Source organism: Halichoeres trimaculatus, unplaced genomic scaffold (assembly GCF_033239565.1).
Source record: "Halichoeres trimaculatus isolate MK-OKI-2021-1 unplaced genomic scaffold, fHalTri1.1 fHalTri1_scaffold_22, whole genome shotgun sequence".
NCBI lineage: Eukaryota > Metazoa > Chordata > Actinopteri > Labriformes > Labridae > Halichoeres > Halichoeres trimaculatus.
In genome coordinates, this window is record NW_027437200.1 from 21373891 (window position 1) to 21637047 (window position 263157).

The 263157-nt window shown below is 39.6% G+C and overlaps 14 protein-coding genes and 1 non-coding gene across 25 annotated transcripts; 5 read left to right on the forward strand and 10 right to left on the reverse strand.

The window, feature by feature from the left end:
* Nucleotides 1-5230: 5230 nt before the first annotated feature.
* On the reverse strand, nt 5231-17810 carry hnrnpc (heterogeneous nuclear ribonucleoprotein C). The gene is made up of 10 exons (XM_074699369.1): nt 17671-17810; nt 17149-17209; nt 14754-14787; nt 9417-9682; nt 7722-7794; nt 7591-7638; nt 7344-7501; nt 7123-7236; nt 5735-5877; nt 5231-5614 (listed from the first exon to the last, which is right to left on the reverse strand). The coding sequence occupies exons 2-10, from the start codon at nt 17153-17155 to the stop codon at nt 5510-5512; spliced, it is 948 nt and encodes a 315-aa protein (XP_074555470.1). The 5' UTR covers nt 17156-17209; nt 17671-17810; the 3' UTR covers nt 5231-5509.
* A 1607-nt stretch (nt 17811-19417) lies between these two features.
* On the reverse strand, nt 19418-24127 carry LOC141784529 (FH1/FH2 domain-containing protein 1). The gene is made up of 8 exons (XM_074662368.1): nt 23687-24127; nt 22134-22274; nt 21765-21947; nt 20592-20711; nt 20348-20509; nt 20033-20265; nt 19613-19944; nt 19418-19533 (listed from the first exon to the last, which is right to left on the reverse strand). Exons 1-8 carry the CDS (start codon nt 24125-24127, stop codon nt 19505-19507), a joined length of 1641 nt encoding a protein of 546 aa, XP_074518469.1. The 3' UTR covers nt 19418-19504.
* Nucleotides 24128-28107: 3980 nt separating this feature from the next.
* LOC141811348 (uncharacterized) lies at nt 28108-37292 on the forward strand. 2 transcript variants are annotated; one of them, XM_074699372.1, is made up of 7 exons: nt 28108-28354; nt 29012-29113; nt 31152-31241; nt 31445-31519; nt 34417-34487; nt 34578-34749; nt 36037-37292. In XM_074699372.1, the coding sequence occupies exons 2-7, from the start codon at nt 29045-29047 to the stop codon at nt 36250-36252; spliced, it is 693 nt and encodes a 230-aa protein (XP_074555473.1). In that variant the 5' UTR covers nt 28108-28354; nt 29012-29044; the 3' UTR covers nt 36253-37292. The 2 variants fall into 2 exon arrangements, with proteins under 2 accessions (XP_074555473.1, XP_074555472.1); XM_074699371.1 differs by having other exon boundaries at nt 29009-29113; nt 36037-37291.
* A 3588-nt stretch (nt 37293-40880) lies between these two features.
* LOC141784531 (kelch-like protein 33) lies at nt 40881-48652 on the forward strand. Its single transcript, XM_074662369.1, has 4 exons — nt 40881-42300; nt 44812-45751; nt 45834-46001; nt 48056-48652. The coding sequence occupies exons 1-4, from the start codon at nt 40881-40883 to the stop codon at nt 48576-48578; spliced, it is 3051 nt and encodes a 1016-aa protein (XP_074518470.1). The 3' UTR covers nt 48579-48652.
* A 1530-nt stretch (nt 48653-50182) lies between these two features.
* Nucleotides 50183-52763, reverse strand: cbln11 (cerebellin 11). Its single transcript, XM_074699370.1, has 4 exons — nt 52410-52763; nt 52257-52322; nt 52043-52174; nt 50183-50563 (listed from the first exon to the last, which is right to left on the reverse strand). The coding sequence occupies exons 1-4, from the start codon at nt 52666-52668 to the stop codon at nt 50283-50285; spliced, it is 738 nt and encodes a 245-aa protein (XP_074555471.1). The 5' UTR covers nt 52669-52763; the 3' UTR covers nt 50183-50282.
* Nucleotides 52764-54833: 2070 nt separating this feature from the next.
* Nucleotides 54834-57521, reverse strand: LOC141811341 (kelch-like protein 33). Its single transcript, XM_074699364.1, has 4 exons — nt 56756-57521; nt 55725-56673; nt 55432-55602; nt 54834-55353 (listed from the first exon to the last, which is right to left on the reverse strand). Exons 1-4 carry the CDS (start codon nt 57519-57521, stop codon nt 54834-54836), a joined length of 2406 nt encoding a protein of 801 aa, XP_074555465.1.
* Nucleotides 57522-72170: 14649 nt separating this feature from the next.
* On the reverse strand, nt 72171-85632 carry LOC141784533 (uncharacterized). Its single transcript, XM_074662371.1, has 16 exons — nt 85112-85632; nt 84371-85047; nt 84257-84306; nt 83691-84192; nt 81133-83358; nt 80920-81035; nt 80688-80749; nt 80553-80598; nt 80418-80473; nt 80176-80297; nt 79867-79929; nt 77837-78005; nt 77478-77639; nt 77227-77309; nt 73099-73373; nt 72171-73004 (listed from the first exon to the last, which is right to left on the reverse strand). The coding sequence occupies exons 1-16, from the start codon at nt 85630-85632 to the stop codon at nt 72963-72965; spliced, it is 5172 nt and encodes a 1723-aa protein (XP_074518472.1). The 3' UTR covers nt 72171-72962.
* An 8182-nt stretch (nt 85633-93814) lies between these two features.
* On the reverse strand, nt 93815-99710 carry snapc2 (small nuclear RNA activating complex, polypeptide 2). The gene is made up of 6 exons (XM_074661974.1): nt 99303-99710; nt 99015-99188; nt 98690-98831; nt 98161-98613; nt 97965-98053; nt 93815-94626 (listed from the first exon to the last, which is right to left on the reverse strand). Exons 1-6 carry the CDS (start codon nt 99501-99503, stop codon nt 94357-94359), a joined length of 1329 nt encoding a protein of 442 aa, XP_074518075.1. The 5' UTR covers nt 99504-99710; the 3' UTR covers nt 93815-94356.
* Nucleotides 99711-101010: 1300 nt separating this feature from the next.
* On the reverse strand, nt 101011-101092 carry trnal-aag (transfer RNA leucine (anticodon AAG)). Its single transcript has one exon. It is a non-coding gene; the product is annotated as a tRNA-Leu (tRNA).
* Nucleotides 101093-105564: 4472 nt separating this feature from the next.
* rcor2 (REST corepressor 2) lies at nt 105565-123575 on the forward strand. Of its 2 annotated transcripts, none has more exons than XM_074661851.1 (14): nt 105565-105712; nt 112912-113037; nt 114354-114410; nt 114769-114849; nt 116279-116331; nt 116420-116581; nt 116657-116781; nt 116867-116933; nt 117040-117279; nt 118138-118215; nt 118360-118417; nt 119590-119657; nt 119832-119993; nt 120159-123575. In XM_074661851.1, the coding sequence occupies exons 2-14, from the start codon at nt 112914-112916 to the stop codon at nt 120525-120527; spliced, it is 1644 nt and encodes a 547-aa protein (XP_074517952.1). In that variant the 5' UTR covers nt 105565-105712; nt 112912-112913; the 3' UTR covers nt 120528-123575. The 2 variants fall into 2 exon arrangements, with proteins under 2 accessions (XP_074517952.1, XP_074517951.1); XM_074661850.1 differs by lacking the exon at nt 105565-105712 and adding an exon at nt 108854-109112 and having other exon boundaries at nt 120159-123574.
* A 1938-nt stretch (nt 123576-125513) lies between these two features.
* mark2b (MAP/microtubule affinity-regulating kinase 2b) lies at nt 125514-196139 on the reverse strand. 7 transcript variants are annotated; one of them, XM_074662052.1, is made up of 21 exons: nt 194858-196139; nt 171854-172018; nt 170689-170742; nt 166538-166586; nt 166252-166317; nt 165798-165868; nt 162747-162803; nt 160547-160783; nt 158966-159085; nt 157326-157425; nt 155509-155621; nt 155206-155280; nt 154958-155015; nt 154587-154738; nt 153139-153233; nt 147704-147850; nt 140272-140538; nt 136470-136496; nt 130734-130769; nt 129925-130034; nt 125514-128065 (listed from the first exon to the last, which is right to left on the reverse strand). In XM_074662052.1, the coding sequence occupies exons 1-21, from the start codon at nt 194906-194908 to the stop codon at nt 127716-127718; spliced, it is 2400 nt and encodes a 799-aa protein (XP_074518153.1). In that variant the 5' UTR covers nt 194909-196139; the 3' UTR covers nt 125514-127715. The 7 variants fall into 7 exon arrangements, with proteins under 7 accessions (XP_074518153.1, XP_074518154.1, XP_074518152.1 ...); XM_074662053.1 differs by having other exon boundaries at nt 155242-155280; nt 157326-157428; XM_074662051.1 differs by having other exon boundaries at nt 157326-157428.
* Nucleotides 196140-201393: 5254 nt separating this feature from the next.
* Nucleotides 201394-208544, reverse strand: krcp (kelch repeat-containing protein). The gene is made up of 13 exons (XM_074661867.1): nt 208321-208544; nt 207905-208066; nt 207709-207790; nt 207388-207447; nt 205455-205689; nt 205237-205323; nt 204972-205103; nt 204694-204881; nt 204427-204623; nt 204231-204325; nt 204065-204119; nt 202551-202648; nt 201394-201993 (listed from the first exon to the last, which is right to left on the reverse strand). Exons 1-13 carry the CDS (start codon nt 208380-208382, stop codon nt 201770-201772), a joined length of 1677 nt encoding a protein of 558 aa, XP_074517968.1. The 5' UTR covers nt 208383-208544; the 3' UTR covers nt 201394-201769.
* A 1331-nt stretch (nt 208545-209875) lies between these two features.
* On the forward strand, nt 209876-218276 carry cct7 (chaperonin containing TCP1, subunit 7 (eta)). The gene is made up of 11 exons (XM_074698855.1): nt 209876-209962; nt 211692-211775; nt 211861-211930; nt 212097-212382; nt 212470-212641; nt 212761-212925; nt 214607-214795; nt 214910-215007; nt 215092-215224; nt 217213-217419; nt 217512-218276. The coding sequence occupies exons 1-11, from the start codon at nt 209957-209959 to the stop codon at nt 217740-217742; spliced, it is 1641 nt and encodes a 546-aa protein (XP_074554956.1). The 5' UTR covers nt 209876-209956; the 3' UTR covers nt 217743-218276.
* Nucleotides 218277-219726: 1450 nt separating this feature from the next.
* Nucleotides 219727-240776, reverse strand: hspa12b (heat shock protein 12B). 2 transcript variants are annotated; one of them, XM_074698851.1, is made up of 14 exons: nt 240539-240776; nt 237991-238063; nt 235456-235538; nt 234961-235085; nt 234694-234880; nt 234495-234599; nt 233351-233467; nt 231654-231831; nt 226238-226324; nt 224530-224634; nt 224190-224448; nt 223951-224054; nt 221386-221576; nt 219727-221314 (listed from the first exon to the last, which is right to left on the reverse strand). In XM_074698851.1, the coding sequence occupies exons 2-14, from the start codon at nt 238043-238045 to the stop codon at nt 220838-220840; spliced, it is 2073 nt and encodes a 690-aa protein (XP_074554952.1). In that variant the 5' UTR covers nt 238046-238063; nt 240539-240776; the 3' UTR covers nt 219727-220837. The 2 variants fall into 2 exon arrangements, with proteins under 2 accessions (XP_074554952.1, XP_074554953.1); XM_074698852.1 differs by having other exon boundaries at nt 238000-238063; nt 240539-240775.
* Nucleotides 240777-248206: 7430 nt separating this feature from the next.
* paip2b (poly(A) binding protein interacting protein 2B) lies at nt 248207-260269 on the forward strand. Of its 2 annotated transcripts, none has more exons than XM_074662398.1 (4): nt 248207-248451; nt 257225-257391; nt 259497-259679; nt 259775-260269. In XM_074662398.1, exons 2-4 carry the CDS (start codon nt 257236-257238, stop codon nt 259829-259831), a joined length of 396 nt encoding a protein of 131 aa, XP_074518499.1. In that variant the 5' UTR covers nt 248207-248451; nt 257225-257235; the 3' UTR covers nt 259832-260269. The 2 variants fall into 2 exon arrangements, with proteins under 2 accessions (XP_074518499.1, XP_074518498.1); XM_074662397.1 differs by lacking the exon at nt 248207-248451 and adding an exon at nt 250922-251093.
* The last annotated feature ends 2888 nt before the right edge of the window (nt 260270-263157 follow it).

Consider the following 263157-nt stretch of genomic DNA (forward strand, 5'->3'; position numbering starts at 1 on the left):
CACAGCTCCATCCTCCCCCCTGCTCCACGACCTCTGTGACACCTTCGCCTTTTATCTCCTCCTTCTTCTCCTCTCCTCTTTCACACCCTCCTCCTCCCTCGTTTTCTCTTCCTTCCTCCTCCCTCGTCTCAGTCATGACCTCTGTGTGGCCCCGATCGTTTTGTCGCTTTTATCTCCCTGAACACGGGGCTCACCTGAAATGTAATGTCACCACTGTTGTTCTTTCTGGAGGTTACCTGTTGTTGAAGCTGCTTCTTCCTCTGTAAAACTGTTAAACACTGAAAACTGTGATGTTTACAGAGATATCTGAAGCACAGAAGAGACGGTGATTGAGTAACTGTTCAGTTATGAATCTTTGAAGATCAAAAATACACAGATACTGAGGAAAAGTCTGAAAAAATAACTGATTTTTGCACTGATGATATGGTTTTGAATTGACAATTTTGACATGGTAGCATTCTTTATATATGAGATCAGCTGTTGGCAGCTTGTAGCATGTTGATGCTAATCAGTGCTAGACCTGATGTTCCCCCCATGTCTGTCCAGAGATCCTACATGTAAACATGATTGCATTGTTCATATATGAGATCAGCTGTAAGCAGCTTGTAGCATGTCGGTGCTGACCAGTGCTAGGCCTGATGTTCCCCTCTAACTTAAGAGAAGAAGGGGAGGATGACGTGCTGATGCTGCAGCGTGAGCTAAGAAGAGATGACAGTGACCTGTTCTTCCATCCATACTTATGGGGAATGTAAGATCTTTACCTAACAAGGTTGACGAGCCAGCCATGCTAAAACAGAATAAGAGGGAGTACTGGCAGAGGAGCGTCATGGCTAATAAAGGTTACACCAGACAGCAATGCCACATAGCAGGAATTGTTGGGAGACAGGACATGCTAACCAGTGGTAGACCTGATCCCCCCCCCATGTGTGTCCAGAGATCCTGCATGCAACCATGATTGCACTGTTTATATATGAGACCAGCTGTTAGCAGCTTGTAGCATGTCGGTGCTAACCAGTGCTAGACCTGATGTTCCCCCCTAACTTAAGAGAAGGAGGCGAGGATGCTGCAGAGTGAGCTAAGAAGAGATGACAGCGACCTGTTCTTCCATCCATACTTATGGGGAATGTAAGATCTTTCACTAACAAGGTCGATGAGCTAGCTTTGCTAATAGAAGGAATTGTTGGGAGATAGGTTGTGCTAACCAGTGGTAAACCTGTTGTTCCCCCCTATTTCTGTTCAGAGATCCTACATGTAACCATGGTTGCATTGTTTATATTTGAAATCGGTTGTTAGCAGCTTGTAGAATGTCGATGCTAACCAGTGCTAGGCCTGATGTTCCCCTCTAACTTAAGAGAAGGGGGCGAGGATGATGCAGAGTGAGCTAAGAAGAGGTGACAGCTACCTGTTCTTCCATCCATCGATATGGGGAATGTAAGATCTTTCACTGACAAGGTTGACAAGCTAGCTAGCCATGCTATGACAGAATAAGAGGGAGTACTGGCAGAGGAGCGTCATGGCTAATGAAGGTTACACCGGACAGCAATGCCACATAGCTCTCTGGACCCTGAGGTAGTGGCTGACAGGGGAATGATGGACACAGATTTAGAAAGTTGTTTTAGACTTTTGCATTTTTGAAAAGAAATTATAGTTCCAAACAGGTTAGCCATCTTATTTTGTACTAATGGTTGCTCTTACATTTTTCTTTTTCCGGCTCTTGCTTGTTGATAGATGGTGTAGAAATATCTTAAGATAAAATAACATGTGTTAATGTTGTCAAATGCTAAATTGAGCAGACAAAGTTAATTTGGTTGAATTGATTAAAGATTCAGGAAAATATAACGAGTTAAGAGCCTAATTACGGGGACATAATGATGATTATATGAACACTCACAAACGTGGGAAGCAAACGTCATAAAGAGGCCATTAGCCGTGTTGGTGGTCACACACGTGTAACTAATGGCTCGTCAATGGCTTGGCCACAGTGAGGCACAGCCAGCTGAGACCCCAGGCCGGCTCAGCTGGTGAATGGAGTACAGGCGTTATGAGAGCTGTTAAAGCGTTTCCTGTCGTTACCGGACTAAATGTCCAGTATGACAAAGGTCAAATCTAGACTCATGGAGACATTTTTGCTGACAGATTCGTCTACTCTTTATCTAAGAAGACATAAGAAATAGTTTTGACTTTTCAGAAACAAACTGGAAAGGTTGAAAATGCTTATTTCCACTTATTCTGAACGTCAGAGAATCATTGTATGCAGATGATATGTGTGTTTATGTCTCTCAAAGCCAAAAACATTGTTTACATGTGGTTGCATGTTAACTGCTCTGTGTATCTGGTCCATTGACTTCCCTCCACAGGGTAATGATCCAGTGATTACCTCACTGATGCATGATGGGAACCTCAAACTGCCCTGCACTCAGTCTAATTACCGTCATGTTCATTAAGCTACAGTCATGCATGCATTTATCTGACGGCACAGGTCACAACATGATAATTAATGTTTTTTAGGGATTATAAACTGCATAACAACCCATTCAGGATACAAAACTAAACCTTCACATTTTCTGTAACTGTTTCACTTCCGTAGAACCCCCTCTGGCACGCCTGTCATCTCTCCATCTGTCAGCCTCACCTCCATCTGTCTCCAGTCTTCTGCTGCCTGTTCATCCATCCATCCATCCACTCTTCATCGCCCGCGCTCTCATTAGCCGTCCCTCTCTGCCTGCTCGGTGTCCTCCCTTTAATCACAGGTCACCCTGAAGACTGCTCTGTATTGATTAGTTCATCCCTCCTTCCTCTTTTCATTCCTCCCTGTTAATTCCAGCTCTCTGCTCCGGCTTTCATTAAGGAGCGCCTGCACTGCTGCTGGAATAATGTATATTAATAAGGAAGCTGTGTGTCCATTTATTTTGCTCAGTGGTGATAAAGTCCTGAACAAACAAGACAAGATTATTTTAACCCTTTCTTTGGACACTGAGTGGATTTGTTAAAATGCTTTGGAGAAGTTTTCATAAACAAGCACTGGTCAGCATATCTTCACAGACTTTTTGGAGGTCAGGGGCCAAAAAAGAAAACAAGGCAAAAACAGAATGTGCTTTTGCCACCCTAGAGGGCACTGTATTATATTTAGGGCAGTTAAGTGTGTTTTGCCAACTAGGAGGGCACTTATGCACACGTTTGGGCTCCATTGTGGTCTAGTTCTATTGTTTTTTTTGCCTTTGCATTTGTGTTGTCGCTTTTGCATTTGTGCTTTTTGCTCGTGAATTTGTGCTGTGGCTCTTGCATTCCCATTTTTGACTTCCCATTTGTGGTGTTGTCATTTGAATTTGTGTTCTTTGCTCTTGCATTCATGTTGTGGCTTTTGCTTTTGCATTTTTTGCTCTGGCATTTATGTTTTGACTTTTGCATTTGTGCTTTTTGCACTTGCATTTGTGTAGTGGCTTTTGCATTCACACTTTTGCTCTCACATTCGTGGTGTTGTCTTTTCTATTCGGGTTTTTCACTTTTGCCTTGTATGTTGTGGCTTTTGCCTTTGCATTTTTGCTCATCCAATTTGTGTAGTTGTCTTTTGAATTTTTGCTTTTGCGTTCATTGTTTTTGCTCATGCATTTGTATTGTAGTTTTTGCATTTACATTTTTGCACTCACATTCCTGGTGTTGGCTTTTGCGTTTGTGTTTTTTGCTCTTGCATTTTTATTTTGACTTTTGCATTCTTTTTTTGGCTCTTTCATTTGTGGTGTTGTCTTTTGCATTTGTGTTTTTTGCTCTTGCATTTTTATTTTGACTTTTGCATTCTTTTTTTGGCTCTTTCATTTGTGGTGTTGTCTTTTGCATTTGTGTTTTTTGCTCTTGCATCTGTGTTTTGACTTTTGCTTTTGAGTATTTTGCTCATGCATTTGTGTTGTGGCTTTTGCATTCACATTTTTGCTCTCACATTCGTGGTGTTGTCTTTTCTATTCGAGTTTTTCACTTTTACCTTTCATGTTGTGGCTTTTGCCTTTGCTTTTTTTCTCATCCAATTTGTGGAGTTGTCTTTTGAATTTGTGTTTTTTGCTCTTGCATTTGTGTTGTGACTTTTGCATTTTTGATTTTTGCTCTTTCATTTGTTTTGACTTTGGCATTGGTGTTTTTGCTTTTGCATTTATTGTTTTTACATATGCATTTGTGTTGTGGCTTTTGCATTCACATTTTTGCTCTCACATTCCTGGTGTTGGCCTTTGCATTTGTGATTTTTGCTTTTGCATTTGACTTTTACATTTGTATTTTTTGCTCGTACATTTGTATTTTTTGCTCTTGCATTTTTGTTTTGACTTTTGCATTCTTTTTTTTTTTTGCTCTTTCATTTGTGGCGTTGTCTTTTGCTTTTGTGATTTTTGCTCATGCATTTGTGTTGTGGCTTTTGCATTCACATTTTTGCTCTTACATTCGTGGTGTCGTCTTTTGAATTTGTGTTTTTTGCTCTTGCCTTCATGTTGTGGCTTTTGCATTTTTTTTTTTTTGCTCTTGGATTTGTTTTTGACTTTTGCATTTCTGTTTTTTGCTCATGCATTTGTGTTGTGGCTTTTTCATTTGTGTTGTTGACTTTTGCTTTTGTGTTTTTTGCTCTCGCATTTGTGGCGTTGTCTTTGGAATTCACACTTTTGCTCTTGCTCCTTGTGTTGTCCTTTTATTTAATGTTTTTGCTGGTGCATTTGTGTTGTTGCTTTTGCAAATCATCTGACACCCACCGTACGTTGCTGGTTTGACTTTTATACAGTTGCCCAACCCGTTCATCCTCTGCGTCCTGAAAGCATCAATTCATCACTGAAAACTCAAACAGCTTCCAACTTGGAAAACATGTTTATTCACTTTAACCAGTGCAGTCCAATGACAAACATCACATCGACAGAATCAGACAAACATGGAGTAACACTGCATTACACAAGTCAAGGTCAGGTAAGGTTGCAAAACCTCGGCAACAAACGAAACAGGAAACTGTCTCCATAGCGATAAGAGTGCTGCTGTTGTTTTTTGAGGGTTATGATGTGAGCTTCTTTACATGATCCGGTTTTGATCTGACGAGAAGAAGATGATCTTTTGTGATCAATTGAGGATAGTGTTGATGGATTTCTGTACGGCTTGTTGTGATGATACGCTGCCACCTGCTGGTGAGAAGGAGGATGTGCAGCAGATCAATCTTACATTTTCAAACCTGTGCTCAGGTATTTCTGCTAGTTTGCATCCCAAGCTAATTTATTTATTGGCATGAAGCTCAAAGTATGATTGAAATAAAAAGGGCTGAGCTTTGTTTCTTTGTTTAAACAAATAATGATTTAAAATCTTTGATTTGAGCTCAACTATTTCTTTTTTTATGTAACACATTCATGTTTTAACGTATCCAAGGCAGAAAATGTCAATAACATAGTTTTAAATAAAAGAAAACAACTTTAAAAAAAAGAAAAAACTTTCCTAAAGATTTTACATCTGAGTGTTGGAGAGCGTTTGTAACTTGCTGAGTGTTTCTGAGTGTTTAGGAATTGTCTCCGTTGACACTGTCGCCGTCATCCTCTCCTTCCTCCTGCTCGCCTTCCTCTTCCTCCTCTTCGTCTTCCTCGTCTCGCCCTCTGCTTTTCATCTAGGAAGAGGAGACAAGAAAGATGAGTGAAGGTAAATGAGGTCGCATTAGACTGAGAAAAGGGGAGGAAAACTGTGGTTTTTGAGAAACTGTCTTAAGACTTCTTTCCTGGCTCCTCACCTCCTCTTCATCCTCCAGCAGATCCCCCTCCTCCTCAGAGTCCTGGCTCTCCCTGTCCTGTTTCAGGCTGTCGTCCTTCTTGCTGGAGGTGGACGAGTTGAGGGAGGACACTTCACCTGGTTCCTGTTTGTTGCTCTTCAGCTCTAAACCAAAGAAAGAGGAGAGGGGTAAAAAAACAAAACAATAAACAGGATTTATTTCTGTGTTTTTCACATTCGTGTCCCGACAGTTGAAGCTTGGGTTATCTAAGAGCAGAACGCGTCACAGAAAATATCAAGTGACTTAAAATACAAGTGTCAAATCTAAAAATAGATCTGACATTTCAGGAATTTGTTTTCTCCTGCAGCTTTAGCGTGGATAAAAAAAAAAATACCAGCACCTCACTGGAACCAGGTCCAGCTGTTCTGTGACAAGGCTGTTTTCAATGTGCACGACAAACCATCAACAAACAGGAAGTGACAGAACAAAGGTGAGAACAGGTTTGATAAAAAACTGTTTAATACAGACTCAGAACGACTGCTGGTAAGTAAAATAAAGAAGGGGGAAAAAAAAGAAAATTTGGAAAAAAAGAAGGAATGGCTAAAATAAATCATTAAAAAAAACTAAGAAGATAGGAAAGCAGGAAGGAGAGAAAAAGAAAAAAGCCAAAAAATGAAAGAAAGAATAAAAAAGGAAATAGAAAAAATATGAAGCAAGCACCACACAAAAGTAAAGAAAGGAAAAAAAGAAATGAATTAAAGAAACAACGGAAAATGGAATGATGGAAAAAAGGAGAAAATGAAAGCGAAAAGAAGAGGGCAAAGAAAAAAGAAAATGTTAGAAAAAGAAAATTTGGGAAAAAGAAAGAAGCAAGAAAGAAAGACAGGAAGAAAGACAGAAAAAACAAATGGAAAGAAAGTAGGAAGAAAGAAAGAAAGAAGAAAAAGAGAGGAAAAAGAAAAAAGGAAGATTGGAAAAAAACAAAGAAAAAAGACAATGAGAAAAAAAGAATCGAAGAAAGAAAGACAGGAAGAAAGACAAAAAAACTCATGGAAAGAAAGAAAGAAAGAAAGAAAGAAAGAAAGAAAGAAAGAAAAAACTAATGAAAAGAAAGAAAGAAGAACAAGAAAAGTAGAAAAAGAAAAAAAAGGAAGATTGGAAAACAACAAAGAAAAAAAGAAAAAAAAGGCCAAAGAGAAAGAAAGAAAAATCTAAGAATAAAGAAAGAATAAAGAAAGAAAGAAAAACCCTTGGAAAGACATACAGAAAGAAAGAATAAATGAATGTGCGGAAAAAGAAGAAAACATTTAAGGAATTAAATTGGGGAAAAAAGAAAGAACTCCTTCATATCTACTGGTTTTGTTTCTACCCTTTCTCATCTTCTTGATTTGATGATCTGAAATCCTTACCTGACTTCCTGCTGTGGTCCTTCTCCATGCGCTCCAGACTCTCCAGCAGGTAGTCCACCTTGTGTTTGATCTGCGTCAGCTCCCTCTTGATGGTCTGCAGGTCGTCGGCCTTCACTGTGGGCGGAGTCACAGAGGAAACAAAAAGACAAAAAGACGTTAGGGCAGCTCGTGTGATTCAGACGGTCAGGAGAACAGGACGGCGTGTGGTCGGTGAAACCCACTCGTACGGGACGTCCTCTGGCTGCTCTTGGAGGAGGAGAAGCTGGTTTTGGTCCGTCGGCTGCCTCCTCCGCTCATACTGACCCGCGGGCGCTTGGAGGGAATGACGGCCCGGGACAGAGGAGGAGGAGGAGGAACACGGGACTGGTAAGAGTACATCCTGAGATAAAAACAAACAACAACTTTAAGAACAAAAGAAAAACAACAGTGGTTAAAAAACAGACGAGACGTGAAAGATAAAGAGTTTACCGATCGTAGTAATCTCTCTGAAAGTCATAATCCAGATCAATGGATGAGCTGTAAGGAGAGCAGAAACAGGTGAAGGATTACCTGGATTTGTTTTTGTTTTTCTGTCACTGAAACAATCAGCGCACACTCACCTGTACATGTCTCCTGCAGAACGCTTCACTGTCTTCGATCTGTGAGGTTTGGGCTCACCTGCCAGGTTAATATCTGTAGAAAGGAAAGAAGAGTGAATGGAAATCACACGCAGCAGTTCCCGGTGTTTGTCACTAGAGGGCAGCAAAGCAGCTCAGAAAAAACAGGGGAAAGCTCCCTGTGTCAAAGTGAAGACTTCAAACTGGGACTGATGTGACTCTGATATTTAATATGAGTCGACTGAGGCCTTCTCTTTTTACCAGTTGCATTCTGGGATACTCTCTAAGACCTTTACAACCTTAACGGCCAACAGGAAGGTGTCAAAAAAAAAAAAAAATTCTTTGTTTTGAATCTTCTGTTTCTGTTTACTTTAAACTGACAATCTCTCTAGAATAAAAATGTTTGGGAAAGAATCAATTCCTTTGATTTTTTCTTTAAAGTCACTGTTTTTTTCTCTTTTTATATGGATTCTTGTTATTTTTTCCTTTAATATCTTTGATTTTTCCTTTAAAATCAAATAATTTGCAAACTTTTCTTGAACAATATTGATTTCTTCAATTGTTTATTAAATATCATCAATTCCTTTGATCTTTTCCTACATTTCTTTGACCTTTTCTTTAATATCACTTTATTTTTATTTTTTATATTGATTTTGATTTTTTTTGCTGAAATACCTTTTATCTCACTTTAAAAGCAGATTTTTGCAACATCTTTTCCCTAGTATTATCAATTCCTCCAACCGTTTTTTGTATGATTGACTGTTTTTTTATTGTACAATTTCTAAAGCCTTTTTAAAAAATTTATTTTTCATATCTTTTTTTAAATATTTTTGACCTTCTTTCAATATCAACATGTATTTATATTTTTTTATCACAAGGTCCTTTTAGCTTTTTTGAAATATTATTTTTTTATCTTTTCTTAATATTGATTCTTTGGATTTTTGCTTTAAAATCCCTTTGTTTAAATCATTTTTTAATATCATTGACTCCTTTGATCCATTCTTTAATATAATCTTTTTTTTAATTTATTTTTGTTATTTTAAATTGTTGACTTTTTTTTGTTAAATAATTTCTAAAGCTATTTTTGTATATTTATTTTTTGTATCTTTTCTTTAATATTTTTGACCTTCTTTCAATATCAACATTTATTTTATTTTATTTTATTTTCACAAATTCTTTTTAGCTATTTAAAATATTTGTTTTATCTCTTTTTTAATATTGATTCTTTTGATCTTTGCTTTAAAATCTTTTTTCTAATCATTTCTTTAGTGTCATTCCTATGATCTTTTCTCCTACATAGTCATTGGAACTGATCTAACATAATTTTTTTGAATGGTTTGATGAATAACTTTTTTGCAAAAAAGACACCAACCATTCCAAAAATATCTTGAACAAGTGACATTAAGATCCCTGAGATCAACAAAAACAGCATCACAAAGTTTTAACAAATAAATAATAATAATAAATTTTATTTGTATTGCCCTTTACATCAAAAGATCTCAAAGGGCTACCAGATAAAAAGAGAAAAGCAATTTAAAAAAAAAAAAAAAAAAAAAAACGAAGCAGAAAAGGGCAGTTAAAAAGATCTAAAACAGCGACAACTAAGAAGAACCAAAAGCCTTGTTAAAAAGAAAAGTCTTAAAATGTCTGAAAGCTAAGCTAGCTTCTTTTAGCTTTGTATGAGTCACTCAGACTCACCCAACACCTGTCCCACGATCATTCGCCCGTCCTCCCCGGCCACGGCAGCCCGGGCGTTCCTCTCGTTGGAGAACTGGACGAAGGCGTAGCCCTTGTGGACGGAGCAGCCAACCACCTTGCCGTATTTGGAGAAGATGGCCTCGACGTCGGCCTTGGTGACCAGCAGGGTGTTGAGGTTGCCGATGAAGACGCGGGAGTTGAGAGAGCGAGGGTCCGTCTTGTTGGTGACGTTGCTGCTCGCCATCAGGCTGGAGGAGGACGACCAACTGTAGGAAGGAGAAAAGAAAAGAGAGATGTTGTTAAAATCTGAGATGTGTTCAGGGAGACAAGAGGAAGTGGAAAAAAGAGAATTTATGTTTAGATTTAATTCAGTGGAACAAAAAGTGAACAGACAGCAGAATAGACAGAGTGTAGTGGGGTCATGTAGCGTCAGCACTCACTCCATTGTGTGTCTGTACTCGGCTCAGTGGACGTCTGCCTGCCTGAGTCTGACTCTGCTGGAGAGAAGAGGGTCGTCGGCAAACTATGAGAGACGGAGTCAGCGACTGAGGGAAAACAGCTACCTCCAAAAACAACAGCCTGTATTTGGGATTTTTCCTTCCATCAAAAACAAAAAACAGGGTAAAGGGGGCTGGGCAGGAGGAGGTGGATAAACGTTTGAAAAATGAAGCTGGTCGTTAAAAACCTGGGGGATAAATAGTTTGTTGTTATGACAAAAAAATGTTACATTGAACCAGAGAAATTTCCTTTAAGTGCCTTGTTTACTTTCAGAAATGGCAGCAACCTCTCAAAATTTGTCAATAGGGAATCGAGACTGATACTGACATAAATACTGTCACAGTTATTAACTGCAAAACCAACAGCTAATGATTTATACGATGAACTTATTAAAAAATATATTTTATAAAATATATAATATTTTTCATATTTATATCATTTTGGAGTGATATTATTTTGTAATCTGCACTTATTTATATATTCATTCTATTTGATTGGTTTTATTTATTGATTAATTTTATTTCTTTGTTCATGCATTTAATGTATTTTCAGTTGTGTAGCTTTTGTTTATTTATTTATCTAGTTTATTTTTCATTTTTTTTAAAAACATTTAATTTTTTTTATTCTCCACTTTTTCAGTTTCCTTTATTTGTTCATCAATTTACTTGTTTATTAAATGTCATAAATTTATCTACTTTTCAAACATATCCCATTTATTACCTTTTTTCTACATTTTGTCCATTTTTTTACGCTTAATAAATTTATGTATTAATTTTTCTGTTCTATTACTATTTTTATTATTATAATTATTATTATTGTTATTACAAGTATTATTTTATTATTATTTATTTTAAAATATTTTTTTAATCACTGACTTATTAATTTATTTAGTCCCTTAAATTTCAAACAAATGTATTTATTAACTTTTTTATTTACGTTTGTCCGTCTTTTAAGCTCAATGAATTTGTTTTGATTTTTCTGTTCTATAATTATTTTTTAATTATTACTATTATTATTATTATTATTTATTTAAAAATTTATTTTTAATCACTTTCAAATGTATTTATTTAGCCCTTTAATTTAAATAATTTTCATTTATGAACTTTTTTATTCACGTTTGTCCATCTTTTACACTTAATAAATGTATTTAATCTTTTCTGTTTTGTTATTATTTTATTTGTATTATTATTACTATTATTGTTATTTTCTATTATTATTTTTTATTTATTTATTTTATCACTGACTTATTAATTTATTTATTCAGCCCTTTAACCTCATTTATTCATCACATTTATGGGTTGAACTTAATTATTTGGGTGCAGATGCATACAGTTTAATTAAATCTGACAATAAAAACATTAAAGTTATGTGTCAGATGAGGTCAAGAAGCCACCATGCATCAAGCTAATCACGTGTATGGCTTGTGGTGTGTTAAAATGTTGAAACCTTAAAATTAATTTATCAAAGAAATGTGTAAATTAAACAATAAAAGGGAAAAGTTACTAACATGTAAATTCCTGTTTTCTGTCTGTGACTCTGCTCTCAGCACCAGCGGCTCTAACCAGCAGTTACACAAGCCAGAGACATCAGCCTGTCGAGCAATTAGCAGCGTTAAGTGTGTCAGCTTTAATATGAGAGCCAGACTGTCGCTGCTGCATTAGTTACAAACACTGCAAAGTTATATAACACTGCAGGGAGGAGGGATGTAGAGAAGTAGACCCTCTACAGCACTGACACACATACTTTCACTTCATTTTCACATCATACTTTCTCCATTAGCTGTTTGTTGACTTCTCTTATCTCATTTTGAAGACCATTCAGGTAAACTCTGTCTTCATTTGGAGCCATAAACCCTCATAATTGAGTAAACACAGGCTCTCCATCTTGTTCTCATCTAATTATCAACCCCTGAGCGACCACAGAGGCATGTCTCACCTGCCAGAACGCTAACGGCTGCCAGCTGGGCTTCGTTCTAACAGCCAGCAGCAGCAGCAGCAGCCGTGGAGCTACCAGCAGGGATTACACGGTGTGCAGCAGGCTGTCTGGCCAAAGCATAATGTGCTGCTCTCCTCTACATGATTTGGATGTTCCTGTAGCTTTGGCGCGCTGACAGGGTGTCCGCAGCTTGAGGGGGAGGGGGTGCTGCCACAGGCCGCTTAGTGGATGCTTCTAAATCTTTGTGGCATGTCGGGGTTCAAGAGCAAAATCCAGGGTTTACAAACGAGCACCTGGTGTGATTTTCACGTAAGCATCCGGATTTACTGTTGGACGGAGGATGAGGGAAGTTTTTATGGAGATTTTAACACCTGAGCTTTCAAAAAGGGACACGCTAACAGGTTGTAGTTTCTATTTTACACTTAGGGCCTTAGCATCACATGGTTTAGGGATTCTTTCATGTTCATCTGACAGTTTTGATTGCGTCAGTGCGCCTAAATACTTACAAAACTTTGCACAGGCATCAGAAATTGGCTGTATAATACATGGGCATAGTCTCTATGACATCACCCATTTGTTTTTAATGCAGAGTTTTGAAGCCCATAGTCGATGGAGTCCCAATTCCAAATGCTAAATTCAACCTAGCTTTGTTTGATTGGATGAAGTAAAGAGGCGGGACTTGAGCCTCTTGAGGCCACTTGTCAGTCAAGACAGCAATGCCCTTATATGGTCAAAACTCATGAGTGACATAACAAGCGGTAAAAACATTCACCTAAGATGTTTGTTTTGAGCCACACCATAAAGATGTTTATTTTTGCTGTTTAAACCCCCGTCTTTGGCCTGGTGTGTATGTGGTGTCTGGTGTTTTTGCACCCAGCCTCCCTCTAGTGGACACTTGATGAACTACAGTTTTTAGCACTTCTGCATAAATGATGCATGAAAATACACTTCTTTGTTTTAAAGAAGCTGAACCGGTGTTCATTTTTTTAACCCTTTTGTTGGGATTTTCTTTTCAACTTACAGGAAATTCAGGTATCATTTTTGTCCTTTAACATCTTGATAAAGACATATTTCTGGACTTTTTAAGTTAAGCGTCGCTCATATCAAGTGTAATAAAAATAATTTTAACCTAACAGACATAAAAACTTATCTTATTTTGACTTTTTGCGGTAATTATGTATATCGAGTTGGATTAAATACTTATTCCCAACCTTACAGAAGTCAGAGCCCTAACTGGACCACCCTAATCAAGAAATCTGGACATGCCCCGAGTCAGTGTCTGCTTATTTTGCAACTGAATGCAAAATGGAAACTATTTTACTGGACACACTGAAATAAAGAAATCTATAGGAGTCAGTGTCCAGAAAAAAAAGCCTTATTCAAGATATACACTGATAAAAATGACGTCCTGACTTTCAAGAAATTACACAAGAATTTGAATTTTCCCCTTTGCCTTTTTATGCCAATGTAGTTTTGTTTTTAAAAATTCAATATCTTGTATTATGGCTTTTTAAGGATTTTTTTTTTTTCATATTTTTGAAATTTGATTTAAAAAAAAACTGATGAAATAAAAATGTCTTGGTCCAAGAATAAAAACAAGTACACTCTTCTTATCCCATATATACATTTTCTTTTTGTTTTTAAGCAATTCAGGCGTCATTTCTGTCTTAATATCTCAAATGAGCTACTTTTTTTGCCATTTTGTCTCATTTTTCTGTAATTCTGATTGGATTTGTGCATTTTTTTCTTAAATCTAAGAGTTTCAACTTTATTTTTTTGTGGTTCCATGAATAAGGTTTGAATTCAATTTTAACCTCAGAGTTTATTTTTAGGCTTATTTCAATATATCAAGAGTTGTGATAGAAGATGGAATGATTGTGTTTAGCTCTTGTCAACTAACTTGGGTATTATTTTTGTTTTAATATCTTAAACTTACTTATATTTGCTTGATAAAGGTCTATGACCGAAATGTCGCATTAAAGTTTTTCTCTCTGGAAGTTGGCAAGTGTGCAGGATTTTTCTTTTCCTTTTGGTAAATTTGACTGCTTTTGTCTTCTTGTTGTAATATCTTGAAATTAGACTTTTTCTGGTCTTGACAGGTCCATATGGCTCATGTAAAGTTGAATAAGACCATTTTTATTACAGCAGAAAACATAAAACTTGCTAAGATTTTGTTTTTCCAGTGTACAGAGGGTTTGTTTCTTGCAGAACAACCAGATATGATTGATTCAACATCCTGTTCATCCTCAAATAGGTCATTTCATTACTTCTTTTTTTAATTCTTGCCTCATTTGGGCTTTCCTGAATGTGCAGCTTCTGCAGCTCTCATGGTTTATTGAACTCTGGTTTCATTTTGACAGGGATCCTTAAAACAGATCAGTTTTCTAACACAGTGTTTGATGTTTGTGCTTTGACTGAAACCACTGCTCTCAGGACTCGTGTTGAGGAGGCAGAGCAGTTTCCAAACTGGATGTAACAGATCAGTAAAATCAAACATTTTCAAAACGTTCAAGTCATGCAAACTTAAAAAAAAAGAAAAGAAAGAAAAAAAACTAACACATTCTGCAGCAAAAGCATCAAAACTCAGTTTTTCTGGAGTGTTATTCAGCAGTTTGTTACTGAATCAGGAGTCGTGTTATCACTGAAACAAACCGGGGATCTACAGAAGTCGTGTGAGAAGACGTTTTAGTGTCAGTTTGAAAATTAATCTCTTGATTTTTCTACTTCCACGGCACAAAAAAAGAAAGAAAAAAAAAAACTACATGCTTCGTCTACAAGATCCAAAAAGGGTGAGAAAAAGGGGTCAAAATCACAAAGGGGGAGGAAACAAAAGTGGAATGTCAAAACCAAAAGGTTGAGGTTGAAAAATAAAAAAGGAAAAGAAAGAGGTTGAGACCAACTTACGATTCGCTGCTGCTCAAAAAAGAGGCTTCAAAAACTAAACAAGGGAAACAAAAAGGTGGGATTAGAAAAGGTTTTTAAACTCTGTCAAAACAAAGACAAAGTTGAAATATGAGAAAGAAAAAAACTTGCAGTGCATTGCATTTAAATTTTTTTTTTCAGAGTCGTGTGATTAGAAGACTTGGAGCCTGAAAAAGATCACAGGAAACACTTCCAGGTGGTGCTTCCTGTTGTTTTTTGTTTTAGTTTTGGAGGCTGAAAGGTGAGAAAATCTGACCGCACTATGCCACTAAAAAATAAAATGTAGAAACAGCTGATTTTGCTGCTGATTCTCTCATTTTAATCTGTGAATTATGAACAGGCAGATATATAAAAGTGAGATTATTGCGTTAACTGCAATAAAAACTGCAAGTTTGATCTTCCTTCCAAAAAACATCAGCTGCACTGTAAAAACTGAATCTTATCAAGTGTTTTTGTCTTAGTTTCAGTAGAAAATGTCTTTTCAGACTCAATATGAGCCACATTCACCTGACCAGAAAAGAAAAAAGTCTTATTTCAAGTTATTTAAAGACAAAAATGAGGTCTGAATTGCAAGAGAAAAGTTACTTATATTAAGAAATTCTTCTAGTTTCAAGCAAATTTTCGAACTAATTTTTCTGGTTTTATTTGCGGATTTTTTTGCTACTTACAAGCAGTTCAGATCTCATTTCTGAACTGACCAGTTGAATGAAGCTCAAATCAAGAAGAACAAGACAATTTTCCATAAAATAAAACAAAAACAGTTGATAATATTCTGTTTTTTTGCAGTGTGATCCTCCAGAGAACAAAAGACCAGTAAACAGGGCTCCAGCCTGTTTGGGTTTCATCAGTCTCAGTCTAGTCTCCTTTCCTTTCCTCTTGTGGGGCTGAGATAAAGGCACAGCTCTGGAGCCTGGGGGATTCTTGCTACAGGACTGCTGTGGAGGTGAGAGTCCAGCAGGGGGGGCAGGTCTAACAGTTTATACCACAGCAAAAACTGGAATCCAAGCAAGTGATGACTAATTTTTGGGGTAAAAAGTGTTTTATCAGACTAAGTATGAGCCAAATTGACCTGAGAGGTCCAGAATAAAATGTTTTGTTTACAATTTTTTTTTTTTTTTACATTATTTTAAAGTTTTTTAATATAATAAAGTCTCAAAACAGGAAGCGAGACAAGTCTATGTTGGTACCCAATTGGCAGAGGCTTTTTACTGTTTACAAGTAAATCAAGCCCTAATGCCATTAATTATGTTATACTAAGGCATTTTTCTGGATTTTTTCCTTCATATTTCTAAGATCTTTTTTTCTGCACAGTTCTTTTTTTTAACTTTTTTTATTTATTTTTTTACATTTTTTTTCTCCAAATTCTAGGACTCAAGTTGGAATTGTTTTGTTTTGTTTTTTTCATCAAGAAACCTAAGGGTAAGAATGTTAACTCTGAGATTTATGATAACATAGTTTTGAAATATGGTCAAAATTGTGACTTTTTATTCCAGAATCCTGGGATAAGACATTTTTTAATGTTTATTATATTTTTTTTCTTATGAAAAATGACGCGCACATTGCTCGAAAATGTTTCAATAGTTAGAAATAATTTGTTCTAAAAAATCTGTTTGAATAAAAAACTCAATTCAAGAATTCCAAATGTTTTTTAAGGATTGCGTCCATAAGGGCCTCATTTTTTTGTCTTTATTTATTTTTATTTTTTTTCTTCCATCTCTAAGATTTAGGTCTGATTTGTGACCTTTTATCTCAGAGCTTAGAAATAAGAGGGTTTTCTTTATTTTCATTAGCTGTATCAAGAAATTAAAAGACAAAAAACATGAAAAAAAAAAGAAAAATGTCTTATTTCAAGAAATTATTGAAACTAATTTATTCAAGCCAATGGAGGACTTTTTTATGCTTTACAAATATTACAGCAATAGTTTTTTTTTATTTCTTCCTAAAAGAAGTCAGTTTATTTTGTATTTATCAGGTGAATTTGGGTTATATTAAGTGTAATAAGATGTTGTGCTCGATAGAAAAGATAAACACTGGCTTAGATTTCTGTTTTTACTGTGGCAGACTTCCTACCACCTGTTGTAAGCCTTTGTACATACAAGTTTCTCACAGATATGAATCTCCATACAGTCACTGAGCTACAAGATGGTTATTTCAGGAAGGAATCTGAGATATTTACTACTGATAACCTCAAAACAGCTCATTGTAGGCCCCTCTTCAGGCCTTCAGCAGCTCCACAGCTTAAAAAAAGAGGATTTCTATCAATCTGATAAAAAAAACAATCATCATATCAGCTCAAAGCAACTGAAATCCAAAGTCTGTGACTGCAAAATCAATCAAAACACTGTTAAGATAATGTTCCTTTAAAAAACGCACCCACTTGTCATCAGAGGGGGAAAAAATCACATCACTCCTGCTGCAGAAAATATACTGTCACAGCTCTGCCAAAACACCAAGAAGACAGCAAAAACACGGCTCATGAGTCAATGTCAACCACTGCAAGTCAAGTTACAGGTGGGGGCAAAGCACAGGACGAGCATAAAAAACCTTCAGAAAACACGTTTCCAGAAAAAGAGCGACTGCTTCTGGAACAATCTTCCATCATCTCTCCTTAAAAAAAATACGACCACAATATGATAAACAATTCGGCAACACAGCAGCCCTGAAAAAAACGAAGGTTGTCAGATGTCTTATTTGAAAAACAAAGGCAAAAATCTTGGTGTACTTAAAACTAGTTTGTGCGCAGCTCAAACAAAATGTACGCCACTAAAGCCAAACACAGTCTCAGGAATATCAGGCAGGAAAAATGCATTAAAAATAAAAAACAAAAAGTCCAAAAGACGGTTCAAAGTCAGGAAAAAAATAAAAAATAGGGAAAAATCTCTCGGTTAAAAATACTCACCAGGAGCTAACTAGTAAAAATGAGTTAAATTCAGCGCAGATTTTACTTGACACGGTAAAGATCCGGCTCTGCAGGCTGATTGTATCACCTTGAAACCAGCAGACACGAAATGGCGTCGACTCACACAGACAACAGAGAAGCCACGCCTACTTCCTGCTTCCTGCTGTCTGATTTGACGCTGATTCTACCGCGTGCGGCTATACCCGCTTCTGATTGGTAGTTTGCGTCTGTCACTCTTTGTAAGTGACGTCACCCACACACACTGAACTCCATTGATTTATAGACTTATCAAGACTCCGTACGGGCTGCGGTTGGATTCCCCGGCTGTGAAGGCTTCAAACATCAACGCTGTGTTGTGTTTTTCGATAAAAGCTGAGTCACGCAGCTGTGGTCAGATGTTTCACTAAACAGACCGTTAATACCCTCAGTCCTCAAGCGCGTGCTGATAGAGAACAGGCGGGAAAAGGGGGGAGTAATGTACGGTGTCATAAAATGAAAACTTACTCCAACAAGTGTTGTTGAAAACGATGTAAGTGAAACGCGGGAAACGACGTTGTGACTCAAAACAATACTGTAGTACAAATAAAGAGTATTATTTGATTAATGTTCAGTATAAGTCAACTATGGAGACTAGGGGAGATTGGGGGAAAGTGTAACAGGACTCAAATCATACATCCAAGTTACAACACAGCCAAAGATTTGACCTGAGAAGTTAAAATTCTTTTTGAGGGACTGTTAGGAGTTTCTAAGTGATCTTCAAAAGTCTCTTTTCTAGATATATGCCTGGTTTTAATCCACACTTTGAAACAAGAGCAGGAAAGCTAAGCAGGACAGTGACAGTGCACAAGCTACAGGCTAAAGGCTAAAACAGGAGCTAAACTGTTAATGCTAATATTGATTTCAACCCGCAGTTATTCTGAAGTGGTCTGTTCAAACTTAAGAGTCTATCAATAAAATGAAGAGTGAGGTTACGCTAGCTCTGCTTAGTAGATGACTGGCAAGACATAGCTAACCAGGATTCATTAGCGCTAAACATTACAGCTACGCTAAATATGGACAGCTAATAAACTACATACAAACTGAAAGTGTTAACTTGCAGTCATGTTAGCCCACAGCTAACCAGCGATAGTGCTACATAAAGACAGCTACTACAACATTTGCTTGTTGACACATTTCAAACTACGCAACAATGCATTAGCTGCTTCAAAGGAAGCCCAAAGCCCACGTCATATCCAACATGGCGCCTGCCAATGATCATCTTCATTACTCTGCATCAGGATTATACAGATGATGTCACAGGGACTACCCCCGTATGTTACACAGTGATAAACTTAACATAGGGTAATTCACATGTTAAAGTTTGAGCACAATTTTTTTTCACAAGGTAATGGCAACATGGATGTTAAAAGTTAATTTAATCCTAAAATTGTAATTTTCTTTTTAATTTGATGTGGAGGAACAAATGTAAACAACAACAAAGTTTGAATGCTGTGATTTGCTTCCTATTAGCTAATTTAGCTTCCCTTGCTACAGACTGTCGGTTTCATGGACTCTACAATTTGTGGCGTCATCTGTCAATGTACAAGTCATATACTAACAAATTTCAAGGTATTCACTTCTCATGAACATGTTAACATGAAGACACAAAATGAGTGTCGGAGGCGAGATTTAAATACGTGCTTTATTCATGTTTAATCAATTTTCAGTCAATCCTAACATTCACATTTAGACATTGTTAAAAGCTAAAGGCGTGTGAAATGCCGTGCACTGGTCCTCATCACAAGCTTTCTTGTTACTTTAGAGTCTGGGTTGGTTTGAAAGCTGTAAAAGAGGCTCACCACTTCAGTTTCAGTGAAAATGTACCTGTAAAAAAAGGAAGAAAGTTATGATAAATTTGCTGGATGACAGGTTAAGTTTGGTTTAAGGTAAATGACATAAAAACCTTGTAGATCAGCCATCCTCCTCCTGTTTCGTGGCAAAGTGCCGTCGTGTCTCAGGACAGACTCTGGTGTCCTCAGCACCTCCTCGAGCCGACACTGCTCCTCATTCTCCTGAGTCGGCGCTTGTTGTCGTTTCCGTCTGGAGGAGGGCGTGTTCAGGCCGGGGCTCTCTGCTCCACTTCTCTGCCGTTCCCGTTCCCTCTGCTGGAGAATGGACTGCCGTGTTGTCCTGTACTCTAGAGAGAAGTTACTGATGGTTCTGCAGAAGTCTTCTGCTTTGGTGTCTCTAACCATCGCTCGGGAGTAGCCCAGGAACAAGAGGAAAGAGTGAAACCTAGAGCAAAACAAGTTTGTTCGTCATTTCTGTGACTTTTTCTGCATGTTTTACGTCAAATCTAAGAACACGTGGTCCCTGAACCAACCTGTTGATAACTCGACGATGGACGGCCCTCAAGACTTTCAACCTCTCCTCGCACTCTTTGAAAATCTTCGGCAACCTGTTCCTGAGCGTACCATCCGCTACCTCATCTTTCCTTTTCTCCAGCTTCCCACTTTTCTTATCATCCACTTTGTCCAAAATCTTTAGCTGGTCCCATGATGCTTTGCAGACGGCCTCTAGCTGAGTGAGATTTGTGTGGACAAGGGAGTAGTCGCACTGTACGGACGAGAAGTCGAGCTGTGTTACAAAATACACTCTGCTGAGAGAATCACACACACACTCAGGTTTAGCTACACACCTTCCCAGCTTTAGTAACAGCAGTGATGTCAGAGTAGAGGTCAGATGTCTGCGGGTAGAGCTGCATCAGGAGCACGCAGACGTGGTGCAGCAGGGGCTGGCGAGTGTGAGTGTCCCTCACCGTGGACAGCTTTCCCAGGTAACTTAGCTCAAAACCCCGGGCCTTTGAGCATCCAAATGCAAAGTTTGTATACGAGATAGAGAAAAATGTTGCATGATAAAGACAGGGATTCAAAAACGCTCACCTTGCACCCATTAAGAAAGTTACCGATGGCTAAAACTGTGGCGAGAATGCATCTGAAGGTTTGGCTGGCGGAGAGCTGCTCCATGGCTAACTTCAGATGAAAGAGTGGCTCAGCAATCTCCTATAAGAGGAGGGACACATTCAGAAGATTCAGTCTTGAACACACAAGATAATAGATCTCATCCACAAGATTTAAAAAATGCACAAGATAAAACACTATGAGCACAAGATATAGTTTGTGCCTATATGTAATAATAATCCTTGGCAGCATGATAACGTTAACATACAAGATTTAAAAAAAAAAACGTCTGCACAAGACAAAGCAATGTGTGCATAAGATAAATTTGGTGACAAGATTACTTTTTTGTCATCAGATCATAAATTTTGTCCCATTTGATAATAACTTCTGCACAAGATAACAAAATCCACGATAAAAAAGGTTCAGAGCACAAGATGAAAGCTTGGTTGCACAAGATGAGACCCAGTGTTTACACAATAATGAATCAAAAAGATACATGCTTTTTATTTGATCCTTACTTTTGTCAAGATTAAAACTTAGATGTGAAAGACAACATCTTGTGTGCACAAGATAACTTTTGTCACCAAACATAACTATGTGTACAAGACAAGAGCTTAAAAGTACAAGATAAGATCTGGCGTACAAGGGAAAATAACTTCTGTCCACAAGATAAAAAACCACGTGGGCACAAAAAAAGACTTGTCCACTAGATTACGATTTTATGCACAAGGCAAAACGTTTGACTCCATACTCAGAACTTGTGCACCCAAGATAATGTGTCGAACATTTCTTGTACACAAGATAACAGAACCCTCTGTTTTCAAAAGATGATTATTTTTGTCCCCAAGAAAGGAAGGTGTGCCAACAGGATAAACTTTCAGTGCACAAGATGAACCTTCAGCACTCATAGGGATAACTTTAGTGCATAAAATAATAACTAGTACAAACAAGTCGAAACTGTAAGTACACCAGATATTTCCATGAGATCATAACTTGTACACACAAGATAACATGTTTGCACAAGATATAATGTAAGGGGCACTACAGATTATGTTTTGTTCACACAAGATTGAAGTTCTCATTATGGGACATTATTGGCTTTGCAGATTAACTACTTTTTTGTCTCTTTAACCTCACATTCATCCCCTTACTCACCCTCTCCAGGGAGTCATAGTCCAGTGCAAAGGACCACAGCTGCAGCCTGGTGTCCAGATGTTTTATTTCTCCTAATGTAAGCAGGCAGAGCTCAGCCGGGGCCAGGGGAGACTTTGGGTTCTGAGCTTTGGCCTCTTTGATCAGACAAAGTTCCTCCTCTGTCGGGATGAGTGCTTGAAGTCGCTGTGTTGGGAAGGGATTTTAGGTTAACTCGTGTTTCAGAACTGTTCCATCCACTTCTCTCCTGTTTTATTTTACTGGTATAAAAATATGGAAAGGGCACAAAAATGCCTGTTCAACTAAAGCAGACTGCTAAAGGTTGCGCAAATGCTGAAGCTCAGATTCAACCAGACATGACCTCTACTGTACCTGGACGTCCTCTCTGTCCAGCACACTGCTGTCCATGCTGTAGATCGCAGGGGGGAGGAGGCGGGGAGGGGGCAGGCTGCTCAGGGCGATGGTGATGATGTTACTCCTCTTCACTCCCAACACAGACACTGACGGCTGCTTCTGTGTCGGGGGAAAGAGACAAAACTCAGACAGTTTACTCAAGACTAACATTTAAGTGTATTTGAATGTCAGAATCACATGAGTGTGACTTTAATGCTTTATTTCAAACTCTGTCTGGGAACAATAGCCAAATTAAGACTAATTGGTTAAGCTGTACATCCAAGGTAAGTAACACAGAGCAGATTGTCCTAATGTGATTAAACTGGTGCCTTACGTTGCGTCATAAATCTTTGATGTCCAAAGCAGAGACAGAAAACAGAGAAGACAGCTTAAGTACACTTCAGAAACTGGTCTTATTACTCTTAATATGAGCCCCATCCATCTGACTAGTCAAGATTAGTTGACTTTTTTGACTTTTCAAGACAATTTCAAGGTATTAAGAGACAAAATTGATGCCTGAATTGTCTGCAAGGAGTCAAGACATGGGACTATTACTTGCGTGCACCAGATTAAAACTGAGTGTACAAGATAACCAAATGAACATAATGAAACCTGTTTGAGCAAAATAACAACTTTGTCTTCAAGATATGAATAACTTGTGTGCTGAATGTAATAAAGAGCACATTAAGTTTGCATCTAAAGCGCACAAGATAAGACTGGTGGGCACAAGATAATGACATCTGTGCTTAGAAACATAAAAAAAAACAAGATTACAACCTGTGGGTACAAGGTGGCATCTGAATGCACAAGATACATTGTATCCCCCAAGATTATTACTGGTGTGCACAAGTTAAGACCCTTTGTTTACATTCGTCAACAAGATCATATGTTTTGTGCTTGACCCTCTGGGGGTAATCAGAGACATTTTTATACTTTCAACTAAGATACCAAGATAATGGTTCATAACTTGTGTGCACAAGATTATGACTTCTGTGTACATGATAACAACATGAACAAGATAAGACCCTTTGTGCACAAGATAAAAAAATTTCTGAAGATAATTACTAGAATGCTTAAGAAAATATCATATACACAAGATTACAACTAACGTGCACAAGATAACAACTTTATAACCAATAGAAAGACTGGTGAGAACTTGTTCTTGCAAGATCACAGCGAAAGTGTGGAAGATAAAATCTGTGCACTAGATGACTTCTGTCACCAAGAGAATGACTCATATCTTAGGCACACAAGATGACAGCTTGTGTACTTAGGATAATAACAACATGAACAAGATAAGATCGTGTGCGCATAAGATAACAACTTTTGTTCAATGTGGATCATGACTTGTGCACTCAAGATAACAACCTGCGCACACTAGACAAAGCCTTGTGTGCACAAGATAGAAACCTAAGCACATAATGAAATAACTCTTGTGCACAAGATAACTTGAGTTTACCCCATTGGTAGATTTGACAAGCAATTGAGTCGACGGTCATTTTTGTGAAATTGGCTCCTCTCATCGCACTCACCTGCCTCCCAGAAATCAGATTAAAACTGGTGCAGCCACCCTTTGATTCAAACAAGTACTCCAGCCGGTTTGTATCCAACTGGACTGGCTCAAGTCCAGCCCAGATAGTCTGAGTCCCAAAGCGGGTCATCCTGGGAAGGGGAGCCAAACTCTGCAATTCCCTCCAGTGGAGCTTCAAGGTTCGACATTTGATGCTTTCACCTTTTTTGGGGGTCAAGGTCAGCGGAGGAGGGGGAGGTAGAGGAGGTGGTGCTGGGGGAGCTTGGAGACTCGTTGGTGACTCACTGGTTCCCTCGTCTTCAGTGCTGTCTTCTTCATCCCAGAGGTCTGAGAAGTCTAAGGTGTTCAAGCAGAGACGTGCAGCCGGTTGAAGGAAAGACTTGAAAGACTGGTCAAAGTCCCAAGTCGGGGGGCTTTCCTTGGATTGATCCGACTCCTTCATTGCTGTTCCCGAGCAGAGAAGTTGTCCGGAAGATCAACGATAAAATCCAGATTCACAAGATTATTCAGAAAGAAAAGTAAGGAGTATCTTTCTCACTGAAAGCATGTCTACTTGTCTCTTCTTCTTACTGTGCACTCAGCAAACACCTCACACTTTGAATTCAGATGTCTGTGGATAGTCAGTCTCACTTTCTGACCACTGACGCGCATAACTCGCACAACCAAATCACAATCCCTGAACCACCTCTGGGTGTTCTCCCTGCACCGTAACCTGCAATTGCTTCGGGGTTGCAGCGACTGACCTTTCAATCTAAAACAACGAGTGGCGCTTTGATCCAAGAGTAAGCTGTTCTTTTCTGCGTGCACGCCAAAAACCTGCAACCCTGGCGCAAGGAGAAGAATTCATGTGAGCGTGGACGGATGTTTGCGTGGTCCTGCGTCTAATTCTGCTGCCAGAGAGTCAAAGCAAATGCCTCTGCAGCTTTCCTTTGAGTTTCATCTCTCTGGGTTTCTTTTTTCTGCAAGTGATGACGAGTTTCAGAGACGAAAGAGGCATTTGGCCCGTTTGTGCATTAGTCATGGTTTATTTGAGTTGCACCCTTTCCCTTAATTTCCTTATCAAGACTTCATCTCCTGTTTGTATTGCTCCTTGTATATACACAAACTTCTGTATCTGCTTCTGGAGATCTGCAACTGCCCCTTTCTACTTCTTCTTCTCCCATGTGAGCGCAGACAGGGGTGCGTTTTCACCAAAACTTTTCACCATACTTCTCTTTATGACATGCATCAAATTATAACCGTGTGAAAGAAATTGGAGCCCAACATGGTTCGAGCATGCAGCTCTGTTCTCAGAGGTCATTTGCACGGTTGACATGCAGCCAAAATGACGATCCCTCCCTCGGCCATTAGGTCTCCCTGTAATTACACTTTATCTCGTTCTTTGGCCCCGAGGCGGCACAAGGGCTCATGGGACATTTTGGCCAAACTGTGCATTATTTGGGAAGCTTAAACTCTTTGTGACATTCATCTGTAAACAGGGATTTCAAGCCGGCTGCAAAAGAGGATTTGGAGCCTCTGTTTTTTCTTTCAGCATTCGTTAGTTACACCAAACAACTACATCTTCTTTTAAACTTTCTATAGTTGAAATTGAGTGAATTTGAAACTAGATTAATTATATTTGATCAGTTTCTCCTTGCGTAAAATTAGGAACACACTGTTGTTGTGACAACGTTTTGTGAGGAGGGAACACATTTGTACGGTGGCCGATTTGCAAAAGCTAAAACAGACATTGAGAGGACAGTTTTCCTGATGGGCACAGAAAAAGTTATTAAAGTAAATAACTGACTGTTTTCTCCTTTACCTTCAGCTACGATAAATGTAGCTTTAATGCTAATGTTATTGATTCATAGAGCTAAATATAAGACATATTTTTCTGGAAAATATAGAAATATAAGTACTATAAAGGATGATACAAGGTGAGACCCCTGCAAAGTTTTATTTGTCATAGATGAAGTTGATAAAGATAATCATCTACTTATTTTCGCAACTTTTTGGTTCCCGTTGGGATAACTAACCTCTTTTAGCTTCCATTCGTGTTGTAGCTTTTGCAAATCATCTGACATTCACCAGCCACCTTACATTTGATATGAGACCCTGTGGGGATCAGTGGCTGTTTGTACCACTCATGCTACTAAATGACTGTCTGTGCTCCACAGCACCAACCACTTGTCTGTGTTCCACAGCACAGACTGGCTGTCAGTGCTTCATGGCTTTATGAAATGTGTCAAAAATAAAGTTAAATTGGACCAACCTTTTTTTATGCATGTATTAGTTGACTTAACTGAGCCTAAAATTGTAATTAACCAGACCCAGAATCTAGGTATCCTGCTGGGTCAAATTAACAACTGCTGGGCTGGTGCTGTAATGACCCAGCGGTTAGGTTATAAAACAGCCCAAACTAGGTCATTTTTTAACCCAACCCTTATTATTGCGAATGAAGCAGGATTTTTGAATACTTGAGTACCAAATTTTTCGCAAATATTTGAAGAAAAAAAGGTCAAATAATAAAAAATTAAAATTGTGACTATTTTTCCATTATAATTCTCAATGTAATGTCTTATAACCCCCAGATGGTTTTTGTTTTGCTGCTAGCTTTTTTTCATCTAATAATATATATTTATTTAGCAAATTTGTCTCCAACTTTTTGGGAACTATTCAAACATTAGCAAATATTCAGCAGTGACTGTTGAATGATATTTTTGCTCTGACGTCCCATCCCTACGTCGCATTCTGAGCAGTATGGTATTTTACAACCGTGTGGCGTAAACAGACAGATTCCCATTTGTTTTTCTTCGTGTGTGTCTGTTGTTGGTGGTTGTATATATAAACCCGAACATCCCCTTTCATCTTCCTTCACTTTGTCCCTAACCACTGACTGTAGTCCATCTCCGGTGGCCCTCACAGAAAAAGATAAAGATCAAGGCAGAAACAATTACATGAAATTGCTGTTGGCTTTGCTTTGGTGACACAGAAGACGTCCGGAGCAAGAGCTTGGATTTGTCGTGAAAGGTCATTTTGAACACCACTCATAAGTCCTAATAAAGAGAAAGAGCACTTAGCAGGAGCTCTGCCTCAGCAGCAGAAGTTTTTTTTAGCACCATCCTGAAAGAAACCGAGTCTCATCTTGAATTCTTTAAAAACCGCTTTAAACACACCTTTGAATGTGCCCACATTTTTCTGAGCATCTCAACGTCTCATTTTCCGTCAAGACTATTTTAAACTAGCATACCGTTCTGCACCATGCATTCCTCACAACAATGCAGCGGTGGTGAAACTATGTAGACTCATCACTTTGGACCTGATGATCACAGAACCACACTCAGGCTACGATCCAAGAGACCCAGATCAGGTTTGACAAATGGGCTGTGAGCAGGCTGAAGGAGAGCTTTTAAGATGGATTTTTGTGAAGTTGTTTGATATTTTGGTCTTTCCTGTCTTTATTGAAAGTACAGGACAGAGTATGGAAAAGGAAACTAGCAAGGGGAGTGAGAAGTGGATGTTATTAAACCTGGACCACATCCTCACATTGAACTCAAGAGTCATCCAGGAATTGAAACTGGTGCCTAAATTAACTCTGATAATTTGATTTTTTTTTTCCAATCTAAGTACTTTTATTCTGTTCTTCTAATTATAGCTTTTATGTTTTCTACTTTTATTATCATGTTAGAAAATCATATTCATCATTTAGCTTTTTTTTTACTGTATGGCAACATCTAAAATCCAAGCAAGTTACATTAAAATTCATTCGAAAATATCTTATTAGAATTAAAATGGCTACATTTACCTAAAATTTATTTAAAAAAAAAACAAAAATCAATTTTTTTGTTACTTTAAATAAGAACAATAGCAAAATACAACAAACTACACAAGCACATTTTTGTTATCAACCTATTTAAAGTTATTTTTATTTTAGTCTGCAACTCAGCCATCAATTTTGTGTTGCGCTATCTTGAAATACAACATTATTTGTTGTTTACCGCAAGAAATACTGTCAGCTAAAGTGATTATTACGATTATGATTTTTAAAAATTTTGTATTGTTATTATTATCATTATTATTATTATTATTATTATTATTATTATTATTATTGTTTTCATTATAATTATTGTTGTTTTATTATTCTTATTTTTTTTTTATTTTTTATTATTACTGCTAGTACTACTACTGTTACTATTTATGCATTTATTTATTGTTTATGGGTCTTGTTTTATGTCTTGTATCACTTTTGGCCTATATGTGTAGGTTGTAAACTGAGCATGTAAATAAACATTTGTAAAAAGAAAAGAAAAGAAAAGAAAAGAAAAGAAAAGAAAAGAAAAGAAAAGTATATATGTCCAAGCGTTTCTCATCCGTCGTTTGACTCTCCGTAATAAACTATTTTATTTTGAAAATCCCGGAAATCCCGCTATCCGCGCTCCCGCCATGTTTTGGGAACATTCCCCAGTGAGCGCGCGCTTCCCGCTCTGTAGCTGGCTGCCTGTCATCGCTCGCGCTGACATCACACGGAGGATTTGTTACAATGTCAAACACTTACAGGCAGCGCGAGCTCATGGCTTCCCCGCGCCACAATGAGAAACATCGCCACGTCCTGCTGCTCATCCTCTAGAAACACGGAGCCGCGTTCACTTTTTACGGTTTCTCCCTTCGTCCTGGACAGGATGCGTTTGAGGTAAGACTGAAATCTCTGCTCTGTTTCACCAAGAGTGCTGCTCACTGTCATTCCTGACTGAGCTGAATTAATTCACGTGGCTGCGCGCATCTAAAAAACCGACATCTCTGAACACGAGCAACATCTTTGGCCTTTGAATGTCTGTCTGAAAAGTTGTCCGGCTTTAACATTGACTGGTGGGTTGTTACGTAATGAGTGCGGCCAGTGCTGAGCAGATGTTACGCTGAGGTGCTGTGATGAGAAATCTCTGGACCCAGATGCTTGTGAAGAGACAGCATCCTCTGTAACATCCAGAAAACAAATATACTTTACAGAAAATATTTCACCTTACAAAACATGGTAAGAGTGTCAACACAGCCTTCATTTTTTTATTGTTTAAGAGCGAAATATCAGTAAAAGAAACAAAATAATTTGGTTTTATTTTTCAGAATAATAAAAAAATAATATTAATAATTCTACATATTAATTTGTGAACTTAACTGCTTCAGATACAATTTCTACAATATAAATTTTAAACCTAGGCTTAAATCAGGAGTTTTGTACATTACAAGCTGATAATATTAAGTTATCACTGTTTTTCAAGCCTGAACATTTGAAAAACATCCCCTACAACTCAAGCTGAAGTAACCCAGATGCTGTATTTGTGTCCTCCAGCAGGTCTATGTGAGCAAGTGAGCCAGGTCAGAGGTCATGCTGCGGAGGGAATCTGACTCCCACGGCCTGTTTTCCTCCGGCGAGACGTCTGACAATGACTGCGAGGTGAGGTCACTTGTTATTTACTGTTATACATTTGCCCACCTTCATAAACGTGTGCTTTCAGTCATTTCATACCTGTCCTTGACTCTGAATTTACAAACTGCCTGCCTTTGTGCCAGTGTAGTGCAAGAATCTGAGTGTTTTTTTAATCTGTACATTTTATGAAATCTTGTTTTATTCTTATGATCTAGAATTTAAAATTTGAAATTCTATAAATTTTCATGTTGTTGTTAAATATAATTTCTAGAAGCCCAAAGTGACGTCCTTAAACTTTAGGTTACCAGTACGAGATCTGTCTGTACACAGAAAATAAATCTGAAGTTGTGCATATCATATCAGGTAGTATCAAGTTGTATCATATCATATCATGTTATACTGTATCATGATAAACTGCATCAATTCATGTCATATTATATCACGTCACATCATCATGGCATTTTTTATCATATATCATTTTGGGTCATGTTAAATTATATAATCTTGTATCATATCACCTAGGGATGGGTACCTTTCACATTTGATACTGATGCCTGGTACCTGCAATTGGTTTCCGTACTGAACAGTACCAATTTCTGTACTTTTTGGTGTTTATGCGGTAAAAAATATAATTTTGTTTAATAACAAAATCTCTCTTTTTCTAATTTAACATACTCATGCGTCACTATATAACCTTGGAATGTTGTGTTCAAGTCTAGCATGGAAAATCACCTACTCTTCTACTCCCTCACAGTCACAATGATGCATCTAGGGACCTAAAAATGGTACCTTTTGGTTTTACGTGAATCAGTACCGAGTTCTTATGACATAATACATGACATATTACGTTACAGAAATACAAACCATGATACAACCTCATATTGCACAAAGTTGTATCAGGTTGTGTCATATCATATCATATCATATCATATCATATCATATCATTTCATATCATATCATATCATATCATATCATGTCGTATCATGTCATATTGTATCATGTCATATTGTATCATGATGTATTGCATCATGTCGTATCATGTCATGTCATATGTCAAATTGTATCATATCACATGATCATAGTATTTTTAATCATATTTTATCATATCATGTCTTATCATGTCTTATCATATCATATCATATCATAACATATCATTTCATATCAAATCACATCTTATATCATATCATATCATTTTATACCATATCATATCTCATATTATGTATTGAGCTGTATCATGTTGCATCATGTTGTGTCTCATCAAGCCATGTCATATCTCATACCAAGTTGTATCAGATTGTTTCATGTTTGACCATGTTGTCTGGTATCATGTCCTTTTTTTATGGAGTCCTGTGATTCAAAATATGACATGATATGACGTCATGTTGCATGATGTTGTGTCAGATTGTTAAATCATATTGTATGTGTGTGTATGTGTGTCATTCCATCTTATTTGCTATCATGTTATCATATCTTACTATGTCATATAGTATCATGATGTATGGTATCATGTCATATTATGTCATGTCTTATCATGTACCTCTCATTGTTTTGTATTATATCAAGTCTTATCCTATCATGAAACTTAGTTTTCTATATTGGCATTTTGTATGTTTGGGACATATTGCGAATGTTTTTGTTATTTTTAAAAACTCTAAATCCCAAGGAATCCTTGATGATTAATTTTCTCTTGAACATTAATCATTGTAGCTGTAATTTATCATCTCTAGTGACTCAGATGTTGGACAGTGCCGGTCACCCATTTGCCACTTTGAGCACTTTAAAACGTCAGTAGGTGGAGAAGGTTAAAAGCCTGCAGTTCCATTGCTGAGCTGCATAAAAGGAAAACACAAAACAAAAATCTTTTTAAAAAGTGTTGAGTGAATACATCTGTATTTGTTCCACATGATTGTAAGTTATGTAAGTTTGCGTTTATCAAAGCAGACCCCAGTTTCTTTACCGGGCTTTGTTAATGTGCAGCTTGGTAAAGATAAAAGGTACAAGAGGCTCCTCATAAGTCAACAGTTCACTGTTGTTTATCCTCTCTGTCTTTGTCTCTCTGTCTCAGATGGGGGCGAGCTGCGGAGAGGTAGATGTAGTGTGTCTGTGCGAGGCCGGTCCCTGTACACTTTATTCAGAAGCACACACGCCTACGCCGGTGAGTGCTCAGGCTTCCTACCTAAGTGTCCGTGGCCGGCACTCAGAGTGTTTCTTCATGTGTTATCTAAATGCGTTATCCTAACATCCCACTGACCTCTCAGTCTGTCTGCTCCTGTGCTGAAAGTCTAAAAAGAAGCGCTGGCAGACGGCTCTTAAAAATACTTTTAACGAATAATCTAATTAAGTCTCCTTTGTTCTCAGGACACACTGCGATGTGAACACTGTGGAAAAAACAGAGTAATGATAACCAGGTACTCGGAGGGATACGGCACTGAGGTAATGTGAATCCTAATTAGAAAATTCAGAAATAAAAGGATCTTTTTGATGTTTTTAATTTGGTCAGCAGCTGCAGAATGTGATTGCAAGTGACACATTTATGACTAACATCGTCCCGAAGGTCAAGACACAGAGGCCAAATCCAAAAGATTATGTAAAAGGAAAATGGAGTTTTAACTCTTTTGGAGCTAAAAGATAATATTTTCATTTTGGATTTTTTGGATTGAACACAAAAAATCACGTGAAAATATTGTAAAAAGAATGTTGTCATATCTGTTCATATTGTATTTAAATGGTTAATATGATATCATACTGTATCATTATGTTCAGTAGAGTAGAATAGCATATCAAACTGCACTGTCATTGCTTAATTGTAACACATTGTTTCATATGTAGTATCATATTGTACAGTATCTTGATCTCATTGCATCCCTGAAGCCACACTTAGTGTTGAATTGCACCAAACCACAAAACATCTGTTTGCGTCGAATTGCGCCTTAACATGTCATCAATTTGTGTTAAATTGCACCTAAAAACAGCTATTAAGTTTGTTTTGAATTGCACTTTAGTACATCGCATCAGTTTGCGTTGAATTACACCTTTACACATCGCATCGACTCGTTTCAAATTGCACTTGAGCACATTGCATCAATTTGTCTTGAATTACACCTCAACACATTGCATCGATTTATCTTATATCGCACCCAAACACATCCCATTGATTTGTTTTAAATCCCACCGGAACACATCCACACAGTTTGTGTTGGATTGCACCTTAACACATCGCATCGATTTATGTTAAATTGTGCTTTCATACATCACATCGATATGTGTTAAATTGCACCTAAACACATCGCTATAGTTTGTAATGAATTGCACCTAAACTTATCTTTTTAATTTGTTTTAAATAGCACCTCAACACATTGCATTTATTTGTGTTGAATTGCGCTTGAGTACATTTTATCAGTTTGTGTTGATTTGCACCTAAACACATCACTTTAGTTTGTTTTGTATCATACCTTTACACATCACATCAGTTTTTATTGAATCACACCTGAACACGTAACATCAGTTTGTGTTGAATCGCACCCTAACACATCACATCTATCTGTGTTGAATTTCACTTAAATACATTGCATCCATTCGTGTTAAATCACACCTTTACACATTGCATCGATTTACGTTGAACTGCACCTTAATACATTGCATCGCTATGTGTCAAATTGCACCTAAACACGTTGCTTTCGTTTGTATTGAATTGCACCTAAACTTAACTAATTGATTTGTTTTGAATCGTGCCTTAACACAGCGCATTGATTTCATGTTGAATCACACCTAAACACAACACATCAGTTTGTGTTGAATTGCACCTCAACACATTATTTTAGTTTGTGTTAAATCGCGCCTAAACACATCGCACCAGATTGTTTTTAATTGCACCTAAACACATCGCACCAGATTGTTTTTAATTGCACCTAAACATATCGCACCAGATTGTTTTTAATTGCACCTAAACACATCGCACCAGATTGTTTTTAATTGCACCTAAACACATCGCACCAGATTGTTTTTAATTGCACCTAAACACATCGCACCAGATTGTTTTTAATTGCACCTAAACACAACGCATGAGTTTGTGTTGAATAGCACCTCAACACATTATTTGAGTTTGTATTGAATTGTGCCTAAACACATCGCACCAGATTGTTTTTAATTGCACCTAAACACATCGCACCAGATTGTTTTTAATTGCACCTAAACACATCGCACCAGATTGTTTTTAATTGCACCTAAACACATCGCACCAGATTGTTTTTAATTGCACCTAAACACATCGCACCAGATTGTTTTTAATTGCACCTAAACACATCGCACCAGATTGTTTTTAATTGCACCTAAACACACACGAGTTTGTGTTGAATTGCACCTAAACATAACGCATCAACTTTTGTCGTGAATCGCACCTCGACACATCACATCAATTTGTGTTAAATCGCACCAAAAACGCATTGCATCGATTTGTTTTTAATGCACCTAAAAAGAAAGCGTCTATTATTCTGAATTGCACCTGAACACATCACATCAGTTAGTTTTTAATTTCACCTAAAAACATTACAGTGGTGTGTTAAAATCGCACATTAACACATCTGCGCCACAGTGGCACCACTTTGCATGCTATCCTGCAGGACTGAATCGCACCATTTAGCGTTGTTTATTGATTGATATATAAATGTATGTTTTTTATAACAAATTAGCATCATTAGCTGCAGGTCACTGAAAAAAGACTGAATTAAATGAATATTTAAAAAAAAAACGGCCAACCATAAAGGTAACAAAACCAGCTGTAGATACAAAGGATAATATCTGAGGGTGATATTGTGGTGATGCCCAGGCGTCAGTTATTTTCGGTGATGATGTTTTTAAAGTGTCTTCAACCTTAATCAGTTGTTTTTGTTAAACAAAAGACGCAACTCAGGGTATTTTAGACAATGTATCCACTCAGTGAGTGGGAGCTCATAGATCATAGTGCTGCTGGGTAAATAAGACCAAAGGAAGAAAACACTACGTTAGTGTCTTTGAGCTGATTAGTCATGTGAGCTGATTCATGCATTAGAACAATGGTGATGATCCAAAGTGACGCATGCAGACCCTCACACATCACTATGATCTGTTGTTTTCAGTTTGAAAATAGTAAAAGTGATGATTCACTGCTGTTTCATCCAATGACTGCGAAATAAAAGCCCCAGGGAGGGAATGTGGAGGTTGTGACAATTAAAAGCTTTCACATTTTCACCCAGACAAACACGTTTGTCAAAACTTTCCAACAGAAGTTACTGGAACATGTTACATCTTCATGTTTCTGACGAGACCGGCCGTGTTTTCTCATCCCTCTGCAGGAGGAGTGTGTACTGTCCGACCCTCAGGGAGACAGCGATGCAGATGCTGATATAGAGGACACAGATTGCAGGTTGGATGCGCACAGACGCACATTCCCACCCAGCGATGTGACGTCACCGTCGGTTTCTGACCTTGTGTGTGTTTTTTTTTCCAACTCCAGACTCCAGGAGCCAGGTTCTCTCCAGCGAATCAGCTCGCGGCGACGCAAGCGGCCGCGGGTGGCACGGCAGGACACCACGGAGAGCGAAGACGACGGTGGGCGGAGCCACAGGTCGCATCGCTGGAACCTCAGGCTGAGTCCTGACAGAGCGCACAGCAGAACCATACTGGAGGTAGAGAACACGGGGTCTGCACATGTGTCAGGCTGTTCAGCTTTAAACTACGAACATGCTACGCTAGCATCACTAAGTTAACTCCCTTTTTTAAGTGACCATCAGGGTTTAGGAGCAACCGATTAGCATCCTTAGCAGTGATGGAATTTGTTGAAATTGTAGCTTCAGCTATAAGGTGGTTTTGTTGATATACGTAAAGCTTTTGATCCAATTAATCATTCTTTACTGCTGAAGAGGGCACCTTTCTTCATCCCTTTCTTTATTATTCCATCCAGTCTTTGAGCTCTAATTTGACCCCTTTGCTCAACAACTCACCAAAATCGGCACACACCTCGCAATCGCCAAAAAATTTGAATATGATACCAAACTTGACCCCCAACATCCCATAATTTGCTCTCTAGCGCCACCTAGGCACACTTAAACGGCCCTAGAGAGATGAAACCTACATCAAAATGTTCGTCTCATTGAGACCCACAAAAAAGGTAGGGGCACCACAGCCCTATCTCGCGCAGGAAGCCGGCAATTTGCCTTTCAAAATAAGATTTTGCTGTATTTTTACCTTTTCTGCAAAAATGATCTACTCCGACACCATAAGTGGTATCGGCTTGAAATTCGCTCACATGATAGACTAGACCCTGCTTTACAAAAGCTGTGCTTGACTTGGACGTTTTGGTCCCGGTTTTGGAATGACAAGCCCTCAAAGTCGGTAAACCCAAAAGAAGCCCTCTCAGCTTCCTCCATCTAAAAGCATGGGATTGCTCAATCAACACCATGCTGTCTGCCACATTTAGGCCTCTAGACAAAAAAGTGAACGTTGTACAGCATTAAAAATGACATGGATGGATTCCTGACAGAATTTCCTACAAAAATATTATGTTTTAAGATAGATTTGGGTAAAATTGTTGCTTCTTTAAGGAGTTGTTTCCAAAACTTTTGTGAATAAATTTCACCCTGCACTCTGCTGCAGTTGATGATGTCACACACTGATTAGGAGTTCCGTGATGATGTCACACACTGATTGGGAGTTCCGTGCAGCTGGTCATGTGACTCAGCAGAGGAAATAATATATGGTATCAACTGTCATAGCACGAAGAGGGCCAGAAAGGGATGAAACCCTAACAGTGGAGGGGTAATAGGTATGACAGACCAGCAGAGGGGACCAAGCGAGGGTACGAGGAACCTTTTTCGGTTACAGTTTGTTAATAATTTTTTTGTGGAAAAAAATATTTTTTGTGCAAGCTTGAAGCATAAAATCGAATACTCATTCATTCCATCTTTTTCTTCCAGGAGAGCATATCGCAGGTCCGACCTTTGGTGATCTGCCGCCAAAGCGCAGAGAAGCAAAAGAGCCCGACTGACCTCCCCCAAGACTCCGGACCCTTTCTGTCTCTCTGGCCTCCATCGCCCTCTCTTCCTCTCATCCTCCTCCTCTCCCTGCCTCTGTCCCTCTCCCTCGTCATCGTCATTGTGTCTTTCTTTCTCCCGTGGGCTACGAGCACTTGACCCACCGTTGAGTTTCCAGAAATTTGCAACTTAGTGAATAGCACAAAAGGGAAAAAAATTGGTGCTTACGTAGACCAGGCAGGACTGATATTCGCAGCTTCATTCTGGACTTTAAGAATCCACTCAGTGCTTGCTTTTGCCTCATAAAAATCTCACCTTCTGTCTCACTTTCTCACCCCCTCGTTGGTAAAAATAGACCTCTCATCTCGCTCCTTATTCTAACGAGCCACAGGAGTGATACGTGGGGGGGACAAGGTTTCAGGGCTGCAGGTACACTCAAACAGGAAAATAACATATAATTATACCCACGATGCTGCTGAACTATGCAATTCTTCCGTTCCTGCAGCGGCATATTTACCGAACATCTCGTGTTTCTTTGGCACTGTCGTCACCTTCTCAGTCCCCTTCCTTCTTTTCTCTCTTTGAGGATATATTTCATGAAAGCAGGGACTACTGATTCTAAAATAGAGCATGCCCTAAATGAAAAAGCAATAGCAGGAGAGATCTGATAGCTTATGATCTACTGTACATCTGCTGGATTAATCAGAGGGTTACGTGTATTATTTTACTTGTTGGAGACTGATTTGAAAACCGATGGCTCCTTTTTCTTCTTCTTTTCTGGCTGCACTCGTGTTTGTTTTTTAGTAAAAGAAAGCGACCTCAGAATAAAATGAGCTTTAGTAGAGTTTACTCCCATTTTAAAAGAGTCTTACTATCATATTTAATAATATTTATGTTTATATTTATGAATCATTATTTAAGAAAAAATAAGCTTGACAATCAGTCACGCGAAATATTTCAGACTGAAATAATTGGAACAAAGCCATTTTGTCTTGGCTTCTCCGCACTGTGTACTCGATGTTTTTCTATGTTTTTAAAGTTGTAGTTCTCTTTTTTTTCACAATAGGAGAGTGGAGCCCTTTCTTTTCAAAATAAGATCATGTTTATTACCTTTCCCTCTCCTCTTTGTCGTAATGCCAGTCTGGAGTCTTTAATTTGATTTCTGTGTTCATTCGTTGTGTACTCTGTGTTTCAGAAGCTCAATAAAACTAGATTGTATTTTAACAAAAAAAGGTTTCTTTTTGTGTCTCTTGTGAAAAACATCGTGTGTCAGTGTCTGTGTCTGCTTCGACCCCTTCCTCTGCCTGAATGTTGATGTATGTGGATGTTGTATCGTGACATTTCTGAGTGGAAAGTAAGCGTGGTTACATCAGCCAATCACAGAGCACCCAGTAAGCAAGTGACTTTACGTATTGAAAGCAGGTTGAAGAAGCTAATCAGAGCAGCCACGATAGCGGCTACACAACCAAAGAGAAATGAAACGCCAAACAGATAAAGCTTCTTCGTAAACACAGGTGAAACTTAGCTCGACTTTCACTCGCTTTTTGGAGCTTGGAGAGCAGCATGGGCCCAACAGTAACGCAAGTTGGCTTTATGTTAATAAGGTATGTGTGTGCTGCAGCTGGCACTGAGCCAAGGAGGAGGAGCCTAGTTTGAATGCTGTTTTTACGAACAATTAACAAAAACCCTACTTTGAAAAGTGTTACAAGTTCAATTTTACAGAGATGTGACATTCATTAATATTATGAGTTGGAAGTATCAAAAAATGTATAAAAACACAAAAAAAGTGAAATAGAAAGTAAAATTACAATATCTTCCGAGCACAGGGTAAAAAAGAGAAGATGCTATCTTAACCAAGCTACACCAATATAAGCTACACTATCTTAATGCAACCAACTTGAAACTGATCCAAACCAAAGTAACCGAAGCTAATCTAAACTATGCTAAGCTAATCCAAACAAAACTGACCACAAATTACCACTCCAAAGACAAGATCACATTAGCCAAACAGTCTAACTAAATGCAAGATAGTTAGCAAAGCTAACCTGCTTTTAACTCAGCAACCTCAGCTCAACCAGCCTAAGCAAAACTGATCTAAACTAGCCAACTTAAACTAAATAGCCATAGTTAGATTGTACCTAATATAAACTATCCTTTGTGGGTTAACCTGAACTTTACAAACTGAAGTTTAGCTAACTTACAACTAATCCACGCTTGAAAAACCTCAAATAAACAAACTTAAGCTAAACCAACTCTATCAAAGCCAAGCTAAATCGGAGCTAAACTGACTGACCTAGCAAACTGAGTTACACTAAGTTAAGATAACTTCAGTCAAACTCAACTTAACTAAACTGACCTAACCTCAAAAACTAAACCAGCATAACCCCAGCTACACTAAGATAATTAATCAAAGTCAAACTTACTTTAACTAAACTAGCCTTTGTTTGATTAACATGAACTGTACCGACCAAAGCAGCACTGTTGTATGCTAAACTTACTTTAGCTAATATAATCCAAGTTTAACTGACTTAACCTAATAGAGTAAGGGTAATTTCAGTTTAGCTAATTTAAGATAAACTATTTTAGCTAATATAATCTAGGCTTAACTGACATTGGTCAAATGACCTCATCTAACAAACTTAGCCAGGATAATCTGAACTAAACAAGCATTCTAATCTAAATTAACTTACCTTGGTCAGTCTTACCTTACCTTAACTAACTAGCTGAACTGAGCTTTAGCTAATGTAATCTGATCCAAGCTGAATCAAACTAAATTAAGCCAAACCAAACTCATCTGTGTTAATTAACCTGAACTAAACTGGCTGAAGCTGACCTGTTGCTAGCATGCTAAACTTATTTTAGCTAATCTAACCCTAACTCATTAACAAAGCTAAGAAAACCTGGACCAAACTGATTGAAGTTATTCTGATCTAAGCTAACCTAACAAACTGGGCTAGGATAACCTCAGATAAGCTAACTTTTGCTTAAGTGCCCTGGAGCAGCTAGTTAGAGCTTCATGTTAGCGGTTCAGATGAGACCATTAAGGGTTTCTTTTCATCTCTCCTTTATTGGCAAATGAGCGCTTGTCTTAATGCTAAACTTGCCTTGTAAATTAATTGTACCCTAGAATATTTCCCTTGAGAAAACGAGGTGTATGATGACAATACTTCCTGCACTTTCACTGACCTGAGGAGGAAAAGAAAGCGGACATAGTTAGGCTTTATTTCCCAGCAGTGTTTGCTGCTCTTGAGGAAAGGGCCTACGGGGGGAGGGTCCCTTAATGAGGCCGTCGCTCCTTCCTTTACTGCGTGTGTAGTCATGGTGATAATCAGGGCTGCAGAGGGAACAAGAGTTTTCTTAAGGTACACATCGTGCCAGGTATAAACACCTGAAAATTTAGTTTCAGTTTCTGTTTAATGCAACCTGTCATTTCCTCTTGGGGTTGAATGTTACGTGTGTGCTGTCTCGAATGTTAATGTCTGTGGAAAGAGCAGAGTCATTGTGTCCTCAGGTAGGAGTTTTGTTTGAAAGCGAGGTGGTGCCCACCAGTTTCATTTGCAACTCAACCCACTCACGGTGCTTCAACTTCAAAGCGTTTTAAAAGAAACCCAGCAAGCACCGACCAAATTACAGGGAGACTACGTTTCCTCTGCGTTCGTAAGGATGGAAAGTTCAGTGAATTATTGCTGGGCTCTTCTTTAAGTGGTATTTCTGGCAGACATGTCAGAGGCTGTGATGTAAAACTGACTCTCTGATTACACAGCTGCAACACTGATACAAATATACACAAGATGATCTGCGCAAGTGTTTTTATGTAATCCTGCAAATTATTTACCAAGATGCAATCTGTTTTCTGCATCAGGAGCCAGGTAGAAGTCATCCCAACAATGCAAGGAGAGAGTGCCTCGAGTGCCTCTGTGAGGGGCCTTTGTCGGCTACTCCCGATCCCCCACAATGAATTCCTAAGTCAAGGTTGTGCAGTCTGTTTTTCCTGTCAGCACAAAGGGCAACAGGTGTCAAAGTGTTGTTTTGTTGCCCTCTGCCTCCGTCTTCCCCTCTCGACTCGGGATCCTTGACCCAGATTCCGGTGCTTTGGACGTGGAGGAGCAACGTGATCCCACTGATGACCTGCAAGGCATTTAATCTTGATTACAGAGTCATATGGTGCGATATTAAGACGGCAAGAGGTTTTAGTTCACCAAGTTGAATAGGCACGGACCCAGCTGCCTCTGGGGCTAGATCACCCCCTGGTTTATTACTCAAACGAGTCATCTGCAAATTTGAGAACTCAAGAGCAGCTCATCATGAGGGATAACTCCCATGACTGCGCATCCACCTTTGTTATGTCTTGCACGGACTGCCCAAGTGGGCTTGAATTTCAATTACCTCGTGATACGGTACACTGTAAATAGCAAGTCGTCATGCCATTCTCATACGCAGGAGGTGAGAAAGGCAGGAGAGGAACAAACGGACAGCACAGCTGGTGCCTGCAGACATGTGAAGACACGCAACAACAATAACAACATCCTTTCACTGGACTGCTGCTGGATTTTCACTCTGAGTTTTTCCTCTTAAAGCAAGTAAGTGAACTGCTGTCTTGCAAAAACTCGAGTGGTGCTAAAGTGTTGCAGGATTTAAAGGATTAGTGGAAATTAAAGAGGGCACTGGAGGAAATGGCTGTTTCTAACCCGTGCCCCCAGAAGGAGTGGGATGCATGGAGGAAAGAGATGGAGGGGAACAGGAGGAGGAAATTGAGGGACAGGTTGAAACGTTGGGGTGCAGTTAGGATGCCTGATGAGGAGGAAGATGAGGATGAAGTGTACTTTGATTGGGATGAGGAGGAAGTTAGTGAAGACACAGAGGAGGACGAGGAAGATGTGGAGAATGAGGATGAAGAAGTTGAGATGGAAGAAGAAGAAGATACGGCAAACTTGGAGGAAGAGGAGGCGACAGATGACAAGAACGAGAAGGGGGAGGTCGAGAGGGAGGAGGAAGGAGAGGTGATGGGCAGGGAAGAAAGGGAGGCAGAGACAGAGGTGGACGGGGGTGTTGAAGAGAATTGGGAGGTGGAGGAAGTGGAGATGACGGGAACAGAGGAAGACCAGGAAAGGGAAAGGGAGGGTACAGGGGAGGTGGAGGAAGCAAGGGAACAACAGAAAAGGGCAGGAGAAGGTGAGAATGAGTTAGACGTGGAGGTTACAGGGGATTGGGAGGTCGATGAGGAGGACTGGGAGTATTGGGAAGAAGAGGATGACGAAGAGGAGTGGCAAGTAGGAGAGCAGATCAGAGGAACTGAGGGTCAAGACTTGCAGGGAAACCCCGAAGGCACAATGCAAGAAAGCCAACGAGTCAACGAGACGCTGGATTTGTCAGGGTCAGCAACATCAAAATGTGATGAATCAGACTGGATGGGATCTGGAGAAGGCTGTTCCAAGTTTTTTCAATCAAATTCTGAAAAAAGAGACATTTCCAAACAGCACAAAGAACTCGAGGTCCTCGACAATGCCAAGGTCGAAGGACATCCGAAGAAAGAAGCAAAAGCAAGGCTTCGAGACAAACTCGAACAGCTCCCAGAAGAAGAGGGTGAGTCTACGGAGGATGAGGACGCAGAAAATTCAACGGAAGAAGAAGAGATAGATGATTATGATGAAGATCTGATAAAGTTTTACAGCAAAGATGGTTACGTTGCGGATGTTTTCCACACCTTGGCGGAGTTCAGGTACTTGTCCCTGCTCACCGACCTTACCCTGAGCACAGAGGACGGGGCAAGCTTTAACGTACACTCTCTGGTGCTGGCTGCTGTCAGCTCCCTTATCCGGGGCGCTCTGGGCAGAAGCAACAAAGGAAGAGGAAGAACTGATGGTACAAGAGGTAGCATCATCACGTGGTCCCTACCTCTGGGTCCAGAGGTGGATCGTGTGGGATTAGAGGCAGTCGTGGAGTTCGCGTACACCGGACAGGTGTCACTTCTGAGAGGGGACACCGTGTACCAGATAAAGACTGCGGCTCAAAAACTGGGAGCTCCAAGAGTGCTGGATCTCTGCAAACAGGAGGAGGAAAAATCCACAAAGACAGGAAGGAGGAAGGAGGAGAAAGAGGTTTCAGCAGAGGAGGAACTGGAGATCAGTCTCACGTCGATGAAACAGCTGTGGATGGACAGAGTGGGCTGCGATGTGATCCTGGAAGCAGTTGAAGGATCACTTCATGGTGAGTAGACCAACAAAACCAGCCACCAAAACCACCAGGTTAAATCTAACTGGGCTCTTTATGATTAAAAGAATAAACTTACGACCTCACCGATGGCAAATGACCACTTCTTACATAACGCCCCCTGGTCTTATGATGCTATGATGGAAACGGCTGTTATAAGGCGCCAACCACCTCGAAATGATCTAAATTGGCTCAATCACAAACCCTCACATACCAGTGGCTTTGGGAGCAACTTGGAGTTCAGTTTCTTGCCAAAATATTTTGACAAGCTGTGAGAAGGAGGTTGGTAACCCAACCGGCAATCTTGCCATTAGTTGGTGATGAGCTCCACTTTGAAAGTCCCATTAATTTTAACTCTTGGTGCCTCTCAGCCTGTGCTCAAGAAGGGACTCAAGTAGGATTTGGTAGAACATTCGGCCCCAGGTCCTGGGCTATGCTTTTCATCTCCCTTGATACCTATTTTATAGCAGACATAGACGTAAGACCGCCAGTAGAGGTGGGCGATACTGGGAATTTTGGTATCGATCCAATACCGAGTAAATACAGTGCCAGTATCGCTGATACTAAAACCGATACTTTTTAATATTTATTTATATTTATTTTAAATTTATTGTTAAGACACTAAAGTAAAAATAATTATCACACTAGAACAAATGTTATAAAAAATTTCAAGCAAGCTTTGTTTTTTTGTTTGAGTCTGCTCGCTTGTTTCCCTGGTGCCGCTGAGTCATGTGACCGTGCATCATCAAAAATCAGGAGGAGGAGGGGGAGTGACACGGCAGCGCCTACACAGACAGACACAGTCAGGTCACCACTTTTTTAAAACCGCAGCAGTCAGAGCATGCAGTAGAAAAAATTATACTAGAGTATCGATCTTTTATCATTCAACAGCTATAGCAACGTTGGTATTATCGATGTTTGGATTGATCCGCCCACCTCTAATCACCAGGTTCAAAACAAAGTTGAAGTTTTTATAGCTCATTTCTTTATTCGTAACCTCTGTAAATTGGTAAATATTGATAATGATAAAAATAAACTTTATTTATAGAGCACTGTTAAAAACAAATAGTTGACAAAGTGCTTTGACACCTGAAAATCATGGCACAGAATCAGATAAGGGACCATCAGGCTGAGGGAGGTTAGATATTGTACGGACAACAAAAAAAAAAAATTAAAGAGAAAAATGAAAAAATAAATATTTAAATAAATAAATAAATAAATAAATAAATAAATAAATAAATAAATAAGGGAAAGACATGACAACATCACGTCAGGGGGGAAAGAGGAAAAGGTTCTGAGAGATGAAAGAAAAAAAACCATTAAACAGCTTCAGCAAATAGTTAAAGCACAAAAATAAAAATAATAAAATAAAAAATAAAATTAAAAAAATAATAAAAACAAAATATACTAATATATATATATATATATATATATATATATATATATATATATATATATATATATATATAATTCTTAATGCTATAATATTCCTGTAGCAGCTCCAAGGTTTGGAAAATCAGGCGTTGAGTTCTTCAGGTGCAAATCTTTATTTCTCCATCCATAGCACATCAGATGAACACAATAGTTTACAATCCAAAGTCTGACAGATATTAAAACACACACACTTAATCACACATAATCAAACATCAACATTCCACCGCCTAATCAGACATATATTGCACCGTCCCGTTACACAAATATTACAATATATGTAAATATTGCAGTGTCCCTTCACCTGAGTATATTTCAAACAGAGTAGAATTCGACAAGCATATTACATTACAACTACTAACAAGTTTCATTTGAATAAAAAGTGATTGAAGCGTACTGTTGCTGCTCTCCTCTCACACACAAGGCAAACCTGGTGTGAGACACACCTCCTGACTTTGACCGTACACGCCACCCGGGAACATGAATGACTGCAACGTAACTTCCTTGTGGCCACTTGAAATTTCTATAAGTCATCTTTTTTGTTTACATTAATAATAAGGGTTGTGCAGTTTCATAATTAGGGTGATAGCAAGTTAATTGGACTGTGGCCAGAGCCTGTATGCACGTCCAGTTAATCTACAATTTGAACCATAATTGGCCATAGTCTTAGCCACATGCACCACTGCTGGTCAAGTAATTTCACCATGAAAGTGAGGCAGGGGTTTGATCAACAAACTTCCTGGATAACACAAAAAAGGGGCCTAATAAATCTAAATTTCCTGGACGTCTTTTCAAGTGGTGTTGTTAGTGCCTGTAATGGTGGGGTCTACCTCCATTGAGTTCCTAGCTCTGTTTGAGTATTAACCTGGCTCATGTTTACCACTTAAACTTGTTCAAACTGTTTTTGGCTAATGGCTTGAGAAAGAATAAGGTCTAGCCCGAATTAATTTCTTTGCCTGTTTCCTGCAGTCATACTGATCATTAATTCATCATAGTTGGACTTCATGAACCCTCTTCAGGGTTACGTCACTGGATTAGCTAGCCCTGACCCTGACTAAACTAGTTTCCTCCCGTTAGTCCATAGGGTCATCCTGGCAGTGGGGAGTGACTACTTCCGCAGCATGTTCACCCTGGGTATGAAAGAGTCCCATCAGCCCCGTGTGGCCCTTCCTTTCCTGTTGGCTTCAGAGCTGGAGGTTCTGGTCTCCTGTTCCTACAGCGGGACTCTACCCCTCAGCTGGAAGTGTGTCTTTGAGATCACCAGCACTGCCCTCCAGCTCCAGTACCAACCTGCCTTACATCTGTGCCTCAACTTCCTGCAACAAGAAATTAACCCCCACTCTTGCCTGGATGTGGCGTCTTTCGCTGAGGCCTACGAGATGACGCAGCTTCTCGAAGTCGCAGACGACTACGTCCTGCGGCAATTTCAAAAAGTGGCGCGCACCTCGAAGTACAAGGACCTGCCGGCCAAGCAGCTCTTCAGGTACCTGAACAGTCACTCGCTCTGCGTACCATCTGAGCTGGTCGTATTCAAAGCAGTCGTCGCGTGGATCCAAGCAAAGCCGAAGAAGAGGCTGAGGCTAGCTAGGATGCTAATGAGAACCATCCAGTTTCCCTTGATGACATTCAAGGAATTCAAGGAGGTCCAGTCTCTGAACATGTGGTCCGACCACAGCTTGGCGGAGCTCTTTGAAGCAATTTTTGAGGATTTTTGCGCTAATGACATTGCACCACAGACTCAGTGCCGCATCTATCTCCCCAAAGAGAGTTTGGTCTTGATTGGCGGTGACCAGACCTCTGAAGACCTGGACAGGCGCAGCATCAGCAGAGACCTCTGGTTTGGGAATTCCCTGAGGAACCACACAGGGGTGGTAAAGTCCACGGAGTGGAGAAAGTTGGGAGAGATGCCAGAACCAGGGAGGTTCAGACACGAGGTTACTGTTCTCAACGGACAACTGTACGTGTTTGGAGGCAAGAAGTATTACGGCACTAACGACACCCTGAAGTCTGTGTACAGGTGGGAGCCACTACACCAAACTAAAAATAACAAATGCCCCTTTCCAATGCATTCAAAACTTATCACTGTGCTGCATTTCCAGGTATGATCCCCTCCAGAACACCTGGGAGAGCCTGGCTGAAATGCAAGAAGAGAGATCTGCTTTCTCCGTGGTGCTGCTGGAAGGAAAAATCCTTGCCATTGGGGGTCAGTGTGAGCCGGTCTACAGAGAGAGTGTGGAACAGTACTGCCCCACCGCAAACTCCTGGAGGTATGTGCCAAAGGATTGTTTACGAAGCAGACATTGTGATTTGCTAGCTGGAGCTCTCCATACCTTGACGTAAAGTAGTCCGAGGCATCACAACAACCCAAAGCATGTAGGCCTCAGGGATTCACAACTTTTCTTTTGACAAGTGCCTCTCTGCACACAACAAGTTTGGGATTATTTTTTGACTGAAGGCAGGCACAGACTTACTGTTCATGTACATCTTATTTTCTACGCCACATGTCAAACTCAAGGCCTGCTGGCCAAATGTGGCCCGCGAGAGCTTAAAAGGTCCGATTGTCTTGTAATCTGTCAAAAGAGCACAATGACCATAAACCACATTCCCCATAACGCCTACAATTGTATTACCTGCAAAGTGATGGCATTCCACCACTAGATGGCAGTGTTTTTATATCAACTATAAATTGTCCAGGAAGAGAAAAGTTGATGCAGATGAATGCAGATTAAATTTTTCTTTTTTCTTATACTTACATTTATTTTACCTATACGTCGGTAGAGAAGAACAGCATTTCAATTTTTCTGTATGTCCTCACACATATAGACGATTGCCAATAAAAACCTTCAAATTTTAAATTTCCTTTTCATTGGCACAAGCTACTTTTCAGAGAGCCTTTATTTCATTTGGTATAAAAAAATAAATGAATAAAGTGAGAGTCAGACAGAAAGCTGTGTTGGGCCAGATTTGGCTTATATAGAAAGGGAATAGGGCCACTAAAAAAAACAATTATGTCATTCTTTTTAGTTACTATTTTTTTCTGAGCAAAAAATAAAAAAATAAAGAATTCTGACATTTTTTTCTCAAAAATTTGGCTTTAATCTCAGATTTCTGACGTTTTTCTGAAAAAAATAAAATAAAATAAAAAATATTTAAATGTACTTTTTTCGGTGACCCTAATCCTCTACCATAGGCTTGAGTGTTGGGACATGTTGGTCTCAGAAAGTGATAATTTTATCTTGTGTTATATTACAGTGAAGACAATCAAGAACATGAACGCAACGCTTCATGACCTCCAAACAAAAAAAAGCCTATTGTGGTCAGGAGTGTAACAAACAAACAAAAAAGCTTTAGCTTGCGTAAAGTTATAGTTAACCTGGTAACAACAGGTTGGTAAATCTCAACACGAGTGTCAACATGTGGTCCTTTTTACTGACGCCTTTTTTGACCATTTGGGTCAATCTCATAGGCTGTATGAAATATGGACCTAGTCTCGATGATGTCATCCATCTGTTCCTGATGCAGAGTAATGTTGGTACATGGAGGGGAAGTGTAAATGAAACACCCAGACTGTCAGTGTCTGGTTTAAGCATTTTACAAGACTGACACATGATCAAGTGCAAGGGCCTCCAACCTGAGGCTCTGCAGAATTTATTAAGTTTCTTTTCAATTTTTTTTCTTTTTTTTTAAGAATTTTAATTTTCTATTAATTTTTGCAAAGTTAAGTGATTTTTGCATTCTTTTTAATTTTGCAAAATTTTTAAATTCCAATTTATTATGATTTTTTTTTTTTTTTTACAAATTTTTGAGGTTTAAAAAAGTTGCAGTTTTTTTATTTCACTTTTTTTTCATTTTTATTTCTTTATTTTTCCAAATTCTAATTTTATTTTAATTTTTTTTTTTAATTTTGAGTTTTTAAAAAATTGCATTTTATTTCACTTTTTAAATTTTTTTTATTTCTTTATTTTTTGCAAACTGTGTAAATTTATATTTATTTTTTAATTTTATTTATTTATTTATTTTTTACAAATTATTGAGTTTAAAAAAAGTTATATATATAATGTTGGTGGGGGCTATATTTGATATGATTTTTGATGGTTTCGGACACAATTAGTTTTACTGCTGAGGATAAAAATTTCAGTGTTATCTTAACAGAGAGACTAAGCTTTTGTATTTACTTTAAATGGTTCAAAGAATAACAACTCATTTATGTAGGATACAGCTTTTACAGGCGCTTTTTGGCATTTTGGTAGGAAGGTTGTAAAGCATGTAAACAATGTGGGATATACAAGAAAAATGTGACTAAATATCTTCTTCCTTTCAGGTTCATGTGGCCCTTGGATCTGCCTCTAGGTGGGCATGTAGCAAAGGTTTTGCACGGGAAAATCTACGTCTCAGGAGGGCTGAACAGCAGCTACCGATGCATCTCATCCATGTTTCTGTACAACCCTGAGAGTGGAAGCACCTACCTGGCAAACATGGCTCACCCTCGGGCTTATCACTGCATGGAGACCCTGGGCGACCTTCTCTACGTGGCAGGTGGTGTCACCGTGGACAGACACATGAATGTCTTTGACGGGCTCGGCTGTGAAGTGTACAGTCCAGTGCATGACACCTGGACTGCCTTTACACCCCTGCCGGTTCCTCATGTAGGAGCAGGAAGTGCCGTTTTGGAGGGGAAGTTTTATGTGATGGGGGGATACAGCCAAGAGGACTACAGCGACACGAATAGGGTTCATCGCTACGATCCCAGCACGCAAAGATGGGAGAGTATGGGAAGAATGCCCGGGCCGAACAATGACATACGGGCAACTCTGCTATGTTTGCCGAAACATTTCCGAACATAAGACATGCTCACATATTCCAGGGCTTGTTTTGTGTAAATGTTCATACACTGAGGGATTTGTATTACATTTAGAGGGCAAGTGTGCTTCCAAGAGGCCAACCAGAGTGACGCACTTCAGGTCATTTCTGAGGTTAACTTTGCCTGACAACGTTCAGAGGGATTATCCGTCTACATCATCGTTATCGTTCTTTAAACGCTATATTCAAATTATCCGGTTGTTTTGTGGTTAGATGTCATGAACAACACTTTACAACAGAGTCAACGTCTTTCCAGTTTGGACCGTCACAGAGCAACCGGTGTTTTGGAGTTAATAGCGACCATGCTAACTGGTGACTCTCAGCCGAAGGTACCAGTGGTTAATGACTGAGAGTCACCTGTTAACAGGGTCACACTTTACACTGAAACACCAACGACGTCTGAAGCTGTGTTATTAAATGTGTCTCTCTAACCTCAGGTAACCAGATTTTACGGAAAATAAGCAAAATCAAAGGGGCTGTGAGAAGAGAGATCTGTGTTTTTCCCTGCTGAAAACAATTTCTGTGATTAATTTTGTAGTGATGGTGGACACTGGAGCCTAACTGTCAGACAGAAAAAGGACAGAAGAGCAGAAGAAAGATAAACAGGAGAGAGATAGAGCACGAGCTAAAGGCTAAAAGGGCTAAACTGTTTGTGCTAACGTTGTCTCCAACCCACAGTCAGCAGTTATTCTGCAGTGGTCTGCTCAAACTTGAGAGTCTATCAAACAAACAAACAACAGTGTTTCCTTGTTATCACGTTAGCCTAGAGATATGTCAGAGCATGGGGCTGCCGATAGCACTACATGTAGCCAAAGCTTTTATAACTGTCCAGTAAAAAGTTGTCTGGAACAAAGAAAATTTGTTTTGATCTGATCTCCATTTAGTGCCAAAACAAACACACACCTTGCTAAAAGTCTTTACGACAGTGTGCGGAGACTCCAGGCCACAAGGGGGCGAGGGAGAGCAATTAAAACAGATCCTCCTCACAGCATCTTTAACGAAAGAGTTGTACGAGTTTCATGAGTAACCCTGAAATACACAACCATTAATGTTCCAATTTGGAGCAGTTTTCTGAATTCAGTTTACTGAGAGGGTTTCTGATTTATTGACACATTTCTACATCCTGGTATTTCACAGTCTGATAAAGTGACCACAGGTAACGGTCAGTCATTAGGCGTTAAGCGACTGTTGTGTGTTTAAACTCTTTCTTTCTCTGCTAAAAACGTCTGTCAACTTGCTTTTCTCTTCCATCCACTCATTATTTCTTATAAATCTGGGATCCTTCTATAGGCAGATTTATTGGAACTGAGCAAATATATGATACGTTTTATGTAATTTGGTGCTTTACAACCCTGTGACTGATACAGAAGAGTGTTTAAAAGGTGCTCCTGACTAATCATTTCCAAAACTAGGCACTGACTTTTCTGCCAAAACAGGCAGTAACTCTTTCTCAAAAGGTAACACAGGAGCTCGTATGTCCTGTTGATATTTTTAGTCACCGTTGGCATGAAAGGAGACGGGACAGTATGAGGTTGTTGTTCTGAATTTATTGTTCCTTTCAAGAATGAGGGATTTCAATAAAACTTCAGAGAAGATGAAAATCATGCTGTTGTGTTCTCTTTTTCTCCGACCTGGTCTTTAATATTCCTGGTGTAAAATGACAACCATAAAGCAAATTTCCTCACCGTTTACACAGTGAAGATAAGAAACCCGCTGAAGGTGGTGTGTCCGTTCAGGTTGTCAAACACTCTGCCGTCATCCCACAGCTCCATGTGCACCTTATCGCCAGCAGCCAACTGCAGAACGGCAGAGTTGCTGCTGCCGTCCGAGCCGTCGTCTGAAGGGTAATCGAAGGTTGAAATCTGATGGACGCCGTTTTTTATCAGTATGGCCCCCACCACGTGAGTGTTGTAGCCGTAGGTGCTGAAGCTGAAGTAGTAGAGGCCGCTAACGGGGGCTGTGAAGACTCCTGTAAAAAAGAGGATACAGTGAGCGAACTTTAAGGGACGGATCAGGGTGGATTAAGTAATTTAAATCAGCGACATTCAGAGAAAAATAAAAGTAATTGCAACAAACTGCCAGACCAGCAGAGGCCAGTGAGACAGGATGCCGATAGCGGCATCAGCTACACGATAGCGTGACGGTATAGCAGGGCAACACAGTTTATCCCAATAATAATCCAACAAAGAAGAAAAAAACACGACACAGTAAACAAAGAGAAACAAATTCAAATTAAAAGAAAAGGGCGGTATGGGTCGGTAAATTGGAGACCTTTCCAAGTTTCAGTCAAAGGAAACGCCACAACTGAATCACATGGTGGAAACAAGACATAAGATCTATACATGCCTCACATCAGAGTCACAAAATGTCAGAAAAAGTTGCTTGATTTTTTGTTGTTGTTTTTTTGAAAAACAGTCGCCAGAAGGGCTGAAACTTGTTATATATAGCCACAAAGCCACTAAATTGCCCACACTGTAAAACGATGAAGACATCCCAGCACCACTCAGAAGAAACGTCACCATTAACACAGTTAGCCTGTTAGCTTGGAGAATATTCAGCTGGTACTGGTTTTAGATTAATTCAGCTTGCAGGCCTTGGTGTCTGGTGTTAGCTCCGTTAGCCATGTCTGTGAATAGCATGATGCTACTCTGCCTTCTGGTATTCCCTCTGTTGCTGGGTTAGCACGGCTAGCTCGTCCATCTTATTGGAGATAGATCTTACGTTCCCAATAACGATGGATGGAAGGACAGGTCCATGTCGTCACTTCTTAGCTCACACCTGAGAACCAGCACGTCGTCCTCACCCCCTTCTCCTCACCTTGTGGGGAAACATCTGGCTTAGCACCAATTAGCATTGACATGCTACAGGCTGCTAACAGCTGATTTCACATGATAACAATGCAGCCATGGTTACATGTAGGATCTCCAGACAAACACAGGAGAAAAATTAGTAAAAATATCTCTGAAGACAAAACCAGTTTGGTGTCCATGACCAACAAATGAACCATACAAAGTAACAACCCACTCCAAATGCAAAAATGATGAAAAAGACATAAAAACATTACAAGAAACAGAAAAAATCTTTCTGGACTATTTCTTACTTTGCTAGTTTCTCTGTCTTACTTCAAGCCTGGTTTCTTGCCATCAGCGCCTACCTGCTTTCCTATAAGCTTCAAGAGTGTAACCTTAAAAATGAATCACCAATTTTTCAAAACTTAGTGTTGTTTATCCCCATTTGGGTCCCAAATCTTCTGCCCTAGTGACATCATCCATGGCAAAAGACCGCTGAGTCAACTTATGCTTCGAACAAATCTCCAGAGACCAGAGCCAAAGATTGTCAGCAAAGTCTACAAACTTGTTTCAGCTTGTCTGGAATACCAGACACAGACATGAGGCCTGAGGACATGTGTGTTCACATATGTCACACTCAGCTTGAGAGTTAACCGTACCTGTGTCTGAGTCGTAACCATCGCCGGTATTCGAGAAGATCCTTTTGAATATCAGGACTTTGTCTGTGCAGGGTCCTTTGTAAATCTCCCCAAAGTTGGCCAAAGAGACGGAGAACGCAATCTGAGGACTTCCTGAAAACATAAAAGTTGTTGTCAAAGATGTAAACAGCTTGGACGCAGGATTGTGAATGTTGTGTTATGTTTTCCAAACGACCTTTTCCACTGCTTTGTTTCAGCTCATCGATCTCCTTCTCTGTTGCATTCAGCCTCATCCTCAGGCCTGTTGAAGCAGAAATTAACAAACCCTTTAATCAAACTTAAAAGCAGGAGCTTTCACTTTGTAATAACTCAACATCTCTTTCTGTACCTTCGTTCTCTTTGTTCAGTTTTTCCACTTCAGCTTTCTGTCTCGTCACCTCGTCCACGGTGGCATTGAGCCTGGCCTCCAAAGCTTCGACGTCACTCTGCCACCTTTCAACATCTTTTGCTTTGTCCTCAAACTTTTTAATTAGCTCCTCTTTGGCTGTTAGCCACTCGCGTATATCCGTGTCACCTCTCTGTCCAAGCGCTTTCTCCACCGCCGAGAGCCCCAGGAGGGTCAGCAGAAGCAGAGTCCTGAACTCCATCTCCTCAGTTTTGAGGTTTGCAGAGTCTTTGTGTTATCGCTCAGAGTATGAGGAGGCTGCGTTCTCCTCTGCGCCTTATATACCAGCCCAGGGTACCTCTGGTGTTAGTGAGTCAGCAGAAATGAGGCCCTCAGGGATCCTGGTTCTAGTCGTGCCCCAACAAGCCTACTGGGAGTCATCAATGCATGAGTGAGTTTGCCGGGAAATCATCCATCGGAAAGGGTTTTTTTATGCTGCAAACATCAGCGTTTTTCTCCAATAACAGAAATTTTATGGTACTGTTGGGAAAAATTGGCGAATTTACAGTAACAAAAGATCAATTTTCCCTCTGAAACTTACTGGAATGAAAGTTTAGGAGAATTGAACAGACAGGAACACAATTACAAGACCTAAAAGACAAGCTGCACCTGCCTACTCAAAGAGCAACAGCTCCATCTACTGTTCACACAGAGAAGTGAACCAGCGTTTAACAGCGTGTGCTCAAAGGCAGAGAAGACAGTAAATACAAGAGATTTGAAGCAAGTTTAATTCCTTGGAGTCAATGAAACAACATACAAATTAACATTTTATATTCGTTAAAAAGTCCCTTTAATTGAGCTTTATAAGTTACAATGAGATTTTTTTCCTCAAAGTGTTTAATCTTGTGCAACTTTTTAGGAAAAATATTGAATTTAATGTGTTATACATTATCAATCCTGCTTTGTTAATAATGTGGTTCAGAAAGTGGCAATTTTATCAAATGACCACAAAGTGCAAGGTGCAGATTCAGAGGTTGTACAACACTCCATGACTCAAAATGACTCAACAATTAAACCAAGACTCTATAAAACGTCAAAGTCAGAAGTCACAGTGTGATAGTGACAAGGCAAACCCACTCACTGTAAACCCCAAAGTTCAAATTTCTCAATAAGATTAAGCTATGAAAACTTAAAATTTGTTAGTAAGTTCAGTTTACTCAAATGTTTGAGTTTTCAGTGTTGAAACTGATGATTTCTAAGTAGATTTAACTTTTGTTACTGTTTAAGAAAGCACAACTTAAAATCATTAGTTTGTGACTGGGTTTTGTAACCGTGAGTGAGGAGGGGACGCAGCCAATATGAGACCCTGCTGAACTTCTAGACCTGCAGCAATGTATCAGCTGTCCATGCTCTTAATGTCAAATTTGGCCTAAATAGCATGATAGTCCAGTAAAACATTTCATTTATTTATATATTAACCATTAGGCGCACTGCAAAAATCAATAGGTACAAGACCCTGTGCCATGGAGCACAGACCACCAGTCAGTGCCGTGAGGAGCAATATTTCAATGTACAGCAGGGTCTCATATCTACTGCCTTTCCTCCTCACTCACGGTTACTAAAGTTATGAAATTAGAGCTGATTTTTGTTGTGACAGCGTTTGTAACCATGAGTGAGGAGGGAACGCTGTGGATATGAGACCCAGCTGTTCTTTAAAATGTTTTTAATTTAGTTGTTCTGATCTGCTTCAATTTTTTATTATTACATTTACTTAATACATAAGACAAATTTATTGATATCACATCTTTCAGTTTTGAGTAAGGTCAACTTAGTATGTTTTACAGTGATATGCAACATTTTTTAACATTACTTAATATTTTGATTAAGAACAAATAAGCATCAGGTTTATTTGATTAAACAAATTCAGTAGAAAGATTTTCCATAATAATCGTAACTACTTAAAATGTTGAGTTAAATTTACTTATTTCATTACTTCATTTTTTTATGGTAACTGGTTTACAAGCATTTTTCAAGTAAACTCAACTTGTCCACGCATCCATATCAAGGGTTGGGACTCGGTGTGAACTGATCTTTTGTGTTGAGGCTATGAAGTTTTAAGATAGTTTATTTTGCATAACCAGAATATCATTAATATTATTTTGAATTATAAAACTACCAAACTGTTGGTACCACATTCATGGAAATAATGTATTTATACCGTGATATACCATGATATCGTCATAACCGCCCAGCCATAGCTTCACCTTCACAAAACTGACCAATCATGTGTATATATCATGGGTCTTCAGCTTGCCTGTGTATAGTATACAATGTCCAAAACTAGCATTAGCTGAACAAACATGATATTTGCAGAACCGATAACCAGAGAAATGTCTGTCAGCTTCTAAAACTTTTCCTCCTCGGGATCTAAAGCCGTAAGTTTTCAGGCAACCGGAGCAAACAGGCCCGTATGTCCGTAACAGCCCCTGGAAGTTTCCCCATGTTCTCCCATCTCTGTGTGCTCAGATTGAACCTGTGAACCAGTCCAGACTCACTGTAGTCATCCTGACTGTACCCTCCTAGGATGTAGATCTTCCCCTCCAAGACAGCAGATGCCGCGCCCACATGTGGAACAGGAAGTGGCGCAAAGGCAGTCCAGGAATCCGACACAGGATCGTAGACTTCGCAAGTTTGCTGGTCGGTGTAAAACTTCCGCAGGTTGCACACGCCGCCAGCGACATAAAGGCGGCCTCGCAGGGACTCCATGCAATGCTGGGCCCGGTCTTGGCTCATGTCTGCCAGGTAGGTGGTGCCTCTTTGTGGGTGGTACAGGAACATGGAGACCAGGCATACGTACTTGCAGTTGAAACCTCCAGATATGAAGATTCCTCCATCCAGGACAGTGACGGCATGGCCGCTTAGAGCCTGGTCCAAGGGCTGGACAAAGCTAGACGTGAACAAAGAGGGTCCAGATGAAGGTATCAAACAATTTCGTAATAAACCAGATTTCATTCACAATAAATACCTCCAGGAGTCAGTGTCCGGGTCGTACACCTCAACATTGTCTAGGTTGGTGTTCAGCTCCTTGTCCCCACCAATGGCATAAAGACGCTCCTGGTGTACCACGAGAGAAAAGTTACTTCTGAGCTCCTGCATGTCCGCCAGCCTCTTCCAGCTGCCCTGCTCAGGGTCATAGCTAGAACAGGTGAAATGAAAGACAGGTAGAGTTAGGAAAGGTTGTGCCCCTGTGTAGCAATCTCTGGGACACAAAAGCCGAGTAATCCTTTCTTGAATCAGGCATCGTTGATCTTGCTTTACCTGTAGGCAGATTTCATCATGTCACCCTTGGAGTAGAAGTAGCATCCTCCAGCCACATACATCCTCCCCCGCATTGCTGCTACCCCATGCCTGAACTTTGGCTTGTCCGGAATCTCCCCCAGCCTCCTCCACTCCATCTCCTTCACCAGCCCCGTCCCACTGCGTAAGGAGTTTGCAAAACAAAGTTCCCTGCTTGGTACACGATGCCCTGTATCTGGATCCAGCTGGTCTCCCCCAACAAGAACTAAAGTGTCTTTGGGACGCCGGACCCGGTGTTGATCCTGCGTGTTTGGGAGGCTCAACCCGAATTCCTTGAGAGCTGAACCGTAAAGTTCCACGTCCTTGTTTCCAAAGCATTCCATCCGCAGGTTGATGGCCCTGACCTCTCTGAATTCTCGAAACGTCATGAGTGGGAACCTGACTCCAGTCATCAATAAGCCAGCCTGGGCCAATCTTTCCTCTGGATCCGCATTTATCCAGGAGGACACGGCTCGAAACACAACCAACTCTGAGGGCACACACAGGCCGTCACAGAGGAGGATGTCCAGCAGCTTCTCTGCCGGTAAGTCCAGAAACTTCGCCGTGGTTGACACCTCCCAAAAGTCCCTCAGTACAAAGTCATTGGCTTCCTCCAGAAGCTCTGACATCCCATAGGCTTCAGCAAATGATGCCACGTCCAAGCAGGAGCTTGCATCCATTTCCTGTCGCAGGAAGTTTAGGCAAAGGGAGAGAGCTGGTTGGAACTGGAGCTGGAGGGCCGTACAGGTGATCTCGAAGACACAGTCCCAGGTGAGTGGAAGGATCCCGCTATAGGAGCAACTGATGAGAGCCTGCAACTCAGGGGCCAACAGGAAGGGGAGGGCAATGCAGGTCTGACTTGATTCCTTCATCCCACTGGTGAACATGCCTCTGAAGAAGTCACTGCTTGATGCAAGGATAACTCTGTGGACTAGAGACGGACCTTCATCAGACACCCATGACAAGATATGGAAGAAGGATTGCGCATTTGCAAGAAACTTGTATCTACTCACCATGGAATAAAGAACTATCTACATCCAGAATCACATCACACCCGACTTTGTCTTCCCACAGCTGATTGATGGACTGAAGAGTAATCTTCATCTCCTCAAGAGCAGTTCTCTTTCGTTCTGTCTTTCTTGGATTACCATCCTTGCTTGTCTGCTCCTCCTTGTTGCAGAGATCCAGCAACCTGGGAACCCCCAGTGCCTCAGCTGCAGTTTTAATCTGAGCTATGTTATCTTGCTTCAAAGACACAGCCCCAGTGTAGGCAAACTCCACGACAGCTTGGAGCCCAATTTGTTCAACCTCAGGACTCAGGGTAACTGTTCTCTTTTGGACTCTTTTAACATCCCCTGATTGGTCTTCGCCATCGTTCCTCAGTCTCTCTTGAATGAAGGAACTGACAGCAGCAAGAACAGGGGAGTGTACCTCAATCTGGTACTTCTGACCAGTGGTTAAAGTCAGGTCTGTGAGGCAGGATGAATCGAGGAACTCCTTCAGGACAGTGAGGACCTCCTTTGCATACGTCTCACTGCGGTACATACGGACATTGTCATGAACTCTTTCCTCTACACTCACCCCTGACCCCTCTTTGTCCCCCTGTCCACTTGTCAAGCCACTCCTGATGTCATTGTAAGCCACAATCCTCCTCAGCTCACTGTTGTCCTGCTCTATTCCTTCTTCCCCACCTTCCTCAATCACTCTTTTCCTCCTCTCTTTCTCCCGTCTCCATCGCTCTTCCCATTCCATTGGCAAGTAGCGTCTGGTAAACTCCATGTCCGTATCTACAAAGGTCTTCCTACATCCCAACAGCCCTGAAACTGATGTGTTGTCACTACTCTGTCTTTCAATTATCCCTCACTGCCTTACAAACTCTACTCTCTCAGAGTTAGCCTTCAGCCCTGAATAAACAAGTAGCTATTAAAAGCTACTGGGTCAAAGAGATTCAGTTTCTCCTGCATCTTGGTGCACATGCATGTGATCAAGAGAAGGAAAATAAGACCAAACTTTGACTTTGCTGAGATGTTAATTGAAGGCCAGGTAGAATATTTCCCCAAACTCCCCCCAAAAAAGCCATATTTGACTCTTAAAGGTCTTAAACGGCTCAAGAAACCTAAAGAAACATGGCTTAAGTCAACACCTTGTGATTTTTGATGGCCCATTGCTTGATCAGAAAAGGTAACTGGGCTTTGTGGAGTTTCTAAAAGACATTTCACATCTCTGTGGAAATGCAATAGGAAGATAAATTTTCTGATTGATTTATATTGACCTAAATATGGAGCTTCACAGTGACGCTGTTGTCTCAGATCAAGAAGGTCGCCCCCCTGTGGATGCACTCTGGAACTACACCTTCTAGATCACAGTCTTTCAAACCTTCCCCCAAGATAGCAAAAAATTAAGTCCTGTAAACTCCAGATCATTGCTTCAGATAAACCTCTGACTGAACATTTTAAAAGTTATATTTTACAAACATAAGAAAGAGAATTAAAGATACAGAGAAATTTCTTTGGAGGTTTGAAGAGTAAAATCCCAAAATGACAGTTCTCCAAGTTTTTAATTTAGAGTCTGATTCTTTTTCTTCTTTTTTCGAGTTTAAATGTCATAGTAACTTTTACCCTCTTAAATTCTGTTTTAGTTGTCCCCAATCCTCTGCAGTATGAAACCAAAGTGTTCACCTGTTAAGATTCCCTGGGCAAGACCCTAGACTGCCCCCTGGTGGCTTACCCAGCAGTTTGTAAATGGGATTAATCAATACTGATTGGACTTTAATATAGTGTTTTTGAGTTTTTGATTTTGAGTAATATTTTGTCCCAAATCTGACTCCATACTACAGCTTAAGTCACTTTTCAGACTCTTATGTCAAAAATGAGAATCAGTCAGAGCTGTTTCAGTCAGGAACATTTTATAAACAAAAACTGCATTAAAAGCATTACAGACAAAACAAAATCAATACTTAACAAAAGTCATCATAAAAAAAGAAATTTGTGCTCAGTGAGAGTGAAACTGACAGTCAACCAGAGTCTAAAGTGTCAGAGTAAAGAAACCATCCCCCGACAAACTCAAACGAATATCAGCTGATCTCACTTTTTAGACTCTTTGAGCTTCATCTTCATGAAAAAGAAAGTTTGTAAATGTAGTTTCTGTTACAAAAAGAGAATGGAGGTTGAAACCTATAGAAAAGTTAATCACGGCTCATAAAGGTTTGGGTTTCTGGGATGCTGAGGTGCAAACTCATCGGAGGAGAAAATACACTTTAGGTCAAAGAAATAGAAAAAAAGTTTTCCCTTCTTGGGGTTGGAAGTCTGTTTCAGACACATTTAGAGTTTGAAGACCAAACTCTCGTCCCATGGCTCAGATGTCCCAGGACATCCTGATCTGAGGTCTGTCGATCCTCATCTGAGGAGATAGAGAAAAGAGAAATGTTAACGTCACGTCATGATCATCCAAGGAGACCCAGCTGAGGTATTCTGGGTAATCTTGAGAGACTTTTGGAAATCCTGAGAAGTTTTTGTATCTTTCTTTGGGTTGAAGAACTCATCAGCGCTGCAAAAGTTCATTGAAGTCATCTGTCAAGAGTTCAAAGACGATCTTTGACTCAAACCTAAAGTTTATTAATCTATCTTTTTTTATTTTTTTATTTTTTTCTTCTTTGTTTTTTCTTTTTTCTTTTTTCCTGAAGTTCCTTTTTTCTCTTTTTTCTCTTTTCTCTTTTTTCTTTTTTCATTTTTCTTTTTTCTTTTTTCCTTTTAACCCTTTTTTCTATTTTTTCCTTTATTATTTTTCTCTTTTTCTCTTTTTTCCTTTAAATCCTTTTTTCTTTTTGTCTTTTACTCTTTTTTCTTTTTTCCTTTTCTTCCTTTTTTCTATTTTTTATTTTTCTCTTTTTCTTTTTTCTTCTTTCTTTTTTCTTTTCTTCCTTTTTTCTATTTTTTTCTTCATTCTTTTTCTCTTTTTCTTTCCTTTTTTTTCTTTTGTCTTTTTTCTTTGTTTTTCTTTTCTTCCTTTTTTCTTTTTCTCTTTTTTAATTTTTTTTTATTTTTTATTTTATTTTATTATTTGATATATATATATATATATATATATATATATATATATATATATATATATATATATATATATATATATATATATATATATATATATTTTTTAAATATATATTTTTTTTTTTAATTCAAGAAAAGGAAAAAAAAAGAAAGAAAAAAGCCTGAAAAATATCTGCCGGCATCCAGAAGTCTGAAAATGAGCTCAGAAATTTGACCAGCAGCCCTTTTTTGGGGAGAATACCTTGAAATAGAAATGGAAAACTCTGAACATTGCAAAAAACTTCTCAGAATCTAATGAATCTGGCTTTGCAAAAAAAGTTTTAAATGACTCACAGAAGTTTTTCAGGATCTTGTCTAAGTCTGTTGCTGCACACACTCACCTCCGGGCTCCCTGGGGCTCTGTGGACTGGTCCTGCAGTCCGTGGGTAGTGGGAGGAGGAGAACGGGCTCGCTGGAGGCCTGTATCCCATCTGCGGGGACGCCCGGTTTGGCTGGTACGGTGGTGCAGGTACAGGTGGTCTGTAAAAACCTGGACTGTCTCTGGAGAATGGAGCTTCATCTGGGAAGAATGTCGGGTTTTTGTAAACTGAAAGAGGGGAACGGAGAGAAGTTCATCAGCTGATCACACACAGACAAACAGACAAGGTCAAGGTTTCATTGCTGGGTTAAACAAAATTAATACATTGACTGCTTCCAGGAACTGCGTCCCCTGGTTAAATAAAGGTTAAACAAAGGTTACATAAAGGTTGATTTAGATGTAATATTAAAAAAACTTGCTGTGTTTTTTTTTTAATCCTCTTCATTTTAATGTTTAACTAAAAGAAGGAAACCCAACATCTCACACACCAGAGCCTGTTTGATATTAAACGTGAGCCTGAACTCCTCAATGAGCTGGAACAACTGTTCATATGTTCATGTGTGTGTGTGTGTGTGTGCCTGATTAAAGCTTACCCCCAGCACTGGAAACAGTTGATTTAGGCCACTCGAACTCCTCATCCAGAAACTGATTCACCTGTTTCTGTTTGGCGTCCTTTTTCCTGTGGATCATCAGAGACGGTCAGTCTGGTACAGAGAGCTGCTGTGAACCTCCTCTGGTTCCTCTGAGACTCAGATTGTTGAGCTGAAAGCTTTAAGTGATGACTTCCTCATCTCTGCTTTTTTTTTGTTTCCTCTGCTTCTTTTGTACAGTTTGAATGTGTTCTTCTACCTGTAACGCTGGTCTCAGTGCTCTGACAGTCGACCATCAAACGTCTGCTCAGAGCTCAGATTTAATGTTGTCAATGGAACAGAACAATCTCAGCCTAAACACCACGACACACTGACATAGGGGTAGATAAAAGGTCCAACCATCCATCTATCAATCCATCCATCCATCCATCCATCCATCCATCCATCCATCCATCCATCCATCCATCCATCCATCACTAACTCAGCAATCCATTATTCACCCATCCATGCATTCATCCATGCATTTAGCAATTACCCATTTATCAGTTATTAAAACTCCTTTGTTCTGTTGATCCATTTATTCATCAATCCATCATTTATTGACCACCATTCATCCATCCAACTTTCCTTCCATCCATCCATCCATCCATCTATCCATCCATCCATCCATCCATCCATCTATCCATCCATCCATCCATCCATCCATCCATCCATCCATCCAGCCATCTGTGCATCCATCAATCCATGTATCCATCCATCCATACTTCCATCCATTCATCAATTGTCAAATACCATCCTTCTATCTATCATCTACACGCCATCTATTCATCCATCCATGCATCCATCCATCCTTCTATCCATGCATCTATCATCCATTCATTCATTCATCCATCCATCATGATCAACACTTCATTGGTCCATCCGTCCATCCAACCAATCATTCATCCATCCATCCATCCATCCATCCATCCATCCATCCATCCATCCATCCATCAATCCATCCATCCATCCATCCATCCATCCATCAATCCATCCATCCATCCATCCATCCATCCATCCATCCATTCATCCATTCATCCATCCATCCATCCATCCATCATTAACCAATCGAACCATCAATCACCAATAGAACCAACAATCACTAATTTATTCATCCATCCATCAATCAGTCACCAACTGAACCATCATTCATTCATCCATCCATCCATCCATCCATCCATCCATCCATCCATCCAATCATCCATCCATCCATCCATCAATCATTAACCAATCGAACCATCAATCACCAATAGAACCATCAATCACTAATTTATTCATCCATCCATCAATCAGTCACCAACTGAACCATCATTCATTCATCCATCCATCCATCCATAAATACATTCATCCATCCATCCAATCATCCATCCATCCATCCATCAATCATTTAATGAACCATCAATCACCAATAGAACCATCAATCACTAATTTATTCATCCATCCATCAATCAGTCACCAACTGAACCATCATTCATTCATCCATCCATCCATAAATACATTCATCCATCTATCCATCTATCCATCCATCCATCCATCTATCTACCATCCATCCATCATTAACCAATCAAACTATCATTCACCAATAGAACCATCAATCACTAATTTATCCATCCATCAATCATTCACCAACTGAACCATCATTCATCAATCCATCCATCTATCTACCATCCATCCATCAGACCAGGTCAGATTAGATATTTACTTCCTCTATTAAGCTTTGGATTTACCTGCTGTCCGCTCACACCTCATACCTGTAAATCTCCAAATGAAGTAATCCTTGTTACAAATCTGACCCACCTGAGCTTTCAGATGCTGTTACTCAGGAGAGGCTAACGTCAAGCTAACTGTGACATGAGGTCTATTTCCATGCAGTCCCCCACTTTCATCACACAGTGTATTAATGAAAGCTTGGAATCAGTTATGTTATTATACATAAACATTTACTCATCTACTCGTAATGATGGCTGATTTTTACTGAAATCACTGGCGAACCGATTGACGACAGGACCACGTCTCACCTCTTCTGTGTGCGTTTGTTCTTCACCATGAACGCCGTCAGGACGCCGATCAGCCCCGCCAGAGCAGCCAGCGTCAGAGTCAGCCCGCAGAAGAAAGCCATGCTGTGTATGGGCAGGCTGCAGTTATTACCCAGGTACCAGGTGGAGGACGGGTCCACACACCTGAGGACAGGAGGGGAGACACCAAACCTCACGTGATCAGTGAGTAGATGAGGGAAACCTGATGAAGACTTCACAGGTCTCAGAGTCACACTCACTGGCAGAGCGCTCCGGTGGCTGGAAACACTCTGCACACTCCCTTGTTGTAGCATTTTATACGGTTTGGATACTCCTCATTGCAGGGGCTCACACAGGTCCGCACCCCTTTCACTTCAACAGATTTGTAGTGACGAGCGACATCTGGGTCCTTCACTGTCTCCATGCAGGCTGTTGGTGAAACATAAACAGCTGTTTACTGCTCACACACACCATCAACACGCACACAAACACACGCTGCCACACAGCCTGGAGAGCTGTGGTGATACTGACATTCGTCTCCGGGTTTTGTAGTATTCACTCGGGGCTTCCCTGTGACGGTGAAACTAGGACATCCTGCAAACGAAGACCAGAGACCAGGTTCAGAAAAGACCCAGAGATGCTTCTGTCTGTCCCTGCAAAGATCCGCTTTTTTAATGGCTGTGTATGCAGTTTCTGCTGTTTCTGCATACAGCCTCTAGTGGACACTCCAGGAACTGCACTTTGTAACACTTCAGCATCAGCCTCATCTCTGGCAGTGATTGGTTTTTATGAGCTCACATGTTTGGAAATGTCTCTCTTACCTTCTTTGCAGCCCACCAGGTTTCCCACAGCCTTCGTTATCACTCCAGTATCATTCATGTAAGTCTCATTATAACCAGGTTTGTTCTCAATCTCCAGGATGACGTCATGTTGGACTTCAACTCTGGAGGAGAGAAATTTACACGCGTCAGGCTCAGACTGACACCTTCAGAATTTCACTACCCAAACTCATCCATCTTTATGAAACCAACCCACCCTTTGTTTCTTGATGTGACTCTGTCGACAGCTGCATCTTCAGCTCTTCGTCTCCTGATTCTGTTTCCTGCAGGGCTGAGAGAAAGACAAGGAGAAGACATTTGAGAAGAGATGCCTTGGTGTCCACATTTCTAATCTGTCCGTGAGACAGAAAAAAGGACATTACCTGACACTAGTAACCTCCACTGCTTTAACGTTTTCAAGCTTTGGTTTGTAATAGTTCATCATCTGAAACAGACACACAGAGAAGTTAGTGTCTTCATGATGGAGTAGAGTCATGTAAAGGATGATTTCAGGTCCATAAAACAGGAAGAAGAATACTGATTTAAACTAGTTCATGTGTTCAGCTCTCTGCTCGTTGTATCCATCCCTCTCACCTGTTCAATGAAGCGTCCAGTGAAATTGCTGTATTCTGGTGATGCGGTGTCCTCATATTTATCACTGTATTCTTCATCCAGCTGCAAAACCACCACGACGCTCCAGTCCAGTGTGTCTGAGAATAAAACCATCAAATGCGATGAACATGAAGACACTCAGTGACTGAATGAGATAGAGTTAACCTATAGACCTCAGTGAGAACTCACCTGACCCATCAACCCTATAAACTCACCTGACCCATCGATTTCTGTGAAGTCACCCGACCCACTGACCTCTACCGACTCATACACCTCTATAAACTGACCTGACCCATCAACCCCTGGGAACTCACCTGACCAACAGACCTTAGTGAGAACCACTCTGACCCATCAACATTAACAGCTACCGACCCATAGACCTCCATAAACTCACCTGACCCATCAGCCTCTTTAAACTGACCTGACCCATTGATTCCTGTGAAGTCACTTGACCCATCGACCTCTACCGACCCAAAGACCTCCATAGACTGACCTGAGCCGACCCATCAACCCCTAAGAACTCACCTGACCAACAGACCTTAGTGAGAACCACCCTGACCCATCAACCTCCACCAACTAATTAACTTCTATAATCTCTCCTAACTCATCAACAGCTACTGACCCATAGACCTCTACGAGAACTCACCTGACCCATAGACCTCAACCGACCCATAGACCTCTGTAAACCAACCTGGCCCTCAACCTCTACCGACTCATTAAGGCCATAAACTCACCTGACCCATCGACTTCTATAAGAACTCACTAGAACCATAGACCTCTTTGAACTCACCAGAACCATAGACCTCTTTGAACTCACCAGAACCATAGACCTCTATGAACTTACCTGACCCATCAACCTGTACTGACCCGTAGACCTCCATAAACCTACCCGACCCATCGACCTTTAGTAACTCACCTGACCCATTGACTTCTGTGAACTCGACTGACCAATCAACCTCTATAAGAACTCACCAAATCCATAGACCTCTATAAGAACTCACCTGACCCATAGACCTCTATAAGAACTCACCTAACCCATAGACCTCTATGAACTCACCTGGCGTCAGTGAATCTGCCACTTCTTCACAGACAGTTCCGCTCAGTCCAGTGGGACAGATGCAGATGGTTCCGTCGAAAGTTCCTCCGTTCTGACAGTAAAGGGGCTCTTTTGTGGTCCCAGTGCCTGTAGTCGGTTTCCCTGTTGGTTTCCCAGTTGGTTTCCCTGTTGGTTTCCCAGTTGGTTGCTCAGTTTGAGGTTCAGTTGATGGAGAAAGTGTTGTGGCAATATCAGTGGTAGGGGTTCCATCAGTGCCGTCAGTTGGTCTAGTTGTTGTTGCTTCAGTTGTTCCTGTAGTTGTTGCTGTAGTTGTTGCTTCTGTCGTAGCAACAGTTGTTGCAACAGTTGTTGATCCTGTAGTTAATCCTGAAGTTGATCCTAATGTTGCTACTGTTGTGACTCCTGTTGTTGCCAAAGTTGTTGGTCCTGTAGTTGCTGTTGTTGTTGATCCTGTTGTGACTCCTGTTGTGACTCCTGTTGTTGGTCCTGTTGTTGATCCTGTTATTGCTTGTGTTGTTGCTCCTGTTGTTGCAACAGTTGTTGATCCTGTTGCTGCTGTTGTTGTTCCTGTTGTTGCTCCTGTAGTTAATCCTGTTGTTGCTCCTGAAGTTGATCCTGTTGTTGTTCCAGTTGTGACTCCAGTTGTTGCTCCTGTAGTTGTCCCTGTTGTTGTCCCTGTAGTTGCTCCTGTTGTTGCTCTTGTTGTTGCAACAGTTGTTGCTTCTGAGGTTGCCGTTGTTGTTGTTGTCCCTGTTGTTGTCCGTGTAGTTGCTCCTGTTGTTGTCACAGTTGTTGCAACAGTTGTTGCTTCTGTAGTTGCTGTTGTTGTTGTCCCTGTTGTTGTCCGTGTAGTTGCTCCTGTTGTTGATCCTGTTATTGCTTTTGTTGTTGATCCTTGTGTTCCTGGGCTGTTGGTTGTTGGTCCTGTTGTTGCTTCTGGTTTTTTGGTTGCTGTCGTCAGGGTTTCATCTGGTTTAGTTGTTGCTTCTGGTTTCTTGGTTGTTGCCGGGCTTGTAGTTGTTGTGGTTGCTGTTGTTGTTGATCCTGTTGTTGTCCATGAAGTTGCTCCCGTTGTTGATCCTGTTATTGCTTTTGTTGTTGATCCTTGTGTTCCTGGGCTGTTGGTTGTTGGTCCTGTTGTTGCTTCTGGTTTTTTGGTTGCTGTCATCGGGGTTTCATCTGGTTTAGTTGTTGCTTCTGGTTTCTTGGTAGTTGCCGGGCTTGTAGTTGTTGTCGTTGCTGTTGTTGTGGTTGCTGTTGTTGTCTGTGAAGTTGCTCCTGTTGTTGATCCTGTTATTGCTTTTGTTGTTGATCCTTGTGTTCCTGGGCTGTTGGTTGTTGGTCCTGTTGTTGCTTCTGGTTTTTTGGTTGCTGTCGTCGGGGTTTCATCTGGTTTAGTTGTTGCTTCTGGTTTCTTGGTTGTTGCAGGGCTTGTAGTTGTTGTGGTTGCTGTTGTTGTTGATCCTGTTGTCGGTCCTGTTATTGCTTTTGTTGTTGATCCTGTTATTGCTTTTGTTGTTGATCCTTGTGTTCCTGGGCTGTTGGTTGTTGGTCCTGTTGTGGCTTCTGGTTTTTTGGTTGCTGTCGCCGGGGTTTCATCTGGTTTAGTTGTTGCTTCTGGTTTCTTGGTTGTTGCAGGGCTTGTAGTTGTTGTGGTTGCTGTTGTTGTTGATCCTGTTGTCGGTCCTGTTATTGCTTTTGTTGTTGATCCTGTTATTGCTTTTGTTGTTGATCCTTGTGTTCCTGGGCTGTTGGTTGTTGGTCCTGTTGTTGCTTCTGGTTTTTTGGTTGCTGTCGCCAGGGTTTCATCTGGTTTAGTTGTTGCTTCTGGTTTCTTGGTTGTTGCAGGGCTTGTAGTTGTTGTGGTTGCTGTTGTTGTGGTTGCTGTTGTTGATCCTGTTATTGCTTTTGTTGTTGATCCTGTTATTGCTTTTGTTGTTGATCCTGTTATTGCTTTTGTTGTTGATCCTTGTGTTCCTGGGCTGTTGGTTGTTTGTCCTGTTGTTGCTTCTGGTTTTTTGGTTGCTGTCGTTGGGGTTTCATCTGGTTTAGTTGTTGCTTCTGGTTTCTTGGTTGTTGCAGGGCTTTTTGTTGTTGTGGTTGCTGTTGTTGTTGCTCCTGTTGTTGATCCTGTTATTGCTTTTGTTGTTGATCCTTGTGTTCCTGGGCTGTTGGTTGTTGGTCCTGTTGTTGCTTCTGGTTTTTTGGTTGCTGTCGTCAGGGTTTCATCTGGTTTAGTTGTTGCTTCTGGTTTCTTTGTTGTTGCAGGGCTTGTAGTTGTTGTGGTTGCTGTTGTTGTTTTTGTCGTTGCCTGGTTGTTTGTGGTCCTGATTGTTGGATTGTCTTTTGTGGTAGCAGCAGTGTTGCTTGGTTGATTGGTTGCTTGGTTGCCATCTGGTCTGACTGTGGTTGGGTCAGCCACTGTTGGTCCATTGAACAGATCAGTTTCAAAGCAGAGACACAAGGACTTTGAATATTTCCGTTTTAACAACATCAGGCTGGTCAGAAAAAAAAACTCTTTACTTAACTTTTATTTCCAATATTTTTTTGTTATCAACATTATTATGAGACTTAGTTAGATTTTATTTTTGAAGAGGACAAGACTTTGTTTTCTCAGATTCCTCTGCAGTGATAGGATCGTTTGTTTCATCTTTTCTTATCACTCAGCTCCACATTGCTTAATGATGTGATTCAAATCTTTAAATTCAGATCAGACCATAACTTCTTATCTTATCTGGATATAAGCAGAGATGGAGGGAGTAATAAAAATCTGAACTCAAGTACAAGCACTGTTACATTGCTTTTGTTGTACTTAATTAATAGTAAAAGTACTGGTGTTAAAAGAATACATCAAAATCTACTCAGAGCATTAATTAATTACTTAACGAGGGATGTTTTATTGGGTTGCCAATAGCAGTTGTTCACACACAAATAAACGGACCGAAAAAATCTGATATTGGTCTGCATTCACGCTACTGGAGCCGTATTTAGCAGTGTTTTTGTGTGAAAGTAACGCGCTGAAAATTCTCTAAATAAAGCGTGAATGCAGACCGATATCAGATTTTTTCAGTGGGAGTCCGTTTATTTGTGTTTTTGGTCAAGTAAAATATGGCCCCGTCTGAGTGCAGAGGAAACCTGCAGAGGAGCAGGGAGCGGGTCTTTGGTGTGTGCGCTCTGGGCTTCTGCTGCAGAAAATCACTGCTGTAGGGGTAATTTCTGCCCTAAACCTTGTGATAGGACCCAACTTGTTCCATCCCGGAGTATCACTTTAAGTCACAAGTAAACAAATTTTTCATCATTGCAAAAAAAAATGTCCACATTCCAAATTCTGTAATCTGTTGATCTGTTTTCTTTCCTTACGTCATTGGACAACCTTATTGGCTACAACTGAATATTGATTTAAATGGAGGGCGTACTGAGTGGCAACTTGTGGTTTTAAAAGTAGCGAAGTACATTACATGGTGTAACTTATACTCAAATATGGGTAAAATTACACTCTTGAAAAAAAATCATCGTGATTACAATAACTTAAGTTTTTGTAGTTCGTTACTTCTAGGGACATTAAATATTTTCTCTTAGATCTGACTCTTTTTTTGTTGTTTTTCTGACTTTAAGGTCAGATTTTGTTTTCTCAGGTTTACAAATTTTCTGTACCTTTTTTTTTTTTAGATAAGAAGGTCTACAGACTTCAAAGTCAGCAAAAAGTAATTTCCCTTAATGAGAAGTAAACCATGTCAAGGTTTGAATTTGAAGACTTCAATCTGAGAATGAAATCAATGAAATTTTCGGTAAATGTAATTTAAGCTTTGCATCCCCCTCTCTGGTGTGAAGCTTAAAGATGTCACTGTTTTCACTCAGATTAGCAGAAAACACTTCTCACTTGATGATTTAATGATGTAGGAAAAAAAAAATCTTACCGTGAGAAGCTGAAGCAGAGCAGAAGATGATAAAAAATATCACCACAGAAGTTAAAGAGAGCCCCATACTTGAGGTTAATCCCAGCAGGTGTAATCTCCAGGTGTGTGTCGGACCTGTGGAATAAATCCTTAAGGACCAAACTCAGGATGAGCTCCGTGCTCAGAATGCAGCGTCAGGCAGGTGTGCAGCTGTATATCACAGGTATCAGACTGCCTCAGATAAGAATTAAAGCATAGCGTTTAACAGTCTGACCTTCACTTCACTTTATTGCATACACACACCTTTCATCTGTGTGTGTGTGTGTGTGTATGTGTGTGTGTGTGTGTGTGTGTGTGTGTTTCTATAGATTTCACAATGGCCAGGTGTGATTCCTCCATCCTGATAGAGACATCAATCCACTCAAAATGATTGACAGAGCACTTCCTGTGAGCTCCACTGGACCAGCTGTGCAGTTTATCAATGCAGTGATCTCCACTACAGAGTCACGTCTGTTTTTAATGCTGTAGCTCTGACCTCAGATTTAGTATAAACTGATAGTTTTCATTCAAAAACACTCATATGTTGTCATGGTAACTAGATAGTGTTAACATTATCTGAGTTTATGTTTATCTCTGGCCTCTGCTTATGTAAACTTCCTCAGTGGGTTATCTCTGCCTTTCCACGCTGCCTTAGCTTTTCTCACACAACACAAACACACCCAGATAAGCAACGACACCAAACGTTACAGAAAGTCCGGTCCACAAAATATCACAAAACATCGTAAACAGCAACATAAACATCAACAGTCAATACAGATTTATGTTTGACAAACGTCTGCTTCGATGAAACCAGAGGCCTGTACTAAAAAGCTGGATTTTCTCTCAAGGAGGTCACTTCAGGGTTAACTCTGGATTTCCCGTCCTATGACGTTGGTTCACTTGAATGTAAAATTTCAGTCACTACTTAATCGATAACTTTTTGTGAAGGTTTAGTTCACTTTTCTCACATTTAATATGTTTTTCTTTCATTTGAGACTGAAATTCATGCATAACAGAATGTTCGACACACTTGTTAAAAATGTGAACACATGAAAAATAAATCTAAAAACTAAAACTTAATGTTAAATACTAAATCTAGCTGTAAATTCTAAATCTAAATCTTAAATGTCCCATATCCTGCTCCTTTCCTACAGTTTAATCTGGATCATTGATGTCTTCATGAAATGGTAGTAACATGTTTTGGTCCAAAAAGCAAATAAACCAAGCACAGCAGCATTGTTTCCAGGCTCTCATAGCCCCTCTGTTCAGAACGCTCTGATTTAGTGGGCGTGGCCGTCATATGTAAATGAGCCACCGCTGATACCGCCCCGCTCTTCCACGTCACTGAGAGCGGCGCCACGAGCTCCGAGTGCACAATGTTTAGAAAACAGCGAAGCTCGTTTACCGTAACATTACAGGCTAAAACAACAGGCTAACTGCAGATAAAGTTAGCATCCTGAAGCTAACACAGAGACAGGGGGGACACTGAGGAAAAGCTCTTCCATCTGCTCCACAGCACACAGCATTTAAAATACTCACATTTCCAGGGTCCCAGGTTTGTTGGAGGATGGTTGGTGATGCGCCTGGATTCAGGACCAGTCTATTGGCTAGCCCTCTGTTGGACTGTCCAAAGTTGGCGGCCATGCAGTGACTAGCACACACATGCTCAGTTTTACTGAGTGTAGCTGGAACATTTCCTTGATAAATGAGCTCTAGCCACTTAGTCTGTCTTCCTCTGAGATGGGAAGCTTGAGCATGGAACTATGTGGCTGTTTACAGCCAAAAACGGAGCAGTGATGGCTCTTCAACTTTGGCATTCTCCTCCTGGGGAGGGGAGTGGGTGGGGAGGGGGTATCTGTTCTGGTGGACTAATCAGGTCAGACTTGCTCCTGATTGGTCAAAAAAGGGAATCGCTGACGTCGGCAAATCCCCAAAATCCAAACAGCTCGTTTTAGGTCAGGATTTTACATTCACAAGCACTACTAAGTACAGGTTTTGTCATTAAATATCACATTTTGTGGGCTGGGAGGAAAGACAAAGACCCACAAATTTCACTAAAAGACTTAATTAAGTGATTTTTGCACAATATGAGACCTTTAATGTTAATATAAGAGCAGCAGGTGACTCTGGAGATCAGTCTGAGCTGTTCAGGGTGGATTCAGTTAAAGTCTTCAGTGATAGATGTTGATGGTGACATGGCAACTCCTGCTGATTCGTCAGATCGGAAATAACTACATGTGATAGTTGCAGCTAAGGACGACTAGTCATAAACTTTTTATCAACACACACACACATACACACATACACACACACACTTCCTTGACACGTGGCAGAGATAAGACTGTCAGGGATTACATAATGGGTGTGGGCGGGCTGTTTATGAATGTTTCTCTGGACACACACATTCCTGTTCACACACACACACACACGCACAGAAAATAAAGTGTTTTTAAACATTTACAGTGGGTCTGTGAGTTGAAATGGCACCACTATGAAAATGCTGAAAGCTGCAGTTCCTTAAGTGTCCACTAGAGGCTGGCTGGAATCCATGAGGACAACACTCTAAAAAAGTCTATTTTTTATAGCTTGGCTTAAAAAAATAATTTTCTGCTCAAATGCTTTCTATTAAAATGAAGTCTCAACTTTTAGCAACATTTAACAGCCTGCTGTTCGTACCTACAGTCTCTAAAAGCATTATGGGAGGTGGAACTTTCTCTATTTGGGATCTATCGGTCAGAGTACAGGAGGTAGACACCTCTCTACTTCAATCCAAGAATATACAACAGTGGAAAAATTTTTTTTGTCCCAAATCTGATTCCGACTTAGGTAAAGTTCAGTCTCTGAGGTCAGAAAGGTGAATCTGTCCGACGTTTCAGTCAGGAACATTTTATTAACATAAAGTGCATCAAATGCATCACAGACAAAATGACACCAATACTTAACAAATGTCATCATAAATAAAGGAATGTGAGCTCAGTGAGAGTTAAACTAACAGTCAGCCAGAGTCTAAAGTGGGGTCCCACAGGGTTCACTGCTGGGCTCCCTGATATTTACAGTAAAGTATATTCAGCGCTGCATCACTACGCTGATGATGCTGTGGTTTACAGACTTACTGAGGTGTGTTAGTAAACACTGCAGGTCTAAGGAGGATCAGGAGTCTTTGTGTTCTCCTGATCTTCATCTACAGCTTTGTTTCTCGCTCTTTATCTTAAAAGATGAAGTCTTAACCTTTGTTCTCTGTACTTTATCTGAACTGAAGCTCTGATGGAAACGTAAACGTCTGATCTATGGCTTCATCCTGTTAGCTTGTTCTGATGGTAACTCTGCCTGGTCTCCTCCGTTAAAAACATCTTTAGTCTCAGAGGGTCGAACCTGGCTCAGTAAAATATAAACTCAATAAATAAAAATAAGATTTTCAGTTTAAAATAGAAACACTTCTATAAGACTTACTGTCTTTCTTTGGTAAACTCAAACACTTTGACATCGTAAGCAGATATTTGTTGGTTATTGGGTCATTTGTACGTCTCAGAGACGAGACCAGGGTCTGAAAACAACAAAATCCAGTGATCATCGTTCATGAAGGTCTCAGCTTCGAAGAGGTCGTGTGTTTTTTAAAGACATAAAATTAAAGGAGAGTAAACGTGAGGCAGAGAGTTTTTTCTTTTGGTTGGTTTTTGTTCAGAGGCTCATAAACTTCAGGTCCCCTTGTTCTTGGTTTGATTCTTGAGGACCTCATGTTGGACCCACGGCTCAGACGTCCCAGGACCTGATCTGAGGCCTGTTGATCCTCATCTGAGGGAGAAACACAGAGACAGCATGTAAACATGAGGTGTTAACGCAGAGGTCTAGAGGAGATCAGGCCCTGTAGGTGTGTGCACACACTGACCGGCTGGTTCCCAGGGGCCCTGTTCCTCGGATCCCTGTGTCCCGGGGCTCTGTGAGGTGGTCCTGCAGTCTGGGAGTACCAGCTGTTAGCAGATGGAGTGTTGTGTCTCTGAGCTGGCTGTGGGGAGGAGAGTGGACTCGCTGAGCCTCTGTAGCCGGTCCGTGGAGACGCTCGGCTCGGCTGGTACATGGGTACAGGTGCAGGTCGCCTGTTAAAACCTGGATCCTCTCTAGAGACTGGCCTGCTGTCTGGGCTGAATGCCGGGTTTCTAAATTCTGAAAGCCGAGGGAGAGAAAGGAGTTTATCAGCTGATCACACTCATACAGAATAAATAAAGGTTCATTTAATAAGATACATTATTCTGTGATAATAATGGGACATTTGACCGTGCATGACACAAGACGTAACGCTGTAAGACAGTACAACAAAATACATTATGATTGATGCACAAATTTGATGATATTTACTATTTATAACAGTTTGAGTTTCAAAAACTACATAAGGATATAATACTACACATTATACATACTACAATAATATGTCCTGTTATCATTGGACACTGTACTTATGTATATGCCATGCCATGACAAGACATGGCATGACATAGCATTATATGATATGGAATGATTTGATATGGTATGATATGATTTGATATGATATGATATGATATGATATGATATGATATGATATGATATGATATGATTTGATATGATATGGTTTGATATGATATGATATGATATGATATGATATGGAATGTTTTGATATGATATGATATGAAATGATATGATTTGATATGATATGGTTTGATATGATATGATATAATATGGAATGATATGATATGAAATGATATGATATGATATGATATGATATGATATGATATGATTTGATATGATATGATATGAAATGATATGATTTGATATGATATGATATGATATGATATGATATGATATGATATGATATGATATGATATGATTTGATATGATATGGTTTGAAATGATTGAATTGAATTGAATTTATTTATTTAATAGGGACGATGCAGTTTAACATAGTTCCATCACTAAGTATGAATCTGATGTGCTGCACAGAGAGTTTATAGCAAATGCTAATTTCCAACTCTTGTCCCTAGTTGGGCCTTTAAAAGTCATAAAATGTACAATATTTAACAGCATAAAATAATTTTAAAAAGTTTACAAAACAACAATAAAATACATGTTCACATCAGAACAAGTAATTATACAACCCAGTTCAAAATGAATAAATACAAAAAAAATGTTTTTGACAAACTAAAAATGATCACAGTTCTGATTTGCTTTTAGCCAACACTTGACCTTTGTAGAAAAGAGTTTTAAGTCTGTGATTAATTTGATTTCGGTTGGTAATGAATTCCAGAGTTTCGAGCCTCTAAAAGAAAAAGCTGATTGTCCAAATGTTGACTTACATTTTTGTATGCTACAGTTTCCATTCACCCTGCTTCTTGTAACTCTGCTGCTGTTCTGCCTTTGGATAAATTTGGATAAGGGTTCAGGGGCAAGATCATTGATACATTTGAAAACTAATTTAAGGAATGAAAACTGCATGAAGCTTTCAAAGCTCAATAGATTGTATTTTTTCAAAATGTGGCAGTGGTGCCAACGGATAGGTTTTTTGTCCATTACTTTGAGGGTTTTATTATATAAGGATGATAGACTTTTGATTGTTGAGGGTGAACCCTGAGCCCAAACTGTCATGCAGTATGAGAAGTGAGAAAAGATCATTGAGTGCATGAATATCTGAGCTGCCTGAATTGGTATGTACTGCCTTATTAATTTGAAACAGTTTAAATTGCTTTTTACTGATTTAGCTATTTTCTTCACGTGTTTATCAAACCTGAGCTGTGGATCTAAAATGACTCCCAAGAATTTGAATTCATTGACTTCTTGTATTTCTTGAGCCTTTATCTTCACACAGAATCTTTCAAGTTGGCACCGTTTCCTCTTGGAGAAGCACATCGACACTGTCTTATTTAGGTTTAAAACAAGATGATTGCGCTCCAGCCACTGCTGGACTCCATACATATGGTCAGTCAAGATTTCTGCTGTCTTGCTAGGGGACTTAGCAGGAGCATAAACGACTGCATCATCAGCATAAAGCTGGATGCCAATGTCTGGGCATATTTTGGGCATATCATTTATAAAAAGACTAAAAAGCAGAGGGCCAAGAATTGACCCTTGGGGGATTCCCATTGTGTTTTTTAAAAAGGATGATGTTTGTCCGTCAACTTTTACACACTGTTCTCTATTTAGAAGGTAAGACTTGAACCAATTAACTGAGTTATTAGAGAAGTTAAAAGATGAAAGCTTGGAAAGTAGAATGTTGTGGTTGACAGTGTCAAATGCCTCCTTAGGTCGAGAAACACTGCCCCCACAACATTACCACAGTCAAGAGACTGTTTTATGTTTTCAACAAAAAAAGTGTTTGCAGTTTCTGTTGAATACTTTGGTCTAAAACCAAACTGTTTAGGGTGAAGAAGTTGATTGGTCTCTACAAACTCTACAACCTGCTCTGTTGATGATATGATATGGTATGATATATTAGATATAATATAATATAATAAGGCATGATATGATATAATATGATATGATATGATATGATATGATATGATATAGTATGATATGATATGATATGATATGATATGATATGATATGATATGATATGATATGGAATGATATGATTTGATGTGATATGATATGATAAAATATGATATGATATGATATGGTTTGATATGATATGATATGATATGATATATTGGATATAATATAATAAGATAAGGCATGATATGATATGATATGGTTTGATATGATATGATATAATATGGAATGATATGATATGATATGATATAATATGATATGATATGATATGATATGATATGATATGATATGATATGATATGAAATGATATGATTTGATATGATATGATATGATATGAAATGATATGATTTGATATGATATGGTTTGATATGATTTGATATAATATGGAATGATATGATATGATATGATATGATATGATATGATATGATATGATATGATATGATATGATATGATAAGGAATGATATATGATATGATATGATATGATATGATATGACATGATATGATATGATATATTAGATATAATATAATAAGGCATGATTTGATATGATATGATATGATATGATATGATATGATATGATATGACATATGATTTGATATGACATGATATGATATGATATGATATGATATGATATGGTATGAAATGATATGATATGATATGATATGGTATGAAATGATATGATATGATACGATATGATATGATATGATATACTAGATATAATATAATATAATAAGGCATGATATGATATGATATGATATGATATGATATGATATGATATGATATGATATGATATGAAATGATATGATACGGCACGGCACAATATGTCATGATACCATGATATGATACGAAACGATATACTTACACCCCTATATGATAGTTTACGATATGATATAAAACATTACATTATTTGTTTTTCTAATCCATTTCAATGAGATATGATACATGACTAAATAATTTAATTTAAAATATCAAATTACCCCATGATGCGTTAAGATAGTATACAATTTGATACAATGTGCTCGACGATACAACAGGATAAATTACGGTAAGATTCTACACAGTGTTTTCTGATACGAAAGATAACAATATTTATACTATATAATATGATGTGTATACTAAATTATTAGATAATATACAAGGAGGAAAGGAAATTAAATGTTATAATACAGGACTTCATAATATGTTATGCTACAGTATAACACAGGATGGCACGATCAGGTACGTTTTGATTCAGTATGGTGTGATATGATACTTAAGAAACATCATGATATTGTGTGATATGATATGGTGTGGTTTAAAGTCCTATGTTGTGAACCTTTATACGATATGGTACGGTACGGTACAGTGTGGTACGGTACGGTACAGTAAGGTACGGTACAATAGGGTATGTTGATATGATGCTTGCTTCTTAATTATGGGATACAATACAACATGCTCTGCTGCTTTTCACTGTAATGGGATAAGATAGAAGGTGATGTTTAGTGGTGTGATAAAAGCATTACCTGAGCTGTGAGTGCTGGATCTGGACCACTCGAACCCCTCGTCCAGCCAGGCGTTCACCAGCTGCTCTTTCTGGTCTCTCTTCCTGCAGAGCACCAATCAGATTTCAGCACGCAGCTGATGTATCCTACAGTCTTAAAAAGTGAAGCTGAGCCTAAACCCCCTCCAAAGGTTGGTTCAGGCACATTACAGCTTGTGTGCAGTCGCCCCCTGCTGTCTATGTAAGCAGATTATCAACAGGACGACGTCTCACCTCTTCTGCGTGCGTTTGTTCTTCATCATGAACGCCGTCAGGACCCCAATCAGCACCACCAGAGCAACCAGCGTCACTGTTAGCCCTCCGAAGAAAGACGGCCTGTGTATGGGCATGCTGCAGTCATTACCCAGGTACCAGGTATAGGACGGGTTCACGCACCTGAGGACAAAAACATAGACTGAGTTATAATACAAAGCAGAGAGGAAGCTATCAGAAGCAGTCTTTTTTTCCTGAGTGTCCATTATCAAGAGCATTAGACTGAAACAGCTTACAGAGAAGTGCTGGGTCCATGAATCAGATTTAACCCTTCATCTTTAACCAGCAGTCAGTCAGAAAGACAGCAGAGTTCAACTCACTTGCAGACGGGTCCCATGGACTCAAACAGTTCGCAGGTTCCCTTGTTCTTGCATATCTTACGGTCGCTGTGTCGTGTGTCACAGACACTCACACATACTATCGTCCCACTTTCGTTAAAAGATTTGTAGAAACCTGCAAGCTCTTCCCCAAACTGTGATTTACAAAACGCTGCAAAAACCCAGGGAAGAAAAAAACACAGACAAACAGTGAGTGTAATAAAAGAGTAAACTGCTAACAGAGAGGCAGCAAAAACAACTCAAAACCAGATCAACATATAGGTTTCCATCCCTGTACAGTGGGCAAGAATGATCTCTGTCCTAGCTACATATCAAGACAGTCTGAGATATGGTCCAGTGTTGGAGTACTAAAACTGTAGTAACTAAAAGTATAGTTAGAGTGAAAGTAGTGTCTATAGTGACTTACAAAGGAAAATGGAGTGACAAACGATGTAGTGACTAAGACTGTGGTTTCCAAGACTGTAGCAGCTCAGACTAAAGAGACTCAAACTGAAGTGGCTAAGTTTTCAGTGACCTAGACTCTAGACCTTTGACTAAAGTGGCTCTAACTGTAGTGTACTAGACTTCAGTAACTCAAACTGTAGTGACTCAATCTTTAATGACTCAAATCGTAGTGACTTAAACTGTCGTGTACTAGACTTCAGTAACTCAAACTGTAGTGACTCAATCTTTAATGACTCAAATCATAGTGACTTAAACTGTCGTGACTCACACTGTAGTGACTTAAACTGTCGTGACTCAATCTGAAGTGACTCAAACTGTAGTGACTCAAACTGTAGTGACTCCAATTGTAGTGACTCCAATTGTAGTGACTCAAACTGTAGTGACTTAAACTGTCATGACTCAATCTGCAGTGACTCATACTGTAGTGACTCAAACTGTAGTGACTCAAACTGTAGTGACTCAATCTGTAGTGACTCAAACTTTAGTGACTTACACTGTAGTGACTCAATCTGAAGTGACTCAAACTGTAGTGACTAAAACTGTAGTGACTCAAACTGTAGTGACTTAAACTGAAGTGACTCAAACTGTCATGACTCAATCCGTAGTGACGAGAACTGTAGTGTCTTAAACTGTGTTGACTTAAATTGTAGTGGCTCAAACTGTAGTGACTTAAACTGTAGTGACTCACACTGTAGTGACTTAAACTGTAGTGACTTAAACTGTAGTGACTCAATCTGTAGTGACTCAAACTGTAGTGACTCACACTGTAGTGACTCAAACTGTAGTGACTTAAACTGTAGTGACTCAAACTGTAGTGACTCAATCTGTAGTGACTCAAACTGTAGTGACTCAATCTGTAGTGACTCAAACTGTAGTGATTTAAACTTTTGTGACTTAAACTGTGGTGTCTTAAACTGTAGTGACTCAAACTGTGGTGACTTTAACTGTAGTGACTCAAACTACAGTGTTTCAGACTGTAGTATCTCAAACTGCAATGGCTCAGACTGTAGTGACTCAGACTTAAGAATATCAATCTGTAGTGACTTAATCTGGGTAGACTTATTTGTAGTGACTTTAACAGTTATGGCTTAGACTATAGCCGCCCAGACTGTACTACTTCTGATGAAGTAGCATAGACAGTAATAATTAGTAATGTAATGACTCAAACTGGGGTGACTGTGACTCAGACTGTAATGAACAGAAATGTGGCGACTCTGACTCTGTAAACTCGGACTGTATTGACTTGAATTGTGGTGACTTGGGCTGTAGTGACTCAAACTGTACTGACTTGAATTGTATTGACTTGAATTGTGGTGACTTGGATTGTTATGACCTAGACTGTGTGGGCTCAGACTGTTGGGACTCAAACTGTTATGAAACAGAGGCACTCTGCTTACGAGCTAACGGTAACGTTAGCCTGGAAGTGTCTTAACCTCTGGGACTGAGACGCTGGTTTATGTTCTGATCAACAACACACACACACACACACACACACACACACACACACACACACACACACACACACACACACACACACACACACACACAGTATCTGTGCTGATACTTACATTCCAGATCAGGTTTTGTGGTGCTCACTGTGGGCTCCTTGGTGACGTTCATACTGGGACAGTCTGAAAATTCAGAGAAGAAAGGTGAAAGTTAATAAAATGTGTAAATTCAAAGAGGACAGAGAAATGGATTTAGTTTTACAGTAAACAAGAATTCTGTTTCTGTTAATCATCAACCGCTGACTGCCAGCACACAATCACTGACACGTTCAGCTGAAGGTCTCCAGTTAGCACGATCACTCTTTCCTATGTTCTCAGAGGTTATTTGATTTGTTTCATGAGCTCACACATTCAGGAAATGTCTCTTACTTTCAGTGCAGTTCACCAGGCCGACCACAGCCTCCTTAACGACCTCAGTAACATCCTTGTAAACTTCATCCTGACCAGGTTCATTCTTAATCTCCAGGATGATGTCATGTTCGACTTTAACTCTGGAGGAGAGAAATTAACACGCGTCAGGCCCAAACAGACAGCTTCAAAATGAACCTACAACAGGAAATAATTCTCAGATTTCACTCCTGTTTTGTTTTTTTCCCTCTGTCTATATTTACCCCACGTTTCTTGGCGTGGATCTGGCAACAGCTGCGTCTTCAGCTCTTCCTCTCCCCTGAAATGAAAGAAAAGAGGATCACATCCAGGTCTTACTTTCTCTCATGTCTGATCCATGAGCTGCCGGCCTGGTTTACCTGTCCCACAGTGTTTCTGGAAGATCTCAGCGATGAGTCTGCACGGCTGAGACAAAGAGTGAGAAGACATTTAAAGAGAGATGTCTTGGTGTTCACATTTCAAATCTGTCCTTTAGAAAGAAGACAGGACATTACCTGACACTAATAACCACCACTGCTTTGAAGTTTGTTATCTGTATTACGTAATAACTCGTCATCTGAAACAGACACAGAGAAAGAAGTCAGTGTTTCCACGATGCTGGATGACATCATCAGACATCAGCAAAGTGATAGGGGTAGAAACAGATTACAGGCCAACGCTCCGTCCATTCAGACGTGGAGAGACACTGTTGCACAGATGTGACCATGACTTGACCACACGTCTAACCTGGTCAGTGAAGTCTACAACAAATTCTTCGTACTCCTGTGATGACGGGTCATCGTATTCCTCTTTATATTCTTCATCCACCTCCACTTCCACCTCCACCGCCCTTTCAATGGTAGCTGTAAAGACAAAGAGTGACATCATATGACAGACGTAAGAGAAACATTTCACCGGGTTCAACTTAAGGAACAAATCAAAGTCCATCCATGAACTCACGTGGTTTAACTTCCGGGTGGAGCTGTTCACAGAAGTCTCCAGTAAATTGTGCGGTGCAGTGACAGACTGTCCCATTCCTCGTTCCTCCATTCTGGCAGGGCGCCAGTGTGATACCTGGTGTTGTCGTTGGTTTCACTGTCGGAGCAGCTGTCTCTGGTTTAGTTGTTGGTGCTTCATTTGTTGTGGTTGCTGCTGTAGTTATGTCTGCTGGAGTTGTTGTTGCTGCTGGAGTTGTTGTTGCTGGTGGAGTTGTTGTTGCATCTGGAGTTGTTGTAGCCACAGTTGTTGTTGTTCCTGATGGAGTTGTTGTTTCTCCAGTTGTTGTTGCCTCTGGAGTCGTTGTTTCTCCAGTTGTTGTTGCCTCTGGAGTCGTTGTTGCTCCAGTTGTTGTTGCATCTGGAGTTGTTGTAGCCACAGTTGTTGTTGTTCCTGATGGAGTTGTTGTTTCTCCACGTGTTGTTGCCTCTGGAGTTGTTGTTGCTCCAGTTGTGGTTGCCTCTGGAGTTGTTGTTTCTCCAGTTGTTGTCGATTCTGGAGTAGTTGTTAGTCCAGTTGTTGTTCCTGATGAAGTAGTTGTTGCTCCAGTTGTTGTTGCTGCAACTGGAGTAGTTGTTTCTCCAGTTGTTGTTGCTCCAGTTGTTGTTGACTCTATAGTCGTTGTTGCTCCAGTTGTTGTTCCTGCTGGAGTTGTTGTTGCTCCAGTTGTAGTTCCTGCTGGAGTTTGTGTTTCTCTAGTTGTTGTTGCCTCTGGAGTCGTAGTTGCTCCAGTTGTTGTTCCCTCTGGAGATGTTTTTTCTCCAGTTGTTGTTGCCTCTGGAGTCGTTGTTGCTCCAGTTGTTGTTTCTCCAGTTGTTGTTTCTCCAGTTGTGGTTGCCTCTGGAGTCGTTGTTGCTCCAGTTGTTGTATCTCCAGTTGTGGTTGCCTCTGGAGTCGTTGTTGCTCCAGTTGTTGTATCTCCAGTTGTGGTTGCCTCTGGAGTAGTTGTTGCTCCAGTTGTTGTTCCTGCTGGAGTTGTTGTTGCTCCAGTTGTTGTTCCTGATGGAGTTGTTGTAGCAGCAATCGTTGTTGTTTTTGATGGAGTAGTTGTTGCCTTTGATGTCGATGTTGCTCCAGTTGTTGTTGCTCCAGTTGTTGTGGCATCTGGAGTAGTTGTTGCACCAGTTGTTGTTCCTGCTGGAGTTGTTGTTTCTCTAGTTGTTGTTGCCTCTGGAGTAGTTGTTGCTCCAGTTGTTGTTGCCTCTGGAGTTGTTGTTGCTCCAGTTGTTGTTGACTCTGGAGTAGTTGTTGTTCCAGTTGTTGTTGCCTCTGGAGTAGTTGTTGCTCCAGTTGTTGTTGACTCTGGAGTTGTTGTTGCTACAGTTGTTGTTCCTGATGAAGTTGTTATTGCCCCAGTTGTTGTAGTTGCCTCTGGAGTTGTTGTTTCTCCAGTTGTTGTTGCATCTGGAGTAGTTGTTGCTCTAGTTGTTGTTCCTGATGGAGTTGTTGTAGCAACAATTGTTGTTGTTACTGCTAGAGTTGTTGTTTCTCCAGTTGTTGTTGCCTCTGGAGTCGTTGTTGCTCCAGTTGTTGTTCCTGATGGAGTTGTTGTAAGTAGGGTTGATGTTCCCTCTGGAGTCGATTTTGCTCCCGTTGTTGTTGCTTCTGGAGTTGTTGTTGTCCCTGTTGTTGTGTCTTCTGGAGTTGTTGTTGCTCCAGTTGTTGTTGACTCTGGAGTCGTTGCTGCTCCAGTTGTTGTTCCTGATGGAGTAGTTGTTGCTCCAGTAGTTGTTTCTGATGGAGTAGTTGTTGCTTCAGTTGTTGTTGTTGCCTCTGATGTTGTTGTTTCTCCAGAAGTTGTTGCATCTGGAGAAGTTGTTGCTCCAGTTGTTGTTTCTCCTGATGGAGTTGTTGTAGCAACAATTGTTGTTGTTCCTGCTGGAGTTGTTGTTTCTCCAGTTGTTGTTGACTCTGGAGTAGTTGTTGCTCCAGTTGTTGTCCCTGCTGGAGTTGTTGTTGCTCCATTTGTTGTTGCCTCTGTAGTTGTTGATGCTCCAGTTGTTGTTGCTCCAGTTGTTGTTCCTGCTGGAGTCGTTGTTGCTCCAGTTGTTGTACCTGATGGAGTAGTTGTTGCCCCAGTTGTTGTTCCTGAAGGAATTGTTGTTGCTCCAGTTGTTGTTGCCTCTGGAGTTGTTGTTTCTCCAGAAGTCGTTGCATCTGGAGTAGTTGTTGACTCTGGAGTCCTTGTTCCTGATGGAGTTGTTGTAGCAGCAATTGTTGTTGTTCCTGCTGGAGTTGTTGTTTCTCTAGTTGTTGTTGCCTCTGGAGTAGTTGTTGCTCCAGTTGTTGTTGCATCTGGAGTAGTTGTTGCCCCAGTTGTTGTTGACTCTTTAGTAGTTGTTGCTCCAGTTGTTGTTGCTACAGTTGTTGTTTCTGCAGTTGTTGTTCCCAATGGACTAGTTGTTTCTCCACGTGTTGTTGCCTCTGGAGTTGTTGTTTCTCCAGTTGTTGTTGATTCTGGAGTAGTTGTTGCTCCAGTTGTTGTTGCCTCTGGAGTAGTTGTTGCTTCAGTTGTTGTTGACTCTGGAGTTGTTGTTGCTCCAGTTGTTGTTCCTGATGGAGTTGTTGTTTCTCCAGTTGTTGTTGTTGCCTCTGGAGTAGTTGTTTCTCCAGTTGTTGTTGCATCTGGAGTAGTTGTTGCTCCAGTTGTTGTTCCTGATGGAGTTTTTGTAGCAACAATTGTTGTTGTTCCTGCTGGAGTTGTTGTTGCTCCAGTCGTTGTTCCCAATGGAGTAGTTGTTTCTCCAGTTGTTGTTGACTCTGGAGAAGTTGTTGCTCCAGTTGTTGTCCCTGATGGAGTTGTTGTTTCTCCAGTTGTTGTTCCTGCTGGAGTAGTTGTTGCTCCAGTTGTTGTTCCTGCTGAAGTTGTTGTTGCTCCAGTTGTTGTTTCTCCAGTTGTTGTTCCTGATGGAGTAGTTGTTTCTCCAGTTGTTGTTCCTGATGGAGTTGTTGTTGCTCCAGTTGTTGTTGCATCTTGAGTTGTTGTTGCCCCAAGTGTTGTTCCTGCTGGAGTTGTTGTTTCTCCTGATGTAGTTGTAGCCATAGTTGTTGTTCCTAATGGAGTTGTTGTTTCTCCAGTTGTTGTTGCCTTTGGAGTCGATGTTGCTCCAGTTGTTGTTGCTCCAGTTGTTGTGGCATCTGGAGTAGTTGTTGCACCAGTTGTTGTTCCTGCTGGAGTTGTTGTTTCTCTAGTTGTTGTTGCCTCTGGAGTAGTTGTTGCTCCAGTTGTTGTTGCCTTTGGAGTCGTTGTTGCTCCAGTTGTTGTTGCCTCTGGAGTCGTTGTTGCTCCAGTTGTTGTTCCTGATGGAGTTGTTGTTGCTCCAGTAATTGTCTCTGCTGGTGTTGTTGTTGCTCCAGTTGTTGTTGCCTCTGGAGTAGTTGTTGCTCCAGTTGTTGTTGCCTCTGGAGTCGTTGTTGCTCCAGTTGTTGTTTCTGATGGAGTTGTTGTTGCTCCAGTTGTTGTCCTTGCTGGTGTTGTTGTTGCTCCAGTTGTTGTTGCCTCTGGAGTAGTTGTTGCTCCAGTTGTTGTTGCCTCTGGAGTCGTTGTTGCTCCAGTTGTTGTTGACTCTGGAGTAGTTGTTGCTCCAGTTGTTGTCCCTGCTGGTGTTGTTGTTGCTCCAGTTGTTGTTCCTTCTGGAGTAGTTGTTGCTCCAGTTGTTGTCCCTGCTGGAGTTGTTGTTGCTCCAGTTGTTGTTGCCTCTGGAGTAGTTGTTGCTCCAGTTGTTGTTGCCTTTGGAGTCGACGTTGCTCCAGTTGTTGTTGCTCCAGTTGTTGTGGCATCTGGAGTAGTTGTTGCTCCAGTTGTTGTGGCATCTGGAGTAGTTGTTGCTCCAGTTGTTGTTGCCTCTGGAGTAGTTGTTGCTCCAGTTGTTGTTGCCTCTGGAGTCGTTGTTGCTCCAGTTGTTGTTGACTCTGGAGTAGTTGTTGCTCCAGTTGTTGTTGCCTTTGGAGTCGACGTTGCTCCAGTTGTTGTTGCTCCAGTTGTTGTGGCATCTGGAGTAGTTGTTGCTCCAGTTGTTGTGGCATCTGGAGTAGTTGTTGCTCCAGTTGTTGTTGCCTCTGGAGTAGTTGTTGCTCCAGTTGTTGTTGCCTCTGGAGTCGTTGTTGCTCCAGTTGTTGTTGACTCTGGAGTAGTTGTTGCTCCAGTTGTTGTCCCTGCTGGTGTTGTTGTTGCTCCAGTTGTTGTTGCCTCTGGAGTAGTTGTTGCTCCAGTTGTTGTTGCCTCTGGAGTAGTTGTTGCTCCAGTTGTTGTTCCTGATGGAGTTGTTGTTTCTCCAGTTGTTGTTGCTGCATCTGGAGTAGTTGTTGCCCCAGTTGTTGTTGTCTCAGCAGTTGTTGTTTCTGCAGATGTTGTCTCTGGAGTTGTTGTTGCTCCAGATGTTGTTCCTGATGGAGTTGTTGGTTGTCCAGTTGTTGTTCCTGCTGGAATTGTTGTTGCTCCAGTCGTGGTGTCAGTTCTGGCATCAGGCATGTTGCTCAGATCTTTTATTGTTTTTCATGGATAAGAGAGAGAAAAAGGTCTCTTATTTCAGTCAGTGTTTTTATTTATTTATCTTTGTTTATCATCTGTTTGTCTGTGCGGCTAAACAGAAAAGTGACTGGTTTTCATTCTTGTTCAATTAACACTGACAGCTTCGTTACCTTCCCCTTGAATCAAACTCTGATTTTCATGTGTATCATTACTGTTGCCTGGATCTCTAGCTGCTGGCTTCGTAAGAACAGATCTTTTGACATGGCTGCATTTTATCTCAGTGAGCTTGTTTACCCTGTTGATGTCAATTCTGGGAGCCCAGGGAACCAGAGAAAGACCAGAGGAAAACTAGAGGATAGTTAATGTTTACCTGACGGCATCACAGGCTTAGGCTGATGTCAGCATGAGCGTTTCAATCCAAGGGCATAAATAACCAAAAAGGACCAAAGGAAGTCAGCATTTTAATCTTTTGAGTCAAGAGTGTAAAGGATTTATCTGTTGTGCCTCCACCCACACCCTATCAGAAATCAGAAAATGGATGGATTATCGATTGTTTTCAGACAGAAATCTTTAAAGTGAGTTATTAAAGACGGAATGGCAAGAGTATGTTTACAGTTAGTTGTTGAAGGTCACAGGTGTGATTATTAATTTACAGGTAAGGTTTGAGGGAGTCAACACCAGGTAAAAAGGTGATCAAAACATGAATAAATCATTGATTAGCTTCAGTTACGAACCATATTATAACTCTGCACTTTAAAATACGTCTGTTCTGTTTGAAATCGATACTGAGGTCCTAAAAGACCACAATAAAATCCATTTTATTAATTCATTTTCTCAAAAAATTGAGATATTATTCCATATTTTCTCAAGATTTATCCATTTTTCTAGTTTTCCTGAGATCCTAAGATCATTTTCTCAGGATCAGTTGGTTCAACGCTAGCATTAGCCTGGAGACGGCACGCCAAGCTGCTTCTCGGTCACACAATGAAAACTGTTTCTCGATTTGATTTTGAAATCACCAAAATCATTTTGGGAAACATGATTTGTTTTCATGAGGTAATGAGTAGCATACACTGTAAACCCGGATAAGTTGAGTTTACTTGAAAAATGCTTGCTAAGCGGTGACCTGAAAAAAAGCTAAGCAATGAAATATGACACTTAAGTTAATTTAACTCAACATCTTCATTGGTTACGATTATTATGGAAAATCATTCCACTGAACGTATTGATTTAAATTAACCTGATGCTGATTTGTTACTAATTAAAATATAAAGCAAAGTTAAAAAATGTTGCATATCACTGTAAAACATAAAAAGTTGACTTTACTCAAAACTTAAAGATGTGATATCAATACATTTTCCTTTTAATCAAGTAAATGTAATAAAAAAATTGAAGCAGATCAGAACAACTCAACTTAGTTAAATTATTTTGGTTATATATATATATATATATATATATATATATATATATATATATATATATATATATATATATATATATATATATATATATATTTTTTTTTTTTTTTTTTTTTTTTCAGAATTTTAGAAGTTAAGATTTAAATGTTTACAAAATACCTTAACAAGAGAAAAATATGTGTTAATTTAAGATTGATTAAAAATATAATTTAGTCATGTTTTTTCTACTTATTATTTTGTCACAAACTGGTTTGTGTTTCCTGTCGGGATGCAAACTGGTAGGTAAATAAAAACAAACATTAATAAACCACATTCAGAGAAAATCTTTCAGAGTTGTGAATCTTACCTTGAGCAGAAAAACTGCCCATCAGTGTAAAAAACAAGATCACGAAAGCTGGAGAAAGCGCCATTGCTGGTTTTGGTTCCAGCAGGCCAAAGGTTCCTGGTGTGTGTCAGAGACCAGAGAGTCCAAATCTCTAAAACCTTTTAGAATTAAAAAGACGATTTTTTAAACTCGTTCAGACGAGCTCTGCCACATCTCAGAGGAGAATGAGCATCAGGATGTTGGAGCTCTCCCCTTTATAAAAGTTTATTACACACACACCTTCTGTGTGTCCTGCCAACTCTAAAATTAATCACCAAGTAACAGAACGACACATGACGCCAACCAGAGTCACCGCTCAAATGTTTAAAGACAACACCCAAAGGAGGCAGGAGGTCAAAATCCTTCCCTGAAAAACATAGACGCCCAAGACTAGACCTCTGCAGACTTCAACCATCAGATCCTGAACTCAAAAGACCTCCAGACTTTCAACTCTACAGAGCTCAGAACTCCTCCATCAGATGCTGACCCCTCTGACGTCCCCCATCAGACACTGACCTCTGCAGACCTCCAACATCAAACCCTGACCCCTTCAGTCATCCACAAACAGATGCTGACCCCTGAAGGCATCCACCATAAGGAGCTGACCCCCACATCATCCACCATCAGGCACTGACCTCTGCAGACCTCCACCTTTACAGTCCCCTGCCATCAGACCCTGACCCCTACAGACCTCAAGCATCAGACCCTGATCTGTGCAGACCTCCACTATAAGACGCTGACCCCAGCATACATTCATCATCAGGCGCTGACCTCTGCAGACATCTGCAATCAGACGCTGACCCCTGGAGACTTTCACCATCAGACCCTGAGCAGTGCAGACCTCAACCTTTACACGCTGACCTCTACAGACCTCCAACATCAGATGCTGACCTCTGCAGACTTTAACCTTCAGATGCTGACCTCTGCTGATCTCCTCCATTGGAAGCTGACCCCGGCAGACCTCCAACATCAAACGCTGACCTCTGCGGACCTTAACCTTCAGATACTGACCTCTGCAGACCTCCACCGTCAGGTTCTGACCTAAAAAGAGTTCCAACATCGTTGGACCCTGACCTCTGCAGACCTCCACAATCAGACGCTGACCCCTGCGGTCATCTGGCATTAAACGCTGACCCCTGAAGACATCCACCATCTTACTGTGACCCCTGCAGACCTCTGCCATCAGACCCTGACCTCTGCAAACCTCCATCTTTACAGTCACCTGCCATCAGACCCTGACCCCTACAGACTTCACCATTTGACTCTGACCCCTACAGACCTCAAGCATCAGACCCTGATCTCTGCAGACCTACACCCTCAGATGCTGGCCCCTGTAGACCTCTGACATAAGCCGATGACCTCTGCAGACCTCCACTTTCGGATGCTGACCTTTGCAGACCTCTGCCATCAGACTCTGACCTCAAAAGACCTCCAACATCGTTCGACCCTGACCTCTGCAGACTTCCGCTATCAGACGCTGACCCCTGAAGACATCCACCATCAGACGCTGACCCCTTAAGACATCTGGCATTAAACGCTGACCTCTGCAGACCTACACAATCAGACGCTGGCCCCTGTAGACATCCATTATCAGATGCTGACCCCTGTAAACCTTCGCAATCAGACGCTGGCCCCTGTAGACATCCACTTCTGAAGACCTCTGCCATCAGACGCTGACCACTACAGACCTCCACCTTCAGACCCTCACCTCAGCAGACATCTGGCATTAGACACTGACCCCTACAGAACTCTAACATTAGCCGATGACCTCTGCAGACCTCCACCTTCGGACGCTGACCTTTGCAGACCTCAGCCATCAGACTCTGACCTCAAAAGACCTCCAACATCGTTCGACCCTGACCTCTGCAGACTTCCGCTATCAGACGCTGACCCCTGAAGACCTCCCCTTTAAAAGTCCTCCACGATTAGATGCTGACCCCTTCAGACATCCACCATCTGATGTACAACCCTGGATACCTTAACCCTTTTTATTTTTGCTTTAACGCAACTGGAGGAAGCTTGATCTGTTGTTTTTAGACCCTGAGAGGGATTTTCAACAACCCAAGAGGTAGTTTGGATCCTGGGCTGGAAGCAGGCCCAAGGCCAGCTGATAAAGATGAATGATCTGCAGTGGAGGCATCAGTCCAAATGTTTCTGCTCAAAGGTGAGCGTTTATCTGGATGTCACGGCAGCCTCAGGTGTCAGGTATCAGTCCAGGTGTCACAGCAGGCTTCACATGCTATGAAAGATGTACCAGGCAGACTTTCTGGAAGTTTCTCAGAGAGCTCTGACATGCTGGTCTCACACGGATCACTTCAGTTCTGTTTGACCTGAAGCCTGAGAGGGTTTCACTCTCGGTTGTAAAATCAGGAAGACGTGGACTGATACGGGAGACAGCGCTGCGTCTCCATGGTTTCCAAACTGAAGGGAACAATAACAGACACAGATCAGCCTGACTACCTGCACCTCTGTCAGGGATCAGGACTCATCCTTTGACCCTCACATCCAACAAACACGTACCTAGGGTCACTAAAAGTAGTATGGGAGGTGGAGCCTTTAGTTATCAGGCTCCTGTACAGGTCGAGATCTGGGGGAAGACTCCATCTCTACTTTTAGGACAAACTCCAAACTTTTTGATAAATCTCAAAGTTAAAACTGGATCAGATCTAAACCAGCTCTTGATTACGCTGCGATAGGCTTAGACTGTCAGTGAAAGTTATTAACCGTGGATCTCTCTGGGAGTGTCTGAGCTGGTCTCGTGGATTCCTCTGAATCGTTGTAGAAACAGAAGTACAGTCATAACTTCTCCCGTATTTCGGCTGCAGTTTGACTCCAGAGTTTGAACGAGCGTCTCCAGCTTTGATCGGACGAATAAAACACATTAAAAAAGTTAAATATTAAATGTTTTAATAACAAGAGGACACAGTCCACTCCACCAGGAGGCTCAAAGGTTAACGGCACTTCAGATGGTTAAAAAGGGAGAGGTTTGGTGTATTGAGCCAAATCAAGCCTCTCCGCCTGTTGCTTAACTTCACTTTCATCAGAATCGCTCTGTAAGGAGCTCATAAACACAATATGACGCTTTGTTGACTCAAGTCTGCGCGGAAATGTTCTTACTCAACACTTCAGGCTCTCCTTTGTCCTTTTTTTTATTTCATGATGCAAAGGTTTTTTAACAGGTAACAGGACTGTAGTCAGGTGTTGATCACCTGGACTCTTCTCCAACAGAGCTAAGAGCTAAATTTACCAGTAAGTTACCAAAACTCCTGCAGACATGACGATGCGGTGATCTCCAGTACAGAGTCATGTCTGTTAAACCTCCTCGCTCAGCCTCTCTTGTGTCCTTCTCACACTCAGTCATGTTTCTAACCTGCTGATCATTAACTAAGTTTCCCTCAAGCAGATTTTTGAGTTTTGCGCAACTTTTAACTGATTTTTTTGCCCTGAACTGTTTGAAACATGCTTCTACTGCTGGATTTAGTGCACTGTAAAAATAGTGATTTCAACATGAGGTGTCAAATTTATTACACTTAAATAAAGTTGATAGAACTTGAATAAAGTAGTTAATACAACATGTTGTTTGTTAACTCAATTTCCTGTGTCAAACAATTTGAATTAAAAAAAAAAAGTCAAGAGAACTACAAAAGACGTTGGTTTAACGTAATTCATCAAGTTTTTACAGCAAAGTAATTTTTGATGTGATGGTGTTTAGTAACCGTGAGTGAGGAGGGAACACAGCGGGTATGAGGCCCTGCTCACACAGACCAGCTGTTGAGTCTGTCCTGATGCTAACACTTTAAAACATCTCATTAATTAGCATAAACACTAAACGCAGTGTAAAACTCATTCAGTCCGTGCAGAGGAGCACAGACAACCGGTCTGTGCAGAGGAGCACAGATGGCCTCAGAGCATAACATCTTCAAATACAGAAGGGTCTCATATCCACTGTGTTTCCTCCTCACTCATGGTTACAAAATGCCATCTCTCTCACTAAGTGCTGGCAGTAGGTTTGCCAGCACTTTACTGTTATTTTACAGTGTAATTTTTTACAGTAGTGTGTTTAAACATAACAGGATTTTGCAATTTAAATTTTTTTGATTTTTTTTAAAGTTACCCTTTCTCAAATGTAATTTGTTTACAACAGTAAATGACATTAATAGCCTTACAATTTAAAAAAAAATGCCCACAATACACCTGGGTAACACTCCCAGAAATGCAATGACATAGGCGTGTTTTATACCCACTCCCACCCAAATACCGTCATTGTCAAGCTGACATGCTTTCCTGATTCATGTGGACAAAGATTTTTAAGTTTAGTTTGTATTTTTTTATGGTTGAGATGATGCCAGCTTATAATTATATGTTATCACAACAACTTCAGTAATCTTTTGCTATCGTGACTAAAAATTATATGTTAGAACAACAAATGTGCAAAATCACTTTTTACAGTGTATGAACAGATATTTCCTAGTTTCTACTTCTGATAAGTTGTCTTTGAAGCATGTTCAGTTAAGTTTGGACTTTAAATGATTTATAATTTATTTTGCTAGGCGCCACCCTGATTGTAATTTTTTCGTCTCTTTTTTGTCATTTTTGCGTTTGGAGTGGATCGTTACTTTGTTTGATTCATTTGTCGGTCTTCAGTGATATTTTTATTACTTTTCTCCTGTGTTTGTCTGGAGATCCTACATGTAACCATGGCTGCATTGTTTACATGTTAAAACAGCTGTTAGCAGCCTGTAGCATGTCAATGCTAACTGGTGCAAGGCCGGATGTTTCCTACAAGGTGAGGAGAAGGAGGTGAGGACGACGTGCTGGTTCTTAGGTGTGAGCTAAGAAGTGATGACATGGACCTGTCCTTCCATCCATCGCTATTGAGAACGTAAGATCTATCTCCAATAAGATGGACGAGCTAGCCGTGCTAACCCAGCAACAGAGGAAATCCAATTGAACATTTCACTCTTTTAACTTTTTTGAACTTGTTGTTGGAGTTGACTTTGATCTTATCTGACAGTATAACCCTAACTGCTCCTCCATGACTCTGTTTCCCTCCTAGAGCCATAAACTCAGCAGATTATCAGATCTGTTGATTTTTATATGAACAGTAATAAAACTATTTATAACCCCAAACCCAGAAATAAAGTCATCACTGCATCATGGAAAGAACAAGGTGTTAATATATCATAAAATCAGAGCTGGGTGTATTTATGGAGCTGAGGGTACTAGTAAAGAGAAGTAAAGGTGTCCACTTACAGTGTTAATTTGATAAGGAATAAACCTTCATATGTTTAACTTTATCAGCTTTGGTGGTTTAATCAAAGTCAGTGACGAATGACGGAGTCTCAAACACACCACAAGTGACACAATGATGTAAAGATTGAATAAATGGTTTTGAGAATTTAATTTCTGATGGGAGAAACGGACCCAAAGTATATCCTCGATATATCAAAGGTTGTTGCACGTGGAATGTATGAAACGGCTATGTCGTGACCAGGAAGTACAAATTGTCAAATAAATGTTTAAAAACGTCAGTTATTAATTCTCTTTGAGTTTCACTTCCTTCACTTTCCACTGGTGCTCCTCTCACACTCCCCCACCCACCCAGAAAACTCTCCTACACAGGCATGTTTTTCTGTTAGGAGAGGAGGGGGAAAAGTTGCATGCATATCTCAACAGTAGCAATCCAAATTTTGATCATTTTACACTTAGTAATACGTAAATCTGAAATCTGTGAAATCATTAAATTTGCCTTATGAATTAAGTAAATGTAATACAAAAAAATCGAAGCAGATCAGAACAACTAAATTAAATAACATTTTAAAGAACAGTTGGGTCTCATATCCACAGCGTTCCCTCCTCACTCATGGTTACAAACGCCGTCACAACAAAAATCAGCTCTAATTTCATAACTTTAGTAACCGTGAGTGAGGAGGGAAGGCAGTAGATATGAGACCCTGCTGTACATTGAAATATTGTTCTTCAGGAGGCACAGGTTGTCTGAGCTCCACGGCACTGACTGGTGGTCTGTGCTCCATGGCGCAGGATCTTGTACCTATTGATTTTGCAGCGCGCCTAATGGTTAATATATTAATCAATGGCATTTTTGACTGGACCATCAAGCTGTTTAGGCCAAGTTTGAAAATTCAAAGATAGATTAATTTATTTTTGACACAGACAGTCCACACCACATGGAGCATGAACAGCTGATCAATGTCCCCTCCTCACTCACGGTTACAAAACACAGACACAAACTAATGATTTTAAGTCATCTTAACTTAAACAGTAACAAAAGTTGAATCTACTCAGAAATCATCAGTTTCAACACTGAAAAATCAGACATTTGAGTGAATTTAACTTACTAACAAATTGTAAGTTTCATAGCTTAAACCAACTGTGTAATCTGAACGTTGGGGTTTACAGTGCAATGGCTCTTTGTATCTGAAGAGTTTCTGTTTCCCGGCAAGAAAATGATGCGTTCGCTTTATCTCTGCCCAATTACACAAGGCAAACATCGTATCAGGAGTTACACAACACAACATAAAACCATATCACCACATCCCAACACTCCCTCTGAACTCTGCACGGCATCGCTGTCGCCTTGGAAACGGATTAATATCCACAGGTTTGGGAGCAACACTTGCTGCTATCCAGAAAATGACCGCGACAAACCACGTTCTGCAAGACGACAACAGCGTGGCTCAGCGGGAGAAGAGTCCAGGTGAAATGTGCCGTAATGACATCAGTAAAATCGACCAATCAACTCTTTAATTCAGTGTTTATTTATGACAAAATGAAATTAGGAAAACAACTTTTCACAACCTGATGGAATAAATAGGAAACTTCAAACTTCAAACCTCCACAGTCAGGAAAGACTACAAAAATAAAGCTCCTTATAAAAAACAACATCCACACAGAGAATTAAGAGACTGAAAGGGTCAGGGGGGCTGGGGCTGAGCGTCTCTGCGTTTTAACAGTCCAACAGGAACCATGAAGGGGTTGAGGGGCGGGCAGGCCCTGGTAGTGTCTGCTTCCTGATTGGACGTGGCGATGCTCGCGTCTTCTTGCGGCTGCTGTGCAACTCTGGGGCTCTGTTGAGGGTCTAAACCAGCCGGTGGCTCGGTCGCAGGACTCAGTCCATCCTGCAGGTCTTTGAAGAGGTCTCTGTGTGGTTTGGAGTCAGAGGGGGAGGACAGAGTCTTGTACACCTGAAGACACAAGGAGAGGGATGAGTTTTGCCCCGTACCCTCTTTCTCACCTGGTCTCCGGGTCAACGAACTGTGTAAGGAACTTGGTAAGGTACCAAAAAAAAAGCCAATCTTTGCTGGCCTACTTTTTGGCGCCCTTCTATCGGGGTGCCAAGTGTCATTCCCTGACCTTGAAGGGCGGAGCCACACATGAGAGCCAGGAGGGGTGGTACAGGATTACAGGATTATGATCCGAGCAGTAAAGTGATGTAACTCACAGAGTTATGACCCAGTTTTATGCGGCTTTATTCATATAAAGGAGTAATTTCAGGTGAATGGTTGCAGAGGAAACAGTCCACTTTAAGATTTTACACACAGACATCAGCTGAGCAGATCACAGGGGAAAGATGTTTTCTCCTGCCTGATGTGATTTAATGATAAACAAAAATGATCAATGAAAACTTTTTCCAACTCAAATAAAGAGCTGTGCAAGCTATTTTTTAATTTCCAGACAACTATCCCTTCAAAATAAAAGCACAATGTGAAAACAAAAGGAGTCTCTCCACAGGAAGTAACCATCAGGCTTTTGTTTTACAAATGATCCCATAAAATACCACCAGACTACACTTCATATATCACAGATAAGACACATTTACAGCTGATACAGACCTCAGCTCAGCTTTATCTGCATACTGTGGTTACAAATCATACTCAGTGAAAGTCTGTGAGCCTAATAAAGCCTAAAGACTAAACAAAATCGAGCTGTACCAGAGTCAACGTACAGCCAATAAGCTTCCTACATGACGCAACAGGGACAGTCTGTGAAGGGACCGAGGAAAAAACAGGGTTAACTGCAGCAAACATCACCAGACTGAACTAAACTGTACCAAACATCACCAAATAGTGTCAAGCAGAACCTGACTGTACTAAGTTGCATAAAACTCTACTAAAACTGCATCAGACTGCACCAAACTGTACCAAATTGTAATGAGTTGCAAGAAACTGAACCAAAACTGAGCAAAACTGTATCAAAACCTCAGCAACTAAACCAAAACTGGATGCAACTCAACTAAACTGTACCAAACCGTATCAAACTGTACCTAAACTGCATGAAACTGCATTAAACTACACCAAAATTCATAATCGGAACATAACTGAGCCTCACTGAATTTGAACTGTACCAACCTGAATAAAACACCTAACTGTGTCAAATCTGAACTTAACTGTATTAAACTGCATCAAACTGTATACAAATACACTGAACTGTACCGAAATGAACTAAGATATACCAAACTGTATTAACCTGTACTGAATAGGTTTGTCACGATACTGGATTTCTAACTTCGATACGATATTTTGAAAAATATTGATTTTCGTTACGATTTTCGATAACACGCAACCACAAGGATTTTCAGTGCAAAAACGTCTCTTTTTATTTAACGAACAGTACAGAACACATTTACTTAACTGCAACTGAAACAACAAAAACAGTGCAATTGTACTGAGGTAGGGCACTAATTTAAAGGCCTCTGATATTTGTCACACATTTAAAACTCACTTAACTGTATTTGGAGGTAGGGAATACAAAACAATGCAATGCAATGATTCTTTTTTGTTAAGCAACTTTTCTGCAATTGGGGTAGGGGCAAAGTGCGATGCAATCTAATGCATTTCAAAAGAGGAACAAGATTCCTCTCACTTCAGATTTTGTGAGAGGAACACCAACATGTCAATGTGCTCCTCTGTATATAAGTCACACTGGATCATAAGTTTCATTTATTTAGAATGATTTGGTTTGTTTACAGTATTTCCAGAGTGAACTTTTTACATATAACTGTGATAAAGGTTTATTAGGAGGTTTAAATATTGTTCCTACAGCTCCTCGTATCTGTGATCAGTTTCTCTCCTCTCCTCCTCCCCTCCCCTGCTCTAGTTGAGTGTTGTCAGTGAGATCGGTGCAGTGTGAGTTCAAATGAGCTCCATCCGATGAACTTCCTCACTTTTAAAAAGTTACAGGAGTTTTGGCGCTAGTTTGTGACTCAATCCCCGGAATCTACAATACAAATACAATAGAGAGCCAAAAAGACGTGAGTGAAGTTTCAAATCATGTTATCAGGAGCTAAACACCGGGAGCTGTCAGGCTGTCCAAGACGAGGCTCGAGACGAGCGCGTCCAGTGAGCAAACACTGTGTGCAGGCAGTGCTCATGGGAGTTGTAGTGTCGTAGTCTCATATTGTAATGGGTTTAGTATTTCAGATGCTGTTTCAGAAAACTACAATTAAATAATTCAACTCGCCAAAGTGGCTAATAGGAGTGACGGTGTTACTCGCTACAGCTGGAATTCAGTCTAAGCTAGCGTCTCTCTCTCTCTCTCTCAACTACGAGGCAGGACTCAGGGAGGGAGGGGCTGCATGCACCCCATGTGCGCTATGTGTGTATGTTTTGACGCCAGCACATGTCTAACCAGGGGAATATGTTGAGTACCGATCTATTGATACTAGGGGAAATTTATATTGAATTGTTTGCTAAATTTCAAGATCGATATTTAACGATAAAATGATACTTTTGACAACATTAGTACTGAATAACACCAGACACAACAAAAATGTACCAAACTGTACTAAACTGAATTAAACTGAAATAAACAGCAACAGATTAAACTATACCAAACTATATTGAACTGTACCAAACAGCACAAACCAAACTTAATTTAAGCAAGTTGGACGAAACTGTTTTGAACCTAACTGAACAGCACCAAACTAAACTCAACTGAAATCTCAACCAAATTCCAGAGTAAACTTAATTGTACCAACTTCTAACAAACTGTTCCAAATTGTATCAAACTTAAATAAACAGCGACAGATTAAACTAACTGAAGCAAATTGTTCCAGGCTACATTAAACTGTACCAAATTGCACCAAACAGTATCAAGCTGTACAGAGTGGCACCAGACTAAACTCAAGCAAATTGTGATAAACTGTATTAAACTGTATTAAAATGTAACACACAGCAACAGATTAAACTGAAATTTAGCAAACTGTTCTCAAATGATTCAAACTGTAATGAACAGCACCAAACCAAAATCAACCAGACTGCATTAAATTGAACAGACTGTATAAGACTGTTCCAAACTTAACTAAACCGTGTCAAACATCAAACTGTTAGAAACGAAACAGATGTCTTGGTGAAAATGCACTGGTAGAGAAAAAGTCATGTGCAGAGATTGTCATGGATGTGGGAATCTGTTTGTCACTCAATGAAGTGTAATCAGACCCCTTTATATAGACACACACACAGTGTTTGTACTCTGAACTCTTCTTCTAATAATTCTCTAACTACTCAGTGTGCAGCTGTTTTACCTGTGACAGGTGTTTCCTCAGCTTGTTACAGTCCAGCTGTGGGAGCTCCTCTGGGAGAGACATCAGGAGATCCAGCACGATGGCGCCCTCTGGAGGACAGAGAGTGTTTAATGAAACAGAGAACACAGAGAGTAGCCTCTAACAGTCCATAAACAACTCCCTGATCCCTGATCCCTGGTCTGAAGGACCCACTCACCCATAGGGGTGAGGCAGCAGTCCTCGTCAGGCTTCAGGATGGAGCTCAGGTATCTGTAGATCTTCTCAAAGTCCACCACACACTTCACCCCCAGCACCCTGGGACTGTCCTCCGTCGCATACTTACTGGTCCGACCGAAGCGGGCGCAGAGGGTGGCAGCCTGGCTGGACAGAGGGAGGAGGGAGGGCTGGGTGTGGGGGGCCGGACTGGGGGAGGAGGCTGAAGATAAGGAAGCAGGACTGGGGGTAGAAACAGGGGATGCCAAGGCAGAACTGGACTTTGGGGTCTGGTGCAGAGATGCAGTTTCAGGATCTGTCTGTGGGGCAGGAACTTTGCTGCTGGGGACCTGGACCACTTGTGACGGAGCAGAGAGTTTTCTGGCGGGGTCCACGGTGGAAGAAGGAGTCTTGTTAACCCTGAGTGGGGGGGCAGGGCTGCTGCCAGGACGCACACCTGAGGAGGGTCACATGAGTCTGGTTAGACGGTTCCTGCTCTCCTGACAGTGATCTGAACACAGAAAGCCTCATACCTGGTCCAGGTGCTGGTCGAGGCATCGGCCTGAAGGGGACAGTGCGCCCTGCAGGTCTGCTCTGATCAGGGTTTGCTGCATGGACTCTTGGGGGGTCACAGTTCTTCAGAGTGCGCGGCTCCTTGGACGAAACAATCAGCATCTGAAAAATACAAACCTGGACAGGTGAGATCGATGTCCGGACGCACCTGAAGGGAACTGTACAGAGGTCTGGCTCTCACTGTCAGGAAGTCCCCAAGAGCTGAATCCACCTGGACAGATACAGGTGGATCAGGGGTACCTGAACAGGTGGATCAGGGGTACCTGAACAGGTGGATCGGGGTACCTGAGCGAAGGCGGTGTTGATGGTCTCTTCCTGGGTTCCTGCCACAGATGAAGACATGTGAGTCCACAGCTCGATGGGCTTCGTGGCCCTCCTCTCCTCCCATCTCCTCTTCTTGAAGGTGAGGCTGGCACAGGAGATCACCCTTTCCTTCAGAGAGTCCACCATGGACCGGATCTGAGCCAGGGACACACGGTCAAAGGTAGAACTTTTATCTATGACACTTGTAACATCTGAGTCCTGTTAGAAACCGGAAATGAGTGAATATGAGGACATAGAGCGGTCCAGTACCTCTCTTTCAGACCGGGTTTTGATGTGTTCCTTCAGGGCACAGCAGTCCACCTCCCGGTCCTCCATAGCGGTTCGGCCCAGCCTCTTCAGTCCGCTCAGCAGCCGAATCAGCTCGAATCTCTGCCACTTACCGGACTTCACCGGGACAGGCTCGGGAAGCTTTCGCTCCGGTCGGGACCGTTTCCGAGGAGGAGGCTTCATGATGGTCTTCAAACAGACCTGAACTTAACCGGACTGGGATGTTTACGACAGATACTCGGAGGTTTACGTTAATTCTCAACTGGGACGAGTCCCAGATTCGCCGAATATTAAACATTTAACATTAAATAAGATTATTAGATTAACGTTAAACTGGTAAAAATGTGAGAGCAGAGCGAAACGACCAAAACAAAACGCGCTCGCGACAACTTCACTACATCCGGGGCGTTACTTTCAAAATAAAGGTATCGTTTATTTAAACATTTGCAAAATGTATTTCTTGGTTATTTATTTTAAATTATTTTTAACATATCATCGACTTTTTCTCCCTTTTTACCTTTGAATTTAATTTCTGTGCAGTATTGGTAAGTTTCTAATTCTATTTAATCATTAGTTTATTGTCATCAGTGAAGGCAGACTCTGGGATGACAATTATTTAAATTAGAATTAATTGAAATAAATAATTCTTACACGTAAACCTGTGGGTTACATAACAATAGGACTTTGATACTGCCCATTTTCTCTGTTTAATTTATTTCTATCTGCTTCTATAAAAGACTATAAAGGGGCAGATACAATTAGAGTTTTCTTCTTTCTGCTCCTTTTCATTCTGTTTTGGGGATCTTTTTTTTCTTTGTATCGATTTGTATCTATAAAATAAATAAATAAATAAATAAATAAATAAATAAATAAATAAATAAATAAATAAATAAATAACTGTGACTTCTGTCTGTAAAGAGCAAAGTCTAAATTAAGCTTATTGGCTGATGTAGCCTACTAACTGTTTGGATTTAGTACTTATTCGTCTAAATATTTGTTTCAACTCTTTGCTTGTTTCTCAAATTAGACAGAGAAACTTTTGAAAAACTTGTAATTTCATACTATTTTAAAAATATATAAACATATGAAACATGAGATTTAAGACATAAAGAAGAAGCCACAAAGAGGATGTGTCAGTGGTACTGTTAAGTGAAAATATAAAAACGAAACAACTAAAACACTCCTTTTCCTTGAAACTAAATGCTAATGAATCATTTATGATGATTTAAAAGAAAAGAGGAGAGAAAACGATCGGTTTCTTCCGTTGTAACTTGAAGGGACGGGGTTTTTACACTTCCGGTTTGCTAACCGTTGAATTCAAACTATTTGCCCGGTTTTTGTTTTGTCAGGTGCTGATTTCATAAAAGATCACTCAATGTTTAAAAAGCCTTAACGTCAGCATCGTTGTGTTTCAGAATAAGATGGCTAAAGCTGTGAAAAGAACCAGCTTTAACGTCTAACGGTTGGAAAGTGATATTAGACAGACTCTGCCTGCGAGTCTAAACACAGGTGATACACAACACTCAGGCACGGTGCTGTGAGCGTAAGGTGACTGTTGAGTCTGAAGCTGTGACTTACAGGCTGTTGTTGAAGGAGAAGTCGACAGTTTCAAGCAGCTGTAGCTAGAAATGACCGAATAATAACCCAAAAGGAGATCTCTGGATCCACAGTTAGGCCAAAAGAGTGTTCCTGGCAGCGGTGGGATTCGAACCCACGCCCCCGAAGAGACTGGAGCCTTAATCCAGCGCCTTAGACCGCTCGGCCACGCTACCGGTGAAAGACACAGGGTGGGACACATCGTATTTGGAAAAATGAAAATAGGCTAAAGTTCATTGACTGTCCACTTGAGGCCGCAGAAAGACCAAAAACCACACACTCACCAGACCAATTAAGTTTTACAGCCTAAAAGAAAATATTTACAACCTGGTTCACATACTGCTTGTGTCCTCTACTGATTTCATTTTCTAGCTCTTTTCTTAGTCAATTTCTTAGTTTTAATTGGGCTGAGCATCTGGTTTTTTGGTGAATTCTAAGTGCAGAAGTGGAGCAACAGTCACAACAGTCTTTGGACATTTCTTAAAAGTAGAAAGAGACTATGCAGATCGTATAGAGTTAGGTTATTTATTCCACCATTTGGGCACAACAGAGGAGAAGAGTCTGGCTAGAGATTTGGAGCCATGCTGGGCTGGGAGCACCAGGCATTTTTCACAAACACAGGGTAGTGGGCGAGAAGGAGTGTAGACCTGGATGAGGGACCTCAGGTAGGCAGGAGTCTCGGGGTCTGATCCTCTTGATGTTATGGAGGGCATATCCTCAAGATCAAGCAATCGAGACCACATGAACCTTTAAGGTCAGCTAGTCATCAATTAATATTTTTTATTATTATTATTTTAGGCAAACAAAAAAAGGTTTCAGGTTTTTTATTGTGTCTCTTGTTATTTTTCCATGGATAGCCATCATGTGACAACAAAGAACTACCATCTAAGCCAGGGGTGGGCAAACTTTTTGATTCGTGGGCCACAATCCGTGTATGGTTTCGATCTTTCGTTATTCTGTTCCAAAACAAAATTTTAATAAAAAGAAAAAAGAAAAATGGACTTGTTTTTATTGTTTTTCTGTTTTAAAACCAAAACGGGAAAACGGAATAACAGAAAAAAAGAAAAACATCTTTTTTCTGTCCTGGTTTTAAAAATGGAAAAACGGAAAAATAATAACAGATTGTGTCAAAATTGTTTGTGTGATATTTTGATGTTAAATGTGAAAATCTCTATATAAAAATTAGACACATAACTCACATTGAAGGTTTATACAGACCTGTTCCTGAGCTTTTTTTTTTTATAAGTAACAGATCGATGATGATGCACTCCTTCTTATCCGCGCACATATGCGCACTTCCATGTGTTTCAATTAGTTTTGTTTTGTCCACTTTCCTCTTCTTAGGTCCGTTCATCTTTCCAGAAGGGCTGATGGGTCAGAGGGTAAAGTGCAAATGTGGAGTAATAGGCCTACGCTTCGCCTCAACAAAGCCATTGTATCTACAGTGCGCCATCTAGTGGGAAAACATCAGAATTGCAGGGAAAATAAAACATTAAAAAGGTTTATTCATTTAATTTTTTCAAGTTCGGCGGGCCGGATTAAAACGTTTAACTATGGCCCCCGGGCCGTAGTTTGCCCATGCCTGATCTAAGCCCTATTCAACATGTTTGCTTTGCTTATAACAGGAAGAATAGGAAAGCAAAGGGTTGAAATCCTGACTGCCTGTGAGGTTCAGTGGGCTATGAGATGGCCATCTTCAAGCCTACCCACTTTTCCATAATGCAAATAAAGGCCTTGTAAGGGGGGGCTCATGCTGTCTCTTCCTTTCTCTGTCTCTGTCTCTCCCACACACACACACTCACAGAGCAGCAGCAGCCCTCCCAGCACGCAGATGGCCCAGTCTCTAAACCCCGCCTACAGTCTTTTGTCTTCAGGGAATCTGTCTCTCGGCTGTCTGTAGAAAAACTATTTATTTCATGTGTCAGTAGGGGGCGCGGGGAGGTGCTGAGAGCCTCCACCGAGGCCTGATGCTCGTTGAAGTCCTCTTTTCCCTGAAGGAGAGACAAACATTAATTTATCAGCATGTCTTTGTGTTATCATCAGTCTGTAAATATTCAAATGTTTAAGACTTTCTGTTTTCTACACTGTGCGGGAGAGGATAATGAAATTCAAACCGGCCCCCTGCTACTACCACCCACCCACCTCCACCCACACACACACATACACACAAGAACACAATCACAAACATGCATATAGTACCATCTTGCAAACTTAAGATAGATGGATTAATAGAGAAGAGAAGGTAAAGAGAAAATGCCACTGGAGGCTTACAATAATTCAGAGAAAGGGAAGAAAGAGGATGAGGATGGAGGAGATGAGAAATGAGCGAGGGAAGGAGGGAGGGAGGGGGCAGAAGTGAGGAGAGCAGGAGGAGGGAGGAGGAGGAGGAGGAGAGAGGGAATCAACAGATGCAGTGTGGAAAGGACCAGAGGAGAGCGCTGGATACAGATGAGGCCAACACAGCAAAGCCTGCAGCAAAGAACTACATCACCTAGACCAGACAACCTGGTTACAGGGCTTTTCCACTGGGGCGCTGTAAGTCTGAGTGTTATATGTGTATCTGACTGATGGCTGATTGTCTTTAATCCATGTGAAACAGCTGTGGCTCCCATAGTTTTGGGACAAATCTATGATCACTGGCTACTTCATAGGTTCCCCTGTTCAAACTGCTCACCAATACAAATATGGTCCCCAAGTCCAAACAATCCAGTGAGCAGCACTTCTCTGGAGCAAAATGTCTTTTTGATGCCAGAGGTCAGAGGAGGATGGACAGACTGGTCTGAACACACAACACGTCCAACCTTGAAAAAGAAGAAGACCACACCAGGTGACCCTTCTGTCAGCTAAGAACATGAAACAGGCTACAATCACAGTGGGTCACCAAAACTGGACAATAAAAGACTGAAAAACATCTCCTGGTCTGGTGAGTCTGGATTTCTGTTCCACGCTCAAAAGGTCGGCTCAAGATTTGGAGCAAACAACATAAAAGCAGGATTTATGAGATTGATTTTGATCAATATGTGACTTTATTCTTGTGAATTTATAAGATTAATTTTGGTAAAATTATTACTTTATTCTAGTGAATCTATGGGGGTAATTTTGGTTAAATTATGACTTTATTCTCATAAATTTATAAAATTAATTTTTATTAATTTATGACTTTATTCTTGTAAATTCAAGGGATACATTTTGGCACATTTTTTACTTAATTTTGAGCATCAATAAGATTAATTATGGTAAATTTATGACTTTGTTCTTGTAAATTGATTAATTTTTTTTTTTAATAAATTCTTGTCTTTATTCTTATGAATTCATGACATTAATTTGGGTAAATTAATAAGTTGATTCCTGTGACTTTATTCGATTAATTTTGGTAAATTAAGAAGTAAATTCTTGTAAATTTATTAGATTAATTTTAGTAAATGTATGGCTTTATTGTTGTGAGTTTATGAGATTAATTTGAGTAATTTTATGTCTAATTTTTGTAAATTTATTAGATTAATTTTGATAAATTTACGACTTTAGTCTTGAAAATTTATTAGATTAATTTCGGTTAATTTATTACTTTATTCCTGTGAATTTTCTAGATTAATTTTGGTTCATTTTTGTGAATTTATGAGGATATTTTCAGCAACTATATTACATCATTTTTTGATTTTTTTTTCTCATCAATATTTGAATATATTAAATTTTTGACACTATTCTTATATATTTTTAAATAATTCTCTTAAATTTATTATTTAATCGCCGTAAATTCATGAATTTATTCTCGTAAATTTAGAACTTTATTCACATAAATGTATGATATTTATCCTATAAATTTTTTTTTTAATTATTTTTTCATTTTATCTTTTTTTCTTACACTAATCCTCTATTGTACGTTTGCCCTAGTTGGCTTTCTTAGATATTTTATCTGTCCCCACAGATCAAATGGGATCTGTTTTTTTCTGTGTTATATCAATGATTGTATTGACGTCATACTTTTAAACCAAACGCTGTGAGATAATTTTCCTACAGACATAGTATTTTGAAAAACTGATAGATCATTTTCTGTTATGCAGAAACTTCTGAGATGATTTTTCGGCCTTAGCCTTGGAAACACATTCTGCAAAAAGGTGAAAAATCTGAGGCTGTTTCTGAACTGTAGGCCTAATGAACCTCTTATCTTTAACATCCCTACATAATATCCATTCGAATTTACATCCTATGATCTAATTATGTCGCAAAGATTTCTCCCTGACTGTAACGAGTGATGTGAGTCACAGAGTGATGACTTCAGTGGCGATGTCCTCCCAGCATTTAATCATATGATAATGAGCTGGCAGTGATGTAAATAAAATGTCACTCTGCTTCAGATGAGAATCACAACAACTGATATTTAAACATAATCATTTCAGGAGGACAAGTTCATTCTATCACATCTGATTCTAGCTCCAGCATCAACAGAGAATGGAGGGATGGATGGAGGAAGAGAGACAGTAGAGGAGACAGACGTTTAGAGGAGAAGACAGAGAGACAGGCGAATGGATCTGACAAGAGGAAGGAGGAAGGACTGAGACAGGTGGGGAGACATGGGAGGTGGGTGAGGAGTGAGCCACAGCGAGAGTGGGAGGGACACTCACTTCTGAGAGATCGAAGGGAAACAGAGCGAGAAAGAGTGAGGAGGAAAGAGGAGACAGAAAGACAAAGGGACAAACAGGGAGGAGGACACAGGAGGAGGAGGAGGAGTGCAGTTGTTCATTAGCAAGGATGTGTTGGAGGCTGGAGGAGGGAGCATGAGGAGGAACAGTGGAATGGTGAGTTTCATGGACACTGACTAATGAGAGGAGAGGAGAGCAGAGGAGGAGGCGAGGGCGAGGGGAGAGGAGGTGGCAGGGGTGAAAATGAGGCATGAGAGTGAGGAAGAGGAAGAGGAGGGAGCAAGGAGAGGAGGGGGCTGGAGGTGAGTGAAGCGAAGCTGCCTTTACTGTGTCACCAGAGGGGGAGGGTGGGGGGAGGGGAAGGGAAGAATTTGCACGTACGCACACACACACACTGTTGAAATCAAACACGACATGTGAGGAAGACTGAAAGAGAAGGGGACAGATAATTCGCCTGAGAAAGGAGGAGGGATGAGGAAGAGGAAGAGGAAGAGGAATTATCACCAGAAAAAGAAAGTGAAAAAGAAAAAAAAGCAGGATCCCATGGAGGGAAACTGAAAAAAAGTGGGATGATGGTGATGATGAGGTGAGGACAGAGAGATGAAGGTGATGCTGAAGAGTGGAGTAGAGGGGAGGAAACCTGGAGGAGTGTGTAACAGGCAGCAGCATGTCAGCAGCAGCCACTTGTGAAGGAAGCAGCAGGAAGCAGCAGGTCCTGTGTGTATGTGTGTGTATGTGTGTGTGTGTGTTATTATGTTTGCTGCCAGCATCAGGTGTGAGAAATCCCGCCACAGCTATCACTGTAACACCTGTGCACTCACATATGCACACATATTGATGCAGACACACACTCATAACAGACATAACTCTCTGAATTGTTTGATTGGATGAATAAAAATGGAAGCACTTATCCTCATTACACCATTCAGTGCAAAAAAAAAAAAAAAAAGAAAAGTCAAGTATGTCTTCCTCACACACACGAGGTTGACTTTACCTCACTGTGCCCTGCTCTCCACCATGCATACATCAGTACAAGTCTGGACAGCCTGCCCCAGCACAGAGATGCACAGTTGACGAATCCCTCCGCCGACACACTGGCAAGTAGTTCCTAATAGTGATGGGAAACTCGGTTCTTTTTAGTGAGTCGAGTTTAAATGAGTCACTCACCAAAGTGAATCGGGTTTCTGAGTCATTTGAGTCACTTGAGTCAGTTACCCAGAAAGTGCATAGAAATCTATATTTCAGAAATTCATACCAGAGAAATGACTGAAAAGGACAATTAATACACTCCAATGTGAAAAAAAAGAGTGAAAGATCAACACATATTAAAGAAACTTTTATTTTTTCTAACTCACAAATAAAATAACATTAAATTAGATAAATATAACTGAGAAAAATTACAAAGTTCAAACAGCGCAACATGAGAAAAAATAAGTATGTACAATAAATCTTAAGTAAAATAAAGCCTTTTGACAAATATGAAAACAAACTGAAATTGCTTAAACAAAGTGAAATAAAAATAAAGTGTCAGCAGTCAGCAAAAAGTCACCCCTCCTTTAAAATGGATTGTCCTTGACTGTAAGTTGAGCCATTCTCCCCTGATGTGAGTGAGTCAGTAAATGAGTCATTTGGGGTGAGGAATCATCATTCTCGAATCAGTAAAGTGATTCACGGGTATTGAACGATTCGTTCATGATTCGCACAACACTACTGCCAACACACTGGCAAGTAGTTCCTAATTTTATGGGATTTTGATAGGTGTTGGAGTAAGAGTCCTTGACAACTTTTCACCAACAAATTAAAGCAACCAATTAGTTTCAGGTCAATTATGACAATATACGCTGTGAATATTAAGCATGGTGTGAATTTGAGGGTTGGTAGTAGAACCAGCTGATATTTTACTAAAGCTCTCAGTGCGCTGCCAGTTAGAGACACCTGGGTCATTCTTTAAATGCGGTGCCTTTTGCGTCCCCAGCCTAAATTCAGCTGTATTTTCTGAAAATAATAGAATTAAAAATATATATATATTTTAGTGAAATTTCACTGATTATCTGCTAAAAACACAAGGATATAACTCATAAAACTTAAAAAGCTTTTTAAAATACCATTTAAAAACATCAAAATGTGCTATTTTGCCATGTCCCCAGTGCCCTTTCCACTGTTTCGTTCAAGAAAATTATGTTGCTGTTTTTTTTCCCCCAATATATCTGGATATTTTTATTCAGCTATAAGGGGTTCTTTATATATTTGATAATTTCATCAGCAAAAAAAAAATTATATTTTGGTCTAAAATTGCAGTTTAATATTTGTCCCTGGATTAAGTGTCCACCGTGTTATCCTAACTTACTGTACCTCTAAGAAGGCTCCAAACACATCAGCATGATGCAGTCTTTTAATGTGATGTCATTCCAGAGGAGGGGAATTCAACAGCGATAAGATTACTCACTTTTCTTGTGTTAATTTTATTATAGTTACTCTTTTATGATGAAGATCTAATGTGGTCAATCCAATCCAATCCAACTTTATTTGTTAAGCACTTCAAAAAGCAACCATAGTTAAAACAAAGTGCTGTACAAGAGAGTGAATAAGATACAAGATAAAGGAATAGACATAAAACATAAGAAAAATGAATTTGTCAAAGACAAGGAGCAATATAAAAGACATACAACAAATTTAAAATGAATAAAAACACAGAAGAAGCAAAACAAAATAAATAAAATTAATAAAAAATAATAATACAATCGCCAGCTACTGTGCTTCAAAGGCCAGAGAGAAAAAGTGGTCAATCATAAAATGTCCACCGTGTTATCCCAGTTTTATGAAGTAAATTATCAAATATCATAATTTTAAAAGGTTTCTGGGTAAAAATGTTGATTTCTTGTCAGCTATCCAAAATCCTGTTAGCTTAAATGCTAGTGAAGCTAGGCCAAAAGCTATTTTTGTTGTAAAATGGACTGTGTTATTGTCCACCGTGTTATCCTTTTATGGATAACACGGTGGACACATTCATTGTGACATATATTTTTAAAACTTTAAAAGATATATTAAATTTAGCAGATTGAAATTGACCTTTATGCTTTTCATAAAGCTTAGAGTCATGTTTTTAAGAAGAAACATCAAAATAAAATTAAAAAAAAATATTTTTTTTTACCATTTCTATGATCCAAAAGGCACTGCATTTAAAGAATGACCCACCTACTGTCACATTTCGCATCGAGAGACACAGAAACGACATCGATACGAATCACGATAAGTAATAGTTTGTCAGGACTACTTTCTGTCAATTCAAACGGCTGGCTGGGAGAGGCGAGAGCATCGCGGCGGATGTCCACCTCACTTTTCCCCGGGTGTTGTCCGTCTCCCCGGCACACTCACGGCTGCTTCCATCTATCCATGCAGCTCACTTCATTGTACTGGTGGTGCCCATCAATTAGACAAGAATTAAGCCTTTCTGGATCAAATATTATTCTCCGAGCACTTCGTAGAGGACCGTGAACCGCGGACAGGGGCGCAGATAAGTTTTGAGCGACGGAAAGGGGATTGAAACGACACACAGGTACTGTGTAACTGTTATCTCGACTTCCAACTACACGTTACTAATGTAACGCAGGCGTACTAGCCCGCAAGCTAACCGGCTAACGTTAGCATCTCAGTGACCAACTCGGTATGAGTCCAGATGCTCTGATACAAGGAGGGGGTAGCGCCGGCTTTTCTGCCTCTTATTAACACTTTAACTGTTAAAAACTGTTTGTAGAGGGAGGTCACACATTAACACCTTCACCCTGAGCTTCACAAACCCAGAGAGCTGATTTTTACTTTTCACCAGAAACAGACGTTAGTAAGAACAGCGCAAGCGTGGGGAAAACAAAAGGGCTTCAAAGTCTGACACAGTGCTCTGGAAAGCTGTGAAATTATCGATTTGGGAAGCTAATAAGGTACAAAACAAGCATATAATACCACTTAGTCTATTAATTCTTATAATTTGTAGTGTTTTTAGATTAAACTTATTTAAACTGAACCAATATGTGACACTTAACAGGATACAACAGAGCAAATACATTCATAGTGGTTCATTATTTTACGTAAACCAAACGCAATGAGATGATAATAAGGTGTGCTAAACTTATAGAAGGTTCATAAAGAAAAAAATAGACTATTTTATGAATATTAATGTTGTCCTAAACTTTATTCCTAAATATAAGTTTAGAAAAATGCCTGTGAGTGCATTAATTCAACTTATTTACTACAAAAGCTTCAACTAAATCTGATTTAGATTGGTATTCTGCCTCATTATTCAGAACCATATCAGAACTAGAAACGTAAATCTAAAGATAAAAACGTCTTAATGGTGAAATAGTCAAAATATATGTTAATAAAGAAAGAATTCAGTTCAATACAGATAGACTTTTTCATTTTGAGATGTAGAGATGTGTTAGTTTGGCTCTAACTTGTTAAAATAGTTAAAGCATCGACTGGGGATCGAGGCTACCACAGTCAGGTCTAAGTCGAGGCTATTATTATTAAACTCTAGAGGTGAACACAAAGACAACATGTGATGATAGATAGATAGACAGAGCTATGGTCATGATTCAAGCAGCACAGACTGTGTAAAACATGTCCCCAGTGAAGTTAGAGGGGGCAGTCGGTGTAGGCTGGGGGGAGCCTCGGTAGACAAAGACCTCCAGAGAGCTTCACACACTTGTATTGTTTGCTAGAGTTGAGCAGATGTGCTTTAAAATCTCGGGTTGGAAAGTGAATTAAATATGTTTAACCTGAGAAACCTCAGTCGTGTTTTTGTCGCTGGTCTGTTCGTGCTTTGTTCTGGTCGCGGTGTGAGTTGGGTTAAAGATGAAGTTGTTGATGTGCTGCGTGAAAAGACGCTGCGTTGCGTTTACGGTCCGTTTCACACACATGATGTTACACACACAGAGTAAGGAGAGGGACCGGCCGGTGTGTGTGTGAGTGTGTGTGTGTTCACCTGACGTGTGTGATCTCTGAGGCTGTGCTGATGGTGACTTTCTGCTGTGGGGAGCTGTGTCCTGAGCTGACCGTCTGGTCTTTTGTGTTACCGTGAGACTCGGTGGCCCGGCCGAGCCGCAGAGACACGGAGGGGGAAGAGACCGAGCAGTGACACATGCATGAAGCCCTGACACTGAATGATGCTTAAAGTGAGAGCTCCATTCATGATGCAGGGCACTGTGTTTGTCATGGCACTTTTTTTTTTTTTGGCTGATCAGATGCTGCCTGTTAGTTTGTGGTCCTGGAGTTCCTTAACAAGTGTTGGCATAAAAATAATAGTAATAAAATGTTTGAAGCTCACAATAAGATTTTCATAGGGAAACCTCACCCACAGGACTCCGATAAAATCACGTTATCACTATTGACTAATATTTCAGCCTTTCTATCACTAATCAAACTTTCTATTCAGTACAATTCCAGATACGGGGTTAAGGAGGTGATTTTCTCATGATTTTTTGAACAGAATGAGTTTGCTGGCAAATTATGACTGAAAAAGTTTCTTCTAATTATTTCTGCAACTGCAAAACAGAAACCATGCAATAAATGTAAAATTTAAACCACAAACTCAAATATATATATTTAAATGTATAAAAACTACAAAATAAATTTTCTCTTATTTTAACAAATTAAAGAGAAGTCTCTTTTTAGTTCTCTGAGGTAGGCTAAACTGTGCAAAATAAAGTTTTTTCTTTTCTTAAAACAGCAAGTGAAATTATATTTTATCTTGAATAACAAAAAATGAATAAAAAAATGACCTTTTTTAACAAGTCTCACATCAGAATAACTAAATGAATAGTTCAAATAAGCAATCTCTGGTTTGCATGTGTTCCTAGTTTGGGATTTCAGTGTTTTTTTTTATCTCAGCTGATTTGAATTGTCATATTTGTACAGATTTTTAACCATCACATGATGCATGGTTTCATCCCTGGTATCACTTAGACCTGTTCTTGATATTTGATTGTTTTTTCCCAGTTAACAAGATTTATGAAATGGCCATGACCAGTCCAGTTACCACAGAGGGCAAGTTGTTATCATCACAGTGTAGGGATGGGAACCTTTCATACCTGAAATGATGTGGTACTGATGCCTGGTACCTGGCAACTGGTGGTACCAATTTTCGGTACATTTGTGTGTTTATGTGGTAATACATATTAATTTATTGAAAGATAAAATCTCAAAGTTCTTCCATTTAACATATTTATTTCTCAATATAAACTTGCAATGCTATGTTGATGTTTTTAGGTACTGAAACATGGTGCAATATGGGTACTCAATGAGGTACTTTTAAAGGTATCAACCAAATTCCGTCAGTAGTACTGATTACCAATTCAATGTAAAATAAAAAGGTAGATGAAGGAGTGGAAGAGTAGAGGATTTTCCATGCTGCACATGAACATAGCATTGCAAGGCTATAAATTGAGGAATAAATAAGTTAATTTGAAAATAATGTGAGATTTTATCATTAAACAAATTTGTAGTTATTACCATAAACACACATAGAAGTACTGAAAATTGGTACCGTAGAGTACTGATACTGATTGCCAGGTAATGGGCATTGGTACCTTATCATTTCAAATGTGAAAGGTACCCATGTGACAGAATTTGGTCAGTACCTATAAAATTACCTAATCAGTACCTATCACTACCACAGTGTAAGGAAAACTTGTTTGTTTTTATGTCAGGAAGAAAAGTCAGATTCACAAATCCTTAGAGCGATAAAGCCAGGTAAAAGGATTATTTGCCCCAAATACACCAGATATTTATAACTTAATCCAACATATGAGTGTTTTTTCCTGGATTAAAGTAAATTGCTGTTGTGTGACAGTCTGTTTCATTAATAAGTAAGTGAGGAAACAGATTCAGAACAGCAAAAACTTTAATTTTTAACACACATGATTAACACACCGTATGTCAAACATCAAGAAAGTCAGTTTAGACTGAAGACCGAGCTTTGTAGTTCAGGTAAGACTGCTCCTGAGAAGTAACCTGAGTCTGTGGGAGCCTGTTTATAACCACGCTGAAACAGTGCTTATTGAGAGCTTTTTCTGCAGTACATGTTATTTTTTGTTGGTGGTGTTTGAGTTTTTCTGAGTTCTGTGCAAAGACTGAGGTAAAGGCTAGCAGCAGGTTGTTGTTTCTTAAGGAGTCCAGCTGCTGTTTGGGATGATGGTCTGTAGGGTGAATGTTTATATTGAAAAAAGAAGAAGAGGCCATGTTGTTTCAGTTCAATACTACCGTCCACATGCTGATGCTGATTAATTTATCACGTTATTGGCTGTTCATATCTGTAGAAATGTTCATAACGTTACATGTCTGTGTTTTTTTTTTTTTTTCAGCCATGCCCTCGGTGATGGAGCGCTCGGGGGCCGGGGTCCTGTCCCGAAGCCGGGCGAAGACTGTTACCAACGGCAATAGCCAGCCTCACTCTGAAGAGGAGAGCAGCGATGAAGAGCACGCCCACGGTAGAAACACAAATATGTTACACTGAGATACGTCACGATTGTGGAAACAGGAAGTGTGGATGTGTTCAAAGTCCCGTTCGCTATCTGAGGAGACGTTTTGCTATCGCTGTCTTTAGGAGAGCATTGCTCCAGACTCCTCTGCTTGATCATGAAATAAGAAGCTGTAGAGCTGAACGTGTTGCTGTGAAAATAGACCGACAGTCTCCAGACGAGGTTTCAGCTGAAGCTCTGCTGCAGTGCATCTTCAGTCCTCATCACTGCTTTCTTCTAGAGCCTTCTTTTTCTCTCCTCTCCCCCCTCCCACACTGCCCTCCTTGTTATCCTCTGCTCACACACATCTCTTCTTTTCCCCGTTCAGTTCTCTGATCATCCTTTTTTCCTCCTTTTCTTCTCGGCTTGTCGTCTTCCTGCTTCGTCCCACCCCTCTACTCCAGTTTCCATCCCTGTCTCCTCCCTTCCTGTCCTCCGTCCCTGAGGAAACACTAATGTGTCCCTCCTCCTCCTCCTCATCTCTTTCCTGCTTCCCTGAAACTTGCATACTTTCTTCTTTCCTGTAGCTTCTCATGCTCTTTAACACCACATCAGTAACTTGATGTATCGTCTGAAGCTGCTGCACTTCCTGCTCTTTCCTCCATCACTGTCTGAATATCAGACAATCTAAAAATATCCTAAACTAAGTTAGCTTCATCAAAATAGTGTTTGTATTTTCGTCAGCAACCCTGTAAACATGAATATTGAGGCTTTTTTGTGAATTATAGCTTGCTATTACTGTAAACAGAGAAAAAATGCTTTTCCTCAAAGGGTGACCCAGCAAAATTTGGGATGAAATGCTCCGTTAGCCATGTCTGTGAATAGCATGATGCTACTCTGCCTTCTGTTATTCCCTCTGTTGCTGGGTTAGCATAGCTAGCTCGTCCATCTTATTGGAGATAGATCTTACGTTCCCAATAACGATGGATGGAAGGACAGGTCCATGTCATCACTTCTTAGCTCACACCTGAGAACCTTCTCCTCACCTTGTGGGGAAACATCCGGCCTAGCACCAGTTAGCATTGACATGCTACAGGCTGCTAACAGCTGATTTCACATGTGAACAATGCAGCCATGGTTACATGTAGGATCTCCAGACAAACACAGGAGAAAAAGTAGTAAAAATATCACGGAAGACAAAACCAGTTTGGTGTCCTTGACCAACAAATGAGCACATGATTAAACTCCACCTGTCTCCACCGTTGACCTGTCTCTAACTCATCTTCCAACTGAACCCAGGAGAACCAGAAATGTCCTCTCATGTTGCTGTCTCTTTCTCCCCACAGACAGTATGATCAGGGTGGGAGGAGACTACCAGGCGCAGATCCCCGAGTTCAAACCAGGTGAGCTGGGAGAGACAGGAGAAGGGGAGGAAAGGGAGGTGACACATGGAGAAGGAGGGAGCAGAACAGGACTGAGAAGGACACAGAGGAGAAATCTGTCTGACATTGAAAGGAGGAAGGAGGGGAATGAAGATGATGAGAGGAATGAAAATCAGCTGAGCAGATTGATATTAAAGAATCAGGAGAGAGATTAGAAAGTTTCCCTCTGATGCTCGGACCTCTCCCTCTTTAACTTCAGAAAACAGTAAACCAGTTATCAGGGATAAGTTATATTGCAGGTTGTTTTTGATCAGGTAAATAATGGAACTGAACATGAGAAGTGTTTTTTAAAAACAATCCCTTTTGTTTCCTCCATCAGACAGTCCAACACGCTACAATGAGAAGGACCAGAGGAGTATGTTGGTCTGGTGTCCCAACAGTCTGCTGTCTGATGCCATGTGTAAGAGCACACAAACACAACTTTTCTTTAACTTATCACACCTTCTTTACCATCAGTGAACAGCTGGATGATATCAGTCATGTCATTCTTTCTTTTCTTCTATCTGACCTTCTTTACCTTTTTTGCGTCTTTGGTTTTGCTCCATTATTTATTCCCATTTTCTTTCCTCGTCTCTTTCTCCTTCACTATCTACGGAAGAGGACAAGGGCCACTGTAAAATAGCACAAACCAAAACAAATGGATCCATTTTTTCCCCTATTTTTTTCTGAGAAAATAGTTGAATTCTGCATTTTTTTCTCAAAATTCTGAGGTTTAAGTCCAGTTAAGAATTCTGAAAAAAAGTCAATTTTCTGACTTAAATCTAAGTTCTGAGGGAAAAAAAAGATGTCTTGAGATTAAAGTCGGAATTCTGACATTATAGTTAGACACTGACTTTAATTTTTAAATTCTGAGATTGAGGTAAGAATTCTCAGATCAAAGTGAGGATTCTGATTTTTTTCCTCTGAAATCTGAGATTACAGTCAGAGTTCTTACTGTAATCTCAGAATTCTGTCTTTTATCTGTCAATCTAAGAATTCTGAAAAAAGTCAGGATTCTGAGATTAAAGTGAGACTTTTGACTTTTATCTGAGAGTTCGGAGGAAAAAAATTAATGACTGCGAAAAAGTCAGAATTTTGACTGGGATCACAAAATTTGACTTTAAACTCAAAATTCTGAGGTAAAAAAGCCAGAATTATAAGATTACAGTCAGAATTCTGACTGTAATTTTAGAATTCTGGCTTTTTTCCTTAGAATTGTGACTTTGAACCCAGAATTCTGATTCCCATCTCAATATTCTGGGATTCGAGCCAATCCCAGAAGTCTAAGATTACAGTCAAAATCCTGATTTTTCTCTTCAGAATGCTGAGATTAAGTCAGAGTTCTTAGATTGAAGTCAGAGTTGTTAGATTAAAGTCAGAATGCTTACCTTTTTTCTCAGAATTCTGACTGTAATCTCAGACTTTTGACTTTCTTTCTCAATATTCTGAGATTAAAGTCAATCCCAGAAGTCTGAGATTAAAGCAAGAATTTTTTAGATAAAGTCAGAGTTCTGACAGTAATCTCAGAATCCTGATTTTTCTTTTCTTAGAATTCTGACCTCAATCTCAGACTTTTGACCTTCTTTCTCAATATTCTGAGATTAAGTCAATCCCAGAAATCTGAGATTTCAGCGTTCCTAGATTAAAGTCAGAGTTCTGACTGCAATCTCAGAATTCTGACATTTTTTCTGCAGAAAAAACAGTAATTACAACAAAAAAATTGAGTTTTTTTACCAGTGGCCCTAATCCTCTTCTGTATCTGTCTCTTTTCTTTATCACCTTTATTTTGTGTCCTTCTAACTGAAGTTTTCCTGAAAAGTTTCTGAAAAGCCTTTTTCTTCTTTTCTCAGTGGATGAGTACATCCTGATGGCCAAAGAGAAACACGGCTACAACATGGAGCAGGTATGACGAACCAGATCAGTCTCCTCCTTTCTGTTTTGATCCTCCTGCTGGTTTCCTGACCCTGTGTCTGTCCCCGCTGTTCCTTCAGGCTCTCGGCATGTTGCTGTGGCACAAACACGACGTGGAGCGCTCGCTGGCCGACCTGGCCAACTTCACCCCCTTCCCCGACGAGTGGACGGTGGAAGATAAAGTCCTGTTTGAGCAGGCCTTCAGTTTCCACGGGAAGAGCTTCCACCGGATCCAGCAGATGGTGAGGGGAGCTTACTGTCAGCGCAGAGAGAGGACATTTTAAACACAACATTTAAATGCTTTTATCTGTTTTTAGCTTCCAGACAAGCTGATCTCAAGTTTGGTGAAATACTACTACAGCTGGAAGAAAACCAGAACCAGAACCTCGGTCATGGACCGGCAGGCCAGGAGGCTGGTTAGCAAGAGGGAGAAGGATGACAGGTACGAGGCGTCACCAGCTTTAATGACTGAGGGTTTGACAGAAGGATCCACAGTTTGAGCTGAATGTTTGTTATTTTTTCTGCAGTAATGATGACATGGAGGAAGGTGACCCTGGGAGTGACAGCGACTTTGAGATTGACGCCAAGAAAGAGGTGAGAAGAAGCTAACGAGGACCCAAACAAAAAGTCAACACCCTCCATTTTTAGCTTCATTTATTATGTGCCCTTTTCCTCATCCTCCTGATATTTCTCTGTGCAGGCCGTGAAACAGAACAACAACAGCACCAGCTCCGATAAGGCCACCCCCAGCCGCTCTGGGCCGGTGAAAAAGGAAAGTATCGGAGCTCAGTACCGCCACCATCCGCTCCGAGCCCGTCGCAGACCGCCCAAAGGCATGTACCTGGAGCAGGGAGACATCACGGCGGTGTCTGCCTCCCATGATGCCGGGGTCCTCACTGTGCGACAGCTGGACACACAGCTGATATCGCTGAAGAGACAGGTGTGTGTCATTCCTTTTATCCCACCTGTTTGACTGCTCAGCGAGTTAAGCACGTGACGTTAGCATGATGCTACTCTGCCTTCTGGTATTCTCTCTGTGGCTGGGTTAGCGCGGCTAGCTTGTCCATCTTATTGGAGATAGATCTTATGTTCCCAATAACGATGGATGGAAGGACAGGTCGATGTCTTCACTTCTTAGCTCACACCTGAGAACCAGCACGTCGTCCTCACCTCCTTCTCCTCACCTTGTGGGAAAACATCCGGCCTAGCACCAGTTAGCATTGACATGCTACAGGCTGCTAACAGCTGATTTCACATGTAAACAATGCAGCCATGGTGACATGTAGGATCTCCAGACAAACACAGGAGCAAAAATAGTAAAAATATCACTGAAGACAAAACCAGTTTGGTGTCTATGACAAACAAATGAACCATACAAAGTAACGATCTACTCCAGACACAAAGATGACAAAAAAGAGACGAAAAAATGACAAGAAAGGGACAAAAAAGACAGGGCTGCCACAACCAACAGGGCAGCTCCTGATTAAGTCTGTAGACATCCTCGTTCAAGTTTTTCACATTGTCTGATTTGAAAAAACATAATTTAGAAATGGCAAAATTCAGAAATATTGAGGAACTGCAATTTAAACCATATCGGCACCCCAAAAATCCCTCCGTACAACTCGCCCTTGGTTTCATCTATCCACAGAATATTTTGCCAGTAGTGCTGCAGGACATCCAGAACCGATTTATGTAGGAATCCAGGTTTGACAAAGGGCTCACTCACGTTTTCTTAAAGCTGTAGACTGTTAAATTTATTTCATGGGTCTTCTGAGCAAATTTTTCTTGTTTCTTTCAGGTTCAGTCGATCAAACAGAACAACAGCAGCTTGAAACAGAGTCTGAATGAAGGGGTGGATTCCTTCAAACCCACTGAGGTCAGTCTTTCCTCTGAAGATAACAGTTTGTCCTCCTCATCCCTTATGGCTCTGACTCCAGTACAGATCTGTCCTCTGCTCTCATGCTGTCAGTTTCACCCGTCACACTAACTCCTCTAACCGCCCTGTCTCTGCCTCCGTCAGCCTGCCTCCAAGATGAACTCACGCTGGACCACGGAGGAGCAGCTCTTAGCCGTGCAGGGTAGGTTAAAGCAGCAGGATCATCCTCAGTCCCTCCTACGGAGACATCCTGTGCTTCTGACTCTTCTCTTCCTCCCACTGAAGTCGAGCTTTTATTCTCACATTTTCTGCTTTGTCATGGTTCCTGTGTCAGAGACGTGGACGCAGCTCTGAAACAAGCAACACAGCAAAGATATCTGAAGAGAAAGTTCAGAAAGAGACAGCAAGGCTTTGGAAAAACCTTTTTCTTTTTTTAAAAAAATCTCTTTTTATTGAAATACAGAATCATTGTATCACTTATTTGATACATCTTCGTTACAATTCTTCTTCTTTTTTTTTCTTTCTCTTGCTGTTCATTTTTAACAGTCATAACATGGGTTAGACATAAAAGAAGAAAAAATAGAACAGAACTTTATTTGTCATTGCAACAAGTGCAACAAAATTGCAAAAATATATAAAATAATAATAATAATAATAAAAATAAAATAATAATACATAAAATAAAATAAAAATAAATTTAAAAAAATAATAATAATATTTCTTTTTTTGCTTTGTCAATTTAGGAATCAGTCATGTGGTTCTTCTAGAGTTTCAGCTTAATATCCTTTTGGTTAACATGTAAAACAAATTTTAGAGAGGGCCCTGCGGAAAAATGATAGGTACAAAAACGAGAATAAGTGAAGAAATAACAATTATAAAAGTAGTAAAATAATAGTAATTTTTTTTAGCAATTTTTAAATTAGTTTTCAACAGATAAACAATAATAATCATACACTAGAAAAAGTAACAAACATTTTCTTTTAAAACAACAAAGAAAAATAGTATAGACAGCAATACATAAATAAATAATTGCAGAAAAAGTATCTTAAGGGAATTTTAAGAGGTCAAAATAAGAAAGTAATAGTATACATATTTTGAAAATAAATAAATAAAAATTAAGTAAAATAGATAAATAAAATTTATAGTAATTAATTTAAAAATAAAAATAAATAATTTAGAATAGAATAAAAAACTGATTTGTCATTGCAACAAAGTACAACGAAATTGCAAAAAAAAAAAAGTAAATAAAAAAAATGAAGAATCATAAATGAGAAAACTAATATACATGTGACAGATAAAAAAAAAAAAGAAAAACAGTTCTTAAAGTACGATTTCAAGACCATTAACCAGATTTTTCTCTCGCCTCCTCTTTAGCCATCCGTCGCTATGGAAAAGACTTCACAGCCATCGCTGAGGTGATCGGGACCAAGACGCCAGCTCAGGTGAGCATCTGTAACTCTGACCTTGGTCTGACCTCCAGCACCATCAGATTTCCTCCTCCTCCCTCTGTCTAGTTAAACATTTCTCTCTTTGATAACCATAATCTACGAGTCCTCGCCGTCCTTCCTGCCGCTGGAAATCACCTTTTCATGACCTCGCTTCCGCTCCACCCTCAGGTCAGTTCGTTCTTCGTGAGCTACCGCCGCAGGTTCAACCTGGACGAGGTGCTGAGGGAGTGGGCAGCCGAGCAGGTGGCCACTAACCGAGACCAGAGAGACCCCCGGAGGAGCAGCGAGGAGCTGTCAGCTGCTGCAGACGGAGCTGCAGAGGAGGACGAGGTGAGACGTTACAGTAGATACACCTGATAAGTTTCTTTTTTAGTGCAGCAGACTGATAAACTTATAATAACAGAAACTTTTTACCAAGAATCAGGATTTAAATGAGAAACTTTGCTCACAGTGATTCTGTATCTGATCTCGTATCTCTCTGCCTCGTCTCCTCAGGTAAAGATGGAGGATTCTCCCTCAGACCTCGCTGGCGGCTCCTCTCCCCCGTCTTCCACCCAGACTCCTTCCTCCCTGTCCCAGCCACCTCCTCTGCTGCGTCCCGCACCTCCCTCTGCTCCCCCAAGCCTCCTCCGTCAGCCCCCTCCTCTGCAAACGCGCCCGCTCCAGAACCGAGCTCCTCACAACCATCCCCCGCCTCCGCTCATCAGGCCTGCTGTCACCACCTCCTCCTCCTCCTCCTCCTCCACGGGGAGCTCCAGCCTCAAGGCCTCACCCCCCAGCTCCTCCTCCTCCACCTCCTCTGCTGCAGTGCAGGTCCCTCCATCACTGGTTGGGCTAAAGGTCGAGCAGCCAAACTCACACTGACCTGCACACACACACATGCTCACACACACACACACACACACATTAGTAGACAGAAAAACAAACATAACACACTCTGTATTTCCATCTTTACAAGCTTCACACACATGATCACATGACACGATCACATGACACGACCACACGAACACTCTCAGGTCCCTGAGGTGACATCACAGCTCCAAAACTGTGACATGAAGAGTGTGAGGACCCTCTGCAGAGGGGCCCGAAGCCCCATTACTGTACTGACAAACACCTACCTCCAGACCAGTGTCTCTCACACACACACACACACACACACTCTAACACACACACACAAACGAGCAAAGAACTCTACCGCCGCACTCGTCCCTGTGCGAAGCAAACGGAGACACTGGATTGTCAAGCTCCTGAAGAAAGCCATGACCACAGAGTGAAACCCACCTGCCTGTTACCATGGCAACTGCTGAACATCTGGAGCACAGAGGACACACACACACACCCACACACACACATACATACACTGAGCAGCTGTCAAGTCATGGAAGCAACTTTAAAGGAAGTTGCGGGGGGCGCAGAAAACGATCCGACGGCTGAACGTCTGAATATCGGAGTACGACGAGGAGAAAACCAATCTTTCTGTGAGCGAGCCGTGCTTTAAAACTCAGGCTCAGGAAAGAGGATGAAGGTACTTCTGCAGAACCTGGACTTGGCTTGATTTCACTGACTCCAATCTCTGAAGCTGTTGGTGCAAAAATGGAAAAGGGAAGAGCTCAGGCCTCTCTTCTCTCATAGCCATGTTCGACTAGTATTAACTGGAGTGTGTTTTCCTTGAATTCTTCCTTTTTCTTTTGAATAGACTTTTGAAGTGAGCCTTAGATGAACAGTTAGTGGTTGTCCGTAGTTTAGGTAGTGCAGACTTTAAAGTGATGTAAACTGAGCACTAAGGAGAAAAAAGAGCCTTTAACCCATGTGACTGAACTCAGTCTGGCTTTCATGAAGACATGAACCACTGTTTTTCCCTCCACTGGTTCACTGTTAAACTTCCTCTGCTTCATGTTCATGCTTTGGGTGAATGTCGTCTGTTGTCGGCTGCAAACAGAAGCAGAAACATGAGCTTCAGTGTTCTGTGTGTGTGAAGGAGAGACTGTTGAAGCACATTTTCAGATGACAGGGAGTGTTCATCTTCCTTTAACCTCCTTTGACCCTCTTTGACCTCCTTTGACCCTCTTTAACATCTTTTGACCTTTAATTTCATTTAACCTCCTTTCACCTTGTTTAACCTTTAACCTCTGTTGACTGCCCCTTACCTCCTCTAACCTTCTTTGTCCTTCTTTGACCTCATTTGACCTTATTGAACCTTCTTTAATCTCTTTTGACCTCCCCTTACCTTCTTTACCCCCTTTAATCTTCTTTTACCTCATTTGACCACCTTTGATTTTTTTCACCTCATTTGACCTTCTTTAATCTCTTTAACTTCCCCTTATCTTCCAAAACCTTTGACCTCATTTAACCTTATTTGGATTAAAAGGAGTGTCCATCCTCCTTTAACCTCATTTGACCTCCTTTGACCCTCTTTAACCTACATTGGCCTCCTTTGACCCTCTTTAACATCTTTTGACCTTTAATTTCATTTAACCTCCTTTCACCTTGTTAAACCTTTAACCTCTGTTGACTGCCCGTTACCTTCTTTAACCTTCTTAGACCTCATTAGACCTCATTTGACTTTTTTCACCTCATTTGACCTTCTTGAATCTCTTTTGACCTCCCTTTATCTCCTGTAACCTTTGACCTCCTTTAACCTTGTTTAGCGCTTTTGACATTTTTAACCTCCTTTTACTTCATTTGACCTCACCTTACCTTCTTTGACCTTCTTTGACCCTGTTTGACTCTTTATTTGACCCCTTTTAACCTTGTTTAACCTTCTTTAATCTGTTTAGTCCTACCCATACCTTCTATGCCCTTCTTTAACCACCTTTGACCTTATTTGACCCCATTTAACCACCCTTATCTTCCTTTCACCTTGATCTGTTTTGTCCCCCTTTTCTTCTATGCCCTTCTTTAACCACCTTTGACCTCATTTGACCTCCTTAAACCTCCTTAAACCTTCTTTAACCTGCGACACATGCTACAAAGAAAACCTTCTGCCAAAGTGTTATCTGGCTTTAAGAGCACATTTAGCCACCAAACTCGTATTGTTCTCGTTAGCTGTTGAGCAGCACATTTTGAACCTTACAGTGTGGATTTATTTAACGATGAGTTGGACTTGTTTTCACTTTTGTGCACATATGCTAATGGTGCAGCTACTGCTTGTGACTTGCCCCAGAGGCCAAGCAGCGTTCCTGGGTGTTTCAGTCTTTATGATCAGTGAAGTTGGCAGGGGGTGGGTTGTAATAAACTTGTTCAGGCACAGGCAGCGACGTTAAAACATATTTATCTCAGAGAGCTGGCTGAGACCGATTCAGTTTGATATTTTGTTTTGCATCATGTCAAAAAAAAACACTACAAAGCTGAGTTCATGAATCTGTCGTCTCACATGTGGCGGTCTTTTGTCTGGTAGTTCAAAGACCAGGCACAGAAAGAGGCGTAGGAGGTACAAGGGCTTCTGGGAAAGTTGTTTAAGCCAATGACCTGTCAGCAAGTGCTTCTTGTTTGAGTGTCTGAATAATCCTCTGCTGTGTTTTTGTTTGTGATATCATGTGGCAGCCCCGGCCTCTTCTCTCCTCAGACCCTGCCGGCCTGTTGCTGCCTGTTGCTGCCTGTTGCTGCCTGTTGCTGCCTGCTTCATGAGCAGATCTGGGATCACATCTCGTGTATTTCCTGAGTTCAGTGCTTCTGTAGTCCCACATTGCCTTCCCTTTGTCAGCATTTAGAATCACACAGCACTGAGCAGGAACCAGAGCAGGAACCAGAGCAGGAACCAGAGCAGGAACCAGAGCAGGAACCAGAGCAGCAGCACTGTTAAACTGTAAAGCAGCTTGCCTTTTGTTTCCTTCCACTTGTCTCTTCCTCCAGAAACAGCTTGTGTGTTCTGTTTGTGAGAAGTTGTTTACATTGTTTGAACTGAACTGTTTGTGTTTGAGAAAGTGTTTTTTTTTTTAGAATAAAGAAAATACCAAATAATGCAGCCTTTTTTTTTTTATGTTGTAACATATTAGTAAGGATTTAGATTTCCGCGGAATCCAGTCAAAGAAAATGTGCTAAAAAAAAACTTGTAATTGTGTGTTAACTGGTATGTTTTTGCTTCATGTACACATTTGTTTGTTATCCAAACACCATCTGTTGACTCCCGTCAGGTTTGTCCACTTGCAGCTTCCTGAGAGAGCGCTGCAGTGTGGAGCTCACCTGTCCAGACGGGAGAAAACACAGCGACACACATGAAACCGCCTAAAAGCACGAGCTGATGTCAGCTGCACTAAGTTGCTCATATGCTTTAAAAGTATAATTGTGAAGATCTCTAGGATCTTAAGGTGATGGAGTTCAGAGCTCCCCCTGCTGGTGATGCTGAGCACCAGCTTCTGTTTGGCCTTCAGTTTAATAATCAGCTCTGTGCTCTGCTCAGTGGACGTTTGGGAGGATTGTGGAATAATTCAGGATTATTGTGATACTTTATAAAATGATCCAAACATGACTGGGTTTAATGGGTTAACAAGTACACAAAAAAATAATGATAAATATTTTTTTAAGGAGATGACATTTACACTTATACACGTGTTAAACCCAAGAAAGTTTAGGTCAAAATGATTCAGATCAATGAATTTTTAACACGGCTTCTCTCTTTTTTTTCTAACTTGTTTATAAAACGTTAAGTAAAAGATATGGTTATTTGAAGGCCCGGGACAATATTTTTTTTCTTCTTTTGATTTGATTGTTCTACAACTTTTGGAAAATGTATTAATTTAGATTCTTGGATAATTCTAATTTTTTAGTTTTGTTTCTTTTAATCATAGGCTGCACAAAAAATAAAAAATAAATAAAAAATTGGACGTCATCTTGCCTGGCTCAAAGTGAGGTCGCCACATAACTGCTCCCCCTGGTGGCTGGCTGCAGTATAGGTCAAAAAATCCATCTCCCCAGTCATTCCAGATGGGCTGTGGTCAAACTTTAAAAAATGAATACACCTGGTAGAAATGTTTCTCACGTCTGATTGTTGTGGTGATTTGAAGATATTATTTGGCTGTCTTGTATTCAGAAAAGTTTTGTTTTCATCAGTTATAAGAGGTTAAAAATGAGCCTTCACATCACATTTAATGCTTAATGCCCACTCCACTCAGATTCTCAGTCTCTGGTTGTTAATAGTGGTGCCTGTGATGTTTTTTATTTTTTTTTATTCTTTAGTTTTGTTGTTTTTTTTCCACATATTGCAAACAAGTATAGGAAAATACATTTTTCCCAGTTTTGCAAAAAAGTTTCTGCTCTTAGGTTTGGTGAGAAAGTTAATTTTCCCACACTTCCAATTTGAGACACAATATCGATCCGGTCAGTCTTTGTTGGAGGATCCAGTTGCAACCATTTCTGAGTTATGGCTTTTTTACTAGCTGCTAAAAAAAATCTTTAATAGGAACTCATATTTTTATTGAAAAGTGGGCAGGTTACGAAGATAGTGAAAAATATGTAAATGAGCTTGTAGATGTCCCGCAGCACTACTGGCCAAATTTTTTTGAGGACGGATGAAACCAAAGCAGAGTTGTATGCCCTTGTTTTTTGTGCCAATTTTGCTTAAACTTTGATTCTTTGATACTTCAGATTTTCACTGTTTTAGTTTAGTTTTTTTTTTTTTAACACCCACTTTGCGAAAAAGATGATTGATAATGTCTACAGACGTTATCAGGAGCCAAACACACATCACATGTAAGCCAGATTTTAACATTTATCAAAAAAAAAAAAACAAACACTTAATAAATGACAAAGGCAGGCTATCATTATATCATTGTTTTTATTACTATCATTGTAATTTTTCATCATTTTGTCTTTACACAAAAAAACAAACAAATAATACATTTTTCAGGAGTTGATCACCCTCCCAACCCCAAACCCACCACTACAGTTACAGTTTGCTCAAAACACATTTAAATCAATGTAAATTACAGCAATGTAAAACAAAACAATGTAAAATAAAATCAACCCTGAAAGAGCTAATATAACAGCAACAGCCAGAATAATTAGAATCCAATACCCAGCACCTTAATACAATGATCAACTTTAAAGAAAGATCGGACAGTTTCCAAACTGAAGTAAGAACCCGACAGTGACAGCGTGTCGTCGTGAGAGAAAGAAAAGGGTTAAGTTAGAACAACCAGCTGAGGGGACGCAGCGTCGCCCCCTTTTTTTCAAATCCCCAAGAGAGAAAGAGTGTGTGAGTGTGAGAGTGTGTGTGTGTGTGTCGTCTATGCTTTCGACAAACAGAGGCTTTAACGCAGAGACAGGAAGTCGCTTTTTCCTGATGGAGAAGTCGCCGTTTGTACGTCGCTCTCTGCTGCTTCAAACCTTTTTGGACCAAAATAAAAAAGGCCGAAAAAATAAAAACAAAGAAAAATAAGCCAAAAAATTAACGAGCATCATCAACATCGTTACATATATCAAGAACTCCTGTCTGCAACTGGGGGGCGGGGTTTAATCTGATACACTACGGGTTGTTTGCATGTGTGTGTTTGTGTGTGTTAAAGGTGCACGACACCAAAAAGGCAGCAATGATATGATCCGGTGTGATCCCCCTGCCCACAAAGATCCAAATCTGTACAAGCCCCGAATTTTCAACGACAATCAAACATTTCATCAAATCAAAAGAAGAAGAAGAAAAGAATTCACCGCGTCATCGTCGTCGTCATCGTCCTTTAGATTCTTTTTGTTTTTTCTCCAGTGATCTTTTATAATATAGTCACACACACGCACTGTTGGTTACACACACCAAAGACACCTCATGTGTGGTTGCTCTTTGAGGGAGGGGGGGGTTAAAGAGAAAAATAACGCGGGCTCAGCGTTGACATTCTGGTTATGAAGGCGTGATGCCAACTGAAGCCACACCAGGAGGAGAAGAAGAAGAAGGAGGAGGAAGTGGTGGATGTGCTGAGTTATGATACAGAATGAAACCACAGATTTCAATCGATGAAGAAAGGCAACACAACATCCCCGCCCTCCCCGGTTTCCCCTGTACGCCCCTCGTTTCCAGTGCACAACTCTTTAAAAGCCTCAAAAGACAAAGAAACTAAAATAATGTTTAAAAAAAAATCAAGTACGGACTTCAAAGTCGAAGCCCGAGTAATCAAAACGATGACATCAAGTCTGACTGGCCTCCTGGGACCGGACGACGTGAGCGAAACGAAATGAAACGAAAAAAAAAAAGGAGTGAAAAGGTGAAGATGGATGTGTTTGTGCTGAGTTCACTTTAAAGTTAGTAAGAGGTGTGTGTGAGTGTGTGTGTGTGTGAGTGTGTGTGTGAGGGAAGGTGGATTTTTATAAAGTTCATTTCTGGTTGGGAGAGGAGGAAGGTAGAGGAAGGAGAGGGTCCGTTAACCAACAGCAGAGTCCGTCCTTACACTGTCCGTTCACATGTGTGTGTGAGTGTGTGTGTGTGTGTGTGTGTACAGGAGACAGTGGGGCTTCAGGAACCAAAGTCCTGGCTCAGTTGAAGTCCGTTTGTTACTGGAGGAGAACAGGAACACGTTGAATCAGAATTCCAGCAAAGGCTCCGTCCGTCCGTCCCTGGTGGCGTTTGGCCGACGCTCGGAGAAACTCTCGGCCAACGCCACCTTCACCTTTAGTCCCTCCCACCAGAAAAGACGTGTTGGTGCAGAGGAAAAAAGAATAAATAGCAGGAAGAAGTGACAGGAGTGGTCAAAGTGATCAAGGTGTGACTGTAAAAACAGATCAGACATGCAGAGAGTGGAACGTCTAAGTAGAACATGAAAATAAACCCAGCAGGGAGGAGAGGAGACCTCGGTGTGTCCGGAGGAAATCCACTCAGAGTTTTTCTACCTGCAGGATCTCACCAACTCAAGAAAAGAAACTTCTAGAAAAGAAACACGTTTTCTAGTCTCAGAGAACCGATAGCCCTGCGTTAGACCGTAGTCCAGATAACAATCATGTTATTAAAGTCATCCCACCCTTAGCTTACTTCCTGACCGCCGTGCTGCCCGCACCCCGCTCAAAGCATCTTCAACCTCCGTCGCCCTCCTCCCCCACCTCCCTCCCTAACGCGTCGTCTCTTCCCGCTGCTCACAGCTTGAGCTCGTTGGCGATCTTTGAGGCAATGTTCTTAAAGGCCATCGACGTGCCCGAGATGCGTTTGAAGCGCACGCCGTTGAGGGAGAGCCGAGGCAGCTTGCACACCTCCATCTCCCACTGGACGAAGTCGTCGCGCGCCGGGTTGCCTGACACGCACAGCAGCATGTAGCGCTCGCGCAGCTCGTACTCGCAGCTGTTCGAGTCGAGCACCTTGCGGATCTCGCGCATCATCTCCATGGGCTCCATGGAGGACGTGGTCTTCATGGACCAGGTGAAGCGGAGGGAGCGGGGCTTGGCTGAGTCCTTCTGGCTGGCGATGGCCGGAGGCGTCCCGGTCCCACCTGAGGGGAGAGGAAGAGTGTGAGCGTGTGTGGCCGCCTACCACGAGGAGAGAACACTAACAGGATCAGTGTCTGGACCCATCTCTAACAGGAAGCCAGCAATTTGCCTTTCAAAATGAGACTTTCCCACATTTATACCCTTTCTTCAAAAATGTTCTTCTCTGAAGCCATAACTGCTATCGGCTTGAAATTCCCTCAGATGACAGAGTTGACCCTTCTTTACAAAAGTTATTCGTGAATTTGTTATTTCGCAAACGGTTTTTGAATCACAAGCCCTCAATGTCGGTGAACCCCAAAGAAGCCCTCTCAGCTCCCTCCATTAGAATGACTGGGAGAGCACAATCCAGCTCCACACAAGCCGCGGCATTTGGGCCTCTACACAAAAAAGTAAAAGTCACACAGCTTTAAAAAATGACATGGATGGATTCCTGACAAAATTTCCTACAAAAATATCTCATTTTTAGAGAATTTGGGTCAAAATTGTGTCATCTATGAAGAGTTGTTTCTAAAGCCTCTGTCAGTTTTCCCTTTCACAGTGCAGCAGTTGCTGATGATGTCACACTGAATAAGAGTTCCGTGCAGCTGGTCATGTGACTCACTGAAGGCGGGAAAATGCTCATGTCATTATAAAGGGATGGAATCTTGACAGTGGAGGTTTGGGACTGGGTTGAAGTGACTGGCCTGAAGGGACCTAGGGCTTTAACTATTATTTCAATGATTGTTTTAAATTTCTATCAAAATTAGTTTCTTTAAACATCGTAAATTTTGGTTATCAGAGCCTTTTTCTCAAGATAGGTCTCGAAAAGAGTGGTGGTGTCTTATATCTGGGTCAATACGGTATTTGCAAGAAGCTTGTTAGCACCTGAGTGATTCTATCATTAGGGGTTTTTTTAGCTTTATTGGTTTCATTTTCTATTTGATTGCAAATGATACACCTGGGAGGTACTAAGTTCATTAGTTGGCAAGCTTAACCCTAATAAATTCTTAAAAATTTCAGTAACAAAAAAAATTTTGAGCTTAATTTTGTCGACTGTTATAGACAAAAGTTGTGACTTTTTTCAACATAAATCCATTTTGTACTGAATTTAGAGTTATTCAACATTTCTATGCAAAACTACGCTCCCTAGAAATGTCCCTCATCATTTATATCACAGTTTAGACAAAATTTAAGAGAATTATGGCACAAATATTACATGTAATTGATGGGACAAACCTGTCTCTACAACATTAAATTTTGTTGTGGGTGACATGGTCGACATTTCCTCCATGTTTTGTCCCTTGTGCTAACTGCAGACCTTTAACATGGCACCACCTGACCTCCATCAGCTCATAATTCTGCTCATTTCCTCCACAGTTTGGTCTTTGGTAAATGTTGGTAACACAGTTGACGATCAGTTAATGCGCCCCATGTACAGACAATCATTCTGATGAAATATTGATAAGGAGGAGCTGAAACATGACACACTTTCTTCAAGGGTCACACCAAAAACAATGGGACCTCAGCTGATTTGGGTCATGTGACTTCGGAGCAAACCATTGCTGATTTTTAGGGTTTTTTTTGACGGGAACATGGTTGACGCTGATTTTATCCATATAAATGATGAAAATAGTTTTTAAAACACCTTTGTCATGTTTAAATGATTATTTTAAACAAATAATACTAAAAATAATAAACACAAACATGTACTCTAGTGTTAATTTTGAAGCGCAAACTTGACATTTGAGAAATCGGACAGCACAAAAACTGTAAATTCCCACACATGATTTGCATTTTTAGCTAAATGATGAAACCTTTTCACTTTTTGTATTAAATAAAAGTGAAATATCATCCAAATGAGCCACTGTAAATGCCAACGTACCAGTGTTCCCAGATCCTGGTGAGGAGTTATTCTCATCGTTGTTGGAAGAAGGCGACAGGACACCACCAGACGTCTTCTCCGACTTGTCCACTGTGCTGCTCAGCATCGACCTGATGGAGGGATGGTAGGGTGGGGGAGAGACGAGTAGAAAGAGGACAGGTAGAGGATAAGAGAAGGATAGAAAAGAGAAGAGAGGAGGAAGAGGAGGAGGAGGAGGGGAGGAGGGTGAGGACAGAGTAAGGTAAGCCAAGAGAGAAAAAGAAGTTCATGAGAACCGAGACAAACAAGTAGAGACACAACAGGAGGAAGGGACGAATGGAGGAATGAAAAATGAAGGAATGATTGAGAGAAAAGGAGATGATGAGGTCATGGAAAACAAGTTCAGACAATCAGGAAAGAATTTAACGACCTTCATGTGTGTTTGTGTGCACGCTCCTCTCACACGGCGAAATTAGGGATTGGTTTTTATTTTTGATCTGTGGCACACAAACACACATTCAGGTACCGTGATTTTGATTTCCCATCACACACACACACACACACACACACCACCATGCAGGTCACCCTTCACACCAGCTCTTTCACTCCCTGGGATGCTTCCATTCGTTGCTAATCTCTAACTCCTGATTGGTTAAGCAGGTAACACCATCACCAACCAATGACATCCCAGCTCCGCCCTCTCCCAGCCATTCACAACAAGCTCAAAGATCAACGACTAAAGGCTCCAGGCTACTGATTGGCAGGCGGTTTTGGTAGAGCCAGGGGATCTGAAGGGGGTTTTCGGTTGTTCGGGCTTTTCTGTGTCTCACCTGCTCCCCTCATCCCGACCCTCTCCCTCATACGGACTCCTCGAAAAAAATCAACACAAGTTTAGTCTTTTTGAGGGCTAACATCCGGGCTCTTCATGAGAGACAGGAGATACGTTAATCAGTTGTATGAACACAGCCGCTCTGCTCGCCATGCCTGCCTGAATGTTCCAATCCAACCACAAAACATGGAGGCGCCGTTTTCTACGGCGGGAATTTGAGTCCAGAGCCACCTGAGAGCATCACAGGAACCGTGGTCCAGTGGGGCGATACCAAAACCCTGACTTCCTACAGAAGAGGCCCTCACTAAAAACAGGAAAAACTCTCTGTGGGTTTCTTGTTTTAGTGTGGTTCAGCAGATTTTTACCACCTGGCCTGATCCAGACTAAACGGTTGGTTTGATGGTTACACTTTGATAAGCACTAGCTTAGTACAACTTTGAAATATCTGAGTTAGGGCTGCACAATTCAGAAAAAATGTGCCTTTTTTGGGGGATGAGAGTAGAAACAAGGTTATCAATTCCTTCGACAAAAAGTAGCTTTGCAGGTTTTTTGTTTCAGCAACATTTTATTGAGATTATAAGCAAGTAAATGTGAAACTGGTCAACAGATCTGGATATCTCTGGATGTAAACAAACAAAAAAAACTAAAAAATTGCCCATCACGTGTACCAATTTTCAGTACTTTTGTGTGTTTATGTCATAAATACTAACTAGTTTAAAAATAAAATCTCAAAGTTTTTCAATTTACCATATCTATTCTTCAATTTATAAACTTGAAATGATGCGTTCAAGTCCTGCATGGAAAATCACCTACTCTGCAACTCTTTCGCAATCACAAAGATGCGTTTGGGTACCTAAACATGGTACCTTCTGATTTTACACGAATCTGTGCTTAGTGCTACAGATGGAATAAGTCACAAGACAATGAACCTTATTGTTATATGTTATTGACTAAAGCAGGAGATCTAGTGTCTTAAAGTGGTTATAGCAATCGTTTGAGTTGTTTGGAACCTTGCCGTATTTATGAAGCCAGCCATGAGCCTGCACGTAACTTTCCTTTAATCTTCCTGTTTGGAAAACATTTACTTGTTAGTGTTTCGACATTTTCAGTTTTAAGTAGGGATGTCCCGATCAGGTTTTTTTGCCCTGAGTCCGAGTTATTTGATTTGGGAAATCTGCCGATACTTAGTCCTGTACTGACATTTCTACTCTGATATATTGCAGTCCCAGCTTAAAGCTCCTGCCATGTTTTGCTCCACGTGAAGTTGAGATGGCAAGACTCTGTACTACCTCATAACGGTAGGATATATTAAGCTGTTCTCATTTGTTTTGAAATATTAAAGATCTGCTAAAAATTTCATATTTCAAATTACATATATATATATATATATATATATATAGTTTTCAGTATTGTTTACAAAGAGTAACCCAAGAAATATCAATTTATGCTAATCAATGCAGTTTCCCATATGTTAGCATCAAGCTAGCATTATTTTTTCATTCATTTTATATTGAAGACTCACCTTTTTACAGCTGCCTTTTATTAGAAAATTTTAACAAATCGTTTTAATAACTTTTCTTTAAAAAAAAATTGCACAATTTTGCAACTCTGCACTGCAACTTTTATCTTAAAATCAGTTTTAAAATCTCAAAAAAAAAATATTTTAATCTTATTTCGTTTTATTGTATCTTATTAATTTTAACCTGCTTTAAAATTGAATTTGAACTGTTTTATTTTAATTTGTTTTGTCTGTAAAGCACCTTTATATGCCTTGCTGAAATGTGATATATAAATTAGCTTGCCTAGCCTAGCCTATATGGTTTTGCTACATTAGGAGATTATAACATGATGAATGTACTCAATAAGAATCTCATGTAAAAGAGTATGGTACATTTTTGTGTTTCGTTTTTGAGTAAAACTTGAAGCAGAAAGTCATGAGTCAGAGTTTTTTGTGGTAAACCTTTAGCTAACTGCTAAGCTAAGATAGCTGGGGCGAAAGAATCAATAAGGCAATGGTTGAGTGTAAAGACTAATAATGTCACTGGTTACGCTTTCAACAATTAACTGTGCAGCCCCTAATCTGAGTCACAGATCTGCTCTCACCCTGACTTGTCTAACTCAGATCTCCAGATTTCCGGCACAGGCCGGTCTGATGTGTCTCACAGAGCGATGCTAACAGAACAGAGTGGCCTGGATCAGAACACGGTGATTCAACAAGAAGTTATGTAAGAGGAGAAAAAGCGAAATGGGATGGTTTGGGCCTGGATGGAGTGGTTTGGAACAGAATGGTCAGCATGGTGAGGCCGAGTCGTGCAACTTGAGGTTAGGAGCATTATTAATCCCAGCACTGCATTTAAACCTTCATTAGTAACATGGTACCTAGAAACAGGTAGTTTAACGTGGACAGTCCTCGGAAACACTGTAACTATGACGTCTATAACACACACGTAAACACACACACACACACACACTCTTCTCTCATACCACTGGACAACAGACTGAACAGAGAAACACACACATGGAGGAACAACAGACGTAAAACACATGCAGACGATGGCAGGAAAGTGACACACACACGTGGGAAATGAAAAAGGTCGAGTCTTAAAATCTGCTGAGGGGGTGATTTCTGCGCTGCCCCTTTTTTAAAGTGTCAAACATGTCAAACATGCCCCTGCAATAGACAAATGGTTAAAATATCAAATGGAAAATGGCAGGTGAGAAAAAAACAGAGACACAAGAACGTCTGAGGATAAATCAGTCAATGTGTGAATCAGCTGTTCTTGCAGTTTTTCATGCCCTGTATGATTCAGCGCTTTATGACGACTTTACTGTCACTTTCAGGAAACACAAAGGGCTGGTCAAACTAATGATCTCACTACACAACATGCACTTTAGATAAGATCTATTCAAATCGACCAATTTACTGTTGACGCCATCAAAAATATGCACACATTTTGGCAACAGAAGCAGAGTTTAGCGCCATTCATTCAGACGAGTTAACGTTCTTTAATCACTAAATTTAAGCCCTAAGTAGCGTAAAAATGTCTGGCTGTTCTTTAGTCAGTCGTCAGAAACGATACGACACCATGGAGTCAGCTCTGACTGTTAAAGAGCTACCGGTGTTTAGGAGCAAAGAGTGACCGTGCTAACTGGTGACTCTCAGCAGAACGTGTCAGTGGCTACCTGTTTACGTGGGTTAAGGCCAATGATCCAGGTCTGACGTAGTTTTCTGGCTCCTCTATCTATAACTCAGTCATAAGCATCAGGTGACTTAATTTGTCCACTAAAAATGAATGTCCACTGAATGTCTGTCCATTTGTTGATGCTCTCAACCCACTCACTGATTTCTCACAATCTGTAAGTTGTTTACCATCCATCAAATTGGTGTTATTTTGATAAAAAATGAGTTTTTATTGGTGGTTAGCACTCTCATGTCTTTCGACGAACCATTGTACTCCGCAGCACTTCTGTTGCCAAACTGTGCAAGCAGCTGTAACTGTTAACTAAAGTAAACTGGTCTAAACCAGGGGCCTGCAACCTTTACTTTAGTACCTTAGCTCACCAAGATTGAAGTCATACCGGAGCCACAAAATCTACTTTATCTTCACAAGAAAGACAGTAACGTTTTAAAAAATCTATATATCGTTAAAGTCTGAGGAAAAATTATCTAAAAGAGAGATCTTTGAATCTATTAAATTTTTTTATTTAAAATAAATTTGCAAAAAAAGTCAAAAAATACTTAAACTTAAAAAAAGTTCAAATTAAAAAAATTGAAATTCTATAAAGTTGCAAAAATTAATTTTTTTTTTTTTTTAAAGAAATATGCAAAAAAAAATATTGAAGTCTCTATTTTTAAAAAAAAAGCTAAATTTAGTGATATTAAAATTCTGCAATTTTTTTTACATATCTTTAAATGTCAATTTGCAAAAATTACAAACCACTTCAAACTTTCAAAAATTTGCAAAAATTTTGGAATTTCAAATGGTGCAAAAATTGCAACCTAATTTTTTTGAATTTTTTAAAAAATGCCAAAATTTCAAACAATTTTGTTATTTAAAGATTTTAACCAATTTTTTTTTTAAAGTGCAAAAATCTCAAACAACCTAGAAATTTCAAAAATTTGCAAAAATTCCCAGTTTTTTTAAAAATAATACTTGAATTTGATAACACATATTAGTTTTGCAGCTCATCTTGTCATTTTTTGTTGTTTGCTAATGTCGTGCTACATATCAAGTATCTATATTAAGTAGCATGTTTGTAGTTAAATGAATTGGAGGAGGTGAAGTAAAGCGGTGGCAGGCTTTGTTGGAAGATGCTTTCGTTTAACAAAATGTTAAGGCAAGATTTAATTTAGTGTTAATGTCTTTATTCATCAATATCCTCTGTAAGAAAAATAAAAACTCTTTATTTTAATATTTCTTGAACGCTACAAGGAGCCACTGCGAAGGAGTCAAAGACCCACATGAGGCTCCAGAGCCGGGGGTTGCAGACCCTTGGTCTATACTCACAAATCTAAGAAACGTGCTCTTTGTTTCTTTCCTCCAACATTTCAAATACTCGGTTTTATGAGAATAATCAAGCAGCTAAAAGTATCACTACATGTTTGTAAGACTTAACTTGAGTGACAATAACATACAGTTGCAGCTTCTCACCACCAGGTGGAGCAAATGTCCTGGTAAAAAATGCACTGAGCAGTAAGTGAGCCATTCAGTAATACAATAATCTAATCTGTGTTTGTTGTAGGGCAAATCTACATTTGTATGTTTAGGTTTATTAATGTATATCTGTGTGCATGAAGTGGTGTTTGTGTGTGTGTGTGTGTGTGCGTGTGTGTCCACAGTATTAAGGTCTTTTCCAGCCAGAGTAGGTCAAAGCCATCCAGTTCTGCTGCCGCTGTTAGAGCCATGGCCAGAGTGAGAACAGAGCAGTGAAAGGAGAGAAGAGAAGAAGAAGAGTGCAGCCTCGGGAAAAGAAGAGTGCAGAGCCTGAGAAACGCTGCAGTCCCGTCCCTCCTCCTGTCCTCGCTACCTCCTTCTTTATCTCTATAACTTATCTCTAACAATAACCCTTTACTACAAACACAACAGGAAGTCTGCGGCTGATCTGAGTCAAAGGAGCAAACGAGATGATGATGGTGAAAGGTTTTTAAAGGTGACGGTAGCAGGACTCTGAATCAGCGTCTTTTCTTTCTCCACAGAATGAAGGGTATCTGTTAGGGGCTTTTTAAAGAGCTACCTGTGAGCTACCTGTGAGCTACCTGTGAGTTAAAGCCACGGGATGACAGGGTTAAGAGTTAGAAGGGACTGCTCCACCTACGACACGTTCAGCCTGGCGCTAAGCTACAGACAAACACGGGGAGGAGGGATGCTGAGGAGGAAGGAGGTACGATGGAGGGACGTACATGAAAGAGTGATGAGGTGTTACTGTGCCACATGGTGATGGAGTGAGTGTGTGAGTGACAGAGTGAAGGGGGTGGGTGGCTCGGTGAGGGGAGGGTTAGTAAAAAAATAAATAAAAGCTAAATAAAAACGGGCCCTCAAAACCAGAGGGGCTCAAAATAGGGGCCAACCACAGAATAAAGGAAAAGATAAGGCTCAAGGCACAAAGAAAGATTTTAACAAAAAGCTTCACAAAACACCAAAAGGGGAGAAAAAATATATATGTGAAATATATATGAAAAAAGAGGATATACGTATATATAAAAGGGGTTATATTTAACGTCTTGGTTGTTGCCTACCTTCTTGGAAACCTGAACGAGAGATTTCTACAAAAACAAAAGAGGGATAAAGAAAGAAAGAGAAACAAATGTGTGTATAAAAACGATTTAGAAAGAAAAGTCCAACATGTGCTCACGCAGCGAGGCCGCGAGCATCACGAACATCAACAGAGAGAAGATCGGCGTGTGAGTCGCCGACCTTCGTTTACGTCCGTTTACGTCCGTTTACGTCCGTTTACGGGGAATTACTGGAGTCAGTGTGTTAAAGGGATGTTAAAAACACACCAGGACCCCGTTTGGGGTTTTTAACAAACTCAACGGGATCCCGTCAGGAGGCCCCTCCCACTTCCTCCCCTCCCCCCTCCCCCTCCTGAAAAGGTCTAAAAAAGAAGCTTGAGGGTCAAAGGTCAAACATGATTAAACAAAACAGAGAAAAACATCCTGAACACACACAAAAAACACAATACACATTAAAAAAAACACACTTTTTAAACCCACACTGACTTACCCTCCGTCACACACACTTACACAAACACACACACACACACACACACACACACACACACACGTCTGAAAACGTCCGTGCAGTGTGTGGTCAAACTGTGCAGATGAAACACAACCTCTCTGTCTGAAACACCTCTACTTCCTACTACCATGCCAAGTTAAATATGTGTGTGTGTGTGTGTGTGTGTGTCAAGGTGTCCCCACTGGTGGTATTTTTAGTGGAGGGAAAAGTGATATCTCCGGTGTAACCATGGATACTGTCGCCACTGAGCTACAGTATCTCTGAGTGGGAGGCCTGGAGAGTGGCTGTGCCTCCGCCTTTATGTACACACACACACACACACACGCACACACACACACACAAAGACACACCCACACACATGCAGTATCATTCTACATTTCCTTCTCTTTCTTAAATAACAATCTCCCAAAATAACGCCGTACACTTGCTCTCTCTGTCTCTTCTCCTCGTCCCTACACACACACACACACACACACACACACAAACACACACACATACAAAAACATTTCATTCAGATTTAATCTCCTTTAAAAACTCAACCTTTGCTGCTCACTTCAACCTTTCTTATCCTGTGAAAACTGTCTTTAAACTACGTTTCAAAAATCATCAGGGCCTGTGTGCACGACCAGACGTTAGCGAAGAAAACGGACCGGACAACTTTTATATTTTAACATGTTTGAAATAATGAAAGTCTGATTCAAAAAACATAAAGTGTATCAAGTTTGACACTAAAAGGTCCCATATTATGCAAAAATCACTTTATTGAGTCTTTTAGTGAAATTTGTGTCTCTTTGTCTTTCCTCCCAGCCCACAAAATGTGATATTTAATAACAAAACCTGTTCTTAGTAGTGCTTGTGAATGTAAAATCCTGACCTAAAACGAGCTGGGTTTGCTGACGTCAGCGATTCCCTTTTTTGACCAATCAGGAGCAAGTCTGACCTGATTGGTGCACCGGAGCAGCTACTCCTGCTCCAGCAGCCATCACTGCTCTGTTTTTGGCTGTAAACAGCCACATAGTTCCATGCACAAGCTTCCCATCTCTGAAGAAGACAGACTAAGTGTCTAGAGTTCATTTATCAGGAAATGTTCCAGCTACACTCAGTAAAACTGTGCATGTGTGTGCTAGTCACTTCACGGCCGACTGCTTTTCCAACTTTGGACAGTCCAACAGAGGGCTAGCCAATAGACTGGTCCTGAATCCAGGCGCATTACCAACCATCCTCCAACAAACCTGGGACCCTGGAAATGTGAGTATTTTAAATGCTGTGTGCTGTGGAGCAGATGGAAGAGCTTTTCCTCAGTGTCCCCCCTGTCTCTGTGTTAGCTTCAGGATGCTAACTTTAGCTGCAGTTAGCCTGTTGTTTTAGCCTGTAATGTTACGGTAAACGAGCTTCTCTGTTTTCTAAACATTGTGCACTCGGAGCTCGTGGCGCCGCTCTCAGTGACGCTGAAGAGCGTCACTGAGAGCGGCAGTGGCTGCTATCAGCAGTGGCTCATTTACATATGAAGGCCACGCCCACTAAATCAGAGCGTTCTGAACAGAGGGGCTATGAGAGCCTGGAAACAATGCTGCTGTGCTTGATTTATTGGCTTTTTGGACCAAAACATGTTACTACCATTTCATGAAGACATCAATGATCCAGATTAAACTGCAGAAAAGGAGCAGAATATGGGACCTTTAAGAGTGGAAATAATACTATTAATATTTTATCACAGGTCAAAGTATCGCCGTATGTTGCTTTATCAATATTTTTTTACACCTCTAATGTGTAGCTATACAGCAAATTTAGATTTAGCTGACATGTTTTTTCAGTGGACAGATGAGATTAGGGAGGCAATCGAAGTCTTAAACTCTTACTCTGTTCAAGATCACCAAACTTTCTCTTTCTCTTTGTTTACCTGATTGACTCACTGATAACAGCTGTTTGTGTATTCTTATTATAAAATCTCCATTTCTCCTTCTGAAAAATGTTTTTCCTGATCTTCTCTTAGTCACACCGTTACCACTCTCAAGGTTTATCACTGTTTATGAGTGGTGGACAAGCGCAGTTTGAATTTATTGGGTGGGGTTTTCCAGGAGGTCCCCCTTAAAGCTACAGTGAGGAGATTTTTGTTTGTGATATTTTGGTTCCTCTCTTAATAAAGTGGTATCCTATAATGAAAAAAAATCTGATAAAATCTTGCGTCGGACTATCCTTTTTCACTTTTTTTAACATATGTTTAATTGTATCTAAATAAAGATACACTTAAAGCTACCTTAAGGAGATTTTCGTCTGTCAAATAAAGTGGTATCTCATATTTAAAAAAAAAAATCAGATAAAATTTGTGGTCAGATTATCCTTTCTCATTTTTTAATATATGTTTAATTGTATCTCTAAATAAAGACGATTGATGCAATTAAAGCTCCTGTAAGGAGATTTCTGTTAGTGTTAAATTTTGAGCTTCCACAAAAAGTGGTGTCCAAATCAAAAAATTTGCTGTAAATCTTAAGAAAAAAAACTGTATGCAGCTGTTTTTGTTTGCTTTGGTGAGCCAGAAAAAGGAAAATCACCCCACAGGAGCTTTAATTTTGACGCAATCTTCACCTGCAACGCTTTAATGGTGTAGTCGTGCATTAGGCTAATGCTATTATGTTTGATAACAGAATGTTAGGATGTTTGTTTAATGACTGAACATGCACACGGGCCCTGATTTTAACTAAAGAGAGGTTTGAAGGTCTTTTTTCTTCTCTCCTTGGCTGTTTTTCCAACCTGCCACAGCTGCACTGAGACTTCCTAGATCATCTGTTGATTTACCTTAATGTAGCAAAGTTTTAGAAGTAGTAAAATTAAGTACAAAGGAGAATTACAGTTAAACTTAGGTACCAATAAGAGTCGCTGTAACCTGCACTCTCAGACCCAACGAAAGACGGAAACTGGGCCAGAAGTTGAACCAAAACCAAAATTACTCCCTTGTCGCTGCTGCTCCAAACTAAATTACAGAGCACACACAGCTGTTGCCTTCCTCTCCCTTTCTACACCCAGCAGTTGCAGATCAGGAGCAGTTTAGTGACGCTCTGAAAGTAGCGATGACATGGACTACAGTTTGTTATTCCTGAGAGGAAATGAGCATGTTCAATCGCTGCTAACATGACTTCAGGCTGCTCTGATTTTATTTTAGCATTTTTATCCCACAGCTGCTCCACTCGCACTAACCAAGCTCCCAGTTTCCTGCCCCTTCCTGTCTGTCTGTCTGGTGGATCATGTTGACATTTAAGTTTCGATTTCTTCCATCTGACCCTCTTTTCCATCACTCACCTTCGTACAAACTTGGATGTGAACTTGCTGAATATCCCTGTAGCGCCATGTGCCCGCCGGGCCTGGCTGTTGCCGTGCGACAGTGATGGGGATGCGGGCCCGCCAGGGTAGGCGGAGCCCTGCTGGTCCCGGGCGCCCCTCTGCTGGCCTGCGTGGAATGTGCTGCGGATGCCCACCCCCCTGGAGAAATTGGGACGGTCTGACACGGCAGCGCTGCTGATGTTGTGAGCAGATGGGGAGGCGCCGGGTGCCCGCTGACTCGGGGCACTACAGAGGAGGGATGAGGGGAGGGAAAAGGTGATTCAGATGGAGGGGAGGGTGTAGATGAGGCAGGAGAGGTGAGAAAAGATTGAGAAGAGGAGGTGTTAGGGAGAATTCAGAGTGACAAAGATTGGGAAGGCGATGAGGGAAAGAAAGCAGGGAATGAAAAGTAAAAAAGATGGAGAGGAGAGGACAGAAGAATCAAGTTAGACACAACAACAACAACAACAATAACCTCCATCTTTATATTTCAGTCACCATGAGCATCTTTCGCACCAATATCTGCAGAAAACAAACACCACAAACAAAAACGAAAAAGGCATCAACACAGGAAGATAAGATCAGCATCCTTAGAGATAAAGTGGAATAAAAAGAGTAGAAACAAACGGACAATCTACTGCAGAGGGCTGAGGAATACACTCACCGGCCACTTTATCAGGCTCACCAGTCCAACTGCTTGTTAACGCAAATGTCTGATCAGCCAATCACATGGCAGCAACTGCTGATCTACTGGGATTTTAACCCACAACCATCTCTAGGGTTTACAGAGAATGGTCCCAGAAAGAGGAAATATCCAGTGAGCAGCAGTTCTGTGGGACAAAATGCCTTGTTGATGCCAGAGGTCAGAGGAGAATGGACAGACTGGTTGGAGCTGATAGAAAGGCAACAGTAACTCAGAGATTTCTCGATTTCTGCTCCACATTCAGATGGTAGGGTCAGAATTTGGCCTCAACAACATGAAAGCATGGATCCATCCTGCCTTGTATCAACGGTTCAGGCTGCTGCTGCTGGTGTAATGGTGTGGGGGATATTTTCTTGGCTCACTTTGGGCCCCTTAGTACCAACTGAGCATGGTTTAAAGTCCACAGTCTACCTGAGTATTGTTGCTGACCATGTCCATCCCTTTATGAGCACAGTGTACCCATCTTCTGATGGCTACTTCCAGCAGGATAACGCTCCATGTCATAAAGCTGGAATCATCTCAGACTGCTTTCTTCAACATGACAATGAGTTCCCTGTACTCAAATGTCCTCCACAGTCCCCAGATCTCAATCCAATAGAGCACCTTTGGGATGTGGTGGAACGGGAGATTCTCATCATGGATGTTCAGACGGCAAATCTGCAGCAACTGTGTGATGCTATCATGTCAATATGGACCAAACTCTCTGAGGAATGTTTCCAGGACCTTGTTGAATCTATGGATTAAGGTACTAGCAAGGTCTACCTAATAAAGTGGCCAGTGAGTGAGTAAATCTGAATCTAACAGTTTTCCCACTCGCTCAAACAGAGGGTCTGATTGTCTCTGTTGCTATGGGAAACAACATTAACCATCAAGTATTACAGACACAATCTGCAACCTCATGGACTCAACGATACATGGTTCTTCAGGGACCAGTCCTCTGATACAGTTGAGGGTCCACAGAGAGTAACAGAAGCAGTCTGAGTGATGAACAGTTTGAACACATCTTTCTACGTCAATGTGTTCAAGCTTTACATTAGAAAGGACCAAATATGCCAGAACACACTCACACAACACACACACACACACACACACACACACACACGGGTCCTCTATGACTGGAGCTGCAAGGAAACACTGGTTGGGTTGGGCAGTCTACTCAGAGCCAGGGTGATGATAAACTTTAATGATGGAGATTTTTTATTTAGATTTACCGTATTGACCTGAATATAAGACAAGTTTTTTTTCACTGAAGATGATGTGAAAAAAGTGAGACCGTCTTATAATTGGGGTCTAACCATTGACAAATGCTGATAGTTGTTTGAGGTCGCTACAGCAGAGAGCGTCAGCTTTTTGTAAAGCCATGGTTGCAGTGTCCATCGGTCAATCACAGCTGAGACGCAGTGATAGGAGATAAGAAATAGAAAGGCGCGGAGATATGTTTTCTTGGGTTGTTGATGTGGCAGGATGTCCGGACCTTGGGTCATCTTCAAGGCTCTCCCTACCCCTCTTTAATTCAACTGCCAACTTTTTCACAGTTGATAAAGCTGGAGCATCAGCCCCTGATGTAGCTACCAAGTTGTTGCGAACATCCTTGGGCGTTACCCCCTTTTTTCTGCTGATATTTGATAACACCACGGTGCCAAATTTGATCCATATTCACAAAATGTCTCTGGTTCTACTCTTCGAAGTCCTGAAACACGACATCAGCGTCAGTTAATGTGAAAAGAAACCATGCAGTAAGTGTCAGGAAATGTTGAATTTTATGCACGCCAAGTTTCATCACGATAGCATAACTTCTTCCCAGTCAGCCTACGAACTTTACTGCCCTCCCTTTCATAAAAAAGACGGTTTCTTTGAACAAAGTAAATTTTGGTAATCAGAGTCTTTTTCTGAAGATTGGTCTTGAAAAGAGGGGGTGGTCTTATATTTGGGTCAATACGGTTTCTATAAAAGGACCATGTTCAGTAACTAACATAAACATCACCATTTGATGTGTTGTACCAGAGCTAGCTTAAAGCTAGTTTACATCTGCAGTCCCTTGGCAGAAAATAGTGACATCAATTGGGACTGACGACATGTTTTTTTACAACAAACTGTTGTAGTTTCTCGAGAATTCATAAATATTTGCATGGTCACTGTGACCATTGAAATAAATGGTCAAGCTTTGAAATGAAGCTTAATGAATTTCCTCCATTTGTACTTGTTTTTGCATGTGATCGTCTGCACCTTGACTAGATATAAATGTTTAGCAGCCAAAGACTTTCCTCACCCTGTGTAGAAAAGTCTTTCAAAGTAATGATAACTTTAGCTACTCAGGAAGTTAACCAGGTAACTAGGGGCAGCTGGTTACATCAGGAAAGGAAGGGACTTGAGGACACAGTCTGTTTTCTAAGCTAAGTCTTCATCCTAACCCAGGGGACAGGCTACGTGTTGGAGCAGTACCTTCTCTCCAGCGTTCCCAACCAGGTTCTGAACAGCCCGAGCTCAGTGCTGATGGACGCATGTAACAGAACGAGACTTCAACACAGAGCAGACAAAAGCACAAACAGCCAGAGGGCCACCTTGACATTTGCTCTGTTGGAATTTTAGCCTGACATTTGTGGAGTTTTGTTTTTTTTTTTTCCAGCAGACAACTGTCATGAAAAGGGTAAGAGTCTCCGTCAGAGCAAATGGAATATCAGTTCAGGCTTAGAGGGCAACGGAGGCAGCTCGAGATCAGATTATCTGTCTGATCAAATGACAAACCGGGGGGAAAACTAACTCACTGAAACAATAGAAAATGTGCAGCCTGTTAGACATGAACCATGAACCCTGTTTAATCCATTTAAAGTCACTGCGCAGTTCACACCTCAGAATGTATTTACAAGGATTTTACCAGAGCAACTTTTTAACTAAAGAGGACAAACAGATTGTTTTTTATGTTCTGAACAGAGATGCACCAATCCAACTGTTGAATTCCTGATATTGGTACCTGGGCTTTTGTTATCGACTAACACTGATCCGATACCAGAGTTAGATAATAACCTCAATGCCCTACTGTGGGAAAAGTTTGGTAATGTTTTGAGTAAAAGACAAAAATGAGGACGTATTAAATAAGTAAGGTTAATATTTATCAAAACCAGGGATCTGTAACCTTGACTTTCAAAGGTCGTTTTTCCTCAGCTCACTTGGATTAAAGTTATTTAAAGTTAAACTGGAGCTACAAAATCAACTTTATCTTCACGATAACAAATTCAGTGTATAACATTCTATACATAGTTAAAATCTAGTGCATATTTATCTGAACAAGAAGTTTTTAGAATTTATGAAATTGTACATCTGCCTTAGGCAAAAAGCTAAGCTTTACTTTTAATCAATATCTGCAAAAATTTCAAAAGATGTTGAAATTTAAAAAAAAAAGGCAAAAATTTAGACAAATTTGCAAAAATTTCAAAAGATGTTGAATTTCCCAAAATTTGCAAAAATTGCAACCCCCCCCCAGAAATTTAAAATTAAACATTTCTGAAAGTTAATAAATAAGCAAAATTTGCAAAAATATGACATTTGAAAAAAATGCAAAAATATGACATTTGAAAAAAATGCAAAAAATGAAATAAAAAAATGCAAAAATTAAAACAAATTAGCAGAAATTTCAAAATTTGAAAAACGTGCAAAAATTACAAAAAAATTGAATCAAAAACTTCTGAAACTTAAAAGAGATTGCAAAAGTTGCAAACGTTTTAAAAATTTGCGTAACCTGCAAAAATTGTACACAATTTTAAATTCTCAATATTTTCAAAAACTTAAGACATTTTTGAAAGAATAACTGAATTTGATAACATATATTGATAATACTACTCAACTCATTTTTTTTTTAAATCATCCACACAGAATTGAATTTAGGATTTTCTTTCAGATTTTTTTTTTTGTAGATTTAGTTATCTTAAAACTTGAGGTTAGCCACCGGTGCATGGGAAGTTGGTGGGCTGTTGATATTGGAGGTTTGATTGACAGATGTGATGAATATTTAGTTTAACAAAATGTTTATGCATGAATTTATGTAGTGTCAATGTCTTCAATCGTCAATACCCTGTAAGAAAAATAAAAATTCTTTATTTCTATAATATTATTCAAAGTTATAAGGAGCAAGGGTTTAAATTTTGAACAGTATTTTGGTTAAAACAAAGCTTCAGAGCTTACAGAAATGACTTTTCAGCTGTAAAACTGTATTTCCTGGAGACTGAATCATATTTTAGCTGTAGTGTCAAGACTGATCCTCTTCCACTGATACCTGATCCAGCTTTGAGGGGCTGGGTCGGGTCGGGCCAATACCTGATACCAGGAACAAATCAGTGCATCTCTAGTTTCAAAGAGCATAAATCAACCCTTGAGAAAAAGTGAACTTTAAAAACTGAAGTTCAACTCAACGCCACTGAGGAGAATTTATTGACGATTAATTTTCAGGAAGCTCACACTGAACTGAACACCGTGACGTCATGCTCAGGTGAAGTTTCTCTGCTACAGAGACCTCTGCATGTGGAAATCACTTCCCCACTCCTTGACAAACGTGTTGACTTTGAACAACTCTTCTCATTCTTGCTCCTGAGAAACAAAACAAGCAACAACCTCCTCTCAGGTCCGTCTGAGCTGGAGCAGCTTTGACAAACCTGCTCATCTGGTTCTGGAGCTCCGTCTGCTCAGTGACGCTCCGCTGAGTAACGTAAGCTCGGAGATTGACTGATTGGGCAAAGACAGGAGATGTCAACGTCTCCACACTAAGTTTAGATTTTACAGCTTTCTGAGCTGGTTCCACAACCCACTTCAGGGCTGTTGCTAAGGAACTGGGGAGTCTTTAATAACTGGTCTTCTCACTGTGATGGTGTTACAGTGACGAGTGATACAGGTAGATCTTTAAATCACAGACGTTTTTATCACTTGCACTGTTTGTCTCATCTTGTTTTATAATTGGCAAACTTTTTACCAAGCTGTCTACTTTTAACTTATCTTAATTCATACTTTTATTTTGGAGCTGCCCTCTTTGTTTCTTTTAGCCTAAGCCCTGTTGTCACTTTGTCCTGTCTTGTGTGCGTCACGATCTGAATCTAAATCAAACACTTAGTAAGTAATTTATTAAAAAGCTAAACTGATGTTACTTCTAAGGTCATAACTGCTATCTTTACTTCCTGGTTCTGAAGTTTCCTGAGTAAATAAAAAGGGAAACGCTTTAGGATTTATTTAGTGTGGACTACTTTGATTACTGTGCAGTTAAATGTAGGGTACCAAGTTAGGTACTTTTATGGGTACCAACTGAATTCTGTCATTTTTTTGCTCTCTTATTTTGCCTTTCTTGTTTTTAGCTTTTCTCTATCTTAATATTCTTACCTTCTTAAGTCCACCCTCTTTATTTATTTGTATTTATTCATTTATTCGATTTTAATTTTACATTATTGTAAATACCTTCTTCTAATCCTGATTTTACCTAACTTGTGATCTTTTCACTTATACTCTTTAGGCCTTTGTTTTATCTTTAGCTCATATTTTTGCTTAACTATCGTTATTCTGTTCAAATTTATTTTTCAATTTTATATTCATATTTGATGTCCTGATTTTGTTATTAACTGCCTTTTATTACCCTTTCCATTGCCTTTTCCTTCTTTCTCCTTCTGAGTTTTATGTTTTTATCTTTTATTTCAGTCCTTGTGGTCTTATTTTATGTTGTATGGTTTTTGTATTGTCTGGGATAAAGTTATTATTATAAAAGTACCAGGTACCGATTCACGTAAAAATCTGAAACGATATGATACCGATGCCTGGTACCTGGCAATTGGTACCAGTACTCAACAGTTCTAATTTTCAGTACTTTTTTGTGTGTATGTGGTAAAAAATATCAGTTAGTTTAATAATTAAATATAAAAAAAGTTCAACTTAACATATTCATTCTTCAATATATGACCTTGCAATGCTGTGTTCATGTCCAGCATGGAAAACTGCCTACTCTCCCACTCCCTCACAATCACAAGGATGTATTTAGGTGGTACCTTTTGGTTTTATGTGAATCAGTACCTGGTACTTATGACAGAATTCTGTCAGTACCTATAAAAGTACCTAATTCAGTACACATCCCTGTACCTAAACGTATCCTTGTGACTGTGAGGGAGTGGAAGAGTAGGCGATTTTCCATGCTGTACATGAACACATCATTACAAGCTTCCATACTGAAGAATGAATATGTTACATTTAAAAGAACTTACATTTTATTATTAAAAAAATGACATTTTTTACCACATAAACACAAAAAAGGACAGAAAATTGGTACCGATGTACCAATACTGATTGCCAGGTACAGGGAATGGGTACCGAATCATTACAAATGTGAAAGCCACGTCACAACTCTGGACTTTTCTTCCAGGTGAAGTTCCCAGGAGATTCAGATTTCTAATAATTAAAACACTTTTTGACCTGGAGTGGAGAAACATTGTTTTTAGACCAAAATGAAATCAAACTCTGGGAACAGATGGGACACAGGATCTGTTGAACATGCTACCTTTGCTTAAATATAAGATGAAGATTGAAGGAAAGAGTGGCGCTCTTCCTCAATCCTTCAGCAGTGGAGGAATTCTTCATTAGATTTGTAGAAGAGATGATCTGTGTTGACGTGCTGGAAGAGGCCGAGGGAGCAGGAAACTGTGTGTGTGTGTGTGAGAGACAGAGTGTGTGTGAGAGACTTGCCTGGGCCGTGGTGCGTGGAGGTCAGAGGGGCATGGATGATTGGAGGAGGACAGGGACTTGTGGTGATGACGGGGGCGCGAGGAAGAGGATGAGGAGAGAACGGCGGCGGCCGAGGCAGTGGAGGCACGGGAGCCGGGAGTGTTTAGGCTGGTGGGAGGGGTGGGAGGGGGTGGAACAGGTGGAGTTTCCCGCCCAATGAACACACACACACACACACACACCCAGCCAGGCACGAGTCATACAACCAGACATACGCACATTCACACACATTGGGCGGGGTTTGTGTGTGGGTGGGTGGAGAGGTGAGGTGGAGCATGGTTAGAAGCAGCACTTTTCAAACACGGTCAGGGGATGGGAGGAGGAAAGAGGGGGAGGAGAGCAGAGAGAGAGAGAGGACAGGAAGACACAGAACAAAGACGTGGACAAAGACGAGACATCGGTCCCATCAGGGGTTCAACCAAGGCCTTTGTTTCTTCACACATTTCTGTTGGTCAGGAAGGCCGAACACACACTAACGACAGGAGATTTTTAATTCAACATATTTATTTCTCCATGTATGAACGTGTAACGCTGTGTTCAAGTCTAGATTGGAAAATCGCCGACTCTTCCTCTACCTAACCGTTTGATTTTACGTGTACGAAATTCAGTCGGTACCTTTAAAAGTACCTGATTCTGAACCCATTCCTACACGCAGCTTCAGGAATCAGACTATGAGCTTAGTCAGATCCGGATCAGACTATTGAAATGCATGTAAATAGCTTAGTCAGACCGAAATCGAACCAAGCATTGCTCAATTGAGTTCAGCCCAACAAAGAAACAAACTTCATGGTACATACCAACATAAAAACATAAAGAGCAGAGCAACAGCTTCATCCAGCTTTGCCGTTGTTAGACTGTTGCTTCTTCTTCAGACGAAGTGAAACTAGTTTGATACACACACTGCTTTACTTATCAAAAAGGACGCCACAAACTGAAACAGAAGTCTGATTCTCTTTTCTATACCCATATCCGCTGTGACTTTACGATCAAGCTTTGACCTTAGTCGGACTACTGCGTGCATTCACTTTGACGACCACAAACCTCCAGAGTTGACAAGAAGAAAAGGGTTAAAATTAACTTAGTTTGACGGGCAAAAACTATTTTTTTTTTGATTAACACAAGCTCAGAAATGATGAATCCTTTTATTTTTATTTAAACAGAATTTTTTTTCAAGCAAATAAAGTTTCACTGATTTGTCTCAAAGTGTGACTATAACTTATGTTTCATGTAAACATCATTAGGGTCGGGGAAAAAAAGATTTATTGTGGTATTTGGATTTTTTTTTATGATTTTTAATTGTGATGTTTTTTCAGAAATGGATTTTTTTCAAATTTAAGTCCCTCACTTTAGTTTTTGTTTATAAGTTGGGTTGGGAAGAGTTGGGATGTGAGATCCCCTGGATAAATCCTAAAAAGTGACTCACATGTGATGTTTAAATTTTGGGGGAAAATACAATGAAAAAGCAATTGGTTTCGGATCGGTAACAGCAAAACATATTGTGAAAAAATCAGATTGGAAGTCAAAAAATCTGTATTGAGACATCGTTAGTCTTGAGACATCATCATCACTCAACTTTTTCACAAGGTCTGGTGTGAAACAAGCGGACTATAAATTGCAAAAATCCGAAATATTCAAGAATCACAAGTTAAATTAAATTTGCACCCCCAAAAATTGTAAAAGAAGTGTCTTTAAACATATTTTTATTCTTTGGCCCGATCTTATTCCCTTTTATTTGCTTTTAGTATGTTTTCTTTTATGTGTCTGCTTTTCATATCTGTTTTTATCAGTTTATTTTTATCTACCTGTACAGCACTTTGTTTACAGCTCTGGTTGTTTTTAAAAGTGCTTCGTAAATAAAGTTGGTACGGTATAGTCATTATTGGTTGTCTTAAAAGGTTGCATCATTCCTCTACAAGCAAAAACACCTTAATTTTAAAGCTTATATTTCCTTTTTCAAAGATCAAGAAGCTGTATAAGAAACCTGAGAGACTGGCTTTAGCAAATGTTTAAATTGGAAACAAAAACTTTGTTAAACTGTTCGACTATCAAAGAGTAATTATCGAAGGAGCAACAGTTGAATAACTTTTCGAATAATGTTACTAACGTCCCTCAAATGTTAACTTTATTTTCAGGTGGTTCAGAAAGAATATCTGAGAAACCACTCCACGGGAAACTACTCTCCTTCAGCCACTTTAACTCAGCGGGGTCGCTCTGGGCTGCAAAGCTCTTCACAGCACTGACAGCGCTAACTTGACTTTATCCAAACACAGAAACAAACACAGTGAGAGACAGGGGAGAGTGGTACAAGACTGGACACACACACACACACAGAGGCAGAGAGAAAAGGCTGAAGAAAGAGAAACGAGGAAGAGAGATCGACATTTAGAGGTCAACCAGACAGCTGCCAATGACACAGAAAACACAGAAAACAGACACGGCCACAAACACGCTTCTTTCTCTCTTTCTTTCTTTCTCTTTCCACAGGGATTAGTGGAGCTAGTGATGGAAAAACAACTGCATTCACTGGGCAACAGTGTGTGGCAAGAGTCTGAGCATGTGCATGTTTAAGCTTCTGTGTGTGTGTGTGTGTATATGTCGGAGAGTTTGTAAGTGTATGCGTAAGCCTCTTAGGAGGCAAAAACGGGGAGCGTATAGTGCCACAAAGAGTTAATATTCCATCACAAGTTGGACTAATCTCCTTTGAGAGGAAAGAAAGAGGAGGGAGATTAATATCAAGGAACAGAAAGTGAAAAGGTAGCTGGAGAAAACGAGAGAAAGGAAGGAGGAAAGTTGGAGGAGTTGGGGGTGGGAGTCACAAATTTTAAAGCCTGAACTTTAAGCATTAATGATCAAATCAAACCACTGCAGGTGATAACCGCTACGTTAGCACAGCCTACATGGCTATTAGACCCACAGCATTAAAACAAAACAAAAAAACAGCGCCGTCTCAAATGATCACATTGTCCTCCTGTGCTTTTACCTGATATACATCGACCAAAGCAAAGATTTCCACTTTTTCCACCAACATAAAGCCAATCAAGCCGTTTTAGAGCGCTGCAAACGGAGCACAGAGCTGAGAACAAGGGGATCCTTTGAGAGCGATCCATGAATAAGTACTTAAGCTGTAATGACAATGAACACTGCATCACACTGGGCGTTATGTTGGATGACTATGGAGGAGAAGCAGACAAAGCTCATGGCAGGTTAAGCATGGCGTTGTGTGTATGGGTGTGTGAGTGTGTGTGAGGTTTGCGATGCATCCAGGGCTTGACGTTAACTTTTTTGCTCATGCCACTGTGGCTCGTGGTTTCCCAGAGTTAAAAGCCACAGTTTTGTTGCTTAATTAATTACTTTTAATATAATTAAAGCTGACGATGACGTGCTAAAATTTACTTGAACTAAATTTAAAACCTGATGCCTGTTCAAACTCAAATCAAGACTACATACATGTTTAAAGCCACAGGTCGTTATCAGGTGACTCCTTTGCAGTGGCTCCTTGTAGCTTTAAAGAAAATTGTTAAAATAAAGATTTTTTGTTTTTCTTACACAGGGTACTGATGATTAAAGACATCGACACTAAATAAAATCATGGGTTAACATTTGAAACCAAATTAAACTAAATATGCATCACATCTGTCAATAAAGCTTTGAATTTTTTTTTTTAGATTTTTAATTTTTTTTTACATTTTTTAAATAAAAAAAATTGAAATTTATAAAAGAAATCAAACTTTTTTAAAATTCTTAACTTTTTGCTAATGATTTGATTTTTTTTGCAAAATTTTTATATTTTTTGCAAATTTATTAAATTTCGCAAATTTTTAAAATTTCATTTTGGGGAATTTTTTTCACACGTTAAAATTTTTTTTTTTTTAATTTTGCAAAATTTGTCATTTTAAATTTGGCAAAAATTTTGCAAGCAATCGATATTTTATAAATTTTGGAAGTTTAAGAAATGCATAATATTACACTTTTTTTAATATCTGAAATGTATCTAATATTAAAAAACAAGACATCACATGTACAATTTTATAAATACAAAATTTTGAAATTTATAAAAAAAGTCAAACTTTTTAAAATGTCTTAAATTTTTGCTAATTATTTAAATTCTTTTTTGTTTTTTGCTAAATTTTTCTCTTTTTTGCAAATTCATAAAGATGTGGCAAATTTTTAAAATTTCATAATGTGGGAGATTATGTGTGGGTTTTTTGAATATTTTTAACAGGTTTGAAATTTCATTTTTTTGTATTTTGCAAAATTTGATATTTTAAATTTTGCAAAAATTTTGCAACAAATTGAAATTTCAGTTTTGCAAATTTAATAAATGAATAATATTGCACATTTGTTTTACTATTGCACATTATATATGTTTTAATATCTGCAAATTTATGAAATATAAAAAAACAAGACATCACATGTACAGTTTGATAAACACAAAAAACGTCTAGTTTCGATAATTTTTCACGAGTCTTACCATGTTTACAATATTTTATTTTTTTTGTCTTTGTTTTGAAGATACAGTAGAGTTGTGGCTCCTGAATGACTTTAATCCAGGTGAGCTGAGGCTAAACGTCTCTAATGAAAGTTAAGGTTACAGACCCCTGCACTAGACTACACGTCCCGCATTTGGCGGGTTGGCGGGTGTTAATGTCAAGCCCTGAACACATCCGATACCAAGCAACTTCTGAATGACTGAGAATTTGCTTGTGTATTTGTTGGGGAAGAGCGGGGAGCTCGATGAGTGAATTACACTTTGGGGGAGGAAGAAATGAGAATACGGCGAGACAACTCCAGGTCCATGAAAAAACACAAGGTTTGAAACCTCTGTACACTTCAGGGAGATTATCTAAATAATGAAAAATGAGTTGTTGTTTTTTTTTAAGAAAAAGTAAAAATTAATGGAGTTTAAGGAGTCTGAGAAGTGTTTTCCATCAGTTTTGCGTCCGTCTTCCTGCGTGTGTCCGTTGGACCCTGCCTCTGCTCCACATGGCAGACCTCCATCAATCCATCACTAGTAATCTGTAATCTACTGAAGGTTTGGCCTAAATTCCCCAGGGAGCCTGATTTCCTCGTCCTGGAGGGCTCAGCTGGCCCTGGGGGAAAGCTGCGGGCTCTCCTGAGCCAGCTGGCAGAGCTCTGGAGACGACCAGCCAAGGTCTGGGGTCCAGTCACTGAGACAGCTACTGGACTGCTTCATTCACAAACCATGGTGTGTGTGTTTTTATGGGCGGTGTGTGTGTGTGTGTTAACAGGGAAATGGGGAGTTGTCAGAGCGGGTAGTGAAGGTTGGTGAAGGATTGTGTGTGAATGCTGATTTTAAGGAGCTAATACCATCATATTCGTTATTGACATTAAAAATATCCGTCCCTTTAAATCGTGTGTTGGTTGAACTTATTTACCTGTCCTTGCCGTTCTGGATGCCCTGTCCCAATGTGGCTCTCTCAGTAAGAGGAGAGTTTCGACTGCGCCCTGTGCCAGTGGACAGGATGCTATTCTGTAGAGAGAGAGGAAGAAAACAAGACTGATGTTAAACCTATAAACCTATAAATACTATATTGTTGTATGCTGACTGCTAGCATGTCAATGCTGTTTCCCTTTGTACATTAGCGTAGCGCTCTGCTTTCATATCAAAGCTCCTGATGAACAAAAAGAATATAAAAACTTCAAATAGTGCATGGAGTCTGCAGACAATAAAATGTATAAAATCCAGATGAAAAATGAGAAGTTGTTTTGAATTTATAAATTGTACATGTGATAACTTAGTTTTTTATTTATTTATTTATTTTTTAATTTAAATTATATTCAAAAAACGGTGAACTTTCAAACAATGTGCAAAAATGTTGACAATTTGCAAAACTTTAAAAAAATTCTTAAATTTAAAAAACTTGCAAAAAAAATGCAAAAATATCAAAATATTCTCAAAGTTGATAAATTTGCAATCAATTCAAAAAAATTCTAAAGTTTTCAAAACTCGCAAAAAACATTAAAAAAATTTCAGAAATGTAAAAAATTTGCAAACAATTCAAAAATTTTCTAAAGTTTAATAAATTTTCAGAAGTTTCAAAAAATTGCAAAAATATCAAAAAACTTCAGAAATTAAAAAAAATGCAAAAATTTTCATAATTTAAAAAATTTAGATTTTTTTTTTTTAAATGCAGAAATGTTTAAAAATTACAGCATTTTACTCAATTTAGAAATTTAATTTTTTTTTTAAAAAAAATCTGAATTTTTGAAAGGATACTTGATTTTTTATACAAGAAATAGAAATAGGAATCTCTTGTAATAGAGGTTTTAGAGGGCTCTTTGGGAGATCTCTTGTTGCCCCATTTTTGCCTTCTGCTTTAAAAAAAAGTTCAAACACATTAAGAGGTATATACACATGATTAAACTTACTTTAAAGTATGATTAACCTGAAGTTCTAAACTTTAAAAACGAAAGTAAGTCTTCTAGCTCAGGCTAGCTCTGGTAAATTACTATCAAAGCTCCAAACAAATAAAAACACGTTTTACATTTTAAAGCCTTTGTTGCACTAGACACCTGGAGGATTCTCTGTAAATCATTAACAGAAACTTACGGCAACTCCAGCAAACATTGTATTTATTTAATCTCTGCTATTATAACACCGTCTACTGTCACTTTCTGTTGTTTCTTTCAGTAACAGGATGCCCAAGCAACTTCTCGCCAGTGCAGAAGTGACCTGTGCATAAGGCCCTTTAAAGACTTTTATAGTGAGCATTAAGGGGAGACTGTTAGTATTTTAATCAATTTTACTCAATTTTGACGATGTTGAATTAAAGCTTGTTGATGAAAAGGTTAAAACTGTCGTGTGGGCAGTGTTTGAGCTCACAGTGGAAGGGGTGGCGCTCTTCTTGCGGTCAGAGGAGACCAGAGGGCTTGCTGGCACCTTGGTAGTGGAGCTGCCTGACGAACCTTTCCTCCCAGAATCCTCCACTGAAGACCTGTTGTCTGCTTGACCCCCCCTCTTGGAGTAGGAGGAGCCTACAGAAAAAAAATAAAGTTTGCATCAGAAAGTTGTTTCCCTCTCCTCCTTTTCTCTCTGTGGATGGAGGCCTGAGTCTTGGAGCTGTCACTGGAAACAGGAACAAATAACTCTGCCATCTGCTGGCACAATGTGATCACTCTACAGCTCCTACGGCTCAACCTGTGTCCCTCTTCTTCTTTCAAACCCATCATCACCACCCCACACATCAATCTCACCCTGGTCATTGGCTCTGCGGTTCTGAGGCTTCTGGTTGGATGACACGCTGCGTTGTACCTTCACATAAAAAAAGATAAGTAAAACATTTATTAACTATTCTTTAAGTCTGAAACATCCAAAGCAGATTTCCAGAGTGATTCAGTAAATACGCTCAGTGCAGTCAGTGTGCTTCGTTCCCTGGCGGGAGTTTGAGGATCTCAATATGTGGGAGTATTAGCAGAAGAGAGATTATGTGTTCTCATTGTACCTTGTGAGGCGGGGAGGGAGCATTTATGTTGCTTACATCACTTCCTGGCCGGGGTTTGATGCCGCCTTCATCCAGCTAAGAGAGAAAAACAGAAAATCAGCGTATGAGTGAATCAAACAGAGACGCAGTTTTTCTTCAGGTGGTGTTTGAGTAAAACGAAAGGATTGTTAACATTTACAGTTTTTGACTTGAGCTGTTTGGATTCACATCAGTGCTGCTCCATGTGAGAGCGCTCTGAAACACTAATAATAACCGGCATGGCACGGCGTGCAGGCGTGTAGGTGTTGGAAAGAAACTGTATACCTCAGAGTTCCTATAGTCCAGTAGCAGATAAGCAGCCATCACATCGTTGTACTTCTGGTTCACAAGCGAGTCCTGGATCTCCTCCAGAGAGAAGCCCATCTGCAACATGACGTCTGCAGACACAGAGCAGGGTTTAACGACGAGCACGATTCACCTTTAGAAAAACTATCTATAGACTAAATTCTTCTTATTGTGTGTGATAAGCTGTATGTCTTCTGTTTCAGGCCTATTATAACCATAAATGTGTTATTTTTTCAATAAAACACCAGTTTAAGCATCTTTTAACTTAAAACACAAGGCATGACAATATATATATATATATATATATATATATATACACACATATATATATATATATTTATATATATATATATATATATATATATATAATATAAATATATTTTCAAAAGGTTATGAAAAAGGATTAGTCACTGAAAAATAATTAAATAAATAAATAAAATAAAATTAATAAATAAAAATGTACTTTTTTTTACTATTTTTTCTGAGGGAAAAAAGGTCAAACATTTTTTTTAAACCTCAGAATTCCAAGAAAAAAGTCAAAATTCAGAAAAAATTGCAATAACAGAAAATTTTGAGTTTTTTTTTCAGTGGCCCTAATCCTCTTCTGTAAAATGCAAATAAAATAAAACGTAATTTTCAGCTTCTTTTATCTTAAAACACAGGGCAGGACAACCATAAAACTTCCAAACAAAAAATACTAGAAGCAACAAAACAGGCAAAAAAAAAAAAAATCTGTTTTCTCATCAGAAGTTTTGGTGTATGACTCCGAAATAGGAACTAAACTGTCAGAGTTAACCAAAAATTTATTTATATATTTTTAAAAAATGTTAAGGAAGAGAATAAGGATCACTGAAAAAAAAATATCTTTTTTTCAAAAATGTCCATTTTTTAAACAATTTTTTTCTGAGAAAAAAAAAGTCAATTAAAGTCAAAATTCTGTTTTGTTTTTTTTTCTCTGAATTCTTTTTCAATCTCAGAATTACAAGAAAAAAGTCAGAATTCAGGAAAAATTTTAGTGGCTTTAATCCACTTCTGTTAAATGTAAATACATAAGTTAACCATATGCTTGTGAAAGATGTTTGGTGCTTCCAGCCCAGCGTGGCTCCAAATCTCGAGCCAGACTCTTCTCCTCTGTTTTTCTCAAGTGGTGAATGAATTACCAAACTCTATATGATCCACAGAGTCCCTTTCTACTTTAAGAGATGTCTGAAGACTCATCTCAGGGAACACTTAGGCCTTTTAAATTTCACACAAACCCACAGTTTGGAATGAACAAATGCTGAGGATCAAAGGGAAAAGCAGGTGTCATGTTTGCTCTAAAACCTCAACCCTTCCACGGAAACGTATCAATTTTGAATAATTTTGAGGTCTAAATTATAAAAAAAAAAAAAAAAAAAACTAAACTAAATTTTGCTATTGTACAGATGTTAAAAGTTTATTAGCTTATAGCTGACCCAATGACTCACCTAGACCCCAAAATTTGTAGAAAATATAGAATAAGGCCTATGATTAAGAAAATAATACGGTTTATCACTTTAAATTTTCCTTTCATTCAGTAGAACGGTTTGAGGTAATCCAATCACAGCTTACTGATTACATTTCAGGCTGCCTCTTTGACAGCTGACCTGGAAGTTAGCTGTAGAGGCTAAAGCTGCCTCTTTTACTGTGTAGGAAATCAAATGGGACTGACCACGAAACAAACAAATGTCACAATCACACACCTAAACTTATGTACAGAGTAAGCTAATCTCCATTTAAATCTTATTTATTCAGTCGTTTGTGTTTGTGGGATCTACCTGTCCTCCTGGGGTCCTTATAGTCTGGCTGGGGTTCGATGTAGGGTTTGAGTTCCTCCTCTTCATAGCCTACATTCATCCAACGGTCTCTCATTATCTGCTGCTGGTACCAAGCCACGCACAGATAGGAGATGAGAAATCAAAGAAGAAGAGGGAAGAAGAGGATGAGGTTTACAGTACAGGGTATATATCTCCAAGACAAGTTGGCAACAAGAGAAAAAGCTGAATCAGAATCTGTGATCCATACAGGCTGTTTTTATTTCAGCTGGTTGAGGAGGCAGAAGGTGGTATATTTTATGCTCAATATGCAGACGAAGCTTGCTTTAAAGCTAACAGACTTAATTCAAACAGCCTCCAGCAGATTAAAGTCAGGCTAAAAACAGTGGAACAAACTAAACTGGAATGTCCGTGTCTGACAGCTGCTCTGGGAAGCAGAGCGAGTGTACACCAACTGGAGGGGAGGTGTAAATGAAACACCCAGACTGTCAGTGTCTGGTTAAGGCATTTAACAAATACAAGGGCCTCCAACCGGCGGCCCTGCAAATTTATGAAATTTCTTTTTTTTTTTTTCTTTATTTTGGATTTTTCAAAAATATTAATTTTCTATTAAATTTTTGCAAAGTTAAGTAATTTTTGCTATTTTTTTTTTATTCCAATATATTTTCATTTTTTATTTTATAATAATTATTATTATTATTTTTATTTTACAAAGTTTTAACTTAAAAAAAAAACATTTTTTTATTTCACTTTTTATAATTTTTATTTCTTTGTTTTTGCAAACTGTGTAAATTTCAATATTTTTTGCAATCTTTTGGGTTTTTTTTTAATTCCAATATATTTTTATTTTTTATCTATTTTTTTATAAAATTTTATTTATTTTATTTTTTATTTTTTAAAAATTTTTGACTTTTTTAAAAAATATTTTTTTATTTCATTTTTTTTATTTTTATTTCTTTATTTTTTGCAAACTGTGTAAATTTCAATAGTTTTGCAAATTTTTTAAAACCTTAAAATGTTTTAAAATTTCTGTTAATTCATAAAAAAAATATATATAATAATTTAAGCCACTACATGTAAAATTGCATAAATAAAAAAATCTTCTTTTGATATTAATTTACTAGATTTTAGTGATGAATAGTATTTAATACATTTATTTGTCTGTATTGTGAAGATAAAGTAGATTTTGTGGCTCTAGAATGACTTTAATCCAGGTGAGCTGAGGCTAAACAGCTCCTTTGAAAGTAAAGGTTTAAGACCGTAACTAGAGATTTTTATTCAAGTTTAAAATTGAAAAGAGATCTGAAAAACTCAAACTCTAAATAAGAGGTAACTCATCTCCATGTTACAGATCATTCTCACTTTCCTTCCAGTTATAACTTCAGACTAAAACTAATAAACACACATGTATCTTAACTCATAAACTCTCTAGAGAGCAATTCACAGGTCAGCCACAAATTCACACACAGCTGTAAGCAGAGGAACACAGCGCAGGACAGTATGCACTGAATACATCACAGGATTAGGCAGTGTGTAGTCAGCCCTGTAATCTGCATTTATCAGGTTTAAAAGCTTTATAAATGAGGTTTAATAGGAGAATAAAATATGTGTGTGTGAGGATGTCTCAGTGCAGAGCTGCGTACCTCAAGGCTGCCTCTTTTGGAGGGGTTAAGGATGAGGAACTTTTTTAGCAGGTTCTCGCAGTCTGTCGACATGTAGAAGGGAATCCTGTATTTACCACGCAGCACGCGTTCTCTCAGTTCCTGAGAAAAGAAAGAAAGAAAGGAGTGTTGAACAATGCTTCTTCAAACAAAGAGTCAAAAGAACAAAGAGATAAGAGTTGATTTCTGAGGAAACATTCAAGCCTTGGATTCGGGGAAACTATTTTTATTTTATAGAATCATTTTGCAGCCAACATTACCACAGACACATTAATTAACATGAATAAAACTTATCTTACACAAAACCTGCTTCCTGTTGTCACTGTCAAAAATGCTGGATTCAGGAAGAACTCAACCCTAACGAAAGCTGATCAGCTGTTTGAGTCTTTATCTTTAACTAGGAAACCAAACCTGTCCGTAATTTAAAGATGCTATGAGGAGGTTTAATCTGTTTTAACTGGACTGCAGCGCCACCTTCTGGCCTGGAGTCTCCACACACTGTCGTAAAGATGTGACTTTAAGCAAGATGTGCGTTTGTTTTGAAATTTTCTTTGTTTAAGTCAACTTTTTACCGGGTACAACGAAACGAGGTAAGGTATTTATCAGCACAGTTACGTAGCGCTGTTGTTTGAAACGTGACAACAAGCAGACATAAGTTTGTGCTGTACGTCAGTGGCTGGCTATATGTAGTGCTATCGGCATATCTGTAGGCTAACGTGCCAACAAGCTATCAGTTCATAAAGTAGTTTAGTAGCAGTCCATATGTAGAGCTTCTGACAGCTCGATGCTTTGAGACGTGTCTGTAAAGTGTAATGTTAGCTACACCTTGTTAGCTACAACCTACCAATCTGAGCTAACGTAACCTCACTCTTCATTTTATTGATAGACTCTCAAGTTTGAACAGACCACTGCAGAATAACTGCTGACCGTGGGTTGGAATCAACATTAGCACAAACAGCTTAGCCCTGTGTTAGCCTTTAGCTTGTGCTCTACTTCTCTCCTGTTTACCTTTCTTCTACAACCACTACAAAATTAATCACAGAAATAGTTTGTAGCAGAGAAAAACACAGGTCTCTCTTCTCTTTTCAATCCAGTGATGCTCAACAGGATCGGGAAGCTACAAAGTAGCATTTTTGAAATCACCTATGTTGGTGCTGATGGTCTTATTTTGAAGTGTGGATTATGACCAGGCAGACATCTAGAAAGGAGACTTTTACAAGACCACTTTCAAACTCCTCGCAGCCTCTATAATTTATTTATTTATTTTTTTTTGATAATGATTAATATGCTTATAAGCTAACATCTGCTAACAAAATGAGTCATGTGGGTAAGAAAGCTTTAAAATGCCTGTTGCATCACTTCACTCAGCTCAGCTTAAGGACAAAGTTTTTAGGTCAGTTTTCCCTTTTTACATATTTACTCGCTGAAGTTTGTGCTTTGAAAAACATAGGAACAGAAATTAGCATGACAAATACGATAACCACCCACAGAAGAAGGAATCTGCTTTTATAATCCACATACAGCTCAGCACACCCACACACCAGGCTCCCGTCCTCCCCTCACCTTGAGGTTCTGTCCATCGAAGGGCAGCGAGCCACTGACCAGTGTATAAAGGATCACCCCCAGGCTCCAGACGTCCACCTCGGGCCCGTCGTACTTCTTGCCCTGAAAGAGCTCTGGGGCAGCGTAGGGCGGGGAGCCGCAGAACGTGTCCAGTTTGTTCCCCAGAGTGAACTCGTTACTGAAGCCGAAATCTGCGATCTTGATGTTCATGTCTGCATCGAGGAGCAGGTTCTCTGCCTGGAGACGGACACAGGGAAGAAAACCACGGTTAACATAATCACGGGCAGAAGTTTTCAAGGGTATCTGTTTGTGCCTTACTTTGGTTATTTTACTATTAAAATCTTTTTCAGCTTTCTCTTCCTCTTATTTGGTGACACAGTTGAACCAGCGTGCTATCAGTTAGTTTCCTGGTTATTATGGTAGAGTTGTTTGACCAGTCTCTGAAGCTGCTGAGGAAGAAAAAGAGGTTTTCAGAGTAAAGGCTGGAGGCCTGCACGTAGCGCACATGGAACCAAGTGAGCGGCTCAGTTTATTCCTGTGTGTTTGTATCCCTAAGCCTACAGTCGACAGCCAGCCTGTGAGAAAGGAGGCTGGGGTTGCCTAGCAACAGGTGAGCGCTCCTTTTCACTTGTACTGAATACTCCACCACTTCTGTGTACTTGCATTAGCGTTCGTGCACCTTCGTGTCTATGTGTGTGTGTGTGCATTAATTATAACACTGACTATCTCTTGGATTTAGTCTCAGAAATAATGAACACTGACTAAAAATATCTCGCTCAAATATCATTTATGATCTAGAACAACACTATGTAGCAAGTCGTACAAAGGCTTTAAAATGTAAGCGTTTTTATTTGTTTGAAGCTAATTTGCTAACAGCAGCTAGCCCAGGGGTCTGCAACCTTTACTTTCATAAGAGCCGTTAAGCCTCAGCTCACCTGGATTAAAGTCATTCAGGAGCCACAAAATCTACTTTATCTTCAAAACAAAGACGAAAAAATGAAAAATTGTAAACATAGTAAAACTCGTAAAAAATCATCGAAACCAGAAGTTCTTTGTGTTTATAAATTGTACATGTGATTTCTTGTGTTTTTTATTGTTAATAAATGTGCGGATATAAAAAAAAAACAAAATAAATGTGTAATATCACACATTTCTTAAATTTGCAAAATTTGCAAAAATTTATGAAATTTTGCCAAATTTGGCAAAATTAAAAAAAGGTATCTAAAACGTGAAAAAAAATTAAAAAGTTCCCCAAATTATGAAATTTTAAAAAATTTGCAAAATTGTCTGAATTTGCAAAAAAAGAAAAATTTTGCAAAAATGGAATTAAAAAAATTGGCAAAATTCAAGAAATTCAAAACATTTTGATTTTTTTTTACAATTTAATTTAAATTAAATTTGATTTAAAAAAGGTTTAAAAAAATTAAAAATTAAAAAAAAAAATTAAAAATGTCAAAACATTTCAAGCTTTATTGACAGATGTGATGCATATTTTGTTATGTTAGCGGTTAGCATACATCATTAACTTCACTTCCCAGCAAAATAGCAACTTTCATCACTGAATACACAAACAAGTGTAATGAGAGTCATTTTTTAATCCATTCAACATGTTTTACAGCTCTAAATCTACCAAAAAATGAAATAGAGCACTTTTTATTTCCAAATCATCCATATTTTCTTTTGCTGTGTGCAACTTGCTAGAGTTAAATATGTGATTTGATGTTACAGTCCAGAGTGATTAATATTGAAAATGTCTTTGACCTTGATTCAGGCATTTAAAATACTTATCCAAAAGCCAAAAGCAAACATAAGCTGGAAAAACAACTCTGAGATGAAAAGCGCCTCTATGGTAATCATCGTAATGTCTTATCCACAGGTCTGCTGCTCGCACATTAAGAGGATTTACAACTCTGTACAATACCATGAACCAAAATGACCCCAAAGCTTTCGACCTGTTTGTGAGAAGCTGGTGTTGGGTTGAGAAAACTCCTGGTGACAATAAAAGAAACGAGTAAGGACCCAAAAAGCTACAGAGAAGTTGTTTTGCATTAGACTGTGAAGGTGTACCAAGTTTGTGTTAATGCTGTATTAAACCTCTGGATTCTGTGTTCCTGTGTGTGTGAGATTTCATGTGAAAAAGATGAATCCTGTGTAGATTAATGTAGACGAAGAGTGGGTAAAGCAGAAAGAGCGATCTCACCTTGAGGTCTCTGTGTACTATACACTTTTGGTGGCAATACTGCACTGCTGACACAATCTGAAGAGGGAGTGACGGGAAAAGAGAGACAAAAACAAGAAAGATGAAGCAAAAAGAGAAGCATAAATTCACAGGGTAGAATTACTAACAGTTTTACTTCATGTTTATTACATGTTTGGATACATTTTACTTAAAGATACTGTGAGGAGGATCTGTTTTATTGGACTGCCAACTTTAACAGCATTAAAAACATATTTACAGCTTGGGTCTCAAACGTTGATTTCACTATCAGCACACACTGTACGGTGAGTGATTGTTTTCTAACTCGATGGTTTAAAAGTTATCAGGATTGTTTGATTGTCCAATCAGAGGCACAGCTCAGGTCACGTGACTGTCGGGCGCCCTGTAGCTGTTTATAAGGAAGCTCATATCAAACATGGCTGCGTCCACAGATAGGCTTCATTTCATGGTATCAGGAACAGACGGGTGATGTTGCGAAGGCTACGTCTATATTTTATACAATCTATGAATACAACGTGATGAGGTAAGGTATTTATCAGCAATGCTAGGTAGCGCTGTTGTTTAAAACATGACAACAAGCAAATATAAGTTTGTACCGTACATCAGCTATATGTAGTGCTATCGGGCGCCCAATGCTTACATGTATCTGTAGGCTAACAAGGGGTTGTCATATGTCCCGTTTCTTTCAAGCAGTCTGGTTTAGTGTGATACTATAGCAGCGCCACACAGTGTACCCCGCAAATTGATCCAACCAAGAAGAACCGAGACACAGTAACAAAGAGCAACGATGGAAGACATGCAGCATTTCGTCCTCTCTGTGATTGGCATGTTGCTCTTTGATACAAACAACAATCACACTTTGTTTCAGAGAAGTCTGTGTGCCACCAGGAGAAATGCAGCCTCTATTGCACGGAAAGTGACGATTCTTTCGACCAATCTGCTGTGTTGTAGCTCCACCTTCTGAGAGCGGATCGGTTCAGTCTGGCACCCATACGGAAGGGTGCCAAAAAGTGGGACGGCTCGTCTCGGTTATTTGGGGATCTGTCCCTGGATTAGTCAGTGGAAACGCCACAAAAGACGAATCGAACCAGTCTGCTTGGTGGAAACGCGGCTCAAGTTAAAACCAGCACCTTAAACTGAATTCTGTAGCTTAATGGCAGCCTGTGTAGGGATGTCAGGACTGGGGTAATATGAGACTGTTAAGAAGTTTTAGTTAGAAGCCTAGCAGCTGCGTTCTGAACAAGTTGGAGTTGATCAAGAGATGTTTTGTTGAGACGTAGAAAATGTGAGTTACAGTAATCCAGCTGTGGTGATACAAAGGCATGAATTATCATTTCCATTCCCAATAATGTAAAATAGGACTCAGTTTGAGATGTTTCTTAGATAAAGCAAATATGGGTCAAGGCCAGGATGTGTTTATCAAAGTGCATGCCCTGTAGGGGTGTAAATCACCAGTTTCATGACGATACGATACGATATCGATTCTTTGGACAACGATACGATATTTGCCGATATCACAAAGTCTGTCACGGTACGATACGATACGATACGATTCAGGGGCCTTCGATCGATTTAAGACGATATAATGTCCTCACTGAACACAATCAGCAACATTTCACCTGAGGCAAGAAAGAAATACAAAAAAAATTTGATAGTTTTATTACTGAAATGTGGAATGATGTGCTGACCTTTGGGTATGACAGTTTGTAGAGGATTATAGCCATCTGTTTGATCTAATTATGTTTTCACATTTAAGCTGGTTAAATTCAGGTAAGGTGCTTTTTTGCCCCCACAATTACCTTACGAGTCTTACTGTTATACTGTAATATTTGATTATAATATCAAGTAATGATGCAACACTATAATTAAAAATTACTGATTACATAAACTTTATTATTGACCTCCAACATTTGACCATTTTCTATCAAAACAAAAATTTGAAGCTTTGATTTTAATTAAACCCAAACATTTCTATTGTTCAAAATTAGAAATATCAACTTAACTAACTTAACATTGATAGTTTTTTTTTTTCACTGTGATGCCTGATAACCACAGTTTGTATGTCAGTGTGATCAGACTTTGTTTCACTGTGTAATAGTCGATGTGGAGGAGGAATGACACTAAGCTCTCGCCGTTTTACTTTTTAACTTTATGAAATTTCATGAATCAGTGGCTACAAAATCAAATTATGAGATAACTCACTGCATCGTGTGATGATGCACTCCTGTCGTCTGTGCAGCCTGCATCCTCTAAAGTCAGGTCGACCGTATCTTACCCGGATACAGGAGAGCTATTTTATGATTGGCCGATATGTCTGGCTCCCTTTTAGCTCTGTGATGCTAACAGCGTCTTGCTACACGTTCGCCTACAGCGGTGTGACTCGGTGGGCGATAAACAGCACATTTTACAGCAGGAGAAATATCAGGCGTGGCGTGTCAGAGAGTGGAAAAGTTCAAATGTGTGTCTCATACGCTGAGTGCGTGAGGCTTGAGAGAAAACTTCAGAACGACTCGCGGAACGGACATGCGTGTCTGGTCGGGATTTCAAAATAAGGGCGTACTTCAAAGACCACGATGATGATCGATGTTTAGACTTTCCATCGATGTGATTGGATCATTGCTTAACCAATCGATGTATCGATGTATATCGATGGATCATTACACCCCTAATGTCCTGCTCAAAGAAAACACCAAGATCTACGACTAAAGTAGTTCAGTAGCCAACCATATCCAGTGCTAGCTAGCACCAGCAAGAAAAAGACAGATCTCCATTACCAAATAACCTATATTGGTGGTGTTGATCTTATTTTAAATTGTGGATTACGATTGGGAACGTATATCTAGAAGGGAGACTTTTTCAAGATCACTCAGAAACTCCTCACAGCCCCTTTAAGGACAAGGTTAAAGTTTCAAACAAAGCATGTCAAACCGTGTCTTTTAACAATGAATTAGAAAAAGAAATAGGCTGCACACAGACCACACTCAAAGTCTGAAACAGCTCAACAAAAGTACTCGTATCTGCGCTCAGACTAACCTGTCTGAATTTGGCACGGGCTTCTTTCTCCTTCATCCTTCCATGGGCCACCAAGTAATCAAAGACCTCTCCTGGAACAGCAGAGGAAGGAAAACAGATTCAGTGTTTTTGTTGGACTTTTGTTTCCTTAAAGTGAGCAATTTGGTGAAAGGGATAATTAGACAGACTGCATCTAAACTCCAAAAACATTCAGATTTTAAACTTAGTAAAAACCTGTACCCTACATTTGTGGTTTCTGAAGATTTTAGGAAGATATGTTCAGTCAACAACAACTCTTAACTATTAAAAAATAAAACAAGTAGTGAAGAAAGCACATCTGTGAACAACATTAGACCGAATGACCTCGAAAAATGCTTAAGCCAACTAAGCTTCTTTCTTTCTTTGAAAACTACCTGATTCTTTCCAACAGAGTGCAAGCCTCAGGGGGGGTGATTTCACAGAGACACGCACTTACCTCCACTCGCGTACTCCATTACCAGGTACAAAGTCTTCTCTGTCTCAATCACCTCAAAGAGCTTGACTGGAGGGAAGGAAAGAGAAGACAGTGAAGGATTGTGGGACAAAAAGGGGTCAGGAAAGTAAGATTTCAGGCATAAAAAGAAAGTGCAGCAAGAGTGGAAGTAAAAGCAACGAGGAAGTAAAATATGACCGTGATTAGGCTTGAACACAGGACCCAGGGGTGGTTATTAAATCTAGTTCCCTCTGGGTGACGTCTAATCTAACACTTTGGTGTGACTCACCTATGTTGGGATGGTTCAACATCTTCATGATTCTCACCTCCCGGAAGAGCTGCCAAAGAAACACAGGTCATAGTCAGTAGGTATTCATTCATACTTACTTCCTGCCTCGAAAATGTGGCAAATTACTTGATGAGAACAAAAAAGGCATAATGGTTAGAGATAGACCGCTATGGTTTTTCAAGGCCAATACTGATACCAGCTATGGGTGGTCAAGGAGGCCAATAACCCGTATTTGGAGTTGATATTCATTCGCAGTAAAGGTGAAAATATTGTGATCAAAATTTTGAATGATACAAACTTTTCTACAGTAAATCAAGTTTTCCAAAAAATGGCTCACAGAGTGATAGCTGCAGGCAGAGAGGCGCATCCGCATCAGAGCCAAAATAAGCCAGTTATAACTGATTTCTGATTGGCCGCTGGATTTAAAAAAAAAATGCGGATGCTGATTTGACTCAAAATGCCAAAAACTGGCACCGACCAATAATCGATCTATCCCTTATCGTGGTGCACAAGGATTCAAGAAGAGCCAGTAGTTGGCTAAATGCTAAGTCTGGGAGGATGAGTAAGGAAGTCATTTTTCTACATGGGAAATCTGTAGATATGGTCAAATAATCCTTAAGGCCCATTTCTTCATCAGATCCACTTTGGATGGACGGATGAACTCGGCATTAAAGTGATCCTCCGGGATGGAACAAGTTGGGTCCTATCACAAGGTTTAGGGCAGAAATTACCCCTACAGCAGTGTTTTTGTGCAGCAGAAGCCCAGAGCGCTCGCACCAAACACCCCCTCCCTGCTCCTCTGCAGGTTTCCTCTGCACTCAGACGGAGCCATATTTTACTTGACCAAAAACACGAATAAACGGACTCCCACCAAAAAAATCTGATATCGGTCTGCCCTAATTTCTGCCCTAAACCCTATTTTTAGTTTGTTTTTTAATATTTGAGTCCTTGAACTTTATGGATCTGGATCTGGGGAATGGGTGGGTTTTGGTCTGGGTTTTACGTTGGTTTTTATTTTAATTTATTTAATTTATTTTGTATTATTTGTGAGATTTACTTAATTTAATTTACCTTATTTATACACTTTAATATTTTCCTTATATGTTTTCTCGGTAGTTTATACATTTGTACCACCTCGACAGTTATTGTAGATGATTATACCTTTAATCTGTATTCCGGTTATGATTACAATGTCTGTATCTTTACCTACTGCACTTTTTATTTACATTTGTAAGTTTTTTACAACTTGGATTCTATTTTTGTATTGTGCATAAATATATTTGTATGTATAATGCCGAGAGGCAGAAATATAAAGCAAATAAAAATTTGATCACAAAAAAAAATATTTGAGTCCTTCTTTTTAGTCTTTGTTTATAAGCCAGGTTGGGAAAAAGTTAAAATATCAGATCCCCTGAATAAAAAAACCTAAAATCTGACTCATTCATGATGTGCATTCTTTATGAAAATATGTTCCTGATTAAGTCTGTAGTACTCCTCATCATCATACAACTATTTCACATGGTCTGGTGTTAAAAAAGCAAACGAAAACTCACAAAAAATCAGAAATATCAAAGAATCACAGAGTACCGCCTACACGTAAAGGCAAAACTCTGGCAAACACAGATACAGGAAGAGGTTTGTGAAGACGTGACCATCCTACTATATAAATAAGATAAATAATAGACCAGATCTATAAGAGAGGTGTGCCTCTAATCTGGTTCAGTGAGACGAGTCCTTTTCAGATCTGGATCATTTCTCGGGCACACATCACACACTTTGAAAATTGCTTTCCAAGGGTCTTACTACATTTATATACATCCACACTGCAGACATGTTATCAATATAATTCAGGCAAGAGTGTGCTGACTGCAGGTTTAGCATGTTTCATCACAACATACTGTTGTTGCAGTGTTTTTTTCAGTGATGAAAGTCCATCGGCTGAAAACTGAAAATTCCGTTTCCGGTCATTTTTGGCAGCTGGTGCATCCCTTTTTAATATCATATATTCTTGGTTAGATGTACATACTGTCTTTTGTGCTTATATTCAATTTCTATTGTGACACTTGTGCTTATATTTTGTACTCCCATTCAAATCGTGTATCTTACATTTTTTACTTTCTATATGTTTAACACTTTTTGGAACGGGAGTATTTGTAACAAAAAAGCACTTTCCCCTCGTGGATCAATAAAGTATTTCAGATTCTGGTCGCTGGGAGAGCCCAGACCATTCTGACTCTTGTGTACATGACTTTGCATTGAGAAGTTTCTTGACACTCACCATCAGGGCGTGTGTGTGTGTGTGTGTGTGTGTAAGCATTTCAAACTGGATTGATGTGTTGGCTCGGTTGTATCTTTGCTAAGTGTTAACATTTCCTCGCCATACGCTCCGTGTTCCTGCGTTTCTCACAGAAGTGGAAGCGTACGTCTGCCGGTACGTGTGTTTTAAGCGTGTGTGTGTGTTGAGTGAGCGAGCGTACATGGTTAGGGTGCGTGTGAGTGGACAGACCCCACCCTGCCACCATCAAAAGAAGTAATTGCAGCTTGTTTCCTGTAATTAAAACTCACTGAAAACTAGACCACTTCAGATAGACGGCGAAAAAAGAGACAGAACGGGAGGGAGGAAGAGAGACTCGGAGAGACGAAGAAGTGAGACAGACAGAAAGAGAAGAGACTCATGAAAACTCTCTTTTGAAAGGAAACATATCGTCACCCTATTTTTAAAAAATGGCCAAAGTCATTTCTTCAAGTTTTGGGGATAACACAAAAAATTGACTTTACTTTACAGAGCATATGATTTTTATTAATAATTTCAACCATAAAGGCATTATGTGTCAATCATGTAACATTAAAGAATAAAGTGACTTAGGCAACTTTAAATCTGGCTCAAACTCCCCTTTTCTTCTATCGTGCAAACTCAAAACTGAAATTACCCTGAGTTAAAATTAGTCAGGAGGCAGTCCCTTTTTTGTCTCTTTTTCATCACTTTCTATGGTTCATTTGCTGGATATTTTCACTACTTTTTCTCCTGTGTTTGTCTGGAGATCCTACATGTAACCATGGCTGCATTGTTTACATGTGAACTCAGCTGTTAGCAGCCTGTCGCATGTCAATGCTAACTGGTGCTAGGCCTGATGTTTCCCACAAGGTGAGGAGAAGGAGGTGAGGACGACGTGCTGGTTCTCAGGTGTGAGCTAAGAAGTGACGACATGGACCTGTCCTTCCATCCATCGCTATTGGGAACGTAAGATCTATCTCCAATAAGATGGACGAGCTAGCTGTGCTAACCCAGCAACAGAGGGAATACCAGAAGGCAGAGTAGCATCATGCTATTCACAGACATGGCTAATGGAGCTAACACCAGACACCATTTCTTGTTTGGTTACAGAAATAAGTGGGCTAGCCAGGAATAGGTGGCTAGCTAGAAGTAGTAAATCTGTAGTGAACTTAAATTTTCAAAATCTCCCTTTATTTTCAAACTTATTTTCCTTGTCCACTCTTCTCAGGTAGTTTTGGTGTTTACATAGTTATAGAAAACAGTATCATTTGGGTCTTGAAAGATTGTTCAAGATGCTCTGAAAAGGCCGGCAGCTAATGAGTAAATATCAGCCCACTTTTTACACAATGGCCAATGCCGATATTGATACTGATAAATTGTGGATCCCCAACTATAACTTGTAAAATTTAGACTAAATTACAACACAAAATTATACCCTAGCCTTTACGATAGTGAACCTAATCACTCACCAGTAGAAACTGATCCAAGAATCATGTTTACAGCTTCTTCTGCACTTAAGTTTCGATTTCTTCTTGAAGCAGCCGCCATCACGAAAGCTTGATTAATTACCCAAGTCACACATTTTATCCTAAATGATCCAAAATCTAGACTTTGGCTAGAAATTAAATGGCCTCTTGACATAGGCCATTTTCCTATAGGGCATAAAGAGCATGATGCTTTTAGCTAAAAACTTAAGTGTTTACACCAGAGATGGCCAGCATTATCAAGAAATTATTAAAGCCAAAAACTCGTCATCATCAAAAAATGACTTAGGCCGTTATTTTGATAGGGTAACGATATGTAATATAATAAGAATATACTTAGATACGTGTAATAAGAAGAGACAGACAGACAGAGACAGATAACGAGGACCAACCTTCTGCAAACTGGAGGAATTGAGCTGTGTCTTATCAATGATCTTTACGGCCACCTGAAAGCAAAACGAAAACAATTTGACTTTATTTTGTTGTTGCACGTCTTTGCACACAATCAGCCTCAGTCTATAACCACAGCACAAACATGCACACACACACACACACACACACACACTTTCTTTTCTGAGACACTGCACATACAAGTGAACGTCTGAATCTCGTGGCATAAAGTGATAAACCCACAGCTGCAGCACGGGACGGTTGCATAATGGGTCAGTGTAAAGTTAAGGACGTACACACAGCGGTGGAACAAGAAAGATGGAGAACTAACGGAATAATAAAAATAGATAATCAGACAGATGGAAGAAGAAAGAAGACAAAGAGTTGTCTCTTGACGAGGACATGAAAGAGGAAGGTTAACTTTTCACTCCCGTTCACGTCTTTCACTGTGAACTAACTCCTTCCTTTCCTCCACTCCTCTTTCTGGTTGTGCTTGTCTGACTCTTCCATGCCCTCTGACTCTCCCTTGTTTTCTTTGTGTATATGAGCTGTGCGTGTGTGTGTGTGTGTGTGTGTGTGTGTGTGCACCAGCAAGTCACATGGAGTGTTATCAGGGTGTCAGGCACAGAGCTGTCACACATTGACAGAGCCCGCCCACCCTTCTCCAGCTCTCACACACACACACACACACACACACACACACACAGAGGGAGAGTTTACTGGTCCTCAGACAAACTGCAGGGGCAGGTTTTTCCTTAAAGGGACAGTCCGCTACATTACGTCACATCTGAATTCACAGTGAACCAGAGATATTTAGGCTTCTGTTGAAGCTGACGACGGTGATTTTAATCTGCTGGAGCAGATGTAGCGTCTCCAAAGCCGTGGAAGCCCAGGATCAGACCAGACCCACTGTGACACAGCATGAACCCTCCCCTACTCTCATCAACTCGGATTAATGTTTAGACATCAGACGACACTTACAGCTCTATCATTTGTAGTTTGACTAAAAGGAAAAACTTGTTTCTTTCTGTATGTTGTTTTGACAACACTAGGGGGATGGTTTCAAAAAAGTCTGAAACTTCTGAGTTTAAAGTTTTCAGGCTCGAAGATGAACCACAAGGCAGAGGAAAAGGTTTGAGATTAATGCGTGTGTGCGTACGCGCTTACCTCTTTTCCAGTGAGGACGTGTCGTGCCAGTTTGACCTTGGCAAAGTTGCCTTTGCCGATGGTTTTTAGCAACCGATAGTTACCAATGTGTGGTTGGTCGTCTGATGTGGTCGTAGCTACAGAGTTCCGACATCGGGGCATGCTGGAGCGAGATGACTTGGACTCCTGCGGAGAGAGGCAACAGGAGAACATGACGTCAGGGAAAACAGTGACAGACACCGATAGTTTCTGTTCCTTTAGCGTTCAGGATTATTTAGTGAGATGCACGTTTGTCTTCAGGAGTCTTGAGTGCCACTCAACCGTCCAGGTGATAACGAGAAACAAAAATCAGTAAAACAGTAGATACCTAATCAACATGACTGTCTTTGAAGAGACAACAGGCTCATTCATCAAGCACTGAGGTCAGACTGAACACGATGAATCAGAAAAATCTGGTTCAAACTCAAAATCTTCACAACAAAGTGACAGACATCATTACGTTAGACATGTTTTACAAATTAATGTTGATTTAAAATGTTTATGTGCACTATACATTTACATATTAGGGACAACTTTTTTAAGACTGATACCAGTACGAGTACTCCCTCAAGTAGGGATGGGTACAGAATTAGGTTCTTTTATAGGTACCGACCGAATTCTGTCAAAAGTACCAGGTACCTATTCAGGTAAAATCAAAAGGTCCCATGTTTAGGTACCTAAATGCATCCTTGTCACTGTGAGGGAGAGGAAGAGTAGGTGATTTTCCATGCTGGACATGGACACAGCATTGCAAGTTCATGTTATTGAAGAATAAATGTGTTTTCACCACATAAACACAAGAAATTACCAAAAATTGGTACTATTGAGTACCGGTACCGATTGTCAGGTACTGGGCATGGGTAGCTTATTGTTTCAAATGTGAAAGGTATCCATCCCTAACCTCGAGTAGTCCCTGGAGTACTCTCTGATACCACTAGTACTTTTTACACATGATATTTTAATTAACAGTGACTAGAGGTGGATAGGAACTAGGTACTTTTATAGGTACCAACTGAATTCTGTCTGAAGTACCGAGTACTGTTTTGTGTGAATCAAAAGGTACCATGTTTAGGTACCTGAACGCATCATTGTGACTACGAGGGAGTAGAAGAGTAGTTGATTTTCCATGCGGGACATGAACACAGCATTGCAAGTTTACATAAGAAGAAGAATATAAGAAATAAATATGTTAAGTCTGAAAATCTATGATCAAACAAACTAATATTTATGACCACATAAACACACACAAAAGTACTGAAAACTGGTACCGCTATGTACCGATACCAACTGCCAGGTACCAGGTATTGGTATCGTGTCACTTCAAATTTGAAAGTAACTCATCCGTAACAGGGACACATCCTTTTGAACAAAGACAGCACGGTCACTCTGACATCAAGTCCAAAATCACTAAGACCCCTTCCTGAGATTACCATATGTTTTTAATAAATGAACAAAAGTTTAAAATAAAACCATCAACTACCAGAGTTTAAGCAATTCTTTAAATAAACTGAAGCACAAAATAAAACAGTTTAACTGTTAACTCTCCCTGGTTCAAACCACAGCGATGTAGCTCCAACTATTGACATGGCGAACTTACTTAATGTAAGATTTATTTTGCTTGAGTATCAACTGCTGGTACCAACAGCTTTCACAAATACTGACACCCTAAAATAAGACTGGTATCGGCCTGATATCAGGTCCCGATACTGGTACAAGCCCATCCCTGAAAAAAAAAGGAAAAGAAAATTTATATATATATATATATATATATTTATATATAAAATTTTTTTTTAATATATTTTATCTATTTATATATATATATATATATATACATATAATTTTTCTTTACATATATAAAAAGAAAATAAAAAAAATATATATATAATTTTTTACTTTATATATATAAAGATGAAATATATAAAAAAAAACATAAATATATTCTTTTTTATTTTTATTATATATATATATATATATATATATATATATATATATATATATATATATAGAGAGAGAGAGAGAGAGAGAGAGAGAGAGAGAGAGAGAGAGAGAGAGATACATATCAATGGAAGGAAAACAGCATGTCATAAATCAGCATCTGTCCCTTGTTGTGCTTCAATTAACGCTAGCTAATGTTAGCATAACTTTATGTAGACAAGTAGCATTCTCTAGCATCCATAAGACAACAAAGCATAATTTCATTAAAGGAAACACAAGAGTTTCTGTGGGCAACACATGACCAATCACAGAGTCTGCTTTCAGCTGATTGCCATATTTTTTTTATTCTCATATTTTTCATTCTCAAACAAATTATAAAAGTAAAAAAATGAATAAAAAAAACAAAACAAAACACATAATTGAGGCCATAATTAACACAGCTGCATTTAAAAAAGAAAGAACTGACAGAGAAAGACAAATGTAGGGAGTGAGTGCTCAAATGAAGACTTTTAGTTGTTCCATCATTAGTGAAACAAAAAGCTTTTTGTTCCCTGAAACTGACATGCTGCTCTGATGTTTTCATGTGGTTTGTTGTGCTGATATCAAACAGGGCAGCATGAAAACAAAAAAAGGGGAATTTGAAAACAGTTCAGAGCAATAAGCACAGTTTTATATCTCACATCTTTGAGGAATGAAATCAGGAGAGAATGACTTTCATTCATATCTTTAATAAGTGAAATCACCAGAGTTAACCCTGACGTTACTCTGAAAACCACAAATCCTGCTCTGTGGCGGGTCCTCCAGAGTGTAGTATATCAACAACTTCCGCCCAGCCCTGGGTTAAAGATGGTGTTTCCTGTTCTCAGTGCTCCAGAGTTTTGAATAAGTGACTTATTCAGGAAACTCATAATGCCGTCAAATTTCCAAGAAAGCATCTGTAAGTTGGGAAAAAAGTATTTGTTTTGCTCACTCCTCAAAAGTTTCACCTGGTGGTTTTGGAAAGCAGTTGCTTGGACTCATCTTATAGCAGAAAGTAGGTCTTTGGAGTCGTACACACCCACAACAGGAAAACAAAACATTACTGTGCTGGCGGGTTTGCACGGTTGGCAGCAGCGATTGGGTTTCAACTCCAGGAAAGGGTCACAGCAATTGTGTGAGTGTGTGTGCGAGCGTGTGATCTGAGCGGACAGGTGACAGGGATCAGGGTCAGAGGAGAGGACGACTGGCTCCAGGGTGACGAGACGCAAACACACACACACACACACACAGAGGCCATGCACTGATACAAGAATACACACTGGTGAGGGCCACAAAGACATGTAAGCGAGTGTATGCAGCTGCATAAATCACACACACACACCTCTCGAAGATCTGACACCAATGAGGAAAACAGCGGAGGGAAATTCACACTCTGTTGCTGCCGTCGTCATTTTTATCTCCTAATTATTTCTCAAACTACAGGCTTGCTCTATGTCAAAAAGAAATTACCCACAAACCACATTTTCTATCAGGCCATTCTTCCCACAGCAGCAGTTTTTAGGCTACAGGAAACAGGGATTACTATAACTACTTCACTGTGTTTGTTTCATGCTCCAGATGGTATGATCTAATGTCTGCACCCCAACCAACCCCCACCACCACCACCACCTCCACCACATCCTCATGCTGACAGTGCAGACCTGCATAAAGCAGAACGGCCAAATTAAGCCAGAATAAAAGCTGGAGATTTGGGGGGAAATCAATCGTCAGGTACTTTGGACTCTGTTGACAGAAGGGCCTTGAAGCCTCGCTGAAAGGGGAGAGGTGTTTGGTTATCTTTTGGGTCACATGACAGAGGAAGACAGTCAGCCTGGTTGAAACAATGAGATCCTAAAAAATATCAAGTTTTTTGTCTCCTAAGATGACCTCTTTTTGCTTTACGTAGTGCTATCGGTCAATGTCTTCCCTGTATATTTTGATGTATTTTAATGGTGACTGACAGATAAAATAGAAATGACAAAAAAAGGTATGCAAATATCAGCAAACCACAACAGATTTTGAGTTTTAAAATACACTTAAATTTAGTAAAATTTAAAAAGTGGTCAAATTAATTTTTAAATTTTTAGTTTTCCTTGGGTGTGAATGAGAAACTCCAGGTAAATTCCTGACCATTATTAACTAGAGCCCGACCGATTAATCGGTTGGGACGATTAATCGGTTGGTCCGAGTAATTAATCGGTTGGGCCCATTAATCAGTTCGGTTGGGCCGATTAATCGGTTGGGCCGAATAATTAATCGGTTGGGCCGATTAATCGGTTCAATTGGGCCGATTAAAGTGTGACAGTGCTGAAAACTTGAAAACTGGATCACTCCTGATCATGTAATGAAATCCAGTGCTACCCGAACCCCAAACTTAGCCATATCAGGGCCGACACTGATTTGAGACATCCTTAGACCACAACCAGCAATTCGTCTTCTTTCTGTTTGGCATGTGGCTCTTACAAAGCACAATAAAGCTGTTACAAGCACAGGAAGTGACGATACTCTCGACCAGTCAACCGACTACAGTATTTCTTGCTCCACCTTCAGTATGTCTTGAACCTCAACAAAGGGATACCAAAAAGTGGGACGGTATAGGTTGGTAATTCGGGGACCTATCTTGGTTGTATTTAAAAGAGACACCACAAAATGTGTGCCTTACTGAGAGGAACTAAACTTACAGCTACAAAAAGACCCTTCCAAAGAAAAAGCTTCTGCCTGAAATGCCTCATTTTGGCCGCTATCTTCATGTGCCTCTCTGACAGAGCATATTGAGCAGTTTACAGAAAGATCCAGAAGATTATGAATATGTAGAGGTTTGAAAATCTTCATGTTTGGAATGGACATCCAGCCTTGGCATGATATATTCTTAAATACAAGAAGGCACCTCCCCTTTAATTAACAATACTAGGTAATTTACATTTGGGTTATCATGAACAGGTTTAAATTTAGCAGTTCCTCCCCCATTTCCCAAACTCAGACACTGATTCTCAGACTGATCTTGTTTCATAGAGGGCTGATGAAACCTGACCAGCTAACGATGGCTGCATTCCTTGAACAACACAACCTTGGTATGTGTCTTTACCAAAGCTGAACTGGCAGTCAGTGGACCGGGACATTCACACTTTCAGAGTTCCCAGTTCTTCCCCTTCTTCTGCAGTCCCCGACCTTTGGGTTCTCCTCCTCTCCTATCCTCTTTCATGTCTGACTATTTTTGTCTTCTGATTCTTCCTTCATTTTTGGGCAGCTGCAGGCCGAGCAACCCCACGGCAATGGGCGAGAACATGTCTACCTCTTTGTTACCCCCTCAGATGGGATTATGGATGCACTGGGAGACCTTACGTAGCATCGCTGGTTTGATACTGTACTAAACTTGCTAATACTTGTCTACAACTGTAAAGAGACCAAAAAATCATTTAATAATGCAACAAATCATGGTAGTTCTCTGAAAATCTAAGCTCATTTTTTAGCGTATTTGTCAGATTTTCAGTCAGTTGTTGATTAAAACTAACATCTACACAAATTCACTTGAATCGTAACTTCACCAGTACAAGCATGTGCACATGATTAAAACACAAACAGAGCTGTAATTTTAATCCAAGGCAGGACTGGTTGTGTTTTGACTGCAGCCTCATTATCACTGACCTTTACTTATCTGAGTTCTGGGAGGAAGCCACGGAGATATGCCCAGATGGAAACACAGTACAGTTCAGAAAGTCACCTTTAAGGAGAGCTGCACATGACACATGTACAGTTCACCGCTATCAAGAAACAACCCAAACACAAGATAGGCAAATATGTCAATAAACAAAGGAGGGAAATCAGGGGTTAGAGCTTAGAGTGAAGAGCTCAAATCACAGGATTTAGAGAAATGTAAAGACAAACTAGTAAGTGAAAAACAATTTAAAGAATATCTTATTTTTTTGACAAATTTTACAACCTGGGTTATGATGCTAGCACTGGTAAGGCTCAGCACCAGAAGCCCTTGATATAAAAACCCAATGTAGCTAAGACAATATTGTTACGTTTAAAGTTAAGACACAAAAACTATCTCACAAGATGTGACAGAAATGTTTCTTAGATGTATGAATATTTAAAGAACATCCAATCAAAACTAAAGCATCAGTAACGACTAAGTGTCCCATAAAACCTGTTGGAGAAACTCAGATCAATGCGTAGGTAGAAAATCAAAAATTACAAAAGTATAATTTTTTGTGGCTTCTTAAAAATTAATTTTATTTATTACTACAGTTTCAAATAGCTGTCAATATGATTTCACACATATCCTAGTTTGAAATCTGTTAGTTCTTCCACAAAGGTCATAAACTTACTAAAAAGTAGAGCTGCATCAACGTGAAAATTTTGGCTAATACTGATATCCGATATTAAAATTGCCGTTATGGCTGATAACTGATATTTACTGATATCGAGATTGGTAAAAAAAAAATAAAAGACAATCTGAGATTACCAATTTTGAACATAGTGAAAATTATGCAAACTGAAATGCAAACTTGTTTTCCTTGTCCACTCTTCTTAGGTAGTTTTGGTGTTTACATAGTCAAAGAAAACAATATTATTTGGGTTTTAAAAGATCATTCAAGATGCTTTGAAAATGGCCGGCAGCTAATGAGAAAATATCGGCTGATATATTATTGGTACCAGCCTAAACCCATATGTTAAAAAGATGACCAACATTGGCAGATACCCATATTGATACCGATATATCGTGCATCCCTACTAAAAAGTTTGATGAAAACATGCTGAGACCTAATAGAAGCTACAATTTATGATGTTTGTTAACAATAAACTAGTAATACCTACAAAACTACACATCTACACTCTGATTTCCTGATTCTGACTTGTCACCTGCCGACAGCGCCAAAACTCCTACCAAATAACTTACTATGTTATCACTGTGCTTGACTGGCTGGCCAACTAGCTTCACAGACAAAATCTACTACGTTTCCCAGTAACGTGTTGCAGTGTCCCGGTGACTGGAACAGAGGACTGGCATATTAGACGTGGGCCTTGGCACAGTTTCTAATGCTCAGGGTAGGTAGCACCCATCATATATCATGATGCAGGTTTTGCTATTTTAACATTTTACCCAAGTTCCTTTCAACACTTTACATACTAGTGCTGAAAAAACAAGGAAATTAAATATATCAGGCTGAAGGGACGAATGGTAAAGTCGCTAAAGTTTAACTTCAGTTAGGAAAGACAGTAAAAATGGGAGTAGCATGCTCCCTTTTTACTGTAAATAGTGTTAAAAATCAAACAAAGGAAGGAGCACACAGCACAGACGCTGTTTTGCATCAGCATTATAATTTCCCACAAGCTGATTAGGATGAAGTCCAGAGAAATTCATCCCAAATGAAAAGTTTAGACAGCTCCATTACCTTACCAGACAGGACACTCTGTCAAATAATCACCCTCCTTCTTCTTAGTGCAGCTGGTTGGCAATGACAGTCTCTCAGTGGATGATCATGATTATTTTGAACTTTTTTAACCAGATTTTTTTTGGCATTTATCATTATTTTTTTACTTTATCTACAGGAAAACATGATAAAGAGAAAAAGTACAGGAAATGTTTGCAGTCTTCTTTTCACTTGGGCCTCAAAAAAATATGCCAGGGTCAGTAAAACTGTTTGCAGCTCTCTTGGGTGTTCACTAATCATTAAAGGGCCCTGAACATGAATAGAAGAAATTTCTCCTCGCTGAATCACAAAATAAACTTTTCCACAATACTTATTTTTCACATGCAACTGTGTATTTATCTAAAAAAGTCTTGAATTGGTTTTAGCCATGTCAAACTACTTGATGTGAACTTCAAGGCTGAGCTGATGCCTGAAGACTTCCTAACTTCACTTTGTCAAACCAGCTCAGCACGACCACATTTGAAGCTTCTGCATGCTCGGAAATTGTGAGTGGGAGAAAACAGAAACACACACACACACGCACACACACACACACACACACCTCCCAACTCCAGGCAGTAATGGTTGTGTTTCCATGGAGATTTGTCGCTTGCTGAATCGGCTCTGTAAATCGCTGCTTTTTATCTCCTTTTACCACTCTTATCTTCTCTTGCTGTATCCCTGCCCCCTTCCAATCATTTATATCGTTACTACCCTACCAATAATAAGCCGATGTTTCTAATAATACCCCGCTTTCATGTGCCGACGGGCTCCCGGAGAAAACAAGAGAGAACAACTTCTGTCCTTGAATTCATCATCTTACACTTGCCATGCAATGTGTACCTAAAGAGGTAAAAAAAAACACACTCAAATCAAAAGCAACCCTATTTTCCTTATAGCAACTTTTATACAGACATTAAATTATCCCAGGAACCATCGCTGATAACGGCTAATCACAAATAACTCCCTGCGGTTAATGATTAAGGAGCACTGGTGTGAAGCAACCTCTCTAATGAGGAGGATACTGAAAAAGACCAAGTTGAAAATCTGCCAGTGAGAAATGTGACTGCTCCTGTTTGACAGTTCTCCTCATTCAAGCCATTAAGCAAAGCCAGTTTAACTGGACCTGGGTGGATACAGGTTTGAATGAAATATTTCTGTCAAAGAGGAAATGAAAAAACTACTGGCACTTACAGTAACACGCAGCAATAAGGGAACAAACTCTGCTATATTTATGCATAAAGCCTGACATTTATCTGTAATGACTTACATTCTGAGGGGGATTTTTAACAAGACTACCTTTTTTTGAATGACCCTACTCTGTTGTTTTTTCCTGTACTAAAATGGTCCATTCATCAGGCTTTGGCTTCAAGTTTTGTAGCTCTTGTTATGCCCTAATGATGATTTCAAAAAAAGTCTTTGCACACCGAGTCCGTTTTTTTTTTTTCAGATGCCTTTTTCGGATCCATAGCAGAAAAATTGAATCATCAAGCAGTTTATCCTAAGCAGCGGCTGTCAGTATGTTTGATGTATGGACGCGTGGGCACACACACAGGCACACTGTCACACCATCACACACATGTACACAAGTCTTCATTCACCATCTAAACATTGCCAAAATGTGTAGAGAAAATATGTTAGAAAATGCAAGACTGTGATGTTACAAGTAACCTACGGCGTCCCCGAATTGTCAAACTAATCAAGAAACGAGCTGAGCGAAAATGAATAAAGGCAAAAATCAAACCTGTTCTGCCTGTTCTGATAAAAAATGACGGACTCAAGTTTTGTCTTGAGCGTAATGTGATTGGTGTAACATGAAATGGAATTTCTTTTGCATTATTGGATTATTATTGGATTGCATTATTAAAAGGCATTTAAAATAATCAATTATCCATCACACATTCTACATAGTGAGTTTGAGCTGCTACCATCCGGAAGATTTAGAGTTCCTCACTGTAGACTAAACTGATTCAAAAATTTATTTATCCCAGCGTCTATTAAAATGGTCAACCAGAACAGTTGAGACCAGTGCTCTGATTTTTGCATGTTTTGCACAGTTAGCTCCCCTGCTATTTATTCATCTGTTTTAACTGTTTGTATTTATTTGCTATTATGTATTCACTACTGTATTCACTACTCATACTGTAGTGGCATTATGTGGCTGCGCCTGGCACCATGTTGGGTATTCTGTGTTATGTGTTGTATGATGTGCTGTCTGATGTGACTGCAGCATTGGTGTTTGGCCCAAAATGAATTTCTCACTTTGTGAGACAATAAAGTTAATCTTGAATCTCAAATCTTATTTTCGGATGAAAACAATAGATGCGGTGGGGATGGGTGCCTTTCACATTTAAAACAACAAGCTACCAATGCCCAGTACCTGGCAATCTGTACCAGTACTCAACAGTACCAATTTTTGGTCCTTTTTTGTGTGTATATGGTAAAAAAAAATATCAAATTTTTTCATTAAAAAAAATTACATTTTTTTCAATTTAACATATTTATTCTTCAATATATAACCTTGCAATGCTGTGTTCATGTCCAGCATGGAAAATCGTCTACACTTCCACTCCCTCACATTTACAAGGATGCATTTAGGTACCTAAACATGGTACCTTTGATTTCATGTGAATTGGTACCCAGTACTTTTGACAGAATTTGGTCCGTACCTATGAAAGAACCTAAGTTGGTAGCCATCCCTAGCAAAGACCCGGGCCGGGACCATTAGTCCTAATGTTCTGTTATGGAACAGCCCGTTTGGCTGCCGCGTTAGCCGCATACACGACTGCAAATAATCGTCCAGTTGACTAATTACTCCATGAAAGGAACACAGGTGTAGATTACGTCATAATTCAGGGGAACCTCTTGGAAAACCCCATAAAACACCCAGATACAAACCCAGACGTAAAAAAGCAAAGAGCGAATCAAACTTGTAAATCTGAGTGGGCCTTTGGGGGTTGAGACTTTGATTGTCTCCCTTATTTCATCTGTTCGCTGAAAAAATGTGTCTCCTCCTTTTTTGGTCTATTCGTACAAACGGTCCGTTTTCCCCACTAATGGCTTGTCATGCATACGAGCCCTGGTGTTAAGAAAGCAAACTAAAAATCGCAAAAAATCAGGAATATCAAAGAATCGGAATTCAAATTGAATCGGCACTCCAAAAATCATAAAATAATCAAATTGGAAGAAAAGCACATTGTCCCAGCCCTAAGTAAGACTGTGATGTTTCTGAATACTCAGTTATCTTATCAGTGAATAAAAAATTATGTCATGAGGTCTTGCTTATTCCTGGAACAAACATTTTAAGATGTAAACAGCCATCAGTTCCTAGAATAAAGATGTTCAAATCAGTAGTAATTGGCATGTCTCAAGCGCTGATATGTACCCATTATTCAAACTTTCCCTGGACAGAATGAAAGAGACTAAGAGGACTCAGGTTTAGTCTGAAACAGAAGTTGGGACACTGATAGTGGCTTTGATTAAAGTACCATCAAGGAAGTAAATGGTCAAAGTGCACACAGTGTATCAAGTGCACCAAGTTTTGTGTGTGACAAACTTCAAACTGTGCTTTTTGTAGATAATATTTAAGGTATAAAAACACTAATCTCACAAACTCATTCCCAGATACTGCACATTAACGTTCAAACACGAGAACTCTGACCCCAAACTGACATCAGGTGACTAAACAGGAAGACTGACTGACTTTAGAGCAGTGGGAGAGAAATCCACACTCCTTCAGCCCAATGACGTCAAGCCCTTCAGTCACAGATCTACAGTTAGCAGCCACACCTACCACTCTGCTCAACTGGAATGGCCTGTTTTACCCAGCTCTCTTAGACAAACCAACACACACAGACACTCACGTACAAAGCTCTGAACTTCACTGCTTTGTTTGGTAGCGCCTGCTTGTCCTCTCAAGGGTGCTCCGAAAAAGACGAGTACAACTCTTCGAATCTAAAATAAATGCTGATTTGATGAAAGACTAACTGCAAATGGCTGTGTGTATATTTGTGTGTGTGTATATGTGTGTGTGTGTGTAGGATCTCTGTTGCTAGGGCCTTGGATAGCTTTGTCTCTCTGTTCATCTGCCTGGTGACTGGTCCAGTAAGGAGACAAGCATAATTTATTGTTTCCTGGGTGTGAGAGCGATTGATACCAGCGTGTGTGAGTGAGTGTGTTATAGATTGCTAACACATCACCTCATTCCAGAGGAGTTGAAGAGTAGAAAAGGTGAACAATGGAGTAAGACACAAAGGTCTTCATAAGCACATTTGTGTAAACACACTCACACTCCTTTTTATTGGATCTCCAGCTCCTCGTAGACCGTAGTGGGTCTGGTGCAGGTTAAAATGTTAATGTTATCTCATCAGATCGCGCGGAACTTGGAATTTATCACCCAAATTCACTTGTCTTTACACTTGCTTGAAACTAATTTTCATTTGAAAAATAACTGCTCTTTAACTTAACAAAAATGTGTTTCATCCGAGTACTCGATTACTCGATTAATCGATGGAATTTTCAGTAGAATACTCGAATACTAAAATATTTGATAGCTGCAGCCCTATCAGGATTTAAGTTGGAGATTTACTGATGAGAGCTCTCACACTGCTGGGACGGACCATAAAGAGTGACTGATGAATTGTGCGGAAAACAGACGTTTTTATGTTGTTTAACATGTCTGTCTCCATCATGCCGATCATTGTGTTAGTCTCTTTACAGTTAAAGAATACACCAGTCTGCAGTGCAGCTCCCCCTGAACTGTAGAGGCCATTAGGCTTCATGATCCATCAAAGTTTTATACCTCATCATCACTCCTCTCTGTGACGCTTGCTTCTCTGTCTCTCCCAGTCCATGTGAGTGCAGCGGCCTCCCTTTCCCTTGCAGCACCACTGGTCACTGCAGATGCATTTGGAGCAGCATGGTTTGCAGAGACTGCTCATGCTCAAGGATCACCCAGGAAGCAGGTTAACACCAGGGACCGTCTGCACATCCAGCCATTAGCGATGAAAACTAATGTTTTGTACTAACGTTAAGAAAATGGATGAGTGGTTAGCATGAGTCAGGTGAACGACTAAACAGAGCATTAAATCTGGTGGTAGTAGACCCCGTCATTAAAGAAGTAAAGTTGGATGTTGTGCTTATGAGATTAAATGTGGTAAGAGAATGGATATTTAGGGATTAGGGAATTTAGGGAACTTTTCTGATACTAATATTGAAAGCTGAGCTTTGGGTATGGACTGATACCAGTGTTAAATGATACGCTGCATGCCCTACTGAGGGATTAGACTGGTAACGTTTTGTGTAAAAGGCAAAAATGTGGAAAGAAGTCAGCAAACAAAAAAAATTAAAAGTTAGGCAGTTTTGTCAATAAATGTTAGAACATTTAAATTTTCTTTCACAAAAAAAATAAAATAAAATTTGCAATCTTGTAAAATTTCTTTTTCATTTTTGCATTTTTTATTCTATTTTTTAATTCATGTATTTATTTTGAAAAATATATATTTTTTTAGCAAATATTTGAAATTAAAATTCTTGATTTTTTTGACAGTATTCTATTTTGTTTTAATTAATCTAAGCCAAATTTTTGCAATTATAGGATTTTTTTTTTACTAATTTATTAAAAATAGAAAACTAAGGCATCACACATGCAATTTCATTTATTAAAAAAAAAATCCCTGATATTTATTCACTAAATCTCAACTATGAATGGGATTTTACTCACTTTGTAGTCCTTACTGTAAAGTTAAAGTAGGTTTTGTGGCTTTGGAACGACTTTAAAATGACAAAAGTCAGGCAGTGTAGTCAATAAATATTTTAAAATATAAATTTTCTTTAACAAAAACAAAAAAATTAAATTTTTGGAATTTTGAAAGTTCAAAAATTTTGCAAATTTATTTATTTATTTTTTATTTTATTTTATTCATTTTTTAATTCATTAATAAAATTTATAAAAAATAATAAATCTTTTGCAAATATTTGAAATTTAAAATTCTTGGATTTTTTTGCCAATATCCTTTTTTTTTTTTTTAATAATTTAAGCCAAATCTTTGCAATTTCAGGAAATGTTTCATTATTTTTTTACAAATGTATTAAAAATAAAGAACTAAGACATCACATGTGCAATTTCATTAATTTAAAAAATACTTGCTTGACAATTATTCACTAGATCTCAACTATGAATAGGCTTGTATCCACTTTATTGTCCTTATTGTGAAGATAAAGTAGATTTTGCAGTTCTGGAACGACCTAAATCCTGGTGATCTGAAGCAAAAAGGCTCCTATGTCAGTAAAGCTTGCAGACCCCTGCTCTAGGAGTATAATTTACAATAAGACTTTTGTAAAATATCGCTTGGTGAGCTGAAAATCAGAACATTTTGTTATTGTATCACAACTACGTTGACAACATGCCAACTATATAAAGTAATGATGAAGTTTTCCCTTTTGATGCTTTAAAACATAATTTTTGATAAGTCACTGACTTGGCATTTATTTAAATATTTCTTTCCATGTAAAATCAGTCAGTTCTTGATTCTAACAACATGACCTCAACAACAAGCAAACATGTCACTGGGACATGAATGGTTTCAGATCCATCACACCTCCATGCGGGGAGGATCCAGTCTGCTCGTCTGGTGTGCAGCTACCCAAACAATGAAATGGAGGATGAAGGAACAATTGAAGAGGCAGACCAGTATTTCTGGCTGCTTCAGTACATCTTTTCAGAGGACGTGGCTCGATGAATGGAGAGGAAACAGTAAGAGAGGAAATCAGACTGTAACTGATGTTCCCCTTTTGAAAAGTTATAAAAAAGAAAATGATATGTTATAAACTACCTTCTAAATTTCTTTAAACACTATCATGTGCAGATTTCAGGTATTAAACTCATGTCTCATGTAGAGAAATGTCACATTTAAATAACTTCCTCAAATTTACTGCCTGAAAAAGAAGACCTTGTGTAACCTGGTAACACATCAGTCGATCAATTACTCAACGTGTAGGCCGTTGAAACAGTTAGGAAGGTGTCAAAAGTCACTTCTGTTAAAGTGTGACAGCTGTATAGAGACAAGCTGATCAACATAAGGCCTTTCTGTTCCAGTTATAAGAATGATTTTTAGAATATCTGCCAAACACCAAGGGGAAAGTTTCAAATACAGCTGAGTACTGGACAGAGACGCTGTCACTCATGTCAAGACTCAGCCTGTCTTTCTCCTGTATCTTGAGACCTGACACCGAAGGCTTTCTATACATGGACTTTAAAACAGGCTGTTTGAGTGGGAGTATCCACCCGTGACCTCTTCCCTACAAACCCAATTAAGGCCTCTCCAAGACCCCAAACTTTTTACTTTAACCCCTAAATCTTCCCAAAACTTTCCTAAACTCTTGCTCGTCCTTTCTAGACAAACTGTTGAACAAACGTTTTTAAGCATTTTAGGTATAAATTTAGCCTCTTGCTAAATTAGGGGTGGATGGTATGTCAACAACACTGTTTCAATATGTTTCTGTCTTCATGTGTATTCTTAGTATTATTTTGCAAGACTCTGACCAGGACAACCAAACTATTTTTTCTATTAAAAATGTTTATATTATATTATTTAATATTAAAAAATAAAGTCCTAAAATACTGGGTAAAAGATAAACATAACATTTTTAACAGGTTTGATTTCCATAGTCAGTCAGGATAAACATTCAAAAAAGACAAGACTACATATATCACACTTGGTGTTATATTTTGTGACCGACTTCAAAAGTTAAGATTAATTTTAAGAAGTAAAAACAACCCTCGGGTAAAATGCACTTTAGCTAAATGACAGCTAGCTTATGAAGCTAGCATATCATTATGTTTACAGTACTTTCTTTAAAAGACAGGACTCAGTGGTTTTGGGAGTAGTTACACACTGTCAAGCACTTCCTGCATGATTTTAGTTTTTCTAGTAAGACTTAAAATGACATCATTCACAGGGTAATCTAATTATTCTTAAAAAAAATTAATCAAGCCTTCAAACTTTAACATAATCAAAAAATAAGTTAATATTTCAGTGTACGGTAGTTTATAGTCTTCATGTGAAACAAAATTTTTAACTTTACGTCAGAGTTAGGGCTGCAACTAACGATTATTTTTGATGTTGATTAATCTATCGATTATTTCCTCGATTACTTGATTAATCACGATTATTTTGTGTTTTGACCTAATTTTGCCTCCATGGTGTGTGTAAGCTGCTTAAAGCCAGTTTCTTCAGTCTTAAAGTCTGACGTTTGGGTTGTTTTATTGCTCCAAAACATGAGGGAACATATATGCTCACATGGGTCTAAAAATTAAAAATCGAAGCATTTAAATCAGAGCATCAGGTCTGACTATCAGGAAAGAAGTCAACATGAGTCCGTGGTTGAGCGTAAAACTGAGTTAAAGCTCAGCTACAACTTTTCTCCCTGGATTTGCAGATTTCAGACACACTCTAATCCTTCATGTGCTAATATCACACAACTCCACTGCACTATTAAGAGAACCTTTAAACAAAAAGAACAAACTGAGATCAATCAGAAAGGTCCAGATGTCAGAGGGTGATCATATAGATGTCTTGCTCTGCAGTGTGCAGTATGAAATATTTAGCATATTTCAATCTTGTTATTCTTCTGTGTACTGCTAACCATACGTGAACATCACTGTAGCATTGCCTGTAAAATTTGAACCATGTTGACCTTCTGAATAGCATTTAAAGAAAGGTGCAGCACTTTGTTTATTGTTGCTTGGCAACCACTAAACCAGCAGTGCAGGCACTTTTGCATAAACTTCTCCAACTCCAATAGAAGGGGGAAAACTGTGGAACGGGGTCAGCTCACACCACTTTAGTGTGAAAAAAAGGTTTTAACTTAATGTGTATCTGAGTTAGAGGTGCAATTAAAGATTATTTTGTCGATTAATCTTTCGATTATTTTTTCGATTAATTGATTAATCGCAACTATTTTGTGTTTCAACCTAATTTGGCCACATTTTATATCAGTGACTGAAGAGTGCACACCTTTGAAATCCAACCTGTATAACTCACCCCATGACATAATGTCTCCTTCCTTTAAATGTCAAATAACTAAATAGATGACTCAGCAAATTACATCATAAATAGTATGACTAAACACAGTGTTGCACTAACAAGAATCAATCATTGTGGTTGGTTTGTCCGTCTCTTGTATTTTTTTCGTCATCTTTGCATTTGGAGTGGGTCATTACTTTGTACGGCTCATTTGTTGGTTTTGTCTTCAGTGATATTTTTCATTACTTTTGCTCCTGTGTTTGTCTGGAGATCCTACATGTAACCATGGCTGCATTATTTGCATGTGAAATCAGCTGTTAGCAGCCTGTAGCATGCCAATGCTAAGTGGTGCAAGGCCGGATGTTTCCCCACAAGGTGAGGATGAAGTGCTGGTGCTGTGGTGTGAGCTAAGACGTGACGACATCGACCTGTCCTTCCATCCATTGTTATTGGGAACGTAAGATCAATCGCCAGTAAGATGGACAAGCTAGCCGTGCTAACCCAGCGACAGAGGGAATAACAAGAGGGCAGAGTAGCATAATGCTAACACCACATTGGAAGAGCTTCACCTGCTGTGAGCAGACAGGATCCAGGAGACAGAGACTGAACAGACTGCTGAAGAAGCTCAGTCCTGGACCCTGTGGAGGTGGAGGCTGGCTGACTGGACAATGATGGACAAGCTGTCAGCATCTATTTTCTCATGGACCTTTTTGCACTGTCTATACACGTTCTTACTTTTTTCTATTCTGTTCTTTTCTATTCTATTCTTTACTTTCCACATCAAACACTGATGTAAAAGGGTTCGGGTGATGTTCTGCTTTTTGTTTTAATGATCGTATGCGTGTTACTGGGCCTAAATAACAAAGAGACAAATTTCCTCCTCACTTTACACATGACTGTAGTTCCCCCTGTCATACCAACCCTAGCAGGGCTCAAAGGTGCTCTCAGGTCCACAGTAGCACTATGAGACTCCAGCACAGGGTAGGGCACACCAGGAAGTTCAGTGAGAGGGTTATTTATCACTGAGGAACTGCACTTTGCCTTTATACCCTTTCAAGCCTGAGTGTGCAGCTGTGAGACTCTGCCATCACAGCAGATTATCTCCCTCCAGCTTTCTTGCAGCTTGCTGAACAATCCCTCACACTCTCTTCTGACTGATGTGTGTTTCCCATGACTGCACAGGACAGTGCGCTGTTGAATAATGTTGTTTAGAGAAGAGTTTAACCTGTCCGACTGTCTAACTTGGTCTTGTTTTATCCACAGCTCTTTGGAGAGCTGAAGCAACTATCGTATTGTATTCAGTGAGAACGTTTGCTAATAACAAAGGTCAACGCTGACGTGTTTGTACAACTGTGTGCTAAATCAATATGTTCAAGCCAAACAAACTCCAACTATGACACCAGGCTCAAAAACTACACTGGATACGGAGAGGACCAGTGTTTGTGTTAGGGGTGGGCAGTCTACTGGTTTCAATACCACCACTGGTAGCATGTTCAAGGATTTTACTATACTCTCATCACTGGTTTTTGTGCATTTACTTCATACTTTTAGTGCACAGAAAACTTACTTCCCTTGATGCAGGTGCAGTTACAGTAGCAGGTATAAAAAGTTATTTGTCTGTGAGATATTTCCTGGTTTCCTGTCTGTTCCAGCTCTTACACTGCAGATCACAGCCACACTCACCAAAAAGCAATCTGAACGTAAACTTTGGCACAGCAAGGACATATGTCTGTGTCCTTTTTCTTTTCAGTTAAGAAGTGCGGGACTGAATGGTTTATTTCATGCTGTATTAGAAAATTCTATTTCTTAAAGAGAAAAATTTTCATTTGAAAAATAACTGCTCTTTAAACAAAAATGTATTTTATCCGATTAATCGATGGGATTTTTAGTAGAATACTCGAATACTAAAATATTCGATAGCTGCAGCCCTACTTCTGATCCTCTACGCTCTGCTTGTGAAAGACGCCTGGTGCTCCCAGCCCAGTGTGGCTCCAAATCACTAGCCAGACTCTTCTCCTCTGTTGTTCCCAAATGGTGGAATGAATAACCTAACTCTATACGATCCACAGAGTCCGTTTCTACTTTAAGAGATGTCTGAAGACTCATCTGTTCAAGAAACACCTAAGCTGACCCTTCTTGTCTTTTTCCTTAGGGCTAGAATGAGCCAGAAATTGTCAGACCCAGCTCTTAATGAATTTTCAGCACTGATTACTGAATGTTAAGGTTGAAGTATATTGTAGCAGCAATTAATTGTGGTTAGCTGGCTACATTATTCTGCATTAATGACTTCATTATTGCTTGTGTTGTATGTCGCTTGCTGAATGAAACTGTAGAACTACAGATACTTTGACTGGTGATAAAATATCAATATTTCACGTTACTATTATTTCAGTGTAGTAGACTGATAAAATGGTAATCAAAGACATGTTTTCCGCAATTTTAGATTATTTTTGAGAAACACTGGTTACACTAAGTGACATTTATCAGTTTCAACAACTGACCACGTCTTTCAACTGATAATTTTTTTTGCAACATTAGTTTAATGTCACAGTAGTTTATGTGACACACTTGACACACTTCATGTTTTTAAGTTAAGTAAGTATGAAACTCTGCATCTGACTCTCTTGATTTTAACCAAAATAAAATTGAAAAGCTGTTTTCAACCAAATAGTTAACTGTGCAGAATATCACAATACATCACAATATTGTGATATCGTGTTATCATTGTATCGTAACCATAGACTGTATAGAGTGGACAGCGTGGCTCCGCCATTTATCATTGTACAGTTTTGAAGCTAAAATTCCTCCGTCACAGGCGCCACCATTGTAGCAGTTTGAAACCAGAGTCTGAGCAGTGGAGACGATGAGGGATTCTGGGAGAATCTGAGTGGAGCTGGGTGACAAAAATAATAATTATTTTTTTCTTTCGAGAGTCTAATCACTTCTTGACTCTACCTCCCAACATATTTTATAACGTCTTGAATACAAGACAGCCAAATGATATCTTCAAATCACCACAACAATCGGACGTGAGAAACATTTCTACCAGGTGTATTAGTTTTTTAAAGTTTGACCACAGCCCATCTGGAGTGACTGCAAAGCCGGATTTTTTAACCTATACTGCAGCCAGCCACCAGGGGGAGCAGTTTTTGTGGAGACTCACTTCAAGCCTAGCAAGCGGACATCCAATTTTTTTTACAGTTTATGATCGTGACCCAAGTATTATGATGCGTGTCGTATCGTGAGATCCTTACCCTAGTTGACAGTATCATTTGTTGTGTTGATCATACTACAGAATGATTTATTGGTTGTGTTTAGTGACTAAAGGAGAAGATATATGTCCTTCCTTCATAAACTGAATGCCAAATTGAAATCACAATATTGGTTAAAAAAATAAATAAAAGCAATTGGATTAGTCTCTACTGGTCACAGCTGTTTTCAAATAATGGAGCAACTGTGGAAACTCTTTCTCCTAGCAATCACCGCTAATTGAAGCTTTGCTAAACCTCAGTTAATTCATAAGAAAAACACATCTGGCACATTCTTCACAGAATACGAGTCGCCAGCGTGTGTGTGTATGTGCATGTGAGAGGCTACAAAAGTCAAAGGCTTATATAATCAAGTGTATTGTTGATGACCTTTGTTCCAGGTGAGGGTGTATCCACATGAGTGTACGTATGTGTCACTCATATCACCAGGTGTCTCCACATTGCTGTAGCTGTTGGTCTGCAGTGAACCAGTGTGTGGGGCAATCCAACACACACACAAACACACACACACACACACTGAGATTATGGAATCAACACACAACTTCCGTCAGCGTTTTATCAACAAGTGAGAACAGACAACAATTTAACCTCTGAGTGTCCAACACCAAGACACTGTTACTGGCTGGTAAGTGTGTGTCTGTGTTCTGGTTGGCTGTCCAGCTGCCACTTACACACACACACACACACACACACACCAGGGTTGGGCTTGGTTTATCAGATAGAGAAAACCATTTGACAGAAAATTTCAGAGAGAAACTAAAACAGCACAATTGTGGCTTTTTAGTTTACAGTTTTATATTTTATTGACTCAACTGTAAGGGTACGGACTTTACGAAACAGTTTGCCAAAATGAGCTGCGTGTGTTTGAACTTGCTGTGTTATTATTTTTGCTTTAACCTTCAAAGCTTCTGACCAACAACTAAAACAATCTATCACAGGCCTCACCACAGCTTCACTCACATACCTACAGACACTCAAGCAACACAAATATAGAAACAGGTTAAGCTTTCACACACATGCTGACATCATCTGCTGGCTGCCCTGTTTGCATGTAGATTCACTCGATTTTCCATTCAATTCTTCACATACACTGGAGTCCTGAAAGTAAGAGTTTGTTCCAGTGGTCCAATAAGATAAACACGCCAGTTTTTATATTTTTCCCCTTTAAAATCAAACATAGTGACAGCATTTCATTGCTGAAATGACTGGACCTTAATTCGTGTCACTCCAGTTCTCACAGCCTTTCACTTATGTGTCTAATAAGCTTGTGTTGGCATCCAGTCTTCAATCACTTTATGTACACAAAGACCAAAAAGTAAAGTTTATACTTTAAATCTAAGAACAGTCTTCACAGTATCTCAAAAGTTAAATCTGTGTTTATCAAGCAGTATCAGAGATCTCGTTGTGTAAGCCATTTTCAGTTTGTCCTCACAACTAGGGATGGGTACCGTTCACATTTGAAATAATACAGTACCAATACCCGGTACCTGGAAATCAGTATTGATGCTCAACTAAAGGTGTAAAAAATATCAACATGGCAATAGTTTGCGATACTTTGACCACTGAAATCAAAATTCATATTTGGGGTGAGTTGGGGGTACTATACGACTTTCACACCTCCACTGCAGTAAATGGCGCCAGACACCTGCTCTCTTGGAATTTGCTCATTAATTGTATAATTAGGGATGGGTACCTTTCACATTCCAAAAGATACGATACCAATGCCCGGTACCTGGCAATCGGTACTGGTACTCAACGGTACAAATTTTCAACACTTTTTTGTGTGTATGTGGTAAAAAAAAATATCAATTTGTTTGAAAATAAAATCCCAATTTTTTAACATTTAATATATTTATTCTTCAATATAAAACCTTGCAATGCTGCGTTCATGTCCAGCATGGAAAATCACTTACTCTACCACTTCCTCACAGTCACGAGGATGTGTTTAGATACCTAAACATGGTACCTTTTGGTTCTACATGAATCGATACCCGCTACTTTTGACAGAATTGGTCGGTACCTATAAAAGTACCTAATTCAGTACCCATCCCTATGTATAATAAATATAATCTTAAAGTATATTAAAAATATTTCATTCCTAAACTTGATGATGTGGCTTTTGATGTCGTAAACATCAACGTTTTCTCACTATTCTTGGGTCAGTTAGTTTAAAATCATTTAAAGTTTAATTTTCACAGTGTGGCAAACTGATAAAGTCATGTTTTGTACAATATTAGATTTTTTATGGGGAACATTGGTTACACAAAGTGATATTTATTAGTTTTACCAAGTGTATGTATGAAACAATGCATGTGATTTTCATTATTTCAAACACAATAGAATAGAAACGTTGTTTTAACATCGCAGTACATCACAATATTGTTATATTATCGTGTCGTATCATAAGATTCTTGCTAATACTCACCCCTTTACTCAAAGGTACCAATTTTTTGCACTTTTATGTGTGTTTAAGTGGTGAAAAATATTGAATTGTCTCATAAGAAAAACTCAAAGTTTTGCAATTCAATATATTCTTCAACATATAACCTTGCAATGCTGTGTTCATGTCCAGCATGGAAAATGGCCAACTCTTCCACTATCTCATAGTCACAAGGATGTGTTTAGGTACCTAAACATGGTACCTTTTGATTTTATGTGATTGGAACTCAATACCACAGACAGCATTTGATTAATACCTTTGAAAGAACCATATTTTGTTGCCCATCTCTACTCACAACAAGTGTCACCTTAAAGCAAACTCAATAGAAACACCTTACAATTTACATCAGTGTGTCTGAGCTTATAAAAATAAGAATTCACAACAAACATTCAGAGAGAATGAACCACCTTTCTAAGTCAACACAACTGGTTCTGAAATCTAATATATTATTAATGTTTCTACTTCAAAGGGCCCTATTAAAACGTGATGTCAATAATTATGGCAGCTAAGAGAAGCTAGCCATCTTTGCTCTTAAGTATCCAGATGGAAGTAGCTCTTAGGTTTCTCCATGTAGCGACAGGTCAGAGCACTGAAAAGTCAAGTAGAGGAGGACATGCTCTGACACACAGACTAAACACAAACCTAAATTTATTCTCCTATTCTGCAAGTAGTGGGAAATCCAGAGTGAGTGCGTAGGCAAGCTGGTGAATCACTGCTGTGTGGCAAAGACAACAGACACGGAGAAAAAGCAAAGGGACAAGCAGAGACTCCTGAAGGCCAACCTGGGCCTCTCCCGAGCAAATACTCAATTCCCACCACATTAAAAAGTGCTAAAGAGTGAAAAACAAAAAGGTGTTTGAGAAAATGAGATTAGCTCTTACCTGCCCCGTCGAATTCTCAATGACTTGCACCAGTGGGATCCTAGTTGACATGTTTGTTTCCAAAAAGGGGACAGGAACGGTGTGAAAAGGATGATTCGTTAGTGTCTTTTGTGCATTTAAAATCTGTGTATCCGATGATACACGGAAATTTCCAACTGATGTCCAGTGCTAGCCAGCTAGCAGCACGAATGATAGCCTTGGAATCAACAAGTTGAAACCCACATCAGCGACTAGCCGAGTTAGCCAGCTAGCTAGAAACTAGCTAGCAGCAAACGCACGTCCCATGTTTATCAACAAGCTCTCCAACATAAAAGGCCAATTTCTTTTTTAGCTAAATACTGGTGGTGAAAACATTCAGTTCCAATTCAGCATTTAACGTCGTCGATGGTGACAAGCTAACCACGAAAGTGACGGTGTGAGTGTAGCTTCTTGGGCTAGCTTGACGAAAAGTTGGGCAACGGTTGTGTTAACAAGTAAGGGCTCAATTAGGTGGTTAGCATGCTAAACCGATAAGGCTGCTAGGTGACGTCTCATGAAGTCCCAAATGTCGCCGAAATCTACAACCGCTGTTTTTCCACCGCGGTTTTCATAACGCAGCCTCGACGTCTTTTGCTAATTTGTCAAAGAAATATTTCCTTTCAGAGTTAAAGAGAGGTCTTGGGTCTGCAAACTTTCAGGCCAAAGTTATTCCCGGCGAGGTCTCGACCTTCCAAATCCACAAAAAAAGCATTAAAAATGTTCACTGTAAGATATCCAGGACAGAGGATCCTAAAATAAAAGCAGCACCATATAGAAATGTCACATGGCAGACAGGTAACACGAATTATGATGTCGTCAATATTAGCCAATGTAGCTAGCTAATTCCGTGTTTCGTCCGAAGCAAAGCTAGGTAGTTAGCTTATCCTCCTGCGGCCGCAGCGGCGGTGACTGCCACACAGCAGCCCCCAAAACTCAAAATCCACGGAAACCACCGGCGCTCTTCCTTGTGTTGCGTGATTGGAATAAGGTCGTTCACCAGTGCTGCAGTGCAGTAAGGCGATATACCAGCTCGTCTTGTCGGTACCCGATTGCTGTTATTCTTCCCGTGGCCAGCCGACGGAGAAGGGAATCATCAAGTTGTAAAATCCATTATCGTTAAACTCAGGTTTCGAAGTGCGTGTGACGGGCGACAGGGGGGGAGAGAGGCGAGGAGCTGCGCCCGAATGCAGTCTATGCGCACGATCCTGCCCTGATACCGGAACAAGCTCGCGGCAACATGGCTGCTTGCACCACGACTGAAGGAGAGGAGGGCTGAGGAGGGAGGGAGTCTGTTCGCGTTCGGCTGCACTCGGCTTTTTCCGCGCTATCACTGACGTCTGCGATTCAATCCAGGTTGGCAAATGGCAGGTGCAAGGGTATTGTTCATGATCTCCACATCCTGTCAGGAATGCTGTTATAATGGAGGAGCCCCGGAGCCCAAGGCTCATCCGTGTGTCACTCACTTATGGTTATTTAATGTTCATGGTATTTCCCCCAAAGACGATATGATCAGAAACCTGCAGTATCATTGTTATCTGCTGTTTGTTGACAAGCTCAGTGTTCAAGAAGATACGGAACAAACTGGACAATCAGGCCCCTAAACAGAGCTCAATAATAAAGTTAACATGTTTTATAAAGTCACATCAGATCTTTAAATTGAATCATGTGACTTGTGTGTTGATGTCCACACCCAAGGATGAACTACAGGACCAATTTGCTTGAATAAGAATAGAATAGAATAGAATAGAATAGAATAGAATAGAATAGAATAGAATAGAATAGAATAGAATAAAAAAGAAAAGAATATTTTTTTTCAATAAAACCGCATGGGGGATTTTTTTTTCCTTTTGGCTCAGAGAAAAAGTGCAATAATGCATTAACAATAAAAAAAATAGAAAATTAAGAATAAGGAACTATAAGAATATGGAACTAGAAATGTAAACAAATGTAGAAAAATAACACTTTTTACATATTTATTTAGGAACACGATGAGTACAAAGATCATCAGCTAATGATGATATTAATATTAATAAAATTATTATTAATAATAATTATAAAAACAATTTCAATAGAATATGAAATTGGAAATTTTAAAAAATATAAAAAAGAAGAAAAATAATACCATTTACATATTTACATAGGAACAAGATAAGTACAAAGATCAGTAGATAATATTTATAATGATGATGATGTTAATAATAATGAAAATAATAATAATGAAAATAATAATAATATTAATAATAATAATAATAAAACTTATAATAATAATAATAAATATTTTATTATTATTATTATTATTATTATTACTATTATTATTATTATTATTATTGGGATTTATATTATAAATATGATAACAATAGTAATACAACTCCTTTTGAATAGAATATCAAATTAGAAATTAAAATAAATGTAGAAAAATAATACTATTTACATAGGAACAAGATTAGTACAAAGATCAGCAGATAATAATAATAATAATAATAATAAGAATAATAAAACACACCCAGGTAATCCAGTCCCAGTGAAACCAAAACTGCAGACTTATCTGTCTTTTATATACGTAGCAGAGACGGAGCCAGGATTTTAATTTTGGGCGGGTCTTAAATGACAAAAGTTAGTTTATAACTATTACTATATAGATATAAACATAGAAATATTACTATTACTATGTATGTTTTCAAGCACATTTAGTTGCTTTTTGATCCTTTAATATTTGATAAATATGGTATCGGCCAAAGAGTATAGCGCTTTAACGCACCGATGGGCTGTGTCACCTCAACTTCCCATGTGTTATAGGCTGTAAGAGCAGCAACATTAACCACAGTTAAATAAAAGACAAAAATGTACAGTCTTTCCCAAAATCATCCTCTAGTCCTTTCGATATAAAATGAAGCTGAATAAGTCACAACTGTTTTACCAACAGGCTAAAAATTCCCAAACTTGGCTCATTTTGTAAAGTCAGGGCAGCTAACAATAACAAACAAGCGTAAAGTGATACAACATAATAATATTCCTCTTTACTGATAAAAAATACAGGTTTGTTTATTTATTTATTTGATTAAAAAAAAAGTTTAGGCTTGGTCTGCCAGAAAGTGCCAGACTATGGGCCCCTGATACGTAGCATAACATCAAGTGTCCTCACAACAGTGCATCCCTGCTGGGTAATACTGAAAGAGCTGAATCAGCTTGAATTTGGCAATCAGTTCACAGATAAAGATGTATTGATGTATTATCGTGCATAGCTTTACGTTAGCAGCTTTTTTTGAATTGCAGATAAAAATGTGTAAAAGATAGCTCTATGCTGCCTATTTTTAATGATTATAAAGTGTTAAAATATGCCCATCCCATATTATCTTCTAATTATCTGTGGCAAAAGAAAACTGTAAAGCTGCTCTTTGCTATGGCTCCTCATTGAAAACAGGGAAGAGAAAACAGTGTCATCTGTAAATATGTACCTAACTGTGTGACTCTAAGATGCTGACAGCTGGCATCCACATATTCAAGTTACTTAGCAACAGCCATGGACGGATGAGGAAAATATGGCTGCCACTGCAAGAGGTAATGTTTGAACTCTGTCAGCTAGGAGTTCTTCGTATACTAGATATTTATCATACACACAATGCAGGGGAGTTTGATGGGAAAAACAGGAAATAAAACAGAAAATGGAGAGGATTTTAAAGGTTAGTTTGTGATGATGTGGAAACATCCAACTGGCTTGACTTCCTAAAGATGGAGAGACATCATCGAAAGAGAAACCTGTCATTGGTTCACTAAAGTCTTTCTGTTCCTGCTTTGTTATTGACCACTAAGTATTCTTTATAAACTTCTCTCAGTTTAAATCAAACCAAACTGATGCAGCAGAATATCTTTGGTCTTTTACTTTTGAGCAAATTGAAGCCTGTTCAATCTCACATGGAATCAACAGCGCTCTCTAACTTCTGACCTACAGTTTTTGTAAAATGTCAGAAAATATCACAACCAGTCGTCTTAAGAGCCTCATGAACTCACTGACTCTGCTTCTTCAGGAGTTAACATGAAGTAATTCGGCTTTTTTGTTTTGGAAAATGTGATGAAGTGTCGCCATCTGCAGGCAACCTGAACAAACTACAAGGAATACATCACCATATCCAGAGCCATATCTTGGTAGAAAACAACACTTTTTCTTTGACAAGACTGCCATCCCATTTACATCAACTGACAGCTGGTACACATTTGTCAGACTGTTTCCAGACTTATTTTGCATTTTTGATTCTATCTGTAAGAATCTGGAGGACTGGAGGACAAACCAAACAGAGATTTCATTATTTTTGTCAGCCATTTATTACAGAAAATTTGAAACTACCAACATTTTTCTGGGAAAAGAGCATACATTGCAAAGTCTACAGATTCATAACATGGTATAAAAAAAAACCTTGTGCACACAGTTAATGTCTCCACATTTGTTATCCCACTGGTTATGACGTACAACGTGATGAACATACATTCGTAGGAAAGTTTTGCAAAACTGTTAAAGGATAAAATTTCAATGTCTTGTCCCTTTATTTTTAAATAATTAAATAATTAAGACAAGTGTATAAAATTCTATTCATAGTTAAAATCTATCTAAATATCTTAAACAGAAGTTTAAGAATTTTACACATATGGCATAATTTTTTAATGAAGTAGCAAAAATTTCAAAAACATTTTGATTTTTTTTTAAATTTGCCAAAATATTGAAATTTCCAAAAAATAGAAAGATAAATAAATAAAAGATAAAAATTGAAATTGAAAAAAAAAAAAATTAAATATGTCTGGTATTTCAAAAATTTGTAAAAATAAAAAAAAAAAAAAAAAAAAAAAAAAAAAAGAAAAAGAAAAATTCAAAATATCATGGAATTTTAAAAATTTGCAAGAATTTCAAAAACGCCAAGGGTTTGGAAAATATGCAAAGAAAAAAAATAAAATGAAATTGAAATTTAAAAGAATGCAAAAATTCAAAAATGAGCAAGAATTTAAAAAATGCCAAAATTAATAGAAAAATTAAATGTGAAAAGTTGCAAATATTTTTTAGAAATTGAAAAGTAATTGATTTGCGAGAATTTCAAAATTTATGAAATAATTTTTTGAATTTGATAACACAATTTGATAATATCGCTCAACCCATCATTTTTAGTTGTTTGCTAATGTCTTACCACTTATCAATCGTCTATTTTGAGCCTACACATTGGCAGTTCCATCCACACAGATTTAAAATCTGTATTTTTTTCCAGATTTGTCTTTTTGTATATTTAGTCATCTTACCAGGGCTGTAAAACTTGAGCTGATCATTGATAGAGACATTAGTGATAGTGAGCTGCTACACATCTGTAACCCTGTGACCCTGAAGCATCATGTGTTGGAGCTGAGGGGGTCAAACTTTCACACTAACCAAACAATAGGCTGTGCAGGATCCTTCTGAACTACTTCTTTTGTAATTCATGGATTAATACACTGAAAGGGTGACAATCCTTACTTATCCTGGCAATTGGTCGGTGGTGACTCACAGCGTGGGCAAAATTTGTGAAGAAGTAGGAAAGACAGAAATAGGGCAAATCTGTACTGACTGCTCTGCTACGAGTGTAACATGATGTACTTTAGAGAAGAGAGCTGCTGGAGTACAGAGGATATTTCATGTTTTTCATGGCTTACACTTAGAGAAGGAAGTGGAAACAGGCGTTTAAAGACTTAAAATAATTATTCTAGCTGGACTCTTTGGATGAAACTAGGATTTCTTTTGCATTACTAGAGGAAATGAGAGGGCGTAACCAGCCTTTGATTAGAGTATTTTAACAAATCATTTCAATATCTTCTTTATAATTGCACAGCTCTGCACTGTGACTAAGATTTGTTTTAACCTACTTCCTCAGTGATTTTTTTTTGTTTTACTTTATTTAATTTTTTTATCTGCTTTTAAATTGTTTTCTTTTAACATGTTTTGCTGATTTGTATCTCTGTAAAACACATTTCTTCAGTGATATTTTTACTATTTTTTCTCCTGTGTTTGTCAGGAAATCCTATCTGTAACCATGGCTGCATTGTTTACATGTGAAATCAGCTGTTAGCAGCCTGTAGCATGTCAATGCTAACTAGTGCTAGGCCGGATGTTTCCCCACAAGGTGAGGAGAAGGAGGTGAGGACAATGTGCTGGTTCTCAGGTGTGAGCTAAGAAGTGACGACATGGACCTGTCCTTCCATCCATTGTTATTGGGAACGTATGATCTATCTCCAACAAGATGGACGAGCTAGCCGTGCTAACCCAGCAACAGAGGGAATACCAGAGGGCAGAGTAGCATCATGCTATTCAGGTTTGTATAAAAACATCTTCATTTACAGATTTTCTAAAACTCTCATCGAGCTGACCTCACAAGTCCTGAGAGGCTGCTTCAATGAACTCAAAGTGGGTTAAACTGTTGGTACAAATCTGCTCTTTATTAATTTACCAGAAACAAAAAACGATCATCTAAACAAATCATTCCCCTTACAGGCAGCAAAGAAAGACAAAAATAATGTTTATTCCTAGAAGACTAAAGACAAATGAAGAATAGAAAAGCAAAGGAACATTATTTAAAAGGATTTTTTACAGTCCATGATAAAAGTTTAAGGAAACGCTGACAGAAAATCAAAGCTTAAAAAAGGACACATTATACCTGAGGAAACACTTTGAAAGCTCAAAACTCTGAACATTAAAACCTGGGTAATGTCTATGGTTTGAGGGACTGGCAGCTGAATCTGTGAGGTCTTTAAGGAACAAATGCTCAAACTGTCCAACATAAAGAAGAAAAATCAGGACAAACTGTGGGAATATAAATACCGAACGTCTGTGGGGGTGTTTAAACAGCTCCACTTGCTGACAGGGAGTGAGGATTCACCTCTGACTCACTCTCTGTAAATAGCAGCCAGCAGTTCCTCCACAGCAACAGCAGTGAGGTCCGAGTAGAAGGTGCCCTCGTTGTCTCCACCTCCGAACACCAGCAGGGTCCTGCTGCTGGATCCCGGGCTCTGATTCGGGTTTCTGTCGTCCGTCTCCATGGTGATCATCGAATGCCCTGCCCTGGGGACGCTGAGCTGAGGGAGCGTCAACTCTGTCCAGCTGTTGGTGTCTTCAGGCGTGAAACGGACAGAAGTGATTGTGTAAAACTTCAGCTGCAACAATTAGACCAGGGGTGGCCAACCTGCGGCTCGCAAGCCACATGTGGCTCTTTGCCTTTCGGTTTGCGGTTCTTCGATTCAATCAGAAAACTGATGTTGCAAACGTTGGGACCGGTACTGATCAATACTTGGGTGATGAGATTGATACTTAAGTTTCAGTTTCTTTTCTCTACATGTGCCCCTCTCAATCGTTCATGTGCTCATAGCTATCTAGTTACTTTGTCTGCAGTAAAAACAGAAATTTGTCTTGACACGTCTCCAAGTATAAATTTAAAAGCACTTTCAAACACAAAAAATCTCTCTTTGAAAACTGGAAATGTATTGATTTTCATTTTGTGTCATTTCGTTTCTGTGTAAGAGGAAGTGCGTTTGTAAGACCATGTTTTTTGTGTCTCTTAGTAGTACCTCAGTAATTTTTGCAGCTCTTGGTCCCTGACTCGTTGGCCACCCCTGAATTAGACCATGATGTATCCATTAAAGGCTTCTCCTCAGGGTGTGTGTCTCCTACCTGTATCAAAGATGAAGGTGTCACTGAGTGCGTTGTTTCCGTTGTAACCCCCATGGATCAGGAACTTTGTGTCTGAGAGGACTGCACTGCCGTGCCAACTGCAACAGATTCATTCATAACACACACACGGATAAAACTGTCAGCACCGTTCAGTTTAAGAAAATGACAAAAGCAATGAGAAATTAAAAAATTTCTGTAGAGTAAGTTGTAAAAATCTGACGTTGCTTTGGAATTGACTTTTCAGGCCCCTCTAGCAACAATTTAACAAAAAAGCAACTAGAGTTGGGAGACTGACGTGTGCTGACTTATAATATATCACCCAAAGACATTGTCTGAAACAAATTTTGATTTGAAAAATAACTGCTTTCTAACTAAACAAAAAGGTTTCTTATCTGATTAATCGATTAATCAATTACTGATTTATCGATTAATTGTCGATTAATCAGTATTCAATAATCGATTAATCGAGTAATTGGATAAGTAGTAGTTGGGGTTTTACCTCAGGAGACAATACCCATCACAATACTTGAGTCACAACACGATAATATCACAATATATCTCAATATTGTGATATATTGTGATATTCTACGCAGTTAACTATTTAATCCAAAACAACTTTTCTGTGTTATTGTTTTTTAAATGATTAAAGTCAGACGCAGTGTTTCATACAAACACTTGACTTGAAAAAATAAAGTGCATCAAGTTTGTCACTTAAACTAATGTTGCTAAAAAATGTTGATATTAAGAGTTGAAATATTAACATTTTATCACAGGTCAAAGTATTGCAATATATGGCCGTATCAATATTTTTTTCACACCTCTTGTTCCTGGCATTTGGCATCAGTACCAAAATTTTTGTGGTAAGTTTGTGTGGCCATGTTATGATAAATATTAAATTTGTTTAATAATAAAATCTTTGTGTTCAATTAAACATATTTATTTCTCAATATATAAACTTGCAATTCTGTGTTTACGTCCAGCATGGAAAATCGCCTACTCTTCCACTCCCTCACAGATTTTGTTCAGTACCCACTCTTACCACCACAGAGAACAACATCTGCAGGAGTGGAAAAGATGTTTGTAAAGGCTACAAGTGAGGTCTCCACAAAATCTGCTCCCCCTGGTGGCTGGCTGTAGTACAGGTCAAAAAATCAATCTCCCCAGTCATTCCAGATGGGCTGTGGTCAAACTTAATTAATACACCTGGTAGAAATGTTTCTCATGTCTGATTGTGGTGGTGATTTGAAGATATTATTTAGCTGCCTTGTATTCAAGTCCTCTTTTTCTGAAAAGTTTCATTTTCATTAGTTATAAGAGGTTAAAAACAGGATTGTAAAATATGTTGGGAGGTAGAGTCAAGAGGTGATTAGACACTCGAAAGAAAAAAAATATACATTATTTTTCATTAGATATTTAGAGTACTTAACTAAGATACAGGTATTTTTTCATGAAATCTCAAGAACTTTGAACCAATCAAAGTCTGTAGCTGTGTCCGTATGTGTAACGTTAAGTACCTTCGTGGAGAAGGAGCTTTCCCAGAAGTTTTCACAGCAGAGAACTCCATCAGACCTGAGGACAAAAACATCTCACTTAAATTCTGTGTACGATGCTTATATATTCACACCCTTATCATTATAAACCTTTAAAACTGCCAAGACTTAAAGCTGGAGCGCGGCTCACCAAGATCCAACATGAACATGTCGTTGTAGCAGACGGGAGTGTCCCACCCTCCGAAGACGTAGATCTTCCTCTCCTGCATCACACAGGCTGAGTGGCTGAAACACAGAGGACACACAGAAGATAAAGACTTCACAAGTCTGTGTGTGTGTGTGTCTGTGTGTGTTTGTGTGGTTTAGAAATGATAAAACGGTCTTACCCTGAGCGGGGGGAGGGTTTGTCTCCTGTTACAATAGGTTCGTACCAGATGGAGAGGTTGGGGTCAAAGATGTACAGAGAGTCGCTGCAGCCGTCCGGCTCAGGGTTTGGGCGAGGAAACACCCCTCCCAGAACGAAGAGCTCACCTCGAAACATGCTGCAGCTGTGGTAGGCCAGAGGAGGGACCTTCCCCTGAGCCTGAGGAGAACAAGAGATGAAGGAAACATGCAGAGAATATACGTATAAAAACAGCAAAACAGACCCCTACCTCCACCATGGACCACTTCCAGCTCTGTGTGTCCAGGATGTGAACATCGTTGAACCATTTCTTGTTCTTGGAGCCCCCGAACACAAAGATACGCCTCGAGTCTGGGTCATAGATCGCCGTGTGCCCGATTCTGGCTTCAGGTGTTGGACCTTCCGCCAAAGTCTCAGCTGCAACCCAGGACACGTCCTCTGTGGGACAGGAAACAAGAAGGCATGCTGGGAAAACCTGCTCACACTTTCCTCTGAAGGAGTTTTATAGAAGTCTAACGCCTGACCAACCTGTGCAGAGCTTCCACATGGGGTCTTTGCAGAACTGCATCCTGGCGCCCTGTCCTCCAATCAGAATGGCCGTTTGAGCATCGATAGGGCACAGAGTCTGACCCCAGCGACCTGACGGGCTGACCAATGAGGCTGCGAGGAGAGAAGAGAGGCGTTACGTAAAGATCGCTCCAGGCGGCCATGGGACTGCGAAGTGAATCGATACCACAGAGGAAAAGGTAGAAACAGGTCTAAAATGGTATGTTCTGAGTATGCACGCTCTCACCAGTCTGTGTGGGAGTCTTGGCCTGCCTACTCTTCGTCCTGACTGCACTCTGAGGAGGCGTTCTTCCCACAATCCCCTGCACCTCTCCTGCTCCATTAAATTTAGAGAGAAAGATGTTACAGAAGAGACGTCGCTCAGAAAAGCTTTCTGCTCCAAACTGAGCGACTATAGAGAAAATCACAAAGCACCATCACACTCTCAGCTCCTCGTTGGCTCACCTGCCCCCTTGATTTTCGCCGCCTCTCCTCCACTGCTGAACAGCTTCTGCCCTCCTTTGACCTGACCCCTCCCCTTTCTCACAGGTGTGGTCTTATCCGCCACGCCGCCGTTTGGACACACATTCTCGTCTCCATCTCTTTTGGTCGTCTGAGCCAGGCCATCGTCTTCCTCCAGGAGGTGCTCCCTCTTCCTCTTGCCGTTGAGCTCCCGGGCTGTGAGGGGGGCCACGGTGTCCTGGGAGGAGAAAGACCGTCTTTGTTATTGATCATTCAGCAAATTTACAGAGATGAAATACTCTAATAAGGAGCATTAACCAGGAAGTATGATCGTAGGAAAAAGAGATGCCTCTACATCTTTACTTTCATTAAATTTACTCAGAACTGTGATTGAGAGGAATGGAAAAGCTCCGCCCATTACTGCATTTAAAACGAGAGAGAAACACCCGTAGAAAGTATGTTTTCCGTTATTATTCCTCCTATTTATGATGATTTCCTGATATAGAGCTCTTCAACTTTGAGCAGAATTTGTTGGTGTTAAAGCAATTTTTCTGAGAGGAAAATATGTCAGTGATCGTTACTGTGATGATAATAATAAGACAAATATGAATATAACTGACAGTACAGATGAAAAGAGATTAAATTTCCCCTTTTCAAAAAAAAAACATCATCAAAACAGAAGTTAGCCCTGGGGATGAACAGGAGAGGATTAGGGCCACTGAAAAAAAACCCATCAATTTCTTTTTTTAAGTATATTTTTTTTTCTGAGAAAAAAAAGTCAAAAATCAAAGTCAGGCTTCTGACTTCTTTTATTAGAATTCTGATTTTATTCCCAGAATTCTGATTTAATCTCAGACTTTTGACTTTAAACTAAGAATTCTGGCTTCGATTTCAGAGTTATGAGTTTTTTTCTTAGAATACTGACTTGTTTTCTTGATATTCTGACTTTAATCTCAGGATTCTGACTTTAATCTTGGAATCTTAACTGAAATCTTCTCAAAATCTGAACTTTAATCTCAGATATCTCACATTTATTCTTAGAATTCAAACTTCAATCTAAGAATTCTGACTTTTTTAAAAATGAATTTTGACTTTTTTCTCCATATTCTGATTTAAATCTCAGAATTCTGACTTTAATCTCAGACTCTGGACTTTAATCACAGAACTATAACTTTAATATCAGATTTCTGACTTTTTCCTTAGAAATATGACTTTAATCTCAGAATCCCAACTTTAATCTTGGAATTCTCACTTTTGTTCTAAGAATCCTGACTTTTTTCTCTCAATATTCTGACTTAAATCTCAAAATTCTGACTTTAATCTCAGAATTCTGACTTTTGTTACTTGAATTCTAACTTTTATCTCAGATTTTCAACTAAAATCTCAAGACTATGACTTTTTTTTTCCCTCAGAGTTCCAACTTTTATCTCAGAATTCTCACTTTTTTCTTAGAATATTGTCCTTAACCTTAGAATTCTGACTTTTTTCCCCAAAAATTACAAGTGTAAAGTCAGAGTTCCTAATTCTGAGGAAAAAAATCAGAATCCTGACTATTTTCGCTGAAAAATAGAAATTAAAGAAAAATTGCTCATTTTTTTCAGTGGCCCTAATCCTCTTCCGCAATAATTGGTACTTGCAATGCTGTGTTCATGTCCAGTACGGCAATCACCTACTCTTCCTCTCCCTCACAGTCACAAGGACGGTATCAAAACATGGTACCGTTTGATTGTACGTGAATCAGTACTCGTCATTACAGACAGAATTCGGTCAGTACCCATCCTTAGTCATCCCTGCATTATCATATCTAATATAAAGAAAACAGGAGCCGCACAAACTCACTGAAAGTGAAAACTAATACTGGTATCATTCTCCCTCCCAAGCAACTGTTTATTGATTTATTTGTTTTCTAACCGGGAACTGTGCATCATAGATGTACCTTTGGTGTGTACTCCGTCACAGCCAGGATGAGCTCTGGCTCAGACCAGTCTGACTTCACCTGAGGAAAAACACACATACCCACAATTCATAGGTAAATGGTGACAATTTTTGTTCTTAGTAGCAGAATCTGAAAACTTTGATGCATGCATGTAGTGATTTTCCACTTTAGAGGAAATACAGACAAACTGCTAAGAAAATATTGGTTAATATTCCAATCTTGATGTCTTAGGATTTGTCTGTTGTTTGAAAGATAAGAAAACTATTTCTTGCTATATTAATAGAAATCAGGCCTGAGTTACAGGGTTTGCTTTGTATTTACCTGACTTCCTCCTTCCAGAGTGACATTCAGTATAACACTGTCTGTCCATGTCTCCTCCTCCCACTGCTCCCAGGACAGACACCTGGAGGACACAAGGTGTATTTAAAGGCTTTTCATTGTCAGTCAAAGTCACAAGCTGGATACTCATATACCAAATCAGGTCTTATCAGGTTAGAATAATTATATTTTAACCTACTTGTTGTATGGGGTGAGCTTTCCAATAGTTATGGGCATCCTGTCAGTGTCGTTGAGCTCCGCGTTAACGCAGATTCTCTCCTCCCACGGCCCACTGCTGAACAGCACCACCTGTCGGACACTGGGGGGAACTGCAACAGCTGCTCGACATGAACCTTCAGCTCTGACATAAGAAAAACAGACCCAGAAAACAAAGAATAGCGTAGTTGGTGTCAAAATTAGGAGAAAAATTATACTTCTTCCAGCTTCAGCTTACTTCAAAGTCTGAAGTGACAGTTTAAGTCTCTTTGCCCTGCATTACTCACAAAAAAGGGCGATTTTTAAGAAAACAACAGTCTTTAACATGAAACAAGGTTAGCAGACAGAATACGTCAAGCAGCCGTTATGAACTCCTTCATTAGCCGTAGCTTAAATTACCGGAGCAACCGTTGAGGCGGGCCGTTAACGCCAAACACCGCATAAATCCCGAATTCATCCATCTATCCGAGCTTTTCAGTTGAAGCGTTTATCATCAGAGCTCTTTCCGAGTTGATCCTACTCCGTGTTTTCTCTCAGTTCACAGAATATTAATGTTGTTTCTCCTGTTTTACTGCAGTGCTGTCCAACATCTCCCGCCACAGCTCTGTGTACAAATTCTAAACTCCGCGCGAGCCACTGGAAAAAGCTCGTGAGCGCGTGTTTTGTTGCGAGTCACTGCGCGGATGGAGTCTACTCTAACGGTTATCAGTCATACGTCTAGCCCCGCTCGTGCGGTACGTGCTGGTTACGTACTAAGCATACTGAAAGCTTCGAATTACAGGCCATTTCTACTACGTCACTGAGGCTGCGTTCAAAAACACCTGTTTCACTAACGTTACACTGTGGGCTATCAAGCTACAACGTAAAAAAGATAAATATATTGATATATAAAGAAAGATATAAATATATATAATACTTATATCTTTTATATAAAATTTAAAAGGGAAAGATACTCCGAAGACCTAATAAATCATTTATTTTACATTTTAAAAGAAAAAAAAAAGAAAGAAAAGACAAAATAGTTCCTAGCATAAGAGGATAATCAAATAATATTTTGATTTTAATTTTAATCTTGGTCTATATAACTCTTACAATCCTACTTGTCATATTTTAAGTGCTTATGCATATATTTTATTGTTCTACTGGCTCTTATAATTGCTGTTGTAATGCCACAGTTTCCCAGTTTGGGATAAAAAAAAGTAATATTTTTCCATTCTATTCCATTCTATTCTATCTAATAGAGGGGAATCCTCTGGGCCTTCAAGGTATTCAGTGAAGGCCTAATGAAAAATGTTGACAGAATTTTTGTACTCCTAAATAATTATTTTATAGCAACGAGTTTTATCTATTTATCTCATTTATATCTCAATTTTTTAATCATTTGAAGTTGTGTTAGGTATTGCAGTGTTCAGGCACATAATAAATTTGTAATCCCGCAAAACTATCAATATACTACTATACTGAAGGCCCAGTGGCTGGGGCCACGGTTCGCCACTGCTATCTATTCTATTTAAATTTATTTACAATAAAACACACGTTATCAGTGTTTTTGTTAATTAAAATGAATAGAATAACATAGAATAAAAAAAATAACATAATGTGCTTTAATAATGATGAAATTTAAGAATCATTATAAAACGGAGAAAACAAATAGAAATGTGTTTCAATCTGAATATAATGTAATTAGGAGAGGTTAAAGACACACGCGCACACACACACTAACAAAAAACAAACAAAAAAAAAACATTAAAACTTTAGTCACACAACAAGGACTACAAACAACTAAAATTGATTATATGATGTGTTTTTTTTTCAAGATTCAGTGTTTTTTTCTGTTATAATGATTGAGTATTAAGAAAAGAAAAGAAAAGAAAAGAAAAGAAAAGAAAAGAAAAGAAAAGAAAAGAAAAGAAAATAGCCTACCCTATGACAAAACTGCGAGTTGCGCTCTTGAACGCAACCCGACCAACACTCCCTGTCGAAAGGCATTGTGGGATTGGATACCGGCAGAAAGCTTCTCGAAGGAACTGCAAAGATGATGGTGAGTGAGTTAGCATTTGTTCCCTTACGCTAAAGCTCAATCCACCTCCATCCTCTTGTTTACCTGCATCCATACGCACCTGAACTACTCAGTAATAAGTTTTCTATCATCTGGGACAATGTGGAGAACTTATTTAGTGAAAATGATTATAGATTATTAAAAAATTAGCGGTACCATGCTAGCACCGGTTGCGAGTCGATGGGCGGATACGATGCTAACAGTGCTGCTATAGGATCAGTTTTAGGAGATAACGGTGACAGATTTAAAACCAGCTTTTGTGTTTTATATATATTTAACATGGTGCTGTGTAAATGTTAGTGTCACAGTTTGTGTTGCTAAAGCCTCCCCAGTTAGCTCATTAACAGGTTAGCTTCAGGATGCTAGAAGCTTCTTTGTATGAGGGGCCGGTTTCTGAAACATGTCAGTGATGCTCAGACCCCAAAGCTTTTATATAATCCTGTCCTGGCAGTGGACCACTCTGTGTTTGGATTAAGTGAACTCTGATAGCATTACCTGACAGTGATACCCTATAGATATGCAATGAGCAGGCTGTAAACAAATGTCTGGCTTTATGCAGAATCAACAAGCTGTGTGTGTTTGATGGGAAACAAACATGTTAGCATCTCAGTTTCTAAAGGGTTCTCATTAAATAATGCTTATTACCATCATCATTAGACATATTTAAATTAGATCTCTGAAAGTTTTACACAATAGAGAAATGTTTCTCTGTTACTTTATGATATAATACATTTGATTCAAATATTGATAACATCTTTCTCAACATAAACTTTTTGTTCTCATAAAATTATTAATTTAAATGGATAACCGTAACATTAACTCATTGACTATTTTCAAACCCCGCCTCAAAACCCATCTATCCCACCTGGCCTACTCACTCTGACTGCTGTCAATCCATCTTATCTTTTAAATCAATTTTTTAAACTTTTATATACATACATTTTTCTACCTTAAAAATTTGTTGGAGTGCTTTTAAGCTATATTTTTTACGACGCTCTTTAGTGTCTTAAGGGGGTACCTTGAAATAAAATGTATCATTATTTTTTTCTTTTTTTTTTCACTTACTTCTTGATTCACTTTTTAACATACAAAATATAAAAAAGGAAATTTTACAATTAGAAAATATAAACATATAAGAAAGAAGGAAATTTATTTCGGTTCTCTTGCAAAACATGAAGCAATTCACAGAGATCAAAATAAAGTTTCAAAATTTAAAAATTTCCAAGAGAATCCGAAAGGGTGTAGGTTGAAGCTTAAGCTTTTTGAGACCTACCCCTCTCATCTCATTAAATAAACAGCAAAAAAAGTCACAAAGTTATTTTGTAGAAAGACAATAGTAGGGCATATAATTGCTAGTAGAATTTGAACTAAGTGTGTAATGTGTCAAACCTATTAATTAGTATTTTCCAATGCGTATTTTTGAATGATATGGTTTTTGTAAAGTCTTTACAGAATTTTTTCTTGAAATTCAGCTTCTTCAATTCATTCTTTCCATGGTGAAAATTTTCAGTACAGTGTTCATCCTCTAAACATGGCTGGGGGCTCATGTTTGAGCCAGATAGTGATTGGTTTTTGTAATTTGAAAAGTACTCCAGCAAGCACTCACAGTCTCACAAATGAAAAATGATGATGGATCAAAAGTTTTGTCCATTTAATTTACAGTTTTGTTCTTTCCCCGCTCCCCCCTTCCTCTTTCTTCCCTCTAATCTAGCCCACACCGGTTATCCTGCTGAAGGAAGGGACAGACACCTCTCAGGGCATCCCTCAGCTCATCAGTAACATCAATGCCTGCCAGGTCAGGATGAGGCTCAGCTTTTCCTTGTGTTTTTTTAAGAGATGCTTAAAGCTCAACTGAATGTACCTGTTGAAACGTCCAACAGGTGATCGCTGAGGCCGTCAGGACCACTCTGGGTCCCCGGGGGATGGACAAACTGATGGTGGATGGTAGAGGTGAGTGGGGAGTGGGTTAGAAGAAGATTAGAGCAGTGGATCACACTACACGTGGTCACACTGGTTAATTGAACCGTGCTGTACTCATATTTCAGAAAACTTCAAGTCAAGGAACCCCTGTACATTTCTGCACTTCCTGACTTTGTATGATTGATTGTATTTCCAGGAAAGGCCACGATCTCCAACGATGGCGCCACCATCCTGAAACTACTGGATGTTGTCCACCCTGCAGCCAAGACCCTCGTGGACATCGCCCGCTCCCAGGATGCCGAGGTCGGGGATGGCACCACCTCCGTCACCCTCCTGGCTGCTGAGTTCCTGAAGCAGCTGAAGCCGTACGTGGAGGAGGGCCTCCACCCTCAGACCATCATCAGAGCATTCCGCAACGCAACCAACCTCGCCGTCAGCAAAATCAAGGAAATCGCGGTCCCTGTGAAGAAAGACGACAAGCAGTGAGTAACTCTTTGAGGCTGTAGCTGAATCAACCTGATCACGTCTTTGGTTCCTGAATGAGCTCATCACCTTCTCGACCCTCTCAGGGAGCAGAGGCAGCTGCTGGAGAAGTGTGCAGCTACGGCGCTGAACTCCAAGCTGATCGCTGGTCAGAAAGACTTCTTCTCCAAAATGGTGGTGGACGCCGTGATGCTCCTGGACGAGCTGCTGTCTCTGAAGATGATTGGCATCAAGAAGGTCCAGGGAGGAGCCCTCGAGGTTGGTTCCTCTATTTACGTTTCATCTCCTTCCTTTGATTGGATTAAAGTTTACTCCTTGACGTGTAGAGATAACCCAACATGAATCTAACTTCGTCATACTTCCTGTGTTAAACTCAGGACTCCCAGCTGATCTCTGGAGTGGCCTTCAAGAAGACCTTCTCCTACGCAGGGTTTGAGATGCAGCCCAAACGCTACGAGAACCCAAAAATTGCCCTGCTCAACGTAGAGCTTGAGCTGAAGGCGGAGAAGGACAACGCTGAGGTCCGCGTGAAGTCTGTGGAGGTATGAAGACCACAACATGAAGTGTAACATGTGACGTTCTGTTATTGAATGGCCTGTTTGGCTGCAGCGTTAGCCACATGTACCACGCTGCAAATAATCGTCCAGTTAACTAATTTACACCATGAAAGAGACGCAGGTGCAGATTATGTCATAATTAAGGGGAACCTCCTGGAAAACCCCATCAAACAGAGTCAAACTGCGCATGTCTACCACTCATAAACAGAAATAAACCTGGCGAGTGGTAACAGTGTGACTGAGAGAAGATCAAGAAAAACATTTTTCAGCTGGAGAAATGTAGATTTTATTACAAGAACACACAAACAGCTGTTATCAGTGAGTCAGTCAGGGAAACAAAGAGAAAGAAAAAGTTTGATGATCTTGAACAGAGTAAATGTGTGTGGTGTTTCTGAGTGCACAGTAGAAACCCTCAATAATAAAATCAGCAATGTGAGAGCTGCTTTGTGAAACAAGCGAGTTAGAAAAAAGTTCTCGATGAACAGCAACTTTTAGCACTTCAGCATAGGCTTCATATTTACTGACCAGATGTTGCCCCTTGGAAAGGGCTCAGACGCATAAAAGCAAAGAGCGTTGCCGGTTTCGAGGCTTTGGTTGTCTCCCTCAACTCATATCTTCCCTGAAAAAAGGTCATGTCTCCTTAATCTGAATTCTACTGAAGAGGTTTAGTGCAACTGACAGAAAAAACTTTAAAAAAATGTATTACCAGTTTTTCTGGAAAATAGTCAGAATTCTTACTTTTTCCTTCTAGGAGAAAAAAGTGAAAATTTTGATAAAAAAGGCAAGAGTTCTGAAAAAAACAGAATTATTGGAAAATAAAGTCAAAATTCTGAGATTTAAGTCAGACTTTTAAGAAAAGGTCTAAACTCTGAAAAAAAATTAAAAATGAGAAAAAAAAATCAAAATCCTGATAAAAAGGCAAGAGTTCTAAAAAAGAAAACAGAATTATTGGGGAAAAAAGTCAAATTTCTGAGATCAAAGTCAGACCTTTAAAAAACAAAAGTCCAAAACCTGAAAAATGGTCAAAATTTTGGGAAAAAAATTTTCCCAAATTTTTGAGATTTAAGTCAGACTTCTAAAAAAGTCAAAATTCTGAATTCCAAAAAAAAAGGTCAAAATTCTGATAAAAAAGTCAAAGGTCTGATAAAAAAAAGGAAAGAGTTATGAGAAAAAAACAGAATTATTGAAAAAAGTCAAAATTCTCATGAAAAAAAGTCAAAATTCTGAGATTTAAGTCAGACTTCTAAAAAAATGTCCAAACTCTGAAAAACTGAAAAAAAATCCAAGGAAGAAAAAAGTCAAAATTCTGTTGAAAAGGCAAGAGCTCTAAATAAGGAAACAAAATTATTTTAAAAAAGGGTCAACATTTTGAGATTATAGTTAGACTTCTAAAAAAAAGTCCAAACTCTGAAAAAATTGTCAATATTTTGAGAAATAAAAAATTTAGAAAAAAGTGAAAAGTGTGATGAAAAAGAAAACAGATTTATTGAAAAAAAAAAGTCAAAATTCTGAGATTTAAGTCAGACTTAAAAAAAAAAAGACTCTGAAAAATGGTCAAAATTCTGAAAAAAAAGTCAAAAATCTATGATCTTTAAGTAACATGCAGCGCCCTCCCAGCAGAGACATGTCTCCCGTTTTGTCTCAAAGTCTCCCTCCGTCTCCTCAGGACTACCAGGCCATCGTGGACGCAGAGTGGAACATTCTGTATGACAAACTGGAGAAGATCTACCGCTCAGGAGCCAAAGTGGTTCTGTCCAAGCTGCCCATTGGAGACGTGGCCACGCAGTACTTCGCTGACAGAGACCTGTTCTGTGCTGGCAGGGTGCAGGAGGAGGATCTGAAGAGGACCATGATGGTAGGACAGGGGGGACAGGAGTAGTCAGGTCTCAGCTTCAGACGTTTTTCATGTTTGAGTTTATTACCTGACTTTACGATGAGCTGAGACTGACTCTGTTTCATGGACCTCCAGGCCTGTGGCGGCTCCATCCAGACCTCAGTGGGAGCCATGACAGACGATGTCCTGGGACAGTGCGAGGTCTTCGAGGAGGTCCAGGTTGGAGGAGAAAGGTGTGAAGCCGAAGCCTCTAAATGAAGCTTCTTTGAGGTTTCCATCTCTCCGTTCCAGCTGTAACCTGCTGTTTATCTCTGCAGGTACAACTTCTTCAGAGGCTGCCCCAAGGCCAAGACCTGCACCATCATCCTGAGGGGCGGAGCCGAGCAGTTCACAGAGGAGACGGAGCGATCGCTGCATGACGCCATCATGATCGTACGCAGAGCCATCAAGGTCAGTTTGCTGTGAAACTGGTTTCCATTCAAAAGCCGCACAAGGTCGCTTAAAATGTACAGAAAAGAAAATCAAACGGGTCTTAAACTGCATTCATTATGGAAACCTACAGAGACCCTGTCATGGCAGCAATTATCTGAGATCATTAGCGGTGCTTTTTAGCCTAATCTTGTGGTTAGAGACTTTGGACCAATCAACAGACTGCAGTGTTTCCACCTTCTGGGATTGTCTCAGTTATTTGGGTGTTACTCAGTGGAAATGCCATGAATCGTGTGCTGTACCGAGATAAATCAAACTGAATTACTTGGTGGAAACTGAGCTTTTGAGTCCTTACTAGGGATGGGTCCGGCAACACCGATGCCTCTGCTCATGTGTCGAGCTTTGAGAAAATCACGTGACCGATACAGCTGCTGTGTCGCCTGTCTCACTGAGGCACCTTACTGTGTTTTTACGGAGCACATCTGTCAACGGGATGCATCTCTTCCAAAACACAGATACTGTAAAGCACAGCTATTTCCTTCGAGCTATTGTGACACGGAGCCCCCCAAAAAAGTAAGGTTCCCGCCGTGTGGGACCATTGATCTTATATTGGCAAAGAAGGTTTTTGTTTTTATTTCCTTTTTTTTTATCCAGTTCCTCTTAGTTTCTGCTTGATCTAAAGCTGGACCAGTGGTGGCTGCTGGTCAGTCAAGGAGGGGAAGCTCATTTTTTTCCCCACCTACATCATAAATTTGTTTATTTAAACTTAATTGTACCCTCCGGTCCTTTTCAAGAAAATGATTTGTGACTCTGTTGTGGCAACCAGGTGTTTTTTCCAGGGATTTTACCAGTGTTCTCTCAACGCTCGTAGTTTTTAAGAAAAGTAAACTCGCTGGGGATCAATAAAGCCTCCGGATCAGTCCAGAACAACTCAGAAGATGCTCTGGTGAAGGGTTATACTTCAAGATCTCTGACTGGCTCATTTCACTCTCAATCAAAAAGGGATTCAGCCTCAGACAGATCATCCAATCATCATGCAGAAGCTCAGCGTCCAGGCCAGCCCACTGCCTCATAGACCCCCAGAGACGCTGAGCGTCCGATGGGCGGGACAAAGCCCAGCGTTTATCCAATGACCGTCCAGTTTCCACAGTGGAACAACCCACTCTACGCTTCCCCGCTGAAGTCAGAAGACGCTCAGCGTCTGACTGTGTTAAAGAGCTGAGACGCTGCGGGGATGAATGAGAAGGAGGTGGAGCCAGTTACCTGTGATAGGAGCTGATTCTGAACTAAAGATGAAGGAATTCTAGCTCAGATTTTGTCAATGAAATGTTCACACAGCAGAACATATCACCACTTTTTTGGGGATATTTTAGGGGAAGCTGAGCTTCCCTTGACGTCTTAGAGCAATCGCCACTAAGCTGGAGATCTTTCTCCAAAAACAGAATTGCCTGAATGCCAAGACATTTCAAAAAGATAGTTGTTTGGTTAAAACTTTATTTAAAATGAAACTACTGTGTCTTAAAAACAAGTGCATAAGCAACATCATCATTTACAACACTTCCACTTTGATTCACGTTATAACTTGTTTTCACATTATTTATTGACTATATATTTTAAAGACATGAAATTTATTTTAACACTAGATTACAATACAGTATAAAACATAAAAATTCAAATAATTTTGTGTCTTCTGGGTCATTGAATCAGTACGCCAACTGACTGACTCTTTCAACTCAGTTGCCTGCAATGATGTTAAAGATCCAGCAGGTGTCAGTATTGAGCGACACAGCTGCACAGCACCAGTATCAGTATCAGTACAGTTTGGGTAACGTGCCACAACGTTTCATGAGGCCTCATCTACTCATCACTAGTCCTTACCGTCAGCCCTGTCCTCAGCACAGTGTTTGACCTGAGAGTCTGATTGTTTGTGGACATCGTGCTGCTGTCACATTTCCATGCACTGGTTGATTTTTTACAAATCTGGTGGACCGTACGTCATATCTTTCCAGAACGACTCGGTCGTAGCCGGTGGAGGAGCCATAGAGATGGAGCTGTCCAAGTATCTGCGTGACTACTCCAGGACCATCCCCGGAAAACAGCAGCTGTTGATCGGAGCGTACGCCAAAGCCTTGGAGGTCATCCCCAGACAGCTGTGCGACAACGCCGGCTTCGACGCCACGAACATCCTCAACAAACTGCGTGCCAAACATGCTCAGGTAGGAAATGAAAAATGCATGTTCGTATCATTTAAAGGTTGAGGAAATAAGTTGGTCTTTATCTGACGGTGCGCTCTGTCGTCGCGCTGCAGGGCGGTATGTGGTACGGAGTGGACATCAACAACGAAGACATCGCAGACAACTTCACCAACTGTGTGTGGGAGCCCTCCATCGTGAGGATAAACGCTCTGACTGCAGCGTCAGAGGCCGCCTGCCTCATCCTGTCTGTGGACGAGACCATCAAAAACCCACGCAGCTCCATGGACGGCCCACCAGGTGGCGCTGGACGAGGCCGAGGCAGAGGGAGACCCCATGCGCACTAAGGGAAAGCAGGAACAGATCAAAACCCTCCTTTAATCTGGCTTTGAAATCCACATGCAGACTCTGAAAGTTGATTTGGATTTTAATCCAGATTAAACGAGGCGTTTACAGTCACAGATACGGTGCAGATGGTGTGTGTAAATGAGGGGTTGTCAAAGTTCATCCAGCAGATTCAGACGGACTCTGACTCTTTTCTTAAGACACCTGTTTTTGTATCTTCAACATGTCCCCTGTAGGTTTTTTTTTTGTACTTCAGCTTCTACTCAAAAACCTGTTTAACATTTCAAGCTCTAGCATCGATGCCTAGCAGTATGAATGTTCAACAGACGCACTCCTTGTCCCCTTCCCACCGGCTCTTTCTGTTGGTCTGATGAAGCCGTTCTGCTCCTCTGATTAAGTTTCGTAGTGTGTGACGATTGTTACAGGAGAATAATAAAGCACTGATGGATGTTGAGCAGTTCTTGAACCATTTACCTGTGCTGTGTGAAACTATTTATTGGATCATTCTCATCAATAAACTCACAGCTGAAATCAGACTTCTGGATGGTCGTATGTCAGGATTTGTCAAGGGTTGAGAAAACGGTCTCATTGACCAAAGGTTTTTTTTTTTTTTTTTTTAATTAAAAAGAGTAATGAAGGGGTGCCCAAACAGCAGATCTTCTACAGTTCTACAGTTTCATATATCAGACACTTTTGTCTAAAGCGGGGGTGGCCAACCTGTGACTCGCGAGCCGCATGTGGCTCTTCGATCCATTCGTTAAAAAGATATATTTAGTTATGAGTAGGAGTGTGCTGATCTATCTAAAAACTAAACTATATATATATATGGATGTTGGGATCAGTTGGGATTGATACTTAAGTTTCAGTTTCTCTTCTCTAGTACAAATTTAAACACACAAACACAGTAAATATTGCTTTGAAAATTGGTAATGTATTGATTTTTATTTTATGTCATTTCGTTTATGTGTGAGAGGAAGTGTGTAAGACCATGTGTGTGACGTGGCTCTTCGTAGTACCACGGTAAATTTTGTGGCTCTTAGTCTCTGACTGGTTGGCCACTCCTGGTCTAAAGCAACAAACAACACGAGCAAGAATTTAGAAGGAAAACCTTAGTTGGTGCGACAAAGTGCCACAAATTACTTAGCAGGAGGTGCTGCCATTAAGTGCAAGAAGACTTTCTTTTAGGATAAAGTAGCCAACTAACTATACAATCAACTGCTGCAACAATATACTTCAATCTTCAACAACACTCAGTAATTAATGCTGAAAATTCACCAAGAGCTGGGTCTGAGACCTTCTGACTCTTTCTAGCCTTGAGGACAAAGAGGAGAAGGCTCAGATTAAGGGTCTCAGTGTTCCCTGAACAGATGAGTCTTCAGACATCTCTTAAGGGGACTCTGTGGATCGTACAGAGTTTGGTAATTTATTCACCATTTGGGAACAACAGAGGAGAAGAGTCTGGCTCGAGATTCGGAGCCGTGCCAGGAGCTAGAGATTTGGAACCCCCAGGTAGGCTTCCTGACATATTGGACAAGTGTGACAGTGACATACTTTGATCCTTACGTACTGATGGCACTAGGGATTGGTACAGGATCAGGATTTGAATTTACCAGGACTATTTTTCGTAATCAGACAATTTCAACCAGTAAACAACATTTTAAGCCAAGACATATTCCTGATCCTGCATCAACATTTTATTGGTCTTTTCTGCTCTTTTTCCTAACTTTCTTTAATCTGGTCTCATGTCCTCCTTTGTATTTTTTCAACTCACATTTTCACATCATGATAAATACGTCAGCTGTAAGAGTTTCTGCAGAATGTACAGAGCTTTAGCTTAAAATTTGTCTAAGAATAACCCAAATGTTTCAAGTAGCTCCTTTACGAAGCCAAAGTATAGCTTTGTCAAACAGAGTCTGTCTTCGTTTTTTCAAGTACGTAAATTAATTGCTTTTGAACCAAAGGCAGTGTGACACAAACTGAGGATTGTTGAATTATTTATTATATCCAGCACATTACATGAAAAGGAACTGGGATAGTACAATGGCTCTTTATCATGTTTTTACCATGAAACACAGGTTCATACAGTTTATTACAGTATATAAGTTAAAGATGCTGTGAGGAGGATCTGTTTTGATTGGACTGCATCGCCACCTTCTGGTCCGGAGTCTCCGCACACTGTCGTAAATGGCCTTTAGCAAGGTGTGTGTTTGTTTTGGAATTAAATGGAGACTTAACTTAACTTTTTACTGGATACAACGCGCTGAGGTAAGGTATTTATCAGTGCGGTTCCGTAGCGCGACGGTTTGAAACATGACATCAAGCAATCGTTGTAGCAGCCGGCTATATGTAGCGCTATCGGTGGCCTGTTGCACCACGACATGTCTTATTGGTAGACTCTCAAGTTTGAACAGACCACTGCAGAATAACAGATTAGCCCTTTTAGCCCTTAGCTCGTGTTTTAAGAAGTAAGAAGGTAGACTTTTGCAAACTCACTCAGAAACTCCTCACAGCCTCTTTAAAGCCCCTTTATTTTGATTTTGTAGTTCGTCTTTGTACCCCACTAAAGTTGGACCAGGCCTTTCCTGGGATTTCATGCTAATACCACAGATTTTGGTGCATTTAATGCATCTTAAGAGCATTGTAGTTGAGACTTCATTATTCCATAAAGCGCCGTCACGTTAGCGAAACGAAGCCACGTTCCAGTTAGTCAAAGCAATGTCCGGTGATGGATCTAAGTGAGGTTAGAATGAGGTATAACAGAACTTATCTTGAAGTTAAAGTGAGTGATTGTCACTCTAGGTAGTGTAATGTCTTTTTGATTGAGAGTGTTGATGGATCTTTGGTGTTACAGGAAGTTGTGCTCAGTCACCTGATTGCGTTGCTCTCAGAGAGTTCATTCAGGTGTCTTTGGGTGGAAAATCCCCGTTTAGAAAGTTAATCAGATTTACTAACAAACGTCTCATTTTCTGGACGTGACGTCCTGTGTTTTCCAAAACGAAACGCCCCACTCCCACAGTACCACGCCATCTGAAGCTTGTCACCCTTTGAATCAGTTATTTCTGTTTCCAAGTCTCCGCTCTCCTCTTCCTGCTCCTCCTCAGTTAGACAGGAAGTCAATGGACGCCCGGACAGAGCGGTTAGACATGACGTCAACAGCTGTGACTTTGATCTCAGTGTCTCCGAACTGCATCGTGGCTCTGATCTCCCTCCTCTCGGGGACGCCTCCCCCGCCGGCTCCTCCCACCGCTCCTGGTAGTGGTAACGGTTCTGGTAAGTCCAAAGTAATGGTCCCGCACTTCCTGACTCCAGGGTCTGAGATGTAGACCACGTCGTCCGTGGCGCTGCAGTAGATGTTGATGATGATCTTACGCTGGCCCAGACGAGCCGGCGTGTAGCTACGCCTCACGACTTCTCCAAGAGCCACCGACTGGTCGACGGAGACGAAGCGGTCCAGGATGTCAGTGCACCACTCTCGACCGTCCTTGATCAAGAGTTTGTCACGAGGGTGGCGCCCCTCGAGGAAGCGGTTTAAGACCCCAACGCCATAAGTGAGGGGGCACCGCCGCACTCTGACCTAAAGGAAGACGCCATTAGACCAGGGGTCTGGGAAGTACACGGGACTTTAGGATACTTCTGAGAACTCACCACCGTGGGATCCAGTCCAAACAGAACGGCACCTTTCAGTATCGTCAGGCCGACGTCATGAGGGATTATGATTCGACACGTTCGGCCCAGAGCTTTCTGCACCGCCTTCTGCAGCATGGGCGACTCTGCAAAACCACCAACCAGGAAGAGGAATCGCACGCCGCGCACCTCCGGCTTCAGCATCAACTCCTCTGTCAGAGAAGGAAGAAGTAAAAGAAATAAAAAATGAACAATATGAAAAAGAGTCTATCACCAAAACCCTGATGGTTTAATATTTAAAATCATTAAGTTAATTAACATATTTTAATTTATCTCCGTCTGTGTGGATGAACTAAACATCAGTCAACAGGAAACACGTCTCCCTGTTCCTAACATGTGTCTGAGCTGTTTACATGTATGTTTGTGTGTGTGTGTGTGTGTGTGTGTGTGTGTGTTGGTGTCTATATTGGTGGGTAAAAGTGTGTCTACGTTGGTGTGTGTTTATAGCTGTGTGTACTTCAGTTGGTGTGCTGGTGTGTGTTTATGTAACTAGGTCTGTACGATGGTGTGTGTATGTATCTTGGTGTGTATATTGGTGTGTTTGTAAGTGTGTGTATGTTGGTGTGTTTGTAAGTGTGTGTATGTTGGTGTGTTTGTAAGTGTGTGTATGTTGGTGTGTAATTAAGTGTGTGTATGTTGGTGTGTAATTAAGTGTGTATTTTGATGTATCTACATTGGTCTGTGTATTATGGTGTGTGTTGGTGTGTATATGCTGTGGTGTGTTTGTAAGTGTGTATATGTTGGTGTGTGTATGTTGGTGTGTATATGTTAGTGTGTGTATGTTGGTGTGTTTGTAAGTGGGTATATGATGGTGTGTATATTTGAGTGTGTGTTTGTAAGTGTGTATATGTTGGTGTATATGTTAGTGTGTGTTTGTATGTGTGTATATGTTGGTGTGTATATGTTAGTGTGTGTTTGTAAGTGTGTATATGTTGGTGTGTATATGTTAGTGTGTGTTTGTAAGTGTGTATATGTTGGTGTGTATATGTTAGTGTGTATATGTTGGTGTGTATATGTTAGTGTGTGTTTGTAAGTGTGTATATGTTAGTGTGTGTTTGTAAGTGTGTATATGTTGGTGTGTATATGTTAGTGTGTATATGTTGGTGTGTAAATGTTAGTGTATGTTTGTAAGTGTGTATATGTTGATGTGTATATGTTGGTGTGTAAATGTTTGTGTATGTTTGTAAGTGTGTATATGTTGATGTGTATATGTTAGTGTGTGTATGTTGGTGTGTTTGTAAGTGTGTGTATGTTGGTGTGTATATGTTAGTGTGTGTATGTTGGTGTGTATTTGTTGGCGTGTGTGTTGGTGTGTGTGTTGGTGTGTATATGCTGTGGTGTGTAAATAAGTGTGTGTGTTGGTGTGTATATGTTGGTGTGTTTGTAAGTGTGTATGTTGGTGTGTATATGTTGGTGTGTATATGTAAGTGTGTGTATGGTAGTGTTTGTTGGTGTGTATGTAAATGTGTGTATGGTAGTGTATGTTGGTGTGTTTGTAAGTGTGTGTATGTTGGTGTGTATATGTTAGTGTGTGTATGTTGGTGTGTATTTGTTGGTGTGTGTGTTGGTGTGTGTGTTGGTGTGTATATGCTGTGGTGTGTAAATAAGTGTGTGTGTTGGTGTGTATATGTTGGTGTGTATATGTAAGTGTGTGTATGGTAGTGTTTGTTGGTGTGTATGTAAATGTGTGTATGGTAGTGTATGTTGGTGTGTTTGTAAGTGTGTGTATGTTGGTGTGTATATGTTAGTGTGTGTATGTTGGTGTGTATTTGTTGGTGTGTGTGTTGGTGTGTGTGTTGGTGTGTATATGCTGTGGTGTGTAAATAAGTGTGTGTGTTGGTGTGTATATGTTGGTGTGTTTGTAAGTGTGTATGTTGGTGTGTATATGTTGGTGTGTTTGTAAGTGTGTGTATGGTAGTGTTTGTTGGTGTGTATGTAAATGTGTGTATGGTAGTGTGTGTTGGTGTGTATGTAAGTGTGTGTGGATGGTGGTTTGTGTATGTTTGTTTTTGTATGTATGGTGTGTATGGTTGTATGTACGTTGGTGTGTGTATCATTGTGTGTGTTGTAGTGTATATACTGTTGTTTGTATGTGTGTGTGTGTTTGATAGTGTATGTATCTTTGTGTGTATCATAGTGTGTATTATGATGTGTTGTGTGTTAGTAGTTGTGTGTTTATGTTGGTGCGTGTTAGGAAGTAGATGTGTGTAGTTCTGGTGTGTGTCTCACTGATGTGTCTGATAATGATTGTATGTGTGTATGTGTTGGTGTGTGTATCTTGGTGTGTGTCACAGGGATGTGTGTGATAATGATGTGTGTGTTTGTGTGTGTGTGTTGGTGTGCATATCTTTGAGTGTGTATTATTGATGTGTCTAATGATGTTGCTGTGTGCGGTGTGTGTGTGTGTGTTAATGTGTGTGTCTAGGTGTGTGTCTCACTGATGTGCCTGATAATGTTGCTGTGTGCGGTGTGTGTGTGTGTGTGTGTGTGTGTGTGTGTGTGTGTGTGTGTGTGTGTGTGTCTCACCGATGTGTCTGATGATGTTGCTGACCGTTGGCTGGAAGAGCTCGTTCATTGCTTCCTGCGTCAGCCGCAGCATCCCCTGAGACGACCACTTCACTATGTTCATACTGACACACACACAGAGCAGAGTTCACTGTTAAACACACACACACACACACACACACACACACACACACACACACACACACACACACACACAGAGCACTGATCAGTGATTGGATAAAGCTCCATCAGGCTCCTACTTGCTCCTCCTGAGGGCGGCCTCCACGCTCTGCCCTCTGTGCCTCTTGTAGAAGTCGATGAAGGAGAAGGGCAGAGAGATGTTGAGGGCATTGGCTCGGCCTGGTGCTGCCGTTCGTTTCCTCGCCTCGAACGCGATGGTGAGGTCCACCCAGGCCGCGGGGCGCTTGGCTTTAAAGCTGTGGACAAAGTCCTCACCAAAGATCTGACACAGCATGGCCTCGAAGGCCAGATCGACTCCGACGGCGCCGTGCGGCCCACCTGAGGAGGAAACACAGCTTTAGGTTCAGGAACTCGGTCGTATCTGTGTGTGTGTGTTTAGTAGATGTTGAAAGTTTTTACCTGAAGCTTTGTAAAGCTCTTTGAGCGTCCCCTGTGGCTGCTCGATCTGATGGACCGTCAGGTCGACTGTTCCTCCTCCACAGTCAGCAACGATATACCTGTCCCCTACGACAGGAACAAACACACACACCAAACTGTTTTATTAAATCAGAGGCTTTCACGGGCGTCTGCAACCGCTGCACCCCTCTGCAAGTCTCTGTTTGTGTAAAAGATCCACGATAAGAGCTGGTTTTAGTTACGCTGAGTCCAGCAGACCCCTCCCTGATCTTTAACAGACGTAGCAGAAGTTGGTAAGACGACAAGCGAAAGTTTAACGGCTGGACTCAGTAAATGAAGTTAAGATGAAGGGGAAATGTGAAACAGAGGGTTGGTAAAAAGCCGTCTTGTCTCCTGGTTTATTTACAGAGCAGAGGCTGAGTCCCAAGGGCTGGGTCCTTCCTGTGTGTGTGCTGTGGTTAGGAAAGGGAGCTGCGAGGGTCAGCAGGGGCGCGTGGCTCATGAGATTGTTGTCATGGCTCAACAGAAAGACAAGTTGTGTGTGCAAACAGAGAAACGGGTGAGATGAATTTTTTATCCTGAGGTCCACTGAACTTTAGGCTTCTTGTCATCATAACTAAGCTTTGTACTCGTTTTTATCACACAAGAATTAACTCTTTTATTTTTACTTTTTAACAACTCTATCTGCAGCAGAAAGCAAAGTACAGTGCAGTGCTCTCTGCTGCCACACTCCTTTGAGCTTCATTCAGTGGTCAGTCAGTGTAACTGCAGCTACATTTTCTCTGACTCCATGAGACAGACAGACACACTTGTGGAGCCTTGCTGGTATATCCTGTCAATCCTTCTATTCCTTAGGAACCATAGAGGTGAAAAAAAAGAGAAAAGAAAAGAAAAGAAAAGAAAAAGAAAGAAAGAAAGAAAAAAAACGAAGATACTATTATTTTCAAAAACATTTTGTTTCAAATAAGCAAAAGAGAAAAAAAGAAAAGGATTAGAGGAAAAAAGCATCAAAGGAAGACAACATTCAAACTGGGCTCCTCCCCCTTGGCTCAGTGCCAGCTGACGCACACACCCACTGAGTCCGACAGTGTCTACGTGAACACACTCACTAGCCTAGCATCCACTTGTAGCATGGGAGAGACTCGAGAGCTGTGTACATGTCTTAGCATGCTAGCACGAGCTAACCACAGGTATTTGACACATACCCGGTTAGCCAAAAGCTAACTCTTGTCGCTCTTTGTCCCATGCTGCTCTCCAAATTCCCAAAAGTGAGCCTTTTTTAGGAAAAAACTTTATGTGTTTGGCTTCTCATTTCACTTTGTTTGTTTTTTTCTTGCTACATGCTACGTTCGCTGTCGTAGCTGCTTTAATTAGCTTCTTCCACTCGCTAATCAACACGCAAAGTCACTTGGGCACTGGGCATACTGTGATTGGCTGAGGTAACTGCACTCACTCTCCACCCAGAAATATAAACGAAACAACCCGAACATCAACATCCAGGCAGAGGAGAGGGTTTGAGGCTGACACAGACGCTGACACACATGGTTAGAGCCCCAGAAGTGTAAATGTTGACATTTATTTTTTAGGAAAATCCTGCAGACTCTTCCTTTAAAGTTTTTCTTTCAGGAAATTGGCCAGTTTGCAAATTGACCAGCTGATTCCCACACACACACACTGACACACACACACACACACTCTGACCCAGTCTTACCAGTCTGTAGCTCCGACCACAGCTCTCCGGTTCCACTCTCCACCATGAAGGTCCTGCTGTGTCTGGATCGCCTCAGCTGCTCTCGTGCTGGAACAAACAGAGAAAACAAATAAACCCGTAAATGAAAAAACACAAAAACAATCACAAGATAAAGAAACAATGGAGATGGCCACAGTCGTCACATGGTTTTCCACTGCCTGGCAGAAAAAGATTTAACACAACCAGACTTCATCACAGACTGTTAGGTGGTTATTTAACACGTTTCTTCAACTCTTCTGAGAGTCATGTCATTTAATGCAAGCGCACAATCAAGCTAACTCAAAACACGCTATTTTTTCAAGTTGACGGGCTGACGAAGCACCTCAATTACATTAAAACACAAAAACTGAAGCAGCAAGTCGTTACACTTTTTAATAACAAACGCTCTTCAGGTTCAGTTAAAGTAGAGCTCCATGGAAATAAACAGACAAATGGAGCTGCATCAAGGTCTAACTTCCGTTTTTACTTTAGAGCAGACAAAGTAAGTATTGAGGCAGATATTCTAAATAAATGAGATATCTAAACTTGATATTGACTGACAACAAAACACACTTATCTTTCCTGGGTTTACATAGAAACACTGAGGGACTGAAAATGCTGTAGTACGCAGGCCAGACCTGTAGGTGGCGCTATAAAGCTATGGCTTTTGGTAGATTTCCACTGAAGCAGAGTCAGAAAACACGAAAAAAGACTTTTGTTGAAGTTGTAGTGTCAACTCAAACTTTTTACTTAAAAGTGTAAAAGTCCTGGTTTCAAAACTACTTTAAGTATAAAAGTAAAAGTAGCTTAAGAGGGAAAAATCCCCTTAAAGTCGAAAGCTTACTTCGGTCTATGCTAACCCTTGCTGAGGTTTCTCTTAAGTAAGGTAATTAAGTATTTTTACTTTGTTACCTGACACCTTTGAGCACGACACAGTGTACCTCGCTAATCAATCCAACAAAGAAGAAAAACGTGACACAATTAACAATCAAGCAATTCATGTTCTTTGTGATTTTCATGTGGCTCTTTGTTAGAAAAAACAATCAAGCTTTGTTTCAGAGAAGACTGTGTGCCGCCAGGAGAAATAAAGCAGTCGCTGTCACACAGGAAGTGACGATTCTTTCAACCAATCAAAGGACTGCAGTGTTTCCAGCTCCACCTTCTGGGGTTGGATTGATTTGGTCTGGTGTCCTAACAGAAGGGTCCCAAAAAGTGGGATGGTACAGGTCGGTAATTTGGGGATCTGTCCAGGGTTTAGTCAATAGAAGATGAACTGAACTGTTCCACTTGGTGGAAACAGGGTTTTTGTTGTCTATTCACTTCACCATCAGTGGTCTCAAGACTCTGGGGCAGGGGTGGCCAACCTGTGGCTCGTGAGCCGCATGTGGCTCTTTGCCTTTCGGTGTGTGGCTCTTCCATCCATTCATAAAACTGATGTTTTGTTGCAAATATTGGGACCAGTATTGATCAATACTTGGGTGATGAGATTGATACTTAAGTTTCAGTTTCTTTTCTCTACATAGATAATGACACACACGCTGAAGACTGCTCTACACATAGAAAGTGAAATTTTTGTCACCAATCAATAAGTTGAGGTTCAGTTTCTTCGGTAATAAAACTTGTGAGATCTTTTTTTTCCCCAAAAGACCAAAAAACAGATCTTTCTCCATTTTCTGCTTGAAATACGACACAAATTAACACAAACTGTTTCCTGCTGGGGCCCCAGAAGTCATTACCATCTTTCACCACCTCACACTGCTTTCCCCAACTCAAACCTTTTTGTCTTTCTGTATAAACACTGCGTAGGGTCACACACTTAAACTGTCGGTTATTTAATGCACAGAGCAAACTGGCTGAGGAGAAACATAAACATCCTCCTTTCAGCCTGATGAGAACGAATGTTTAATTTGTGCGGCGCATAATGAAGTTTTCAACAGCGTTCATAACACATGAGGTCATCGCTGAACCAAATGGGCTGCATCAAGCCTTTCAAACTTTGAGGAACTAGAAAAACAGAGCAAAAACCTGGGGTCGTAATGTACTCTGTGCGTGACAGGAGCAATTAGAATAAAGAATGTGCTTCATTTTCTGCTTTCTCTCTGCGCTCGACGTGTTCATGGTCTGACGGGCAGAGCGTGGACGGACGCCAACAACAACAGAAGTCGCTCAAACACAGCTGACAGAAACACATATGTACAAGTGAACTCTTTACACGGAGCATGATTGATGTAAGATGATGAAACAAAACAGATCAAAGAGCCAAAGAGGGAACAAGTCATATTTCTGACACATTGTCTAAAGTTTCATTTTCATTTCCCTCATATTTCTGTATGTATTCAGATACAGGCGAAATGGAGCAGTACCACCGGTAACCATGGGGGCAGTGTTGCTGTTACTACCAGATCCCTAGACATAAACAAGTGTGTTTGGAAAACATAGCATTTTCCCTCCTTCAGTGAGTCACATGACCTGAGCTTCTAATGAGTGTGACATCATCACAGAACTGCTGCACTGAGGAATGAAAGTGACGGAATTTTTGCAAACAACTCCTCAAAGATGCTACAGTTTTACACAAATCTGTGTAAAAATATGATATTTATGAAGGAAATTTTGTCAGGAATCCATTGATGTCATTTTTGAAGCTGTACGACTTTTACTTTTTTGTATGTTGGCCCAAATGCCACAGATTGCGTGAAGCCGATCCATTTACTGCCATTCATTTTAAAGGGATGAGGTGAGATGGCTTTACTTTAAGGGCTTGCTATTCGAAAACCGTGTCTGAAACCTCAAAATCCCATTCTGCTTTTGTAAAGCAGGGTCCAATCTGTCATCTCAGCGATTTTCAAGCCGATACCACTTAAGGTTTCAGAGAAGGTCATTTTTGAAAAAGGACCAAAAATGTGGAAAAGTCTTATTCTGAAAGGCTTCCTGTGCAAGATAGGGCTTTCAAGCTGTAGAGCTCCTGTTAGAGCAGTTTTAGTGGGTTCTTTTAAGTACCTAGGTGGCGCCAGAGAGAAATTATGGGATATAGGGGGGTCAAGTTTGGTATTCTATAGAATATTTTTTGATGCATGTGAGGTGTATGCCAACTTTGGTGAGTTTTTTTAGCACCTTTAGTGGGCCAAATAATCGATTTAGTGGGGGAGTGAATATGACACAGCAAAAACAATAGGGTCAAGATGAGGACCCTAAATATGTGATTTGTGACAGATTTGCAAATGTGTCAAATATTAACAAACGTGTGAGCAATTCCATGCTTAGGGGCTGAGGAACTAGCGCCATACCTGGCAGCCTGCGCCTGCGAGCCTGAGCTCAGGGCAAACTAACCCTCCGCCTGCAGACTGATTTTCCCTACAAACTCTGTTCTTGTTCTGTCGGGAACAAAGCTCATACTTTGTGAAATAAAACCCATAAACCAGACCCTCAGACCCCCCTTTGCTCCCCTGCTCTAACCGACACACCACTGAGTCGTGAATTGTGCGCTCTCTGTGTGTGTTTGTTGTGAGTGCAGAAAGTGTTTGTCTGTTTATGCACTGTTCTGTCTGAGCAGATTCCTGCAAACGTCCCTGGTGAGAGAAAGCTCTAGAAAGAGCGTCTGAAAAAACAGATGAATGCGAGAGAATGAGAGAGAACGACAAATCAGGAGGGGGTGAGATCATCGTCTCAGCGCACCTTGTTCCAATTACAATATCCTGTGTTTAGTGTGTGTCTCTGTGTGTGTCTCTGTGTGTGTTTAAATGCTGTGCTTGTGTGTGTGTGTGTGTGTGTTTGAATACATATGTATAAGTGGGGCTGTGCAGGGGATTTTGGACAGGCTGTTCATTTCTCTGGATTATGAGCTGGTCTCTTATTTCTCAGCCTGTTTCTTCGCTCTTTGTTTCTTTCAGCAGGATGAACCCGTCACTGCTCAAAACACAAATGTTTTCATCATTGCTTTTGTTCAGTGGTTATTTTACTTCTCCACTGTGTCACATCTACTCATGTCTGGTTTGTCGTTAAGCAGCAATATTTAATAGTAGCCGTGTACTCTGTCTTGCTAACAAACCAGTACTGTAAAGAAAACACTGTTTCAGTGAAGTTAGCTCTGACTGCAGGTTTTTAAGAACTGACAGAATCGTATGAATGCTCAGAGAGCGGCTCCAATACTTTGACATAAACTGTCCATGGAAGGAAAATAAACAATGAAGAGAAACAAAGGTGGAGGAAAAGGTGGAAGAAGAAGGTAACCAAAAAAAACCCTGAAGGCTCAGATAAAGAAAACTATTGTATAAGAGAAAACTGGGACATTGGCAAAAACTACAACATTAGAAAAAAACTACAACATAGGAGAAAGAAAACTAGACCACTGGAGAAAACTAAAACACCATAGAAAGGAAACTACAGCTATTGAAAAACTGAAATATCAGAGAAAACTATAATATTGGAGAAAAACGCTTCAGAATTGGAGAAAACTATGTCATGGGATAAATAAAACAATGGTGCTGGAGACCACTACAGCACCACAGAGAGATACCGACGGCATTGGAGAAAACTATGGCATTGAAGAAAACACTAACCGTGGGGAAACAAAACTACAGCATTGGAGAAAACTACAGTTTCAGATAATAATCAAAAACAGTGGAGAAAGAGAAAGAAACACCAGAGAAAGAAAAATATGGCATTGGAGAAAACTGTGCCACCCAAGAAAGAAAACTACATTATTGGAGAAAACCTTGCCACTAGAGAAAGAAAACTACAGCATTAGAGAAAACTACGATATTGGTGAAAACACTTGCCATGGGATAAGAAAACTACAGCATTGGAGAATTCTACAGCTTCAGATAATAATCAAAAACACTGGAGAAAGAGAAAAAAAAATACATCATTGGAGAAAACTATGACACCTGAGAAAGAAAAATACATTATTGGAGAAAACTTTGTTACAAGAGAAAGAAAACTGCACCATTGGAGAAAACTATAACACCAGGAATAGAAAACTACATTATTTGAATAACAGGAATTTTGAAGAAAATTACAATATCAGAGAAAACTAAACCATTGGAGAAAACTCTGACATCGGAGAAAGAACATTTCAGAGTTGGAGTACTACGCCAAGGGAGGAAAAAAAACACATAATTGGAGAAAAAACTATGACACTGGGAAAAGAAAATTACAGATTCAGAGAATTAAACTAAAGCATTTTAAAAAACTATCACATTGGCAAAATACAACTACAGTATTTGAAAACCTTGACACCTGAGAAAGAAAACTACAACATTGGAGAAAACAATGACACCAAGGTGAGAAAATTACAGCTTTAGGGAATTAAACTCAAGTATTTGAGAAAGCTACGACGTAAAAAGAAAACTACATCATTGGAGAAAAGTTCATCAACTGAGAAAACTATTTTTTCCACTACCTTGTCTGAAGCTGGAGTCAAAGGGTCGGGCGCCGTCCAGGTCGAGCCCGTTGGTTAGCGGCTGAGAGCTCAGGTCGATCACCTGGTGGAGGCGGAGCTTACGGCAGTAAATGGACGCAGCTTCTGGCTCCAGAGCGATGAGAAGCTGCTCGGGACAGTCTGGAGACACCAGACCAGCCTACGGGGACATGGGGACATTTACAGAGATGAAAAATGAAAAGCAGGATTCTGTAAAGCTCTGACTCTTCTGATTGGTCGTGTTGTGTCACTGAGGGGACGAACATGTCAAGTGAAACATGCTAATGTTCAAAAAGCACACTGGGAGCCAGGGCCTGAGTTTTACTGGGAGTAACGTCCAGTGGCTTCAGTGATGTATGTGTTCGTGTGTGTGGGCGTGCAGGGCGGGGGTCTGGACACCACTTCCTGTGTTTGTACGCCGGTCTCCCTCATTGTTCACTCCTGATGACATCATCATCAGCAGGAAGTACACACACCCCGGCGGCTTGAAAGCCGGAGCCAGCGCAGGGCGTGTGTATGTCAGTGAGCATGTGAAAGTTTGTGAAAGTTTGTGAAAGTTTGTGAAAGTTTGCGAGCGTTGGAGGGTTTATGTTCGTGAGCTGCTGAGTGAAGGGCACGCAGACAATGCTGAACAAATGAATCTGTGTGTTTATTTGTTTGGGTAAAACGAGACCAAAAGAGCGCGACATTAACAGTCAAAGGTCACACACACGAGCGAGACGCTTTCACAAAGTTTGTTCCATTCTCATCGATGGGTGCTGAGATAGACCTCCCTGCATTAGCCTCTGGGCCTGTGATGCTGGAAAGAAAAGCATCCAAATGTGTGAGTGAGTGATCGTCTTTATCTCAAACACAGTCATTTTCTTATTGGGCGTCATACGTAAGATTTCAGTCACTGTGTAATAGACAACAATTTGTTAAGATTCAGTTAAATTTTCTCACATTGAGCTTGTTTTTCTTTCTCTTGAGACCTTAAAATCACGCAAAACAGATTGTTACTTGTTAAAAATGTGAACACATGAAAAATACATCTAAATTATGAATCCAAATCCAGTTACTAATCTAAATCTAAAAAATTAATCTAAATTTCAAATGTAAATACAAAATCTTAATCTTAAAAATAAGACAAAATATTAAATTAAAAATAATAAAAAATAATGATAATAATAAAAAATAGTATTAGTAATAAATGATAAAAATAAGTAATAAAATTAATTAATCTAAATGTCAAATGTAAATGCTAAATCTTAATCTTAAAAATAAGATAAAATAATAATAATAATAATAATAATAATAATAATAATAATAATAATAATAATAATAATAATATAATGAATTATTATAATAAATAATGAAAATAAATAAAACAAATCTTAACCAAAATCTTAATCCAAATACTAAATTGAAATCTAAATCTTTAATCTAAATTTGAAAACTAAATCTGACTCTAGATACTAAATCTAAGTATTAAATCTAAATCCCAATTCTTAATCTAATTCTAGATGTTAAATCATAGTTTAAAGGTGCAGTCCGCAGGATTTTCCTTAAAAAAGAAAATGTCAACTTTTACAGTAATAATCCTGCTCAGCTGACTCCTATACGTGTGTCAGTGTTTGACACATGAATATCCACCCCAGTCAGTCTGTCACTTTGCATCAGTCACTGTGTGTGATTCATACCAGGTATGCAGCTTCCCTCATGAACTGTTTGGCAGGTTGTCTCCACACAGCTGGGACAGTGATCACCCATCTGATCTCATCTCCCTCCAGCACTGATGACGACTGGTCTTTCACTTCCTGGAACACATTCAGTACAAAAAAAACAAAAACAAAAACAAAAAAAAACAGGCATTTTAAGGGTTAGAATAAATAAAATAATTACACATTTGGTATTTTGATTAGGTCTGAAGTTGACAAGATTTGGAAATTATTTATCTGTTATGTTGAATGTGCCAGCTTGGTATGTGACAAGACATTAGCAAAATCAATCAAAAAATAAAAAAATAAATAAAATAAAATTGAGCTTTATTGCTAATAAATGACATCAAACTTAAGTATTTAAAAAAATTAAATTTGAGCAAATTCTAGAATTTTTTTAATTAATTTTCAAATTTATGAAATTCTAAAATTTCTGCATATTTTTAAAATTTGCAAAGGTTTTAATTTTTTTTTTTTTAAATAATTTAGTCTTTTACAAATAATTTAAATTTTTAAATCCTTCAATTTTTTGAGCCATTTATTTAAATTTATTTTTTTATTCAGTTTTTTATTAATGCAAATTTTTGAAATATAAAATACTAAGACATCATATGTAATTTCACAAATTTGAGAAAATTCTGGAATTTTTTTTTTTTTTTTTTTTTTTTTTGCTAATTTACTACATTTCACAATGTCTGCATATTTCCAAAATCGCCAAAGGTTTCAAATTAAAAAAAAAAAAAACAACTTAGTATTTTACAAATAATTTAAATTTCAAAATTCTTATATTTTTTGGGGCCATTTATTATTATTTTTTTAAAAAATCAGTTTTTTATGTATGCAAATTTTTGAAATATAAAATACTTAGACATCATATGTAATTTCACAAATTTCAACATTTTTTTTTTTAGATAATTATTGTGTTTGGTTTTAACTATGAACAGAATTTTATCCACTTTATTGCCTTTATTGTGAAGATAAATTCGGTTTTGTGGCTCTGTAATAATTTTAATCCAGGTGAGCTCAGGCTAAATGACCTTGGAATGGAAACGCTGCAGACCCCTGGATTAAAGCGACCGTCACAAAGAAGAGTGTCGCCATGTTGGATCTGAAAGTGAACACGTACCTTCAGAGCATGCTCCCTGAAGAAGTGCAGGGCATGAGCGAACACCTCGATGGCCCTCACCCTCCGACCGTTGACAGCCTCCAGCTCCGTCTCCATGGTGAGGTCCTGCAGCAACAACAACATCAACAACAACACCACCTGAGCTGAGGCATCATAAAACACCACCCTACACCTCCAACAACGCCATCAGAGTCCTTACACTGGTGCTGTGAATCTTCATCTTGAACTTATCGAAGTAGAGCCAGTGCCGGGCCTCCTCTGGGTCCAGGTCGTGGTAGAAATCACGCGCAGCGAACCCAAAACTGTGAAACCTCAACTCTGGAGTCAACAGCAGACATGTTGGGCTCTTCTGATTGGCCACTCCAGGATCGCCACCCTCCCAGCGCCTGCACACGTCATCGGGAAAGAGGAGGTCAGGGTGGAGAGTGATGGAGAAGGTTTGACAACAGGAGGAACAGACTCTTACTTCATCATGTGGATGGCCTCGGAGTCCTGCGTGAAGCTGAAAGCGTAGCCACTCGAGGTCGTCCCAAAGTCGATCGCCACGACGACAGAGAAGGGACAGGCCATCCTGGGTCTGAGCTCCACCCTCTGAAGGAAACGACGATCAACAGAGGGAGGAGTTTGTGGTAGTTAGCTGTTAGCATCAACAATCGTTGAGCAGAAGCTCCTCTGTCCAAAGTCTCACAGTCAAATATTTCTTTAAACACAGTCTGTGCTACTTTCTCTGAGCCTAAACTTCTCTTTAAACTCTGACTGTGTGATTAAAAACCACTAATAGGCAGAGGAGTGGATGAGGAGTGGATGAGGAGTGGATGAGGAGTGGATGAGGAGTGGATGAGGAGTGGATGTGGGCTCACAGGTTGTATTTAGGAGCTCTATATAAAGAAATTAAACAGTAAGAGGAAAGGGTGGTAGGAGTGTCCCTGATACGTGTGTGTGTGTGTGTTGGTGTTGTTACCGGTGAGGGCGACGGTGTAAGTGGTGTTATACTGCAGTCATTTCTGGCTGTGGCAGGTGATGAAGGAGCTGATAAGTTGTCACCTGGAATTAACATAAAAACAGGTTAAAAATGTACCAACGTTCAGATCTGGCCAAACCTACGACGGTCTTTTCATTTCAGGGGAATTTGATTCATGGGTTCCCCCCAAAAAATGCCACGTTCAAAACTTTTCACACCCCAGTCCGACGTCTCGACCTGATTCAGATCAGGACTCTGACTTGGTCTTTCTAGAAGGTTGACATCGATATCTTTGAACCGTTTGTCCGCTACCTTGGAGGCGTGTTTTGGAACAGTCAGTACGTCAACATGCATTCAGCAGTTCGACTGAAGTCATGATGCTTTTCCTTTTATTATCCTATTTTAGCAGTTTTTTTTTTACTATATTATTTATCCAACTTTTATTTTATATTATAATATTATTTTATTTATTTATTTATACATTTAATTTTCTTACCCTCTGGTATTTTCAAGTATTTTTTTTATTTCTATTTATTTATTTATTTTTAATTAATTAATTACTATTTCAGTTTAAGCTCCTGTGTTTCCTCATTTTAATTCAAGATGGCATTTCCTCAGCCCTTTAATTCTGTTTTCTGTCAGAATTTCTTTTTTATGTCTTTGTGTGTGTGTATATTAAATGAGGTTTGAGGGAGGGGAGATTGCAGGGGGTCTTACGTTTTCATTTTTTTCATTTCTGCAATTTTCTGCTTTTAATTCCAGTTCTTCTTATTTCATTTTTTTATTTCTTATTTATTTATTTTTTGTAAAGCACTTTGTATTACCAATAGGGATGGGTACCTTTTACATTTGAAACATACGGTACCGATGCCCGATACCTGGCAATCGGTTCAGATACTCAACACTACCACTTTTCGGTACTTTTTTGTGGTCATGTGGTAAAAAATATAAATTTGTTTAATAATTAAGTATTAGATTTTTTCAATTTCACATATTTATTCTTCAATATATAAACTTGCAATGCTGCAAGTGGAAAATCGCCTGCTCTTCTACTCACTCATAGTCACAAAGATGCATTTGGGTGCCTAAACACGGTACCTTTTGGTTTTACATGAATCGGTACCCGGTATTTTTGACAGAATTCGGTCGGTACCTATAAAAGTACCTGATTCAGTACCCATCCCTAATTACCAAGTCTGTATGGAAAGCGCTATACAAATAAAGGTTGATTGATTGATTGATTGATTGATTGATTGATACAGGCACAGCAGGGGGTCTAGACTTGTCTGCGTATAAAAGCAGAAAAAAAGGATCGGACTTCTGGCCAAGAATGTTTCACCTCGCTTCGAAGCAAAGCTAATGCATGAGTATCGATGTAGCTTTTGTTAACCCAAAGAGGAAGCAATGGCGTTTTCTTGTTGACCCTATTTATCGTGGTCCTCTTCCGCCTGAACACTGAGGTATTCTGAGACCTCCCAAGTCCTTCTCAATCCAACCACAGTCCGTTACCACTGGTGTTATCTACGTGTGTGTAATGAGCTATGCTCAGTCCGTTCTTGGTCTGACTGAGCTGTTTACATACATTTCAATAGTCCGACTATGTGCTGGCCGTCCAGGTAAGGTTGAACTGGATCCTGAGGCAATCCGCCTTTCTCATGATGTCTTGGACCTTGACGAGGTTCCCTGCGCCACTGGAAGGGATTCATCCCCACAGCATTTCGCTTACACCACCGTGCTTGACTGTGGGCACAGTTCTTCCATCCATATGGCCAAAAACATCCAACTCATCAGACCATAGGTTGGTTGACCAAGAGCTGGGATCATACTTCAGTGGCTTATGTCCTCTGAGACCTCCTCTGTGCAAGACTCGCTTGACAGTGGGTTGTGACTAGTTGAGCGTTTCAATCAAGGCCTCAGTTGTGGTCTGGGGGTTGTCGCTATTGTTGACCTGTGCAGATTTTCTTTTACACATCCTGCCACGCCCCCTGAGCTTTTCAACAGCGTTGAACGTCTTTTACTGGTCGATTGAGCTCTGATCGTTGTCTCGGGTACATCTTACTGCTTTGAGAGTTCCTTCTTCTCGGCCATGATGACCAGAAATCAAGAATTATCCAAACACTTTCCCTTTATTTGTACTCTCCTGGAAGATGCCATTTGTTTTTAATCCTTGTCTTCGTAAGAGTTTAGCCAACTCTTACGAGGCCTTGTCCAAAGCAACAAGTAGACAAAAGATGCTCAGGAAGTACCAATGTAGTGGCCTCTACAAACGAAGAATCTAAAAGGAATATTAAATTGAAGTGGGTATAACGTAAGTCTAACTTCCAGCTCTCTGGGTGTGAGGCTGAGAGTGTCTGATGACCTGGAATGATCGGTATTTCACTCTGGAATCTGATGTGGGTAATATTCCCGGGTGGCATCGGGCACAGAGAGGTCAGAGTGTTCTGGCCACACAAGATAAAGACAGGAAGACAGACGGAGAAGGGTGAGTCATGGGAACGAGTAACCATAGCAACAAGCAATGTGTAAACTGCATACATGTCTTACTGGGTATCTGAAGGCTGCTGGGGTCTGGCTGCACCACGTCAGCCATCTTTACAGGAGCCAGGGTCTGCAAGGAAACACACCAAGAGAAAAATCAATGAGGGAACGAATGTTTGCTAGCATCTGGTCTGAAGAAACAGGAAGTATGGAGACGGATGAAAAAGTCTTTTATAATAAGTAAGTGAAGGATGTGCTGATCGAAAACTCAACAGTTTCTGATCATAAACAGATGTGACACAAAAACAACATGAATACACAGAAAGTTTATAGACATGTTAAATAAAGTTTGTGATTCCATTTCCTTATTTTATTGCTAAAAGTACTGGTGTGCAAGGTGTGTATGTGTGTGTGAAGAGGGGGGCTCCCCACCCTGTGCCACAATTGTTGAAACAGTGCCCGCTGAAGTGCCCTTTGAGGGTTTTGATTGTGTGCTAAAGCGCCCTTTTTGAGAGCCAAAAAACAGGTTGAAAGGCCTAAGGAGCCTAAATGTGTGCTAAAGTGCCCACTTTTGGGCCAAAACCTGTGCAGAAATGCCCTCTTAGTGCCAAATTGTGTGATAAAGTGCTCTTTTGAAGCAAAAACATATGCTAAAGTGCTGTTTTGAAGCAAGAACATATGCTAAAGTGCTGTTTTGAAGCCCAAATTATGCTAAAGTGCTGTTCTGAAGCCGAAACCAATGCTGAAGAGCTGTTCTGAAGCAAAAACCTATGCTAAAGTGCTGCTTTGAAGCTAAAACATTTGCTAAAGTGCCCTTTTATAGCACAAACATATGCTAAAGTGCTGTTTTGAAGCCAAAACATATGCTAAGGTGCTGTTTTAAAGCCAAAACATATGCTAAAGAGCTGTTCTGAAGCAAAAACCTTTGCTAAGAAGCTCTTTTAGAGCACAAACATATGCTATAGTGCTGTTTTGCAGCAAAACGTGCTAAAGTGCTGCTTTGATGATAAAACATATGCTTAAGTGCTATGTTGAAGCCAATACATATACTAAAGTGATGTTTTGATCCAAAAAACATAAGCTTAAGTGCTGTTTTGAGCCAAAACATATGCTAAATAGCTGTTTTGAAGCCAAAACATATGTAAAAGTGCTTTTTTAAAGCAAAAACATATGCTTAAGTGCTCTTGTGAAGCCAAAACATGTGCTACAGTGCCCCTTTTGAAGCAAAAACATATGCTAAAGTGCTGTTTTGAAGCCAAAACATATGTTGAAGTGTTGTTTTGAAGCCAGAGCATATGCTAAAGCGCCCATTTCAAGGCAAAACATATGCTATAGTGCTTTTTTGAAGCCAAAACATATGCTTAAGTCCTCTTTTGAAGCCAAAACATATACTTAAGTGCTGTTTTAAAGCTTAAACATTTTCTAAAGTGCTGCTTTGCTCACAAAACATGTGCTAAAGCGCCCTTTTCAAGGCAAAACATATGCTACGCTAGTGCTTTTTTGAAGCCAAAACATAGCTTAAGTGTTGTTTTGAAGCCAACACATATACTAAAGTGCCTTTTTGAAGCTCAAACATATGCTGAAGTGACTGTTTTGAAGCTTAAAATTTGCTAAAGTGCTCTTTTAGAGCACAAACATTTGCTAAAGTGCCCTTTTAAAGCCCAAATGTATTCTAAAGTGCCTTTTTGAAGCCAAAACATATGCTTAAGTGCTGTTTTGAAGCCAAAACACAGACTTAAAGGCACTTTTGGAAGCAAAATTTGTGCCAAAGCACCCTCTTAAAAGAGCCAAAGCGCATGCTAAATGCCCACTTTGAAGCACAAGATGCACAAGTTCCCACTTTATAGACAAAATTTGTGCTTAAGTGTCCTTTTTCAACCAAAACACAGAATAAAGTGACCTTTTGGGAGCTGACCTTTGTATTGAAGTGACTTCTTGTGAACCAAATTTCTGCTAAAGTGCCCACTGTGGAGCCCAGCCTGTGCTGAAGTGCCCTCTGTGGTACTAAAAGGTGTGTTAAAGTGCCCCAGGGTGGAAAAACACACCAACTGCCCACTTGTCTGGTTTAAATATGATAAAGTTCCCTCTGTGCTGGCTGGTTGTGTCTTTTGTTTCCTTTGCGCCTTCCCTTTAAAAAGTCTGTGCATGTCACTGAGAAACAGTTACACTGACAGCCGTGTTTTGCAGCATCTGTGTGTGTTTATCGCTCTCTGTGTCAGATTATGACTCTGATAGTTTTTACCTCTTTGCTCTGTAAACTCCTCAGCTTTCCCTGCTTAACACCTCCACACACACACACACACTTTCTGTCCCTTTCTCTCTGCTCTCGACCCATCACTTTTTTACGCTCAATGTGAAGTGATTTCCAAACCCTCTCGCCCCTCCAGTCTTTTCTTCCCTCCTTCTTTCACAGCGGTGCAGCAGAGATCCAGAGCAGGGGATCCTAACCCCACAGAGATGCTGCTGAGGCCAGATTGAGCAACACGTTTCATGTTTTATGCACCGAATATGAAAAAAGTTTAGCTCCATGAAATACAGAGGAAGAAAATGTTAAAGTTGTTTAAGGCAAACTCTCTGAGCGTGCAGTTTTGAAGAGTTTCATTACCTCTTTGTGGAGGAGTTCAGGAGGAGAGAGGATGCTTCTCTTCTACGCCGTTTTCACAAAAAGACAGATTTTCCTGGTGAGTTTCAGGCAGATGTGGACGTGGAGTTGTAATCCTTTGCTTTAAAAACTCACAAGAAACAAAAAAACGTAACAAACTCTTCTTCTTCTTCTTCTTCTGTTCCAGCTTTTCCTGCTGAGTCTCTGAGCTGGATTTATACTCTGTCTCCCTGCAGCTGAGCTCACCGCCTCTCTGCCTCTCTGCTCCACGAAAGAATGTCAAAAAAATAGTGGTGACACACACACACACACACACACACACACACACACACACACACACACACACACACACACACACACACACACACAGAAATTCACTTAGACCAGTTGCAGGAGTGGGAGGGCTGTGACAGCACATGCGGGGGGAATGCTGGGGGATTTACCACACTGGGAGATTGCTGTGTGTTTTTGTGAGTGTGTGTGTGTGTGTGTGTGTGTGTGTGTGTTAGACTAAGGGTGGAGTATTCCTGAGCAGGCAGTGTATCCCCGTTAGGTCCCTCTTTCTCCTCCCACTCCTCTACACGGACCCTGCCTCTGTAACTGTCACGTCTTTTCTCTCTGTTTCTCTTTCTTCTTTGTTTCTCGTTTGAAAGGGATCTTGAAGAAATCTTCCTTCTAGTTTTCTGCCTGATCGTAATCCAAACTGTAAAATGAGATTATCAGCACCAGTATAAGTTATTACTCTATAGTATTTCGAAGCGACCATAGGACTGGATCAATTTATGGTACGTCTAAGTCTCTATGACATCAACACGCCGGCTGACGACGTTTTGTAGAGAGAAGAGAGATCTGTGATTTTCTCTGCTGAAAACGATTCCTGTGATTAATTTAGTAGTGATGGTGGACACTGGAGCCTAACTGTCAGACAGAAAAAGGACAGGAGAGCAGAAGAAAGATAAACAGGAGAGAGATAGAGCACGAGCTAAAGGCTAAAACGCTGACTAAAAGCTAAAAGATAAGATACAGGCTGAAACATGAGCTAAATGATAAAACACAAGCTGATGGCTCATAAAAGAGCTTAAGGCTAAAACATAAACTAAAAGCTTAAACATAAACAATTTGCTAAAACATTGGCTAAAGTATAAGAAATAAGCTCAAGGCTAAAACATGAGCTAAAGGCTAAAACACAAGCTACAGCCTTAAACATTGAAAATTTGCTAAAACATGAGCTCAAGGCTAAAAAAGGTAAAAGGCTAAAACAAAGACAAATTGGTAAAACATGAGCTAAAGGATAAAAAAATAAGCTAATGGCTAAACATGAACAAATAACTAAAACATGAGCTAAAGGCTAAAACACAAGCTAAAAGCTTAAACATGGACAACTTGCTTAAACTTGAGCTAAAGGCTAAAACACAGGAAATTTGCTAAAATTTGAGCAAAAGGATAAAAAATAAGCTCAAGGCTATAAAAAAAACAAGGTAAAGGCTAAAACATGAACAAATTGCTGAAAACATAAACTTAAGGAGTAAACATGAGCTAATGGCTAAAACATGGACAAATAACTAAAACATGAGCTAAAGGCTAAAACGTAAACAAATTGCTAAAACATGAACTTAAGGATTAAACATGAGCTAATGGCCAAAACATGAGCTAATGGCTACAAAATGGACAACTTCCTAAAACATGAGCTAAAGGCTAAAACATGGACAACTTCCTAAAACATGAGCTAAAGGCTAAAACATGAGCTAAAGGCTAAAACATGGACAAATAACTAAAACATGAGCTAAAGGCTAAAACACAAGCTAAAAGCTTAAACATGGACAACTTGCTTAAACTTGAGCTAAAGGCTAAAACACAGGAAATTTGCTAAAATTTGAGCAAAAGGATAAAAAATAAGCTCAAGGCTATAAAAAAAAACAAGGTAAAGGCTAAAACATGAACAAATTGCTGAAAACATGAACTTAAGGATTAAACATGAGCTAATGGCCAAAACATGAGCTAATGGCTACAAAATGGACAACTTCCTAAAACATGAGCTAAAGGCTAAAACATGGACAAATAACTAAAACATGAGCTAAAGGCTAAAACACAAGCTAAAAGCTTAAACATGGACAAATTGTTTAAACTTGAGCTAAGGGCTAAAACACAGGACATTTGTTTAAACATGAGCTAAAGGCTAAAACACAGGAAATTTGCTTAAACTTGAGCAAAAGGATAAAAGATAAGCTCAAGGCTAAAAACAAGCTAAAGGCTTAAACATGAACAAATTGCTTAAACATGAAATTAAGGATTAAACATGAGCTAATGGCTAAAACATAAGCTTAAGGCTAAAACATGGACAACTTGCTAAAACATGAGCTAAAGGCTAAAACATGGGCAAAATTTCTCAAACATGAACAAATGGCCAAAACATGGGCAAAAGGATAAAAAACAAGCTCAAGGCTAACCCTTGAGCTAAAGGCTTAAACATGAACAAATTGCTTAAACATGAGCTGAAGGATTAAACATAAGCTTAAGGCTAAAACATGGGCAAATTTCTAAAACATGGACAACTTGCTAAAACATGAGCTTAAGGATAAAACATGGAAAATTTGCTTAAACATGAGCAAAAAGATCAAAGTCAACCAGTCCATGTATGGGGTTGTTGATTGTTTGTTTGATCTTATCCTGTCAGAGTTTTGTTGACAAACAACAACTAATGTGGTTAAAGCTGTGGGTTGATTATTTTACAAACTACCACTCCGTCACCACATCTGAGCAGCCTCCAGGACCGTCCCACTTTGGGGAACTTTCCAGAGTTTGTTTCTCCCCTTGAGAGCTGTGATTGAAAGCATACATTTACCCCCAAAGCATAGAATGACACACACACACTCACACACACACACACACACATTAGCCAAACCTGGCCCTGCTCCCAACGGGCAGAGAAAGCCAGAGTGTGTGAAAGAAAAGGCCCCTGGTATAGGCACACACTTTCACATAGTCTCAGTTTCCTTGTGCTGTCAGATTTCCAAATCGAATTAGTGTGTGTGTGCAAGTGTGTGTGTGTGTGTGAGTGTGTGTGTGTGTCTGGAAGCTATTACCTGGCATGTCTCCCCTCGCTGCCTAAAAGCTGAGAGGCCCCATACGGCTCCTGCCATCACCTTTCTCTGCCTCCTTTTTCTGCTCTGCTGCTTCTTTTCTTTCCTCTTTACATCTTTCCTCTTTGTTTACATCCCTCACACTTTGTGCATCCTTATTCAACCTGTTTGATTAACAACCTATTAGCTAGTCGACTAATTTACATTAACGAGCAGGAATCAGTCGATCGAACCCTCAAACCAAACCCCATCACCTCAGGAGCCCTGGGCTGAAACATAAATCCTGGGTCCGGGTGGAGGTGCGGTTTCGTCATTCTTCTTGGAGGTCCAGACGCAGGAAGTTTAACACAGGAAGTGATGGAGTCAGGTGACAGGAAGGAACCCCTGCGCAGCATTCCTCTCATGAATCCCACATTATCTCTGGGACCCTGGAAGTCCTCAAGCAACGGAAACACACCCAAAATATTCACATGCAGGCATGCAAACACACACAGCACTACTCCTCAGACTCCTCTGGATAGACCACAATCCAGACCACCAGATGAAGGGGGACCTGCTACATCCTTCCTGGACACAGCCTCTGTTGAATTCACAGTATCAGTGGAGCAAGAAGTTATTGAAAGTCAAACTTGAGTAAAAGTTTTAAAGTAGCTCAAATTAACAGTACTTAAGTATCAAAGTAAAAGTACAAAGAAAGGGTTTTCATTTTTTGGTCGTGGACATTTGATATTTTTACTACTTTTTCTCCTGTGTTTGTCTGGAGATCCTACATGTAACCATGGCTGCATTGTTTACATTTGAACTCAGCTGTTAGCAGCCTGTAGCATGTCAATGCTAACTGGTGCAAGGCCGGATGTTTCCCACAAGGTAAGGAGAAGGAGGTGAGGACGACGTGCTGGTTCTCAGGTGTGAGCTAAGAAGTGACGACATGGACCTGTCCTTCCATCCATCGTTATTGGGAACGTAAGATCTATCTCCAATAACATGGACGAGCTAGCCATGCTAACCCAGCAACAGAGGGAATACCAGTGGAGGCTGGCTGACTGGACAATGATGGACAAGCTGTCAGCATCTATTTTCTTATGGACATTTTTGCACTTTCTATACACTTTCTTACTTTTGTTTTCTTGATTGCTGCTGTGACTCCCCCCAAAATTCCCCCCAGGGATACATAAAGTATTTTGTATTCTACTCTATTTCTATTCTAAACGAAGTAACATTTCTTTGTTTTTGATGTAGCAAAGTAAAAGTTGCAAAAAATTGCTGATGCTCCCAAAACCTCTTTAAACACTGTAACAAAGCGGTGTGGCCTGTTTGTTCTGTTGTGGCAGTTTTGTGTCATAGCATTTTTTCTGGGTTTAAGTACAGTAGCACTGGTCAGTTAGCTTAGCTTAGCATTTAAGTGAGAAAACTAGTTATCACTTATTTATTTGTTTTTCTAAGCTTAACAAAAGGTCTGTTAAAGATGTGATGAGGAGGATGCTGCCTCGCCACCTTGTGGCCCGGAGTCTCATGCTCACTGTTGTAAATTACTTTTAGCTAGGTGTGTGTTTGTTTTGGAATAAATGGAGATAGGATCGAAACAAATTTTCTTTGTTCAAGACAAATTTTTACTGGATACAACGGGACGAGGTAAGGTATTTATCTGTACAGTTATGTAGCGCTACACTTTGAAACACGACACCAAGCTAACGTTGTAGTAGCTGGCTATGCGTAGTGCTATCGGCAGCCCAGTGCTCTAAGACGTGTCTGTAATGTGTAATCAGAGCTAACGTAACCTCACTCTTCATTTTATTGATAGACTCTCAAGTTTGAACAGACCACTGCAGAATAACTGCTGACTGTGAGTTAGAATCAGTATTAGCACAAACAGATTAGCTCCTTTAGCCTTTAGCTAACGTGTAACCTGTAATATGAAGTGTGGATTATGATCAGGCATATATCTAAAGCAGTCTGCGGCGTTTGGGTGGGTAACACACCTCTTTCTTCCCAGCTCAATGAAAGGGTGTGTTATAGGACACACTGAGTGCTTGTGTGTATGCCTGTGAATGTGCACACACACACACACACACACACACACACACACACACACACACACACACACACACACACACACACACACTCTCTGAGTCTGGGCTATTGTGTGATAAAGAGAGAAGTACAGGAAGGGAATTTATGATTTATGATTCAATAGCACAGACAGAGGAGATTTATGGCAGAAAGGGACTGCTGGGAGGAGGAGGAGGAGGAGGTGGGGGAGGTGGGGGGAGTTACAATGGACCACCTCCCTTTGACTGTAACTTAAACTTGGCTGTGTCTGTGGGTGTGGGCTGTGAGGTTTATCTCCAGTGTTGGATGTTTTTCATCCACCCTCCATCCCCAGACTGTCATTCATGAACAGAGCTGCAGCCGTAGTTAAAAACCATGAAGCCTGTATGTTACAGCAGACTCACAGACACATCTGGTGTTGTTGGGCTCTGCCTTCGTGTCCCCACCTCTTCTTCACTTTCAATAAATCTCAGACTCAGCTGAGAAACAGAGAAAATATGAACCACAGAGGAAACATGTTACACTCACATGTTTTCAGCTTTTAGAGAACAACATCAGACGATCGAGAAGTCCAATGTGACTGTTGAACGCTAACTCTTCAGATGCTCTCTTGAAACTTCAAATATTCAGATTGTTTTCTTTGCCTTTTTGTTTCTTTAATTCAAACGTTAAGCATTTTAAGACTACGGTGGCAAAAAGCGATGACGCAACGAAAGTTAAAAAGGTCAGTTATCCCAACAGACACAGAAAAGTTGTGAAGTAAGTAAATAATTTTCTTTTTTAACTTAATCTATGATAAATAAAGCTTTGTATGGATCTCGCTTTTTAATATCCTTCATTTCTTTTTATTTAACGAAAAATTATGTCATCTTGTATTAAGCTTTATGAATCAATAACGTTAGCACTAAAGCTATATTTACCATAGTGTCCGTTAGGAAAACTGTCCTCCTAACTTCTGTTGTGTTGTGGCTTTTGCATTCATATTGCTGCTTTTGAAATCAGCCTGACACCTACAGCCACAAAAAAACTGTTTAAAAATAAAATAAAATAAAATAAAATAAAAAATAAAAAGAGGAAGAAAAAGAAAAAAAAACTTTGACTCCCAAACTGTCGTTTTTTTTTTTTGTTTTTTTTTTACTTGCATGAGTGTCCGACCCTAACCTCAGCAATGATACATTTTCATTGAAGTGAGTCTGCCTATGGACACACCACCACTGCCAGGCAACCAGAGTGAGTGACAGACGCCCTCTGCTGTACATCTAGGGTAATACATCCCCTCTCTTGTTTTCACTCACATATAATATTTACTCTTTTGACTGGACTTATGTTTTATCACTGTAAAAGTTGTAGTCACACGTAGATGTTGTGAACATGTTATCAGGTTCTGGGGAATAAAACTCAATAAAGATTTCTGATATAAACGTAAATAAGATATTGTTAAGCTTTAATAACGAGGATTTTTTTTAAAAAATGTTAAGGATTTTCAAAACAAAAATAAAAGTAAAATTGTCATTAGCATTTTCTTTTTAAAACATATTTTTTGATTTAATTAATTGATTAATTAATTAAATTTAAAAAATAAATTATAAAAAAAAATATTTATTTATTTATTTATTTATTTATTTCTATTGGGCATTTAAAAAAAATGAAACATGAAATGAACCATACATAATGATTTGGTAAAAGAACCAAACAAAACTGGACAAAACAACAAACAGGAACATTGAGAGATGTGCAGGAATGGCCAATAAAACCCAAAGGGGCTTGTCCAGTGGTGCTCCGAGAGACAAGAACTAAAAATACACATAGATACACACAAATATACAAATATCTTTTGGCACTTCAACCAAATAAAATACAGATAAACAGAAAAAAACAATATATTGTTAGCAACAAGGTAAGTACCAAAGAGAATTAGGGTCACTGAAAAAAATCCAATTTTTTTGGTTACTATATTTTCTAAGTAAAAAGTCAGAATTCCGAGAAAAAAAAAGTCCGAATTCCTCTTTTTTTTTTTTTTTTTTTTTAGAAAAAAAGGACGTATATGTTTTTCTTTCAGTGACCCTAATTCTCTTGTTTTTTTTTTTTTTTTTTTTTTTTTACAAAGTTGGTCTGTTATGAAATAAATATCACAACTGTAAATTTTTTATTTTTTTGTTGCTGAACCAGCCTTTATAACATAAAATTTCACCATGTAACTTCGTTACAAAAATGTTAAGGAGGTTTCAAACTTACGGAGCCTGATCGTTTCATCTGCTTTGGTTGTCTTGTTTTTTTCTCCAACCTCAAAGAAACAGCGAACATAAATGTAAACGTTAGAAAAAGGTCGAACCTTGTTAAAACAGCCACGTTGTCAAATATTAACTGTTCACATTGATAAGAAAAAGGGGGAGCACCGAGAAAAAGTGGGTTATATTTTGTTTACTGACGTGACTACAGCGCAGGGGGCGGGGCTTGTGGTTGTCCGAACGAACCGGATCGCGAGGAGGAGTTGAGTGACGTGGCTTCCAACCAATGAGCGCAGCGTGCAGCTGGTGGAAAAAAACACTACCACGACACAAGGTTCCCCCTCGACGTCTGAGCAGAGAAACAGTGGATAAATCTTATTTTTGGACCTCAACGCGAGCGAACCGTCCAATGGGACACGGGTTGGTTCGGTGAAGAGGAGTTTGTAGAGGAATTACTTGGCTTTGTCGCTTTCTGGTGACATCTTGGACCGGAAAAAGAGACGTTTCCCCCCCGACAGCTGGTTTGCGGATTCCCCCTGTTTGCTCTTGAAGTTGTGTGGTGAGTGTTGTTATTGGCTGGAGTGGATGGGGGAAGCTGACTCTCACTGTACACAATAAAAAAAGGAGGAGACATTAAGTACAATCAACGTAAACAAACTTTTGTTCACGTCGTTTTGTTTCTAACTCTAATTCTCAGCCTCAATTTCATACCAATTATTGACTGGAAGTTTCACTGCGGAAGTTCTCATGTTTGAGCCAAAAATCACAGGAAAACATACAAATATGCATCAAAAGGAGCATTTCAAACAATTTAACGTCTTAGTTAACATTTCATAAAGTTTTCCTGTGACAAAGCATGACACTAAAACATATCCAGTTGACTTAAATGAAGGTTTAATCTGTAAATAATATGTAACTGAAAGTGTATTTTCTTCATTTGGTTGTGTGTAACGTCATGTAAAGCCTCCGTAACGTAGTAACGTGTTGTCATCATGTAATAGTTGCTACTTTCGCCTAATAAGAAAATCAATAACAGAGAGTCCAAATATCTGTTATCCATAGACAAAAGCTGCTTCAATCCTGGAGCCACGCAGGCATTTATGTTTTGGAAGTGAGTGAAGAATCCAGCGGTGGTGGTGGTGGTGGAGCGGGGCTTGGGGGATGTTTGTTCATATGATGCGTTCAATGACCCATCTGGAGCCTCGTTTTTTTGAAGGTTGCTTACGCGTGTTGCAAAACGATCAATTCAAACCTGCATTAGTTACAACCTTAGGCTGTAAAATGAAGGTTAAACAGTCCATTAGGCTCTAATCTTTCATACTATTCTTTTTGCATAGCGTCACGCCGACCAAAAATTAAATATGTTTAGTAGCAAAAGCAAAAAGTGACAAAAGTCTGATTTCAAGGGGTTTCTGATATTTACTTTTTTTCTGAATAATTAAATCAAGATTGAAATATCTTACAGCTCAAGGCAAACCATCTCATGAATTCAACAGCAGAATTAAATGGTAATTTCTCAGCCAGCTGCGTTGGGATTTTCTACATGGTCAAAGATGTCAAATCAGTTGAGGGTCAATGATTCATGGTACTTGTCTTGTTTAGACTTTTGATCCATCATCATGCAACGTTAACCGTTTATTCATACCAGAATAAGGTCAAATAAGGTTAGTTATTTTTTTGCATTCTAGCTGTCTGTTCCTGGTTCCTGTCGTTTGACGATGTTGTTGCTATGCGCTAAGAATATAGCAGCTGATACTTTGATAAAATTATAATAAAAGTAATCTTAGTTTTGTATTGATTTTTATTTTGTACAGTTATTGGTAGTGACAGGACGTGCAGTCGCAAAGCATTACAACTTGGCACATTTAGACGACACATCATGATGACACGATGCAACGTCACATTTAAATGAAACAAGATCAGTTCAACATTCAATAGACAAAGACAAATGTCATGTCATATGCACAGTAGACAGACAGTGTGCATGACGACATATTTTTGACACAAATGGTGCGTCTCAACAGTCATTGAAGTGGGGTTGTATGAGCTCTTTGGATTTGTGGATGTTTCCTCTGTATTCCTTTCAGTCTCCATCTGTAGCAGCTCTTCTTCTGTGTGCTCCGGTTCATACAGGTATCCTTTTGGTTCCAAAGTGAATGGAACTTCATCGTCGCTGTCATAGTCACTCATTTTGAATTTCCTACGCTGCCTCACAATCCTTAGAGTACAAACAAAAGAATTACGATACTTGATCAAACTTACACGAGGCTAAAACCAGCGCTCGAAGCATAGCTTGTTTACATTCCCTACAGCTGGAAGGAGGAGGGGGGAAGGAGCGCACTAGCGCTGCGCGGAAGGATACATGACCAGTTAGTTAGGTCCAGATAAATGTTTATATTTCCGAAGACTTAATGCACTTAAAAAATATTTTATATAGCGCACTCTTAAACTGTGGTATTACTTTTTGATTTTAGTTCTTGTAGGCAGAGAAAATAGCCTTTGAATTTGGTACCATCTTACCCTGTTAGCACCTATTTCCTCGTCACCATCGATTACAGTCTGTGTCTTACTGAGGAAGAGGAGACAACTTTCTACTGTTAATTAATTGGATAGAAGTTTTCTGTTGCAATGTCCAAGCATTAAACAAGGGTGCATGGACATAGTTGTCTATGTTTGAGTGCATAACATCTGCATCTGTTTATAAATAATTGTTTGGTAAAGGGGTGGGAATTAATAAGTTCATACTTCATCCCACTCCTTTTCGAATATGTCATTAGATAATGTCTGTTTGTTTGTATTTGTTTCTGTCTTTGACAGAAATTTCACTTTGACCTCATGTTCGAAATAATTTTTTTTTTAAAATTTTAAAAAACAACAACAAAAAAAACTGTATCTAATGTCCTTAGTGGTCACATAGAGCTCAAACAACCCCACTTCAAAAAAACTGAACTGTCTCTTTAAGAAAACTGGGATGTCCTACAGCCTTGAAAGAACTTGAATGCAACATCGGGCCACGTGACCGCCTCAGCTTTCTAACGTTAGCAAGGTGGCTAACGGGATTTAGCTATATTGAGCTACGTTGCATCGCAGCACAGGGTAATCCTCAGTGGAGAAACGACGAATACGCAGTCTTCGCCGTGTTGTTGCATTAAGTTCGTGTAACGTAACACTCAGAAGCGAACACCGAGAGCGAAATGCCAGGTAATGTGAACTTTTGAAGCCTCGAGATGTGACTGATTTATTTCGCAGAGTGTGCAGAGATGTTGTAATCTCAGAGGCGGAGGCTTGTTGACCTGCTTACTGATGCTGCCATGCTGTAGCAGCGTGCTAGCTGATAGCGGAGCAGCCGACTTTGTTTGGCCCTCAAGCATCCAGACGGGAATGGAGTTTGACCTCGGTGCACAGTGTACGTGTAACAACTGAGTGTAGCATCCGCTGTTTATCGCTACATTATCTGCATTCGACCTATTTATCGTTTATTGTGTTGACGACTTTCCTCTAATAGCCCGAGCTACCCAGCTATACCCTTTGTTGTTGCTGGTAGCTTTCACCTTAGGCCCGCTCGTTGACAGTACAGCTATCTGAATCTTTTAGCCAACTAGCCACTTAGCATCACCGTGGCTCAAGCCATCCGATTCAGTCATCAACTTTTCTAGGTAGGCCCGGACACCTGGTTTAGCAGGTTAGCCCTTTGAAGACGGTAGACGGCGCTACGCCACTAGGACACAGCTACAGTTACACACTGTACGGCGACTGATTCATTACATAATCCATGATGTAGCGATTTAAACCGAGCTTTTAAAGCACACTGTACACACAGTTAGTGGAGAAAAACACGGAGCTGTGGTTAAACACAGTCCTTCTTTTCATTGCATGGCATTTCAGATTAAATACGTAATTTCACGCAAGGGTACACGACGTTTCTTGACGCTTTCTGAGGCTGTCTTATGTGAGAGTCAGGGTTAGCTGGCATTTCCATGGACCTTTAGCCAGAGAAAAACACCCCTACACTCGTTAAGTCAAATTTCATTAATTAAAAAGTCATTGCATATCTACGGAAGCGTGTTGCATTCACTTGAAGAAAAAAAAAACAACTCAGGTTTTTCAGAGTAATTTATTCTTTTTTTTTTTTTTTTTTTTTTTTTTTTGTGTGGAAATTAATTTTGTTTTTCTGGTTAATTTTTTTTATTGGTTTGTTTTTTAAAATATTTTTTTCTGTTATTATGAGTTATTTTTTTGTGGTAATTATTAATTTTTTCTGATTATTATTTTTTTTAATTGGTTTGTTTTTTGTTATAATTATTTCTGTTTTTATGATTTATTTTTGTGGTAATTTATTTTGTTTTTCTGATTAATATTTTTTAATTGGTTTGTTTTTTGTTATAATTTCTGTTTTTATGAGTAATTTCTTTGTGGTAATTAATTTTGTTTTTCTGATTCATATTTTTTTTATTGGTTTGTTTTTTGTTATAGTTGTATCTGTTTTTATAATCTTTTCTTGTGGTAATTAATTTTGTTTTTCTGGTTAATATTATTTTTTGGTTTGTTTTTTTGTTACACTTATTTCAATTTTTATTATTATTATTTTTTTAGGAGTAATTTTTTTTTTTCCTGAAGTATCGAGCTAGTTAGAAATCCCGTGAGAACCTCCAACCTGCAGACGACTCCCGTGGATGTGTGGTGGCTCCTGTGTCCCGCACAGATCAGAGATCCTGATCAGCACATATATGCCTTATCCTTAACTTTCTACCAGCTTTCCAATGTAGAAGCAATGCATTTTTTTAATGCCCCATCTTTGTCTATTCCTTAAGTATTACATTGAACATGAGGCTTATATAAGGATAAAGTCGAAAACATAACAAGGGTATCATACCCTGTGCGTGGCTGATACTTTACCTTTATTGACCCGGTACGGACCGGTAGAAAGTTAAGGATAAGGCATATATGTGCCGAACAGGATCTCTGATCAGTGTGGGACACAGGAGCCACCACACATCCACGGGGGTTGTCTGCAGGTTGGAGGTTCTCACCGGATTTCTAAAGCCGCGTTTCCACCAAGCAGTCCGGGTCGGTTCGTCTCGGTACGGTGCGCTTTTAGCGGCGTTTCCACACACTCATCCCGGGACGGATCCCTAAAAACCGAGACGAGCCGTCCCACTTTTTTGGGACCCTTTCGTATGGGTGCCAGACTGAACCGATCCGCTCTCGGGAGGTGGAGCAACACACTGCAGACCGTTGATTGGTCAAAAGAATCGTCACTCACCCCGACAGCGGCTGCATTTCTCCTGGCGGCACACAGACTTCTTTGAAACGAAGCTTGATTGCACTTTGTAACAGAGAGTTACATGAAAATCACAGAGAGGACGAAATGCTGCATGTCTTCTATCCGTGCTCTTTGTTTACTGTGTCGCGTTTTCTTCTTTGTTGGATTTAATAGCGGGGTAAGCTGCTACGGCGTCGCGCTATTGTTTACCAGCTGCGGCTTCCGGCATGCGGCTTACACGCCGCCCACCACGAGAGGGTACAGTTTGCTGTGGAAACGCAAACGGGATCAGACTTAACTGTCCCAAACCGTCCCAAACCGTACTGAACCGACCCGTACTGCTTGGTGGAAACGCAGCTTAAGTAGCTCCATACTTCAGGAAAAAAAATTACTCCTAAAAACAGGAAAAAAGTAATTTGAAAACAGAAAAAAAATTACTCATAAAAACAGAAATAATTCTAACAAAAAACAAACCAATAAAAAATATTAATCAGAAAAGCAAAATTAATTACCACAATAAAACAAACCAAAGAATAAATTACTCTGAAAAACCTGAGTTTTTTTTCCTTCAAGTGAATGCAATACGCTTCCGTACATTTCTGTCAGTTCTGTTATTCTAAACCTTTATTAACATTAAATTACTACACTGAGGCAAACAAATGTTCATTTTAAGGGTTTTAACAAGTGTTGACATCTGTTTATGTGAAGCCTCAGTAGATTTGTTTTGCATTATTTCCCTTCTAATGTAATGCTGTTGTGCTTGCAGTTGCGCTAACTGCTAATATTTAATGGTAAGTAATAGGCAGTGCATATGAATGAACGATGCTAGGCTCCTTTTTCCGAGATAAAAACGTAAACATAACACCTATTGCAGCAAATATAGCAACACTCGATATTGAATCTTTGATTAGCCCAAAGGATAAACTTATTAATTTTACATTAATTTAAAGCAATAATTAGTTTTACATTGGGTAATTTGGGTGATATGTCACTTTAATGTGTCAGCTTTGTTACAGGGATTTTTGAGCCATAATTCTTTTAAATTTTGTCTAAACTGTGAAATAAATGATTAGGGACATTTCTAGGGAGCGTAGTCTGACATAGAAATGTTGAATAACTCTAAATTCAGTATCATATGGATGAGCATTAAAAAATAGTCCCAACTTTTGTCTATAACTAAGTTGACAAAGTAATACACCATTTTTTTTATTACTTAAATTAAGAATTCATCAGAGCTTAAGCTTACCAATTAATGAATACAGTACATTCCAGGTATAGAAGTTGCAAACAAATAGAATAGAACTGACACTACATTCATTTGTGACAACTAAATGGATCAAACTACAACTTATTTTGTCTGAAGAGATGAACTGTTTTTTTGACAGAGCTAAAACTAATAATACATTGACAGCTGTTAGCTGGTTGTGTCGTAGGAGCTGACAAACACCAGGGGGAAAAAAAACAAAACAAAACGATGAAAATAAGAAAAGGTTAAAGAGGCAGTGAGGATTTGTAGTTTACTAAACAAACTGTCACAGGAATGCGATTTTTTTATTTTGAATTAGTGACATTTTCACCCTGACATTGTTTTGTCGTGAAAACACAGATATGTGCATCAGAGTTTTTATCAGTGAAAGATTTTGGTCTTGTCATTTTGTTGTTTGTTATAGAGATTGACCGATAAGTTTTTGTCTGGGCCGATATTGATACCGATATTCATAGTCAAAGAGGCAGATAACCGATATTTGGAGCTGATATTTTAGACGGTAGAAGTGAAAATATTGGCATCAAAATTTTGAATAATACGAACTCCAACACTTAACTTTGTTTAATGCCTTCAAGCATATGTTTATTAAACAGCTCCCAGGCCCAACAGCATGTCCATAAAGTTAAATGAACACTTAAAAATATTAAATAGCTCCTTTTAGCTTTCTATAGTGAATAGAGTTTTCCAAAAATAGCTTCAAGTGCAACTAATCAGATGGTGTTGTGGGTGGGACGATGCCAGAGACAGAGAAATGACCTCAGACAAAAGATCCCATACCATTATCCGTTTATCCTCATTTTGTTATTTGAATGGGTCTGTTAAATTACATTATTGTTTTCACTATTATTACTATTATATTTATTATAATGTTTATTTTTTTATTTTTATTTGTTTCTCTTCTCTGTGTTGCTAATTAACACCTGGTGAAGAGACTGCCAGTAAAAATTAGCCTTTTTGGCTAACTTAAATAACATCCTTCCGTTCTTTTTTAAACAAATTAATAAACAAAAATAGAATAAATATTGAACACTGGCATTGAATTTCCGTTAAATTAAAAAAAAAAAAAAAAACCCAGAAAACTTTGATGTCTCTTGTGACAGAAAATCATCTCAGACGTGGCTCTACACTCACGGTTCAGCAGTCACATAAATCTGGAACGACGTCACACCCGTCCATACAACCTGTTTCCCTTCACTCCAGTTGAAACGCGTTTGAACAAACACGGACAGGCCTCACATCTCTGACATGTGGAGCTGAAATAAACTGGTTCTGATTTTCTCCTGCAGACGTGTTCCCACGCTTCCCCTCAGCTGTGACACAGAACATGTGTGACAGGTGTAAGGAATGATGGGCTCACCTGCCACGACGTTTCCTGTCTGGTTAAACGCCTTTACAGGACGTAGTGTTTGGACTGTCTCTGCGTATAGCTGCGCTCTGCACACGTAGGATCATTTTGGTATTTTGATGGAGGCAGAATCATCAGGACCTGTTGTTGGTGTAACTCAGCCTGAATCTTTAAACCAGCTGGAAGTGAAGGAGCTTTTACTCCTGTGGTGTTTCTGTATCAGGCTGACCCCTGAGCTCTGCACACAGCTCGGCTGAGATCATCGTTTACTTTTTCCCTCTCGTCCCGCTGCGGCCTGCAGTTGAGTCATGAGTTGTCTGTTAGCTCGGCTGGCAGTCTGAAGATTATGTCATTATGGCTGGCATTTATGGTTAGAGCAGGAGGTCTGCGTCTGCTGCAGGAACAGTCCTTTATTTTACTAAACTATGTTGTACTTTTTTATCCTTTTCTAACGCCTGACAGGATTTCTAAACAACCAGAATGTTGTCCAATTTTTTTTTTTTATTTTATTTTAATTTTTATTTATTCATTTATTTAATTATTCTTTTATTTCATTTATTTATCTATTTACTTATTCTTTTATTTTATTTTATTTTTTCATTTATTCACATATTTTTTTTCTATTCACTTATTTATTCATGCCTTTATTAATGTTTTATTCATTCATTCATTTACTTTATTTTATTTTGTTTTATTTATTTATTTATTCATTTATTAACTATTTTTTATTTTGTTGTATGTATTTCTTTATTTACTTTTTCAAAATAGCTTTATTTTTTATTTATTTATTTATTTATTTTTATTTATTCATTCATTTACTGTTTTTTATTTTGTTATTTATTTCTTCATTTTTATTTTTTTTACTTTATTTTAAAATTTACTTTATTTTTTTAATTTACTTATCTATTTATTTCTATTTATTATATTTTTTGTGGCAGAAATAGTTCTTGGGCTCTTGATGTTTTTAATCCTAATTTACCAGAACAACAAAAAATAAAACTAAAAACGCTAATACAAATATCTTTAAATATATCATCTTAAATTTAATTAATTTTAATTTTACAATTTTCTTAAATTTGGTGATTGGAAATCTTGAATCTTGAGTTGACTTTCTTCTTTTTATTTATTTATTTTTAACTTTTTAATAAATTACAACAGTTGATCCTTTCAGAACTGAACTCTGACCCAGCACCTTGATATTTATTGATTCTGGTTGTGAAATATGAACAAACCTTTTGGCCTCTGACTCAATTTGAAGCAGTGAGATCATTTTGGAAAGCACAGCTTAAAAAAGGATGGGTGATATATTTTTTCTTCTCTCAGGTGTAATCCAGCTGTAATGACAGTTCCCTGCACGCCTGAGTGAAATATGACGCTAACATGATCCCCACTATTTTTTTACAAGTAGCTAAACTGTTTTCCTAACTGTCCCACTCATTAATTGTCTCTTTGAACAGAACCAGCCGAGATGAGCGGTCCAGAAGTGGCCAAGACACCAGGAGGCGGAGCTCCAGACAAAGGAGGGAAGGAGCCGGTGGCTAATGGGCACGCAGGAGAGGGCAACGATGCCAACCCGTTCGCTGAGTACATGTGGATGGAGAATGAAGAGGAGTATAACAGACAGGTGTGTGTGTGTCTGTGTGTGTGTGTGTTCTCCTGCTTTATGGGTCATAGACACAAAGCAAACATGGACTCCTGAACTTTTTATGGTCACACTGATTCAGGGTTTGTGTTTGGGGTCTTGAGTTTTTGATCTCCTGGATTGTCATTACATCAATATTTGTGATGAACCAGAAGCTGTGATTGGTTTATATCCATGCTACTCACTCCCTGTCTTGAAAGTCGCTCATACATTGTAGGCTCAACCCTCCCCGTGTCGCCTACGCTGTCTTTTTACTTCTCTGATTGGTGATCGCTGAGTAGGGATGGGTAGCAAAAACTGGTTCCTGTCAAGAATCAATAAGAAACTGTTAAGTCCACTGACATCATCAGCCTTTATGCTTAATGGTTCCCTTATCACGTTTTTTCATTATACCAGAACTGCTGGACCTTACGTCAGCTATCTGTCCCTGCAATCTTGGATTAGCAGATGCTAACAGTTTCCCTCTAATTTAGGATTTTCAGCTTGAAGTTTTTCTGAAGAAGTGAACTCACAAAGAAATGGACATTAGTGTCTCACACCAGATTCCTGTTCAACATGTTATACATCTCCTAATGGACTAAAATCCATGTAGCAAAACTAGTGCTAGCTTGATGCTAACATATACGGGACATTGCATGGATATGCTAGTAATTAGAATAAATTGGTCACTTTGGTTTTACAACAAATTTTCGACTTTCATCACAGAAACATTTTACGGTCTTTGGAACCGACACTTGCAAGCGCAGGAGAGGGAGATGTTTCTTCGTGGTAGGGCTGGACAATTTATCGGATTTTAATCATGATTTCAATTTTGCCATCTGACAATCATAAAAACAATATAATCGAAGAAAAACACTTAATATGCCACACAGTGTAGATGTATGCAAGTTCCTGTGCTTCATAGCTCTTTTGTGTTCCATGTGCAGCCACAGCGAGTGTGTGTGACTTATGTGTATCAATAATACTGTATGTGCCACTTGCTGGTTCTTTAAAGTTGTGTTTAAATCAGTACTGAAGTTTTTGAATAAATGAATAATTGTGAATTTTAATCGTGATTTCAATATCACTTAAAATAATCAGGATTCTTATTTTTACCATAATCGCCCAGCCCTTCTTCGTGGTGTTTTTTCCAGCTCTCTGTCGGCTATACAGAACATGTTGAGGTGGAACTTTGCTGCGCGTAAGAGATGGGGCTGGGTACTGAATTGGGTACTTTTCTAGGTACTGGCCCAATTCTGTCTGTAGTACAGAGTATTGATTAATGTAAAATGAAATGGTACCATGTTTTGGTACCCAAATGCATCCTTTTGGCTGTGAAGGAGTGGAAGAGTAGGAGATTTTCCATGCTGGACATGAACACAGCATTACAAGTTTAAATATTGAGGAATAGATATGTTAAACAAATTGATATTTATTACCACATAAACGCACAAAAGTACTGAAAATTGGTACTGTTGAGTACTAATACTGATTGACAGGTACTGGGCATCAGTACTGTATTATTTCAAATATGAAAGGTACCCATCCCTACTGAAAACTAAATGTCAAAATACCAAAGGGCGTAATAGATGAAAAGTTACGTGCAGGCTCATGGCTGGCTTATAACCACGGCAAGGTTCCAAACAACTCAAATTATTGCTATAACCACTTTAAGACATTAGCTGGCCTGCTTCAGGCATTAACATAACAAAACAGTATATCAGCATCTCGTTACGTACTCATTTTTATTTTTATTTCTTTATGTGCAGATATCAAGAATTCCATATTTTTTTTACTCATAATCTCAAATAAATGTTGACCCAGAAAAACAAGAGTTGATAACAGAATCGATAAAGAATCAGCTCAATAATAACGTCTTATCAATACCCATCCCTACTGATGACCATCAACAGTCTGTTCTTCCACTTTCTGACCTCCTTGGAAATGTTTAATAGGATGGAGCGATTTGAGCCATAAATGAGTAACTTCAGTTTTTCATTTTCAGTTTCTTCCTGATTAAATCTCTTCAGATCTATTTTTCTGTGAGTTTTTATTGCTCCCAACAGTTTTTGAAAAGTCCCCTTTGTGTGTTTCCTCCTGCCTCCCAGGTGGAGGAGGAGCTGTTGGAGCAGGAGTTCTTGGAGCGCTGCTTCCAGGAAATGCTGGAGGAGGAGGACCAGGATTGGTTCATTCCTTCGCGTGACCTCAACAACCAGGGGGTGGGGCAGCTGCAGCAGCAGCTCAACGGCCTGTCGGTCAGCGATCACCACAGCAACCTGGAGGAAGTGGCGGTGAGTCAGAGACACGTGCAGCGTGGCGGTGGTGGTCGTCCTGAGGTCATGCTGAGCGTTGATCTGACTCTGTGTGTTTTTTTGTTTCTCTGCAGAGGAAGAGCATCTTGAATCCTGAAGCGAAGGAGTTCATCCCGGGGAAGAAATACTAGGGGTCCCCCTCACCCCCATGGAGCCTCCACACGCACACCAACTCACACACACACCTGTCCTTGCATACTCTCAGAGACTCTGGCGGCCTAGCCCGCACACACACTTACTCTCACACACACACACACGCACACACTTGAAGTCAGCGGCGTGCTGGCGGCTCAGTTGGGGGGTGGGGGGATTTCTTTTTCTTTTCTTTTTTTGTTTCTTAAATCTTTTATTTCCTGTTTGTTTCTTGTAAACTGAGGGACATTGGGAACAGGGGTGGGGGATGGGTGTAATACCAGCACCGCCCTACAGGGGGCGCTAACTCATTACGGCATTTCAGGTGAAAGCGCTGACGTTCACGGAGCGTGCAGAGCTCGTCGGCGTCCCCTTGGCACTGTGGCAGCTACCAAGAAGTGATGCCAAAATGAACTAAAATCCAAATACGATAAAAAGACAAAAGTCGGAAAGTGCTTCGGAAGTATGAGCCGTCAAATTTAACGAAATAACATCAGCAGTCGATCGAGGGGTTTCCATTACGGAGAGGTTAGAGGGTGACTAACACTCAGGGGACGGGACGGGTTTCTGCACCGCTCTGTAGCGCCACCGCAGGAAGTCAACAGTTGCATCTTGAAATGCGATTTTTTTTTTTTTTTTTGTACGAGCACCGGCTGTGTTCCAAACCAAATACAGACCCTTACCTCCGTGTGTTTTTGGACGATGAGCGGCGCAATCATGGCGATGAAATACTTTCCCAGTTCGTCGAGCTTAGATTTTCTTATCGTTGAGAGGAAGGTGGAAATCAGTTTCTTTTTTTTTTTGTTTGACTTCCTGTTCAGCCTCCAAACGTGTCAAAGGGGGGAGTATTAGTCTGGAACAAAGCCGCTGCCTCCTCCTGTCAGGAAATTTTGTTTTTGTCCCACATCAGTTCAAGTGTCCATATCCAAATCAGGTTTTCAGAAATCCTCTCCTCCTCTATTTTTTTTTGTTTTTGTAAAGCTTCGAGGATGAGGCGTTTGTCTCTGCTGGGTACAGTAGCCTGTGGTGTCCATTCAGTCCCGTTTGCAGGAGGACGTGTGAGAGGACGACGACGTCTTGTCTTCTCAGCGCTCCTCTCTCCGTAGGGTCGATGTTTGAGGATGTTCCTCTTTTTAACAATAAATCATTCTCGTGGTATGGCTTTCCAAGAAGCATCTCCTCGTAGTGCGAGTGTAACCTGTTAGGAAAACCTGTCGATGTGAAGATGCCTTTTAGGAAACTCCGATTCTGTCATCTTTCACCGTTTCTGGCCAACTTCGCTCCAAAACGCAGAAGCAGTATTGTCATAAGGGAAAACACGTGTCACTCTTAGTATGTTGTGTTGACAATAATGTCTCGTGTGTTGAAGCGGACGCTTGCGGCTCAAGCGTTTTCTTAAAGAGAAAGTCAGACGCCGGGTCAAACCGAACTTCCTCACAGTGTTGGGTCACAGCTGTTGAATGGCGCCCTGGTGAAGCCAATAGGAATGTCCGCCAGGTGGATTGTACAACATGAAATCATTTTTGGTGATTTGTTTAGATGAGTTAGACGACAGAAGCCGTTAAAAAAAAAGGTCCAGAAGACACAGAGTATGAATTTCATTACAGATAAAAATAATGAAAAAAGATGAATAAAGATGTTAAAGACAAACTCCTTCGTTTGTGTCGTGTCTTATTTTATCAAACAGCCTCTGAATAAAAAAAGTTTATTGAACCAGAAAAGTATGGTAGCATATTGCATTCACGTAAAAAAAACAAAAAACTTCTGTTTGTACGACAAAACTATCACATAAAAACAAGACTTTAGATTTTCCTGTCATTAACTCAGACTTTCCTGAGACGCTCTGCTGTATAGCTCAAAAAGTAACAAACAGATCTTGATAAAATTTTCAGGAAATGTTCAAAATGGGATAAGGAGAAAGTGATTAAATTTTGGAGGTGATCCGGATCACTGTCTAGATCCAGGACTTTTTTAAAGTATTCTTTATCATTGTGAGATAGGGCTGTTTTCACCATATGTGTATGTACAGTGGGGGAAATAAGTATTGAACGCGTCAACTTTTTTCTCATCACATTTATTTCACAAAATTTCTACCAGACATTGGCGTTAACTCAAATAATCCACACATAGAAATAAATCACAACGTTCAGGTCCATAAATAATGATCATGGTGAATTAAGTACGATAATACAGGGAAAAAGTATTGAACAGGTGTGATTTTGGCCCATTCCTCTGCACAGATTGTCTTTAAATCTGGAATATTCTTTGGTGCCCTCTGGTGAACCCTTTTCTTTAGTTCTTTCCACAAATGTTCAGTTGGATTGAAGTCAGGTGATTGACTAGGCCGTTCTAACAGATTGATTTTCTGTTTCTGAAACCATTTAAGAGTCAACTTTGCCGTGTGCTTTGGATGGTTGTCCTGCTGGAAGGTCCAGCCACGTCTCATCTTCATCATCCTGGTGGATGGCAGCAGATTCATATCAAGAATTTCCCCATACATGGCTCCATTCATTGCTCCGTCAGTTATATGAAGTTTGCCAACACCATGAGATGAGAAACAACCCCATGCCATGATGCTTCCACCTCCAAACTTCACTGTTGGTGTAGTGTTTTTTGGCTGATGTGCAGAGCCATTTCTCCTCCAAACATGGTCTGTAGTATGACAGCCCAAAAGTTCAGTTTTGGTCTCATCTGACCTGACAACATTCTCCCAGTATTCTACAGGCTTGTCAAGATGCTGTTTAGCAAACTTTAAACCAGCTTCAACATGCCTTTTCTTGAGGAGTGGAGTCTTGTGGGCTGAGCGTCCATAGAGGCCATGGGGGTGGAGTGCACTGTCTATTGTTTTCTCTGTAACAATTGTACCTGCTGCCTCCAAGTCTTTCTGGAGCACTTTCAGGGTGGTCCTTGGCTGGTTGAGTCCTCTTCTGACTATCTTTCTGACTCCCTGGTCAGAAATCTTCAAGGAGCTCCTGTGCGTGGTCTGTTGATGGTAAGGTGGTGCTTCTTCCACTTGTGAATAATGGCCCCAACGGTGCTGACTGGAATATTCAGGTGCTTTGATATAAGTCTGTAACCAGTTCCATTCTGATGCTGAGCAACAATCAGGTTGTGAATGTCTTCAGAGAGCTCTTTGCCTTTACCCATCATGCTCTAGCCCAGCTGATGTTGGTTTGCACTAATTGGAAGTTTAAGTAATAATTACTGACAGATTTCAGGTGGTATGGTGCATTTCCTTGCCAAAGTATACAGCCTTTCCATGGTGTGTTCAATACTTTTTTCCTGTGTTATCGTACTTAATTCACCATAATCATTATTCATGGAC

Excerpts from the sequence above, each read along its gene's own strand:
- hnrnpc (XM_074699369.1), bottom strand. Across the intron at positions 7,502-7,590 it reads CAGAGAGATTACTACGATCG|GATGTACTCTTACCAGTCCC; the intron begins GTAAACTCTTTA and ends TTTTTATCTCAG. Across the intron at positions 5,878-7,122 it reads GGACCACAGCAGGAAGTCAG|AGCTGAAGAGCAACAAACAG; the intron begins GTAAGGATTTCA and ends TCTTTGGTTTAG.
- LOC141784529 (XM_074662368.1), bottom strand. The coding sequence starts at position 24,127 with ATGAAGGAGTCGGATCAATCCAAGGAAAGCCCCCCGACTTGGGACTTT. Across the intron at positions 20,510-20,591 it reads ACTTTCTTAATGGGTGCAAG|GCCCGGGGTTTTGAGCTAAG; the intron begins GTGAGCGTTTTT and ends GGATGCTCAAAG. Across the intron at positions 19,945-20,032 it reads CATCGTCGAGTTATCAACAG|GTTTCACTCTTTCCTCTTGT; the intron begins GTTGGTTCAGGG and ends GTTTTGCTCTAG.
- LOC141811348 (XM_074699372.1), top strand. The coding sequence starts at position 29,045 with ATGCTGCGGAGGGAATCTGACTCCCACGGCCTGTTTTCCTCCGGCGAG. Across the intron at positions 31,242-31,444 it reads AAGCACACACGCCTACGCCG|GACACACTGCGATGTGAACA; the intron begins GTGAGTGCTCAG and ends CTTTGTTCTCAG. Across the intron at positions 34,488-34,577 it reads ATAGAGGACACAGATTGCAG|ACTCCAGGAGCCAGGTTCTC; the intron begins GTTGGATGCGCA and ends TTCCAACTCCAG.
- LOC141784531 (XM_074662369.1), top strand. The coding sequence starts at position 40,881 with ATGCCTGATGAGGAGGAAGATGAGGATGAAGTGTACTTTGATTGGGAT. Across the intron at positions 42,301-44,811 it reads AGTTGAAGGATCACTTCATG|TCCATAGGGTCATCCTGGCA; the intron begins GTGAGTAGACCA and ends TCCTCCCGTTAG. Across the intron at positions 45,752-45,833 it reads ACCCTGAAGTCTGTGTACAG|GTATGATCCCCTCCAGAACA; the intron begins GTGGGAGCCACT and ends CTGCATTTCCAG.
- cbln11 (XM_074699370.1), bottom strand. The coding sequence starts at position 52,668 with ATGGAGTTCAGGACTCTGCTTCTGCTGACCCTCCTGGGGCTCTCGGCG. Across the intron at positions 52,323-52,409 it reads ACTGAACAAAGAGAACGAAG|GCCTGAGGATGAGGCTGAAT; the intron begins GTACAGAAAGAG and ends CTGCTTCAACAG. Across the intron at positions 50,564-52,042 it reads TGGTTACGACTCAGACACAG|GAGTCTTCACAGCCCCCGTT; the intron begins GTACGGTTAACT and ends TCTTTTTTACAG.
- LOC141811341 (XM_074699364.1), bottom strand. The coding sequence starts at position 57,521 with ATGGAGTTTACCAGACGCTACTTGCCAATGGAATGGGAAGAGCGATGG. Across the intron at positions 56,674-56,755 it reads AGATAGTTCTTTATTCCATG|TCCACAGAGTTATCCTTGCA; the intron begins GTGAGTAGATAC and ends GTCCGTCTCTAG. Across the intron at positions 55,603-55,724 it reads ATGATGAAATCTGCCTACAG|CTATGACCCTGAGCAGGGCA; the intron begins GTAAAGCAAGAT and ends CACCTGTTCTAG.
- LOC141784533 (XM_074662371.1), bottom strand. The coding sequence starts at position 85,632 with ATGCCAGAACTGACACCACGACTGGAGCAACAACAATTCCAGCAGGAA. Across the intron at positions 79,930-80,175 it reads CCTGGTGAACTGCACTGAAA|ACTGTCCCAGTATGAACGTC; the intron begins GTAAGAGACATT and ends CTGAATTTTCAG. Across the intron at positions 77,640-77,836 it reads TCCATGGGACCCGTCTGCAA|GTGCGTGAACCCGTCCTATA; the intron begins GTGAGTTGAACT and ends TTTTGTCCTCAG.
- snapc2 (XM_074661974.1), bottom strand. The coding sequence starts at position 99,503 with ATGAAGCCTCCTCCTCGGAAACGGTCCCGACCGGAGCGAAAGCTTCCC. Across the intron at positions 99,189-99,302 it reads AAACCCGGTCTGAAAGAGAG|ATCCGGTCCATGGTGGACTC; the intron begins GTACTGGACCGC and ends TCCCTGGCTCAG. Across the intron at positions 98,054-98,160 it reads CTGCTGCCTCACCCCTATGG|AGGGCGCCATCGTGCTGGAT; the intron begins GTGAGTGGGTCC and ends TCTGTCCTCCAG.
- rcor2 (XM_074661851.1), top strand. The coding sequence starts at position 112,914 with ATGCCCTCGGTGATGGAGCGCTCGGGGGCCGGGGTCCTGTCCCGAAGC. Across the intron at positions 114,411-114,768 it reads GATCCCCGAGTTCAAACCAG|ACAGTCCAACACGCTACAAT; the intron begins GTGAGCTGGGAG and ends TTCCTCCATCAG. Across the intron at positions 119,658-119,831 it reads GGACCAAGACGCCAGCTCAG|GTCAGTTCGTTCTTCGTGAG; the intron begins GTGAGCATCTGT and ends CTCCACCCTCAG.
- mark2b (XM_074662051.1), bottom strand. The coding sequence starts at position 194,908 with ATGTCAACTAGGATCCCACTGGTGCAAGTCATTGAGAATTCGACGGGG. Across the intron at positions 160,784-162,746 it reads TAGTACACAGAGACCTCAAG|GCAGAGAACCTGCTCCTCGA; the intron begins GTGAGATCGCTC and ends GTCCGTCTCCAG. Across the intron at positions 154,739-154,957 it reads CCGCAGAGCCAATGACCAGG|GCTCCTCCTACTCCAAGAGG; the intron begins GTGAGATTGATG and ends TTTTTTCTGTAG.
- krcp (XM_074661867.1), bottom strand. The coding sequence starts at position 208,382 with ATGGATGAATTCGGGATTTATGCGGTGTTTGGCGTTAACGGCCCGCCT. Across the intron at positions 204,624-204,693 it reads GGAAGTGGTCCATGGTGGAG|GCTCAGGGGAAGGTCCCTCC; the intron begins GTAGGGGTCTGT and ends TGTTCTCCTCAG. Across the intron at positions 202,649-204,064 it reads AAAGCTCCTTCTCCACGAAG|TTGGCACGGCAGTGCAGTCC; the intron begins GTACTTAACGTT and ends AATCTGTTGCAG.
- cct7 (XM_074698855.1), top strand. Across the intron at positions 211,931-212,096 it reads ACTGATGGTGGATGGTAGAG|GAAAGGCCACGATCTCCAAC; the intron begins GTGAGTGGGGAG and ends TTGTATTTCCAG. Across the intron at positions 215,225-217,212 it reads TCGTACGCAGAGCCATCAAG|AACGACTCGGTCGTAGCCGG; the intron begins GTCAGTTTGCTG and ends ATATCTTTCCAG.
- hspa12b (XM_074698851.1), bottom strand. The coding sequence starts at position 238,045 with ATGGCTGACGTGGTGCAGCCAGACCCCAGCAGCCTTCAGATACCCAGT. Across the intron at positions 224,635-226,237 it reads GTGGTCGGAGCTACAGACTG|GGGACAGGTATATCGTTGCT; the intron begins GTAAGACTGGGT and ends TTCCTGTCGTAG. Across the intron at positions 221,577-223,950 it reads CAACATCATCAGACACATCG|AGGAGTTGATGCTGAAGCCG; the intron begins GTGAGACACACA and ends CTTCTCTGACAG.
- paip2b (XM_074662397.1), top strand. Across the intron at positions 257,392-259,496 it reads AAGAGGAGTATAACAGACAG|GTGGAGGAGGAGCTGTTGGA; the intron begins GTGTGTGTGTGT and ends CCTGCCTCCCAG. Across the intron at positions 259,680-259,774 it reads GCAACCTGGAGGAAGTGGCG|AGGAAGAGCATCTTGAATCC; the intron begins GTGAGTCAGAGA and ends GTTTCTCTGCAG.